The 288,358-nt window shown below is 26.4% G+C and overlaps 15 protein-coding genes across 31 annotated transcripts; 8 read left to right on the forward strand and 7 right to left on the reverse strand.

Annotated features, from left to right (window-relative positions):
- Positions 1–1,475: 1,475 nt before the first annotated feature.
- On the reverse strand, positions 1,476–6,943 carry LOC129607237 (phosphatidylinositol 4,5-bisphosphate 3-kinase catalytic subunit beta isoform). The gene is made up of 12 exons (XM_055518077.1): positions 6,618–6,943; positions 5,650–5,775; positions 4,930–5,589; positions 4,199–4,857; positions 3,938–4,138; positions 3,615–3,821; positions 3,144–3,554; positions 2,910–3,086; positions 2,534–2,849; positions 2,200–2,370; positions 2,017–2,136; positions 1,476–1,953 (listed from the first exon to the last, which is right to left on the reverse strand). The coding sequence occupies exons 1-12, from the start codon at positions 6,642–6,644 to the stop codon at positions 1,825–1,827; spliced, it is 3,204 nt and encodes a 1,067-aa protein (XP_055374052.1). The 5' UTR covers positions 6,645–6,943; the 3' UTR covers positions 1,476–1,824.
- Positions 6,944–9,373: 2,430 nt separating this feature from the next.
- Positions 9,374–15,645, reverse strand: LOC129607385 (zinc finger protein 69 homolog B-like). The gene is made up of 14 exons (XM_055518363.1): positions 15,471–15,645; positions 15,209–15,417; positions 14,444–14,519; positions 13,639–13,714; positions 12,986–13,178; positions 11,641–12,481; positions 11,323–11,537; positions 11,011–11,098; positions 10,867–10,942; positions 10,756–10,804; positions 10,547–10,632; positions 10,431–10,457; positions 9,600–9,686; positions 9,374–9,540 (listed from the first exon to the last, which is right to left on the reverse strand). Exons 1-14 carry the CDS (start codon positions 15,529–15,531, stop codon positions 9,462–9,464), a joined length of 2,163 nt encoding a protein of 720 aa, XP_055374338.1. The 5' UTR covers positions 15,532–15,645; the 3' UTR covers positions 9,374–9,461.
- Positions 15,646–16,082: 437 nt separating this feature from the next.
- LOC129607301 (conserved oligomeric Golgi complex subunit 2) lies at positions 16,083–20,757 on the forward strand. The gene is made up of 4 exons (XM_055518202.1): positions 16,083–16,219; positions 16,274–17,946; positions 18,011–18,330; positions 20,618–20,757. The coding sequence occupies exons 1-3, from the start codon at positions 16,157–16,159 to the stop codon at positions 18,288–18,290; spliced, it is 2,016 nt and encodes a 671-aa protein (XP_055374177.1). The 5' UTR covers positions 16,083–16,156; the 3' UTR covers positions 18,291–18,330; positions 20,618–20,757.
- Positions 18,710–22,492, reverse strand: LOC129607302 (5-aminolevulinate synthase, erythroid-specific, mitochondrial). 2 transcript variants are annotated; one of them, XM_055518205.1, is made up of 3 exons: positions 22,361–22,492; positions 19,542–20,804; positions 18,710–19,433 (listed from the first exon to the last, which is right to left on the reverse strand). In XM_055518205.1, exons 2-3 carry the CDS (start codon positions 20,787–20,789, stop codon positions 19,122–19,124), a joined length of 1,560 nt encoding a protein of 519 aa, XP_055374180.1. In that variant the 5' UTR covers positions 20,790–20,804; positions 22,361–22,492; the 3' UTR covers positions 18,710–19,121. The 2 variants fall into 2 exon arrangements, with proteins under 2 accessions (XP_055374180.1, XP_055374178.1); XM_055518203.1 differs by lacking the exon at positions 22,361–22,492 and adding an exon at positions 20,867–21,003.
- Positions 22,493–23,743: 1,251 nt separating this feature from the next.
- Positions 23,744–30,203, forward strand: LOC129607182 (uncharacterized). Of its 2 annotated transcripts, XR_008696799.1 has the most exons (12): positions 23,744–23,880; positions 24,306–24,939; positions 24,998–25,770; positions 25,825–26,467; positions 26,534–27,230; positions 27,287–27,439; positions 27,497–27,882; positions 27,939–28,152; positions 28,203–28,394; positions 28,461–28,823; positions 28,891–29,089; positions 29,649–30,203. XR_008696799.1 is itself a non-coding variant. In XM_055517962.1 (11 exons), exons 1-11 carry the CDS (start codon positions 23,850–23,852, stop codon positions 29,017–29,019), a joined length of 4,215 nt encoding a protein of 1,404 aa, XP_055373937.1. In that variant the 5' UTR covers positions 23,744–23,849; the 3' UTR covers positions 29,020–29,585. The 2 variants fall into 2 exon arrangements, 1 of the variants encoding a protein (XP_055373937.1); XM_055517962.1 differs by lacking the exon at positions 29,649–30,203 and having other exon boundaries at positions 28,891–29,585.
- Positions 30,204–31,929: 1,726 nt separating this feature from the next.
- LOC129607579 (dynein beta chain, ciliary) lies at positions 31,930–51,504 on the forward strand. The gene is made up of 34 exons (XM_055518658.1): positions 31,930–31,982; positions 32,036–32,748; positions 32,823–32,975; positions 33,086–33,297; positions 33,608–34,129; positions 34,292–34,557; positions 34,705–35,792; positions 35,996–36,930; positions 37,003–37,275; positions 37,502–37,531; positions 38,618–40,141; positions 40,196–40,660; positions 40,718–41,430; positions 41,490–41,842; positions 41,898–42,721; positions 42,881–43,242; positions 43,865–44,021; positions 44,112–45,461; positions 45,603–45,772; positions 45,865–46,362; positions 46,818–47,022; positions 47,075–47,380; positions 47,456–47,626; positions 47,685–48,001; positions 48,501–48,915; positions 49,096–49,525; positions 49,594–49,663; positions 49,742–50,069; positions 50,327–50,357; positions 50,425–50,567; positions 50,675–50,823; positions 50,889–50,959; positions 51,157–51,218; positions 51,276–51,504. The coding sequence occupies exons 2-34, from the start codon at positions 32,040–32,042 to the stop codon at positions 51,435–51,437; spliced, it is 13,464 nt and encodes a 4,487-aa protein (XP_055374633.1). The 5' UTR covers positions 31,930–31,982; positions 32,036–32,039; the 3' UTR covers positions 51,438–51,504.
- A 5,086-nt stretch (positions 51,505–56,590) lies between these two features.
- On the forward strand, positions 56,591–63,845 carry LOC129607326 (sterile alpha motif domain-containing protein 5). Of its 8 annotated transcripts, none has more exons than XM_055518255.1 (6): positions 56,591–57,009; positions 59,474–59,997; positions 60,326–60,559; positions 60,672–60,798; positions 61,816–61,913; positions 63,231–63,844. In XM_055518255.1, the coding sequence occupies exons 2-6, from the start codon at positions 59,626–59,628 to the stop codon at positions 63,339–63,341; spliced, it is 942 nt and encodes a 313-aa protein (XP_055374230.1). In that variant the 5' UTR covers positions 56,591–57,009; positions 59,474–59,625; the 3' UTR covers positions 63,342–63,844. The 8 variants fall into 8 exon arrangements, 6 of the variants coding, with proteins under 6 accessions (XP_055374230.1, XP_055374231.1, XP_055374232.1 ...); XM_055518256.1 differs by having other exon boundaries at positions 56,591–56,979; XM_055518257.1 differs by lacking the exon at positions 56,591–57,009 and adding an exon at positions 58,783–58,831.
- Positions 63,846–78,505: 14,660 nt separating this feature from the next.
- LOC129607377 (uncharacterized) lies at positions 78,506–105,608 on the forward strand. Of its 2 annotated transcripts, XM_055518347.1 has the most exons (13): positions 78,506–78,644; positions 81,589–81,724; positions 81,789–83,647; positions 84,623–84,718; positions 100,620–101,831; positions 101,900–102,038; positions 102,107–102,321; positions 102,384–102,701; positions 102,787–102,934; positions 103,039–103,244; positions 104,855–105,038; positions 105,128–105,186; positions 105,265–105,608. In XM_055518347.1, the coding sequence occupies exons 1-13, from the start codon at positions 78,521–78,523 to the stop codon at positions 105,438–105,440; spliced, it is 4,872 nt and encodes a 1,623-aa protein (XP_055374322.1). In that variant the 5' UTR covers positions 78,506–78,520; the 3' UTR covers positions 105,441–105,608. The 2 variants fall into 2 exon arrangements, with proteins under 2 accessions (XP_055374322.1, XP_055374321.1); XM_055518346.1 differs by having other exon boundaries at positions 105,128–105,608.
- Positions 105,609–105,902: 294 nt separating this feature from the next.
- On the reverse strand, positions 105,903–108,121 carry LOC129607453 (uncharacterized). Of its 2 annotated transcripts, XM_055518482.1 has the most exons (3): positions 108,071–108,121; positions 107,413–107,983; positions 105,903–107,347 (listed from the first exon to the last, which is right to left on the reverse strand). In XM_055518482.1, the coding sequence occupies exons 2-3, from the start codon at positions 107,980–107,982 to the stop codon at positions 106,337–106,339; spliced, it is 1,581 nt and encodes a 526-aa protein (XP_055374457.1). In that variant the 5' UTR covers position 107,983; positions 108,071–108,121; the 3' UTR covers positions 105,903–106,336. The 2 variants fall into 2 exon arrangements, with proteins under 2 accessions (XP_055374457.1, XP_055374456.1); XM_055518481.1 differs by having other exon boundaries at positions 107,413–108,098.
- A 925-nt stretch (positions 108,122–109,046) lies between these two features.
- Positions 109,047–110,504, forward strand: LOC129607287 (uncharacterized). The gene is made up of 2 exons (XM_055518176.1): positions 109,047–109,715; positions 109,773–110,504. Exons 1-2 carry the CDS (start codon positions 109,149–109,151, stop codon positions 110,478–110,480), a joined length of 1,275 nt encoding a protein of 424 aa, XP_055374151.1. The 5' UTR covers positions 109,047–109,148; the 3' UTR covers positions 110,481–110,504.
- Positions 110,505–110,920: 416 nt separating this feature from the next.
- Positions 110,921–112,639, reverse strand: LOC129607289 (uncharacterized). Of its 4 annotated transcripts, none has more exons than XM_055518178.1 (3): positions 112,283–112,639; positions 111,360–112,161; positions 110,921–111,051 (listed from the first exon to the last, which is right to left on the reverse strand). In XM_055518178.1, exon 2 carries the CDS (start codon positions 112,125–112,127, stop codon positions 111,387–111,389), a length of 741 nt encoding a protein of 246 aa, XP_055374153.1. In that variant the 5' UTR covers positions 112,128–112,161; positions 112,283–112,639; the 3' UTR covers positions 110,921–111,051; positions 111,360–111,386. The 4 variants fall into 4 exon arrangements, with proteins under 4 accessions (XP_055374153.1, XP_055374152.1, XP_055374155.1 ...); XM_055518177.1 differs by lacking the exon at positions 110,921–111,051 and adding an exon at positions 111,193–111,295; XM_055518180.1 differs by lacking the exon at positions 110,921–111,051 and having other exon boundaries at positions 111,386–112,161; positions 112,413–112,639.
- Positions 112,640–112,761: 122 nt separating this feature from the next.
- LOC129607202 (uncharacterized protein B0495.5) lies at positions 112,762–116,520 on the forward strand. The gene is made up of 4 exons (XM_055517996.1): positions 112,762–112,964; positions 113,698–115,311; positions 115,379–115,587; positions 115,654–116,520. The coding sequence occupies exons 1-4, from the start codon at positions 112,864–112,866 to the stop codon at positions 116,106–116,108; spliced, it is 2,379 nt and encodes a 792-aa protein (XP_055373971.1). The 5' UTR covers positions 112,762–112,863; the 3' UTR covers positions 116,109–116,520.
- Positions 116,519–117,662, reverse strand: LOC129607203 (methylosome subunit pICln). Of its 3 annotated transcripts, none has more exons than XM_055517998.1 (2): positions 117,636–117,662; positions 116,519–117,545 (listed from the first exon to the last, which is right to left on the reverse strand). In XM_055517998.1, exon 2 carries the CDS (start codon positions 117,482–117,484, stop codon positions 116,882–116,884), a length of 603 nt encoding a protein of 200 aa, XP_055373973.1. In that variant the 5' UTR covers positions 117,485–117,545; positions 117,636–117,662; the 3' UTR covers positions 116,519–116,881. The 3 variants fall into 3 exon arrangements, with proteins under 3 accessions (XP_055373973.1, XP_055373972.1, XP_055373974.1); XM_055517997.1 differs by having other exon boundaries at positions 117,608–117,652; XM_055517999.1 differs by having other exon boundaries at positions 117,628–117,645.
- Positions 117,663–118,465: 803 nt separating this feature from the next.
- On the forward strand, positions 118,466–120,955 carry LOC129607312 (T-complex protein 1 subunit epsilon). Its single transcript, XM_055518219.1, has 4 exons — positions 118,466–118,729; positions 119,130–120,111; positions 120,180–120,334; positions 120,392–120,955. The coding sequence occupies exons 1-4, from the start codon at positions 118,622–118,624 to the stop codon at positions 120,773–120,775; spliced, it is 1,629 nt and encodes a 542-aa protein (XP_055374194.1). The 5' UTR covers positions 118,466–118,621; the 3' UTR covers positions 120,776–120,955.
- Positions 120,956–123,730: 2,775 nt separating this feature from the next.
- Positions 123,731–201,555, reverse strand: LOC129607330 (protein Shroom-like). The gene is made up of 4 exons (XM_055518269.1): positions 201,524–201,555; positions 125,077–126,919; positions 124,647–124,913; positions 123,731–124,516 (listed from the first exon to the last, which is right to left on the reverse strand). The coding sequence occupies exons 1-4, from the start codon at positions 201,538–201,540 to the stop codon at positions 124,250–124,252; spliced, it is 2,394 nt and encodes a 797-aa protein (XP_055374244.1). The 5' UTR covers positions 201,541–201,555; the 3' UTR covers positions 123,731–124,249.
- Between the last annotated feature and the right edge of the window lie 86,803 nt (positions 201,556–288,358).

Consider the following 288,358-nt stretch of genomic DNA (forward strand, 5'->3'; position numbering starts at 1 on the left):
ACTTAAGCTCTAGGAGTTACAAGATCCTAGATGTAACCAATAAAATTAAAAAAATAAAAGAAAATGGGAAAAACATTATAAGATTTTGAGTTTTAAAAGCATGTAATTTTTACCAACGAAAGTAAATTTTATGTTTTTGGTTCTAATGACAGACAAATTGTTTGGAGAAAACCTAATTCAAAACTTTTGCCTATAAATTTATAATCAACTGTAAAACATGGTGGAGGTTCAGTGATGATGTGGAAGTGTTTTCAACACCTGGAATAAGGAATTTGGCTATAATAGAAGCCTATTATAAACCAAGATAAATATATTAATATCTTAAAGATAAATTTAAAAGAAAGTGCTGAGCGCTCGGGAATCGAAAAAAATTTCAAGCCCACTGGTTATAAAACCCGATCACGGTCATTTATAATTTTCCGAAAGTTGTACGGATACCTCCCCAATCTCCGGATATTGATCCGATTGAAAATTTATGGCAAAAATTAGACAACCGACTTCGAAAACATCAAACAACGAGTGTAAACATGTTAAAACCAAATTAGTGGAGGAATGAGCTCATATTTCGGCTGACATCACAAAAAAACTTGTTGAATCAATGCCAAACCGATTAAAAGATGTCATTCGGAATAAAGGCTATGCAAAAAAGTACTAAACTTAGGATTAGATTAAGTTTGTGCTTTTAATAATATAATTAATGTAATTCTGTATGAATACGACTGTGATTTGATTTGTTCAATAAATTTTTAAAAATATTTTTTTAACAATTTTGTTTGTTAAATATAACTTAATTTTTATTTTTTTTACTACTATTATTAAATAATAAAACTTGATTAAAATATTTACAAAATATATTTTACACTTTCTGTTTTATTAAATAGAATTAAAGTACTAATACGAGTGGGAGCCACTGTATGTTAAGCGTTTGAAAGATTTTCTGTAAATTTAATATGGCAATGCTTCGTGGCTGTGATGCATATACATAATTATACGTTTTTTTTTAAATTCAAAACATAAAAATAAAGAGTAAGCAGAATAGTAATAGTTAAAATCAATCGCAATTTCTTATGGTAAACTGAAATAAAAGACTTAACATAAAAAGTATTAAGCTTGACGTAAATACTTTATTCGAAAAACCTTGGCATTGTATTTTTCAATCACAGTTCGTAATACGTAATGTCACAATGACAGTTTTTAAACCTTTACGTACTTTTGCTTTATAATCATGTTAAAGTAAATCATAAAATCTAAATTTTCGAATCCCTTAAAATTTCATACTTAATTTTAATATTTCTTATACTTTGGGACTATGCAATTGTGAATCATGAATCTAGCCTTAACAGCAACGATCCATACAAAATAAAAGAATCTGCAAAAAATAATACTTCATTTTATACTTTAAATAAATCAATTTAATGCATTAATTTATATTGTAATTTTATTATAGTATATTTCCTTACAAAGCCTTGATTATTGACTAATATCTGTCTGCTCTTTTAATTTAAATTCCTATTACATTATTTATACAACTATGAATCAAAATGTAAAATAAAATTTAATTCAAGTTTTTTTTTTTTATTTTTGTAACAATCTTACAATCTCAAAACACTGTGATCTATATATTTTCTTAAAAAAAAAGTTATATTTCTTTTATATCTACCTTTTATATATACCTTTTACCTATAATAATATGATAGATGTCTTATAAGCTTTAATTAATTGTAATAAATATAAAACTTTTTTATTTAAATATAGAAAATTAAAAAATAATACGTTGTTTTGTGCTTATGGAAAAATTACAGAAACGAAAAATAGAGAAAGCTCTTATTGTTTGTTATTTTTTGAAAAGTTATGTGACATCCAATTCAGTGAAGTCTTCCAAGAATTAGCTAACGCCTCATTAAATTTTGAGCGAAAATGTTCTCTTGCACTTTCTTCTGTTAAGTCTAGTACCTATATACATAAATAAATCAAAGTAAAATTTTATTTTATAATTTAATATATTGTTTTTATTACCAATGTTTCTTTTAAATAGTTGAGATCCTTCTCTGAGGATAGTTCTGGTAATCCAGTAGAAATCATCATAGCAAACAAAGATAATATCAGACATCCATGTCTTCTTAATATAAGAAATGCCTATAAGAAATTCAAATTACAATAAAGTAATTTATAATAATTCATTAACGTAATGGTTTGTACCGTTTCACATAAATTTTGAAAAGTTCGAAATTCTTCAGTTTCCCGTTCTGTTCGACCATTATTGATGACATATACAAAATCGTGTGTTAAGACAAATGGAACCCTTTCTCTTCTTACACCAAATTTCTCTTTGAAATGGCCCAATATGTGACCAAAATCTATATGAAATAGCTGAAAATAAAATTAACGATAAAATTAAAAATAAAGACATAAATTAAAAATAAAGAAACGGTACTGTTTTAATATTTTGAGGTATGCAATTTTGGTTTGACATAGAAATAAATTTAAAAAAAAAAAATCACTCACTATTTTCAGAAAAAAAACTCATACTTACTTGACCAGTTTTCTTAACCATAATATTATCAGAATGCCGATCTGCTACGCCTAACACATATGTGGCTACACAATATCCAGCACAACTATAAGTAAATTCCTTTATTGCTTTTTCTAATTTTTCTAAGGACTCCTCTGATGAGTTATGCTCTTTAAGCCAACTAAGCAATGACCCCTTTTTGAAAGGTGATGTGGCTGAAAACATACCCTTTTCCTTTTGTATATTGGCGATAGTTTCAGCATTTAAAACCACCTCTATCATGCCCATTCTTCTTTCCATACTTATACATCCATATATGTTCATACGAAAATCATACCTGTAAATGGTTTGATAAAATAATTCTTCACAGACCAAATAACTTTTCCATGAAATATACCCTTCATTCTTCCATAACTGATCCATTACCCTTAACATTTGAAGTGTAAGCATATCCTGTCTTAAATCATCTCCATTTTTAAATATTATATGTATGTCATCACCATTTGTATCAGCATTTTCAAAAACTATCCAAAGTGGACGCATTTTAGAATCCATGATTTTGCATTTTTCTGGTCTAAAACCGCACAAATGTAAAACATTTTAGAAAAAAATAATGCACGAAGAAACTTACTTTACTCCTTTGCAACGAAAGTAAGGATTAAGTGGACTTAATAAATTAGCAAAAACTCCACCATTTCTTTCTTTAGTTAAAAAATCTTGTAAGGACGATTTAACTTTTTCTTTATTCCCTTTCCTTGCTAGTTCTGATCCCTGTCTTAATTTTTCTAAACATTCGAATTGCTTATATAATAGAGGAATATGTGTTTGACTGCCTTGTAAGTAAGCTTCTAGAATTAAACCGAAACGAATTTGCATTGCAGGCATTTGCATTTCCGATTTTAAATGCCAAAAAAAGTAGTGGCCAATCCTTTGGTTTTGTAGTGCTCTTCTCAAAAGAAATTTCACCAACTCACAGTCTAAATAGCACTCATGTTTGATTGCTTGAACTAATTGCAACAAATACAGTAAAAGTTCTTCATCTCTAAAATTAAAGGAAAGAAAACAATAAATTACTGTTATGAAAATGTATATAAAATGTTACCTTAATTCTTTGAGACAATTAATTGCAAATCCTCTAACCGTAGGATCTGGATAAGTATAATCTAAGAGTTCGAGAGCTCGTTCAACTGATAGCGTCGGCCACTTTTTTAGCAATCTACAAATTTCACTAACTTCATCTCTTTTATTCCATTCCACACAATGTAATAGCAAGGGTAATGCATAAGGAGCATCGGTTAAGCAGTCAAGTCTTTAACAGATAAAAAATATAAAATAAGACAATGATGCAATTAATTTTCTATTTAAAAATTTATACAATTTGTCTTTTTATCTATAATACTTCCTCTTTTTGATGTTACTACTAACCTTTTAGCCCATATTGCATTGCGTTCCTGGTCATGCATTTCGTATAAACGGTCATTACTAAGATAAGGTTCAAGAATTTGTTTTATGGTTCTCGTATCTTGTGCACTATCTCTATTTAAACTCTTTGTTCTTGAAATTTCGGCGGCATATTGCAAAACTATTTCTTCTGAGGGATATAAGATGATATTCTCTGAGTCGTAGCTAAAAATAAATAAAAATATCAATAAGTTAGAGTGTTGAGATATTTATATTTCAACAAACTTATGGAATGATAATTTAATAGCCGCACACTCTTCAGTTCGAGGGTTCTGTTCTACAGTTCCTAATGAGTTGAATATTTCATCTGATTGGATGTTGTCTGCATAATTCCATGTAAATAATGTCAAAGTCCCGCTTTTTAATTCATCTTTGAAATCAAACAAAGTCACATTAACCCATGCTAAATTGTTCATGCACGGCTCCTTATTATCTTTAACCCGTTTTGTTTTGGAGCCTGCTTGCTTTACAGATTTTGCTCCTTCGTAAATTCCAATACAAAGTCTTGTCATTCTTGGTATATTCTGTAAATTTATGTCAAAAACAATTTCCTCGTCAAGTACAATGGTCTTATCATTTCCAATTGAATGTTCAAACGACTGTTTAGAAGCACACAATGTCTTGTCACCATGGAACAGGCCTAAGTGAACACCGACCTTTTTATTTAAATCACAATTTAAGTTTTCAATAGAATGCAATCGTAATTTGAAATTGCTATTGACATTCCACGAAGTTATATTTTTATTTTGTTTTCGCATATTAAAAGAGCTTTTATTTGAATTTGAGGATAAATTTACTTCATTAATATGATTTTCAGTATATGTTTCCAATTTGTGAATAGATTTCATTACAACAGAAGGTACTCCATCGTTTGATAAGGTTTCCTAATAAAAAATAATATATGCATATGTAAATAAAATATTTTACACAATTTTAAATAATTTTCCATAGCTCACCTGAATGTACACGAATTGTATTAAGGGGTAATCACCAAAAAGATATTCTTCTCTTCCGAAAACTTTGAGAATATATTCTCCAGCATGCCCAATTTTTTGATGATTCATTGTTTTTGACAATTTCCTTGAAAGGACTTCGTTCAAAAATCTATGTGGTGTCATATTGTATTCAACGTAAAGAGTGAACCAGTTATCATCATTTTCTAAGCGAACTACTATTAAAAATGTGCCATTTGGATGCCGACTTTTGATTGTTTCTTGTATAATTGCCGTTTTTGCTAAACGAGGTGGGTTTTGATACATTAACCTATCATACCAACTCATATTACATCGCGATTCCATGATTTCTTCTCTAAGAATAGACATTTTCAGTCTGAAATCTTTAACTTCGGAATTTTTTAATTTTTTAAAGTCTTCTAAAGATCGACCAATTAATAAACCTATAACTTTATAAAATTCATTATCAGAAGACACTTCTGTTAAATTTTTCTTCTCTATTATATTGAACACGCAGAAATATGGTTGAATATCACACAATCGTTTAGATTCGTTATTGAATTCGTCAATATTGGCGAATGCTGATATAGCACTAATAACATACATAGATTGCTCTTTTAAAAATCGGTACAATGGATACGATTTGGCGGTTTCCCATAAATCCTTGAAAATATTTCATTGGTTAAATAATTTTTCTTTTACTATTTTTCTAGAATAACTTACTTCTTTAATATCCCCTATAGTTGAGCTAGGATAAGCTTTTATGGGTATCATAATCCCATTTGGCATCAAACATGCGATTTCAATAACCATTGTATCAGGTAAGTCATTTTGCCAAAAATCTGATTTCTAAATACAAAAATTGAAAATAAAATAGCAATGTAATAACAATAACTACGTTAGTACATAAAAAAAAACGAATTTGGAGTGCCCATTTGTTAGAAATATTTTGATCAAATTCCCGTTTTTTTTTTTCAACAGATAATTGTAGCTTATGTTATGCATACCTATGCTGCAACGAATAATCTAAATAAAATTGTACTAATAAAACAAACAAATGAAAAATTTTAGGTTTAGGTTTGAAATTTGGAGACTGCAAAAATAAGTTTTAAAATATTCAAATTACTTTCTAACATTTTGATAGAAAGGAAATTTAACATGACTTTGAAACTATTTGAATAACTCATTGGAATTTTAAAAAAACGTATTATTTTCGTATGATCAAAAAAACTAAAATGTAAACATCGTTTTTACGGTTTCTCTAAAATTTATTGAAAGGCACCAATGCTGTTCTTAATTTGACAATATGAGATCTCATTTTGAAGTTAGAAGTGCAATTTATTTAAAAAAACTGGAGTAAGAGAGGAACCAATATAAAAGAAAATTATAGGAATTTAAAAAATATTTTGATTTTTGATATAATTTGAAAATTTATTCGTTATAGGTTCACAATTTGCATAAAATTAAGTGATATGAAGTTACGGCAGCTTTAAAAAATTAATATTCGTAATTATTTGAATATTATATTAAATAATATTTTCTTTTTTTAAAGTACAATTCTATTAATCAAGTTTTTATTTAACTGCAGCATAATTCCGTGAACATGATGCAACTTTAATTTCGCGAAATCATTGACGCAGGTAGGTCTTATATTTACATGAATTATTCTGTATCAAGCATTTTCTACTTACACAAAAATGATCCGTAGATGGTATCATGATTGAAGTCTTAGATGTGTTTATTTTATTAAGATTAATTTTTTTGAAGATATATGCTTAATTTTATTTCATTTTTACTTTGGAAGCCACTGCAAAGTAATTCATTTATAAGACACCATGTTTACAATCCAAAATTTTTGTCAATTATATAACAAAACACTAAAACTAAACTTTCTATGTGAGCCGTGTATTTTACAGATCTAAAAACGGATTTACTTAAATAATTTTCTGCAGTTTTAAATTAATTTAATAAAAATCTTATTTATAGAAGCGAGAAAAGTAAATAGAATCATGTACGATTTATGATTACAAATTATTTTAAGACTTCTGACATTTGAATTGATTGACTTACTTACTGACGTTGATTGTAAAATAGGGCTGCCAAGATTGTTCAATATAAGCATTGAAATTTTGTTATTTTGCGATGTGATGAAATAATGAATGAATTGTTATACGTTTCAATATTGCATTACTAAACTAAATAAGTCTTAAGGGCATTTCAGGTACTGTTTACATATGTTTATATATATTTATAATGTTTATATATAACAACACCTAAAAATTAATCTAAGCCTCAGATTAATTTTTTGTAAAACTTATTAACAGCGATTAGTTGAGTTTTTTTTGCTTATTAATTTCGCATCAAATTATTAAATTTTGACGTAAAGTCTGAGTGTCATCAAATATTTCAGTGTGACATTTAAACAGTCGTCAGACTTTGCTGTACATTGAACAGTATCTAAAACGCTGCTCTCAAAATTTTGATATTAATTCATTATAAAATGAATCTTATTTCTTCTAACACTAATATGGTTTTGAGGTTATTATGGTTTGCGAAGCGAATGTCATTGTTCTTGAATTCGCCTAAATCGTGTTATGGTTCGCAAAGCGAATAAAATTATTTCGAGGGAAATGTCAAAACTGGACAAATAAAAATTGTATGTGACTAGCAGTAATTTTCAAAACTTTGTTGTGATTTTCATTTGATAGCTTATATTATTTAAAAACCAGAGATAGAAGTTGTGAAAAAAGATAAAATATTGTAGTAAAATAAATTTTAATTTTTAAATATCTATTAAAAGGTAAATTTAATAAAAAAAACTTTTTCAATTAGTAATACCTATGTACCATTCACATGTAATAAAAATATTATTTTTATGGCAAATAAAAGTAGCGTTCAAAAAAACAAAAACAAATCGGGAGCAGTTCATAAAATTAGTAGAACTAAGAAAAAAAATCCGGATGTAGCTTAAGGTGGAGTTGAATTCGGACTCAAAAAAAAAATATATTAAAGAAAATGTGCATGAATTTTTCTGTGGTATTAAACGTTTTGAAATCTCCAATTCTTCTGGTAACTCCAATGGATTTACTTGGTCTTGTATACATCTTCGTATCCTTCCAATACATATTTGTATCCTCCTCCTCTTCAATATTACGGGTGTATTCATCACAACAGAATAAATCGCCTCTTGATGAAAACATTTATGATTTATCATCATATTTATTATATTTTCATTTATTTCACATATTAAAAATGCTAAAATATCAATTAAACATAAAATTTTTGGAAAATGTTTGTAATTTTATAATATTCAATTTATTTTAACTTTTAAACATACTTTTTTGAAACTTCAATTGTCATTTTTTTTAAAACGTGTTCACAACGATTTTTTTCAAGCGAATTCAACTGTTCACGAACTCGAGTAAGTCATTTCGAGTACACATTCGCTTTGCGAATCATAATCGAAAAAATCTGATTTGACTGATTCCTTACGAGTTAAATCGTGTAGAATTGCAGAATTTACTACAAAGTAAATTCCAGAATTTTGTTTTGGAAATGAAGGATATGAAAAACATGAAGGAAATGAAAAACAAGTATTTTTCTATCTATAAATCGCAAAATTACACTACGAGCATCGCACTGGATTTGAGCATTCAATTGGAAGCGTCTGGTGTTACAGCTATATACTTACCTATAAAATATTTTCATTGTTTTGATATTTTATACGCAAAACTTATTATTTTATACATAAAATTGAATACTGAATTATGCAAATTTGTAACCGAATATTGATTTACATTAATGACTTATGAATATTATCGCGCAATTTAGTGGAAAAGCGAAATTTTTAATCACCAGACGCCGAGTTGTAAACAGTTTCTACAAAATTACAAACCGTTTGATTGCGCTCATACAGTAGCACGATATGAAATCAAACTTAATTGGAACAATCAAAAGTGTTCTAACAGATAAGTATTCGAAATCAATTGAAAAACTAAAACCTGCATGTCTGGAGATGATCAACTGATTATTCAGAAAAATATTAAAATATAAAGTAGGTTTCAAATTTTTTTACATTTACACTAAGTTACAAACATAAGACAGAAACTAGATTCATTGCTTTGTTGTATTTGGGCAGAATTCGAAATTTTACATGAAAATTAACATTTTGCAATTTTGAATTTTGAAGAAATTCAATTTTAATGTTATTCCGACTTACATGACGCAACAGTGAATAGTTTAATTTTGTGTAAAACACGCTTTTGAAACAAAACTATATGGGTAATGAGCGTAATTGATATAAAAATTTACTTGAATCAAATTTGAAACAAATCTGCAATATTTATTAAAATTGCATTGCTGAATAGATAAATATGACGTTGATATACATTTGACTAGACGCTTTATGTTAAACTGTAAAACAAAAAATCAGTGCCTCAGTGTTTTTATTTATAATTTTATTTTAAATGCATTCCTCGTATTTACCACTATAAAAGAACTAATATTTATGTAGTGAGTTTTTTTTCTGTGGATGATTATCTCTGGAGGTGAATTTTGGCTTTATGTTTTAGCAAACATGATTTATTAGAAAATCCCCGAGTGCAACTATCACAACTGTGAAAATATTTTTTTGAATTAAAAAGTACATATGTTTAAATAAATATTTTTTTTACTTGTATCGTTTAAGTCCGAAATGAACCGCCCGTTCATGTGTTCGAAGACCGCTCGAAAATGTGAATTTTTTACCACAAGTCTGACATCTGTAAAGCAATAAAAAATATTGTTCCGAATTAATAATTATTTGAATAAACTTGATATGTGTACATGCACATCGACAGAAATGGTTTAATTGTCAATTCATTTTATTAACGTAAATTCTAAATAGTGGCTGAGTGAATTGACAATTTTAGTATTTCTAGCCGCCACAAGAATGTCGAAACATTCACAGGTCGAATATGCTAAAAAATTGATTTATAGTTAATAAGCGTGCATAGGAAAAGTAAGATTCATTTCATTAATAATAAAATAATGTTATAGTTTTACCACAGAATATTTCTTTAAATAATAATTCTTCCTTTCAAAATTTTTGTAATACGGTAGTATAATTCTTGTAATTTTATACTAATAAAATTATTAGTATAAAAACAAAATACACTACTAAACATGTGTGCTTTTGATTATATTGATATTTTTTAACCATACTGCAATTGTTTTGCACTCTTTGTATGTTTTTTTACAAGCATCATAAATTTAATTTAGGCCGTATACAAAAGTGCAGAACAAATGATACTTGACTTATTCAGCACTACATTTTTAATTGCTGAATAACTTAAATTAACGTTAGATTTGTATTTTACTATACGCCCATTTAATGTCTTCTTTCGAAGAAATTTAAAGATTTTGTAAAACTATTTCAAGGTATCAATTTTTTTAACAATTTTTGTTTTTAAATTTAATATTGTCACAAGATTTCAAAACTAGATTTTGTTGAAAAAATTACTTACGTATAAGGTTTTTCTCCCGTGTGAAGCCTGCAGAGGAAATAAAACATGAATAAAAATTTTTTATTTAAAAAAAAAGGAAAAACTAATAATATTAAAAACTTTATTCTCGATTATACCTTTCATGTTTTATTTTGTCTCCAGAATCTATAAAAGATTTTTCACAATATGAACACTTGTACGGTCTTTCTCCGGTGTGAGTTCTCTGTAATAATGTAATTTCGTTTTAAATGTAGTGTGAAATTTTTGATTAATTACAAGAATATCATACACTCAGGTATAAGAGGCCCTACCAAATTTTTGCTTTAATTTTTTTAATTGCACTTACATTGTGTTTAAGAAGATCTCTGGGAGTTACAAACGATTTAGAACATATTCTAAAATATATGAATGTTTAAAATTATTTTGGCTACTTTAAAAAAGTTAATATTTTACTCACGGGCAAGTAAATCTTTTAAGCTTAACATGCCTATTTATATGAATTTTCAATTGACTTGACTGCTTAAATTCATGACCTGTTTTATATAAATATATTGTATTATATGTTAACTTGTTTGATTTAATAATTTTGTGTGAGACTTACCACACATGTCGCATACAAACACCTTTTTATTTAGTACATTGTCTCTAACCTTAACGCCTGTTAGGTGACGTAAGCTTTCTGCATCCATCTAAAAATTTAAAAGTAAATTTCCCAAGTTTTTATTGTTTTATAAAATTTAAATACCGAAATACTTCTCATATTAAATAGTGATAATTGAAATTAATTCATTTAATGGTACAATTATGTATACATTTATTTAACTATCTACTATATACATAATAAATTTGTACCCAAGAGTTGACTATGGATATACGATATATGAATGTAAAAAAAAAATTGTTAAATTTTTACCTCATCACTCAAATGAGTTTCTAAGTGCCATTGTAATCCTTGTTTTCTTAAGAATGATTTTCCACATAATTTGCATACATATTTCTTATCACCAATGTGTATTTTGCGATGCTCATATAAATGTTTTAAATGTATAAATCTTGAATCACAGTCTTTACATTGATATGGTCTTCCTTCTTGGTAATGTTTGTCCGTTTTTTCCTTTTTGAAAGAATCTATAAAATAAAACAATAAAAGGAAAAAAAGTGCAAAGCTTAATTAGTTTTACATAAAAAAAAAATTTATGCAGTAAATTTGATTTAGTGTTTTTTATCGTACCAAAGTGAGAGAGAACTTCTTGTGGTGTTCCAAAAACTTGCCTACAAACTTTGCATTCTGTTTCTCCCAGTCCATTATGGCTTTGTTTGTGCTGAAGTAATAATCTTTTGTTACTTCTTCTTTCACCACATGTTGAGCACTTATGTCTTGGAAGCTTATTACCACTTTCGTCAACCTCTTCTTCGTTTTTATTTATATCGTCGGGGTTTTCTATATTTTTAATGTCTTTTATTTTATTTATGTTCTGTTTGGAATCTTTATTATCAAAGACAATATCAGGCTGAACAACAAGGAATTCACGATTTTCACTTTTTGTATTGTCGCATTTTTCAGCTTTAATTTTAATTTTTAAACTGCCTTCGTTTACTTTAACAACTTTTTCTTTTTTTGAGCTTCTTTTTTTTCTAACTGGTTTTTCTTTTTTAATGTTTTCGATGGGAATTTGACCATTTTTCTGAGCATTGTTACTCTTTCCTTCCTTTTTGATTTGTTTCTTGGATTTTAATAATTTTGTTTTCTTTATTAGTTGATCTAAGGGGCAGTCATCGGATTCATAATCATCAACGTCTTTCTCTATTTTAATTAATTTGATGTCAGATTTTGTTTCATCAAAAATTTCTTCAAAATCCCTATCTTTTCTGTCTGTATTATTATATATATTGTCTATTTCATTAAATTTATCGTCTTCATCATTATACATGTCGTCTATATCATTATATCTTTCATCTTCTTCATCAAAATTCTCAAAAGAATTGCACTCTTTTTCCACCAATATTTCTTCTTTAATTTTTTTAATATCTTCAGGTTTAAATTCTTCTTCCTCTTCTTCACTACTTGACAACTAAAACAAATTTGCAATAATTTTATAATAAGTAATGAATAAATTTTGATTACAAAATGGATAAAGCCATTTTAAAAGTTTTGTAAAAGTACTGATGTATGTATGTACGTACGTAAACAAATATTAAGAAAATTATACAATTATTTTACAAATTCCACAAAATGAATAACAAAGAATGTAATCAAATGAATTAATATAAATAAATTATTAAAGAAGATTTAATTAAATTTATCGACAATTAATTTTACTGTAGTTACGTACTCATATTTATACTAAATTTATTGCTTTTTCACTAAGTTAGTAAATCGTGTTTTGTAAAACAATTCATTTTATGAAATGTTATTAAAGATTAAGAAAAAATTTAGTTGAAAAATTGATATTTATTACCAAGTTTTTTAATATTTTCGTTTACTAATAATTAGAACTAGTAACCGAGTGTGTAATTAAGTCATTGTTTAGAAAACATAGATTGAAAATAAGAAATTTGACTTTATTAACACTTACTTCTATTGTCTTTGCATTAAGTTCAACCACTCTGACATCTGGATCTTCAAAAAATGAATCTTCGCTTTTCGTTTTAACTTCATTTAGTTCAGCAATCTTTTGATTTTCTAAATAATCAAAGTCTATTGTATCTACGAAAGCAATTTCTACTGGTGTTATGTTCGGTTTTTTCGAACTTCGATTAGATCTTCCACTGTAAAATAAAATTTTTAATTAAATTTAAATAAATCATAATATAACTTTGTAGTGGAGACAATTTCCGAATGAAAATAATTCATATAGTTTATTAAATTTATAAAAAAATATATTTGTTGCTTTCATAAAATCATAAAACATTATTTTAAAATTTTCATCTTTCTGCTATTCAATTTTTCATTTCAAATGAACTTCCAATCATCGTCATATTCATTGAATCTTCCACTTCAGCTCATAAAAACAAAATTTTCAAGAAAACCTCTAAAAATTATGAACAAAGTAGCATTTTATGCAATTGTAGAAGTGGGAACCAATAAAAATAAAGCAGAGGGTCAACTTTAAATCTTAGGTATTTTACAAATCATTTAAAATAAGTTTCGTTTTATTAAAAAAAAATGTAATAAATAAAAGTAAAAGAAAATAATATATATACTACAAATAATTTTAAAAAATATTACCTATTTTTTTCATTGCGTCCAACCCTATGTTTTGCCATGTGAGTCTCTAATTGCTTTGCATGTTTAAAAGTCTCTCCTACAAGAAAAAAATAATTATTAATAGGATAGGTCAAATTATTGTTTGGAAGAGCAGGACAAAAGTGGTTGGAGAAACATTTTTCAATAAAATAGCTATTTAAATTCAACAGGGTTTGTGTCATTTTTTGTTTTTGTTATTTTGGTATATGCAACTGTTTAATTTATTGATCAGTGGAATTGACAATTTTAAAATGCAAAAATCTGCTTAAATACGATTGAACAGATTGATACGATGGAATTTCAGTTGCAGCCAAATTATCAGTTAATTTTTTCGTACACCAAATAAAAGCAATACAAAATTAATAGCATAGGTCTAGAAATAAACTTCATACATACATACATATATCCTAAAATTTTAAGTTTAAAAAAAAAAGCTTAAAAACAAATCTTACAGCTCTATGTAAGTTTTATTTAAAGCATTTTTTAAGAAAGAATTATTAATGATTTCGCATTTTAATTTACTTAACTTTAACTTTTATTAAAAAATAAACATTTTTTCATTTCATGATTTAGGAAGTTAGATATTTTGAACTTAAAATATTAGTTATTTACTTTTTATTTTAAAAATGAATCTGTATTAACAAAAAAAAAAGGAAAATAATCCTGCAGTCATTAAATATTATAAATTTTAAAAGTTTTGTATTTAAATAAAACATATAAGGAGCTTAGGTTAAAATACGATGATTTTGGTATTTGTTAGATAAATAAATACACTAAATTATATTACCACATATATTGCATTCATATGAACTTGAATTTTTAGACCGCCTTTCATTTTCAAGTCTCTCCTCTTCAGATATTTCCTGAAAATAAAAAAAAAGGAATATATATTTTAGTTGTTGAACATATAATCCATAATATAATAAGAAACTCTTATTTTGGTAGTAATGTTTGATAACTCTATATTACTAATTTAAGTTATAATTGATAACTCTATATTACTATATAACTAATTTAAGCCCATATCCAAAAATTCATTTAAATAGCTAATATTTGTGAATGTTTTAAAATTGTTGAACTTTAAACCGGTTTGCTTATTGTTACATAAAATAACGTTATTTATTGTATTGTCGAATTTAAATTACTCACTTAACCATATAATTTTAAAATTACTAGCTATGTATAAGATTTTTTATTTTAGTTATAAGAAGTTGGTGCCCTAAATGATTTATTTTTACTGCAGTAAGACCATAATATATCGGTATGTTCCTAACTATTTTCCTAATTTTTGGCAATGCAAATGAAAAAAATTTTAAATGAACTTCCCCAAATTCTTTTCGTCTGATAAACTTAATTTTTTTCTCAGGTAGGCACATATTTACTTATAACTGGTGTTAAAGTTTCTATGTGAATGGATGAGATGATAATGGTTTACTCTTAGTTTTAGTTGAATAAAATATTGTTAAAAGCAACGAAGATTCATAACTCTGTCTTACTACATTTAATTCAAAATACTATTGCAAGACTATTTTGGTAGGTATGTATATATTACCTTTTTACATTTTCTTGGAAATCTCTTAGAATTTGTTACTTGAATTGGTGTATGGATTACTGGTTTCGTTTCAATTGGTGAACTTTTTTCATGAATTTTCTTATGTTGATTGAGATCTTCTTCGGTATTGAAACGCACCTTACAATATCCGCACTCAAAGGGTTTATTTTTAGTATAAATCTCATAGTTCTCATGACTTTTAAAAATACCTAAAAAAAACATTCTTATTTTTTTTGTTGTTTTGTTAAATAAATTTATTCACTGTAATGATCCGTCGCATCTTGTGGTGTCATAAAAATTTTCCAACAAACTTTACACTCCATTTTTTTTAATAGAAAAAAAATTAATTTGTTTACAGCGATTATATTACTAAATAAATTTACAAAATATTTTGTAGGTAATAACTTTACAATACAATCCAACTATGTATTTATAAGTTGAGCTTCTCAAACTCTTCAACAATAATTCTAAATGATTGTAAACGCTAATGCGGTATAAGATCGCATCTAATAATACAATAAAGTATAAATTTTGCTACCTTTTGTGTTGTCGGTCTGCTATTCTGTTTTTTTTTATTACGAAATATTTTGTGTGCAGTTAAAAATTAGAAAAAAATTCCATTCAAATGCAGGAAATAAATTAACAACCCAATTCATATAATATAGAAATTAGAAGATTAATTATTATCAGAAACTTATAAAACGAACAGTTGGCTTAACATAGTTTTACAATATGTTATTTTTGACATAATAATAGTCAATGAAGAGTGAAACAAATTAAAAATAATATGGTAAGACCGCGTTTTTACAAGTTTTGACAATGACATAATTATTGTTATTGTTTTTAAAAAGTAGAGGACGTGTAAGTAATAAGTGGAAGATTTATTTCTTCGTAAATTTAATACAAAATTTTAATTTAGAAATTTAAGAACTACTTTGCGCAATAAAAATGGATTTTGCCGAAGAATTTAAAAACATAAATGTTGTTTTTAACCCCAATGAATTTATGAAGGTAATTTTTCGCAGCAACAATATTAAAATATTAATTTTGCAATTTGATTTGCAGGAATCATTTTCTGTCGATTGTTTTTTGTCAACAATTAAATGTTGTGAGCTGGAAAAAGTCAGAGAAGACTTAGGTTTGCTTCTGCAATTGCTAAAACGATCCATGATTAAATTAATAAATGCTGACTATCAAGACTTCATACTTCTTTCTACAAATTTAAAAGATCTTAAAACAACAGTTAAAAATTTAGAGGTACCATTTTTTTTACTGAAAACGAAAATTGATAATATGAAGAATATTATGAAACAACATATTGAATTTATTGAAAAACTTATTAGCGAGAGGTGTATGTTGAAAATTCTTCGTAAAAAATTATTTTCATTGCAAAACTTAAAAAATTACACAAACTACTTTAAAGAAATTAATGAAATCGATAGATTTAGCCGGTTCCTTCATTTAATGTATTTAAGTAAACATAAAATCAATGATTTTGATGATTGGGAACATAATAAGGAGATTGCACTAGTTAACAATTCAGTCAAAGAAAAATTGGAGAGTCGTTTTTATGATTGCGTTAAACAAAATCAACAACAAGATTTATATAAAATTTTATTAACATGCTCCGTTATTGATAACATTTCGTTAGTAGAAAATGTTTTTAGAAAAAAGATTGTTAAACAATTTGTTGAAGAAGAAGTTTCTTCATTAATTGAAAATAAAATATCGAAACAATCTTTGTCAAATTTTTATAAAAATGTGTTGGATTTTATTCCTATACACATGAAAAATTTACTTTTTCTTACAATTTACAACAAAAGGATTGAAGAAACTGATTTTCTAATAAATAGTTTGTGGACTGAAATTGAAGAGCAACTTCGAGACAATTTACCATTAATTTTTTCACCTGGTAACCCAGAACTTTTCATTTCTAGGCTGGAATCAACAGAAATATTTCTAAACAAATTTGAAAAATTATTTGGCAATAAGGAGTGTGTCATTAAATTTAGATCAAATCAAAATACAAAAAATTTCTTGCAGTGTTGGAATTTAACTGTTTATTTTCAAATTCGATTTCAAGAAATTTTGTATGATTTAGAAGCGGTTGCTGAAACTAGTCAAACAGATTATGAAAATAATACTGGTGCAAGTGAATTTAAATTAACTTTTACGGAAAAAGCAAATAAAGCCATAAATAAATGTTGGTCAAATGGAATCTATAATAAAAAGTTATTCACTAAATTTTTAAAATTATCTCTGCAAATATTATCTAGAGTAAATATATGGGCACGCAACATATTGGATTCCAATAAATCGAAAAATTTTCCTATCGATTTGATTGTATTAATTTATGGAGACATTAGTTTAATAACTGAAAAAATCCCAATATATACCCAAGTATCTAAAAGTAAGTTGCCTAAAGAGATATCTAACTCTGCCTACTTGTGTGAAAGTTGCTTTGAGCATTCAACAACAATGTTTAAAAATCTCAAGAATCTAATAGAAGAAAAAGTGGCTGCATTTTTAATAAATCAGAGTAGCGTTCATTTGAAATTCGTTGCTGACTTAACCAGAATGTACCGAAAAACTAATCGCGATGTACCAAATGATAAAAGTATTTACGTACACAATATGACCAAACCATTTGAATCCTTCAAACAGAAATATTCAAAATCATTTACTGACAAAAAATTAAAAGAAATTTTCAAGACTTGTTTTCAAGAAATTACCAAAGAGTAAGTGTTACCGAAATTCAAGTATAGTAAATTACTACATTTCTCTTTTATTTATTTTTTTTAGTTATTTTAATTGTGTAAGTGATATATTATTGTCTATTAAAAGAACAGAGGAATCGTTGAAGAGATTAAAAAATATTCGATCGAAAACGATGAATAGTACTGACTCAGTTCAAGAAACAACTTTTGTTGGAGATGATGATAAAATCCGAATTCAATTAAGAATAGATGTTCTATATTGGGTAGCTAGTATACAAAAAGCTATAGGGAAAGAAGATGTCCCCAATCTTCAAGAGTTTATTGCGTTAGTTGAGATACCCTCACTTGTAACTGCGAACATTTAAATATACAAAAGTCTGCAATTCATTTGATAACGATATAGAGGTAAGTATTTAAACTAATTTTAAGTTCTTTTTGGAAAATAAATTCAATTTATGATTTTGACAACAATGCAATTAATTGTAACAATTGCAGTATGTAATAGTTGTAAATACATATGTCAGCAAATTAAAAAAATTAAATCGCACTTAAAAATTAAATTGAATATTATTGAAAAATTTATTTAAACGTTGAATTGATTTAGTTTTTTGAAAATTAGTATGCCAACATTGTCTTTGTTTTTGAAAAATATTAACGCTAAAACATGAAAGCTAAAACATAAAATAAAATAATTATCAATATTTATTGAAAAGTTTTCATTGAAACTTAGGAATGTAAAGCTTGCGGAGGCTTGAAAAAATAAAAAAGTAAACTGTGATCTGAGGGATTTAAAAAAATTTTTTTATCATTTGACTGTTTTTATTAACATACAAAAAAAATTTTAACATGACGCCTTGGAACTTCAACTATTTTTCACATATATAAAGCACAACCATATATTATTTAACTAAATAACCGAAACAATTAAAAAATTAACATGCTTCAAAGGATTTAACTTGTTCAATTTTTTGCCCGATTTTGAAAGTAGTTCCAAAATTTTAAGAACAACTTTTTTACAACAACAATAAAAAAAAAGAAACAAAAAATATAATATAAAGGTGAATATTTAAAACAAATTTATAAGTTAAAAAATTTAATTTTAATTCAAAAGATTCATATATTTCCTTCACCAACGTAGTACTGTTTTTGCACCTAACCCACAATAAAATATAACAAAAATGAATTTACTCCAAAATTTATGCTACCGCAATCATTGTTGGGCAATTAGGTATCCTACAATTAATACTGGATGAGAAGTCATCTTGTCTGCAAAAGGCGCATTGTCCCGGATTTTCTGGATAATGTAATGGTAAACAAACTTCCTCCCATGTTTTCCTCAAATCTTTCACTAATTGATTTATCATGCTGTGAGTATGGAATGGCGTTGGAGCCAATCGCAGTTTTTCTTCTCCTCTTGGTACAGTTGGATAATTGATAGCTTGTACATAATGCCCATATTTACTTAGTAGTAAGTCTGATAATTTTGTGCATTTTTCAGGATTGCCGATCTAAATAAAAAAAAATATATGTACATATGTACGTAAATTTGAAATATAAAAAAGGGTACACTTTTGAAATAAATTATAGGAAAAATTTGTTTAGAAACGTATGCATACTTTTATTGGAATTATGTGGCTTAAAGTTGGTTCAACTGGGAAACCTTCTCTTTGTAGTAATGATCTCAAATAGTTCACATTGTTTTGATGACGTGATCGTAATTCTTTGCCTTCATCTGAAGAAAGAATTTCAATAGCTTGATATGCTCCTCGTAAAACCGTTGGCGGTAAAGAGGTTGTGAATATAAATCCAGCGGCATATGATCTTATCATGTCCACCAATGACGTACTTCCCGCAATATATCCTCCAATATTTCCGAACGCTTTACCTAATGTACCAGAGATAATATCCATATTATGCAACTGGTTGTCCCTTTCCCCCACTCCGGCTCCATTTTGCCCATAAAGTCCAACGGCGTGAACTTCATCAATAAATGTTATGGCACCAAATTCATGTGCCACTTCACAAAGTTGTTTTAGTGGACATATACTGCCAGACATAGAATGTACGGTTTCGAAAGCAACAATTTTTGGAATATTTTTGTCAACTTTTTCTAATAAAAATCTCAAGTGATTTGGGTCGTTGTGCTTAAAAATATGTTTAGGAGCTTGACTATTTCTTATTCCCATTATCATTGATGCATGATTGCCCTCATCAGAAAATATGTGACAATTAGGAAGTAATCTAGCTAGTGTATATAATGTAGAATCATTTGCAACGAAACAAGAAGTAAATAACAACGCTGCTTCTTTTTTGTGCAATTTAGCCAAACGTTTCTCCAGCAATTCATGATAAAGAGAATTTCCCGATATGTTTCGAGTTCCCCCAGCACCCGCACCATGATTTTCTAAGGCGTCTCTAACAGCAGCTTTAACCTTTGGATGACAAGACATTCCTAAATAATCATTAGAGCACCACACAGTTATTGGTTTTTCACCAGATGTGTATTCCAAAGCCTTTGGAAAACTTCCTTCTCCCGCTAACCTATTAACCTTTTTAAATATTCTGTAAGAATGATCCTCCTTTTTTTTCATTATTTGCTCTTTAAAGAATTTTTCGTATTTGAATGAGTTTTTTTCTTCATTTTTTGAAATCATTTTTTTTTGAACAGATTCTTCAACACTTTCCTTTACAGAATCCTTTTCTTCAATTGGATGATGTTGCTGTAGTGAGCTAAATTGATTTGTAAGCGTTGAGCCTAGTTTTAAACTCATGACCGGACAATGTGAAGCATAATTTTGTATTAAAAGAGGGGCATAATTCCGCAAATATGAAGCACCCAAAGAATTCAAAAATGGACAGGACATATTTTTATTTAGTACCTAAAATAAAATAATTGTAAAGATATAAAGCTATTTTTAAAATATTGAAATGTGAAACCTACAAATAATTTATGTAATTTATTTATCATTTTTGTGAAAAGTTATTACAATATTTTCTGAATTTATTAAAAAGGTTAATATATTTAACTTTTTATGTATTTCAATGCTCTATTTAAAATATTTGAATACAAAATTTAATAGAATACAGCTATTATGTACTAAGATATTTTTGTAGATATTTTCATGTATTTTATTAACCACTTTCCCACTTATAAATGCTATTTAAAAATTAAAAATATTTTTTTCTGTTTAAATTAAAAATTGGACAAAATATTTCATATCGAACTTAATACTTGAAGAAATGGTGTACTATCTTTGTAATTTCTATTTCCAAACTAAGTAGTACGAAAGTTTCATTTCTAGTTGAACCTAAGTAAACATTTAATCTTTTAAGTTAAAATTTTTCAATTAGTAGGGTCATTTTCATGCAAATATTATATACATATATATAGATATAGATAGTATGCATGTAGTTATTTTTCGAAATATACGTAATTATACTGACTATGTGTAGACAGTACACTGTGTTTGTAATTATCGTTTGAATTAAAGTACATACTTATTCCAAAACTTTAAATAGTGTTTGTAATCAATCACCTTTTCGGTCAATATTAATGTACAAATATGTATAAGTATATATGTGTGTAGATATGTATATATTTGCTTTGCAAATGCATAGTTTAGATCAACTGGTTTAGATATGTAGCTTAGTTACATTTTAAGCATTTAAATTTGCAGAAATTTTTTTTATTTTTTTACTTCTTTGGAATACTTCCTACATACTTATGCACATATTTATAGTTCATAATATACTTGACTTATTTTCGTTTTCGACACAAAAAAAAGGATAACAACTTTAAGTTTTTCTAATAAATTATCTAATAAGTTTTAAGCAAAATTATATTTTTTGATTCATATACACACGTATGTACATAAAAACCTTCCTACCTAAATATATACAAAGTAAGGTAGATACATTAATTTTATTTGCCAGTGTTTCTTGTAATTATTGGCACGCAATTTTAATAGTTTTTCAATAATTATAATTATTGTCATTTTGTTGCACGACAATAGGTATTTCTAATGTTATTTTACTGTTTGCCCAACTGAACTTTCAAAAACTTACTAGGTAAAAGCACACAAGAGTAATAAAACAGTAATAACTAGTAAATTTATTCGTATATACATATATACACACTTTTGTATATAAAATGTGCACCTACGTATTTAGTTTTTACATGAATAATAAGGAATAATTGAAAAGCACTTGAATTCCATGGTAGTAACAGAAAAGAGAAAATTCTAATTAATGTAAAGTGGGAAATTCATTGCTTTCCTAACAGGTAGGTACATATATGCATACCTACAAATATGAAAATTTTTCTTACTGCACTGCAACTGGATAATTTTTTTTTGTTGATAACTTAACTTTCTATTATACTAAACACTTACTCTAATCAATTTCTATTAAACTTTAAAATAAAGTATTTTTTTACCTTCTTGTCTCTTGCAAAAAAAATTTATGGAATGATAAAATCAGGTGACGTAACTGTCTTGTAATTATTTAGTAAATTAATACCAAACCAATTTCTAATTTTTTTTATTGTATAATGATTGACAGTTATTAGTTAAACGAATGTTGCCAAACTATTTCAGTTTAATTATTTGTCTTCAGTATTCTATTCAAGTTTTGTGCTGCAAATAATGTATCAACAGTGATATGCACCGGCAATATAATCGATTCAAAACAATGATATCATAATAACAAAGAAGTGAAAATACAATTTTTTCAATTGATCATACCAAAATATCGATATTACTCAAAATTTAACAACATAATTATTATAGAGGAATACATTTGATGAAAAGCGGATTTTATAATTTGGGTGCATAAAAATTAAAAAATTCCACTTTTATTAAATCTTTTATACCTTTTATTATAATGTTTTTGGGACGAGCAATAAATTATAAATGTTTGATATTGATATAAAAGTTGTCGTATAGCACAGCTAATATTGCTCAAATAGCTTGAAAAATATAATATGTATGAATACTGACTGTTGCATATGAAAAATATATTCTTACATATTTATGACAAATCAAGATATTAAACAAAAAATTTGATTAAATAGATTGGTTGAATTAACATTCCACTGTTACGTTCCCTTTGAGTGGAATTTATTGTAAAGCAAATTTATTTGAATTTATACCATAGGCAAGTGACTATGTAAAGAGCTTAAATGTTAGTGCCATCATTTACTGATAGTCGAAAATGTGTAACATTTGTTTGGAACGTGTTTTTTTTTTTGGAAAATTGTGCTAATTTGTTCTTACTCTCCTGGCAAATTTTTTGTTATCAAACTTAAAATTATTTTAAGCAGGATTTTCAAATATGTATATATTTAATATTTTTGGATTTAGAACAAATATTTGATAGATTGGTGATTGTATTTAACGTTAGAAAGTTCAGATGTAGAATTCGTTTTCTGTTTTGTGATCAGAGCATTGCTCACATTTTAAGCTACGTGTTCGAAATTTTTTTTCAGAATTGCTAGAGTTCTTGTACAATTTAGACGAAAATGACAATAATAAGAAATTAGTTTTCAGCGGTAAAAATAAATTATTTAATTATAATCACTATATTAGAATAAAAAAGTATTGAACTTGTTAATCAAAAAAAAAACTTATTTGAAAAAGGCTTCACATATTTTTTCCACGTACGAGTATATAATTTTTATTTTTCACTACCAAAAATGCAACAAAACCTTATTTTTCGGCGATTAAGGGCTTTTGTTTTTGTTATGTGAATTGTGAATATGAAATAAGAAGGACAAAACACATGGGGCAATACTGTAAATTATAAGTGTCAAAGCCAAGGAGTAAAAAAGAAAGACATGTATCGGAATAAGATACTCCCAAAATATTTAATTTTAAAATAAATAATTTACTTAAAAATTAAAATTTGATAAGTATTCAATTACAAAAATGGAAACAGATTTTTCGAAAAGTTCACAAGGTGGGTATTCAAAATTATAGACAAGGAAAAAATGAAAAACAATTAGGTATTTACATAAAGGAAATATTTCTGAGGGCACTTCTGTCTATTTATTGATTTTTCGAAGTAAGGTTTTTTTTTATTTTTCCTTAATTGTGATTTAAAGCAATAAAAGTTTTTATTAAAAAAATTGTGTTACAATAAAAAGGAGCTTAAAGAAAATGTTGGATTACTAATTTAATAACGTAAATTAATAAAAGAATTTTAAAAATTGCAGCATGAATCATTTTTAAAATTTCATTGTTTTTTGCTTAGGACAATTCAAAAAAAATATACATATTATGCATATAATTATAAATTATATGTACACCATATAGAATATATATAAAAAAACTTGAAAATCGTAATATTTACAAAAAAATCGTATTATTTGTTTAATATTTTAGAAATTATGAACAAAAATTCTGAAAACTATGCTCAAATAAATTTTTCTCAAGTTTGTAACAACTTAAAAGAAAATATTGTTGATAAAAATGGGACTGTGTTAATTTCAACAAATGCTGATAACTATAAAGAAGCTGCAAGTGATGTAACGAATAGTAATATAAACGAAAATAACTATAGTATTCTAGAGGATGCAAGTGATTCTGGAGTAAACTGTCTTGATTCAGAATCAAGCGAAATATTTGTTGGATCATTTAGTTCCCAAAACGAATTTGAATTAGACAATAACCCATTTTGCAATAAAATCGATAATCATATCTCGAATAAAAAGACACCAAATAAAGCAGATCTCGATATACTAGCTAAAGAACAACCTTTAAATGAAAATAAGAAGGGTGAAAACGAAATTGGGAAAAATGAAGAATTGGCAAGGATAAACAATGCAGCAAATAACAATATTAATACTGACACAGGAAATATAAAATATCGCAACAAAACTAAGAATTCGACAAAAGCACCAAAGAAACGTGTTTCGTTTCATGAAGATATTTTAAAAAATACTCGGACAGATAACATTCATATTGAACATGGATTCATTACGTACAAAAATTCAAGAAAAATAGATGTCCCTGGAAGGTAATTTTTCTAAAAGTGATATAGTATTTTATATTTATATAATATATATTTGTTTTAGACACTCATGGTGCTTTAATGTTGATTCAAATAGAAGTAGTTGCGACGAGGAATTAACTTGTAGATGCAGTGGCTGTGAAAAGCAAATAAGATCGTTAGCTTATAGAAATGCTTGCTCTGATGTTTTAGATTACGGAAATGCTAATGTTTATGAAAGTTTAGAGAGTTTTGGATTGGAGCTTACTGACTCTAATACTTTGGATAAGGAAGATACTATATTTCATTCTAATTCCAATCCAAATCTTCCTTCAACCGTCGATTTGGCTAATATAAAACATTCGAGTGATTCTAAAAAGCCACATGAATATCCTAAATCAAGCTCTTGTGATTGTATTGGGTTCTGCACAACAAACAGTTATTTTATCAGTAAATATTGCTACTTTTCTGAACCAAGTATTGAAGATCCGCTACAAAAACCAGCATATTCAAAACAAAAGAAATCAAAATATAGCTGTTTAAAAAAGTCTTCCCAAAGAAGTGCTTTTCCCGTTGACGAAAATGATGTTATAAAAAAAATGCAGCGATTCAATGTTCATGAACTTAAGATTCTCGATAAAAGCAAAATGATATTGGGCACTTTTAAAAATATGTTTTCCACTGATTTACCCGAACGTGGAATACCAGAAGGATTGGAAAATGTGCATTCAGTTTGTGAATATGCGCGAGAGTCTGAAACAGTAGATCGCAAACCTTCGGGAAATTCTGCGGCAACTCGTTTGAAAAAATTAAGTAAAAGTTTGGACGGAGATAAGCATAATAATGGCAATATGACAGGTTCAAAGCAAGTAATATATCACATAAAAATAGACTAAAAATACTTTATTTCAGGATGTCAAAATAAATTCATTCATAATGTTGATGAGCAATTAAGAAAAAAGAAAATTACTCAAGATCCTATAGTAACTGACGACAACTTAACTTGTCAATCAATCGAAAAAGTAGATGCCTGTATTTTGGAGAATTTTGTAAATGAAAAAGAAAATATAAATATTGCTGTAAAAGAAGAATCTGCGCAAAAATGTGCTAAGCAAAATTATCGCAACAAATATATAATAAATTGCGTAAGTACGGTCTTTGAGCATACAGGAATTCCTGTAACGGACGAAGTAAAAATAGACAAATCGCCGAAGACTACAACTACAGTTGAAGCAGACAAAAAATTTATGGATATGAAACCTTTATCAAATGTGTTTGCAAATATTTTTAAATCCATAAAAGAATCTGTTGTCTCACCTGCACCAATACAGAAGCAAAACAAGTCACCGCAAATTTCAATAATGACTGATGCAACTCATAATGAAGTAAATAAAAAGATTTTGAAAGAAAATTCAGAATTATCTGAAAATAATTCTGTAATTGATCTAGTTCCCAAAGATAATACTTTAAAAACCATTATAAAAAATGATGATCTCAATTCGTTTATTATAAATAAGAAATGTTTGAGTAATTCTTTGCTCCAAAATGTGAATAGGTATTTTTATAATTGCTTATCCTTTAAATATCGATCAATAATTTGACATTATTTATATTATTTTAGCGACAATTATAAACTAGTTGAAGATAGCGAATCTACACCTACAAAAGTTAAATTGGGTATTAAGAAGAAAAGTAACTTACACTTCAATGATAAAAACGCTATGATGAATCCTGACTTGTTTGACTGTTTTCGACATGACTTAGAGAACTTAAATCCAATTTTTTTTAATGGAGAAAATGACAATTTACTAAAAGTGAATCAAAAAAATATAAATGGAGGTTGTATGGATGTTGTCACACCATATTACTTGAACAAAATCAAAAAAATGGCTCATCCAACTATACCAAATTCGGTTAATGTATCTATAAATGGATTATTAAAAGCTTCGCAATCAGCTTTGATAAATCGGTTTTTGCATGATGTTTCGAAAAACAAAATCATTGAAACTTCAATTCGAAATAATATGATTTTCGCGAGAAAAATGAGACAATATTCAACTTTTGGAGAAAGTTTATACATAAAAGGGATTAAAACTTTGAACTATGATTTGATTGAGGACTTGAATGCGAAAATAGAATCGGAGATGTCCTGCAGCAATTTTAATTTTGATGATTTAGTTATTACTAATAAAAATGATGTTTCTAAGCGATTATTTGATATCTCTCGGTTTCAATTGGGAATTGGCGAGGTTCCTGCAGAAATATTTGATGGTAGTTGCCAACACTTATTAAACGATAAAAATGAAAGTATAATGAAGGTTGGTGTATTATTAATGCAATTTTGATAAATTTAAAATATTTTAAAAAATTACAGGTCTTTAAATTATATGCTGGATATAGCAAGGAAGGATTCATGACCCCTGTGCTGGTATTTTTAACCGACAAGGCTTTGTATGTTAGAGATTTGGTTGAAAATCGTCTTTGTAATAAATACATACTTAAGTATTCAGAATTGGACGTTATTTTGGTAACAGTATTTACTTTCTTTAGTTAGATTTATAGAAAAATAATATAAAATTCACAGATAGGACCGTATGGAAATACAGTTCTATTAAGTAATGTATCACGAGATATGCAAAAGGTTTTACTGGCAGGTGGTCCACATACAGCTGACGAGTTTGTGGCAAATTTGGAGCTGTGTATTCGTCGTGGAGGTTTCTTCCTTCCAGCGGTTGGTCAGCTGAACTTAGAAAACTTTAATTCTTTACAGAGTTTCGTACGGCAGAATCTATTTCTTTCTTCTTCTGATAGTTGGGTATACTATGCAGTTATTAACAGCTCTACTGAGGCGATAGTTTCCAAGGAGCAATTTTCCGCACCAAGCATAAAAGGTTTTTTGATGTACAGACATATTCAAGAAAACTCTTTGAGTAAAAAAGAAAATTGGGATATTGGTTTTTTCCTTTTAAAGTAAAGCAAGAATTTTCAAGTGTTTCCAATTAAAATAACATATGTATATTATTTAGGGGGGGTTCTTTATATATGTTTAGTGATATTGATCAACAAATACCAAAATGGCTAATAGAGTTATCGGAATGCCAAGGTTTCCGGCGGTCTGAAAATGCTGATAGACCTCATTGTTTTGAGTTAATTTTACAAAAAGGACTGTTGAAATTGGCTGCACCGGATGAACATGCTGTTTTCGAATGGCTTCAAGCTTTTAACAAAGTCGAGAAGGGGGTAATTATAGATAAAAATTCAAAGAAATTTTATAAACACAATATTTTTAGTTTTCCGATATGCACAAAAAACAGAAAATTTTGGGTTGTACTTTGATTATGACAACAAACCACTTAGTTACTTTACGCGAAAACTTTACATCTCCATTAGGCTTCAAATCGTTGAAATTAGAAGACCAAGACCAAAAATTATTTAACAATGTTGTTATGGGAAAATTCAAACCAAATGCAACCAATACGGAGGTATTTATATATACATTTCCACAGCAAATATAAATTTGATTGTAATTTGATTCTAATAAATTGAAGGTCAATGAGAAACCAATTGTTTCTGAAACTTCGAATTCTTCAAAAGATTCAATTTCAAATGTATCTATAAAAGAGTCAAATGTGATAGCATTGAAAGAGGCAAAATCTAACAATTCTTTTGAATCGGAAAATATGAATAATTTTTATGCAGAAAATACTGGTATTGAGATATTAACTTGCGCTTTCATAAAAGAAATAACGGGTGTGCGTATTCCATTAAAATTTGAAAGTTGGTGGTGCATTTTAGAATTTTCTTGTCAAGAAGCTGGCGAAACATTAAATGATCTGGTAATTTTTTTTTCAAGTAGCTCAGAAATGCAACGTTTTCTAAGAGTTTTAGAGCGGTTATGGTTGGCTAAAAATGTAATATTTGTTCAATTCATTTAACTAAAACTTAATTTAACGAAAATTAAATTGTAATTCGTTTCAGATGGATTTGTTTCCATTAACGATATTAGATGAGGAAGATGTCATATCACAACAGTGCACAAATGTATTTATTAATATAAGTAGGTCATGGATTCCGTTACTAAATGCTGCTCTTTCGTACCCTGCATAAATAATCACAAGAAATTTAATTTACAGTAGTGTGCCTCGCAAAACTTAAAGTTTTCGAATGGAATATTTATGTATGTGTATGCTTAAAAATGTAACATTTAATCATTGCTTATTTACATAGTTGAAATTTATTGTCAAGCCAAATGTATTCTTTCATAACCTGAAAATTCAAACTTTTTAATATTAAATACATAACTGCATTAATCGTAAACTTCTAAATCGTGATATTATCAGTTAAAAAGCTAACCTTGAGTAAAAATTCTCTGAATATTTTGGAGAAGGCGGGCACTCCGATATTTAAATTTATAATAACTTTCAATACAAATAATAATTATTAAAATTTATATAATGAAACATAAAATAAGAAGCAAACTATATATTAATAAAATGCATAATATTATTACAAACACATTATATAAGCATATTTAATAATAATTTTTACGCTATTTGAAATCAAAAGCTATTAAAATCAAAACTCTGTTAGGATGATTTCTAATGCTATTCTTTAAGTATTCGTAACCATTCGTTTTTATTTTCTTTTTTCGATTATTTATTTTTAAGATATGAGTATTTTTTTGACAATAAGTTCAGAAACATACAAAGTATAATAAAATTTCTTCTGAATTTTAGATTTAAGGATATCAAATGTTACCTATGTATTTCGATTTGATCTTGTGCAAGAATTTGTTTCGAATTTTGGATTTTTTAAAAGAAACAATTATGTTAATGGTTTTTTAAGGCTTAGCTGTTAATGCCATATTAAACAAAATTTCGGATCAATAATTGATAATTTTCTATGTATGTATGTACGTAAATTAACTTTCGGAATGTTTTGAATAAAGAAACTTCATAAATAATAACCAATCTATAATTATATAAATGTATAAATGTGCACTAATTTATTGAGTAAATTATGTTGTTTTACATTAAAGCCCAAATTAAAATATTGTTTAGATTTTAGTTTAATAGTGCAATAAATGATTATTAGTTGAAAATTAAAAAATTATAGCAAAACAAACTGAAACAATTTTTTCATATTAAATAACAGATATTTTTTTATAAGGATAATTCTCATATTAATACAATTTTTTTTTATTTTTTAATTAAATTTATTGTTATTTACAAGAAATTAAACAGGCGCTCTGTTGGTGCCGAAATAGCTATAAACTATATGAATAAACTTAATAAATATAAAAAAACACTTTGTCTTTAATTTTTTAAAATTATAAAAAAAAGTCACAATCATACATATACGAGCTCGGAGATCATTTTTTATTTAGGAGCAAAACAATATAAATATAAAAATGTTACCTCTACACCCTCTATACCTTACTGATTCTGAAAATATTTTAAATTACTTCAGAAAATAAAAATTTATTTTCTTATCATATTATATAAGTTTCGTACCTAACAACCATTAATATCTATGAAAGCCCCAAACTTAAATTATAAAAGAAATTTACTATTAATAATCTATCAGTATTTAAATAATCTATTAAAAAATTTCGGTATTCAGTGTATAGTTTGAAGAAGTGTACGGTTAACGAAATTCACATGATGTGATTTCTATGGCTAAATGGTATTTTTGTGTAAAGTGACCTGTAGACGGAAGGGTATTTTTGTAGGAAGTGATCAGTGGGCGCAAGGGTATTTTTATGGGAAGTGACCAAACCTGAACGGGGAAAAACAAACGGTATTGACCGTCAACTTAAAAAACTTTGTACTTAGATTTCACTTTAGAATTTTTTTATTAGGCATCAAAATTTTACAAAAATTACTATAAGGGTGGTAATGTTCACCTTTTTAGAGCTTTTTAGAGCTAAAATGTGTGATTCATAAATTGTTTATTTTCTTTGTTCTGTTATACTTATTTAAGAACTAATTTCTCTCTATTATTATCTAGGTACGTATATTGTATAATACGTACATGCATTATATTGGTATTTTTGACATTTTTAATTATCCAACTATTTCAATTTATTTTTTTGTCATCATTTTTCTTGTAAAATTATGGTCACTCTAGTTTATATCAATTTTTATTGTAATTGCCATAGAGATTCTATCACAGTTAGAAATATTAAATTTACAGTCGCATTCCCAAAAAATTTGTTTTGATTTCTTTTTTGAGTTAGAGTTAAAATAGGAAATTAAAATATTTGATAAAAGTTTTTTGTGATTTTGCTTGCAGTTTACAGTAAACGTAAATATAGAATAGATTAGAATAGATTAATAAATTAAAGTTTTTAAAAATTTTATAGAATGTATTATTAATATTTTTAGTTAAAAATATTACGTATTAAATATAATACGTATAATTGTACTGTTTCTTCAAGCTTTGTTTTTGAAATTTTAATTAAATGGCTTGAATACGTTTTCGGAGAAGCAGAAATTCATTTCAGTAATATTTCCTTTACAATACATACTGAAGAGGAATAAATACGGTAAATAATTTGTTTTTTGCAGATGTATACATACATACAAATTATATACTTACATATTGCAGATATACATATATATATACATATATTCTTCAATGAAGTTCAACAAGTGATTGTTGAAATACAACATGACAATAAATGTGTTGCTAGTAAAAGCATGCTAACTATTGTCTTAATGCCTTGTGCAAAAGCATAAGTAATGAATAATCGTGTGAAGTTAATCGAACAAACAACTTTTATTTATATTCCTACATATGTATGTAGGATACCTACATACATATGTTAATATTTAAGGAATAAGGCTGCAAGATATTAAGAAAATAGCGACAGTTGAGTTTCGGAATCAAATTAAATCGTATGGAATTTTTGTGAACAGTTATAATGTTAGTAGAAAATATAAAAAAATTAAAAAAATATATCTATTATGTAATATTTAAACCATAATATTTTGATTTTTAGTTACAAAATGTAAGTATCTTGGTAATATTTTCAAAGAGTATAAACGAAGAAAGCAAAAAAAGGCAAGGTAATTTTATAAAAATTAAAAAAAATCACATAATGTTGATTACGTAATTTTAGAAAAATGGAAAATCAAAATGCTGAAGGAACTAACAATAATTCGGATAGAACACTTGAATTTATGGGATCATATGCTATTAAAACTCTTAAATTGAAATCAGAAAAATGGCAAAGAGTTATTACTTTAGAAGAACATAAAACAATTATTAAAGAATTTGTGGACCGTAATAATGTAAGCATACTTATAATAATTTTAACTCCTGCAGCGCAATTAGTCCCTGTAACTACATTTCCATTGACTCAACTTAAAAGTAAAGGTGTTTATTATATTAAAAAAAAACTCGAACCAGTACCACGCGAGAATCCAGAAAAATTTTTAATATTAGGGGATTTAGCTGCAAGATCGATTGATCAGCTTTCTTCATTAGTTGATCAAATATTTGTACCGTTATTATCAAATGAAGAAAACTATAAAGGATGGCCAACAGTTGTGACTCAAGACGTTCAAAAGCATGTCCATAGTTTAAAAAGTACTGTACATCAAGTTAAAGGACAAGTAAGTGGGCATACAATATTGGCAATGCCTGTTGGAGTCGAAAAAATTGTTAAAGCTGCGAAAGCTCTTACTGAAACGAAAAGATGTACAATAGATTTATATTTGAAAAGTGCTATAGAAGGTGTTGTTATTAAATGGGCTAAACAAATAAACGATATTATGCAAGAAAAATCATCTGATGTTTTTCTTAACAAACAACATCCAATTCCAAGTGTAGGTAAGTTTGTCACCATTTCTTTTTTTTTACATTGTACAAAAATAATTTGATAATAAATTTGTATTAACTTGTAGAAATTGCATTTTGGAACAGTCGTTTGGTGAATTTATCATATATATATGAACAATTGCAACATGAAAAAATAAGTTCAATGGCACTTATACTTGAATATACAGAGAGTGCATATTTCCCATGCTTTAAAACATTGTTCAAACAGGTAGTGACAGGTAATACATAGATATGTAATTTTTCTTAAAATGGATCCACACTTGTTTTTATGTACATACATACATATGTATAACATATAAAACAACTTTTTTTTATTCTATATTTCTAGCTTTAGCTGAAGCTAAAGACGTAAGTCTATTTTTAAATCCATTGCGTAAATTGTTGCAACAGTTGGAAGAAATCGATTTTGCTGACTGTAAAACAATATTTCCACCTCTTATGCATATGGTGTGTAATTTATGGGCGAATTCCCGTTACTATTGTCATTCATCTAAGATTACCGTCTTATTAAGGCAAATATGTAATTTGATAATATGCCAGGTAACTGTAACAATTTAATTTATAAATAGTGTTATATACATATATACATATGTATATATATAGGTATATTAATATTATTTTAATATAAACATTTAAACGTGAAAGTGTAGGTCTTTCATAGGGTTTAATTTCGTTAATTTTTCCAGTATTTATTTAAGATAAAAATGTGTGCAAATTTTTTTATTGTTTTTAAATATTATAAAAAGTTGTACAAAAATTTGAAGTTATAATATATATATGTAATATATATATTAATATATGTATGTAATATAATTCCTTATATTAACTAATGTGTATATTATTTTTGCAGGCAAAAAAATTTCTTGATCCAATGTCAATATTTCATTCAGATATAGATGAGGCTATGCAGAGATTGGCATTATCAATGCAAATTTTAAAATTTTTTCGTGAAGTTTATGATTATTATAAAGAGAATTTAATACAATTTTTTCATGATGAAGGACGTCTTCCAATATTTTGGACATTTCATCCGAATGCAGTATTTGGAAAATTTAATGCTTTTTTGGATCGATTAAATACTATTCAATGGTTTTTTTATACCGTTATCGAATTTTTAAAATTGGAAAAAATTGAAATTGGTGGTTTACGTGGTCGTCAATTAAGTTCTAGAATAACGGCTGTTTATGTTGAATTCAATCAATATTTTACAGCTTTTTCATCAAGAAGCTATGATGTTTTAGATCCAGATGATTCAACATTTAATGATGATTTTGTTAATTTTCAAGAGAAAATTTCTGAATTAGATATGAAATTAGCAGCGATTTTATGTCAAGCATTCGATGATTGTCACAATTTAGAAAGCATTTTTAAGGTAAGTAAATAAAAATTTATGATAATTATATTTTATTAATACATATAAGGCTATTTTTAGTTAATTTTTATAATTTTAAATACAATTGTTAAATGCATTTTAAACAAAAGCAATTCCATGCAAAGTGTTTTAATAAATTATATTTCTTTTTAATTAATTCAGTTAATTCATATAGTTGGAAGTGTATTAGATAGACCGAAAATAAAAGAGGAGTTTACGAAAAAATATACTGAAATAATTAGAATGTTGGATATTGAGTTAACTAGGTGTGAGGGTATTTTCAATACAGAAGTTGAATTGATTAAAGTTGGAAAATCATTATTCATAAATCAAAATTGTCCACCAGTAGCAGCTTTATTAAGATGGTGTAGCCAACTTACTGATAGAATTTCAGTTCCTTTCAAGCATTTTGAAGCTTTGCAACATCCGTAAGTATATAATTTTATTTTGTACAACCCAATGCTATTAGGGTTGCAGAAAAAAAATTACTATAGCAAATTATATTCCATCTATAAAACTAAAATTATAGTTTTTAACTTGAACTATTTTATTGTTTTTAAAATAAATGTATTTAGAATTATTTCATCCCGAGAAGCACAATCTACAATAGAACGTTATAATATATTAATGGAAAATATTGATAAATATAAGAGTAATGTTTTTAAAAAGTGGTCAGATAAAGCTCCTATTATAATAAAGGAAAATTTAGAGAAAAATTTAATATTGCAAAATGAAAAAAATAATAATTTAACACTTAATTTTAGCTCTGAACTATTTGCAATTTTAAGAGAAGTTCATTATTTAAAGCTAACGGAAAAAGAAATAATACCAGAAGTTGCCTTATCTTTTTCAGAAGAGAGTGAATTTTATCTTAGTCATACTTTAAGTTTGAAAAAAACTATTAATTGGTACAATCAAATTTTGACAAATAGCACTTTTGTTGAGTTTCAATTGATTAAAAGTGAAATTGAAGAAATTGATGCTTTGATTAAAATCGGAACAAATGAATTAAATTGGAATTCAAAGAATATTACAGATTATTTAAAAACCTTACAAGAACCAATATCAAGTTTACAATATCGTGTAAATCAAACCCAAAATAATTTAAAAGAAATTCAAAATATAATGTCAGCGTGGACGCGTGCACCATTGTTTGAACGCAAAGATGGTAGAAAAGATTGTGTTTTATGTCTAGATGATCGTAATGAACGAATTAAAAAACGTTACGCAGACATTGAATGTGCATCTGAGAGAGTTCACAAATTATTGGAAGAAAATAAAGAGCAATTTAGAATTGATGTTCTTTTAGAAAAAAAAATTTGGGAAGATTATGTTACATTTATAGACGATATAATTTATGAAAATCTTTTGTTAACCGTTGGCGTTAGTATTGGTTATTTAGCTGAAAATATGAATCAATCAAATAATTACACTCCTTTATTTGAATCAAGACTTGAACTTTTAGAGCCTGATATTATATTTGTCCCATCTTTAAATCCAGAAGATCCAAAAGGTTTTAGTCATCTATTAACTGATTTAACAAACGATATTTTAAAAATGTCAAGTTTTATAACTCGTTTAAGATTGGACGCGACGGAAACATATGAAGAATTAATTACAACTCATACTGATATTGTAGAAATGAAAAATGAAATTTTAGAAGGTATTGAATTTAATTTCAAGATTTAAAATTTATATAACATTTTCTTTAAAAATAATTCGAGAATTATTTGGTAGGTTTAATTTTAATAAATAAGTGGATTTAAGTTCAATAACCAAAAAAAAAATGCAAAATTTTTCGTCAAATGATCTAAATTAATTGGAAAATAAAAAAATTTCTCATATTTCCTATTTTAATATTTTTAGGTGTACAAAATGTGATTGATCAAGCAGCGGATTTTTGCCGTGGATTTGAAAGATATTCTTATTTATGGTATGATGATCGAGCAGAGTATATGGATTTTTTTTTGGAATATGGACGCACTTTGGATTCCGATGAAATTGAACTTATAATAGCTAAAGATCCAGCTGCACCCAAACCATCTCCACCAACTATTGAAGCATTTAGAGAACAAATAGACAATTATGAATCATTATTAAGTGAAATAGAGAATATAGAACCTTTCAAAATATTTAATTCATGGTTTCAAGTTGATGTAAGACCATTTCGGCAAAAACTTCTTAATGTTGTTTGTAAATGGGGAAATATGTTCAAAGAACATTTAGTAAATCGTGTTACAACGAGTCTTTTAGATTTAAGCAGCTTTATACGACGTGCTGACGAAGGGCTTTTACAGACTGTTGAAGAAGGTGATTATGATGCTTTAGTTAGTATTATGGCATTTTTAATGCAAGTAAAAGAGCGCGGTACATGCACTGATGAAATGTTTGAACCAATGCAAGATATGGTGCAATTATTAAAATATTATGACATGGATATACCAGAAGAAGTTAATGTTTTATTGCAAGAATTGCCAGAACAATGGGCAAATACTAAAAAAATTGCATTGGCAGTTAAACAACAAGTATCGCCATTACAAGCAACAGAAGTTGTTAGCATACGAAATAGAATATTAACTTTTGAAGGCCATGTAGTTACATATCGAGAAGTTTTTAAATTCTATGAATTTTTCAAATATCAATGCGAAAGTCCATATGAACTTCTTAATAGAATAAATATTGATGTAGAACATTTGGAGAATGTCATGAAAGATATTCAAGAATCTGGTAGCCTTTTTGAAGTAAATGTTCCGGAGTTTAAATTACTTCGTACATGCAGAAAAGAATTACGAATGCTGAAGGTAAGAGTTATTCTCTTATGTTTTCTTTTTTTAATAGATTTAAAATTACAAAATTCAATTTTCTATAAACAGCAACTTTGGGACTATATTTATATTGTTCGATCATGTATTAAAGAATGGAAAACAACGCCTTGGCGCAAAGTCGATGTTGAAAATATGGATATAGAATGTAAAAAATTTGCAAAAGATATCAGACTTTTAGATAAAGAAATGCGAGCTTGGGATTCATTTATTAAGTTGGAAGCAACTGTGAAAAATATGTTAACATCATTAAGAGCTGTGGGTGAATTACAAAATCCAGCAATTAGAGAAAGACATTGGGATCAATTGATGGTTGCTACAAAGGTTAAAATTTCTATTATGATTTAATATTTGAATAATTGCTGTAAATAAGAAAATGCTATTTAATTTATCAAGTTTTATTTAAAGAAAAGTAAATATTATTTTAATAAAAAAAGTTTTATATATGTATGTAGGATCACTAGCTATAATTTTGAATATTTGATTTTAATCATATACCAATGTAAATACAATTATTATAAAATATTTTGCATGTAAATTTGACTTCCAGAGCTTATCATCTTTGCCTATAGAAATCGATGTAAGTATTTTGTAAATATTTTTGTAAATATAAAAGTACAGAAATAGTGAATAAAAAAAGTAGAATAAATATACATACATATTTATATGTAGTGAATAAGACAATACAGTAAAGTTTTTAAGGGCACATAATAACACAAATTTTTATTAAAACTTTCAAAAAAAACAGATCCATGCAGTAGAAGCAAGCCTTTATAGCTGTGTTGCACACAAAAACGCGTTCAAAACCGCCGCTCAAAATATTTCTGGTGAATCAACTGTACAAATTAGCAAAAAATGAAAGTTATTGGAATTGATTACATGTCGTGGAATATTTATCAAAAGAAATTCTACTCTTTATAATTCGAATTTCTTATTATTAAGCTTAAAAGATCTTTTTTATCGGAAAAAATTGAATTATTATTTTAGACTTCTTTTTATTAGTTTCATCACCTAGCTAGAAAATCGACTTAAAATACAAGCTACACCTAGTACAAAAGTCAACTTAAAATGCAAATAATTAAACTTAAATATACATCCGGGAACCTCTATTATAGGGTTTATATTCGTTCGGATCGACGCACTGTAGATAAATAAATGTGTAGGTGTAGCTTCAATAATAACATTTTAATTAGGTTAATAAAAGACCTATGTAGCGATGTAATTTGCTTTTTTTAAAGGTCAAAATGCATCGTTCACATTTATATTATTACTTAAACAATACTAAATTGATGTACTCTTTTCGTGTTATATATTAACTTAAGGTAGATACTAGACTTAAGATTAATGTACTAAACTTATTTAAATATTTTAAATAATACCTAATTTAAAAATTGTGTAAAAATTTTATATTGATATTAGAGCTATAGGTAGAAAATTATGCAATTTCAATGTTTATTTCGGAAGTAAAAGTCTTTTGAATAATAGAAGTAAAATAATAGATTATTTTGTGCCACTTTGAACATATTTTACTTAATTAGGACCTGTTGCAAAATTGTTCTTTTTTATTTCTAAATAATATTTAGATTAAAAAATCGGATGACTAAAAATATTCGGCAACTAAAATTGTAAAAAAAATTACATAACTTAAATTATTATATTTTTATAGGTTCAATTTATTATGGACCGTGATACAACTTTAGATGAACTTTTGCGTCTTAATTTGCATCAGTGTGAGGAAGAGGTAAAAAACATTGTTGACAAAGCAGTTAAAGAAATGTCGATGGAAAAAATTCTACGTGATTTGAATACAACCTGGTCAGCGATGGAATTTGAACATGAGATCCATCCAAGAACAAAATGTTACTTGCTGAAAGCGTCCGAGGAATTAATCGAAACCCTAGAGGATAATCAAGTGTGTTTGCAAAATTTAATAACTTCTAAATATATTACACATTTCTTGGAAGAAGTGTCTCGTTGGCAAACTAAACTTTTCAATGCAGATCAAGTAATAACTGTATGGTTTGAAGTACAAAGAACCTGGACAAATCTTGAAAGTATTTTTATGAGCTCCGAAGATATTCGTAAACAGTTACCAACAGATTCTGATCGTTTTGATAGAATCGATTTAGAGTTTAAAACACTTATAGATGAAATGTCAATTACTTCAAATGTAGTTGAATCCACTAATAGAGAAGGTTTATGTGAGCGACTTGAGCTTTTACAACGAGAACTTACATTATGTGAAAAGGCACTAGCGGAATATTTGGAAACTAAGAGACTAGCATTTCCAAGATTTTATTTTGTATCTTCGGCTGATCTTTTAGATATTTTAAGCAACGGTATAAATGCAGAATCAGTGACAAAACATTTAACAAAACTTTTTGATTCAATTGCACGTCTTCATTTTAATAAAAATGAACAGGGAGAAGTCGAAACTGCCTCTGGTATGTACGCGAAAGATGGAGAATATGTCGAATTTAATAATATAACTGCTATAACGGGTGCCGTAGAAGTTTGGCTTAACAGAGTTCAAGCAGCGATGAGATCAACATTAAGAAATAGTATAGGTGAAGCTTGCCTAAGTTATGAAGAAAAACAAAGAGAACAATGGTTATTTGATTATCCTGCACAAGTGTCATTGTGCGGTTCTCAAATTTGGTGGACAACAGAAGTAAATATTGCATTCGGAAGATTAGAAGAAGGTTATGATAACGCAATTAAAGATTATTACAAAAAACAAGTATCTCAATTAAGCGTACTAATTTCCCTTCTGTTGGGGGAATTGAGCAAAGGGGATAGACAAAAGATAATGACAATTTGCACAATTGACGTTCATTCTAGAGATGTCGTTTCTAAAATGATTCAATCTAAAGTGGAAAGTGGTTCAGCTTTCATGTGGCAATCACAATTGAGACATAGATATGATGACAAAGAAAAAGATTGTTTTGCAAATATATGTGATGCTCAGTTTCGGTATTCTCATGAATATTTAGGCAATACTCCACGTCTAGTTATAACACCACTTACCGATCGTTGTTATATAACGCTAACACAATCACTACATTTAATAATGGGGGGAGGTCCTGCAGGACCTGCTGGAACTGGAAAAACGGAAACAACAAAAGATTTAGGAAGAGCTCTTGGGATTATGGTTTATGTTTTTAATTGCTCAGAGCAAATGGATTACAAGGTATTATATTTACTTTAGTTTTGTTTGAGATAAATGTTTATTGTTTTTTTCAAGTCTTGTGGCAATATTTATAAAGGGTTGGCTCAAACAGGGTCTTGGGGTTGTTTTGACGAGTTCAATCGGATATCTGTTGAAGTATTGTCAGTAGTGGCAGTACAAGTAAAATCTGTGCAGGATGCAATTCGAGATAATAAATCAAAATTTAACTTTATGGGCGAAATTATAACTTGCGTTCCTACCGTTGGCATTTTTATCACAATGAATCCTGGATACGCAGGGAGAACCGAATTACCGGAAAATTTGAAAGCACTTTTTAGACCTTGTGCTATGGTCGTGCCAGATTTTGAATTAATTTGTGAAATTATGTTGGTTGCTGAAGGTTTTCAAGAAGCAAAAATATTGGCAAGAAAATTCATTACTTTATACACCTTGTGTAAGGAACTTCTTTCAAAACAAGATCATTACGATTGGGGTTTGAGAGCTATCAAGTCCGTTTTAGTTGTGGCAGGGTCTTTGAAGGTACGTGAAAGTTTTCTTTATATTTGAGTATAAAATAAATTTCATGAAATATTTTAGCGTGGAGATCCAGGGAGACCAGAAGAGGAGGTTTTAATGAGGGCCTTACGTGACTTTAATATTCCAAAAATTGTAACAGATGACATTCCAGTTTTCATGGGTTTAATCGGTGATCTTTTTCCTGCTCTTGATGTGCCAAGAAAACGCGATCAAGATTTTGAGAAAACAGTTAAGCAAGCTGCTGGAGATTTACTATTGCAACCTGAAGATAATTTTATTTTGAAGGTAGTTCAATTAGAAGAATTACTTGAAGTAAGGCATTCTGTATTTATCGTTGGAAACGCAGGAACGGGCAAAACAAAAGTATGGAAAACTTTGTTTAAAACTTATCAAAATATGAAAAGAAAACCAATTTTCAATGATTTAAACCCGAAAGCGGTTACAAATGATGAACTTTTTGGAATAATAAATCCTGCGACAAGAGAGTGGAAAGATGGATTGTTTTCAGTGTTAATGCGAGAGCAAGCAAATATTGTTTCAGATCAGCCGAAATGGATTGTTTTAGATGGTGACATTGATCCAATGTGGATAGAGAGTTTAAATACTGTCATGGATGATAACAAAGTTCTAACTTTAGCAAGCAATGAAAGAATTGCTTTAACTCCAACTATGCGTTTAGTTTTTGAAATTTCCAATTTAAGAACAGCAACTCCGGCTACTGTTTCCCGAGCTGGTATCTTGTATATAAATCCGGCCGACTTGGGTTGGAATCCGTAAAAAACTATTTTTTATCAATTTTATTTAATTTAATACAAATGAAATATGTTTACAGATATGTAACCAGTTGGGTTGAAGCGCGCACTATTCCGTCTGAGAAGTCAAATCTAGTTTTGTTGTTTGACAAATATATACCTTTATGTTTGGAGAATATACGAACAAGATTTAAGAAAATAACACCTATTGCTGAAATGGCTCATATTCAAATGTTATGCCATTTATTAGATTGTTTGTTAGTGCCCCAAAATACTCCAGCTGATTGTCCAAAAGAATGGCATGAAATTTATTTTGTTTTCGCTTGTGTTTGGGCATTTGGATCTGCAATGTTTCAGGATCAAGCTATTGATTATAGGGTTGAGTTTACTAAATGGTGGGTAAACGAATTTAAAACTGTTAAATTTCCGCAAGGTTAATGTTTAAGATATTTTTATTTTGCTAAATATTAAAATATCCTTTATTTTAGGAGGAACGGTTTTTGATTATTTTATTGATTCGGAAACGAAACAATTTCTGCCGTGGACCGAAAGACTACCAAAATTTGAGTTTAGTGGGGATGTTCCATTGCAAGCTGTGTTAGTGCATACATCAGAATCAGTTCGAGTGCGGTATTTTTTGGATGTGTTAATGGAAAATAAACATCCGGTTATGTTGGTTGGCAGCGCTGGTTCTGGGAAAACTTTACTTATAAACGAAAAATTGCAAGGGCTTTCTGAAAATTATGCAATTACTAACGCTCCATTAAATTTTTATACAACCTCTGATATGCTACAAAAAATTCTTGAAAAGCCTTTGGAAAAGAAGGCTGGGCGCAATTTTGGTCCACCAGGCAATAAAACTCTTATCTACTTTATTGATGATATGAATATGCCAATGGTCGATTTATATGGAACTGTTCAACCACATACTTTAATTAGACAGCATATAGATTATGGACACTGGTATGACCGGAACAAATTGTCGTTAAAAGATATTCACAATTGTCAATATGTATCATGTATGAATCCAACCTCTGGTAGTTTTACAATTAATCAACGCCTTTTAAGACATTTTTGTGTTTTTGCTGTGAGTTTTCCGGGCTCCGAATCAGTTACATCTATCTTTACTCAAATTTTGACTCAACATTTTAATAATGCTGAACAAAAGTTCAATATTGCAGTTTCTAGATTAACTAGTCACATAGTGTCCGCTAGTATTGCTCTACACAACAAAGTATCACAAGTATTCCTTCCTACAGCTGTGAAATTCCACTATATATTTAATTTAAGAGATCTAAGTAATATATTTCAGGTAATATATAAATATATATAGGCAATATAATTAATAATAATCTAATATATGTCTCAGGTAATATATTACCTGAGATTTACAGGGTTTTAGAAGAGAATTACAAAAAAACAAATTTTAAATGTTTTGAAACTTTTCACAGAATTCAATAATTTGTTCCAGGGACTCTTATTTAGTACCAGTGAGTGCCTAACTAATCCAACAGATATGATAAGGTTATGGCAGCATGAAACTGCACGTGTTTACGGCGACAAATTAACGGACGAGAAAGATATTGACAGCTTTATCAAAATGCAACATGACATAGTTAAAAAATCATTTGAAGAAATTGATGAGTCGGTGATTTTTGATAAACCAAATATATTTTGTCACTTTGCTGGAGGAATAGGTGAACCAAAATATATGACGATAAAAGGATGGACTCAGTTGCATAAACTTTTACAGGAAGCTATGGCTTCATATAATGACTTGGTAGCTGCTATGAATCTTGTTTTATTTGAAGATGCTATGATGCATGTTTGCAGGTAAGATATGTCAATATAGAATGTTTTAAATGAACGGAGTCCAGTCTCACTTTAAAGAATGTGTTGTTGTACCACTTTCCATTATTTATGCATCTTTTCATAAATCATTTCTTTTTTAAATTCTTACCTAACATTAAGCTCAAATGGCATTCCTCCTTTGTAAGAATAGATTATCGCTTTAAAAAATGTGAAAAGTATTAGAGTTGAAAATAAATGAGAATTCGCAAACACTTATGAACTGCCAGGTTTTTCAAAAGCTTTTTTTAGACACGATCGTAAGAAAACTCCTACAGTTTCATGGTCGGGGACAGTTTATTAGTGAGTACCGGTCATACAAAATTTCATTTGTGTATATTATAGAATGTAGAATGAAAATATAGATTCCAAGTATAAATTTGTAGATTGAAAAATGGAATAACAGGGCTTACTTGAAAACTTTCTATAACTTTTAAACCCACGGGTTTTCGGGGGACAATGCAAAATAGCTTTCAAAAGTTTCATGGCGATCGGGTGAACGATTTTTTGATGAGAAGCGATCACATACACTTTTTGTTTTTCTATACATGTATCTATAGATTGGAAAGAAAGGATTTTGTTGTTTAAATTTTACTTTGTATTTCAGAATAAATCGAATACTTGAATCTCCTAGAGGATCTTCTTTATTAGTAGGTGTTGGTGGTAGTGGAAAACAATCTTTGTCACGATTAGCTGCCTTCATATCAAGTCTCGAAGTTTCTCAAATACAGTTAAAAAAAGGCTATGGTGTCACAGATTTAAAGGTTAATAACTTCCTTTTATTTTGTACAATCTGCAACTCAAAAAAAATTTTAATAACACAATAGTGAAAGTTTTTATTTTTTTGTTTTTAGACTGAATTATCCGGTTTGTATATGAAATCTGGAATGAAAAATGTTGGAATTATGTTTCTTATGACCGATGCTCAAGTTCCTAATGAACTATTTTTAGTTCCCATCAATGATATGTTAGCTTCTGGTGAAATTCCAGATCTTTTCCCAGACGATGAAATAGAAAATATTATTGCTGGTGTAAGAAATGAAGTGAAAGGTGCAGGTTTAGTAGATTCAAGAGAAAATTGTTGGAAATTTTTTATAGACCGAGTGCGCCGACAACTTAAAGTGGTTTTGTGTTTTTCTCCAGTTGGTTCAACTTTACGTGTCAGATCACGAAAATTTCCTGCTATGATTAACAGTACATCTATAAATTGGTTTCACGAATGGCCACAAGAAGCCTTAATTTCAGTTGCACTAAATTTTCTCAGTGAAACTGAGGTTTTGCCAGAACAACATACGGATGCTGTTTCTAAATTTATGGCTTATGTGCATACATCAGTTAATCAATCTTCTAAGGCATATTTGCAAAATGAAAGACGATATAATTATACAACTCCAAAAAGTTATTTGGAGCAAATAAGTTTGTATATAAAACTGTTAAATCAAAAACATGATGAGTTACAAAAAAAGATATCTCGTTTGGAAAACGGTCTAGAAAAACTTAGGACTACTGCTGAACAAGTTGCTGATTTAAAAATAAAACTTGCTGTTCAAGAAGTTGAGTTAAAAGAGAAAAATGAAGCAGCTGATACATTAATAGAAATAGTAGGTGTTGAAACGCAAAAGGTTCAAACTGAAAAAGCTTTAGCAGATGAAGAGGAAATGAAGGTTGCGTTGATTGCAGAAGAAGTTACTAAGAAGCAAAAGGATTGCGAAGAAGATCTTGCTAAAGCTGAACCTGCACTTTTAGCAGCTCAAGAAGCCTTAAATACATTAAACAAAGCAAACTTAACAGAGTTAAAATCATTCGGTTCACCACCTGGAGCTGTTACTAATGTAACAGCTGCTGTGATGGTTCTTTTAGCACCAGGAGGTAAAATACCACGCGATCGTACATGGAAAGCTGCAAAAATTACTATGGCTAAAGTAGATGCATTTTTAGATGCTTTAATTAATTATGATAAAGAAAATATTCATCCAGAGATAATAAAAGCTATTCAACCTTATTTGAAAGACGCAGAATTTGAACCAGAATTCGTTAGATCAAAGTCTGCTGCAGCTGCTGGACTCTGTGCTTGGGTTATCAATATCATTAAATTTTACGAAGTCTATTGTGATGTTGAACCTAAAAGAAAAGCGCTTGCACAAGCTAATGCAGAATTGAGTCAAGCAACAGAAAAATTATCTATTATTAAAAGAAAAGTTGCGGTAAGTAGACCTGGTTTTCATGAAGCGGAACAATTTTCTTAGAATTCATTTACAATTAGTAAATGAAATCAATTCACTCATGAAAGTATTATAAAATTCAATTTAACAATCGTTTAACTTAAATAAATATTCCCCTATTAGAGTTTGGAAGAGCAACTTTCAAAATTAACGGCTGATTTTGAGCAAGCTACAGCAGATAAGTTACGTTGCCAACAGGAAGCTGATGCCACACAGGCAACTATTCAGTTAGCCAATCGTTTAGTAGGTGGTTTAGCCAGTGAAAATGTACGATGGGCCGAAGCTGTTAACAGGTAAAAAATGTAACGCTTACAATTCCGAAAATTTTATTAAAATACTCGTAGTTATGTTTATTCAATATTAATAATTAATTATCATTCTTTAGTTTCGTTAAACAAGGTATAACATTACCGGGCGACATCCTCTTGATAACGGCATTTATTTCGTATGCAGGCTCGTTTACCAAACAATTTCGTTTAGACTTAATGAATAAAATGTGGTACCCCTTCTTGAAAGCCATAGATCCACCTATTCCAATAACAGATGCTATAGATCCATTAAGTTTACTTACAGATGATACTACAGTTGCTATTTGGACAAATGAAGGATTACCTAGTGATAGAATGTCCATAGAAAACGCAACTATTTTATCGAATTCTGACCGATGGCCTTTAATGATTGATCCACAATTGCAAGGTGTAAAATGGATTAAACAGAAGTACGGAGACACATTAAATGTAACACGTCCAGGGCAGAAAGGTTATTTAGATGTAATTGAAAAGGCTTGTAACAAAGGAGGCATTGTTTTGATTGAGAATATTGATGAAAGTTTAGATGCCGTTTTAGATCCATTACTTGGTCGAAGTCTAATTAAAAAGGGAAAGTACGTAATAGTTCCAGAATAGGTGATTTTTGGTTGTTTGGTATTTCTTTTTGTTTACCATTTTACAATGGTGCTCTCAAAAAACTCTTTCAAATTATTAATATTTAAAAAATATCAACTCAGCGTGTGTTCGGTGAACAATTCATTCGAAATGGCAAACATTTAAATTTATCTCTTTAAATAAAAATCAATATATGAGAGAACACCTAAATGTAAATTCAACTCCAATTTGGTTTTTTCAGTTATCGAAATTTTATTGTTTAATTAAATTGTAAATTAGTCAATAGTCAAATTGAAGTATAAACTGCATTTGGGTAGGCACCGAATGAATATACCAAAAAATATATATGCACATTTATAAACGTTTGTATGTAGAACATAGAGGCACGAATTAACAATTTTTTTTTATTGTAAACAAATTTTACTTTTCATTGCTCTTATATTTCATAACGCAGAGCAATTAAAATCGGTGACAAAGAAGTAGAATATAATTCAGCATTCAGACTTATTCTTCATACAAAATTAGCCAATCCACATTATAAACCGGAAATGCAAGCTCAAACCACATTAATCAATTTTACCGTTACTAGAGACGGTTTAGAAGATCAATTACTGGCAGAAGTAGTTAAGGCAGAACGACCTGATTTGGAAGCTCTTAAAGTAAATAATAATGACATATGTATATATAAATTTTTGTTACATTTTATTTTAGGCGGATCTGACAAAACAACAAAATGATTTTAAAATTATGTTGAAAAAACTTGAAGATGATTTATTGTCAAGATTGTCTTCGGCAGGTGGTAATTTATTAAGTGATACAGCTTTGGTAGAAAATTTGGAAACTACGAAAAGAACGGCGGCTGAAATAGAACAAAAAGTTCAAGAAACCAAAATCACTTCAAAAGAAATTGATACTGCGAGAGAACATTATAGACCTGCAGCAGCAAGAGCTAGTTTGTTATACTTTATATTAAATGAATTAAATGCTATTAATCCGATTTACCAGTTCTCTTTGAAGGTAAACTTTTTGAATATTTAACTAAATTTGTTTCTTCAGGTATTTAATTTTTCTATTATTAATACTTTAATTTAGGCATTTAGTGTAGTTTTCCAAAAAGCTATTGGAAAAGCTGATCCTGCAGACACTGTTGCAGAAAGGGTGATAAGTTTAATTGACTGCATAACGTATTCAGTTTTTCAATATACTTCCCGTGGTCTCTTTGAATGTGATAAGTTAATTTTTACATCACAAATGACGTTTCAAGTAAAATTTTGCTTATTAAATTTTTATTCTTGAAATCTCATATAATTTTCTATTTTAGATTCTTCTCATGAGCGAAGAGATAACTTCTACAGAACTTGATTTTCTTTTGAGATTTCCAATTAAACCACATGTTATCAGTCCGGTTGACTTCTTGTCAAATTTTTCTTGGGGTGGTATTTGTACATTATCATCAAAAGATGAATTTCGAAATTTAGATAGAGATATTGAAACATCATCAAAACGCTGGAAAAAATTAGTAGAATCTGAATTGCCAGAACGAGAAAAATTCCCACAAGAATGGAAAAATAAAACTTCATTACAACGTTTGTGTATGTTAAGAGCACTGAGAGCTGATCGAATGACATATGCTCTATCGTAAGTGTTATATCTAGTAAAAAATATAAACAACTTATATCAAGGCATATGTTGTCTGAATTGCTCAGAGAATTCACCGATACTTGTTAGATTCAAAAATTTAATGTTTTTCTGACTGAGTCAATATTACTGCATAAATATGTATATTTACATGTATTTATTTTTAAGCAGACAAAGCAATGAAGCACCTGCTGTGCGAATGTGAAAAGTTTTTTCCGCTTAAATCTCAGATTTTGCGGTGAGAGCTTCATGTACGCTTTGAGAGAATTGCAGCCTGACATGACTGTAATATTTCAATTTTTCAATACTATAGGTATTCTATAGCGCTTACGTAGATGTGCATAAGGTTAACAAAGTATTATATGGGTCGAAATGAGAAAGCCTGGAAGCTCGCTAGTTTTCTTCAGCAAAAAATAAATGAAAAAAAAAATAGTTGCTCAATAACAATACTTTCGTCTTTATGTTATTTATGTATTTCGTATTTATTTTTTATTTTTAGCGATTTCATACAAGAAAAGCTAGGATCAAAATATGTTGAAAATCGTACTGTTGAATTCGCAAAGTCTTACGAAGAGGCCAGTTCTTCAACCCCAATTTTTTTCATTTTATCACCTGGTGTTAACCCTTTAAAAGATGTTGAACTTTTGGGAAAACAACTTGGTTTTACAGTTGACAATGGAAATTTTCATAACGTATCTTTGGGGCAAGGACAGGAAGTTGTTGCTGAAGCGGCAATGGACGTTGCGGCCAAAAAAGGCCATTGGGTTATATTGCAAAATATACATTTAGTTCGAAAATGGTTACCAGCCCTCGAGAAAAAGTTAGAATATTATGCTGAAGGATCACATCCAAGTTACAGAGTATTCATGAGTGCTGAGCCAGCTTCTTCGCAAGCTTCTCATATAATACCGCAGGTTCCTATAATATTTTCTTTGTTTTTTATATACTTTATTATTGTTATTGATCTAATGTTATTAAAATGATTGAAATTGGAGAGTTTAACACAATGATGTTGAAACTTCAATAAAGAAGTTGTACTTTAAATGTTCACATGTACATATATGATGTTTATATTAAAAATATGACACTTTTAGGGAATTCTTGAATCATCAATTAAAATTACGAATGAACCACCAACTGGAATGATGGCAAATTTACATAAAGCTTTAGATAATTTTACACAAGAAACCTTAGAGATGTCAGGAAAAGAAGCTGAGTTTAAAGTGATTTTATTCTCCCTTTGTTATTTTCATGCTGTAGTGGCAGAGCGAAGGAAATTTGGTCCACAAGGGTGGAATAAAGTTTATCCATTTAACGTTGGCGATTTAAATATAAGCGTTTCGGTATTATATAACTATTTAGAGGCAAATTCAAAAGTACCTTGGGAGGATTTAAGATATTTGTTTGGAGAGATTATGTACGGTGGACATATAACTGATGACTGGGATAGAAGACTTTGCATAACATATTTAGAAGAGTATATGCAACCTGATTTAGTAGATGGTGAATTACAACTTGCACCAGGTATTTTAAAAATTATATTTATTTTACTTGAAAACTGTAGTGTTATATCAATCAAAATTAATTTAAAGGTTTTGCTGCTCCACCAAATACCGATTACATAGGATATCATGCTTATATTGATGAAACGATGCCAGCAGAGTAAATAATCTTTAAGCATATTTTCAAAAAAAAAACACAAAAAAATTATATTGGTTTGTATTTGTTTTTTTTTATCAGATCCCCAAATTTATATGGATTACACCCAAATGCAGAAATCGGATTTTTGACAACACGTTCAGATAATATATTTCGTACAGTTTTTGAAATGCAACCTCGTGACGCTGGATCATCTGGAGGGGCGACAACCTCAAAGGAAGACAAAGTTAAACAAATGGTTGATGAAATAATGGAAAAACTTCCAGAAGAGTTTAATATGCTTGAAATTACAAATAAAGTTGAAGAAAGAACACCTTATATTATAGTAGCATTTCAAGAATGTGAACGTATGAATTACCTGACAAATGAAATAAAAAGAAGTTTAAAAGAATTGGATTTAGGTTTAAAGGTGACACCAACAATATATGTCAATATTATTTTTATATATGTATATTTTGTAACGGTGATAAATTCACAAAAACATGAGACAGTGGAGACATTATTTAAAAATGTGTTTCTCACTATTTGACTTAAATAAAACAATTAAGTTTTAGCTAAAGTAATTTATAGAACAATTAGAAAGAATTCCAAAATCTTCCTAATTTTAAAATAATAATTAAAGTACTATAGTAGAATTATTTTGATTTAAGTAAAATTGCATTTCAGGGTGAATTAACAATAACGTCCGATATGGAAGGTATAATGTTTGTATTAAAAATTTCAATTTTGTAACGTTTTTAATGTAAAACCAATTTATTTTTTAGAATTAGAAAATGCATTATTCTTAGACCAAGTTCCACCCATTTGGGCAGCTAGGGCTTACCCTTCATTACTAGGACTAACACCATGGTTTGTAGATTTGCTTCTTAGACTACGTGAATTGGAAACATGGTCTACAGATTTTGTGGTACATTTTTTCCCTTTTTTTCATTACAAATTCTAACTTTCTTAGACTTTCCAATACTTATTAAGTACAAACAGTAAGAAATTATTTTTATTTATTTTTCAAAATAGTTACCATCTTGTGTCTGGTTAGCTGGATTCTTTAATCCGCAATCTTTATTAACGGCTATAATGCAAAGTACCGCAAGAAAAAATGAATTACCTTTGGATAAAATGTGTTTACAATGTGATGTTACAAAAAAACAAAAGGAAGATTTTACGTGAGGATAAGTTTAATATGCTAGCACATTTTTCTACAATTAAAAAACATAAATAAATTTTTTAGAACTGTCCCAAGAGAAGGCGCTTATGTTCATGGAATTTTTATGGAAGGTGCCCGATGGGATGTTCAAAAAGGTATACAAATAGTTCCATACAAAATGCGTATGCACGCTATGCCTAAATAACTATGGCTATAAGCATGCAGGTTTTAACTTGTAAAAACGATTTAGTAAGAAGTTGATTTTCGGTGAACCAAGCCCGTTGTTGATTATTGAAGAATAAAATTTTTCAATTTTTATTTTATATTTATTTATGTTCATTTTAAATTGCAGGAATAATTATGGAATCACGACTGAAGGAACTTTATCCATCAATGCCAGTAATTAATATAAGGGTTAGTAAAAAAAATTTAAATAATATTGAATGTTAATATATTATTTTTTTCTTTAAGGCTATCACACAAGATAAACAAGATTTACGAAATATGTATGAGTGTCCAGTTTATAAGACACGAACCAGAGGTCCAACATATATTTGGACATTTAATTTAAAAACAAAGGATAAACCTTCAAAATGGACTTTGGCCGGAGCAGCTTTATTACTTCAAATATAAACACAAAAAAAAACATATTATTAACAAAAAAGATAAATTAGAAAAAATGCAATTTCATTTAAATTTTAATTTTGCACAAACATAATTCTTTAACTTTTCAAATGTAGTTTAAATTTTATTGCAAATACAAATTATTAAACAAAAATTTTCTTTATTTGTAACTTAACAAATTTATTTATTTAATAAGTAATAAGCTTCTTAAGTATTTAATTACTTCTTATAATTAAATGTTTGAAAATAAGGAAGATTAAAATATTTTCAGACCTTCAGATTTTCAGTTTTCGGATTGGTTTTAAATTTTTTTTCGCTAATTTATAATTAGTGAAATTACAGAAGAAAAAATTAAATAATGATTCAAGAGAAAGAAGAGAGCGACAAACATAATTTTAATTTAAAAAAAAAATTCGGGAGTTTCCTTTAGTTGCGTTTTACTTTTTATACTTCCTTTTATACAAATTTAGTTTTTTTTTTGTTTAATTAAAATTGCTTTCATTTACCATAATTTATATAAAAAAAAACTTTTAAATTGAATCCTTTTCAACAATTTTACATACAGAACATTTTTTTTTTATATAAATACTGAAGCGTTATAATTTTATTTTGAATGGAAAATAAAGCAGTAGTTTCTAAACTTTTAATAGAATTTTATGTATGGTTATATTTTGTCTTTACATAATTATGTTATGTTTATAGATTACCACCTATACTCATACATATAAACTAAGGTTTAGGTGTATGTTTAGATTTTTGTTTAAGGAATTTTTTTTTTGTGAAATTTTCGTACAAAAAATTTCATTTAATTTTTTAGTATTCATCAAAATTTCTTTCATTGAATAACCTCGTTTCCAAATTAAATACGTTGTATGCCCTCATTTTTTTGTGTTATATAAACTATAGCCATTAATTGTGTATTACATAATAAAATTGTTTTTTGTTTATAACATTTACAAAATTTATCTGAAAGGATTTGAAATTATTTAGAGTTAAAACTTTCCAAACTGATGATTATTATGTGCTTACGATAAGAAAAGTTGTTATTTGCCAATTGTTTGTAATGCGTGTTTAATTTTTTTTTTTTGTAAAAATTTTTAAACGAGATGAAATTTAAAGTTTCAGAAAATCTTCTCATATGTATAGGTAATGTAGGTAATTAAGCGAACATTGTTTTTATTTTAGTTTTATTTAGTTACAATTATTAATACTAACAATTTAAGAAATCTTGTACATTATGTGTTGATAAAAAAAATTATCTTACATAATAATTTTGCTTTTAAATATATTTAAATTAATTTCATTTTGTAATTGATTCGAAATATTGTTAAACCAATTTAATCCTTTATATAACAACATTATTTTTGTTTTTTCTTATTTATAAAAAAAATTTAGACGAAAATTAAAAATTTTTCTTGAATTTATAGTGAAGAATATCTCGAAAATATATGAGAGACTGCTGCATAAATATGCTGGATATCATATATTATTCTTTAATTTGAACACATGCTGATGAACTGATAAGCACACTGTAGACAATCTAACATAAAATTGTAGGGCATTAAAATGTGTGCCCACGAGCAATCAATCTTATTGGCTTGCTGTTATAGTTGTAAAAAATATTAAAAAAATTTTGCCAAGAAAATTTAAATTTCCTTAATAATAACAAAAAAATTAACACGAACAATTTTTTTTTGTAAGTTTTTATAAACTTTTAATTTTTGAAATTTTTCCAATTTAAATTTATAAAGAAATATTTAAAATTTCACATTATAACTCGACCATAAATCAACATAATGTTTCTATTTATGCTTCTATTTATTTTAAAAGACCTTAACAAAAAAATATTTGTAATTAGTTTATTTTTCATTTTTTTTTTTTTGAAAAACCAAGCTACATAATCACCCAGATTATTGAAAGAAGATAATATGTAAACAACACTTAAGAAAATCATTTTCCTTAACAATATTCACACCAGTGATAATAATAAAAGTATTATGTAATTTAGAATTTAATATCCTTGATCTTAATCTAAAATATGTGAGTTTGTATTGTATATTTAAGAAGGAAAATCAAAGAAATTATAAAACAAGGGCTTTAAAATATGAATTCTGCGTGAAATGCAATTTGCTTTCTGAAATTCGAAATAAAAAAAAATGATTTAGGAAAATAATTTAATGGGTGCTTAAGTAAGAAATGTATGAAAATGTTTGAGAATAATTAAAAATTTAATATTTTTTTTTGTTTCTGGATCATATACGTTATAGGGATAAAGATAGTATATTTTAATTTTTTGACTGAAAGCAAAATACAAATTTTTTTTTAGAATTTTTTAGAATATTTTTTGTTGAGTTTGAAAGACAATATAATTATTGTCATCTAAATATACATACAAAAATTTTTATACATTCACTTTTTGACACTATTTCCATATTTTTAATTGAAAAAAACTTTTTATATTTTGAATCATTGGTTTTTTTTTTCATTTTTGAAAATCTAGTTCAGAATTCCTTAACAAAAAAAAAATATGTATTTTAAATTGTGTTGAAAAAGTGTCAAAAATTATTCATAAAACATTTTATATATTGCATTTTTTCACTCTCATATAATAATGTATATATGTACTTACATACTTGCATATGTCCTGTATATACATATAATTAAGTATGTTGAGTATAAATATATACAGTGAAATCTATGTTAAGCTAAAATTAATATTTTAGAAATTGAGATTTAAAAACAAAAAAAATGCAAACTAAAGAAGTTCTTTTTAAAAAAAAAATACATATTTACAAACATTTTACATATGGATATATACATATATAAATATACGTATTTATTATAATGTTAGTACTCATATTTCTTCCTAAATATTAAGTAAAAAAAGAAAGTTTAGCAAGCATAGCTGAAATACAAAAGAACTCTTTTTTTTTGTGGCTTCTTTTGTAAATTGAGAATCTCACTTTTTCCTTTCTCTTTTTAAATACTTTAAGTATATTAGAGTAGATTTGTATGTTTTGCTGAATATTCGAATAGATTAAATTTATATTAGTAGCAATATAATGGTTTAGTAATATATGGTGTTAATAGGACTGAAAAAAAAAAGTTAGGATTAGTTTGTAAAGTTAAGAATACCAACAAAAAAAATAAAGAAATTTAATTAGAATAGAAACAAGTTCAAAATAAATATAATTAACGAATTGCAATGGCTGTACGAATTGTACTGGAAGAAAAAATACATCATATTTCATAAAAGTATTCATTTCAAAAGTATTTTAGAAATATTAAACGTATGCAGTATATTTCGCATAAGATTGTAAATAATTTTTGGGATGATTTTTTAAATAATTTCCAGCAAAAAATCGTTTGGATGGTGGGGGAAGGGGATGTAGATATACTCGCCTTCGTGCTACAGCCTTTTGAAAAAAATCCGAACTTGATTGTTTCTTGAAATAAATAAACCTTGTCAACTACTTTGAAGTAGGTGGCAAGGTGAAGGTCATATTGAAAAAATCATTTTTGAATTTCGTGACAGGATCTTGATAAGTTATTAATATTTTATAATTCACAATTAACACATTGAGAATTATATTCCATCTCCTGCCCCTGATGAAAGTTGAAAACACTGTTTTGTCTTTCTAACTACCATATTATATTCTTAATGAATTGCTTCTAATTCTTTCCAGTATTGACCACCTTTTAGGATATGCTACGGAATCGGGTTCAACAGATTAACTTTAAACTTTATATATGTTAACTTCATTTGATAATGAGAGAAACCATTTTTTTTTTTTGAAAAAATTAGGTGTCAGGAGCTGGAATTTTACACTTTTACGTATATAAAGAGAAATATTCAACCAGTATATTCTTTTAAAATTTGATATTTTAGTTCAGGCTGTTAAAATAATATTTTTTTTGGGAATATCAGGTCTTGGAAACGGAACAGATGGCTGAGTTAAGAATTTTCACCATATTTTAGTTACTAATTCAACCAGAACTCAAATTTTATATTTGAGCTCTGGTTGATAACGAAATTAGTTGTGGAAACTTTACTGATTTTCTATCTTTTATAGAATTTGAAATAAATATATATATTTAGAAGAAATTTTCATAATCTTATGCAACACCTCAGAAATGCAGTCGGAAATGTTTCTCAAATATTAGTGTTTAATTTGATAGGTTTTACTGTATTAATTTATATGCATTATCTTAATAATATGTGTACATTATGTAACTATGTAAATGTATACATATATATTTATAATATTATGTACATATACTTCATTAATAAAGTCTCGTAAAAGCAAAGAATTAATTTGTTTTTTTTTTTTTCAACGTGTTTAATTCAAAAAATTTTTACTTTATTTTGATGTTTTTATTTTTTTTTGTTATTCTCTTATGCCCGTTTATACCCTTATGTTAACAGAATTTTCCGTGTAAAATTATATAAGCATGAATTTGTTTGCTTTTCTGTTTTCTTTTTGCTTTTTTTTTTGAAACTCCATATATATATGTGTATGTATGTGTATGTATATGTATATAGGAATAAAAAATCAATAAATGCATTGCACATACACATGTGAGTGGTAAAATTTTACATTTTTCCTGCAATTTTAATAAACAGACATATGTAAGTTTGTATAGAGCCTTAGTCTGCATAATATTTATGTTGTATATATGTATATTATATATATACCAAAGTATGTGGATATATATGTGTGTGTGCGTATATATAAATTATTTGAAGATAGACTAGCTGCCTGGCTGGCTGGATGGTTGGTTAGATGAATGAATAGATGGATGGATGAAAATTATTGTTATGGTGTGCTCATTTAAAAAGCAAAAAGAAGAAGAGAAAATAAAAAAAAAGAAATGCTTAGTTCAGTTTATGTTTAGCTTTTTATTAATATTTGTATCTTATTTATATAATGTTTTTTAATTTTATATATTTATATTTTTTACATGTATACATACATATTTCTGTGCATAATTGTACATAATATGTTTGTATGAATTTTGTCATTGTAGGCATGTTTTTATTGATTTATGGTAGGTAAAAATTTGCAAAAATTGCATTTTTATTTTTATTCAATGTGGTCTTGTGTTAGTCTTAAGTCAGAAATACAGAAGAAAAGGAAAATAAACGCTTATTTAGAGCAAAAAAAAATAATTATTTTGTTTTATTAATTTTTAAATTGTACATAATATGCATTTTAAATATTAAATATAAAAGTTTTTAATTATTATGTAATAAAATTCTTCAAATATTATATTATATAATAACAGTAATTACAATATGTATACTGTTATACAATTATATAATTTTGAAAAATGGATGCCATCTAATATATATAATGTTATATTGCTAATAAAAAATGAAGGATCAAAATATGAAGGATTTAATTGAAGGATAAGATTTATAAAATTTAAAAAAAAAAAATTTCAATTAAAAAATTTAATAAATATTTTAAAAAATAAAAATATTTAAATATTTCCAAAAGTTATTCAATTAAGTATTTAAAAAATTTTTTTTTTTTGAATTGTCACAGTGGTGAGTTTTGAGCCAATTATTTAAAAGTGCGTAAGTAATTTTTGCCTATTGTTTTTTCTTATTTCAATGACTTATAGTATATAATTGGAGTAGTCTGGCCTATCAAAAATTTTATTTATATGCATTATATATATACAAACGTATGTCTATATTCATATACCGAAAACCTATTATATATGTATACATTGTAATTAATAATTTATGTTAAATGTGTATATGCGTATAATATACATAACATATTTATGTATAATGCATATACGATAAGAAAAGGTTAATATACTCTTTCCATGGTAAAATTAGGGACGTCTATATATGTAGTCTTGTTTTAACATTATAACATTCATGAAAGAATAAAAAAAAGGAAATATTCTGCAACAAAGTTTCACGGTTATTATTAAAATCTTTAACGCAAAAAAACAAAAAAATAAAATCAAAGAGGACAATTGACAATTCACTTGTCAAGCAGGCAATCATAAAGATTTTTTGAGTGTGTAAAACAATACTTTATTCTTCGTTTTTATAAATTTTATAAATTTGAAACAAAGTCTTTGTCTGTTTTTTAAGATGAATATGGTAAAAAATACTTGAAAAGAAAAATAATAAAATCGCGTTTAAGAAGTCTGGAAAGGAAAAATATTTTTTTTTATTGATGTTAAAATGAAATTGTTTGCAAAAAATTGTAATTATTTTAAAATTATTTTTAAATTTTAAATATTTTTTTTGAGTATAAATTTGAGAGTTTTACAAATTGGTTATATAATTCTGATGTCTTTAAAATTTATGGAATTTTATTTTTTCAGTTAAGGAAAGAAAATATTTTATTGTGTGCATAGGGATTTTATCACTTTAGTCTAAGTCATGAAAAACTGGCTTTAGTCTAAGTCATGAATAAAAAATTTATATCGAAAATGACTAATCATTTCGTCTAAATGACTGACATTTCGTCTAAATCAAAGGTTGCCGTATCATCATTAATGCTCGAACCTGCCTTCTATATTAGTGATCGCATGTCAGAGAAATTTTTTCTCGAGGTTCATGTATATGGTATCCAATTGAACATTTGTGTTGTTATTAAATCGCACTAATTTTATTTATTAAAGAGGTCAAAATGTATTTAAGCTATACCAAACCAAAATTTACTAAACCTATAAATTGCCTTACAACAAAATCATCAAAAAGTCTCGAAATACTCGTAGTTAAATATATATATTTCGATTTTTTTTTTAATTTTTGTTATATAGAACCAATTTTCACAGAAGAAATTTTGTTTTTGTCGTTCAATTGTTTTAATTTTAATTTAAAAGCATAAATTCGAATAAAAAAATATTTTCAAATTACTTAGGTATAGGTACTAACTGTATTCCCTTTGTTTTGAAATATAATTATAAAAAAATAATTTTAAAAAACTTTAAACTTTTTTTGAATACCCATCGACTTCAAATGACTCTCAGTTTTATGGTCATCTTTAAACTTACAAAGATCAATATTTTTTTTTTTAAAAGAGCTTTAATTTTCAGTAGTGCATATATAGAGTGTTGTTTGAATCTCTATATAGGCTTTATCAAAACATGAACAAAAATTAATTGAAAGTTTGAAGTGTTCGAAAGTTTTTTTTTTTCATTTAATTTCAATAAAAAGAGTTCGGAATTTTATTAACTTTTTCTTTTCATAAATTGAAAATTGATTTTATGGAAAATGTTCGATTTTTTCATTTTTTTCTGATTTTCTAATTTTTTATATACAATAGCCGTGTTTCTTTTCAACATTATTGATGAATAAAAATTTTTTGAATAGTGCTGTAATAATTTCAGTTTTCGAACAATATTATGTACATATAAAAATTTAATAAAAGGTTAATCACATTGAATTTGAACTATAATTGATGGTTTTAAACATAAACTAAAATGAATTTATGAAAAACTTTAATTTTGCATATTTATTGGGGCAGTAGTTTGAAGTGGAAAATTTTTCCACAAAGTTGAAAAATAATATTTTTCCATTTTTTATTTTATTTTAAATTTATCTCAGATGAGCACAGTCGCTAGTAAAGAGTATATAGTTTGTAATTCAATTAATAAAAATATATTTTAAAACATTGCAAGGTAGTTAATTAAGAATGAGTAATAACTCAGGTAGTTCAGTTATTCGAAATAGATAGAGAACATTGTAGAATTAAAATCCTTAAATAAAGAATGTAATTAAAATCCATTGTAGCTGCATATTTATCTGGTTTAAAGAACTTTCGTATTACGCCAAAATTAAAATTATTCTCCTTACTAACACAATTTCCCTCGTATACTGCGCTCTATTTGACAAGTAACACCAAGTTCATACAATTCAACTTCTAAGCAGTATTGTACGGCCAACAGTGTGAAACGCATTTTTGACTAAGTTTATAAATAATTGGTGCCCCTTGACTGTATTTTTTGCAATACTTTATTTTTAACTATAAAGCACTACAAATTTAAGTTATTCTTAAATTATATGATTTCAGATAAATTGGAAAATTTTTCAACAACGTTGATTATGATTTCTAATTAAATAATATTAATTGGATTGGAGTACGTTTTGGAGAGTGGGAGTACCATATATTTTTCTTTTATATTAAATTATGTTAAATTTATTATATAGCTAAATATAACTGTTATGGCTGCTAGTAAAAATGTCGTATCCGAATGGTTACGTGTTATTGGACTACCACAATATTCCGATAGTTTTATGGAAAACGGTTATGATGAATTGGAAATATGTAAACAAATTGGAGAAGTTGATTTAGATGCTATTGGCGTTGAAAATATGACACATCGCAATAAAATTATAAGAAGTGTTCGAAATTTACGTGAAAAGGGAGCAGCTATAGTTTATGTCATGATTAATGATCCCAAAGCTTTAACTAGAAGTAACGAAATTTTATCAGAATGTGATATTGAAACTACACCAAAAAAATTAGAATATGTAATGAAAAAGCATTTAGAAGCTGATGGTATACGATTAACTGCTCATCCATATTCTACTCCGGTAAGAACGAAATCATAATCTAAAACAATTTCAATAATTTTAGTACTATTGTAATGAATAGACTAATATAATATTTAAACAGATAACAGATAACAGATTAGTTCTCGCTGCCTTTAATATGCGCTATTATTTAAAATTGAATATCACAGATAATGGTATACGGGAACGTTGCGCTCTGAAACAAAATTTGCCGACATTCTTTTATTATTATCAAATTATTATAAATTTTAATTTTAAAGAATATAATTAAGTTTTTATGATTTTTGTATTTTAATTAAAATTTTATTTATACGCACGTGCATGTACTTGTAAATATATGAAATATCAGGAAGGAAATCGTGGTTATTTAGAGGGACTAGCAGCACATTATAGTAGGCATATATCAATGCCTTATGAAAACGTTTTAGAAGCTATCGAAAAATGCCGTCAATCTAAATGGACTGAAAGGCATATACGTGCAACTGCCGGACTAACAACAAGTCGTCCTTTTAGAGATCCAAACAATTCATTAAGTTTACATAGCAATCAAAACCCACCAATTTATACACCTGGAAAATATTTAGTAAGTATAAATTCTTTAAAATTAATATATTGTTATTAGATGAAATATTTTTATTATGACAGAGTTAAAAATTTTTAACCTAGGTTAAATCTAATAAAATTTTTCATTTTAGCCATCAAGTTGCTTATCGAATAGGGAAGAAAATGAAATTTATAGCTTCACTAGTCAGGATATGGCGTGTAGAATTCCAAGAAGTGTTATTGAAAGTAAATCAACTTTAAATTTGAGTAGTCGGCAAGGTAATTGTATGAATAGTTTTTTAGTTTTGTTGGTAAAAATAGTGCCGCTAACAAAGTGTAAATGTTTATAAGAGGTTTCGTGTAAGTTTTCTTGAAAATAATGAAAGGAGAAAGTGTTTAGAATCAAAATAAAACTTTAGGTCTGATAATTTATGTAGATTATAATTTATAGAGTACGGATTTATTTGAATTTATTTGTGTTACTTCGAATTTTCTTGCGATTTGAGATTTGAAAAAGTGATAAATTGATGGAGATCTAACTGTGCACAAAATAAAGTCTGCTTGAAGTATTTGGGAAATATATCGAGGGTTTATCTACATATATATAAAATTACTTACATTCAATTCTATACACGGCTTATTTAAACAGTAAAACAAAATTTATTTTTAAAATTTTGCCTTTAAATTCTAATATGTTTTGTTTTTAATAAACATAAATTTTAGTTTTAAATTTTATTTATTTTCCTTTTTCTTACTTTTCTTTTATTCTTTTAAAATTAAAATGCCTGCAGTCACAACCAAAAAATTTAATAGTGCTATCTTTTCCCTTCACCTAAAACATCATTTTAAGTAGCATTCGTAAAAATGTGAACGATAAACGACATTTATCGTAAACGTATTATAATTTTTGTTGCAACAGTTCTCGTGTTATTTTTTATTGTAACAAAATTGTACTTCAAAATTAAAAAATTTTGGTGTTGCCATTTTGCAGAGATATTGAAATTTTGATTATTTCAAAGAGACGCGTTCAAAATTAAAAGTTACAATTCGAAAATAGGGGAAAGTTACGATTTATTAAATTACCGCGGTTATGATTGCAGGTATGAATATATTGTTAAAAAAAAAGAGAATTTATTTTTATATTAATTTCAGTTCAAACATATTATTTTAGCTTTAACATTATTGAAATTAAGTTAATATACATATTATATATTATTTTGCCAATTTGATAATTGCATTCCGCCATTTATTTTTAAATTGCGATTCAATGTAAATCAAAAAATTTTCGGACAAAAGATCGAAGAACAAAGCGAACTACTATGTTTACCCGATTTTTGAGTAATTTCAAAATAAATGCTGGTGATATCCATCAAGTGGAAGGAGTGCAATTGAAGGTATGTGCTTTTGACATTTTTAAGGAAATTTTCAAATTTATTTTGCATTTTTGTTTTTTATCGTATACACATATCGATTTTCTCATATTTTTTTTTTGTTTTGTGTTTTGCATTTTTTTTTGTGCATTTGTACATTTATTATGTTTTGATCATTACAAAAATATTATTTTTTTTTGTATTATGAGTGTCATTTTTTCTTCCCGAAATTGGAGTAAAATATAGCACCTACTTCTTCTATGAATTTTTTTTTTTGACCTAATAATATAAAATGCTTCAGTGTGTTTGAGAGTAAAAATTTTAAAAAATTTTCTCAGAGTAATTAAATTCTAACATATAAGAGCCACTTTTGTCTACATGAATCAGAATTAATTATAATATGCGACTCTCCATATTCTTTACAATTCTAGGTTATTTTAAAATTTTTTATATACACATGAAAATTGTGTTATATACACACGTCTGTCATGTGTTATATATAAACATTGATAACTAATATGTATGTTAATACTGCTCATTTATCCATTCAAAAACTGTGTTATAGTTTCTATGTTGCATTTGTCCAGTGCTCTATAATTAAATGTGTAATATTAAACCATTTGATCAAATTCCAATCGATATTTTTTTTTAAATTATCTAAAAAAATATTAGGAAGTTTTGTAAAGTTTTTTGACTTCCAAAATCCAGTAGCACGGTATTACGAGTAATGCACAATTGGATTTATTTGCTGATTTATTTTGGAAAAATTAAAAAAAAAACAGAAGAAATTTGAATTTTAAGGGAATAAGTTAAAAAACGAACATTTAGTTTTGATTGATTCAATTGCACAAATTTGACAAGCTAGTATATAGGTGGGAACACATTTTGTTTGCAAAAATTTTTATAAATATTCGAATATTTATGAAATTTGACAATTAGTTGTACTTTTGTCGTTTGTAACAATTTTGTTAGAGGCTTGACTTATTAAAAGTTGAATTTGAGCTTAACCAGAAAATAAATAGTTTTGTTAATTATATTATGAATTAAATGCACAGCCAAAAATAATTTTAAAAAGGAATTTTAAAAATTTTATTGTCACAAGAAATAGTGTAGGATCTAATATGAAAAAGAAAAAAACTTTGCACCAACTGAAATTAATAGTGACTGCGATGGCGACCGACGCCCATTAAAAAAATTCATTTTGCACAAACATGATATCTCATGAATCTATATAAAATGTAATGTAATGATTTTCATATTTTCCAAAAAAAAAGATATAAATATTTTTTTTTTTTGAATTAATTGTACTACATTTTTATTTTTTTGTTTTTACATTTTTAGCTAAAAGATCAAAAAGCCGCTTTTACAAAAAATAAAGGACTCCTTGACGTACGAAAAGAAGTCACTATACATTCGAAAGTAATGAGTGAATCGTATCCTAAGGAGAACTGAAATAAAATTGAACAGATTTTAATTTAAATATATTTATATGTATATAAAAAATTTAAATTATATAAATCTGTTTATATAAACACATGCATACATACATATATGTAATGAATTAGAAATAATAATAATTTCATGTAATGGAAAGAATCAATTAGAACGGATCAATATATAAATCAATTAGTTCAACTTGTTCAATGTTAAAAAATAATTGTGATTAATAAATGCATTAAATATATATAAAAGAAAAAAAAACATAATGGTGCCAGAAAATATTTAAAATATCTATACATTTTAAAAAATTAAATTAATATAATAATGGTTAATTAAAAAAAAATTATATTAAACATTATCAAAACGAAACATCATAATTTATATACACACATGCAATTATATTTATAAAAAACCAAGTATAATATGTTAAAAATATTTTAAATATTAAGAATTAAATTCGTAGTTTTTATGATATATACATAAAATTATATATATATACATATGTATACACATACGACGAAATTTTAAATGAAATATTAAAAATAATTTTTAAGTAATTGATGCTCTAATATGTATATTTTTTGAATATTTGTAAGAAATATATTAGTCAAATATGACTACCGAAATTTTTATATATCTTTATTTTATTCTGAATGACATCACTCATTTTGCGAGTACAATTTACCCTACATTTAAATGGTAGTTTGTAAAGTTTAATAATGAGGAATATTTTTTTTTACAAAAACAAAGAATCTGATGTGGCCAGCACATAATCGACAGCATTGTTGAAATGTTGCATAAAATTAGGAAAACTTCCTTTAAATATTTGACATCTAATTTCCTCTAAAAGATAAATGACTTGTAGTATGGTCAAGCGAAGCTTATATATAGAATTTTAAGAAAATGCAAATATAATAATATTCAAAATCTTGAAATCGGGTCGTGTCAAAGATCCAGTTCAAGAGATTTAACATATATTAAGAGTTGATCAAACCGTTTAATCCTCAAAGTAAACTATAAGATTTAAATTTTCGATTCACTCGAAATTGACATACTGATTTGTAGAAACAGACAGCCGAATTGACAGATAAACAAACAACAGACATAGAGACAGTCGGATGGGCATACAGATTGATAGGCAAACAGACAAATTGAGAGAAAAACGTACAGACAAAAAGATATCCCTCTAAAAATAGTTTATTTACTCGACATTTAAATTTATTGCCATCACATAACCTCGCTTATTGTATGCAATGTGATCGGTAAAAATTCGCTCATGAATTTAAAATAAATTTGGCATTTCTTTTTTCAAACGACTTGATCTTGAGTTAAAATTAATGAATAAAATAATATTGCAATAACATTTATTCAAAAATACAATATTTATTAATTAGAAAATTTACCTTTTAAAATAAAAATTAAACAAACATTTAGATTTCATCTAAATATTACAAGAATTTCTATATTTCAAGTATAAATTAGATTTGTAAAACTTCCTCATAAAAATTTTAAGCCTTGACTCTTAGAATTTGAATTCAATGATCTGTAATTTTGTTTTTTTGCATATTTTAATTTAATAATCTAATTTTATATTTAAATACTAGCATAATAATTCAATTTAGTTAAATAGAAAATAATAAAAAATTTGGCTTGTGCATAATTATTGTAGCAATTGAAGGTTTTAATAATTTCATTTTGAATCTTTAAATCAAAATAATTATTTAAATATTTTAAAATAATTTTATTAGAAAAATAGGAAAAATAATATTGTTATTTTATCTCTAATGAGAATTTCATTTAGTTAAATTTTGTTTTATTTTTTAGGTACCTATACTGAAAATGGTTTGGATTTGATCATAATAAAAAACTAATTTAAAGAGTAAGTGTATTTTCCAAAAGTAATTCATTAGAATATATAGTGAAAAAAATTATTCGACATAAAAAATATTTTTTAAAGCTCATCTGCCGTGACATTTTGCAAGGTCAAAGTTTTTCCTGTCTATTTTTTTTTTTCACAGAATGTTTCTCTAAACCATATACTGTAAGACATAAAAATGTTGGTGTTATAAAAAAAAGAACTCACTTGGAGCATATTAAATTAATTTTAAACTATATAATTATAAAAATCTGAAATAGGTAATTCAATTACAAATAAGAATTCGCTAATAAGAAGAGTACTTAGCTCATAGTTAATATTCTAATACAACAAGATTCTAGTTTCCATTGTGCTCTTCATAACATAATACGTATAGTAATGAATTCAAATCAAATCAACAGTTAATAGTCGTCATTATGTTCTCGTACTTTGTGCACCACCTAGGGATAGAAAATAAATTTAACTTAATGATTACTTACCAAATAGTTAAAGTGTGTAATTATATTTTCGTACCAATCATTTGAAAAAATAGTAGATAGCTAATCAAAAAATTTTTCTTAGAGATGGTACGTTTCGGAAAATTGTTCATTTTGTACATAAAATCAAAGTACTCTATTTTATATATAAGACTGAATAGAAGCTTTGTGAAAAGACTAATAGACGGTTCGACCAGATAGGCAGATCGAAACTAATAAGATATTTTTTTTTTCTAATTTTGTTACAAAGGTGCTAATGAAATAAAGAAATATAAGTTTACAGTGGTTGATTAAATTGTTAATGTGTCAAATCATTGTATATAATTTTAGAGTTTCGAATTTCGATTTTAAAATTGTAATGTTTTATAACAAATTTCTGTTGATATATTATTTCTAGAGTTTTTAATCTTTTTTAACACATTATCTAAGGAAAATCTTTTTATTCAAACTCAATCACATCTCCAGAAAGGCACACTTATGGTTATAGCAAAAAATTTGCTAGCGTGTGGAAATTTTTTAAATGAAAGGCGGCTTATAACAGCGTGCATAAAATAAATTTCTACTATAGTTATTGTATTATAACAAATCATGTCAGAATTTTAAAATGTTTTTTATTGCTTAACTGTTTTATTCAACCATACTTAAATATATAGACGTTTTAAACAACCAATTCTTATAAGACATGGAGCGCTTAAGTAATAATAATTTTTAATTATTGCTGAATTATTACTTTTTACCGAAAAGAATTCTTATAAACAATTAATAATTAAGCATACTAACTCTACATTTTCTCATATTAACTTGAGATAGTAAAACCATTTATGTTGCGTTTTTATTCTTAAGAAAATTTCACTTGCGTTTTGAAGTTTTTGAAATTTTCTTTTAAAAAGCAAAAAAAAAAACCCAATTAAAAAATTCTCATCAGAAATTTTTTTTTTCGATCCCATTAAATCATAATTAGAATTGTAAAGTACCTACAAAATCTTGATAAAACAACAAAAAAAATTAAGCGAAAAACAAAAGAACGAACAATGGTCAAGCGATTATTTCTCGGTTCAAATATTGTTGTAAGTCGTTGACATCACCGTTCACTGTAGCTATTGTGTTCTCTCTTATTTATTGTTTTGGTTTTTTATTCATTTTCGCAAATAATTCAACACGCTTATCATGGAAAAGTGAACTTTTTCTTTTGTATAGAATAGATTGAGAGAAAATTGAAAATTGCAATCGTAATTTTATTTATTTTTTTTTTAATTAAGAAGTGTTCTTTGATTTATGAGAATGTGTCGGCAACCAAATAATTTTGAAAATTTGTGTAAATATTTATTTATTCGAATTGAAGTTTTAAGAAACTAACGGAATATAACAGTTTTAACAAAAATTTTTATAAGAAAAAAAAGCTATTAATTAGCATAAATTTTAAATTAAAACAATTTGGAAACAAATTAGACTAAAGAAGATTGGTCCAGTTTTTTACTCACTTGATAAAAAGTAAAATTGAATGATGTTTCCTACACAGCATAATTTTTAAAAAATTTGTTATATTTAGTTGGGTATTAATATATGTATTTTGATTCTAAGTGATTTTAGCCGTCTCTATATAAACTTTAAAAATCAAAAAGAAAATCGCAAAAAGGAAAATTTTATAAAATTTATTAAAATTTGAAAGGGGTTTAACACTCCTTGCTTTAAAAATATTGTGCTCTTATATGCAGTTATCATCTACATATGTATAATAATAATTTTTGTTAACACACGATTAAACATCATCTAGTAATGTGTTTGATGAAAAAAATTGTTTTAATAACGTTCATTTGTGAATTATAATTATCAAATTATTAAACATTTATTTCATTTGTCATATTAGTATAATTTGTTTTTATATAACAGTTTATTACTAAGTTACAACTATAATCATTGAAATATAGTTAAAAATAATCATTATATTCAAATACGTAATTTTATAAAAAAAAAGTGAAATTATTGTATTTATGGCATTTAAAAATTAAACGATATTAAAAAATTAGTCCGGAAAAACCTTAATGTTAACAATTTTTAAAACACTTCCTACATAGCCTATACAACATTTTTTATATAGCCAATATACATACACATACATTTGTATACCACTTTGCGATCAAGGATATCAACCCTGACGTATAGTTAATTCATGTTGAACATTTAATACAATTTACTAAATTTTTTGAAGAAAATTTTTTTTATAATTTTTTTACAAAAATTCTAACATTTTATTGCAAACAATGTAGATTTAAAGCTTATTTTCTTGAATTTATTATATAAAAAATGCATTATGTAGTATGTTTGATGACTACCACGGTGAAGGTGGTGTCGCCTCCATAGTAAGTATACATAAATAATAATTACTTACTTTTTTTATGTATACTAGTTGATACTAATTACGGCACCTTAGAATTTTTAATTTTTGAATATACCAATGTGTGTGTCAAATAATACAATCAATTTTAACAAAACAAGCAATAATAAGAATTAAAAATAATAATTAAATTAAATCTTTACTTGATTTTACTTTAAACTTTATTTGACATCAAACTTTTTTTTATGTAATTGTACTTTTAAAATTGAGCAAGCGGATATGACACGAACTTTATAAAACAAAAAAAAAAATATAAAATTTTTCTTTTTTACAAAGTTTAGGCTAAAAATCTTCACTGACACAAGATTGATTTGTTGATGTCTTAATTAATTATAAGAAGATGACTAAACTTTACTCGTAATTTTTATTTTGTTGCTCGTATTTTTGTTTTTTTTTTTAAAACTAATTTAAATATTTACTAAATATAATTTACAATGGTGTAATCTATTATGTAATTATTATTTTTTTACTTAATAAATATCTAGATTTAGGCCAAAAAAAAGTACTCTTTATAAATGAAGAATACCGGAAATTAAGTCTCTTCTAATTATAATTATACTGTCGTTGTAATCACTTATATTAAACATTTTGCTTTTTAAACTAAGAGCTTTAAGGATACAAAACTTTTTGAACAGTAATATTCATAAATTGTGTAGAATTTAACTACGGAACAATTCGCACGGGGAGCATTTGTTTATAGACCAAGGAGAATATTTAAAATTTAATTTAAGTGTAAGTGCTTTTAAGAATATTACCAGAAAGGCGTTTGGAAGACTCTGGCCAGTTTAGAGACAACGCCATCTGACTACCTGCGTAAAATTGGTGCTCTTATATGAAAATGAGATCTGGCTAGTAAAGAAAAATTGTATACGAACAAAACGCAAGTCTTTATAAACAATTGCCTAAGACTTTTATATGCAGGATATTCTGTTCAAGAATAATCAGGAACTCAGAACTCTAGGAGTTGAAGGATAGGAACCCACAGATATATGCATAGAAGATTAGATCGGTCATACTCTGAGAAAACCAGAAAGTAACATTGGAAGGAAGTCCCTGGAATGTAATCCTCAGACTAAGGGGAAAGTGGGCAAACCGAAAAAAAAATGGGGCAGATCATAGTTAAGAAAGAAATAGAAGAAACTGCAGAGTGTGTTCCGAAATAAATTTACTGGCACACAATAGAATTAGATAGAGAAGCTTTGTAGATACTCTATGCTCCCTTAGAGAGTAGAAAATAACAAAAAAATGTTATAAAATTATATCATTAATAATATTTTACGGTAGAGGGAGCAAGTTGACTTATCTATGTCATGTGTATGTATGGATATAATATATGAAGTTACCATATGTGCATATTAGCTGTTTATTTAGTGTCAGAAGTTTTTAATTAATTAGTTTCCTTATGTCATAACATAATACGGAATTATAAATAAGAGTTTTGCAAATATTAAAGGTATGAAAAATTTATTAAAAATTGTAAGAATTATCGCTGAATCATTATGGGTAAAAGCACTTTTTAAAAATTTCTCTATAAAATCCTATATTGTAGAAAATTTTCTTCTTTCTTCATAAACCCTACTTTATTGAGCATGTGAAGAAAAAAAATTCTTTAGAACTTTTAATAACTATGAAAATAATATTCACAATTTCATTTCATTACACGCATCTATAGGTACTCGTATGTTATGGAAACAGACTTTTTTTTGTTTTTTGCAAATTAATTCATATATAAAAATTATTTATGTATTTTTCATAAGTAAAAGGGTGAATCACAATTACTCTAGCGTAACGTTTAAATCTTCTTCTACACTTTTTCACTGTCGGATGTCTTTTCTTTATTTCAATTTTCTTTCTTCTTCATGTTTTTTAGTTCAATTTTCAATTTTGTATTTTTAATTTTTGTTTTTTTTTTTTTTGGTTTTGTTTTTAAGTCGTAAACTAATAATTATTGTCGTCATCAACGTCAACTACATGATCATCACTATCAATTTTACAAGTTAAATTTGTTTTATTCACGTAAAACATTCACCTGTAAGCAAATCATTTAATGTTGGGTGGGTCATTTTCGATTTCCTTTAAAAAAAAAGGTATTTTTATAGAATTAAAATATTTCTTCTTCTTTTTGCCATGCGGAGGATGTGAATCTCGTAAGACACTGCTAGACGAAAAAGCAGTAGTGCGAGACTCTAACCCACTAAAAACACACACCACATTTAATAAATAAAACTATGTAGTCGAAAACGACTAACCGCTAATTGTTGTCTAACTTTTTATAATCGCATTCATACTAGGTACTTGTTGTTCCAGATAAAAAACATTAAGCTAACTCAAGAAGTCTCGTTCCTTTAAGTCTCTTAACAAAGCTTTGATTGTAAACTAGACGAGCCCGCCTTGACGTTGACATGTTGGGATAAAATACAAATGTAAAACATTTATAAAGTATACAAGAAATATTATTATTATTTTTTCTTTGATTTGGAAATGTAATTTTTCCTGTTAATTGTATATAATAAATCCATAAATCCAGGAATAAAAATTGTAGAATAAGTATATAATAACTGATTCTGTGAAAAATTGAATGACATTAGTGTGTCCGTTGTGCTATATTTCCCACCCTAAATATACGTACATACATATATAATAAGTTTTGTATTTATAATTACACATTCCTTTATTATAATGTACAAAATTGTTCACCATTCTCATTACAATCTGTAATACTCAATGTTCAATTCATGATTTGTTAAAATAATAAAATAAATAAAAAAGGTAAAACAAAAATTGAAATATACATAGAGAGTTCAGTCCCAACTCCCAAGTACCTGTAGTAGAGAGCTTCGCTTGAAAACGATTTAAAATAAAAGTATAAAAATTAAATTAAAGTTTATAGCAAAAAAAAAAAGGTTAAAAAAATAAAAGGTGAAAAAATGTGAAGAACAAAAACAACACTAATAACAAAAGCAAAAAAAAAAAAATTTAAAACCTTTATTGGTGAAAAAAAATCTAAGTAAATAGAATTGAAATTTACTCATCAGTCTGAATTTTTAACTGATCGTGTTCGGATTATCTCTTCTCTCTCTATAATAGAAAAATATTAATTTAAATATTAATTTTAATTTTGTTTTTATACAAACCTATTTATAAATTAGTTAATATTGTAAAATTAAAATTAATCAAAAGACTTGAGAATTTTTTATATATCTGAGATTTTAATGACAGAATTACGGTTAATTGCTAATTTTGGATAAGTTTTTACATAATGTCAAATATGAAGAATTTTGACAGTTTGTGTGAAAATAATTCTAGTGTTTGTATTTGTATAAGAAAATTTTTAATTTATTATGATTGTCATAAAGGATTAAATGTCTAAAAGATCATCAACAAATTGGGGATATTGGAATTATTTCGAAAACAAATTGATTATGTATTTGAATTGAAAATAAATAATTATTAGGAAGCCGGTTTTTTCTTTTGTTTTTTTTTTTTAATATAATGAAAACATTAACAAAAACGGTCAAAAAAATTAAATGAAAAAAATTTTGTAGAAGTGTGAAATAAATTGATACATACAATTTACAATTGAATTACAATAATATTAAATTTTATAAAGAAGTGTTTCATTTTCATTCTCATTCATTTTATTGAAGATTTGGTGTCGATTTTTTCATTTCATTATTAATTGTATACAATATTGTAATATTATGCTATTAAATTAAAGATCAAAAGTGTTTCATTGATTTAATATACAAATGTATGTGATAAATTGTATATTTCATTGTTATAATATTATATAAAAATGTAGGTGACAAATTATAATGTTATAATGACATTTATTCTATAAAATATAAATTGTTTATGTATACGTGTGTATGCCAAGTGTATAAAATAGTCATTATCTTTACAATATACTACTTATATACTACATATGATTATTATTAGTAATTTAAAAATTGGTACATATATTTAATAAATTTTAAGTTCCAACATAAAAAAAAGAACTAAACAAAAAAAAATAGAATTCTACTCTATTATTTATTTGATGATGATAAAATAGTAATTTGAAATGTTGCAAATCACTGAACATCATGTGCACATGTCACAAGGTCGTAGTATTTTTTTTTTAATAAAATAATTTGTTTTAAAATTTTTAACTAACTATAGGTATAACATTAATTTATTTATTTTCTTTTTTTTTTAGTTTTCAAATATTATTAATTTTTATTATTACTAAAATGACCTACGATATAATATAAACTATATTTGTATATCAAACGTATATCATGTGCAGATACAAAGAACATACATACATATCTACGTATATCAGTAAATAATTATACAATATGTTTGCATGTAGGAATAATTTTTTAATAAAAATTTCGTAAATAGTTATAGTTATTATTATTATATAATTAAAAAAAATAAAATCATTTTTTAAAAATTGCTCCATCGATTGATAAAAAAAAAATAAAGATTGATTTAAAAAATATTTGACAGCCAATGACGTATTTATGTTAGTTGCTTTTAGTTGCAGGAGGGCCCTCTGTCTTATAGTTCTTGAATTATCATTTTGATATTAAATTATAAAATTTTGTTTTAAATTAATTTATTAGCATGCAATTCTAGTATAATTTCAATTTTAAATATGTAGTTGTTCAAAATTTGTATAAGTTTTGTGAAATTTTATTTAAATAACCAATTCTAGACAATTTTTAAATAGAAATTTAACAGAAAAAAAAAACGAAAAATCGGATTATCGATCAAGCATGCAATTTTTGACATCATTATTCAAGTCATAAAAATTTAAATTAATCTCGTTTTCTAATCTACATAATTAATATTGTATGTATTATGCTTTAGAATATGTACATTGCGTCTTTTTATATAGATGTATAACACATTTGTGTAAGTACAAATATTTTCATTTTCGACTTTATATTATAACATTATCTAAAAGAAAAATTAAGGTGCGTGCAAATTTTGGGAGTTTTATGAATTATATGCACACATACATCGTGTACGTTTATATAATATAACAGCATTGGAATACATATTTTGAAATTCATATACGTAGAAAGAATTCTAAAGACAAAAATTTTTCTGTAAGTGGAGCATGAAATTCATTTAATTTTCGACAAATTTTATTAAAAAAATGAAAAAAAGAAATACAATTAACAAACATCAAAAATAATAATAATAATAATATAGAAAAAAAAATTATTCTAGTGCATATAGCCGTAAATTTTTTGTATTTAACAAACAAAAAAATTGATGCTTTTTATTGAAATGTTTCGCTAATTTGTTATACATCGTTTTACCAACCATTTATTTTTCATATAGTACAATGCCTATTTTTGTTTTTTTTTTCCTTAACTATACGTAAATAATATAAAGTTGGGTCAAACCAATGGTTTGTATTGTAGCACTTTTCCCTTCAACAAGTGAAAATTCTGCTTTTAAATACAGTCTATGTATACCTATCACACTATTAAAATTATTTTCATTCATATACAAAACTCTTTCTAGGATTGCCTATATTTAGGATGACGCATATATGCAGTCTTTGAAATAAAGCAAAAATTAATATAAAAAGGGGTTAACATAATGCTCGATTTTAAGGGTTAATTGTGTGAGTTAAGAAAAATAATTATATTTTTTAATTTCACTGAATTTACCGTTAGCTTTTTGCGTTTACAGAAATTTGAAAAAGCTCCCGGTTTCGGAAATATAAGGTGTCAAAAATTCAAATTTTACTAATTTCAAGAGGCGATAACTTGAGAGGGGGTGGAGATGGAAAAAAATTTTCTTCTAATGAAATAAACTATTTGTTATTGTCTAAAAGCTCCTAAAATTTTAAGTTTCTACAGGCTGGGGTCTAGAAAAAAAACGACATCAAAAATTTGGAAAAAAAGGACTTTAGATAACTGTAAATTTCGACGGCCATTTTGTTTTTCTAAAGTTTAACTATAGTATACCGCGCTAGAGGAAGGAACCAACTGCCTTTGTGGGTTTGAAAAATTTCAAAAATGCTTATGGTTTCATTGCAACAAATATTTAAAAAAGGCCATTTTTAGGGTTTTGGGGGGGGTATAACTTCTATAGGGGGGGAGATAGGTAAAAATTTTGTTCTACGGAAGTAAGTTGCTAGTAAAGATCTATGTACATATAAAATTTCAGCTTTCTATCTTCAAGGGTGTAGAAGTTTTGTAAACAAAAAAAGTGTCCACAGACGGACGGACGGACGGACGGACGGACAGAGTGAAACTAATAAGCACTTTTTTCAAAAAATTTTTTGGAAAAGTGCTAAAAATTAGAATGTTGATGTTGACAACAACCCTTTTTCAAAATGACAATAACATGTTTTATCACTTATAAATTTATTAAATATTTGTATTTATACATACATATATATTATTACGATTTACTGTTATTATAATTGCGTAATGTATATAGGTAAAATATTAAAAAGTAAAAATAATAAAAATATTATTTTTTTACGATAGTTTTGAAATTTAATTGAAAGAAAGTCATTTACGTCACATATCAAGAATGTACTATATAGGTTTATGACATATATTTCGTTATGAATGCACATATGATTGAAATTGGTCAAAAATTCCTTATGATACTATTAAACTACAAAATATCCAGTAAAAAATATCCGTCAAAATACCGCCGTCAATAAGTTACTTAAATACAAATAAATTATTACAGTCAACCACGTTTAAGTGTTTTTGATTATTTATCACACAAAATTTTGTTAATACATACTTAATACTAAAATAATATTTTGACATTTAAGTGTCAAAGTGATTGAATCGTTAACTATATCTTATCGTCTTATGTGAAAATAATTAAAATTTATTAATTTGTGACCAGTGCTAAAAAATTTAATTAAAAATATACTAATAAGACCTTAGTTTTTATTTTTATGTGATCCCAATGCAGCCTGGTGATAGTTTCGGGTCATCAACCTTTATATTTGACCAATTTAAATTTCATTTATTGTTCGTTCTTGTGATTGTAATTTTACAATGTCAAATTCTACATTTCGAAGTTTTTTGGTCAATGGGAACAGTACATTTTCACAGCAATTTACAGCCTACATATTTTTTATATCTTTTTTCATGAACCAAGTCCCGGAACCGCATAAGAAGACACACTTTAACCTTGAATTATAATACATGAACTTCATTTTGCCATGCTATTTATAAGAAAAATTCTATACACAATTTAAAATGCCAATTCCCATTGGTTCCAATAACATCTAATTTTATTTTCATGCAAATGAAATAGAAAATTATTCAAATTTTGAAGAATTAAATAGTTTAAGTTATTTGAAAACAATAAAATTATTGAATATTTTCTCACATAATTATTCAAAAATTAACATTGATAAATTAAATGAGCAAATTCGAATTTTTTTTTTATATTTAAATAAAATTTGTATATATATGAAAATTGCATTCGTGTATTAAATATCAGAAAACGGAAGTGAAGTCAACTATTTAAATTTTATAAGGATTTCGGAAGAAATTTGATTATGAAATCATAATTTCTTCTTTGGAAGCATTTTATTAAATAAAATGTAGCGCAATATATTATCTGTATATCACGCTATATGTTATATAAGTTATTAAATAGAAGCCTGTTTCGAATAATTATTGTAGCGCAAATTAAATATTGGAGATTACTTATTGTGCAAATTTGAGGGCAAAAATTGTAGACACCGCCTAGTCTCACAAAAGAAAAATTTATTATAGTTCTATAATAAGAAACATGAAATATATTTGCTTGATCAACTATAAATCTTTATTTAAATATGCAATATTATAGGCATATAATTAATTACTGATTATATTCTAATCTATTATAAAACACAACTTTATCCGATTTGGGTCAGGTTCTATTTAAAAAAAAAAACAGAAAAATAAATTACCTCTATAAAAATAATATTTAAACTTTATTCCAAATAATTAATTATATACATACATACATATATTAGTATACGATATCAAATTATAAAACGTGATTTCGAAAATGAAAGCTAAAATTGAAATTATAAATGGATGCTACAGAAAAAAAATGTTCTGTCTTTTTTTTTTAGGTCAAATCTATTTATGGCGAATTAAAAGTTTAAAACAAAAAAAAAAAACCTATTTCGGATAATAAACATTAATCAATTCCCTCTATATTTTTTAAAAAACTCAATATACAATAATTATTATCATTTACTACCGTCCCAAATTGTATTCCTCAACTTTAATTCAGAAAAGTTCTTAATGAATGAGAACAAAATTTATTTTCATATACTGCGAGGTAAATTAAATCAGATTAGATAGCCATTAAGAGTTTTTTTTTATTATAGTACATGTCCAACAAATTTGAAAAAAAAAAATGTGCTTGTTAAATTAACTATATCCGTTCGACTGTTTAGAAAACATTTACACCCATTATGGAAGTTGAAATTTAAAACACTGTGCGAGTACATTTGATATTTGATCCATTTGATTTTTGCACGAAATAAGTTTTACAAAAAAATCCTATATGTTCCTCTGTATTTCTAAATGCTACAGTTTTTCAATTTTTTTTAAGATGTTAATTTAAATATTGTGTCAAAACTCAGAAATTTCTAGTAATTTCAATGTTCTTATATAAATTAACTGTGGCAAACATGACTATAAAAATATCTTCGCTGAAAGTAACCGTTATCATAAATTTATTGTATTTTCATAAAATTTTTCTCTTGGACTGTAAATTTTAGAGGTCAAGCACTTTAGCAAAATTTCAATTTAATTTGAAAAGTAAAGCAGTAAAGGTATAAGTTTACAAAAAACGAGATAAGATAATAATGACGACAGAACATCGTATATCAAAAAAAGAAAAAGTATTTTTTTCACTTGTTGAAATGAAATGTGCTACTTTCCAAACCGTGAATTCGAACCGAATAAATTTTTTTTTTATATTTATATTGTTTTTCTTTTCAGATGTCTGCTAGACCGTGAGATTACTAGCGACTATAATTTTTTTTTAAATTAAATTCCAATGTATACTTTTAAATCTGCATAAAATGTTAGAATTAACAATCAATGATTTTAAGATATGTAGCTAATATAATTTGGTTTCGATATGAGAATTTTAATTTTAGCAATTTTAACTTATGTTTTCGAATTGAACGTCATATTTGAAATAATAAAGCGGGGAAATAATTTTTGTATGCAGCACGTATAGATGTTGTACGTTTTGCATTGCTTGCTAAAAGACGACGTGCCATTTGCAAAATTGGATTTAAAATGGAAAATTCTATCATAGAAATTTGTATTTTTGTTCAAATACCTGTTTCTATCATAGAAAAATTCTTAGATTCTAAAAAAATTTAGAAAATACTAAACTCTGAGGTATTGGCAACCCTTGCTAAAATTTCCGTTATAAATACACATACATACATAATATGTACATATATAATTTAGAAAATAATTTTTATTTAATTTATCAAATCTGAAAAAGCGTTTTTAAAAATCTCACTGAATTGAATAAATATAGAAATTACGAGCAAGCAAAGCAATCATTATCTAGAGTTCTTTACCATTTCAAGATCATAAATTTGTGATAAGAATACCATAACATTTCTGTAAGTACAAAAAGATTAAAAATTTCTTTAATCATTAAAAATTTCTTCGTCATAGAAAAGAACAAGAGGAAAAAAGCAAAAAAAAAAAAATTGTGGTATAAAAAATTGCTAATAACGGCTTTTATTTTTTAGGTATCTTAATCTTTTCCAGTAAAAGCAAAAAGTTTTTTACAATGAAATTCTCGAATTTTTCTTTTCTACATCTTTTTTTCTTCCATTATCTTCGCATTTGCGTATATGGAAAGATTAATTAAGTATTAACTCGTGCTTAAAAATAATAATCAAGAAAAAAGAAAAGCTTAGTGCTAATTTTAATTTTTTACATTCTTCTTTTATTTTTTTTACCTTTCTTAGACAAAAATTCTAAAATATTTCATTTCCGAATTCAGTCATTATCAACTATTTTTCAAATTACTATCATAATCATCATCATCATAAAAACAACTAATGATTAACTGTCGCGATGAAGTTTATCTATATTTTTTTTTTTTTCAAATTAATTTCACTTCTGCCAAAAGAGGAATTTTTGCATATTTATTAAATTATTAATTTTTTTTTAAACTTTAAAGCTATGACTTCATTGAAAGAAAGTGTAAAATTATGTGATGTGGATGCAAGAAATAAAGAGATTTGAGAATCTTCATCATTTTTGGAATTTTAAATTTTGCAGAAAGAAAAACAATAATTTTCATTATACTTAATGCATTTAAATAAAAAATTATTTAGTTATTTTAAATTAGGAATTTTTTCAATTACAATAAATTAAATTTAAATTTAAAAAAAAAATAATAATAAGTGAAATTTAAAAGAAAAAATATGATGCGTTTTAGAGTAATAAAAATTATTTTAAGTCTAATATTTTTAATTGTATTTTTTAATAAAAAATACCATAGTGCTAATTCTTTAACAATTGATAATACTTTAGTGGCAGGTGGAGAAGGTAAGATTAATTCTTGAAACAATATTATTAAATTTAATCTTTTTTAAAATTTGAATATTGTTTTCAAAAAAAAATTATGCAAAATACAAAAAAGTATAGTGTTAGAAAAATTTTTCCGAAACTCAAGAAGGGATTAATCAAAAACTCAGAAAAGAAACCAGATCTCTTAAAAGGGGATTGGTTCATTTGAAATTATATAGGTTTGTTGAGCTTTACCTAATTTTTTTAGCCTACAAAATAACTTCAAATTATTTGCTGTAACGCATATAAACCAGAAGTATACCATATTTAAACTCTAATTATTAAATGTTTTCTCAGAGAACTTTTTCGGAACCAGAAATTTATGAAGTGTTTGCAAAACATTTCTACTAGTATTTTGGATTACTTTTCGAACTCGTTGGTTTTTCACTCTTAATTAATATAACATATGTAGTTCCCTTAGTACTCCTTTATCTGAAAAATCTTAACATGTATGTTTAACTAGTTTTTACAGTAATTTCAAGGTTGATTCTGAAAACAAATATTTTAGTTTATTATGATTGCTAAAATATAATAAATGTTTTAAAACTCCTGTAAGAATAGAATGTATTTAAGTTGAACTTGACATCTTTTTTATCTATATATCTAATAGAATATGTATGTGTACTTTTATTATGTAGCAGTAATGTATTCGACCCCAACATTTTCCTATTCCTATAAATTTTAAATCAAACTGATTCTATATATTAAAAGCAAAATTAAAATTTACTCCCGATGAGCGAAATAAATATCACATTTATGCAAAATATGAAAAAAAAAATGAATAAATTTTTGATGCATAACAAAAATTAAAATACGGTTCGCTCTCCTCTTCACAAATTTTCCAAAGAACCAAAGTATTTTAGACACATATAAACAAAGTATAAAAGATGGTGTAAATAAAATTGGAAAGAATTATTTGGATGAAATTATTCTGCTATACTTTTTTTTATGCACAAACATTTACAATATATACGAGAAACATCATAAAATGATCATGTCATTAGTTATTATGAACTGAACTTCAATGCCAATGACTTCATCTATTTTAGCTGCTCATCAAACTGTTTATTTCTTTTATTTTGTTGTTTTTTTTTTTTGGTCCAAACTTAACTTTTAAAAAGCTGTCGCACATATTTAAACTGTATTTTAACATTTACAATTAATTCAGGTACATGTAAATTATGCACGAAAACTTTAACTACATGTATAACAGTTAACAATAATGGTGTAAAAGAGCTACTACAACCACATCAATTGTCATATAAACACGCCAAAATTATCATTACAATAAGTCTTTTCTTCAGAGTAATTCATATGGAAAATTTTGATACCTTTTATTTAAATACTATTTGTTTGTATAGTTTGTTCTATGTATGATGTGGTGAAAATGGTTTTTAACCTAAAAGTTTAGAGATAAAACAGAAAACAACGTATTAAAAACAAAATTCCTAAATCTAAAATAAAAGATATCAAATTTTGAGATTAAAATAAAAGATATCAAATTATTAAGGAGTTGATTTTTCGAAGAGTGTAACTTAAATATCTGACTATGATACATAAATAATATCATCAACAATACATAGTGAACTCAAAATTTTCATGCAACAAGTTCTCGTGCAACACGAGCATTAGTTTTGCTTTATTAGATTTTTTATGTTTTTGATGCGTTATTACTTGCAGTTGTCAACGTCAAATTCACTCATTACACTAGGATATTGTTTGCATTTGAATTGAACGCTTGGTGATTTAATTCTTCGTGAATCTAAATCATTTAAATTATTTTTTCTTCCATATCCTAGATGTGATATTTGTCATATGTATACAGTATTTTTGAATATTATCTCTTCGATTATTTGGCATCTTTCCAAGTTTGTAAGGAAATATTGAAGGTGTAATGGGTGATATTCCATTCAGTTGGTCGAATTGTTCGAAAAATTGAATCACTTTAAATTTAGTTGTGATTATAGTATGACAATATGTACGTCTTTTATCCGAAAAAGAAGGTACTGTTGCAAAAAATATTCGAATAACAATTGATTTGAATAATTACAAGTTTAATTATACAAATTTTTAAAAAAGATTACAATAAAGTCTATAGAATGAAAATGTACAAGAATGGATTTAAATTAAATTTATTTTCATGAACTTTTATGACAGATCAATGTTCCTTTTTTGTTTATTATGAATAAACATTACCACCAAATGGAAATTCTAAAAAAAAATCTTTTTAAGCTCAATGACATTGAAATAATAGTAAATATAGGATTTTTTCCAACAGCTTTGTCGTTCTAAAACACCATAATTTAATTATAAAAAAATCATAATTGGGATCACAAACTTAATTTGTTATGCGTCATAAACATAAACAAAACAAATGATTCAAATATTCTGTGTATTTTTTATTTTGATAGCGATTTTTTGAATTTTACAGTTTAAATGACGGTGTTAACTAGAAAGAATAATTGTTATTAATTTAATTAGAGATTAATTTCCTCACAAATTATCGAATTTTTTTAATTTAAAATATTTAAGCTAAATAAACAATTACCACTTTCATTATACAATCTGCCATTATTCATTATGCAATAGATTAAATGTCTTAACTATATACAATTTTATTTAAATATTAGAGATAGTTTCAACATTTTTAAACAAAAATTTTATTAAAGGTGCAGCAACTTCAAGTAAATTGTTAATTTTACTTTTAAAATAGGAAGTTATTTATAATTCCCTTAGAAAACTTGTAAAACTAAATAATTATAGATTTCCGTTGAATCAAACACTTAAATTGGCATTGATTGTTAGGCAATGTTCTCAAAAGTGACAGTTCATACTTTTAACTTTTTGTACTTTGTATATTATAAAATAAAATTATTTGATTTTTATTATATTTTAAAATTTAATTGAATTCCTTGTTTTACAGACTGCTTTGAAAGAATTGCACTTGGTGCAATGCTGCCATTAGATAAAACTTTTCGCACTGAAGATATAAATAGTGAAAAGAAATGTAAAGAATTGTGCCTAAGTATTGGAGAGAAATGTCAAACAATATCATTTGGGTAAGTCAAATAAACTTATGCTAATTATTTAAATGATTTTTATTTTTTTTTTTGTTTTTTGTAGATTATCCATTCGTGGAAATGGAACGTGCCAAATATCATCAGAAAAAATTGAAGTAGTTGGATCTAGGCCAATAGGAACAATTTTCGATCCAAATTTTGATTTATTTTTAAGGAAAACAAATTGTTTAAGTTTACCAACGGGTGGAACTGATGTGCCATCACCAATTACACCAATTGATAGCAATAGGCCGACAACTGGTTTTGGAACAAGTAGTTTTGCCTCTGATACCACAGCATTTGCAGGATCAACTTTTGGAACAGATCCAACACCCGAAATATACTCACCACCATTAAATAGACCATCAACACTGCCAACAGATCCAACTGATACTCGTTATCCTAGTACAGGCCCAGGATATTTAACAACAAATATTGATAACACAATGGGTACAACATATGTTATTCATGATAATACTCCTGAAACAAGCTTTGGTACAAGACCAAGACCAACACCTAGTTATCCTACAACACAATATGGAGGTTTTACCACACAATATGGAAGTGATAGAATTACATATTCAGAAGGAAATCCTTTATATCCGAACCCTACTCTTTATGAATATCCTACAAACCGACCTGCTTCATATGCTCCAAATATTCCAACAGTTGATGATCGTTATAATCAGTATGGCTCTGTAACTCAAAGAGTAACAACACCCAGGCCTATGTATGGTTCAGGTTATGGAAATGGCTATAGTTATGGCACACCGGATCCAAATCGCCGAAGGCGTCCAGATAAAAATGGTTACTACCCAGGACCACCAACAACATATGATTCTTCTGATTATGATCGAACTAGATATCCAACTACCAGACCCGATTACAACACAACTCCAGAAAAAGAACGACCGGATTATAATCATAGTAATAATGGAAATGGATATGATAATAGACCAGATCCACCATATTCTGGTGGAATGCCGAACAATAATGGTCATCCAAATCAAAATGGATATGACAACAGGCGAGATCCGGAAAGAAGGCCTGATGATCGCAATCCCCCTACATATAATGGAAATGGTAACAATGGAAATAATAATGGACATAATGGATATGATAATCGACCTAGCACGGGAAAAAAGCCGGAGTATGATGATAGACCAGGCTACGATAATAGATGGCCTGGAGATCGTGACAGTAGACCTTACGATAAAAAACCTGGATACGACAACAGGCCAGATCCAGGATATGGAAGGCCCGAATATAATGGTAACCCTAATTATAATACTGGCAGTCCTAATTATGATAGACCTGGATATGATTATAATCAAAGACCACAACGGCCTGGTTATGAAACTTCACCAACTAATGGTCCATCTTATAATGGGCATGATGTACCCGGATATGATAATAATCAAAGACCACAACGTCCCGGTTACGAAGCTCCGCCAACTAATGGTCCATCTTATAACGACCAAGACAGACCTGGATATAATAATAATCAACGACCGCAACGCCCTGGCTATGAAACTCCACCAACTAATGGTCCGTCTTATAACGGATACAAGCCTACTGATCCTCTGAACAATAATAGAAACCCCACAACAACTCGAAGACCTTATGCAGATAGTCATCCTACGGAAACAAGTAATGATAATACAACTTCAATAAATGGTCAAGGGAATGGCTATAATAATCGGCCTGATCCTGGATATATTGGTAGACCTAACGGCCATAACGGATATTCGGGCCAAGGAAATGATTATGGCAATGGGCCAACAAAACCAATAGTACCATCAAGCAGTAATGGAGATTATGGTGGTAATTGGAATGGATATAGACCACACGCAAATAGAACAAGACCAGGATTTCCGAAACCAAATGATTCACATTCACATGATTATGCGTCAAGACCTGAAGGTAAATATAACGAAACAAATGAACATACTATAGAGACTTATTTCAATCCAGATGAGTACTTTCAAACGCGTTGGACAGGTAAGCTATAACAACTAGTATAATTAATGATTTGAAAATGAATTGACGTTTTTTTGGAAAAATTTTTGCAAGATTGCTTTTTTTAATGCAATGGAATGGTGATTTTAAACACTAGACAGATTTAATACACAATATTCTAAAATTCTTCATAACTTATATAAAGTAAAAAATTTTCCAATTGCAACTTTGTTTTTAAAACGTTCTACTGCTCTGTGACCAAAAATTTCACATTTACCATGCTATGATCATCTCTAATCAATTTCCAAATATGTTCGAAAATGTGAACTTTGTCCACCTTCTAGTCCTTTTTACATAATATATTTACGATCCAATTTATAATTACATAATTTTATGGTTAAATGAACAATTTAATAGTAAAGATTCCGGTCGTCTTTTCTTCTAAGCAATAACTCACCTAAATATTTAATTTGTGATTTGTTTTTCAACTCGAATTCTTAATTCCCAGTCGCCCATACATTCAATCTTTCTTTTTTTTTTTTTCACAAACTATTATTCGTTTTCAGAAGATTCGATTTTGTTGTTTTTCTATTTCATAATTTTATTGCATATCGTTAGAATGATAGTTATCAAAATCTGTATCCTGAAATTATGTAAATATAGTAAGACAGAAAATATTACCACTATGCCACTATGTAAATATTTCAATTTATTTCACAGATGACTCGTTAATATTATCACATTACCATAGTAGGTTTCTCGTACTACATAGATTAATTAACTAGTTTATTTAAGTCACGACTGTTTTATTAATATCACTTTTCAACATAAACTCAACTTTGAACTTTTATTTTTTTTTTAATTTTCAATATATTCCTAAAATTACATATGTAAGTTTTTTAATCTTAAAATTATTTTCCATTTTAATTTACAAAATAGTTAAGCCGGCTGGTTATGGAGAACGTCATGATATTGGATATTACGATGGTGATTATAATAGCGAACACCGTTTTCAATTTATGGAATACAATGGAGGTAAATATGTAAAAGTAGTTATAATATTATAATGAAAATATTTTTATGTGCATGAAAATTTTTTTTGTACTTGGAAAATTTCTCTATTTTAAATTTTTATATTGCTAGCAAGGTACTAAAACATTCTCTAACATTTAAAAGAATTTTTTGCATACACATAGGATGATATAATTCGTTAAGTTGAATTTATCGTTATAACGATAAAACTTTTATAATACATTATTTGTATAAAACATCACATGTGTATAACAATATTTAAGAATGGTCTTTGTATGGGATTTGCATATTTTTAGAATGAATTCACGGTCTTTGCTGCTGTTGTAATAAAAAATTTGAAAATTTAAATTATGCCGTTAATAGTTTAAATAAAAATTTTTTTTATTTATACAAGAAAATTAATTTAATTAAAATATGAAAATTCTGTATTATTTAAATTTAGGTGATCTGTTTAGAAGAACCAGAATATCACCAACTTTACGTTAAATGTTGTTATTCAAAGCTACAGCCAATGCCAGTATTGTAGAATATATGAGCCATTTCAAGTTATTCACGATCTCAGCATTTCAAATATGATTTTGGCGTTGTTACGTTGGGATTTAGCAAATCCCAAACGTAAATTTAGTTTCTTTATGAACTTATTATTAATTGATATACATATATTAAGTGCTTATATTTTGGTAATATTTTACACCATTTATTTTCTCAATTCTTAAATGTCAAACTGAATCAAATGGATATAACCAAAGACATTATAATGACTGTATGTATTTTTAATGTCTTTGATGTAACAATTCGAATCATGCGTCAAGTCTCAAAACTAAAAGCACGAAAAATCAAAAAACAACACAAAAATCACATGTTATCTAAGTACCTTGAAAAATGTACTTCCATTACTCATTGCTCGCGGTTGAAATCATTTTAAATTAATTAACAAATCTGTATGTATTATACATACATACATAAATGCATATAATGGGCTAAATGCATGTAAATGGGCTTCAATTATAAAATTCATGTAATTTTAACTATTATAATATGAGTTAATAGTATACACTAAAAAATTTAAATTAGCATAACAAATGAGATGTTGTTATATGTGATGGTATACTCGGTGTTTTATTCTCTTTAAAATTTGTTTTTAAAAATAAAAATCTTGACATTTTGATTAAAGTTGTGCTTTTTAAAAATCTTAATAAAAATTATTTGTAAAAATAAATGTTAACACAATATGAATGCAACATAGAAAGGAAAAAAAAATATAAAAAATAATAATATAGTATAGCACAATTCTGTTATATTATAACGGAATTTATTTAATTATTTTATTCTTTCATGTTAGTTTCTAGGTAAACATTTCCTTTTCAAGAAAATTGTAAATTGAAGAATTCTTTCAAATAGATTACTTAGTATGTAAATTAATTCTGAATTTAAGAAAATCACATATAACACATATTTTTACAAATTTCTTATGTCTAGCATATTTTTAGTACTCATTCACAAATGACGGTACAAATACATGTATATGTAAATGCATATTTTGTTTTTTAAATAAATTTACATATTAAGGAACTGAGGTAGATTCACTTTTAAAATAATATGAAACAATGCAATTGAAAATTTAAAAGTCAACAAGTTTGAAATTAATGAAAAATTTTGGAAAATAACTTAAAAATTGCCAAGAAATAAACTTCGAATTTAGTTGGAGAGCATTCTAGGTATTCTATAGCGGAGCGAATAAAGCTAAGTCTCATTTTGAGGCTTATTCTGAGTATCGATAACTTAGTGATATTTATCGTAAAAGTTTTAAAAGATTTGTTATAGACTCAAATTATTTGTTTGAATTGGTTTATGTTTACAATAATAATATTTAAGTTTTTACGATAGTTATCACTTACACTTAGTCAACTTGGTGATTCGATACAGTGAACAAGCCTCACTATTTAATACAAAATTATTATGAGTTGTTGTATTGCTTGTATTTAAAGGCTTGAACCTGCTTGATATCGTCTTATAACGGAAAGTTTCTTGAATCAGCATTCATTACAAAATTTGGAAGGGCCCCCTGAATTTTGCTATAATTTCATTAAATTATAAATTTGATTATATCTTCAAATATTTTACAATTATTGTCGATTACATGTGAATAATATTTTTAGGCTGTTTACAAAATCAATACATTATGTATAATTAATAGTAATGAGGCTATACGCTATCCTACTGATCATACATAATATTTTAAAAGGTGTGACATTTAAATAAAATTTTGATTAATTTATTTTAGCTCATCCCAAAAATTTTAATCGCATTCACAAACTAATTTTAATATAAAACTCATTTTTTCAGCACTTAATCACTTTTTGGAAAAAAAAACCAAGTTAAAAATAACAAAAACTCCCAAACTCAACAATGAATTAAAAAAGCTTTTCGTTCTTTGCAAATAATTTCCGTTTTCCATTAATGTTCTCCTTCTATTTTTTTTTTTTTGTAATATTTTTTTTTATGTCAAATTCTGAGATTTAGGTCATTTATCCATGCACAATTATATTGCATATTTATATACATAGATATTATAAACTTAAATATGCATAACTGCATTCAAATTAAAACATACATAAGTACATATATATTTTTTTTTATATTTTAATTAAATTACAATTTTAACAATTGCTTGCGAATGCATTCATTGTATTTGATTCGAAATAAATTTAAAAAGTTTACAAGCGCAATGGATAAAAAATAAAATAACACTTAAAATGACAACATTACCTATTAATCAGAGTAATTAGAGTGCATTTAATTTAAAATTTATAATAATTTAGATTTTATGATAAAAAAATATAGATGGAGACAAATAAACACAAAAAAAGCATTGCATTATTATAATGCAACAATCATTTAATTCCCATCGCATATACCTTTCAAGGTTGATACCGCGATTTTTATCGTTTATACTCGTATATGTATAGGTAAATTAACTCAGTGAAAAATTTTATTATTAGATAATAATTTTATATTAATATTGCTATTGTATAAAATGGTATATAATAATTATTAATATATTAATTATAATTCTTCATCTTATCTGACTGCTCATATACTCTGAAATTGTACTGACCAATGCCAATTGGTAAAAATAAACTAATTAATGATTTGTGTAAATTCAAAAAGAATTTCAAGTATTAAAATTGATTTATATTTTTAAAAGATACATATATAATTATTATTTTTAAAAGTTCTTCTTAAGTTTTCCAAAAAAATATACACATTACACCCATTTTATCTATACCTAGAAAATTATGAGATCTGTGACCCTCAGTGTAGTTTCCTAACACTGTTCCAATGAATATCTCAAAAATTCTATTCTGATAACAAAATCAGATTTACTATATTTTTATACTTATTATGTCATTTAATAAAAAAATCATACTGTTTTCAAAAATCATTCTTTTGTCAACTATGCGTACGAGTATATTGTACTTTCGGTCGGTTACACTTGAATTTAACATGTTAATTATGAGTATTATAAATATGAATTATTTATATATGTAAAATGTTCGTATGTAAAATGACATAAGGGATGATGACTTGTTAGTTAGTGTTGACAATAATATTTATTTTTGTGTATATTTAAATATTAGTCATTTCGTGATTACAGTCAATGTATTTGACAATTATTTCATTTACTATTTTTTTTTTTATTTACTTAAATTTTAATAAAAATTTTAATTTAGATTTTTATCAAAATATACATATTATATTTTTTTTAAATGAATTTTTGGTAATTTTTTGTTTTGCTAATTTTATGCGGAAATTAAAAAAATTAGAATTATTTCATGGAATTTAAACTATTGTTATGCATTTTTATTATTTTAGAAATTAAAAAATAATTCTTTTATTTAATTCCGGAATTTTCATTTAAAAAAAAGAGTCAAATTATGAATATTAAACTTTGAGGGTCTATTAGAAATTTTTCAATCACAATTTTTTTTTACTTTATAGTTGGAAAAAGATTTTTCAATTTTTTTTTTCTGCTTTGAGATCCATAGACCATAAAAATTCGTAGAAGGACATTTAAATACATGATATGTGTATTTATAATGTTCAATTAAATTTTGTGGGTACCTACATATGTTAAATACTTTTTCATTTTTTCATAAAAAATGAAAAAGTATTTTTAATTATGTGTAGACAAAATTAATTAAAATTTTGGTACTACTCAACAATTCTATCCTCTCGCAAATAACTTAGAATTAACATACTTTAACATGCAATATGCTTGTCGGCAACATTATAAATATTTCGATGTTAGTATATTTGTCGTACTAAAAATCGATTCATGCGAATGTTAATTAAAAAAGCTAGTAACTTATTATTTATTTAGCATTTCCTCATAAAAGGTAAGTAAATACAACGCTAATATATTTGCTTTTAGCTCGTGCTTATAAATTAATTGTAAATTACTAATAGAGATTGGCGAGGAAAAATTAAACATATAAAAATGCATGTATACATACTTGATTGACTCCTTTTAAGATATTAACATATCGTTTTATAATTTTTTAATTATATAATTGAATAGATTTTTACGATATGTTGTTATCAAATTTCTTTGAAATACTTGTATAGAATCTTAGACTGAATTGTACAAGAATCTTAAATTGAATTTGTGATCGACGATCTGGATGGAATCGAAATTCAAAAAATTTTAACTGAAATTTAAAACACCTAAAATTTTAAAATTTTTTCTTTCCTTCTTTTTTCTAATTTTTTATATTATTAATTATAGATATTAATTTTATTTTGACATTATTAAGATTTTCACACCAAGATTATTATCATATAATAAATTAGTTCTGTCACTAAAAGTATACCAACAACGATATTAAAATATATAAAAAAAATTTACATTTTATAAATATTCAAAAAAATTTTTAATATGTTCTCTGAAAGTAAAAAGATTGATAGAAGTACTAAAATAAAGCTACTTCCGTAAGAAGGCTCATAAATTCACAAAATAATAAGCACGAAAAAAATATAAAATTTTTCTTAACTAGATTTTTTTTAATTACAATAGAACCGAAATAATTATTATTCAGTGTTATTTTACAAGATTTTTTCTGATGTTATGGTGGGTGAGTTCTCCTACAATTTTACTTAAGCAACAAAAAATTTAACTTCCTAATTTTAAATGATGAAAATTAATATTTTTTTTTTTCCATGTTTTCAAGCACTCATCATCACATTTATGTATATTTTAAACGATTGGGGAATTTCAAATTTAAATATTCAATTGAAAGTTTTTTGTGATTGAAACTAGCCATTCGGGAGGTGAGGCATTTGAGATTCCATTATGTTTGGATGTAATTAATGTCATATTATTCATCTCAAAATTTGTTTGTTTAATTAAAGCGAATTGTTTATTAAATCCAGCCAATATAAAGCACGTTCTAAATGCAATGCAGGACACATTTCCCAAATAGAGGAAATATTACACATTTTCTAAAAAAAATTTAAATTTTAAATAAATAAATTTAAAAATCAGCAGATTTAATTTTTTATTTTTATACCCTTTTCTAACGAATTTCTCCGAAAACTTCTTTTCGAATCGGCTACAAATAAATATTTATTTGAATTTTAGTTAAAAAATAATTTAATTTCTATGTTTATCAATTTAATGATTTTAGTATTGTTTAAATTACTTTAAAACAACTCTAGAGTTTCACTCTTATCTTCTTATTTTCATTGCAACTGAATTTTTTGACAAAAGCACTTAAAACTGTCAATTATAAATTGCAATATTGAAAAAGTGTACTACATAATTTGATGTTAGAAATTCTGATAAAGGTTTGTTCAATCAGTTAATTAATTGATTGGTTGTCATTTTTTTCCAAATTGCGATTAGTATTAAAAATTTAAATAAAGGTTTAAATTTTGATTGTAGATAGGTTTACGCTTTTGCACTGTACTGTAACTAGAAGAAGAAGAATTAAATTATTGGCAGACAAAATGGTACCAAAATTTGAAATTATACAAGTTCAAGGACAATCTCAACAAAATAAAAAAAAAAATAAAAAAGTTTAATAAACGAAAATTTTGCAAAATAATGTTCTTTTTATATCGTCGTTTCTTAAAATGTTTTAAATTAAAGAATTGTGTACACAATCCACAGGAGAAAAAACTAATTAAATACGCATACTTAAATAATTAAACAATTATTTTAATAGCAATTAGTTACAATTAGTTATTATATTACATACATACAATTCCAATTTCATTGTTTGCAAACATAAACCTGCATTATATTATACTTATACATTATTATTATAATGTGTTAAATTAAAGTCTATTTATTTTTAAATATTTATTTAATGACATATTCTTATATATGATCTTAAAAGATACAAATTGAATTTTCCATAATATTCAAAATTTAATTTTTTTGGATCGCATTCTTTTTAATGTTTAAATACTAAAAATATAACAATCTAAAATGATTATAACCTATAAATAAACTTCCATATATGTATATACACATATCATTCAATTCGTATCAAATAATTATGTAAGTATGTATGTATGTACATATACATGTCATATTCAAATTTTAAAAAGAATTTTATTTTCTGATTATTATCCAAAATTGCTCATATTATATGGTGTCATATAAAAATTAGAAAGAAAAATTTAATTAAAATTTGAAGAAGTAAAGAAGTAATTTTATAATTTTGTTGTAAAAAAAAATCACACGCAAATTATTATGGAAAAAAAAGAACAATATTCAAAATTTTGAATGTCATGTGTAATACATGAATAAATTTACGTCAACTACTTTTAATTTACTATAATTGGGATTATGATGAAATTTTTATGGAGGAACGATATAATTTCGATTTCATTTTTCTTTTTCTATTTTTGCGATTATACATTGTAAGTGAATGCCTACATATGTGAACACAATTTTTTGATTATAGGCGATTCTCTTACCTACTTTCATGTTGTCATATTAAATTTTGGAAACCCAATTTGCGAAATTTGAGTCTTAAAAATAGTGTAATTTAATATTTCTATTATTTCTACTTCAAAAAAAAGTTCAAATATAAACGATTTGTTTCTCTCGAATTGCTTTCACTTTTGAACAGTAAAAGTAAATTATTTAAATTTTGACACAAAAAAAAATTGTCAAATAAGAAAATTCTCATTACAAAGTTGATTATACTTCAAGAGCTTTAAACAAATACATATGTATATGTACGTACATATAAATTTGTTTTATATCTGAATCTACCTAATATACTTGAACGATGTTTTACTCTACCAAACGTATAACATGTTAAAAATTTTACACTTCATTTCACCCCTCCTTATGATGAAAAAAAAACAAAAGATAAAAGTGAAACACTTTGAAATTACACATTATCTGCAAACATATTTAAACCAAAAAAAAAAAATTTTTTTTTGAAAAACCTTAGAAGCTGACAGGTTTTATAGTTTTCAATTTAGAAAACTTTTTTAAAACACAGAAAATTTTTATTGAATTTTATAAAACATTTTCTTATGCAAATGCTTCTTCAATTCAAATTTTGAATCAAAAACTAACTATCGTTAGAATATTGGAAAAAAACTTTACTAATTTATGTAAAATGCTGAAGTTTCATAATCTCAAGCAAGAGGTAAAACGAAGAAGGACATTTGACTTAAGATAAAAAAGCAAAAATTTAATTTTTCCAATAATGCTCTACGTAAAAAAAAGAAGACAATTACAGAAGAAAACTCACTATACGAGTAATAACTGATCAAAAACAAAGAATTTTCCGGCCTCCATTTTGAAAAAAAAAAAACAAAATTATTACTGTAAACAAGAAGAAAAAAATATATACACGCAATCTATCTACAAACAGAAGCATGTACATTCATGTACACATCTGACAAGTTTATAATTTTTTCAATCGATAAAAATTTTACCGACCTACACCAGAATGTTATGTAAAATTTAAAATTACGTTTCAAAGTTTACTTAAGTTTCGTATAAAAATTGAGGGTATTTCGTTCCCAGTTTAACACGAGTTTTCTAGAAATATTTTTACGAGAACTATTTATGTAATTCAAACCTTAAGAAATTAAATGTAAATTTAATTAGTTTTGTTCGTTTACTTTTTGTGTAAAAATTTTTATATTGAAAATTTAAAATATTAAAATTTAATTTCATAATAAAGTCAAACTGGCGGACTACCGTAATATGTTTCACGCCGAGTGGCTCATGGTGGCAAGGCTCATCTCTAGTCGGCCGTGGCTTGCGGTGCGTCGGCTGCCGTCATCACCATTTATGTTGATAGCACAGTGGTTCTTGGAGCACTAGGATCTTGCACTATCAAATCTGAATTGGTCGGGCGGTGTAGGGAGTTGTGAACTGGTGAAATGGGGTGTGGGGTCAACATTACAGCAATGGATTGCTCGGTGCTTCGGCCCTCCCCCAAGGGCATTAATTGAAAAACATTATACATTAATTAGGAAACTAGAAGGAGGGAAAACTTGCTTTGAGGTGGCAGGCGAACTTATGCGAATGCAACTAGTGTCGAAGAGGAGCGATGCAAGAATGAGAGATCTGCTGGCTTTAAACAGCTGAGATCTTAATATTGGAGTTGGCATTTTGATGGAACACTCTTTATTGAGAAAGATGACATGGAGGGTGAGAAGTTCTTCATCGGGTGTTTGCCGCGGCTCAGGTCATCGGGTTCGTGGATGACGTGCAATACGTAATCTGCGAGTGGTCCACTCTGATACAAATGAAAAGATGCTTTTTGGAAGAATATATAGGTTAAATAAATTGGAAGAGTTTTCGAGGGCGTCCATGGGTGATCTGCTGAACTTGTTCAATCGATTTGAATGGATTTAACGGGGAGATCACTATAAAACCCTTGAATTAATAGTGATGAATATTTTAAATTTATTGTTATATCTATTATAGATTACGGTTATCGTAACAAAAAAGATTTTAAACCAACGCAATTTTCAAGATTGCATTCAATTCTTATAAAATTGGACAGAAATCACCAGTTCTTATTAAAGTTTTTTTCTTTCATATATTTCTATGGTTATTATCGTATTTTTTTTTTTGTTTTCAATATTAAATATTCAGAGTCGACAGAAGGTCTAGAATATCCGTTTCTTTGCGATTTATTTTTTTTTTTTTCATTTAATATAAGTAACGCGTCTATAACAACAATACGAATATTCATTTTCCATCAGAATAAAAAAAATTATTTCGATCCTCATCAATTCACCATTTTCTATGTATATACAAATAATTAAGTCTTATTAAATATTCATGGGATTATGAAAAACTAAGAAAAAAAAATAAGTATAAACAATAATGGAAAAGAAATCTATTTAAAATAAAGTAAAGTACGATGTACATTGTAGTCAAAATCTTAGCAGTTAAGTTTTTCATAGTATTTTGTTAGAAACGATAAAAATTTTTTTTTCTACTTATCTTCAGTTAGAAAGATTTAAAGTTTCTGTTTTTTTTTTTATTTTTTAATTCCGGAGGTCTGTGTTCAACCATCCGATTCATTTTGTTACGTACATATGTAACGATGTTCTGTATTTAATTTTAGATTCGATTTGAAATGATTCAGAACAAATAGAAAAAAATTTAGTTCGGACCCTCTATAGGAATAGATTTGACAAAAACTATTAGTTTATCGGACCCATTTCCGAAAAAATGTCCTACCACTAGTAACATTTATTTCTTCTTTATAATTTATATTAAATAATTGATATTCCATTTAAAGAACTAAAAAATATTTATTTACTGAAACCGCAACATTTAAGCAATGCGAAATAAAATTACCAAAATGGTAGTTTAAGCTTTAATTACAATCCAAAAATTTCAGTCGCAATCAATAACTTTGTCTACACGAACATTTTTGCATCAATGGTGACACATGTAAAGGGAACATCCCTTATCAACAAAGCTTCTTAGCAAGGAGAATGGAACGCATGCCAACTATTGATGCAAAATTCGAAGTGTAACTGTAAATATGTATTTAATCATTCTGATTTGTAATCATTATATTCTAATATCATATTATTCTAATATTAAACAAAATCAATCACAAAATTATGCAATATTATACATGGTGATAATTGACAAAAAAGTGTGTTGAAAAAAAAACAAACATAAGTGATTGAAATTGCTTATTGAGTGAACCATGAATCTCAATTATTCTTTAAACAATTACGATCTTAACAAAAATTACGATTAAAAAATTTAACAATAAATATAGTATTATAAAACAATTTTTTAATTTTATAATACCAAACTTAACATTTTATTTATTAAAAATTAATCTACAAGTTAAATTAAATAGCGAAACGGTATAAAAAGCTTGAGAGTCATAGATGATTATGAGTCCGCTTCTACATATAGCATAGAAATCGAGAGTGAAACATCATTTTGGTGAAGTATGAGTCAATATACTGTGTACCTTTATACACTTGTTTAATTCAAAACAAAATAATTATATGTGTGTATATGTTTTGTGTTGAATTTGTACTATTGTGTAAACTGTAATTATACATTTTCATATATTTATAGTGTTATTTTGATTTTGGAGATTTTTTTTTTTTGATTTTTAATGTTGTTTTTCTTTTAGACTTTTTTCATTTGCAGAAATTTTCATTTCATTTCAAATTGATTTATTAAAAGCTACCATATTGCATGGTAATAAGAAAGGATCTTAACAGGTGAATTCAAAAAATTCAGTTAGAATTTTTGACTGTCAAATTTTTTTGAGCGATTATTAAATCTCATATTTTCGAAGTTAGGGCTATGTTTTAATACACATGGCATGCATTTTTCAAAATAGAATCGACTCGTATATCTTAAATTATACGAAGAATTTTGGAATTGCCGTGCGGCATTTTATCACAACTCTTATACCAAAATTGCAAAAATTAGAAACAAATGTAAAAGGACATCTTTTACGACAGCTCACTTTGGGACCAATAAAAGAAATAGAATATATATCCCCACATATATTCTCTTCAATAAAATAAACCTTGGGTAACTCTTATTGAAAATATGATGTTAGTTTAACACTATTTATGTTGTTATCGTAATAATAACATTATAGTTAAATATAGTTGCTAATAATTTTTGCTCTTTAAGTATGTTCATATGTAATACACAATATTAAATATGGAAATTTATAATTTGGCTCTTTTTTTTTTACGTCAAACATTTTGATCAATATCATCACAGTGATGATTATCTGTCATCGCTTAACCAGCCGCACAATTTTTAATAAGTAAAACAAAAAGCAACAGCAGCATAGTTAAATATTAAAAATAATAATGAAATTCAACTACAAACTGTTAAGTATTGTAAACCCCACTAAAAATTCTCTCTTTCTAATATCTACATACATACGAGTATGTACATTAAAATTAATATGTGGAATTGTTAAAAAAAAGTAGAGAATAGTTAAAGCACCTATAAGCAAAGATTACTGTTGATTTTCTATAGGTGTATCGTGTATGTTTTAATGCATTGTTTTTCTAGTAAATTTTAGTGATAGGTTAGTTTTAGTTACTTACTTTTTTTTGCTTAATTTTTGTTGATATTTTGGTTTTTTTTATGTTGATAGAATTCTTTCATTATTTTCATTTTAATATTATGTTGTATCAACTTACATATACGTAGGTACCTCTATATATGGGTGTATACATACATATATACGTAATTTATTTAGTTAGATTTGATTCTAAGTACAAAAGTTGAAAATTAAGTTTTTAATATTATTACATTAACATTATAGTTATTTTTTGTTCTTTTAAAAAAAAATTTTCATTTTTTTTTTTATTATTGTTATTTTTAAAAAATTTTATATAAAACCAACTGTCTGAATATATTTAGAGTCAGTTGTATTTTGATTTTTTTATATTAAAAATGTTATTCGATTATGTTCGTAGAGGTGTCGCTACTTTAAAAAATATTATATTGACGCACGCGATTTGATTGTAATTCTGATAATGAAATGACGATAATAAAATTTGAATATTGAAATATTAATTAAACTCTAATATATATTTATTATTAAATCAATTTAAAAAAATATTTATGTGTTATAATTAATATTAATTAGAATTTAAATTATAAAATTTTAATGATTGTAAATTATAATATAATTAATAATTAATATAATTAGAAAATTTAAATTCAGAATAAATAGTTTTTAATATTAATAAAAAAATAATGAATTAATGGTGATAAATAAATTATTCGATTGTTATCCGAAATATTTTTCAAGTTTTATATCGGGAATTTTTAAATCGTTATTCATTACTTAAAAATTATATAATAAAATTTGACCAAAGTGATAGTAAAAATTGTATGTCAATATTTTACTAAATAAAAAATAATTGTATGTTATCTGTTTTGTACGCGCAATTTTAGCCTATTTATTGACAGAAAAAAATTTGTCTATTGTCAATTAATGCACGCAATCGCGTTTTCCGCACTTTTATTTTCAGTATTTTCCATTTTAATTTTTATTTCTTTTTTTTTTTTTGTTTTAGAATTCATTCAGATTTAGATTTATTAATAATATTATATAGACGAGTGCTTTTGTGAAGCAATTATACCGAGTTAAAAAAAAAATTAGATACAAAAGAAAAAATAAATAATTAAAATGTGGCTTTGACAAGGACTTCTTTTGTTAAAATACAAAAGGAAAAAACAACAAAACAAAAAAGAAATAGAACACTGGTCAAAAATTGTTAGTTTTTATTAACTTTGTCTCTAAAATCATTTTGGAATGGTAGACTAAACTTGCACATCACGAAATACAAAGTAAATTGGATTAAAATGAATTGAGACCATAAAAAAAAAGACCAGATTACACTGAATTTGAAATTTTAATTTAAATAAAATTTATGCTAAATATGATGTAATTTTTTTTAAATTTATTTTAAAACTCGTTGACATAAACAAATTAATAAAAGAAAAACCTAAATTTTAAAGACAATTTATTTTTGTTTCATAATAATTAAAGGTTAAATTTCGTAATTTAAAAATAAAACCAAAAAAAAAAAGAAGAATGTTGCGAAAGTGTTTGCCAATTTTTTAACATAAAATTAAATTAATTTTTTGAATTGTAAGTCTATAAAATAATTACATTAATCCTGCCGTTTACTTAAGTGTTCTTTATATAGGGAAAAAAATGAATTAAAACTTTTACTGTGATTAAAATTTACTTGTAGTTTAAAAATTTAGAATTAAATTAAAAAGTTATAGAAATTTAATTTTATACAATTTTATTAATTATAACAATTTAATATAATTTAATATTTTTTAATAATAATAATAGAAAAAAAAATTTAGAAACATGAATATGTTTCAAAAATCTTATATAGAATTTATTTTAATTATCGGAATTAATTTTGCACTTTTTGTGCAAAGTTCACATGAAAGTACTATAATTGTTGTTGAGGATGCGAAAGGTAATTAATTATGTATTGTTATTAACGTCATATAAATGCGTGATTTATAGTTAATTCGGTTGTGAAATAACAGAATTTTTTGGGTTTTAAATTTTAGTTGGTCCAATTATTTAGTGTATAATAGGCGATAGCATTATGCAAATCATCTAAGATTTTTTTTTACTTTTTATAATATTCAAAATAAAGTCGTCAATAAATTCAAGATAAATTGCAACATTAGACTTCATTGTCCAGTATAAATTTTCAAAGATAATTTTTAAAATTATTCCAGATTGTTTTGTTTCTAATTTCTGTTGGTAAATTATTAAAAAACAGCTGAACGAACACCTTTGTAAAACAGATTACTCTGTGTGTAATTTCTTTTAAATAATGGCAATCAAAAAATGCACTGGATGACCTTAAATTGTAATAATTAATTAATTATTAATTACAATATATTTTTTAAGAATTTCAAGTTTTGATCAGTAGTCATTTTAAAAAAATACGTTTTTGGCAGTACTTGTAACACTTACTTATCAAATGAACTACAAACGTACTATTATTATTATTTATTAATCAATTAAAATTACTTTGTTGATTGCTGTCCAGATGACATTAGCTTTACATTTTAGTAAGACTATTATTCACAAGATTACAAATTAAAATAAATTAAAATAACGATGAGTAAATTTTATAAACTATTGTTTTACGTTTAATTACAGAGGGAAATTAATAATAATAAATTTGCAGCCAAAAAAAAAAGAAAAAATTTCAAATGAAAATTTTTCTTACCACTTCCTTAATTTACTTTTTGTTCTAAAGGCATATAATATGCATATTTCATGGTTCGAGATTTCATGGTTGTGATGTACCTATAGCTGATTATAAACTTCTTTGTATAATAATGTTAAGCTTCAAGTTGATGTAAACTATTAAAAAAAAAAACAATATTAATTTTATGTATAAAGGAAGTGTCATTGTTACGATGACAAAGAGAATTTCTTAAATGTATGATGCACATATCATATGTACGCCTGCTCAAGATAAAAAGCAAGTTCTTCTTCAAAGAATGATTAATGCTTTTTAAAATCTATGATTTAAAATATTAAAAAACCAATAAGTTTAACAAAGAAATTTTCTTTTAAAAATTATTGAACTTTTGATTTTTGTCTTAAAATTTATCGAAAATCTTTACTTAATAGTATTTAATTAAAGTGTATTCTTTTCGCCAATTGAATTTGAGTACGTACAGCATGAGCAAAAGCGAGTTAGTTCTCGTTTGTTTACGCTTTCATTTAGCATCACTTACGAGTTGTCATGGATTGAATTTTAGATTCGATTTTAATTGTTATAATCAAGATTAATTTTTATTTTGAAGATATTTCAATGGGTAGGTAGAAGCATTCAAAAAACGGGTTATTATTTTTTAAGATCATAAATTGAAATATGGTATTGTTACTAAGATCTTGCCAAGGCATGTAAGATAAATTCGTTATTTTTGATTATAGGACGAGTTGCTCTGCAAAGTACACTTTAGGAATAGTATTATTCGTTCTAAAAACAAATAAGGCAAAGATTACATATTCATAAGATTTGTTTCATATTTTAATCTAAAATTCACTTAGTTGAGCTATTCTTTAATACAATAAAAATAAGTTTTTTTTTAGTTCCCAAGTAAAAGTGGACTAAAAATTCTGTAAGCAGTGCAGTGTTTCCTGTAACTTTAGAATTCTTTTGTTATATTAGATTTTGGATTTTTATTCGGCTATCACCTTTTAATTAATTGTATATAAATTTTATTCTCTCGTTGTCGTAATATTCTATGATTGTACTTTGCAATTATATGAACGGTTAGTTATGGTAAGTAAGGCGTATTTATAGTTCAAGAAAATTAAGGTACATATACTCAACAACTTTAATTGCTAACCTTCAAGCTTATTTAATTCTTCATTTAAATAGGTTTAAGTATATGTGTAGTACATTAATAATATTAAATTCATAGTTTTTATAGCTTTGAAATAATTTAATTAAATTGAAAGAGTAGAGAAAAAATCATTGTTTTATTTATTCTTTTACCAACCTCTACGTTAACGACTTTATCTGTTCGCTTTTTAATATTCTTAAAATATTGTTTTATTTTAAGTCTGATGAAGATGGCCCTTTAAAAACTTACCAAAATTATGAAATGAAACATTATTTTCATTACCACGAGAAAATATTCTGTTCCGTATTTAAAATTTTCAATTGTTTTATTTTCATATTTTTTTAATACAATTTTCAGAAATAAGACATAATTGGACAGAAAAACAAAAGAACAAATACAAGAAACACCAATTATTTTTCTTAATTAAATTTTTTAAAATTAAAATTTTCACTTTAGTTTTGTTTTTATTTATTTTTCCATTGTTATCAACTATAGCATGCTTTCGTAGAGTTTTGGCTGGAAAACGTGTTGCACCACATTGGGTTCGTCGCACAATTGCATGTGAACGTGTTGAAGATTGTATGCAGGAATGTGGCCATGAAAAACGATTTCAATGTGAAGGATTCAATTATAGATTAGATCCATCCGGTCATGGTCAAGGTGATTGTGAATTAATTGAAGTACCATTAGCACAAATGGATTTATATTCGAGTGCGCAACATCGTGATGCAAATTTATTGCGTCATCCTGATTATGATTATTATGAAAGAGATCGCAATGCACCATCTAGCTGCCGTACAGCTTGTAAAGATTGTGGGAGTGGAAAACCGATAAGTAGTCAAGCAATTTACTTTAGACCAGGTTCACATGATAGACCACCAAGCTATCATCATGATGATCGTTTTCCACCGTCGAGTAGTGGATATGGTGGTCCACCTTTACCCCCTCCAGATCATTATAATCGACCACCAACTACTGCTGTTGACAGATATAGACCAATTCAATATGAAAGTAGACCGGATGAATATCATAGATATGACTTTCAAACGCATGGATATCATGAGAGTAGTGGTAGTGGTGGTTATTATCGTCCATCAAGCTCATCAGGATATGGCGGAGATCGAGTTGATAGATATGATGAAATAAGACCTAGCGATGAAGCTTATAGGCCATCGCATTGGGAAACCATTCCATCTAGCCATGGAGGGTCATCTTATGGAGGTGATTTTTCTTCAAGACCTGATGCTGATCGTCCTGACAATTTTAGGCCACCCTATAGACCTGGACCGGATTATTCACCTTACAGAAATCCACCACATGCACCGCCTCTATCAAGACCTGACGCTCATTATATTCCATCCCCCCCACCATCATCACATGGATATTTGGAACGTGATAGACATTTAGATTACAACAAAAAACCTCCTAAATTTATACCATACCTAATAGGTGTTGAAAAAGAGTATGACAATACAGGTTATGGTTATGGTGGCTCGACTCCTAATAAAAATGCAGATTATTGGGGAGTTGCAAATGACAATAGACGAAAAGATGGTCCGGATTTTAACTATTTTGAATTAGGTGGACGACGTCCATTACATGTTACTGATAATTCAATTTATACTTATCCAGGATCAAAATACCAAGATAAGATAAAAACAGATTATGATTATGGTAGCCAATGGACTAGAAGAGCCGGAATTGATGGTAATAGCAATTTTTTAATTCTATTTAAATTTGTTTGAATAATACTTTTCAAAATTTCTGATTATCAGAATGTTCTGTGAAAACTTGCGAAGGTTTTAGATTGCATAAAGGTGCTATTCGGCATGCATATCATGTGCCAAGTGTAACAGAATGTGAAAAATTATGCTTTTCAGAAGATAAATTTAACTGCCATACATACAGTTTTAGGTAAAATTGAATATTTTCGAAAAAATTTTAACTTCTATTCAAGTAAAAAAAAAATAACTATTTTCAAGGTATTCATCAGTTGGACGTGACAATTGTTTATTATGTGATCGTCCAGTAAATCTTCTTGATTATTATGTAGATTTGGAACCAGATCGAGACTACGATATATATTCGATGTCAGATGAACATAAGTCATGCAGAGCACCACCATCTCCACCGCCAACACAATCTCATGGGCCCTTGCCACCACCTAGTACAGCTTTGTCAGATCCTAGAAATAATCGTAATTAAATGAATATTTAAATTATTATGTATCGCTATTTTTATTCTTAATTTTCCCTGTAGAATGTTTCTTCCGAGCAATAGATGCGACAAGATTTTTCAAAACAATTGTAAGAGATTCCTTGACTGTCCGTTCAATAGGAGAATGTGAATTAGAATGTATTAAATCATCGAAGTTTACTTGCCGTGCATTTGCTTTTCGATATGGCCAAAAAGAACGTGATTCAATTATAGATAATTGCCAGCTATCAGATTGGCCTGTTAGAGATATGGATAAAACAAGACATTTAAAACTAGATCCATCATTTGATGTTTTTGAAAGAGCCAGTTATGGCCATGGCTGTGAAATTCAACCAATAGTTGATGACAAACATAAAAAATGTGAAAATTGAAAAATTTCATTTAATTTTTTTTTATTTAGACTTGAATATTTATTTTTCTTTTATTTTGTATTTCACTAATTTAGTGTGTTATCTGGGCTATGGATCAGCAGCAAAACTATTATCACCAGCAATAAAAAAAGTTATTTCGGTGCCAACTGAATTGGAATGTAAACGAGAGTGTATTCGATATAGGGAGAAAACTTCTTTTAAATGCTATTCTTTTAGTTACGGGTATAAAATAATATTGAATTTGTTAAAATATCTATTACATAGTTCAATTGTTTGCTCTTACATATACATACATAAATACATACAATATATTTTTTGATTTTTAGAGCTCATGCCTCATCATACAATTGTGAAATGTCAGATTTAGATCAAAGTGAACTAAAATTAAATATACATTATGCACATACCCCAGACCGAGATTATTGGTTATTTGCCTGGAATCCTTTCGATTGGACATGTCGAGATAAAGTTGCAACTATTGGAGGAAATCGTGTGAATAATGATCGTAGAATGGATATATTCCGTGAGCCTGGTAAAATGCAAATTCTCATATGCTGCACGTAGTATTTATATTAGTAATGAATAAATAAATTATAAAATAATAAAGAAAAATGTATTATAAGACATAAGAAAAACCTTTAATTAAAGCTTTTAACTAAAACATTTGATGCGTTATTAGTTTTGGATTTATTTTTTTTTGTATTTTTACAATGTATAAAATTTGTGTGTTTAACATGTATTTTTTTTTTGTACAAAAATTGAAAAATATATAGTTTATTATATGTGTAATTAAAAAATAATATTTTTTAATAATTTTAACTAATTAATTATTAATATTAGAATGCATAATATTATTTTAAATTTTTGAAATATAATGTAAGCTTGGCTTGGTTGAGGAGCCTTTAACATTAATATAAAATTAAATAACTTAAATTTGATATTAACCAAATGGAAAAAAAAAGCATTGAAAATAATAACAATAATTGTGTATGTAAATAACACTTAAATATTATTATTTTTTCGTTTTAAGTTTCAAAAATAATCAAAATAATTAATGTAATTTTACAAATTTTTGTATTATCCTGTTTCGTATGTATACGTAGTGAGAAACAAAATATGTGCAATTATTTCCTTCCTTTTACTTTATTTTTGTAATTTTTTAATACTAACCGAAATGTTAGAACTATTTTTTGTCTTTCTTATCTTGTAAATTCATCCTATAATAGGTGTATATTGCATTAATTCGGGAACCCTATCATTTTCGATGTGTTAAGCTTATTTTCCTTTCCCCCTTCATCTGTAAAAAGTTTATATTTTTGTATGTACAAAATTTCAATTTGATATTTAAATTTGTACATTTGCTTATGATGTTTGTAAATATGTTTCTTTTTTTTCAACAAAAATATTGAAGAAAATTAATTATTTAATTCAAATTATGTACTTAACGTAAGTGTAGTACAATTCGACTTATTTATGTAATAATATAAGTATGATGTAGTTTATGTTGAATATTAATTTAAATATAAGTAATTTATAAGAATGTATAATTAATTTTAGCATTTTACTAAGAAGCCCTGAAATTTCCTAATCTAAAATTTAATATTCTTCATTAATTAACAAAATCCCCTATATAATTAGTAAGCTTATTCAAAAAATGTTTTGCATTGTTTCGATCATAGATCTTAGAACTAATAAAAATCCGGGAGAACATTTACATAAATTAAAAAACTAGAATCGCTCATATTTGCACGCAAATAGATGTACATACAATATTTTTTTCGCTTCTTTAATTTTCTGTAAATTAATTTTTTTAAATTATTCTATTAAAATTCACATTTTCAATAGTTTCTATGTATTTAGACTCCGAAAAACAAATTGTTTCCTTACTTTCATATAATAGGAAAATGTGATCAATACTTACTTTTTAATATTTAAAAGCACATTTCTTTTTCCCAACAAACATTTTAATAAAATATGCAGTACATTTAATATTTCTATGTAGTGAAATACAATAAAAGCAAAAGTAACAAAACAATAAAATTTGTAATAAAAAATATTAGACAAAGAATTCAGAGAATAAACTAAAAAAAAATTCTTTATCAATTTTGTAAAAAAAAAAAATTTACAAAAATATTACAAAAGGTGATGTTACTTGGAGGCATTATACAGTTTCTGGAAAACCGTGTCGAATTGGTAGCGGATGTGATAAAAATCTTGTCACTGGTTTTTATTCATGTGAAATAGATGGCGGTGAAATTGGTTCTTGGGATTACTGTTGTAAAGCTGAATATCCTTGTGGATATTCGCAAGGATTTGATTATCCGTGGTAAATATAAAAAAAAAATAAAAAAAAAACAGAAGATGAAAACAGGAAATTTAAATTAAAGAAGTAATGTTTCTTTTTTTTTTCTACAGGTGTTTTGTAGGTGATGAACCAGATCAATGGCGAAAATGTAGTGATCGTTATTTTCCAGGTAATCATACACATGCTGGAATAACAATTCCACCATCAAAAGATAAAACCAAAAAACCAACTGCTTATTTACCAACAGAAAGTACACATTCAAGTGAACATTCACAACAACGCCCACCGAGACCTGGGGGCTTACAAAGTTTAACTGATTTTACAGCAGCTCGTTTATGGCCTGTTACATATCTTTATAGTGAAGGACCACCAAATTCCACGGAATTAAGTAATTTTGTCGATTGTAATAAGGAAACTTGTTAATAAATTTATTTTAAAAATTTTATTAAAAAATACAATTATTATAATAAATGTTTAACATCTACATACTTATATTAATGTTTTTAATAAATTTTTGTTAAAATAACAATCATTATTTTACAAAACAATTCATTATCATAACATAATAAAATTATTTATTTACATTGTCAATAGTTTTTCATTCGTACAATATTAATTTTATTAATTACAAAATATTTCTAAAATTATTTTCATTAAAATTTAATTGTATAAAAAAACTCGTTATAGATTTCAAATAATTATTTTAAAGAAATGATATTGTAAAATGTCATTATAAATTTATTATTAGGAAATTCGTATGAATTATAATATACATATACATAATGTACGTAGTAAGTCTTAAACTAAAATGTTTAAAATTTTGATGAAATTCTATTAATAAATTAATTTTATTAAATCTAGTTCAGCATGAATGCCTGGAATTCAGTTGAACCTTCAAATTATTAAATATGATGAAGCTCGAAAAAAATTTCTTAATTATTTTTCACTATATTTTTAGTAGGTTTACAAAAGTTAGATATATGTATGTACAAATTGAAACATCAGTATGAAATGGTTGCAGATTAAGTACAATAGCAATATGTATTTAATTGCTACATAACTCTACCTATTGATTTTCTTAAAATTTTTTAAGTTTTAAGAAATTTGATAAATTATTGTAGCAGTAAAAAATTTAAAAATGTGTGGATTAAATTGAAAATAATTTTCTTAAAATGAAGTTTAACTTAAATTTACAATATTGTTAAATTAGTCCGATATCAGCTTAATTAGCCTGATCACATATGTACGTACATTTGTATACTTGCGTGAAAAATAAAAAGAAATGAGAAAAAAGTTTTTATAGCCGAACTAAAATTTCTTTACGACATTATTGATCGAAATTTATTTTCGTCATCTTCAAATTCTGATATGGAATATTCTTGCTCTTCTTCAACAATTTCTTGGTCAACGTCTTGATCTGTTATTGTATATTCAATTGTACTATATTCTAATGCATCATACTTTTTTATATCATTAGGTTGATCACTTAATAATTGTGATGCTTCTATACGTTTAAAATGTCTCCACAAAGTTGATTTAGATATTCCAAAATCTTGTGCAGCCTTATTTTGTGACATTCCCATTTGGCATGCTTTTATTGCTTGCTCTAATTTGTACTTTAAATTTATTTTATCTTCTTCTAATCGTCTTTTAACTTGAGTTACGGTATCTGGCAAAAATCCTTGTTCTAACAAACGTACCTTATGTCTATGTAAGGTTGACATTGGTATTTTCAACGATTGACTAATACTTTTCAAAGTTTCCCCCTTTTCCAATCTTTCGCGCGCCAGTGATAACATTGGGTTATGTCGGCTATGCTTGTACATGGGATCATTTTTAATTCTTCGCCACAATACCGTTTTTGAAATATTATATTTACTGGCTGCCTTTGATAAGCTTAAACTTTCTTCTAATACATCTTTAATTGCCATGGTAATATTATGTTCGCGTTCTGTATAAACTTTGTGCCCAATGTATTGTGTTTTAGATGTGTTTGGACTATTAGTTTCTGTTTCAATATTATATATCTTATATTCAGCTTGAGAAACAGAAGAGGTTCCTTCAGCTTCAACATTCTCATCTTCTGTTATTTTATAAATTGTTGTTTCATCAGAAGGATTTTCGTTGACTGCCGTAACAACTGGAATTGATGACACTTCAATTTTTATAAGGCCAGAAGACAATTTTTCCTCTTTCAAAGTATACGATTTAGTGTAATTTTCAACATTATCGGATATTATATATTCGCCTTCGGCTTCAGTACTTTCAGCAACTTGTTCAAATTCTTCAATCGTCGAAAACTGATTTTGGGGGCTGGGATCAATTTCACTCTAGAAAAATATGTTAAAATAATAATTCTTTTTTATTTGTACAAATTGTGAATATTGTAACTTACTTCAATGTTAACTTTCATATGTACTGATGAATTATTTTTACATTGTTCGTGCATTTCTTTTGAGCTATTTTGGTGTTCTTTTTGTTGCTCTTCCGATTCACTGTTTATTTGTTCGGTTTCCATATTTTGATTTTCAATTGACTGGGAAATTTCTATTACTTCTTCAATACGAGTTTCACTTGCATGCGTAGTAGGATTGTTTTGGAAAGCACATTCAAAACTTATAGAATTTTTAATACCCAAGAACGTATTACTTTCTAAAAATTCTGTTAAATCAGATGAATTTAGCGTAACTTCGCCAATATAAACAAAATCTAAAATTTTTTGCATAATGGATCTTTTAATATCCGGTATAATAATAACGGTCTCCTGATCTAGTGTTTCAGGTATATTTTTCAAACATTCCTTAAAGAAATCACTATAAGAAGATAAAATAACTTTGTGAGCAAATAAGTATTCGCCATTATGAAAAACGAGTTTGACATCATAATATGCTCCTTCTTTTAAGATCTTTCTTTGCATCTCAAATATTGTTGCAGTATGCCCCATCCATTTTAAATTATTTTCCATTCTAAATATTTTTATATTTGTTTATATACAAAAAAAGTGTTATATATTTTATTGTTTCAGTTATTTATTATTTTGTTTCACTATTTACCAAATACTAAAACAGAATGATTTGGAAAAAAAGGACGCTTCGAAATTTTTTGACAATTGGTAGTGGTCTAAAACATTTTGCTTGCATTTATTTTGTTTTCTTAATAAGAATGTGTGGAATTGAAATGTGTAAAATATTGTTTTAGTATAATATGTCAAAAACGTTGCTTCTTGTGATATATAACAGCTGTTTTGAAAAAAAATTTGATTCGTATTTTATTTTTGGCAAGAATATTAAAGAGGTCGACTAATTAGAGCTGGTATACAGTAGTCATAATTTATTGCGTTGTCAACGTCGCAAATCTAAATATACCACGCGATGCGAATGCCAAAAAATATGATTGACGTAAAACGTCAAAAACAATAATAATCATTTACAAGTCTAAGCAAAGCACGTTTGAAATTGAAATATTGAGTGTCATGCGGGAATCGTGGCGGTGCACTTTTAAGTACTTGCAACCAATTTACTTTTGACAACCGAATGCTGCGTACCGCTTCCATTTAGATCCCTACTAGCATGCGTTGCGATCATTTCTATTTTTATTATTATTATCTAAATTGAATTGGGTTCATGCTTTTAGCCCTCATTAAATCAGGTGTTATATATATACTTGGAATTAAACTGCAATAAACAAAATAATTCTGCCAAAAAAACGTCTATTTGCAAGAAATGTCGAGACTAAAATCTACGAAACAACAGCGCAAATGCTGACAGGTTACACTTGCAAATATGAATTTAACCACATGTTGAAATTCGTTAATGGTTAGATGTTTGAAACGTCTAATCTCACATTAATATATGTCATTTGAAGTAAAAGTATATGGTATATTTTTTACCGTAAAATATTTTTTTAGATAACATTTGGATTAATAACAATTCTGCGCAAAATGTCAACAAATTGCTAAAGGGGCAAAAATGTTTCACGGTTTTTTCAAATCTTTCACGCTGTCAGCCGTGATTTAAATAGATAATAAAGCGTTTCATAAATATTAGGGAAATATTATTGTTAAAATAATAATGTTTTGAAAATAAAATTTGGAAAAAAATTCTATAGAAATCCTATATCACGAGAAAAAAAATGGTTTTTGAAAATTTTGAAATGGTATTCTACCGGCATAACAACATTTTAAAGGATATCTTTGAGCAGCACGTATTTCCAGATATTAAGTTTTGCTTTAGCGATGGTGATTTTCTTTTTGCACATCAAGCAATTTTAGCTATGAATAGTGAATTTTTCAAAAAATTTTTAAAATATATTCCCGAAACGTCAGAGACATTAAAAACACTAATCCTTCCAGATATAAGTAAAAATATTATGCAAAAGATATTGCATTATTTGTATACAGGCGAAGTTCAATTAAATCTTGAAGAAATTGCAAGTTTTATTGAAACAAAAATATTTTTTGGCATAAACGATGAGATCTCTCACAAGTGTATTATTGGAGATGAAAAGCATAATGAAACTTCAATTTTTGAACCATCAGATTTACATAAAGATTTACACAAGGACATTCATGACAAAAAACCGATTAAAAAAAAATACCTAAAGGAGAATTATAGAAAACGAAAAGTAGAATACAAAGATGCGTGTCAAATTCAACCAACGGAAAATCTCTTTCCGCGTGATAGCCAAATCATGAACTACGTAATTATCTTCACAAAAATAAGCAAACAAATTAAAGATTTTCTTATTTTTTTTTAGAAACTTTGTGAAGTTCAAAGTGAAAACTCTAGAAATTCATCAGTTTATAATTTGGAATGTGATTCTTTAGAAGAAAATAATCATAATGACTCTGTTGATTGTTATGATTATACTTTAAAAAATCCAAAATGTTTTTCGGTAGATGAAATCGAAATAGATGAAATTACGAGAAATTCTGAACAAACCTGTAATTTTGAAGGAAATGAAGAAAACAACATAATGGAACAACGTAAAATTTTAGTTGAAGAAGCTGTAAAACAAATTCTTGAAAATGGTGTAAGCATAACAAGCGCCTCAAAAAATTTTAATATACCAAAAACACTTTTGTGGCGAAAAGTAAAAAATGATCCGGAATATAAAATAAAAAGTGAAAAATTATTTGGTAAAAGAAACACAAAAGAAATATTGTCTGAATTATGTGATCGTTTAAAAAACGGTGAAAAGCTTATAAACATCAGTAAAATTTTGAGGGTGCCATTATCAACATTGCATTGGTATAAAAAACGTTTATTAACAGCAGGTTTACTTCCGGAAAATTTCATGTCAACACGACAAACTTTAAGAAATGATAGTAGAAAAAAGAAAAGTCTAGAAAAAGCAATTGAAGCTTGTAAAAGAGGTATGGTACAAAATAAAGCTGCTATAAGATTTAATGTCTCTAAAGCAACTCTTTCTCGACGAATGAAGAATTTAATGCAAAATGAATAAATTATCAATTTAAACGCTTTAGTTTGTAAATAGAAAATAAGATTCATTAGTTACTTTATTACAATTGTCTAAATGAAAATTTAAATTGAAAATACAAATAAAACTTTTAGAAATATTGAAAAATATATATTTAAAAAATTTTCTAATATATAATAGATTTTATTTTAAATAAGTAATTCGGCTTTATATTATAAAAATTGCTAATTTTCCCATAATTATATGTATTTAAGTTGCATATTTTTCTGTTTTTAATTATAAATCAAAAATGTAATTATTATTTTTTCAAAATCGAAATTATTGTAATATGTATTTATTATCTAAATAAAAATATTTTGATTGAATGATAGGATAATAAGTTCCACGAACATTGTTTCTTTCTGTTTTTAGCAATTTAAAAAAAAATAAAATTTTTTATACAATTAGTTTGCCACAATATTTTCAAACTATTCCTTTAAATAGGAGATTCTTGAAAATTTAGTTTCGATTAATATTGCATCTTTGTTCCATAATTGCATGTGTAAAATAATTCCATAATTGCAGCATATTTAAAGTTCCAACGTTGCGGAAAAGTCTATTAAAATATTCTATTGCGGTTATTACTTTTAGTTTTAACAGTATGATCGAAATTTTAAAAAATAAAAGAATGGATAGAGTAGGTAGTAAAATTCAAAGTATTGGCCCACTTATTAAAAAACCCTCAAAAAAAGGGAATTTTTCTTATTAATTATTTCTGGTTTTTTTTTTAGATTTTAAAACAAAATGTAAAAATTCTAGTTCTTCCACCAGTGGCTGGTTTTTAAAATTTTCATAATTTTCTTTATAAATACAAAATATAAAACGTTAAATTAAAATTTTTATAATTTGTATATATTCACCTACTTTTGAACAGCCAAATTAAATGGAATTTCATTTTGAAGATCTTTTTTTTACTTTTTTTTTCGTTGCATTTAAGGCTGGATATTCTTTATTATATGCTTCGTTCTTATCCTCTTCCTTTGGCGGTGGTACTCTTGCAATTTTTAAAATATCATAAATACTTTTTGGTTTATTTTTTAATGGAACACTTTCAAATGAACTTTCGGTACTGCTTAAAGATACATTAGATATATCATTCGTTAATGTTGTCATGGAAGTGGCATTTGATTCTGAAGATATATTCAAGTTATTTTGTACACTTTCGGAATTTAAATTACTTTTGTTAGTTTCTTTTATTTTGGAAACATTGAAAAAATCATCATCTAAAATAATTGGTGGACCTTTCTTTTGCTTTCTTGTTCCCCCATTTATGATACAGGGGAATGTTTTATTACTATTTACATAGCTATTAATATCTGGTGCCAAACCAACATTCCTCATTGAATTGATCTGTTCACGTTCATTTAATTCCATTTCTTTAATGTGTCTAATATCATCATCATCTTCATCATCACTTAAAATATTTTCGGTGGGCACAATTTTAATCGAAAATTGTTTAACTGGCAAAATATTTTTTGAGGCACTAGGTTCATTTACAATATTTATATTTTTCAAATATTGCTCATCGATATCGTCAGATCGACCATAATTTTCAAGAATATGAAACTGATCAGGATATATTCTGCACATAGTTTCTTCGATCGAAATAGGTTCCCATTTTTTATCACTCATTTTTGGAATAAATGTATCCTTTTTACCGTTTTTACTGTAAATAAATTTTATTAAATTTAACATTTGTGTTTTACTGCATAAATTAACACATATTTATGTAAGCAAAAACTTTATAAGTAACCTACATAATGCATAGATAAAAAATGCTTACATACCTAGCTGGCGTATTTATGTAAAAATAAAGCAAGTGTATTAAACATTTAAATGCGTGATTATTGAATTTTTTAAGTATTGTTTTAAATTTGTTTTATTTAATTTCGTATATTCGACTACGATTAAATTTACCCGTGCTACGTGTACTACATAAACTCCTTTTCTTTTTATTAAAAAAATTCTGTTTCCTCGCTTATCTTATGACTTGTGTTGCAACGTTTAAGTCCGTTTTAAAACATTACTTTACACAAGTTATCAATCCAGCATGGAATGGGATATGAATCCTTCTATTTCTATACTAAAATCAAAGAATAAAGCGAAATTTAAATGACCTGAATACATGTAGTGTTTCCAGGAGCTCTTTTCAGACAAATTTGAAAAATTTGTTTCATTTCAATATGTTCCAGTTCTTCGTTGATCAGCTGTTGAGAAATGTCAAAAAATATTTTACATAAATATTTACTTTCACTTTCAAATTTGATTCAAGTTTTTAATAGTGTTGCTCTCGCAAAAAAGTTATAATTTTTTTTCTCATACCAAATGAAAAATAAATTATTTATTTTATAACGAACTTATTTTTGATATGTTCAAAACCATTTCCCGTGCAAGCAGCTTTCTTCTAAGTAGAAATTCTCGATTATTTGGAAGAAGTAACGAAAGAAATATTCAAGTAAACTCCAATACGTAAGTTACTCCGCTTTACATTTATTATAACATAATATTATACTCCTACATATATACCTGCATGCATTATATGCGTATATTTGTTATATTATGTTAATATTCAATAATAATATCTTTTAGTTATTTAGATTATGCTATATATTCAAGCTATACAATTTTCTGGTACCTATAAATATTTCCGATTTTCAGATCAATACACCCGTTTCTTTTGCATATATATATATGCATAGAACTTAATTTGAGATATAGTGCAAGTGTTACGTTTCTTGTTATATAATCAACTACAAATATGGATTTTTCTCCAAGTGATATATGTATGTATATCTCCGAAACGCTGTTTACTTTCCGTCGATTAGATTGCTTTTTATTTGAACGGTTGTCTATATCAGCATCAGGGTATATGACTTTATCCAATGCCTTACGAATTATCGGTTACTAAAACAATAAAACAATTTTGCAGATAGCCTACTATGTAAATGCTTTTTATGTTTGTGTTATATAATTTCAAATAAAATAATAATAGACTAGATAATTGTAATAATTGGTTTAATAAAATCAAAATTATTAAATTAACCACGTACATACAAATTAAATGTAAAAAAGAAATCGCCAATATAAAAAATTTTTTGTCTCAAGTTATTCACACATGTATACATCTCTTACATGCTTACTAGAATTTGTAAAAAACCTAAAATATTCTTTTTTATTTTTAACTTCTTTGTTTTTTTTTTAGAAATTATTGTCCACATTTAACTTTTCTATCAAGATCTGGAATGGCTACAAGTTCAGCGTCATCGGCAGGAACATCTTCAGGTGAACCAAAATTTACTAATCGCTTGGCACAAGAAAAATCTCCATACCTTTTGCAACACGCTCATAATCCAGTTGACTGGTATCCATGGGGTGATGAAGCAATACAAAAGGCTCGTGATGAAAATAAATTGATATTTCTTTCTGTTGGTTATTCGACTTGTCATTGGTGCCATGTGATGGAACATGAGTCTTTTGAAAATGAAGAAGTGGCGAAAATAATGAATGACAATTTTATTAATATAAAAGTTGACCGTGAAGAAAGGCCTGATATTGATAAAATTTATATGAATTTTGTCCTTATGATCAATGGTAGTGGGGGTTGGCCAATGTCAGTATGGTTAACACCAGACCTTGCTCCAATATCTGCTGGAACTTATTTTCCTCCAAAAGACAGATGGGGTATGCCAGGGTTTTCAACTGTCTTAAGAACTATTGCGGAAAAATGGAAAAAAAATCAAACTGAACTTAAAGAAACTGGGTCAAAAATAATTAAAGTTATAGAAAAGAACTTAACCGAAAAGCCGGCAGAAGCGCTTGATCCTGAGTCTGCCGAAGCTAAACTAGACTTGGCCATAAGAATTTATAAAAGAAATTATGATGAAGAGTATGGTGGTTTGGGTAATCATCCAAAATTTCCTGAGGTTTCTCGTCTGAATTTACTTTTTCATGCATATACAATTAAAAAAGATCCTGAAATATTACAAATTGCACTAAATACTTTGGAAAAAATTGCAAATGGTGGCATACATGATCATGTTTTTGGTGGTTTTGCAAGATATTCTGTAGATAGAAAATGGCATGTTCCACACTTTGAAAAAATGTTGTATGATCAAGGCCAGTTAATGTCAGCTTATGCGAATGCATATAAAATAACACGTAACGACTTTTATTTAGAGACAGCGCACAATATATTTGAATATTTAATGAAGGATTTGTACCATCCTTATGGAGCTTTTTATTCTGGTGAAGATGCAGATTCTTTACCAACAGCAGACGACAAACTCAAAGTAGAAGGAGCGTTTTATGCATGGACATGGGATGAAGTTCGTGAAGCTATAGAAAATAATGCGGGCAAATTTGAAATTGACGCAAAAAAAGCGTTCGAAATTTATTGTTATCATTATGATATTAATGAAACAGGAAATGTAGAGCCCGCAAGCGATCCTCATGGCCATTTGACTGCAAAAAATATTTTGATTGTAAGAAATTCAATTAATGATACTGCTAAAAAATTTAATATTGAAATTCCTAAATTGAAACACACACTTTCTGTTGCAAATGATATACTACATAAAATTCGTGACAAAAGACCACGTCCACATTTGGATACTAAAATTATTACTTCTTGGAACGGATTGGTTTTATCTGGGCTTTCCAAATTAGCAAATTGTTTCAGTGGAAAAAGATCAGAATATTTGAGTGCAGCTGAAAAACTAGTTGATTTCATAAGGAATTTTTCGTTCGACAAAGAGAAACAAATTTTGCTAAGATCATGTTATGGAAAGGGAGTTGGTGACAATTCTACAGAAATTCTGTATGTATTTATATTTGTTTATCGTATTTTGTAATATTTTTTTTATTTTTGATATTTTGTTTTCTAGATCAGAACCAATTGCAGGATTTTTAGATGATTATGCGTTTTTAATACGAGGTCTCCTAGATTATTTCCAAGCTTCTATGGATCCTAATGCTCTACTGTGGGCAAAAGAATTGCAAGACATACAAGACAGTTTGTTCTGGGACACTGTGAATGGTGGCTATTATTATTCTCAAGAAAATTCTCCAAACGTTATCGTAAGACTTAAGGAAGGTGAAAAGAGAAATTTATATTTTATTTCAAATAGAATTCATAATGCATAAAAATTAACATTTTTAGATCACGATGGTGCTGAACCTTGTGGCAATAGTATAGCTGCACGTAATCTCCTTTTACTTTCTGTTTATTATGATGAACCAAAATATAAAGATCAAGCTAAAAAATTACTAAATTTCTTCAGTGACGTTAATCCATTTGGTTATGTTTTACCAGAAATGATGTCGGCACTGCTGTTACTTGATCAAGGGTTTAATCTCTCTGCCGTAGTTGGTCCATCTTCTGAGGTTACAGAACGTTTCATAAACATTTTACGAAAATACTATGTTCCAGGTTTAATAATGGTTCACTTTGACCCAGAAAAAGAATCTTTTATTAGACAAAATTCTCGGGAAAAATTCAAAATGATTAAAAACACAACAACTGTTTATATTTGTCACAATAAAGTCTGTCAATTACCAATGACATGCCCAGTGAAATTAGAGGAAAATTTTAATTTGAATTATTTGGCGAAATAAGTAAATTTGCAATGTCTGAAATTTGGGTGTATCTTATTTTTTTTCTGTAATTCTGATATTTATTAAGTACCTGGTATTTTTCCTTCATGGAAGTTTTATCCAATGATGTTACCGAATTCATTTATTAAAAAAAAAATAAGAGATGAAGCCTAAAGAATCGTAACTGTAATATTTAGGCAATTCGAACTTTTAGAGTTATTAATGTATTTTTTCTTTCATTTAAATTTTATTATTTTTTTCCTTTTGCGTTAAAAATAAAATGTTTTCATATTTACTAAAGACTTCTAAAGTTCAAAGCTATTTTATTTTTGGATATTATACTCATACTTCTTACTTTTTAATGGATTCCTTTGAAATAGGAAGTAATTTGTATATTTTTATGCTATAAGGAAAATAAATAAAAACCGACATTACATATAATAAAGTTGTTTTTATTTCCAATTGCAAACTCATTCTTACGTTAAAGTTAAAAAAAATCAAATAGTATTTTAAATGCAGAAAACAACTCGAATACTTAAACCCCTGTGCTAGAGATATTTATATTTTAACAATTTTTGATATAAGACCTATTAAGAAATATGAACAGAATAAAAAATTAATTTTTCAAGATTTTACATATGTAATGCATATAAAAAGTATGATGGAGTATTTCAATCTACATTCTACATATAAACATTGAACACTAATTGTAAAATATTGCATAAACAATAAAACTTTGAAGCCGTTAATTAGCGTAATAGATTCTTTTAGCACTCTTGTTTTTCATTAACTCTTTAAGCATCTTCAAAATGATCTTGATTTATGTTTAAATTTCTCATATCATTAACATTCTCACCATGATTATCATCATCAAATTCATCTTCATTTTGCTCTTCGACTGCATCCATAAAATCACTCTCATCAGATATACTATCAGCAGAATCAGGATGCAATGTTTGACATTCTTTCATAGATTGGAATATTTGATCAACTGCAGTAATATCGTTTGGTATAAGCCACATTTCAGTCATGTCATCCTGACAACCAGACTCATTTCCTTCATCATTTTCACTGTCGTCATCTTCTTCTTGTTCCATTGCATTACCATTTGCATTTCCATTGGCTGCACTTGGGTCATATACACCTTCCCATACAAGTTGATGATCTAACATTAGGTATATACATTTTGATGGATTATTGGAAATTCCATGTAAGCTAATTTGTTTCCAAAGCATAGATATACCCTCAAGAGAATCATCCGGTTTCCACATAAGACAATCTTCGGTTAAATATAGTACTCCATTTCCGATGAGTTTTTCACCTATTTTAATTTTAATATTATCCGATTTGTAAACTAAACCTTCTTCAGGCTCTTCAATTTTACGTACTAGTACCATTTTTTTTTTAATTTTAAAAATATTCAATTTATAAAGAAACTATGGTAAAACATTCGTTTTTCTGAAAAAAAAAAAATAAAAAGACGCAAATAAGTTTATTTCCACAATATATGTATGTAATACAAGTAGAAAATCCAATTCACCGGCAGACCTTTCAGTCAAATCTTAAACTACAAAAGTAGAAATAAACAAATATCTACGAAAATTTGTTCCTAGTTTTTTGACAGTTATTTTAGAATTTGACTTTGCAATCTGTCAAACCTAATTGGGCTGCCAAGATATGAAATGTTTTAAGTTTCCATTTCGAGTTTAAATAAAATTGAATTACGTATTTGGTAAGATGTTTCAAAAAATACAGTTCATGTTATAAAATAATATACTGGGAATAAAATAAAAATAATTTTTAAAAATATTTGGAATAAATTTATATTTTGATTTTTTGTGGTACATTGCAGGCTAGAATAAATGTACAAAAAATTTTAAATTTTTAAAAAATGTAAATTTTTTAAGAAACCTAGGTTTGGGGAAAAAAATATTTATGATTGAAATTTGTCAAATGAAGGCCTTTTTTAATTTTTTATTTTTTTGTTATTTTATTTAACTTAATGAATTTTGAACTAATTTTTGTTTTTTTTAATGTATTAAATAAAATGAATTGCCTATGTTTTCTAATATGTATTTTTGGAGATAAAAATGATTCAAATAAAAAAAAATTAAATTAACAATTAAAAATATTATTTTAAATATTTTTACGATATAACACATTGGACTCAGTGGGAATAAATTGTTTCACGAAAGTAAGTGTGAATGTAGATAGTTAAAAATACTATTTTTTTTTCTATTTTCACAGTACATCCCTGTGACTTCAATTTTATTATTTCATTTCATTTCATTCCGGTTTCGAATATTCTTTAAAGCGAATACTCAATTTTTTTAAATGACAGTGACGTTAACGTCAAAATGCAAATGTCATTATATTGTCCAAATTATATACATATCGAAGTGTATGTATATTACATATGTGCATTAAGTTTTTTACTTACTCCATCGCAAAATTAAAATCAAGTAATCGAACTGTGTCGTAAATTGTTATCCTTATTTATCCAGTAATCCTAAGAAGTTGCAAAATAAAGAATAATGACACAATTTCCTGGAACCATCGCTTTTGATGAATATGGCCGGCCTTTTATTATTTTGCGTGACCAGGAGAAACAAAAGAGAATTACAGGGACAGATGCTATTAAGGTAAAAATACAAAAATGTCTTGCATGTAATAACGTGAATGTAATTTTTCCTTTTTGATTATCAAATTATTTAGAAATTTAAAGTTGCGAAAGCTCAAAATTTTAATAGTATAAGTTAAGTTAATCGAATATTTAAAATTTCTCGCTTAACACTATTCTTTTGATTACTTGAAATGAATTTCCAGATGAAATTTGAAAGCAATATTTTAAGGAATTTTCGTTGAAGTTTTCTAATATATTCAAACTTATACTTCTATTAATTGATAAAATTAATTTGTATTAGTTTGTCATAATTTTATTTTAACTTTTAATTTTAATTTTGCTTGTTTTTATTAAAATGTTGTTTTTAACCTCAACAATGACTCATTATGTACAATGCCGGATAATGTTTGTTTTTTTAGAGCCATATATTAGCTGCGAAACAAATTGCTCAAACATTAAAAACATCTTTGGGCCCAAAGGGTTTGGATAAAATGATGGTGAGTGCTGATGGGGAAGTATCTGTAACTAACGATGGTGCCACAATAATGAAATTGATGGATGTTGATCACGAAATTGGTAAACTAATGGTACAATTAAGCCAATCTCAGGATGATGAAATAGGCGATGGAACAACCGGCGTTGTTGTATTGGCTGGAGCACTATTAGAACAAGCTGAAGCTTTGATTGATAGAGGAATTCATCCTATTCGCATAGCTGACGGATTTGAATTAGCTGCACAGTGTGCTGTAAAACATTTGGATTCAATATCTGAACCGTTTCCTGTTGATATCAATAATAAAGAACCGTTAATTCAAATTGCAATGACTACTCTTGGAAGTAAAATTGTGAATAAATGTCATCGTCAAATGGCAGAAATTGCTGTTGACGCTGTTTTAACTGTTGCTGATTTCGAAAAAAAAGATGTCAATTTCGAATTGATTAAAATTGAAACTAAAGTCGGTGGTCGTATGGAAGATTCATGCTTGGTAAAAGGTGTAGTTATAGATAAAACTATGAGTCATTCTCAAATGCCAAAAGTATTAGAAGATGTTAAAATAGCTATATTAACATGCCCATTTGAACCACCAAAACCTAAAACTAAGCATAAGTTAGACGTTACATCCGCTGAAGATTATAAAGCTTTGAGAGAGTATGAGCAGGAAAAATTTACTGAAATGGTAAAGCAAGTAAAAGATGCTGGAGCAAATTTAGTAATTTGTCAATGGGGTTTCGATGACGAAGCTAACCACTTACTTTTAAATCATCAATTACCCGCCGTCCGCTGGGTTGGTGGCCCTGAAATTGAACTAATAGCTATTGCAACTGGAGGAAGAATTGTTCCTAGATTTGAAGAACTTTCTGCTGCAAAACTAGGACATGCTGGACTTGTTCGCGAACTATGTAAGTTATAAAAAAAAATCTAAAATTATAAAGCAATACAAAAAAAAATCCATTTATTGATATTTTAGCTTTTGGTACATCACGTGACAATATGCTGGTTGTTGAAAAATGTCAAAATTCAAAGGCAGTAACTATATTACTTCGAGGAGGTAATTTAATGATAACACATGAGGCGAAGCGTTCTATTCACGATGCATTGTGTATTGTTAGATCCTTGATAAGGGTAGGTTAAGAAAAGAAAATGTTTCATATTATCATTACATTCTTATTTCTCCAAAAGGATTCTCGTGTTGTATATGGTGGAGGTGCTGCTGAAATTAGTTGTTCTTTAGCTGTCGCTAAAGAAGCCGATCAACTTTCAACTTTAGAACAATATGCCTTCAGATCATTCAGCGTTGCTTTGGAAAATATTCCACTAGCTTTAGCTGAAAATTCTGGACTTCAACCAATTGAAACTTTAACTGAATTAAGGGCACGCCAAGTTGGAGAAAAAAATCCATATCTTGGAGTTGATTGTATGTTTTCTGGGAATTCTGATATGAAACAAAATCATATTATAGAATCACTGCATTCCAAGAAACAACAAATTGTATTGGCAACACAATTAGTAAAAATGATTTTAAAGATTGACGATGTAAGGAGTCAACATGACGGAGATATGTAATTAATGCAACCATTTTTGTGCAAAGATGATTTTGTGCTTCTGTTTTTCAAATTTTATAATAAAATTCATTTTCTCATTTTTTAATTCACATTTAATATGCATATTACTAATTTACTTTCATGTACTCAATAAAAGGCAACCTATTTAATAAAAAAAAAAAGTTCTCTTTAAAACTTGAAATCAATGTTTTTAATTTTAATTTGGGTTAATCAAGATCTGTTAAATGTTTTTTTTTTTGTATATTTTTACAAAAATGAAATGGTATTTACTTTGAATATTATTCATTGGTATAACTTTGAGAATACGTGATAGCCAAGCTCAATTGCGTGGTGTTCTTTCCAAATGTTTAACAATTCAATTCGTCAATATTAAGAATTGGATTTTACTTAAGTATTTTTCATTTTAAATGCTTTTGTAGGAAAACATTTTTAATTTTTAAAAATATTCCAAGTGAATATTCATTAAAGCTTTCTAATTTACTTATATCTGCTTAGGTATAAGCTCATATTCGACCTGAAATTAATTTGAGGGAAAAAAAAATTAATATCAATGGAAAAAGTAAATTTCATAAGCATTTTTTTCTTAAGTTTATTTTCTTTATAACATTCTTCATTTATTTTTTACTTTCATTTCACTTTTAGTTTTGAAATTTTATATTACTAATTTAAATTTCCTTACGAACTAATCGTCATGTAGACTAAAATAAGAGTAAAAATAAAATATTGTATAACTAAAAAAAAAATGTTTGTTTTAATTTTTAATTATTTTAAAAACAAGAAGAATTAAAAAAAAATCTATAACTTTATAAAGATAAACGAGATAATCAAGTAAATTTAAAAAAATATACGTTCATATTTTTTTAAAGCTTTAAAAAAGAATTAATCACAAAAGTAAGTAATTTAAATATGCATACAAACAAAAAACAAAAAAAAAAAAAGCATTTAAGAGAAATTAAAATGAAAATTATATTTTAAAATATTTTTAATTTTCTAATTACGTTCTTATTATTTTTACTATCGTACATTTATTTTAAGTATTCACAAAATTTTGTAGAAATAAAAATTCCATTTCAAATATAAAAATAAATTAAAAAAAAAACTAAAAAAAAAAATTAAGGAAAATTTATTAATTATTCCGAAATTTGAAAATCTATCTAAAGTTAAATTTATTTTTATATTTAATTATTTTTTTATTCATACAGCTATAAAGTAAAAAAAAATAAAATTATTATTTTTAACAAAAGCACCATTGGTGGCAATTAAATGTTTCTCAGTATACAACGATTTTGTTTTTATATTAATATTTTAATAAAATATTGGGTATTTTAAAAAATTATTGCAAAAAGTATTGAATCTAGTAAAGAATTTTAAAAAATTTTCGTATCTTATTAAAACCAATTATGAGCAAAGTATTCAAATTTATTTCAGTAAGAGGACTAAAGCAGCTATTTATGATAATCCATGGTATGTAAATCTGTAAATTTGATAAAAAGAAATATGCTAACTTGTCTCTTTTTCAATTATTGTAGTTTTCTATTTTAATAGTAGTTCACCAATAATATAATGCAATAATATAGAAAATGAAATTTTGATGTTTTAATCTTTCAAGAATATTTTAATATTTAATTAATATAGGATATTCAAGAATTGTTATTAATGTTTCATAATTAATATTTAATTAATAACATAATTAAATTCTCCTTTAAAATCAGTTTTGTTATTTGAATAATTTTATAATAATTATGTTTTGCACTCTTCTACTAAATTGTCCAAATGATAATATGAAAATTATTTATGGAAATTTTTAGTTAATAAAAAATGATAGTTTAAATAAAATTTTAATTATTTATTTGGTAGCCGTAGGTCATCTACAAAAAAAAAACAAAAATGCAAATCTAAAATTCAATATTTCTTTAATTTAAAATCTTATATTGTTGTAATCGTTTCTTTGCTTTTTTTTTTCTTTTCAAAGATAAAACAGAAATAAAATCTCTAAATTATTTCAACAATATGTATTGAAATAGTAGAAATTTAAATCGATAATAAATATATGTATATTTTTTATAATAAAAATAATAAAATTAAAATTAATTTTTCAATAATTTGCAATTCTTTCAATTTCCGAAAATTATTGTAAATTTTTATCAACTTTCGATTTCTGAATTTTTTAAATTCATTTATATTTAAAATTATGAATAAATTTCTGAACCTATTTGTTTTATTATTCTATATAGAATATATTTATGTACAAACCCTTTATTTATTTATTTAAAAATAGTAATTTTTATATTTTAAAATTGTTTATAAATTTTGTCTTATATTTACTTCTTATCAGTACCTATACTTTTCTTTTTCTAAGAAATGGATGGTAATGTTGGGGTTACTGATTATACAAAATTTACTATATGTTAAATTATCTTATGAACATTATTAGAAGATAGGATTAAGCAAATACCAAATACTGAATTTCATTTTTACCTGATTTAATCTCAATTCCTTTCGCTTTATCATGTAAAATTGATATTATATAATTTTAAAGGCAATCAATAAAAGTTTTAACTTTATTATTTTGAAGTTATTGAAAAATTTTTTTATAATTCTCTTGAGGAAGGAGGATTTAATTTTGAAAAAATTATTATATAAATTCAATTAAATTTTTGAAATTAAACAAAAATGTAATTGTAGACATTCTTCGGCAGTTATAGCAATTTACATATATTGGCCAAACGATTTTTCTCGAACAAAATTGGTACAAAATTGAATTTGAGATGTTCTAATATTGATAATTCTGAGTTTCATAAATTGTTTTTATATAATTTATAATGTAAAGTTTTTATAAATTAAAAATTTTAATAGTTTTAAGTAGTTTTTAAATGACATTAAAAAAAATGTAACTTTTGTGTTTCTTTTTTATTCACTAGTTTGTGTAATTTTTGAATTGGTAAGGGTAAAAAAGTAAGAGTTTTATAGCAGAAAACTATTTTATTTTTTATAATGTAATTTTTTCTTTTAATTTAAATAATTGAAAAAATTAAATGTATGTATATATATATATATTATATTATAAATGTATTTTATATAGCATATTTAAAAAAAATTATTATTATAATTTCACAGGCAATATTTAATTTTAATTTTTTTTTACGTAACTTATTTAAAAAAAAATCGAATACACACAGCTTATTTCGAAATAAACTTAAAAAATTAAAATTAAAAAAAAAATTAGAAAAATCTATAAATTAATTTTTTTTTTATCTTTTTATTTTCGATATACATATAAAGTAATAAGGTTTTTAAAGTAAAAAGTTCAAAACTTCTAAAATCTTTTTTTTTTTTGTTTCTTTTTAAATTTTATTTAAAATAATCTCGATTCTAAAAGAATTTCATAATTTTTTTTTTTGCAATAAAAGATTCTTATTATAATTTATTATAAGTGTTTTTTTAAAAAAAAAAAAAAAGAATTATATAACTAGTTTCAGCATTCACTTTGAATTTGTAAAGTTTCTTTTAATGCCTTCAATTGTTCTTCACCTAATTTCATTTTATCATCGATTTCTCTTAAATCGATTATTAATTTAGCTTTCATATTAATAAAATATTCATAATCGGCACAATCATCATTTGTTAAATTTCTTTCGATTATTTTATAAACAATTGAACCTCGTCGATCGATATCTTCTTTTAGTTTTTTGGCTTCTTCAAGTTGTTCTGTTAAGCGATCACGTTTTGACTCAAGAGTTTTCTAAAAATATAAAAAAAAATTATTAGTGACAATAAAATTTTTTTTTTTTAAATATTTTTAGTATAAAATTCAATATTTCATTAACAATATTTCTTCATTGATATTTATTTCAGGAGTTGGTTGTACACACCTTTTCTGTTGAATTCTCATTAATGCCATGCAATGTGTTCTCAATTTTGGCTAATCGTCCTGATAGTGATAATAATAACATTGTGATATGACCGACATCATCAATATATGCTTTGAATTTGGTTACATCAATTGGTCGAACTTTATCGGCAATCTTTGTTGCTATATTGCTACCCAATTGATCATTACTTTGAGTTTCCTCCTTAATGGAATATTGCTCTTTAGTAAGGACATCTAATTTCTTCGTTAAACGATTTATTAATTCCTCCTACAAAAGAAAATATCATTATAAAAAAAATTGGAATATTTATATTATAAACGTCTTAATTTTTTTTCTTTTATTTGAAATTTCTTACCAAAACTATAGGGTCTAATGAAGGTTTGAATGAAAAACTGAAGGAAAAAATTCATAAATTGCACCTTATACTTACTTTCTTTTTCGTTAAGTCACATAAACTTGTTTCACCGTTAACGGTACCATTTAATTTAGAGTAATCTTGACCGTTACAATCAATTGAAAATGATTTATCTTTTATATTATCTAATTTATCAATATCAAAGAATTTTTCACTTGGTGTTGATGTTGCTGCATCTCGTTTAGCTGGTCTAGGAGCAACATTTGGATTATATAAATTTATTACATAGTCTGCTGTTGATTTGTAAGTACTTGGAGTTAATATTTGACTTAATTTATCCTCTGATGATGGCAAGAGACTAGCCAATTTTTGGGATAGTATATCACAATCAATTTCTTCTGATAATTTTCGACGAGGCATTAATGTTGGGCTGGGTGTTGATATACGATCTATTGATTTTTGATATGTAAAATTATTTGAATTTGATTCGTTTCCTAATGCCAATTGATTATCTGTAGATGAAGTTTGTAGTGTTTCATCTGTTTGGGAAGCTGTTTCAGTTGTAGGAGGATTAACTCTCAATATGATTTCAGTTCGTTGTATTAATTGATTTTCTGTTGTTGTTGAGACTTCTGTTGAAGAATTTTCCATTTTTGGTAAAGCTTTTTGTTTACAATCTGAAGATGTATTAAGATTTTTATTCATACTGATATTAGGCGAGGAGCATGTAAATTGAACTGGACTTGTTATTTTAATGGGGCTTTCAGGCAAACACGATTGTTTACATTCTATTTGTTTTAATATTTTAGAATTATCTTGATTAAGAGAACTTTGTGTTGCTTCTAGTTTTAAGTTTTTAGTTGTATATCCTAAAATTTTACGATCCCCACAAATATTATCCATTGTATGAGCTGACATTAATTTTGATTGTAACTGAGTTATTTTTTCAATATTTTCACGTAGTGATTCTCGTTTTATTGAAATTTTTTCTTCTGACTTTGATATTGGCGGTGATATTGATAAAGTTGTATTTACTAATTCAGCTCTTACAATTCTACCTTCACCAGGATCATGATGTTCTTCTAAACTTAATTTTCGTATAATATCGGTACGTTGAAAATCTCGTTGTTTAATTGACGTAAAAGAATTCAATTGACTGGATTCATTAAGATTTGTTGGTGTTGAAACCAGTTGATGTGATATATTATTTTCTGATTGAGCTGGAGATAAAATTCCATCATTAAACTTATTAACGCTTTCTTTAGAATCAAGAAATTGCGTTCTTTTTAAGTCGATCGTTGATTGTGACATATATTTGGGACTTGATTGATCATTTAATTGTGTTGGACTATTATAACAACTATTTTGATTTGATCTCTGATTGAGGCTTGTCATGGAAGAATATGGCGGTGGTGGAGTGCTTGGTGTTGTAGCTGGAGATCTATTTAAACGCTGTAGTTGTTGCTGAGATTGATGATTAATTTGTGAAGGTGAATTTGTTTGTGACATAATTACTTTCATATTGCATGGATATCCGTGTGGATAGAGTACCGTTTGTCCATTTGGTGTAGTTGGTGTAGGTGTCGTTGGTGAATTATTAGTATTTGGCAAATTACCGATATTATTGTTGTTATTGATACCATATTTTGGTGATGGTGTATTTGATGTAGGTGAGGATTGCTGAAGTTTAACACCAACTAGCAAAACATCGGGTAAATTATTATTATTACATTTAGGTTTTGGTGGTAAAATTTCTTCTTGATACGATATATGCTTTATTGGTGTAATTGTTGAATGTTGGCTAATAATACTGTCCTCATTTGAAGTTAATGTTAATTTATAGCTGCCATGATCTGGATCAGCATTATTAAATTTATCTCGAGTTTGACGAGGTAAATAAGATGCCTTCGAATTCACTCTGGAAATAAAAAAAAAAAACATTTTTGATTAAGTTGTTATACAAATTCAATTTTTTGTTTTAAATTTTTCAAAATGGTAGCACTGCAACAATTAATTTAAATATGGAAATCTCTTGCTTCCGTTTCGTATCACAAATACTTTATAATTATTTTTAAAATTTTAAAAAAATGGAAATCGTTTGTTTTGAAAAAATAGTCTTTTCAAAAAAAATATTTTTTTTTGTCATTTAATAGAACAAAGAAGAAAAGAAACGAAATATAAGAAAATTTTGAAACAAATAAAAAAAATTGAAATTAATGGAAGACTCATTTAGTTGTGGTAGTCAATTGAATAAACGAAATTTCAATCAAAATAAACAAAACAAACACTATGACAGTAACGACAGGAGCAATACAGGGAATTGTAATAGAAAAAATTCCTATTTTAGTAATGTGATTATAGATGAAAATAAATTTCCCGAATATTGGAAGGAGTTACGTGAACAAATGCAATTTAGTGATGCAATAATAAAGTTACCGTCAGGCACTGAATTTAAAGTTCATAGAATTATTTTATCATCATGTAGTGAATATTTTAAAGCAACATTCACATATAATAGTGAAACTAATACTACACCTTTAAGTAAGAAACAATCATCAAGATCTAATATTTCTTACAAATGTTCTAACAATTCTTATCAAACAATTGATGAAATTTCAAAAAATAATAATAATCGAAATATCGAAATTACTGAAATTAATTTAGATCTTTCAGATACAATTATGAAAATAATTTTAGATTATGCTTATACAGGAACTTGTAATATTAATTGGTCAAATGTTGAAGAATTACTTGCATCATCTGATCATTATCAAATAATTGGAATAATTAAATTATGTTGTAAATTTTTATATGAAGAACTTAATATTGAAAATTGTATTGGAATTTATTTATTTGCCAAAAATTATTTTTGTAAAGAATTGGAAAATTATACAAAATTTTTTATATTAAAAAATTTTACAAATATTTTAAAAAAAAGTCCTGAATTACAACAATTATGTTGTGATGATTTAAAGAACATCTTATCGGATGAATATTTAAATGTAAAGAATGAATTAATTGTATTTGATGCTATTAAAAATTGGATAGAATATGATTTACAAGAGAGATTAAAATGGATCAAAGAATTATTACCCTGCATTAGAATTGGTTTACTAAGTAATAAAGAATTAAAAAATAATATTTTGAATTGGAAATATATTTGTGAAAGCATGGTAATTTTTTTTCTATATAAGTAGTATTGATTTCGAGTAAATTAAAAAGAAAATTTTATTTAACTGTGTTACGATCTGAGCCACATTCTCACTCGTTTCGATCGGAAATTCATTAATTGCAGTCGCTCCAAAAAAATAATCCCGAAACGTATGATAACATGATTTTGACGGCTAATCGAAAGAACGAAAACGTAAAAATGTTGTTCACCGAGAGCATTCTTAGCTAGTTGTTCAAATTCTAATAATCTAAAGCGTTTTCCGATGGTCAGTCTTTTTATGGTAGAATCGATTTAAAATAAAAACACAAAATCCCAAACAATAAATGATCAAAAATCAATTAATTAAAGATTAGTAAATTTAAATTTAATTTTTTATTTTAAAAAGGATCTTCAAAAACAAATTTTACCTTTACAATATAAAACGAGAATACCAAATAAAATATTAATGGTTATTGGTGGATGGTTTAATGGTAGTCCAACTGATAAAATTGAAATTTATGACACAAGGTGAGTTCAATTGAACAAATTAGTATATGTGTATTAATTACATTTTATTTTCTACAATATGCAAGAGCTGATATCTGGTTAGAAATGCGTTATACTGATAAACAAAGAGAGTATCATGGAGTTTGTACGGTAAATAAAAAAGTTTATGTTATTGGTGGTTTTCATGGTTTTAATTATTACAATTCAGTACGTTGTTTTGATCCTATCGAATATAAATGGAAAGAAAAAGCTTGTATGAATCAATCGAGATGTTACGTTAGTGTTGCTGTCTTAGGTAAATCATAATTATAAATATAAATATAAGAATCTTATTGGAAAATCTTCAAAAATGTATTCAATTATTTTTGCTTTTACGGAAGACGGGAAAATATATGCTTTAGGAGGTTATGACGGTCATACACGTTTAAATTCTGTAGAACGTTATGATCCAAATACAAATCAATGGGAAATCTTATCATCAATGCAAAAACAACGATCTGATGCAGCTGCAGTAGCTTCAGGAAATTATGTAAATAATTTAAAACTAAAATATTTCTATGATTTTTTTTTTTTTTTTTTTTGGATTTATTTTTAGATATATATTGTTGGAGGATTTAATGGTAATGAAATTTTAAATTGTTGTGAAAGATATGACAAAGAGAATGATAATTGGACAATTATTTCACATATGTTAAGTCCAAGATCAGGTGTTGGTCTTGTCACCTTAAATAATTATATATATGCTATTGGTGGTTTCAATGGTCATTCACGTTTAAGTTCAGTTGAACGTTATTGTATAAAAAATTCAAAATGGTCTGAAATTGCTGGTATGATGTTACCAAGAAGTAATTTTGCAACTGCTGTTATTGATGATACTATTTATGTTGCTGGTGGATACAATGGTTCGGCAACAATACCATTTGTCGAACAATATGATATAACGTTAAATATATGGTAAAAATACGTGTAGATATACATACGAGTATATATTTTAAATCACATATTAAAATTTAATTTTAATAAAATATAGTTTTCTAAATATTTCATTTATTGTAGGAAAGGTGCAACTCAGATGAATTATAATCGTTCCGCATTAGGGGCTTGTGTTTTGAAAAATTTACCAAATATTAAAGCTTATTCATTGCATTGTATTAATATGAAGTGTATAGGTCCATGTTTTTTACGTTTGAATTCAATTGCAAATTGTAAAAGATTAAAAGAATTGAATATAGAATGCTTTAAAAATAAACAAAAATTTTGCCAACTTGAAAATTTATTAGAAAATCATAATGATAACGATGATGTCGAGCAAATTAATAATAATAGTACAAATGTTTCTGAAAATCTTATGTAGATGAATTTTTCAATTAATTAATAATTAAAATAAAAGAAATTTACTTTATCTTTTTTTTGTTGTAGTGTACTTTTTATTGAAGTTTTTTCTCTTATTTTTTAAATTTATAAAATATAGAAAAATTTAAACAAAATTAATAATAAGACAAGGCCGATGGTTTACTTTTATTTTTGAAATGGTTATATATAAAAAATAATGTCCATTTTTTTACTTTGCTTCTTCTTCTTAAAATAAAAAAAAACACCCCTTATGAAGACTATATTTTCGTTGTTATTAATGTTATTGTCAATGTTATTTTCGATGTTATTGTCGATGTTATTGTTGTCGGTTATTATTATAGAAAAAATAAAAAAAGAGTTGAAAAATACAATTATTAGCTAAGTAACTATTATAATAATTAATAAAAAGATTAAATGTTCATTGTTCAAAAGAAATTTTCTTTCATCTAGTACAGCAGTAAAAGATGAGCGACGCATTTAAGATTCCATTTTTGTTGTTGTACATGGAGAAAAATATTAATGTAAAATTGTAGAGAATAAAATAGTGTTAGTTGTGCAGATATCCATTTTGTTCGGAAATAGTAGTATAGTTTTTTTCGAATTTTCTTCACGTTTATAATAAATCAAGAATTGGTGGATCTTCGAATTCCCATTCATCATCTACAGCTAATGCCATCTATTTACATAAATATGAAAAAAAAATTTGCTTTTAAAAAATGATCACTCGAATTTTATTTTTTTTTTTTGCTTTTACCTGAGAGATGACTAAAATGAAGAGAAATGATAGAGCCGCTTTTAATGTGTTAGCCATCTTGAACTTGTGATCGTTTTGACAGTATTTTATAAACTGATAAGTAATTTGTTGGAATGACATTCGTATTTATATGAAATTTTTTTAAAAGTTTTCCTTTGGTTTTTCATTAATTTAAATGCTACGACAAAAATTATGTGGTTTTTCATAATTTATTTGTAAAGTAAATTCAAAATATTTTGTATTCTAGTCTTCTAGAATTGAATTTTAAATTTATAATTTAATAAGAAAATTTGCATGTAAATAAATTCTACATTCTGTGGCTGTCTTATGTATTTATTAAAATAAATAATTCAAGATTTTTATGAAAAAGTGAAATTAAAATTTTATACATATGGAACAAATAAAATTTTAAAGTTCTTTTGATAAAACTAAATTATGAATTTAGTTTACATTACAATTCGAATAAATTAATTAATATTTTATTATATTGCATTTAAATATGGAAAAATTTTAGTTTAGTTTAGTGAATGACGAATGGTATCATAGAGATTTGGACAGGAGCAGACCAAGTTTGCCATGGTTCCATTATTATTGGGTGAGTGAAATTATATATTTAAGAAAAAATTTTAATTGTACTTCAAACAACTTTAGATATTTCGTTTTTAACTAAAATATTAAAAAAATTTGGTTGTGATTAGAAATAGAAAACTTTTAAACAGCTTTTGAGTCAATCTTGAATAATTTATATATGTATATACATTAGTCGCATATTTAATTATATTGTGCAATTTACAATTAAAATTTTCAATTGGTTTCCTATAATAAATTTGAATAGAGTTTTTTGTATTCGAAATAAAATATTGAATAGAGAAAGAATTGATCTGTTTTTTTTTTTCTTAGTTTTACATTACGTCCACCAAGCCTATATTTATTACGTTTTATAAAATTGTTTAACCTATCAATTAAAATTTTGTGACGACAAACCTTAATTAAGACGATGAACTGCCTATATACAGTAAATGTGTTTGTGCCTAATAAAAACTACAATCATGTAAATTTTAAATTTACAAAACTTACCATAAGTATGTTCAACCACTTTTTTTTTTATTGTACAGTGTTGTCGTCTTTAAATCCTTCAATTATAACAAAAATATTATAATTGTATCACTAACCATAGTCAACTTATTATTAAGTAACAGGAGAGTAACATAACGAAAGAAACAAAAATAAAAATAAGAGAGATGCCAGGTTAAAGGTTATATTTTGTTTAAGAGTTTTAGAAAAACAAAAACAAAAAATCGATTTCATTACAATTCTTAGATCTCTTATACAATTTTTGCATACATAAAAATAAAATGAAATCAAAATAAAACTTTTGCAATAGAAAAAAACATTGTTCGCATCCTAAATGACGTTTTTTGTTTTTTAAATAAAAACTCTGACTAAGAAAATCTATTTATAGATATTTAAAAGGTGTGTTTTTTTTTTTTTGAATATTTCATTTTCTAATTTTTAGTCAGTCTTTGTTCTCTAAAATATTTTTTTTTCATTAGCCTAAATGCAGTTTACTGTTCGTTTTATATTCGATAATGATGCAAAACCAAAAATATAGACTAATTGTAAAAAAAAAACAGAAATTAGTGAAAGCAGGGAATAAAACAATATTGCCAGCATATATGAAATTTATAAGGAAATTTCATAGATTTTAAATTTTAAAAATTTTCAACGAGTGTTAATTATATAAAATTTTTTTTCACTAAGACTAAGATTAAAAGTGTAATCCATTATGACAAATGCCGACGGTCACCAACCAGCAAAATTTATGCTAATAAAACTGATGGACAATTGTTTTAGAAATAAATTATTTTTAATTGAATATTTCTAGAACTATATTTCATTAAATAAAATTACTTATCATTTTCAAAATTTGCCATTTTTTACAAAAACAAAATTAGGTGTTGAAATTACACGACATTTGTTTTTTGCACTATTAGTTGCACTAGAAATGCAGACAATTTTTTGGCAACATTAAAAGTTTGAATGATTTTATTAGATATATTTCGTTTTTATACTTTTAGGTGTTTGCAAATAAGTTCATTATAGAATACAAAATATATATGTAAATCGGTTGTCTACATTTCTATAGTATCTGTACTTATTGGTATTATATAAATAAATATTGCTCCTTTTATATAACATTATAGTTGATTAAAATTACACAGGGAGTGCTTCTCTAATTTTAATTGTTATTTAATTAAAAAATTTAGAAATATCTTTATACCGTAATATTTATATAGCAAATTATATTTAAACAGTTTAAAATTTTAAATGTCTATTTGGAAAACTTATAATATTTGTGAAGTTCTGTCATGATAGGAGAAGAATGTCAAAAATAATAAGTTTAGCTCAGCGTTCTTATAGTGAAAAACGCCATAATTTATGCAATTTTTACGACGTATATTTTCTGACATTCTATTTTAATAGACTTACAAATAACGAGACAGTTTTGGATTTTATTAGTAATACATAATAATTACAAATACATACATAAATATTTACATTTGGTGTATAAAAATTTAAATTAATACAAAATGTGTACATATTCTTTTTCATTTTCTGAATTTTTGACAAATTTTGATTTGATCTCTCTTGAAATGCAATCAAGAAGTGAGTGAGAAGTTTTACTTTTATATTGACAAAGAATTTTGAAAAAAAAGTTGTGGCAATTTATTTTGTTACTTTTTTTTTTAATTTTTATTTTTTTCCCAGCTTTATTGTTGTATCTGTTTTTGTATAGCAGGAAAAAACATTGAGGTTTCATAACATTTTTCCATTATTTTATTGTAATGTCATTTTAATTTTCCTTTTCGGTCTACATTTTATTTGTGACGAAAAATAAACATGTATATACATGATCTTTGTTAATTTTATATTATGCTATCTGGAAAAAAAACAATAATAATAATGACAATAATAAAAATAAAAATAAAAATAAGGAATAAAAACTGTGAATCGATAACAATTTTGCTACAAAATATAAATCGAATTTAATCGATCACGAGTTAATTTGTATTGAAATTATCTACTTTTGTTTAAAATCTAAATTATATTGTATTCAACACAATACGTATGTACATATCGATATATATATAAGTATATACATTTATAAATACAAAGTGATTTAAAATTGTATTGAATGATGTAGAAAATAGAGAAAAATTATTCGCATAAACATATAAAAAATATTTTGTTCCACAAGGCGGATATTCTTTGATAGTCAACTAAAATCTATAAATTAATATTGAAAAGGGCCAAGAGAAGGGATTTGAAAAGTGGTAATTTTTATTGATTGCTATCATATAATACTATATACATATATAATAATCACAATATTTCCAATATAATTCAACAAATCAAAATACCATTAAAAATTTAATATTGTAAATTTTTTGTTTATTATTCGCATAATATTAGGGTGTGAACGATTAACTTATTGGGGTTTGTAAAATATTTTAAACAGCGAGACCTTATAAGTGTACTTAAATTAGAATAAAAAGAAGAAATGCAAAAATTACCACTTATTTTTTCTTAATTTTTAATATGAAGTTTGCAAGAGTATCTTAAAATATAAAATTTAGAAATATTTAAGAAGATATAAGAGATCTTAAGGTTTATAAGACTGTAAATAATTCATTTAGAAAATTGAAATCCGTAGAAACAAGTAGTTCCAAAAAAATTTACTTAAATTTTTAGCACATTTTCAAAAATATTTGGAAAAATTTTAAATCATCCCTTCTAAATATTTTAGCCCCACAGATCTATAATTCTTTTGTTGTGCTCCAATTCCATATGCTGTGTTCTTAGTTTTTTGACTGATTTTTGTCTTAGTCAAATATTTATTTTATAATCTTTTACCGTTATTAACATTTTTATTATTAAATATATTGATTTAAATATCAACTATTTTCATAATATCCTGTAATTACCCTATACTTTACATTTATGTATAAATATTTATATGAGTATAAAAATATGTAGAAAAAAAAATATTTCGATAGTTCATCAAAGATCATCGTTTCAAATCCACATGTCTCTATAACCGCAATTATTATACCCTTTGTCTTATTTTCTTATTTTTTTTTCATATTTACAACTAATAGTAATTTAAGTCTTAAGAAAAATATATGCCATCTAAATTGAAAGATAAAAACAAAACTACAAAAAGAAATTTTTAAATAATTTGTGTGTATGTGCCAATAATAGCAAAAATTTTTCTTCTTTCTTTATATGAAAATCGCAAAAAGTGGTGGTAGTTATCTTGAAAAAAAAAATAATTGTGAATTTTGTATATTATAAACTAGTAGTGTATGACATGCTGACTTGCTTGACACTCAACTGTCAATGAACATAAATACAATATAAAACGTAAGTAAAATGGTAGTAGTCGTGTGTTCAGTCACATAGTCTAAAGATCAAAAAATTTTTTTTTTGTCTGAAATTCATTCTGTTTATGTTGGTATAGAAAAATTATTAATATATAAAGTATAAAGCACATATTTGTATGTTGTATTATAAAAAATATTTGTTTTTTGTATAACACGTATTCGAATTTTGTAATATTTATATATACATATGTATACATGTGTGTGCAATATTTACAGTAGAAATTGAAGTAATTTTATGAAAACTTTTTAAAATTTTAGAATTAATTAATATTTTATTCAAGTACAGTTGGTCAAAAAGTTCATTTGCAAGTAAATAAATAGAAAAGAACACGAAAATTTGGGCTAAGGTGGTATTTTAATTATATCCAAGAAATCAGGAAAATGTCAAATTCTTGATATTTCTACTTACATATAAAAGCTTTAATTTCTGTATAATAAAATTTCCACACAAAACGAAGTTTTATTAACAAATAATACAACAGAAATTTTTCCGGAATCAATTTATAGTTTTATATATCCTTAAATATGGAAGGCATCCATTTATAAGAGCTGAGTCATTTTCCGGGAGTATATCTGTTCTCCGGGAGCAGTTTACAGTTCGCATATCTTTGAAAAGAAGGCACCCACTTATAAGTTCAAAGTCATTATACATATGATGTAGCTGTTCTGTTTCAATTTTGATATTTTTCAAAGTACCGTTAATTCATGAATATTGATATTTTAAGCAACAAAACAATATTTATTATGAATAGAAAATCATTTTATATGTACAATATAAAGTGATACCTTACAACATTGTATACATATAACGCTTAACGTCTGTATAAATATATTTTCTATTCGGTCTTATAATATTTGTTTTTAGGTTTTCTACTTTATTATTTTTATATAACATTATGTGGTTTTTTATTCAAATATGTATGATATTTGTATTGTATACTTTTGTATAAAAACCAAAATAAAAATAAATATAGAAGCTACTGTTATTGCTCTCAAAAGAATTTGTGGTCTTGTACGTAAACTGAATAATAGTTGGCATACAATAGTTTTTCAAATTTGAAAAATTACTTTAAAAGTTCTCAAATCATCTTTCAATAAAAAAAGGAAATTTTAACAATTTCAGAATATTTAAATTATTAATTGTAGTCACACGAATTGGCTTTTTCAAAATTTAAATAATTATTAAGCAGAATCTGGTAATAAATTTTTTTGTAAGTAAATAAATATTGTTAAAATTATATTCAATTCAAAGTAAATTATGATAAATATTATTAAATAAATAATTTTATTAAATTAATTGATGAATGAATGCATCAAGCCCTTCTACACAATATAAATTTATTAATATTAAAATTAATTAATATATCCTATAAATATTTGGATAAAAACCTGTAATAAAAATTCAATTTATTTTATGTACACGTGTGGGGTATAAAATTCGATGCCATCTTTCAAATTTCCAATTAGTATGCGACTTTTAATTTTTAATTAAAGTGTTGATAAAACCTTCAATAATTTCATATTAGTAAAGGCACATGAAAAAATTATAAATAAGTTAAGATGAAAAACGAGATGCCAAAAAGAAAAAAGTGAAAATATTACTAAAAATTGAAAAGATTGATGAACCATTTAAACGAAAAGATAATTAAATTGTATATGAAGGCTCAATCGCAAACCAAAAATTAAAAAATGCAACTGCAATTTTGTACGCTAAAATTGATCATAAATTCGACTCTTTAACCTGGTTTTCCTCTTTAATTTGTTTTTGCCGTTTTAATAGTTTTTTTTGTTTCTGTTCTGTTCGAAGGAGGTGTAACAAAACAATCAAAAGTTATCATTTTTTTTTTTGGATTATTTTTACCTACAGGTATTTCGCGTTTTTTTTTTTATTAATATTTATTGTATTTTGGTTTCCTTTAAATCAAAAATATTAAGAAACATTTTTTGATTTATTTATGACTTTATTTCATTAACAAATTCTGTTATTTTGGTATTTTAATAAAAAATGTGTTTGTTTCGAGGATTTAAAGTCTTTTGGAATTTTTTCTTATGAAATTTATATTAAAATTTAAAAAAATGACAATATAAAAACGAGAAAAAAAATAGAGTTGACCTTGTCAACTCTGTGATACCCGTACGAATTTGTTATCCTATGTGCGAATAACTAATGTGCCATAACTAACTATGGGGCAGGCTATGACTTTAAGTTGCCGTATTACCATATTAATTTATGCAAAATTTCAGTACTATGTGTTATTCAAAATACTGGTTCTGCCAAACTACTATTGATGTTGTATGGCAGCTACCAGAAGGAGCCAAGAAATTTTAGCGAATTTTATCAAGCACATCGGCCCTACTAATATACTCACTTGTGGGAAATCTCAATATCACAGCTTTTATAGTTTCTGAGATATAGCCAAATAAATTTTGAAGTTGTATAGCAGCTACCCGAACCGGTACCCCGATCATGTCCAATTTAAATAGGGTTCTGGCACTTACTACAATAAATCATTTGTGAAAATTTGGTGAACTTACCTCAATTAGTTTTTGAGTTATCGTTCGGACGGACGGACGGACGGACGGACAGACAAAGCTAAATAAACTCAGAATTTGACAAAAACATACACTTGAGTCTATATCTAACACCGTTATTTCTTAGCGTTACAAACGGTAAGGCAAATTTAGTATACCCTTCGAACATACGTTCGTACGGGTATAATTATTTTGAATTTCTATTGTGAATCTTGTTTACATTTTGTATGGACACTTTTTCTTTCATACATACATACTTGGAATAGTATTTTACAGTAAGGTTCTTCGTTAAAATTGTATTAAATCAATAATATCGATTTTGAGAGAACTTCTTGGAAATTGTTTGAGAAAATTTAATGAATTTTGAACCTATTTTAGCTTATACATTTATCGCATTTTTATCGCACTTGAAATATTATTACCACTTAATTTGTGGAAAGAGAAGTCACTAAAAGATTTTGAATAGTCGGACGGACAATATTATTTTTTAATTTTCATTTTTTTTCTTTTGTTCCAAAATATTAACGCACTCAAAAACAAAAAAAATTTTTTTTTTTTAAATATTTTAAGCAAAAATGGAAAATTGATTTTTTTTAACTTTAATCGAAAGATTTTAATCGAATTTTATTTATGAATTTGAGAAAAAGTAGGTGGCAATTATTGGTTTTAATAATAAGTTATGATTTTTACTTTTTCATTGTTTTCAAATATGTATAAGGGAAATTGCAGTAAGCTGCGTGTGTGCTCATTTTAATAAATTGTTTTAAATAAGGATATTAATTTAATTTTTATTGTAATAACTGCAGTGCTCCACATGTCCTACTAAAATAAAAAATTTAATAATACACACGTAAGTATTTTAAAGGTTATAAATAAAGAATACCCAAAAAAAAAGAAATCAATTACGAAATTGAATTCGAAAAATTTGTTACTTATATGTATGTGTATATGTACGTGCATATTATCTATATATGTAAGTTTATATGCTTATAAAAATTATATTTACATTGCATCGTAAATAAACTAAAATTTTTTATTAATTTTCAGGTTTTGCGTGCACTGTTTTTTTGGTGAATATGTAAAAAAAAGTGCAACATTAATTTCTTTCTTCCAAAAAAATATTTAAATTGAATTTTAATTATATGGTTTGAGTATCTATATATGTATAGATAATTTGTTTAAATAAAATAATTTGAGATCAAAAGAAAATTGAAAATATTTCAATTTGCTTCCCGTGTTTTTTAAAATTCTTCTTTGAATATTTTGAATGAAGTGAATGAGGTGAAATTTTATGTCAAAAAAAAAAACCAATTTACTTAAATAATTATTGTGAATAATTCTTAATTTACCTTTAAGTATAAAGTTTTAGTAGGCCATATTGAGCACAGTTATTATTCACTTGTAAAATCCTTATATTCTAATATTATAATAGATTTTTCAATTAGTATAATAGATGCCTTAAAAGCAGTCATCATTTACACAATGCGTAGTTTACATAAACTTAAAGCGTCAGATGCTATATTATATTGTCAAAATAAAACTTCAAATTTTATGTGAATTTGTGACATTTTAAAACAATTCATGAAATTTATTTAAATGTTTGCTATAAGAACGCATCACTAAATTTTCTGAATTTTCTCATTAACAATTTACAACTCTTCTTTTTTTAAATTCCTTAAAATTTTGCTAAAATTTGCATACTAATTCGAAATAAATTTTGAATATAACCAAGTAATAAAACAAATTTCTAAATCTTATAATTTTTACTTAAAAATTTTTTTGTACATACTTGTAAAAAATATAAATTTAAAATTTAATTTTAAATTTATAATATCATAAAAGTTAAATTTAACAAAAATTTAATAATTTCTAGTCATAAATTATAGTTATACATTTATGTTCTCTTTTCCGAATAAAATCTGAGGGGCTATTTTGTTTTCTTTGGTGAATAAATCAAATATTATGGATTGTTAAAATTTTAAACAGTAGCTTCTCACTGATCACTTATGATTTTTCGAACAATTTATTTGATTGTCTTTTAAATTTTATTTTTTCTATTGATGTTATAAGCATAAAATATAAAATTTTGTATTAATAATTTACTTTCTACTGAAAAATGATTTGAAAGAAAAAAAAAAAATTTTTTTTTAATTTCATTTTCTGTGTTTTTTTATTAGATCAATCAAAAAGAAGAAGAAAAATATGAAAACGAATGTTTTTTCTTTTTTATTTAATCAGACTTTAATTAATTAATTTTATTGTTTTCTGCTTTTTAACATTTAATTTATTAAAATATGTATAAGTAGCTTGTAGTTAACATGTTATGTATGTAAAGGTGACCATTATATCACTATTTCAGTAGAATTTTTTGTGGGAAGAACGGACTAAGGCAATAGTTGTACCGTTTTATACTATTTACATTGATCCCGGTCTTATGTTCTTAATGTTCCGATTTTTTTCTTATACAAAAATCATTTGCCTGACATTGAAATTTCATATGACATTTTTTCGAAATATATTTTGCATATCACAGTATAACAATACAGATTAAAGAAGTTTTCATTCTGTATTTTATTGTTTTATTTAGTTCTACAATAAATATTAATTAATTTTAATTTCAATAAATACTATATAACAAAATTCATTTGATTTTATTTTTAAATTATATGCTGTTATGGTTACTCTACACATAATATATAATATTACACGTATATAACTGTTATACAGCGAAAGTTATTATAGCAAAATATTAAAAGAAAATATAAAACAGAGCGTAAAATAAATCAATTAACACTTATGAGAAACATTAAATTATACATACGAGTATAGAATGCGATTGTTATATTCGCTAAAATATTGTATTTTCGAATATTAATGTTTTTTTTTAAGTAGTCTATTAATTTAGTGATCGAATTTAAATACACACACTCAAATTTATTTGATTAAATGTATATTTAAAAAAAAAATGAAAAAAATAAAAATTGAAATTAGGTTAATAATGCTGTTGATTGAATAAAAATAATATTTTTTTTTATGAATAGTTTTTAACAATATTGAAAAATTTTAGTGATAATTTTTGTAAATTGTAACAAATTGCAAATTGAATGTTGCATGATTAGAAATTTTAATGTGTTTTTTGTTTTATTTATAAATAATTAAAATGCCTTTACGTTTTATTGCGTTTATGATGAATGTCGTCGCCATGTATACATTGTGTTACATATAAAATAATTACTGTATTGTTGTAATTTTAAAATTTCTGAATTTTAATCAGTTATACGCAGTATAAAAGAAAAACAGCTTAGGAAATGTGAATGAATCATTGAAATTATTTAAAAAAAAATTTTAAATTTAAATTTTAAAATTATTCTCTGCATATACGCATATGTACATTCACAAAGGTTGCCCAAAAACAAAAAATGTCATTATTAAACTTCACGTACTTTTGTAATTAATGTAGTCTTGCTTCACACCGGTAGAGTATAAGTGTAATTAAAAAAAAACAAATTAATGAAATAAATAGTTTTTTTTTTTCGAATAAATACATGATTTGTTTTAGTAATCAAAATAAACTACAAAATTTTCATATTTTTATATTTGAAAATTATAGGATTTTTTATTTTAGGTCACTTATGCGGTAGAAAAGTGACTATCTAAAAGTTTAAAGAGGTGTTAAACAAGTGTTAAACTTAACAAAAACAAGATTCTTTTCAAAATCATATTAAAGTTATCTGAGGGAACACAGATTTGATGATAAATTTTTTGATGCAAATTTATGGTTGCCACTTTATTTCTAAAAAATCTGACAGTAAATCTCATGAGATTAGAGAAGTTTCGAATATTTGTCGTCAGAAAGAGTCTGACTCTTAGAATTTCGTATAGACACAATCTTTTTAAAATAGAATTTATTTGCGGTATCGCAATTTTTAACAGAATTTTTTTTAATGTCATACAAAATTATATTTGCCTTTATATTTGTACCTGCATATGTTTTAGCACATATATTTAAAGTTTTAATTTACCGTGAAAACTTCTTAATGTTCTTCAAAAACCTTTACATTAAATAACATTTTTAACTTCAGATAATAAATTAAATTATGTCATTTATATTGTTAGTATGACAATTTATGCGTACCTGAATAATGTGTACATATTGTGTATATTAAATTTCAGAGTTTATAATAGAAATAATATTAAAAATTTACAATAAAGAAATAATAATAAAATAGTAGAAGGTTAATGCGGTTGACAATAACCGTATTCATTTGAATATGATATTTGAATACACCTATATGTGTGTACGTACACTTATAATATAGTCGCCATTTTTAATATAAGCATTATTCTTTTATTTCAAACAAAAGTATACAATAAAGAAAAAACGTTAGTTTTAAAGAAAAAATATATTTCTGGTGGTAATCATTTTTCCGCCCACATTCTAAAATAAATTACACATTTTACCATCTTTGGTATATAAGATGATGAGTATTTGCTTATTTTTTTTTTCCTGAATTAAAATTAAATTTATGCATAGATTATATTAAGTATTTAATTTTATTTCAATGACCCCATCGCAGGCATCAATGGTATATAATGTAATATAATATAACACTTTTAATGTAGTAATAACGAAAACCAGTAGCATTTTAACTATATATTGTTTTTTGTTTATCGTGAATCTTGAAATATTTTTAATAATTAAATTATGTTGATTGTAGTGGTTGTGGCAAGGTAGGAAGATAAAATGTTGCATAAGTGTATAGTTTCTATTTGGTTCGGTTGTATTTATTAAATTTGTAGGAATGGATTAAATTCAAGTCTTTTGGTTTAAAAAGAAAATAAAAATTATTTTATTGATTTTTAAATGCTTTATATGGGACTAATATCTTTGCCTTGTTTGCAAATTTGTAAAATAGATAAATTTCATTATGTTAAAAATATTTTTGAAACGGAAGCAGATGAAAAAAAACAAGTATTTTAAAGTAAACACTATTAGAAGATCCAAGTTTCCAAGTTTCGTAGTTCGAATTTTCGATCATGATTAAGCACTATATTAGACACTAAAGAACTAAAACAATTACTGCCAAAACAACAGGTTCAGTTTCTTGAACATTTTTTGCTTATAAATATTACAGGGCTGGTTTACTGCAAGCTAGCACTTTAGTTCCCCAAATATTATATAAATTGTAATCTGTGGCATGTTATTTGTGATAGGCGTATCACTTTTTTTTAATGACACCGCTATTATTGTAACAGAACAAAGCGTAAATGAATTCACAGATTAATTGTAAAGAGACGATTATAAGATCTCGGGCCGGAACAAAAATTGAAATTGTAAACTTAAAAATATTGACCACCCGTTTTCATTGCAGAAACAAGACGAGAACACTATTGAACGAGGAAAGACTGTCAATAATATGTGTACAATAAAGCTTTTCTATACTAAATAAAATAAGTTGATCGATTCAGAAACATTTAAACTATTCAAACGTTTCAAAATAATACGTGATGGAATAATTTTGACGTTTTCTGGTATGTGTGCAGCACTCCTGGTATTTTTGACGTTTATAACGTTGATATTAAAAGATAAGTATAGGTTATGAAAAAATTCGTACGGTGTATTGTTTAAGATTAATAATTGTAGCTTAGAAACTGATAATTTTTTATGCTTGTGCCAAATTCATAAATGAAAATTAAAACAAAAATCAAAATAAGTGTAATTTTTAAGTTTAAGCACATGCAATTTAATATGCAACATGTAAGAATGTTATTAAAATTAAAAAAAATATTAACCATCAATTAAGAATATAGAAAATAAAAAATTGCAGCAATTACTGCAATAAACCGCTTTTAATTAACATCAAGTATCCGTAATAAAAAAAAAAGCAAATCGAAATTTTCTTAAAAAAAAATTTTTTTACGTACATTGCGTGTCGAATTCTTATTTAAATACTTAAAAACTTAATTAAAATAAATTTATTACAATTAGCTTTAATATAGGAAATTATAATTTTCAATTCTTTTTCCCCAATTTTGTAGTTTTATGCGTGATAATTTTAATTTTCATAATTATTATCAAATTTATTCACATTATTTATGTTAATTACTATATACAATTTTTTAATTATTACAAAAAAATTAATTAAATGATGTTTGATAATCTTAATTCAATTCATAAATTCAATTGAATTAATTTTTGTTTATTTAAAATTTATTAATATTTTGTATTTATTTTACAAAATTAGGAAATGTTTCGTGTAAAATATTGAAAACATACAAAATTGTACAACAAAATTATTAACCTTAAAACAGTATGGTGAAATGAAAAAAACAGATGTTAAGAAAAAAAAAAGAATTGACATGAAAATATAAAGATTTTCAATTGAAATGAAGGTCATTTAAAAAATAAAAAATTGCTACTTAACTACTGTTTTTTGTTTTTTGTGTGTAATAAAAAATGTAAAGTAAATTAAAAATAAGAAAAAATGCTCTTGTTATTTTTAGTACAGCAATTTTTAAAAATCCCTCTACAAAAACCAAATAAAAAAAATTTAAAATATTCAAAAATTATCATAAATAAAATTTTCTAAAATATCACGACCGTATGTGTATTACAACCATGCATACATACTTGTTAAATTTCAATTGAAATTCTTTTTATCATTGTTAACAAAACTCTTAGCAAATCTCAACTTAATTTGATGTGTACGAATAAATTTTTCAACATTGTATACATGCATAATTAGAAAATGTATGACAACAATCCAATGGGAATAACAAACAATTGAGAATTTCAAAACAAAATGCGCAACGACAATCAGAGTGACTAATAAAAAAAATTTAAATATTTTAAAAATTTGCATTTAAATTTATTTATTTTTTTTTTTTTTGAAAATTTTGGTTAAATTTAGTTAAAAAAAAATAATTATTTTTTTTTACTCGTTGTATATGTAGTTTCTATTCTTTTCAGAAAAGTCAGCTATTCAAAAATTTTGGTACGCTAATAAAATTTTTGATTGAAATAAATAAATAAGAGAGAGAGAGAGAGAGAGAGTTTTATTTACCGGGAAGTTTTAGACGTTAAGAGTGTTGGAGAAAAAAATGGTGTGTAAACAATGCTTGCCATCATATAAGTTTAAACAAAAAGTTGACAGGATCATTATATAGTTATAAGCAGATTTGTTCCGGTAGATGTCTTTATATTTTTATAAGGGAAGCAAGAGTTAAATTCTTGATATTTAAATATGGACCAAATTCAGCTTGAATTAAGCGAATAAATAAATTGTACCATTTGTTCCATTTGCAAACTACTCGCAATTACTTCGGAATTAATTTCAGTTACTCCGACCGAATTAAATGGTATTAAAAATATGAGTTTTAATTAGTTTGCATTTTTATCACATGCAAATGGCCCACTATTTTAAAGGGAAAACGCGGTATGGCTGCATCGAAACTATCAAATTCCTTTAAGAAAAACAATTTTAAATTTTATTATGTAGAATAAAAGCAAATTAAATATTTCAGTTTGTTAATGGTGTGATAACATTTTTGACAATAGTTTTGAATTTCAATTCTTTTTTAATTTTAGATTTTTTTTATGATTTTGCTCTTTATAATGTAACGTTCAATCTGGAAATCTAACCGGATTGTCATAGTTTTTTTTTTTTTGTTGGTTTCGAATGAAAGTAAAAATTTAAATTTTGTTTTCTTTTGCAATTCGGTTTTTGTTTTAATTCATAGTCTATCTACTTCTCTTTTATCGTAATTTTTTTTTTTTTGAAAAGTTTTTTTTAGACAAAACATTTTTTTTTTCTATATACTTTTATTTTAAAATATTCTGGTCACACCCTTGTGTGGCTGTTTTTGCCTTATGTTCATTATTTATGTAGAAAATTTTTTTTATGTATTTTTAAGAAAAATTTGAAATTTTTGTTTTTTAAAATTAATTTTCATATTGATGGCAGTTGAATTTTTATGATATTTGGTTGCATACACAAATGTAATTGAAAAATACTTAACGACTAGTTTTTTTTTTTTCAAATTTTAAGTGATTTCATCAAATTCCGATATCTTGAATAAATTTTCGAGAATGTGATTTTAATGAAAATTTTTTTTTAAAAAATAGTGTAACAACTTTTTTGCTTTTTTGGGGCTTTTAAAGCAGTTATTTTCGCACTCATTTATTTCTTTTTATTGTATTCGAAATAATTCAATTCTACAACTTGTTGTAGGTCTTTAAGCTTGAATATTTGAAAATTAATAATTTTTCTTCTTATCACAAAAAAATCATATATTTGTGCATGTAGTTGTATTATTTTCGTAACGCTTGTTTAATTTTATACATGTATAACAGTTTAAAATCAATTTTATTTTCACGCTAATAGCAACTCTCTATGGTTTCTTTTTTTAAGAAAAACTCCTTCTTGTATATATAGACTAACATGTATAGAGTTGGAGATTACAATCAGTAAATTAAATATTATTTTTATAATAAGCAAATATTTGCTAGCATATCTGCAGTCTGGTATCTGTAATAACAACGTGTATAACAGTATATATGAGCATGTAATATAGAAATTTATGAATTTTATATGTATATACGACTACATTCTTATGCCGTGTTTTATTGTATAGAAGTAAAAAATCTTATTATGTAATATGAACATTGCTTATTACGAAAAATTTAATATTTAGTTCAATAATGTTACGAAAAAAATGTCTACAAGATCTCTTTAATAATAAAATAAAAATAAACTAGAAAATTTGTATAGAAAAAGTTTAATTAAATGAATGGAATAATAAATAATAAATATAATGAATCAATACGTCAACAAATATCATGAACCTGCCATCTTTGAGAAGATGTTTGCTGTACTCCAAATTAAGTATTCCAATGATTGGATGACATATACCAAAATCATGATTGTGAAACAGAATAACTAGCAACTGCGCAAGTCATCTGAGCCATCTGAGAGTACTCAGCTTAATCATCTAGCAGTAGATTATCTGACAGCGCACTCTCAATCATAAAACAATAAAATGTCATAATAATTCAATATTCTAACATTAATTCTAGAAATTATATTAAAATTTTTCAACTTTATTAAATCGAAACCACAAATTTTGACTTATAAACCATTTCTGTCTTATTACCGGAGATAAAAAAATATCTTCATATTCATTATTTACTGGCATATTGAATGTTACTGGAAAAAAGTTTACAACATAAAGATTTATTTTTAATTAGGATTTCCTTCAATATTATTATACGTTGAAAACATTTCATAAATTTAAATTCAATTGAATTTAGTTGTCATTACACCATTTGTGGTTTGTTTATGTCTTTTATTCATTCATTCATTCATACACTTATTTGCTTGAATGTGGCGTTATTATGTCGTTTACTCAATTATTTTGCATAGCAAACAATATTATTAATAAATGCTATACAAATTAATAAATAAAATGTTGAAATATAATGCAGTAAAATCGCACCCGTAAACGTAAATTTAAACAAAATTAAAAAAATCAAATTTTTGATATTCGATATTTGAAAATTTATTTAGATTATAAAAATATTCACCGTGTTGAGAAATTAAGGAGAACTTAAGTATGTAGTAATTATTCAACAGAAGCAGCGAAGGTGAATATTCTAACAACCTAAATTACACCAGGCAATTTATGTCACAATAATAATATATCACTCAAAAATATCGATGTTTCAAAAATTTTACAACTATGGATTTTAACTAAAGGGGCGACAAGTGCAGTATTTATTAATATACATATATTAAATATGCAAGTATATTATAGTTATATAATAACATTATTATTATGCTTAAAAATACTTGACTGACGTCTACAACTGAAAATTTATTTAAACTTGGAATATGAAATGTATATGTATGTATGAAAGTATATTTTTCCTTATGTCAATTTGTTAATCAAACCGTATTAATATGTATGAATGTGTTCGAATGAATGTATAAAACTTTTAATTTATGTATGTATGTATTGCATGCAATTACTTACGTGTAAGTACATGGGTCAATTTTGTCTGCCAACATTTTTGTCATTTTTTTATTTTTGTTTGAATTTTTTACTACTTTACTTCATTTCCTGTTCAATTTCTTGAAAGTAATGCGATACAAATGAACAAAAAAAAAAAACATCACAAAGAAAAAAAACAAATTGTTGATTTTTGTGCATTTTTAAACACACATACCCAGTTATATAAATTTTTTTTTTGAAATACTATTACATTACCCTCTATATCAGAAAAAAATTGTAAGTTAAAAAAAAGTTTAATGAATTCATTACATATATATATATAGAAAACGAAAAATAAAGTAATAAAAACAGAAAATCATTTTGACATCGAAATTCAAAATAATTTTATGCAATTTTATCGAATTTTATTAAGAAATAATTGCATCAGAAACAACTCAAATGTTATGGATTTGATTGTAAGGGTTTTAACATTTCGTTAAACAACATTAATATGTTGAAACTTGTGACTTGACACTTAAAACATTTCGTTCTTTATGTTCTTCAAAAGAAGCAGAGGCCAATGAGGGAATGCGAGGAAAAAATTAGGCCCATAAGTCTTAGTTGATGCTAAATACCTAGACGACAACTGAATATCGAATGAAATAATGTATAACACTTATAATATACAACAAAAGCTCAAATTTCGAAATTAAATTCGAAATTTGAGCTTTTGTTTCAATTTGTTTCATATCTGTAGTTGAGTTTCAAACTATCTGTACGAATCTTTAGACAAATTATTTTTCATGACATGCCAAAAATCTCTCTTTCTCGCTCTAACAATTCATATCGTTTCAATGCATGGACAAGATTTTCATATTTTTTTTTTGCAATTTTTTAACTTTTTCTTTTTTTGTTATGCTGCTGATCAATTGTCATCGTTTTTACAATTAATATATGCAATCCGCTTAGATTTTTATATATGTACATACATATACATAAAAAATAAAATAAATAACCAAATTATTATGCTACTTTTTTGATTATGCAAAAAATTTGAATAACCTGAGTGAGAATGAAAGGAAGATAAAAAAAAAAAGCAAAAACAATTTTTAACATGCAAATTTTTACTAATTTACAAAACAAAAATTTGAAATTGAAACATTTTCAGTTTTAAATGAAGAAATGTTGAAAAGAGTGGAAAGAGAGGAACTACATGTGAAAAGAGAATAATTATATATGAAATGAATTCGTTTTGTTTTTCTCTTTTAACAATTTTTATAGTTTTATGCATAGAATAATTTGGAAATCAAAAAGTTTTATTTTTAAAATACCCAAGTTTAATAATATGGTGGGCAACTTTCGTATTTATGACTTAGTTTTAAATATTATACATTTTTGGCATAAGAAACAATTCAAATGAAATTTTCTTGTAAATTTGTGTGTGTATGATTAAAACAATTATTATAACGGTAGCATAAGGCACTTATAATTTTTTAAATGTCAAATTTATTATGAACTGTAAGGGGAAAATAACTTGTTATAATAATTGTAAACATTCAGATACATACATACATACGTATAAACACATACGTGTATACATATAAAGAGAAATGAAACTTGAAAATATGCATAGTTTATTTGTAAAATTATTTGTCACATTATAAAAGCTAAATTTGGTTATTATAAATCACTTGCTTATACACTAGTATTTAAAATATTAATCCTATAATTTTTTTTCCCCATTTCTGTTCATTTTATGTATACTCGTATAAAATCCGGAAATCTTCTTCCGCATTTCTTATATATCCATATTTTTATTATTACTATTATTGTTATTATTTATCCCAGAGGCTAGAGTATATGGTAGATTATAATAATTTGAAAAGACTCCATCAACATCAATCCAAATATAGGATTAAAATTATATAAACTTGTTAAATTACTTAAAAAACCACAGAATTTTGAATTTTGCAAGAAAAAGTGTTTTAAATTTTTATTATGACGAATTTATACGAACTTTGACAAGTCATAGGCAATGAATGAATTTATAAAATAAATGATAATTTTTGTTGACATAAAATATATCCAAAACTTGGTGTTCAGTTCATTATACAAGGACCTGCAATGAATCACTCATCCAGCCTTGTTAAGAGTTTACTTATAATTTGTAGTACCGCTTCTGGTCATAATTGCGCAGAAGATCCTTAGCCCAGGATGGTCAATTTATAACTTCAATTTTATTTAATTTAAAATTGAAATTCTAAAAGATCTCTTTAATTATTCTTGATTTCAAAAATTATAAAAGACTTAAGTGGAAAACCCTTTAATATTTCGAAACAAATCAAAATTGCTCTTTTAAATTTTTTTTTTGTTTTTCATATTAAGGCGTACGCTAGAAGGAAGACATTTTTTTGCTAAATGGCTTTAAACTAAACTCAAGCCTTGTGTATTGCAACTGTGTTGCTTCATGAAGATTTCTTTTTACTGACGAAGGAGCATTACTTATTCCGTGACTTCAATAATGCTTTAAAAAAGATTTAAGTACGGTATTAGTACCGTCTCAGAGCTTTCAATACCTTTACATTGTAAAAAAAACTACTAAAGCTTTTGATACATTTTGGAATACAATTTTTACCATATCAATACAACTTTGACATTTGTTTGAAAATTTTAATTTAAAGTTCTGTGCAAATGTTAATTTTAAAAAAATGAATGTGTTCCCAAATATTGTTGTAAATAATTCAATTGATTTTAATAGTAGCAATCAATAATTTTTTCCTATCCACGGTCCATTTCTTATTACTGCAAAAATTAAAGGTAAAATAAATATTACATTTAATGAATTAAGGTATAACCTACTGCTAATTTTCCATTTTTTTTCAAATTTTAAAAATAACATACGTGAATGTTTTCAAAAAACTTTTTTGTTTATGAATTTGAAATATGACAAATGACACTAAATTTTGTATAACTAACAAACGTTACCACACCACTGGAAAAATTTGTTTTATCGCGGGAAATATTGCAAGGTGAATTATGTGATCAAATTTAGTTGATATTTTTTTTATTTAAAACAAATTTTAAATAAAAAAATTAAGAAAATAAATATAATTTTACTACATCTTCACCTGAGCTACAACGAATCTTAAATATGCCAATAAGCTGGCATATAAATAGTTAATAAGCCTAAAACTTTTGGATCACAGTTCCCAAATGTTGGGAAAAATTCACGTTTTAAATAAATTTTTATTAACCCTTTTGTCACAGTGTGCAAATATTTGCTTGGAGTTTTAAGTTTGATTATTTTTTTAAGCCGAACCTTAAATAGAACCGAATATGTAAATTTCCGATAATATTTTGAGGTAAATTGAATAATATGTTCTCATATTTGTTCCCATGTGTGTTATAATATTTTCTATAGAAATTCCATTTAAATGGCAATAATAGCATTTTATTGTAGTTGGCGATACGAAAGTTTATGCTCTAATTATTTTTCAAACTCTAAATTTTACGTGGACTCATTTAATAAAAAAACGAAATTATTTAGGAAAAAAAATAAAAAAATGTTGTACATTTGAAAAAGAGAGCAAAATATAAAGCAAAAATTCACATATGATTTTAATTAGCACATTAAAAAGAAAAAATCCAAACTAGTCTAATTGGGCATTTAACAATTTTAGTAGGTAAAACTAAAAAAAAATTTAATCAGTTGTCAATAGTTTGCAGTTGGTTGAACTTTAGGAAGTTTTTGATTATTTTTATTTTTTCTTGTGAAATATGCTAATAAAATCAATTAAATCACGTTCATTTAAAACTTGATTATATTACAGTTATGATTATATATGTATGTGTATATGTGTATAATATATAGATAAGGGTCTTACCTACAATAATAATAATATAAAAATAATGATTTCATATACGAAGTGTTGCCAGAAATTCTGAGATATTTTGGAGAGTTCAACAAACTCTCTCAAAATCTCTTTCTATGTGGTCTCTTTCCAATTTACATTTCTATTTAAAAATGTTACCAACATTATTAAACGCGGAATAGACGAAACTAGCAGTTCTTTTGTTTGAGCTGGAGGCCTGCTTTAGGGTGCAAAGAAGAACAGTTCTGCGCACCCTGAATGATTGGGTGGAACAGGTCACATTCGTTCATTGGAACGATTGTGCTAATATATCTCACTTCAAAAATTTTTATATTTCTCTTAAAACTAAGAGGCCTGAACTGGTTTGCACTTGGTCGTCCAGATTTGAGGCTATATGTGGGTGTACTCACTGAACTTTGCAACTCGATAGTTCATCTGGAAAGGATTGGTAAGAATGAGGTCTCGCAGCTTGAAGTGGTTGTTATACTGTAATTTGTCAGGCCTAATGTAGAAAGGCATTCTATGAGTCAACGTAAGAAGGGCCTAGTGGAATGCAATGCACAATAAACATGTACAAATTTAAAAGCAATATTTTTATTATAACATTTATTAAAAAATGATATTAAAACTTATTGCTCATACTTCGTCGTACCTGAATCATAAATTAAAATTTGTAGACTTAAGTGAGCCATTACCAAATACGTGGAATTAAATAGAACAACTACAAACAAAAGAAAAACAGAACAGCTTTTATATCAAATATTGATAACTATATTTCGGATACGAGTATAACCAACTAGTCACATAAATTTGATTATAAAAACACCCACGTGTCTTAAATTTTTTATTTGAATTTTTTTTTGGTCAGAAATTATTAATAACTATCAGTGTTTAACATACGTGCATACATACATAGATTTTTGTATGTATGAAAATCTAACAGTAAATGATTACTTAATTTGGTCTATTTTACGGTATGACAAGAGTTTTTTTTAATTTTTAACTGTTTTATGGATTTTTAAATTTTGTCAATGGTTCATTAATTTTTATTTAATTTGAAATTTTAAGAATGAATCATGTTTTTTTGTTTTTTAGAATTTTTATTAAAAATTATTATATTGTTATACATATGTTAGAGTATCAAGTAATTTGTATAATTATAGATTAATTTCATGTTAATTAAAATGCGCAATAATATTATCGTTTTTAGTTTAATTTTAAATAAAAGTTGAGTGCATTTGTTTAGAAATAATTTTTGTTTACATAACAAAAGTTTGAGGAAATTGTAAATGAAAGAATAACAATTGGGTCAATTTTGCAAAATAACTTTTTTCGTAACTCAGTGTCGTTCGGGCAAAAATTTTCGTAGTGTTTACTTCTGCTACCATTGTGCATTATTGTTGCTAATTGAAATTTCTAACTGGACAAGTCTAATATAAATGAACTTTGGCTTTATGTACTTAGAATTGGAAAGCCTCTTGGTTTTTCAAGAAATTATAATTTTTTTTGCAACTCTTTCTACTATAATTTTTAATTTTTACTAAAAACAAAAGCTTATTTTAATTAAAAAAATCACCACAATTTGAGAGTGGGCTGTTGTGTGTTGTCGTTTATGATATTTTGTTGTTTGGCAACTATGAGAATAAAAAATTGTTTATAAAGCAGTAAGGAAAAAAAAATTAAGTATAAAAAACAAAAGTAGAAGTGAAAAATGATTATAAAGAAAATCTAAAAAAAATTTGCTTTAAAAAATTTTTAGTCTTTCTTTTTGATGATTTTTGTTTTTGTTTTTTTAAAGTTTTCAACTTCAAACTTTTTTATGATATTTAAAAATATTATTTGCTGCGCAATTCTTTTGTTTTTCCTTCTTTTTAAGTTAGAAGAAAAGATGGCGCGCCGCACAAAATATTAAACAATGGACAAAGAAGAAGAGGAAAGAAAGAAGTAAGGCAAAACAATTTAAAATATTAAAAGACTTAAAGAGATTATCGTTTTTCTTTACCGGCTTTTTCTATATTTCTTATACATAAGGTATACAAAAAAAGTTTTTTTGAAAAATATTATAAATTTATTATTCCGCTTGTAATAGAAGGTCAAGATGTAAGCATTTACAATGGATAATATTGTCCAGCGATAAATTCTTATAGCTGATAAGTTCATCTATCCGCTTTAGGGTTCGTAGATTACGAGTATCTGTAATTTGTTTGTTCAATAGAGTTTATAAAATGTTCTTAAAATATTATTAAAAAGTTGAGAATCCTAATTGATTTGGCTTTGATTTTAGTTGTATTTTTCAAAAAAAAATTCAAAATATTTTATTATTCAAAGTTCCAATGTTTTTCCGAATAATTTTTTTTATTAAAACGGCTATACTATTTTATAAATTAACTGGAAAATGTCTGCAACTTTATTATAACTCTCACAGAGGTCTCATTACGAAAATTTTAAATGGTATGACCGTATGGATGTCACTAGAGTTGGTTCGAAAAATTTTTTTATCCTAATTTTTATTTTAGCTTATTTTTTTTTAGTGTGTATAGTTATTTTTCTCAAAGATCGTTTGAAATTTTTTAAAGACAGGCGATCTTAAATTTTTTTTTCTATGTATTTTATTTGTGATTTTTGACTATTTGTTTTCTTTGTAAATTTGTATATATAAATAAATTTTATGGGTAGAGAAAATTTGTAATTTGTTTGTGATACTGAGTACCTATATTTTATTCGTTGATTTTTTTTTTGTAGGTGAAAGCTTCTTTTATAATATTGAAGTCAAATGACGGAGATTTTTAAAATACAGTATATAAGAGTATAATTTTTAGATTAAAAAGTTTTCTATTATTAATAATTTGTTGATATTTTATTGTTTTGCTTCTATATTTTATTATAATAATATACAAAGAGAAGAAAAAGAAACAAAATATTAAAATTTAAATAATAATTATAATATCAGAATAAAGTGATTGATTTATTGGGCAAAAACAAAAAAGAAATAATAAATTTTTGACAACAATAGATGAAGTCTTTTTATTATAAACTATGGTTGAGTGTAGCCGTCGACTTCTGATTTTTTTTTCATCTCTTTAGAAAATTTTTAATATTTTTTTGAAGAAATTTTCATTTTCATTTTATTTGTTTAATTTTTTTTTTTTACTCCTATAAGTAAAATATTTATGAAAATAATAAAAATTTATTTAAAAAAAAAAAATTCCAATCTATTGTAAATTACATAATTTATTTGATTTGATTAAAATGAATTTTCTATTGACAATATGGTGGACTTTTTCTTAATAACAAAAACAAAAAATTTATGATCGATTATTAAGGAATAAATTAATAAAATTTTTAATAAAATTTAATTATATAGTAAATTATTTGAATAACTTGTTATTGACAATTAATCGGTCTTTAATTGTGGACTTTAATTTGTGGTCAATAATAACTTAAAAAAATAATTAAAGTTGGGCTTAACTTATTTGTCAGTAATGAGGTTGTCAAAATTACTATCAAAAAAATTTTTTTTCAAATTTGAAATGTGAAAGGGTAAATATAATTTAAGTCGCTTGAGAAAATAAATCTAGTGGTAAATCTATATTGTGTAAAAAATTTTTTTTGTTTTTAAGTTGATCTCTTTTCGACATTTTTGTTTTACTTTTGAGAATTTCTTTGTAAGCAACTTATTTAATAAAGATTGTATAATGTTAATAACAAATATTTTTAATAATTCAACCGGAAGTTGAAGGATCAAAATTAATTATGTGGCCTTAATTTAACAGTTTAATCGTTTTTATAAGTCACTTTTTTGTAAAATTTCAATTAAGTACAATAGAGTGACATGCTCAACTTCCTGGAGGTAAACTAATTCGCTATTGATATGGCCAAATTGATATGGCATATGCTATTACTGGTTTACCCTATTACTAATATCCTTGCTGTAAAATAAGCGTTTTGATACCATGAATGCCATCTTAACGTTTTTCAACATTTTCTTTAGATGTTCTGCATAGTTTAATTTTCTATCAGTTTGTAGCCCATTAGAAGTGAATTTTTCTTATACATACTTATATACGAGTATGTATTAAGTTAATTCTGTTTATATGAATGGAAAACAACCGCACATTTGTTTAGTTTTGTTTCAAATATCTTTCACATAATATTATGGCGTCATCTTAACATTGGCTATTTTGTTTACAACTATATATTATACATACAAGTAATCTTTAATCTTAAATAAATTAATATTAAATCAATGAATTTCATAACGATTTAAATGTATAGAACAAAATTATATTTTGACACTATCGTGCTAATTAATTTTGTTTCTTAAATACAGTTTTAGTAAAATAAACATGACTGTATACATATTGAAGTTAGTATATCTGAATATGAAGTTAGTATATCTGAATAAATATGCAAAAGATATATGTATACAATACATCAACAATCGTGAAATAAAAATTCGATATGGGCAATACATACATATATGAATTTTTAATGCATTTTATTGATTATTTAACGGTCTATATGTCGTTCAACCCGAATATTTTGTCATACATATACATACATGCATGCATATAATTTTATTATTTGATAAAAGTATTCATTTTATATATGTGGTTATGTGTGTATTTAAAATGAAAAAAAAAATCAGATCAAAATTACTATTACCACCTAGAAATTTATTATATATGAATTGTGCCACTCCTGAAAACTAAATACAAAAAAGCCTTGAGGCATGCAAAATTTTAAAATAATTTTTATCCACAGATATTCAATTTTTTTTTTTCTCGATATAACAATTATTAAATATATTATAAATTTTAAAAAACAAAAATAGGCAAAAAATAATGGGAATTCACTTGGGATAAAAAAAAAAAAATATACATAAATAAAAGAATAAAATAAAATATTATTGGATACTTTTACCCATAAAATATTTTCTTTAAAAGAGAAGGAAAACTCTTGCTACACCAACTACTCGACCAACTACAGCGACTTTAATTTCTTATTTCGCAATTTTGATTTTCACATTACCCAAAATTTACAAACTTATAAAATACCCATAACTTATGAAATACCCATCCCCAATTCACTATTCTATGTATAAACAGTGCAAAAAAAATCTGTCTCACTTTGTTCAAATGTCGCTTTGACAATTATGTACAATTGTTAGTTTCATTGTTCTTTCGATGAAAGTGTGTAAAATTTATTTTATTTATTTTCTGTTTCAAATTATTAGATGTGCCTCCTGTCAATTTTATAAATTTTTTAAATGATTGTTGGCAATCATTTGTTATAAATGTTCGTAAATGATTTGGAAAATTTATTAATAAAGCAATCAATATTGCCAAGATATAATAACAGTTGGCGGTTAATTTCCCTATAAATGAAAATCTATAAATATGCGCACATATGTACGGTTACGTCAAGAAGCAGTGCGATGATAAACGTTCACATATTATTTTTGTCATTATTACCTTCTAAAACATAAAAATAATTTCAACACCTAAAGTGTTGAAATTATTTTTATGTTTGCATTTTTCAAATTTGTTTTATTTTATAAAAGTCACCAATTTAATCGAGTGCAAAATGAAAACTTCAAAATTAAAAATGTACTAAAATTCAAAAAAAAAAAAAAAAAATAGTATTAGACTTGACAGTAAAAATTAATGTGGTCATAAAAGTAATGCGATCACGCGCCGTTTTTTTATTACATTTACCCATATTTTAAACGATTGGTGTAGGATGAAAATGGGTATATATGTAGGAATATATACACAAATATAATAAATATAAGTGTAAGACACCTTTAAATAGCAAAAAAAAATTCAAAATTTAAATAACACTTAAATTGATTCATTATTAAAAATAAAAAGCAGTTTTATGACTTTATTACAAAACTGGGAGCGAAAATATGCGGAATTTCATTCCGAATTAATCTATCTCTTGATAAATAGCATGAACACATACATATATAATAGCATAAATCAAGTTGCAAGTATTAATCAATACAGTTATGATTATGTATCGATATTTATGTGTTAAATCAATAATTCAATAAGAGCACATTTCCTTCAATTTATTATCAATTGTTTAACCACATTGAATATTAGGGTATTTAATTTTGACGTTGAACATCGTATTCATGTGCAACACCAAATTAATACAAAGGTTAGTTTATACTTAATAGTCAATATACACTTAAAAAAATTCTAATGGTTTTTATTATGACAAAATTCAAAATTTATTTTACAGTCTCTATATGGTACTTGAACAGACCTTGTTTAAAACATATACATTTTATAATTATTAATCAAATCTTTATACAAATTTTAAATTACCAATTTAGTTTAAATAAATTCTGTTGAATTAAACTTTAGAATTTTTTTAAAATTCCAAAAAAATTATTTGAAATTTTTGATACAATTTCAAATTTTACTAAGACAGTTATTATGGCACTAAATAATGTAGTAAGTTTCATCGAATATTTCATGTGAGTCTGTAAACCTATATATCAGATGAATAAAATATGCCGTATATGAAATGAATATGTCAAATATGTAAGTATGTATCAGATATGTGTGTTAGTGCATTTGAAATAAATATGTCATTCATATTGAAAATTATTTTAAAATTATTCTATAATAATAATTATTTCAAATATATTATACAGTACAATTGACAATATATAGTTTTAGTTGGTTAAAGTAGTATATGTGTACGTAAGTACAATACCGGTGGTTAACCTTGATGACGATGACAACTGTACGACGACGTTGGTGTTGATACAATTTTATTGAAAGTACTTTAAAGTATGTAATATAAAAATTAAAAAAAAAAAAACAAAATATTTTAAAGAATTTAACCTTTTCTAAGTTCTTGATTAACGATATATGATAATTACTTTTAATAAAAGAATATATTTAAAAATTAAATAATGAAAGATTGATAAAGAACAATTTATAATATTGATCATGTGTGTGCGCTTTAAAAAGAATCCGGGTATATTTGAAATTTACATATGAATAGAAAACGAATTGAAATAATGTGAAAAATATTAATTATTAAATTACTTGAAAAAATAATTTAATTGTGTAGGTTAATATTTTAATACGAGTATAAGGCCTATAAAACGTATCACAGGTTAAGTATTTGCCTCGATTTGTTAAAACATTTCAGTTCCATCAACACAATGAAGTATACATTCCTAAAATCAATTTCAAATTATATTTCTAATATACTGTTTGGCACATTAAATTTCAATATTTTGGCAGCTTGATATTATTAGAATGAGAGGTAAAGTATTAAGCGACTTCTAAAAATACATTGACATTGACATGTGAATTAATGAATTTGCTTGATCTTCTGTGTAGTACAGAATTCACTTCGTTACGCATTGAAAAGTGATATGCGATGCACTGGACGGCTTTCGAGAGTCACGAAAATTCTCCTATCAAAATATAGTTTTGTATAGTTATTTTTGTTCGTGCAATTCATTATTTTGTATGAATACTTACGTTACAGTAAGAATTGAGCATATGTTAATTGATTTAAACTCACCTGCAAGAAAAGGAAAAAAAAAATAAATGAATTTTAAGTTACAATGTAAGGTTATAAAATATTAAATATTTTTAAAATTATTTAGAAATATTAAGTAATAAATTTTTTAAATAGAAATATTTAAGCAGCATGAAAAAATTCTTTTAGAATATCAAAATTACATAACCAAAAATTTTACAATTTTCTCATTACTTTGTTGACAATTCATAATTTTTTTATTAATCAATAATTCAAATTGATTGCATGATATTAAAGCAATTATAAATTCATTGTAATTTTTAATCTTCACACTTGAGTGACTTGAATTTCGTTGTGTCAATATAGTGTCAAACTATATACAATATAATATGCAATTAAATTTACAATAAAATATTCCTTGAAATATGAGAAAAATTCCCATCGAAAACATTATAAAATTTTTTAACCTTTAAAAAGTCAACATAAAGTTAAATAGTAAATAAGTAAGTATGTAAGACATGTTTGAAATCGAATAGTTTTGTTTGTTTCTATACTCGTATTATTCTACTAGATCAAAAAAATATCCATTGTTATTGTAATTTTTTTGAAAAATGGTATTTATGGGAAAATTATTTTTGAAATGAAAAATTCTTAAAGAATCAGATTTCCTGTATAATGTTATGTAAATAAATATGTATATTTATGTTATAATGAAATATTAAACTGCTTTCGGATTATAATGTCAATCAGACAAATTAAACAAGACTTGATTTAAGGAAATGTAAAAATATTATTTAGTAAAAATTACTGAATTTGAGTGACATAGGTAATAAAATGTAAATTATAAACATATACTCAAAAATTTGTATAAATACAAATATACAAAGTGTTTCATTAAAAATGTTCGTTGTAAAAGACTTATTTTGAATTCGATTTGAAATCTTTGTCGAAATTAGTTTTGTGAAAATCATCAAAACTAATATTACCAAAATTTTTTGACAAAAGCTTGAAAGCCAGTAAGAATTTTTAATTTCTGTCAAAAAATATTCTTATAACCTGAGACAGAGTGGTCAGATTCTTATAACCTATGTGGCCTCTCACTTTCTCGTTAAACTAAATCTACAAATCATTACAGATGAAAACGTTTCTAAAATTCTCATTACATCCAACAAAATTCACGAATAATGCTTTATGTTTGTAATTTGGACATCACGCAGGATCTGCGAGCATTTAATATTCGTAAAAATCATCAAAATTTTAAAATTGAACTTCGTATACTATTCAATTTACGAAAGACGCTGTGTTATAGCAGAACATTAGAGACAAATTCAATCATGTTTGAAAAATTTTTAAAAAATAGCCGCCTTATTATAACTATATAAATATTTATTTAAGTATTTTGAAGTCATTATAAAAGTCTCATGCAATATTTTTTTGATCAAATTATATTTCCTGTTTTTGTTTTTTTTATGAGCGTTGTATTGTAACAATGAATTATTATAAATTCTGACATAATAGTTAATTGACAGATCATTTTTGAACTTTAAATTTAAGTAGAAAAAAAAGGTAATATATAAAATATTTGTTTTGTCTCCTATAAGATTATAAAATATTTTTTTAACCTGCGGTTGAATTTCAATATTAAAAATATTTTTCAATTAAACTTTCTTATAAGTATCAAAATGTCAAACAAAATTGAAGAAGTTAAAACGTTTCGACATTTCTATAAAACTTATGAATCTCTACAAAATTGACATCCTGGGAATAAGTGAAATGAGGTGGAATGGTCATGGCGAGTCGGTTACATCAAGTGGCAATACCGTAATACATAGTGGAAAAGACACGGGTGGTGAAAGTGGTGTGGGTATAATCATCAACCGAAAACTTAAATCGACTTTGGAGAGCTGGAATCCAATTTCTGATCGGATTACTCAGGCCCGTTTCCGCAGTAAAGTCCGACACATCACTATCATCCAATGCTATGTGCCGACAGAAGAAGCCGATGACGAAAAGAAGGATAACTTCTATAACAGCCTCACAACAACTCTGCTTGGAATTCACAAGAGCGATATAGTCATACTGATGGGCGATCTTAACGCGAAAGTGGGTAGCAATAACAGCGGTCTACAAAAAATCATGGGAACACACGGTATGGGGAGTAAAAACAACAACGGAGAAAGACTGATAGAACTCTGCCAGACCTTCGAACTCAGCATCTGCGGTACTATCTTCCCCCACAAAGATATACATAAATATACGTGGTCCTCGCCAAACGGGAAGACAAGAAACCAAATCGATCACATGTGTATCAGCCGAAGATGGAGAAAATACATGTTAGATGTGAAAAATAGAAGAGGAGCAGACATAGATAGTGATCACGAGCTGCTGACAGGCGATATCAGGCTGAAAATGGAAAGTAAAAGGCACTATAACAACAGAAACAAACGCTTCAATATACAGAAAGTCCAGAACTCCCAAACTGCTTGTAGATATACCAGCAGACTGCGTGAAAAGCTGGCACTTGACCAAGAACACCCGTGGGAAGAAATTGTGACTAAGATTCAAGAGACTGCCGAAGAAACACTAGGTAAAAAACAAATACAACGCAAAACATGGATCTCTGACGAGACTTGGGACCTCATCAATAAAAGGAGAGATGCTAAGCAACTAGCGGCAAGCGAAAACAACAACAAGTCTCCACAGTACCAGAGCTTAGCAAAACAAGTAAAGAAGGCTGCTAGAAGAGACAAACGGAAATATCTCGAAAAGATGGCGTTCCAAGCGGAGCAACACGCCAGCCAGAACAACATGCGTGGCTTGCATCGAATAATTAATAATCTCACCGGGCAAAAAGAAAACACAACCCGCCCTGTCAGAGACCGAAGCGGTAACCTAGTGACAAATGAAGAGGTCCAGATAGAAATATGGAAACAGCACTTCGAAACAATTAGCAACGTAACACATACGACCAGCGAAGAAGTGCATGATAGTAGTAACCCAGTCAGAAGACAAACAAACTTAAGAATTTCTGAAGATCCCCCAAATATTAGCGAAATAAAAACAGTTATACAAAAACTTAAACGTAACAGGGCTGCAGGCAGTGATGGATAACAGCGGAATTACTTCAGGCAGACGCACTAACTATGGCCCAGCTGTTAGAACCACATATTTCACAAGCTTGGAGTGAAGAAAGGGTTGCGCAGTCATGGAAAAAGGGCCTTATCATCAAATTACCAAAAAAGGGCCACTTGACTCACTGTGATAATTGGAGAGGCATCACACTACTTAACATAGCATACAAAGTCTTGGCAACAATTATCCAGAATCGCTTAAGGGAAAAACTAAAGGAAACGATACGCGAAGAACAGGCTGGGTTCCGCCCGCATCGGAGTTGTGTCGATCAATCAAATACGCTTCGAATCATAGTCGAACAATCAATACAGTACAGAACACCATTATACATGCTCTTCATAGACTTCAAGAAGGCTTTCGAAAGCGTTAAAAGATAGGGGAACCCCAGATAAAGTAATCCGTCAGGAGTCAAACAAGGCTGCCCACTTTCACCGCTGCTCTTCACAATCGTGCTAGATAACATCTTGCAACTTGTCTGCTCACAGAGAAGGGGAATAATCTGGAGTCTCACTCAACATCTGGAGGATCTAGATTATGCAGATGACATCTGCCTTCTGTCCCACAAGATCAGCGACATGCAGAGCAAATTAAAACACCTTGAAAAACTTGCCAAACTTGTGGGGTTAGAAATAAACATAGACAAAACAAAGGCGATGAAAATAAACTCTACTATCTTAGCCAGTCTGGAACTCAATAACCAACAAATAGAGTTCGTTAGCAGCTTCTGCTACTTGGGAAGCATCATAACACCTGAGGGTGGGGCCCAAGAAGATATAGACAACAGACTGAAGAAAGCAAGAGCGGCGTTCGGTAGACTGCAGCCGATATGGAGAAGTAGCCAGATATCCAGAACGACTAAGGTCAGAATATTCCGGTCTTGTGTGAAATCGGTTCTGACATATGGCAGCGAATTTTGGCTAACATCAAAATCTATCAGTCAAAAGGTGCAAGTATTCATCAATAGATGCCTCAGAATAATATGCCGCATATTCTGGCCAAGACAGATAAGCAACAAAGACCTCTGGATAATAACAGGCGAAGAACCTATCGGAAGGCAAATAAGAAGAAGAAAGTGGAAATGGATTGGGCACACTCTAAGAAAACCCGCCAATAATAGCGCTAAAATGAGCTTAGAGTGGAACCCGCAGGGTTCAAGAAAACCTGGACGCCCCAGAAACACTTGGCGTAGCTCTGTAAAATCAGAACTAGAAAACGCAGGTCTAACATGGAGTCAAGTTAAGCAAATAGCCCAAAATAGAACAAGATGGAGATGTCAAGTGGAAGCCCTATGCTCCCAAGAGGAGTAAGAAAAAAAAAAAAAAATAAAACTTATGAACTTGGAGAACATAGGAATTTGAAGAGGATTTCTTATTTAGAGTGGTGTATTATTAGTTCGCTTTCATTTAATTAATAAATATATATTCTCTCACAATTATAAAACCATTTTTATAACTACATACACAAATGTGTATGTCGTGTTGCATTATTGATGTTGCTGTCATATGAAAGTGTGTATGGAAGTTTGTTAGCATTTTAGTGTCAACAAAATGTTTTTGAATTTTGTTGGCTAATTGACGTGGCCGGGCCAGCATGTCCACTGCACTCCAAATCAGCACATATGCACTATTTTGCTATACAACTACCTCATGATCACCAGACCGTAATTCAGCGTACAATTACAGGTGTTTACATATTTATTTTCATTATGTAAATACATAATGATATAATAATAAAATAAGCTGTCACCGGTACATTTGTCGTAGACTGGTCAATATTAATTCAAATATGCATTTTGTATGTTTACGCGACTCGTCCACACCTGGGTTAAATAATTTCATTGTATGAACGGTCATTGTATTGAAAGTTTATTATTGTTTTTTTTTGTTAAATAATGATATCATCACTTTGCTTTATTCAATCTTATTGTGTGCGCTTTTATAATTTAAGTTAGTAAAATCTTCTAAAAGCTATTAAAAAATAATAACAATAATTAAAAAAAATTCCAAATGTTCATTTGATGTCAATTATTTATAATTTAATAATGACATATTAAGAAAGAAATTAGCTATCAAATATTTGAAAAATAACATTTTCATTACAGAACGGAACTTCATGTAAAATATTCCAGATATTCTAACCGAATACACATTACTTTGCTAGTAAAGAATATATTATTCATATTCAACCTTTAGTCAAAATTCAAAATGTCCGTATCAACCACAGCACAGAACTCTTAATAACACTAATTTTAACAATATGGACTGGTGTTGTACGTTTCGTTCATATAATATAGCTGATTGAATCATTTTGCAATTTACGAACACACGTAGTATTTACACAAATCATTTTTGTAAATGAAAAACATTAGTGTTGCCTAATTGAATCTTAATTCCATAATATTTTAAATTGAAGAAACAGGTTAATTGGTGCTTGAGTCAAAGTAATATTCAAATTAGTAAAAAATTTTACTTGTTTTACTAATAATTTTCGATCCATAGTTGCTGTAAAAATATTTTATTTTTTTCTTCATATCTATCCTACAAAATGTCATTATTCAAAATGTCACTTAATTGAAATAAAATATTTAAATATTCAATTTAATTGTAAAAATTGTTAACATTTTCTGTGCTTCTTTACAGTGTTTGTATATGTAATATAAAATGTGTTCTTCGTACTATTTGTAAAAAAAAAATTAACGAAATCAAGTCATAAAGTTGAAAATTAATTTCCTCTGAAATGCTTTTTTTTTCTCCATTTATTTTTACAATTTTTTGCAACTTTTCTGATGATGTAAACTGAATTTTTACTTTTTTACTTCTTGTTTTAAATTAAAAGTATAATGTTTAAATTGAAAAGTTATTGGAGAGAAGAAAAAGCAAGATGCAAAATGGAAAAAAATAAGAAAAATCAGAAAGTATTTGGAAACAATTGAAATAAATCTTTTTCTGTTATATAGCTTATTATATATAGAAAAGATAGGATGGTAATGTGAGGTTATGTAACTTACTGTTATTTTTATTTTATGTATTAAAAAAGTATTTGCATATGTAAGTGATTTTTAAGTCAACAATTTTGAATATAGTTCGATGGTGTAATTTTTTTTTGCTTAAAGACTGTTCAGATTTTGGATATGGAGATTAATTTGAGATTAAATTTTTTTTTTGTGAAGAGAAGTAATTAAAATGAATTAACAATAGTTATATGCAGAAAATTGTTGTGAGTAATATAAATTATCTAAGATTCAAAGCAAAACAGAATTGATTTAAGTCAGGAGATATTGAATAAAAGTGTTATAGCACATCCAAAATTATAATAAGAAAATAACACACTTGGTTGCTTACTGTTGATATTGAGTATATTAAATTTGACAGCTATGGACAATTCAATGACGACATTTATGTCAAAGTAGATTAGAGGAAGTTTAATTGTATATGCTTGTTTTTTTTTTTTCCTTTGTTCACTCCTAGAAGGAGCATAGGGCTAGTGCATGATTTCTCATGCACTAGTTTCATAGCGTCATAGGGTTTAACTAGGTAGGTGACTAGCCTGCCGTAGTTTTTATTTATATATTAATTATTTGAGGTTATTAATATTTACTATTTATTTTTCTTAGTTTTTTTTAATATCGAATATTAGGAATATTTGGAAATTACTTGTATAATATTTTTATTAGTATTGTATATTAAGTTATAATAATATTGAATATAATTTTTATAGTGACCTGACCGGGGTTTGAACCCGAGACCCTTCGGTTAAAGGACCGGTGACATAACCACTGCACCAATGGTCAGATATATGCTTGTTTAACTCTATTTTATAAATCAAAAAGCAATTGCCAACTATTAAAAATTAAAAAGTATACAAATAATTGTGAAAGTTGCATAAAAATCAGTCAAATTTGAATAATTCTTAACTAAAGTAGCGACATCTTTTTTTGTGATATAATTACATATTAAAAGACTAAAATATATGAAACTCAAATTTGGTATAATATTACTTAAGTACAAAATTACATTAAAAAATACAAAAATTCACAAAGTTCTGCAACAAGTTTAATTAAAATTTAAAATTCATTCTCATATATGTACATACTTTTTTACCTATGTTTTAAAACTTAAAAGTAATTCTCACGTTTAAATTAGTAAAGAAAACAACAAAAAGAAACCAAAAACGGCGAATTATTTTGGAATATTTAAAGAAAATCAATGAAATTTCCTTATTTTTATGTCAAAAATATTCTTAAAATGCAAATTTGCCAAAGGGTTTTTGAAGTAGAAAATGAATTTTAAATTTTTTTTTCAATAAAAGATTTTGAGGAGATAAGAAAAATAAAAAGTAGTAAAGTACTGTTAAATTTTTTTTTCTTTCATTTTTATATTCCCGGAAATTTTTGTTAATGCAATTTCTATTTATTTTTATAAATAACTATAATGGACTATTTATTTACTTAACTGAATTTAATTATCGGGGAAAAAAGATGTCGCTACCAGCATTGATAAAATATTTTTAAATAAATGCAGGTGGCATTACTATAGAGTAAATGTTACAATAAAATGTTAAAAATTGTGCGAAAATAAAAAAATCTTGTTTGTCAACATTTTCATTGAATTATAATCACAAAGAATTGAAACATGGTGAAGTTTGACGTAGATATTTTTTTTAGATATGCGTACGTTATGTGTTCCGCAATAAATACTATAACAATATATTTTAAAATTTCAAAAATATTGATAGTATATACTCGTATGACTTAAATTAAATTGAACAGATCTATATTAGGAATAAATTAATCTTAGTGGTTAAAAAATGTTTTAAATATGGTAATTATATTCGTTTTTCTTTCCATAACTTGACAGAACTTCAAAAATCTGATTAATTTTATTTTGGTAGGATATACATATAAAAATGCCAAAAATTAATATAGATAATAATTGTTATACATGTATAATTACCGTATTTAATTTATTTAATAATAAGAATTTTATTGTTAGAACACTCATGTTTTTCTTTTTATTGTAATTTTAGATTATATAAAACAATAGAGACGGACTTCATAGTTTTCTTGCATTATTTAATGGCGATCACTGGATTTTAATGAATAAATTGCATAATAAACATTGAATTAACTTTGATGACACAATTGCATCACAAGATTTGAAGGAATTAAAATGTCATTTACATATAATATTTGAAGAGTTTTAAAATTTTGCACTCCATCATAAAATGAAAATGAGATTTTCATCTATGTATATATGCTTTTGCTTTTAGAAAATTCACACAATTATTTTAATTTAAGATAATTTAAATTAATATTGAACTATATGCTCAATTTTTTTTAAACCGCAATAATAGTATAACCGAATTCGATTATAATTTAATTTACGATTCGATTGTATCGTAAATTAAATTTAATGAACAAACGTTTATTTTGCACAAAGATTTCTAAATTTTTTATGTGTCATTCAAAAAGTCTTTAATTAAAAAAAAAAATTTGACGTAAATTTCCTTTTTATATAATTTTTTTTTTTTCAATAAAAAAACTGCACAAAGACATTTTTTTTTCTAAATAAATAATTAATTTCCATTTCAATTACAATGATAGGATCTCGTAATTATATATTGATGCGATTTGATCGAAATGGGGAAATGGAAAATTAAATTTGAATTACATTTTTTTTCGTTTCGTTTGTGCAGTGCAATAAAATATTTAAATTTTCAAAAAGGTACTGACGATTTTCTAATTCCCACAAGAATCAAAATAAAAAATTGTTAATTTTCACAATCAAAACATTTATTTTTCAAAGGTTAGACAATTAAAATTAATTTTATTGTTTCTGAAATTACTCGTAAATATAGTCAACCTTTAGGATACCATAAATAGTTTGTACATCATTGAAAATTTCTCATAAATATCGTATATTCGAATCGAATTAAAATTTATTTTGACATTAACAAAAAAAAACTAAAACGCGCTTATAAGTTTATAAATGTGATTATTTATCCAAAAATGGTTAAAAAGTATTAAACACTTTGTAAGAATTAAAACTATGAAAAAATAAAATAAAAACAATCCCAATACAAAAATCTATTATAACTGAAAAGAAAATCTATCTTAGTCTCTCTTGATTTGATTTGACATTACTTCGAATCCGAACTATTTTGAGTGGTTAATTTTAAAATTTATAATAATTGTGCGATTTTTTTTTTCTGTTATTTATGTTAAAAGTAAAAATTTTTCATTTATTTTTATTATAGTATTCAAAAATGAGGTTAATGATCGATAAGGTTACATACACATTTTTAGATCTTTAAAAGCGATCTTCGAATTCACAAGTTTTTATATGTATAAAAGATTTATAATGACACAGTTGGAGTTACTTGAAAAAAAACTTCATTTACTCTTATTTTTGTACCTCATTCTCATTTTTTTTAAATTATTTTTTAACCAAAGTCTACGATATTTAGCTTTGATCATTGAAAATATCAGAAATCATTCATAACGAACATATGTAGGTATGTATAATGGCAATTAATAATACTTAAAACATATATTTTACAATTATTGTAAGTATGTGTGATTTTGCTCACTCTAATCAAAGATCAAAAGTTATTAAATATTTTAATTTTTTTTCAAATATGCTTGGTTATAGTCAAAGTATTTTTAATTTTAGCGGTTTCCACTAATTATATAAGTACATACTGTAATTTAAAACATGAATACTTATTGTGAATTCCATAACAATTATGAGGTTTTAAGAAAAATTCTTTAAGACCTTGTGTATCTGTATACCTCTTATAATGATTATTAATTTTTATTTTCGTATATAATGAAAAGAGTGAGCATTTTAGTCATAATAAAAAACAGAACAGAACAATTGATCTTCAATACATGTTTATATAGGAATCTGAGGCTGCTTTCGGCATAGACAAAATGATCGTCATTCGACGCGTTAAATGATAGTAATTGATTTTGTCATTTGATTTTGGCGAACGCAATAATATAAACATTCAAAATTTGAAAATCAAAATGGTTTCGGGGTTTTTCGCTATTAAAAGTAGTGTATGTGAATTAGAAAAAAAAAATTGTTCGAAGTTATTGCTATGTCGTAGATTCCCTTAAATGAAATAATTAAATTGATAAATTTTCTATAATGATAGTATCAACGTTGTGCGAAAAATTTGAATGATCATCAGTAATTTTTTTGTGAACTTTTTTCAACAAAATTTTTTCTAATCTGATAAGATTAAAATAAAGGAATGTCCTCCCCTAAAATATTTTTAATTAAATTTTTTATTTTTTCATAAGTAAATTTTTTTTTTAAGATAATACTTACGAAGTATTACTGTTTTCGGAAAATTCGTTTATCATCTACTAGTGGAAATTAAATTCCGAAATGTTGTTTTTCTAATTTTTTTGTGAAAATTTATAGCTAAAAATTTAGTGTAAATGGTCACTTTTCAAATAATGTACATTTATTATTTTCTTTTAATGCAACCAAAAATTTAAGTAGATACCAATAGATAACGTTAATAATTAAGTATGTATGTGTTTATGTAGATCATAGAATTATGTTTAAAATAGTAGTATTTAAAATTTTTCTTTTAATTTACTTTGATGGGCGTTAATATCAAAGCTTAAATAATTTATAATAGAACAGTAAACCACACTGAGATTATATATGTAATGCGATTATAAAGCAAAAATTTAAAATATTCTGGTTTTTCTTTCTATTTAATTGATTTTTTTAAGTATTTTTACTCTGCCTGCATATATTCAATTTTCATTATCTAGTATTCAATATATTTAGTTTTTTTTCCACAAAATTTTGGATTTTTAAATTAAATTTAAGGTTTAAATCCCAAACAAAAACCAAAATCAAGAATTATTGTATTTGATGTTCAAAAATAGAGTAATGAAAACCAATGAAGGCGTTTACACTTTTGACATAAATCAATATTATGACAATTTTTGAAATTTGATCATTCCTTAAATGTAGATTAAAGATGGATTACAGACTGGTGAACCGTCAGAAAAACCACTTATTTAGTAATTTTATTTAATTGTGAATTATGTTGGCGGATATTTTTAAATATAATTATGTCAAGGTTAAACGTAAATCGTACTCCATATTCTTGTTGTGATTTAAGAAATGAAACAGTGGGATTGACATTACTTATAAATGAGTTTGGCTTGAGGATTTAATTTTTAATTTTATTGATTTCTATTCAAACCGGGAGCATCCAAGGGGAGGTAAAATTAAAAATTTGGATTTCAGAAAAATGTTTCTTCAATTTTTAAAACCATCGCGAAAGATATACACGCAAACACAAATTTTATTATAGAAAAAAATTAAAATTTTGTCAAGCATTTCAATTAAAAATTAAATATTCACAATGACGCAATATTCACAATTAACATTATTTTTCATGTTCATAAAATTATTATTGTTGTAAAATTCACAATCATTCTAAATGAATGACGGAAACAACTATAATATACAAAATATTTTATTTATTTGTTAATTTTTTATTATTTATTGAATTTAAAATTAATCAATATAAAGATGGAGTCATAAAAATGATTCTATTACAAAATTTGTATACTCGTATAAGTATGAACAAATAATTTAAAATATTCATTTTTAATTATAATTGTTAGAAATTGCCTACAGCATTCTAATTTACGACACTTTGAAATTAATGTAAGTAAAATAAAAAGAGTTGGTCTATGTAGGATTCAAAGCTTTAACAAATTATTTCTTTTTTCACTTAAACTCTATTCTAGAATCAGAAGACTGTTCAAATTACAAACCAAACCATTACACATACATATAAATGTATATGGATAAATTTATACATAATTTATGAAGCTGTCATTGAAATACCAATTAGAATAACATGAATTTATTGTGTTAAATTGATACAATTAGAAAAATATTATTATATGTTAGCACATGAGACACATATAGTTAGTATAAATTACTAGCGCCGTAAGAGAAAATTCAATTATTATTATATTTTTAAATCAGCCCCCTAGTCATACTATTTTTATGATAATTTTGAGTTTTTTTTTATAATTTTAAATTACAAATTTTTTATGTACATATTCATTTGGTTTGTAAGAGGGTGTGTTTACTAGAATTAATATTATTATTTTCAGGAATTATAAATAATATGCAGTATGAATTGAATTTATAATATGTAGAAAAACTTTGGCATTTTGTCTGTAATACCCGTAATACGGCTGATAATGAAAACTTTGCATTTTATGAAAATCTTAAGGGCTCTGACAGACATGCAATATTAAGCAATTTTTACTTGAATGTAAAACTGCTTAATTGCTTAACTGTATGATCATACAGTTGCACGCATGCGTCGTTCAAACAGTTTCAAAACTAAAAATTGTATGTCTGTTAGAGCCCTCAGGAAACCCGTTGAGTAAATAAGGAAATAATTCACAAACTTAAACGCATATTGTTGAACAAATTAATGTTAAATTGACCACCAGATTGTTCGGCTTCAAGAATCACAATGCCTGTCAAAAAACACTTAATCTTCATACGCACACAATTTGACATCATTTTTGCTATCCTTATCCATCCGGTGAGAAAAAATACAATTTAAGTGAAAATAATATTAAATAATACAATCATATTTTAAAATTTTTATTAAAATTGACAACAGAACAAAATATAAAAATGACATTCTAAAAGAATGACCGTCAAATGTTATAGAACATGAGTGACTAAATAAATTTGTTGTATTGAACATGTTAGTATATAGACAAATCTATATATTTATACTTATGTCCATAGTACCATTACGATCGATCCATCAATCAATTTACTAATCAATTATGAATGATTGGAAAAAAGAATATTTTTTTTTATAATCTTAACTAAAGAATTATTTCATTGTTATATGGGCAATAATAATAAAAAATTAAAATAAAAAATTCAAAAATTCTTTACAAATACAATAATTTTTCAATTGCTATAATAGAGTCAAGTGCCTGGCGGTTCTATCTAATTATTTATTGCTATTATAAATCGTTAGCCACCCGCTTAGTTATTGGGGAGTTTTTTTTTTGTATTCTGATTCTGTGTGTTAATATATTATGTAAGTACAGATATTTTGTTTTTAGTTAAACTTATGAAGAAATTCTAATTAGAATGTGTGCTGTAAATTTTAAATAAAAAAAAAAAATTTTTTTAAATTGATTGGATTTAAGTAGCGTTAAAGAAAGAGAAAGGAAGTAATAAAGTGAGTGAAAATAGAAAAAAAACATGGCGTTTATTTCACCATACGCGTGATGTTGTGTATTGTTAATGGTGAAAAAAATAGTCAATTAAAATTGCTATTTTATATTTTTGTTTTAATTTTTTTGTTCTCTACCATTATTACTTTACTAATTTTTTTCTTTAATATTTGATTTTAACAAAATATTTCTCGCTTGTTAAAAAAAAAAGAATTTTTCATTTAACACATTGTCTTAATTATTAAGTAATAAAAAAAAATCAAGGTATTATTGGTATTTTGACAAAACGGATATGAAATATTGGGTATAAATTTGGTAAATTGGGTGTGTAATAGAATGTTTTTAGAACGCGAGTTTAACTACAGGAATCAATAAAATTTTTGATTATCGTTTTTTGTTTTAAAATTTTGTGCGTTAATTAAGACTTAGTTCAAAAGTTCATCGAAGTTTTTGAAAAAAAAGTAATTTTTCAAAGACGTCAAAGGTTAATGACCATAAAAAAAGCTGTATAAAATCCGGCAAATTCATAGAATCATTCTTTTAAGGTGCGATTAAGAATTCTGATTATTTTAATTGGTTTTGATTATACTATGTATACATACATTTTTTTTTATTTTTAGATTATTAATGAAATACCTACCTAAGTGAGTAAATCATACTGTTCTAGTCATTATTTTTCGACATTATACGTTCAAGGTTTTAGTTTTCAAAGTCTATACATAACCATATAAATCAAAAAATGCCCCACTCGTTTAATAAGAGAGAAGCATCGTGAGTAAGAACTGTTATATATTCTACCCGTAAAGTGAATTATACACGATAGAAATAACGTTGATCCCAACACAGACCCTGGCAGTATCAAATATTTGTGGTGAACTACAGTACTTAATATTATAAAATGTAACTATCACTATACGGCTTTTTAAGTAAGATACAAACCAATTATAAACAGAACCTCCAAAGCCTGTGCGATAAAGTTTTTTTAGCATATCAAATGGCTTTGAAATATCAATGAAGAGCCTCAGTAGCACACATGATTCATGGGGCCTAAAACCGCACTGTCACCTCCTAGTGGTGGGCCCCGGTAATGGCGGAGGATAAAAGGGTGATTGAAACGATCAAAGTTACGTTCGTGTCGTGGTCATGTCTCGCGGCGAGCTTCTTGCTTTGTGAGTTTCAGCCCTATATCTATACGTCAGCTGACGACAGGCGTCCCAAGTCTAGGTGGAATAGCATATGCTGATGACTGCGTGGCTAATGGGGGGCTTAGTCATTAGTATGCGGACTCTCGATACCAGGCGCCCTCAAGTTTAAACGAGCCTTCCCAGGGTATGCCGGGCTCTGCCATGGGTGACTATACTTTCCCGCGCTATTCGTGGGAACAAAATGGAGAACGTAAATAATAACAACAACAACAACAGCAACAACAAGAAAAACAACTGTGACAAATACAACAACTGCAACAACAACAACAATAACAACAGTGACAATTACAACAACAACAACAATACTAAGGATAACATTAACACAAACACAGTTAGTGCTCAAAGGTCTGCGGAACCAGAGTTTCTCTCGACTAACGCAGAGGAGGAACTCCTTCTCACGCCAGTAGAGGAAAAGGCGGCGCATCCGATGGAGACGGATAATCAGGATCCTCTTATCCAACAAACTGAGGAGGACCTGAAAAGGTTGGACATCAGGGGAAAAAAACAATATTTCTCTGATGCATCCAAGAGGCGTATCGCGGCTTATATTAGGGATGGCATGTGCCTAGAGGAAGCTCGAAGATATAAGAAAGAAAGGCTAGAAAAGCTGAGGGCCTGCGGATCGGGTATTGTGGCCGACCACCCCCAGAAGAGGAAAGGTCAGAAAGCAACACCCCTGATGCAGGGCCCTCAAAAAAGAGGTCGATGAAGGGCAATGTTGATGGAAAGGTCCCTGGGAACAACAAAACCCGAAAATGACTTCTTATCGGGATGCAGTAGCACAAGTCAAAGTGGCCATCACTCATAAGTCCAGATGGGGAAAATCAAAGTAGCCATCATGGACGAAATGGATAAAGTTGTGGATTCTCATCCACAATTCACTGCAGTGTTGCAAAGGGATGGATGGATATCCGTAACATGCAGCAATCAAAACACCAGGGAGTGGATAACCAGTGTAAGATAAAGCCTTGGGACGGTTGCAACGTCGTGGATGGTGACGACATGCCCAAACAGCATGTCTGCGTCGCCTACGTGCCAAAGGAGACAACCGTCAGTCTCTTCAGAAACAAATTTCTAAGTAGGGTAGGGAAGCAAAATCCCAGCCTCAAGATGTGTTTCTGGAGGTTGCTGAGGATGGATAAGGAAAAGGACGGGGGCTGCTCCGTCACTTTTCCTTGGATGATTCCGGATTGGAAGATTCCGATTTCCCGAACTTCTTCCATGTTACCGTTCGGGTTAAAGGAAGAAAATCCTCTCAAGGTGCTGGCGGCAGGGCAGGACAAAATAAAAAACCAACGTCCACCGCGACAACGAAGAGCACTTCAGGCCAAACAAAAGAGCCAAAACTCATTGGAAAGCCTGAAGTCACTCTGAAAACGGCGGAAACGGAAGGACCATCGACCAGCGCGCCGGATATAAGCGTCCCGGGTGAACCAAAAGGGCCCAAGCCCATTGGGAAGCGCGGTACTGCTTTGGTATTAGCTGTTGGAGGGGCTAGTGTGGCAACTAGGACTGCAAGAGGCCGTGGCAGGGCAGGCGCCCACCAAGATGCGTAAAAAGGCGGCAATGGGAAGCAAGGCTATAGACAAGGGCCGGAGGAAATGATATGGCTGTGAGGTGCATCCAAATAAATCTACAGCATGCTAGGGCATCTACTGATGTTCTAGCTCATAGATTTATGAAGGATCACCTCGATATTGTCCTTATCCAAGAGCCTTACATAGTGAAGGATCAGGTTAAGGGCCTAACAGGTGAGCTATTGTATGATAATACATTGGGGGCAGGCCTAGGGCTTGCATTTTGTTTAGTAAAAGGCTAACGTATTTTTCCATTCCAGATTACTGTTCTAAGGATCAGGTAGCTGCGTTGGTGAAGGTGAAGTCTTCCGGGGTTCATTGTGTGCTCATCCTACCTCCCGGGAGACAGTACCCACCCGGACGAGCAACTGAAAGATCTAGTGGACTTTTGTGGAAGGAGGAACTTCCAACTTATAATAGGAAGTGATGCCAATGCCCACCACACCATCTGTGGAAGCAGTAATATAAACAAAAGAGCTGAGTGCCCACTTGAATTTATATATAGCAATAAATTAATGGTTATGAATGAGGGCAATAGGTCGACATTCATAAATGCAATTAGGGAAAGGGTCCTTGACATCACCCTTTGCACTGAGTTTTTCGGCAGTAGGGTTAGTGGATGGCATGTCTCAAATGAGACATCCATGTCCGATCATAGGCAGATTAGGTTTGATATCATGGTCTCCGGGGGCCTGGCTGAAGAAATGTATCGGGTACCTCAATCCACAGATTGGAGTCAATTCGAAACGCTCCTCATGGATGGGATTGGATCCATTCCTGCTTCTGTCAGAACGGTGATGGATATCGAACTGGCCAGCGAGGCTCTGACGGCGGCTATTAATAGTACCTACCATGGCAGCTGCCGCGCTAAGCCGAGACGGAGCAACAGGTAGTGCCCGTGTTGGGATGAAGAGCTTCCAAGGCTTAGACTAAAGACTAGAAAGCTATTCAATAAGGCCAAGGCGTCAGGTTCGTGGGAAGAGTATAAAGACTCATTCACGAAATACAATAAAGAAATTAAGAAAGCGAAGAGAATTTCGTTGAGGGCGTTCTGCAAGGACATTGATGAACCCTAAGGCGGGTATGAGACCAAGCAACCACCCAAGGTCTTTCTGTCCAATCAGCCTTACTTCTTTTCTGTTGAAAGCAATGGAAAAAGTGATTGATAGATTTATACGGGACGATGCACTGGGAAGCAATCCCTTGAATGAATCTCAGTACGCCTATCAGTCGGGAAGGTCTACTGTACTCGCTCTGCAGAGTCTGGTGGGGTCCTTGAAAACTCACTGCAAGTGCTGGAGGTGGCAGTTGGCTGCTTCCTTGATATAGAGGGACCTTTTGACAACACCCCATATCATGTCATCTGTGAGGCGTTGCACAAACGAGGGATTGATGCTAGCAGATGGGTTAGTCGGATGCTAAGGGTAGGATTATTAAGTCCACCATAGCTGACGATATACTCTTCATCTCCGCTGCAAAAGGTTGTCCTGCGGGGTTCTTTCACCGCTCCTGTGGTCCATTGTAGTGGATGATCTAATCGCTGCTCAAAGGGGCTCCGGGGCACGTGTCAGGGGATACACCGACGATGTGGCCTTCGTCGTGGGAAAATTTGAGAGCACTATTTCTGATCTTCTACAGCAAAATTTACGTGTTGTGGAGAGGTGGTGCGAAGGCGTTGGGTTAAATTTAAAGTCAAGCAAGAGCACTTTGGTCACCTTCACCAGACGCAGAAGTAGGGATAGGTTAACGAGCCCAATTCTGTTTGGTGAACGTATAAGTTACTCTAGGGAGGTGAAGTATCTGGGGGTAACCCTGGATGATCGTCTCTCCTCGAATACCCATATAGATAGAGTTATCGAGAGGGCTACAGCGGCCTTGTGGACGTGTAGGAGCTTCATCAGGGGAACTTGGGGAATCAGTCCCAGAGTAGTACTGTGGCTATATACGGCCCTTGCTAGGCCCATCTTCATGCGTCGATAGTATGGTGCCGTAAGGCTCAGCAGGCGGGTGTGCGGGCCAAGCGAAAAGCTATAGATGCTGGCCTACCTGGGAGTGACCGGAGCAATACGGACGGCTCCTACCACTACATTGGAGGTGATGATCGGGTTGCCGCCACTGCACCTCCATATATTGAAGGAAGCTCGGCTAGTGACTTACCGACTTCTCTCTGGCGAGGACAGGGCAGGGCTGAAGTTGACCCACAGTACTCACAGAGACTTCATTGAAAGCGATCCGATTTTAAGAATAACCATGTCGGATGCCAGGCTGCCGCGGTACAACTTCGACTACAAGTACAGGGTTCTGTTTCCCGATCGATGGACGTGGTTTAAACGTGTGTTATGGGTCCAAAACGGGTCCAAAACGGAGTCGGGTGTGGGTTCGGGTGTATACGGTGTCCGCCCGGACACGCGTGTATACGCAACCCTTGACCCGTATTGCACGGTGTTCCGGGAGGAAATACATGCAATAGAGATCTGTCTGAGAATCAATTTAGAAAGGGGGTATAGAAACCGCACCATCTATGTGTTCTCAGACAACAGGGCTGCACTGCTTGCGCTTCGTTCAGCACAGGTTACATCCAAGCTAGTCTGGGGTTGCCTTGCTGCACTTATGGAATTGGCATCGGAGAACAGAGTCACGCTCATTTGGGTGCCGGGCCATAGTGGCCGTGCGGGCAACGAGTTTGCCGATGGGCTGGCGCGGAGGGGATCTGGGGCTGACTTTGTGCATCCGCTGCCTTTCTGCGGTTTGCCTTCTTCCGCCGTGGGGGTCAGACTTGCCTGCCTGCTCGCGGCGGAATGCGGCCGTCACTTGCGGGACACGAAAGGGTGCCGTCATGCGAAAGTGTTTCTTTCGGCGTGCTCCAGCGGATTCACCGCAGAGTTGCTGGGGATGAGCAGGAGCCGGGTTTGCACTATTGCGAATTTCTTCACGGGGCACTGCCCAGTGAAGTACCACCTGCATAGGCTGCGGAAGTCGGGCTCCCCCCTGTGCAGATTTTGTGGTGGTGGCGATGAGACCGCCGTGCACATTCTCTGCGACTGTCTGGCACAATTGTATGAATTTTTACAATTGTATAACAATAAATGGAATAAAAAATAATTATGTATAACATTTTTAAATTATTGCTGTATTATGCAGTGTAACATCGGAAACACTACATAAAATAGAAATAATTTTATTCTTTTATATGTAAAGAGAAAAACTGGGTTTGCCCATACACGAAATACAATAATATTTGTCCAAGAGAACGACGCCTTTTTTTTTGTATATTAAAAAGCTTCAGGGTTATTAAACGATTGTAAATGATTTTTATTTTTGTGTAATTCTATTCTAAATTTAATATAAGCGAATTATAATTCCATTTGTACTCGTATACTAAGCAAGTATTATTTTTTAATTTTAAAACAGAAATGGTGTACTCGTACCTAAATATTTAAAAAAAAAAAAATCATCTAATTGTAAAATTGAATTTTATTTACTTTTGACATATTTGTAGGTGTTTTTGATCTCAATTTGGGTTTTTGATTTTATTTTTTACCTATATATTTTTCTTATAAGTTAAAAACTGTATTACATAAGTTGATCCCAAAACCATATTTTTGTTTTAATAATCCTTACATTTAAATGCATGATAAATTAATATTGCATGCGCATATGCATTAATTTATTATGGTTAGTGCAGAGATTCAAAAATGGAAATGTAGATTATAAATAAATCTATATTAAAAAAAATTCAATGATCTTCGGTTGTATAAATTTTGTGTGTGTGCTTTGGAGCCATTCAAATGTTTCAAAAAAATGGAAATTGCAAAATTATTTTGACACAAGAAGTTTATTTGTTTATTATCTTGACACATTTAAGAATAATCCTCGTAATAAGAATAAATTAAATTAAATATTATTTTAACTTTTGATATATTTAAGATTTTTATAATATTAATTATAGTTTTTGAAAGTTTTTCTCCAAGACCTTGTAAAGTAAATTCATGAATGAAAACTTGAGTTTTATTTATAAAATTTAAGTTTTGGCACTGCAATTATACGTGAAATATTGTGCAAATATGTTTTTGAAGTGAAACGATAACACACTGAGAAAAATTCTGAAATACAATTTAAAAAATGACAAATCTAATTTTGAAAGAGAATTCTATTTTAAAAAATTACCACAAATATGGCTAAAATGTGGAATTGTTTTAAGTATTGAATATTTAATATTGTGTATGTAAGACACGCATCGATTGCGAATATTCGAATTTGTCAGAGATTTCAATCTCTCAATAATTTTTCATGGTTTTCTTTAATAATTTCATATTTTTGATAATCTGAAATTATTTATTGCGTATACCAATATCTAAATTAACGCTATTAAATAGAAAATAAAAGTATTTTAATATAGAAAAGAAGAAATTTATAACAAAATAAAAAATCAAGTTAGCAATTTTCATTCACGCTAATATTATTTTGTTATACTAAATATGTATATGTGATTCTTGTTTTTACCATATGTTACAATCACATAATTATATAAAATCACTTTTTTCATTACCATTTTTCATCTTTAAATTTTATCATCAACATATCTTAATTCATATTATAGTTATAGATTTAATCAAGTTTAACTTCATTAACAAGTTCAATTCAAGTTGTAATACGCTGTAAGGTATTAGGTTTTTGTTTTCTTTTTTCTATATTTCATTGAAAATATGTTCGTGTGGAATTTGAAGAATGTTTCAATGGTAATATCCCCAATAATAAACTGCCATAGCGTTATGTCTTATTATACGCTTTGCTGAAAGTATACGCAATAATTATATTTTGTACTACAAATTATTTTATTGTAAGTCAAATGCGTAAGACGGTTGTCAACTTTTTTCACACCATATCTTAATCAAATCAAATGAAATCAATTGCAATCATTTTAGATATCCAAGTTTAATCCAATAATTATCCAAGTTAAAACCATTAAAATGTTATTGGCTTCTTGAATTTTTATTTTTTTGTTTTTATGTTATAAACGTGTGAAAAAAAATAAGTAGAGTTATGTTTCATCCATTTTTTTATTTAAATATCGTTTGTTTCTTTGAAAAAGATTTTTTTTCTGTTAGAGTATGATCATTTTAATTGACAAGAATCTATGACAAGATTTTTTTTTTTCTATTGCATAATATGACGAAAACTCTTGCGACATTAGATAGATCAGAAATTGGAAATACTTCTAACAAGAATTCGTTTTTGACGTTTATAATTGTCATAAAATGCGTGCCAATCACATATACGTTATGTAATTATAGCATTATAAAAATTCTCAATCTGCACAAAATTTGTCATTATTTGAAGCCATGTACAAAAATATCAAAAAAATTTGAACAATACAATAATTGCATTGTAATTTAAATAACAATTGACATAAATATGTCTGTTATACATTTGACATATGTCACAATAATAATTGATATTAAATTTGAAGTGATAATTGTCAATATACTTTTCTTGTTTGAAATGATGATGAAAACAAGTGCGCTGATAATTTCTATGCGCTAATTAAAATTAGAATGATTTTAGAATAAAGAGTATCAGTTTTTGAATCTGTGTATTAGAAAAAAAATACACTACTTTTTTGAAGGCAATATGTGCCATATTATAATTTTAGTGGATATACGATATGTGTATATTGATAAAAACAAATATGTGAACTTATAATAGCAAAAAATTTTCTTTTTTTTTTTGATGCAACGAACTCACAACACTCTTATTTTTGTTATAAATATAAACATACGTATATACATACATATATTAAAATATAACTAATCATAAAACGTATTGCTATAAGGTGAAGTGTTATAAAAAGAGCAAAAAAAAAAATATTTAAATCACTTTCGCCTTTCACATTAAAAAAATTATGTATACAAGAGACAATCAAGTTAAGGTGAGCAAATTGAATGAATTTATAAAGTTTATTTTCCAATTACTTATATGTGAATGTAGTTTGCATGTATTACACATATTATTATTATGTAAATTTTAAATGTGTGTATGGTATGTGGTGATAAAATAAAATGAAAATTGAGAGTTTTATGGGATCAGATGTTTTTCGATAATTTTAAACTGTTTGATTTCAGTTTTCTTTTTTCTTTTATTATTGTTAATATTGAATTTTAATTGTATTTATAAGAAAATATGAAAAAAAAAACTATAATAAAAATATTGTTGAATAAAAATTCAAAAATTTATGCAAAATTTTAATTTTATAAAAATGATAAAAAAATTTTTCCAGTTTTTTACTTTATCAAATGGCCAATGAATTTGAATGTATAAATGATAAGTAATAAAGGTGAAATGGAGTTTTTTTTTATATTTATATGGTGTGAATGAATGCTGAAGATTGAGTTAATTTTCAACCGGCATATACGGGAATTGAATTTTTTAGTAAGCAATTGAAATTTTGAAAGTATTTTTTAAATTTTTTCATAGAATTATTTTGGGATTTATTTCAGAATTTAGTTATAGAAAAATATTGAGGGATAACTATGAACAGTGTTGCGTTCCGTTTATCTTATTTGCAGGAGAACGTATTAAACGAAATTTGTGTGCATAAACCAATATAATGACATTGATCGGTACATGGGTACGATTCAATTTAAATGCAACTTTTAATGGCGGACAATTGTTAAAGAATAAATTAATTTGCCAAATAACTCTACTTAATTATATCATTATTTTAATATAAATGTGTTTGTGTGTGAAATGTATATGGAATTAATTGAAAATTTTCGGAACAATATTCTTTGACTTTATTCACAATATAAGTTATTAATAACACACAAGTATATGATGTTCTTTGATGTATTTTGGGAATTTTATGTCAAAATTTGTGTTAGAAATCAAATGTCAAAAATATCAATATTCAGATAAGTAGACGTTACATGGCAAATTAACTGTATATAATTTCAACAATGGAACACAAGAATAGAATTAATGAAATCTAATTTAATAAATCAATTGAATATTTTTAAAATAGAAGAAATTGAAAGTACTCATGTGCTTAAATAAAAATATTTTTGAGGCCAATTTACGAGGTTTCTATAATATTATAGAAAAAATTACAAATATTTAAAATTTATATTTGTTATGTGCTTTTTTTTTTTGGTTTTTTAGAAAAGTATAAATTATTTTTGAGGTTTACCTTTTATATTAATTTTAATTTCAACAAAAAGAATTTTTGATATGTTTAACAGGTCAAAAGGGTAAAATGATAGATTTGCGTGGCAAATAAACATAGGTCATGTGGAAATAAAAATATTTTTAATAATTTATTATGAAAAATAGAAAAATAAAAGAGCAGAAATACAAAGACGCTCATATAAGTATGAATTTTTTGGAGAAAATATTTTTGTTTTTAGTCAATGACCTAGATATTGTTTAGAAATGGAAAAAAGGTTAAATAAATAAAACGTTTTAATTAAAAAAAAACAAAAACAAAAGAGAAAATTTAATGAACAATGATGTAAATATAATGGAAATTGTAATGAAAATGTGCGGTATTCAATCTGAACTGGACATTAATAAATTAAAATTAGATTGGTACTTGAATTTTAAATTTTAATTTTTCTATACGGAGAATATGTCAAAATTTATCATTCGAATAAGAGTAAAATATTGTTTTGTTTTCAATGTGTGTGTGTAAGTATTTATCTCATATAGGAAATCAGAATAGTTTCTCACACTTGACAGAATTTGTTTTTACAATACAAGAACTCTAACTGTCCTAGAAAAGAATCGATCAAATACATTTTTGCATTACTCGGAAATAGCGGGATATGGTAATTGAAGTGCAAGCAATTTGACATAGAACGAAATTAATTCAGATTTGAATTCGTTCATTTGGCAACATTAGGATTAGATAAATTATTGTGTATATGGTTTTTTTTATAAAATTTTTTATACAATTCACATTTTAAATATTTAAAATTATTAAAAATTATTTAGAATATTTTCCTCATGAATTTAACAATAAGTATAAGCCGTTCTACTCTTAAGTTTACTTAAGAACTTAAGAGGCTTTGTAAATTTTATGTGTAAACAATTTGCAATGAATCGTAAATAAATATATCGCATACTGTTATCATGGGAGATGACAAGAATTTTGTTTACAATTCTCATTTCTCAAATTTTTGTGAAATTATGATATTTCTCTCTTATTTTATAATTACTATATCGTTTTCAGTGTGCATGACATTAAAATAGCATTTCTTCCCTTCTTAACACGTACGTTCGTGTAGGTAGAACATTTTACATAGAAGGGAGTACAGGTATATAGTACTATCTTTTTTATTCTATTCATTTCATGATTATTTTTGTATTTTTATTTATTTTTATTTTGTATATTATTTAATTTAAATATTTTTTATTTGTACAAATGAATATCATATGATGTTGTTTAATTCTTGTTCTGCATTTTTTTTGTTATTTTCATTTACTCTAAGTATGTATATTTGAGTATAAAGATTATAATTTTATTTTCAACATTATTTTTTTTCTAAAAGAGTTTTCACATCAGTAATTTTTTTCGTGACAGGTCGTTAAATTCGATTATCTTGATTATGAGAACATTTTTTTTTCGAAAATAAAGGAAAACAAACAAAAATTTTTGATAATAGAAAAAGACAACATTATTAGTAAACAGGTAGGTAAACTGTTTTTATTTTTTCAACAATAAAAATTTTCAATTCAGTAAAAACGTGTATGTGTGTGGTTAAAAGTACACAAGAACGTGTATAGACAAAATATGAAAAGAGTTACTTTGTTTAAATAGAACTGTGGTTCTTGTTCTTTTTTTTTTTATTATTGATAGATCCAAAAAATTTTACAGGTTGAAAGTAAATAAAAAAAAAATATTTTTATTTGAATCGATTTGATTCAAGGTGAATAACGGTAATAACTTTAAAAATTATTTACTTTTTGTGTGTAATTTTTGGTTGGTTTTGTTTTCTGTTTGTTTGTTTGTTAATGATTTCTAGTTTAATGTTTCGGCGTTTTCTTTATTTAAAAAAAGTATCTTTATTTTTGAAGCCATTCATACAGAATAAGTAGATTTATATTTACTTAAAGCACAATAATTGTATAGTAAAATTTAAAAAGCGTAATGTGTGTAAAACAAATTTTGGAAGTAGTTTGAGATAAAACTATTCTTGATATTTAATTTGATTTTTTTCGGTATTCAGCTAATTCAATAAAGTAATTAAGGTTAAGTTAAGTTAGAATGACAATGGCATTAAAAACTCAGATAATTCTCGGAGTTGGTCTCAAAGGAAGTGTTGTTAACACATTTCTTTAAAAGCATCTCCAGTTTATAGCACATTTTGGAAAATGTTACTTTAGAAAATTACGAATTGTAACTTTCGGATATTGTGACTAAAAAACGGATGAATACGGATATTGTGATACACCTTTTTCAGAACGTCAAATTGAATTTAAATAACCCACCCTTGCGGTAATTGTTGTAATTTCAAAAGACATAAAAAGTCCTATATCCAAATATTTACGTTACATGCGGGTTAGTTTATTCTTAACCCTCGGCCAGATTCATAATTAACTTCATAAATTATTTAACTGAATTAGTCTTATAGTTGAGACTTTCTTCTTTTTAGGTATTGTAATCATAATTGAGAGCTTTCAATGGGAACCTGTTGGTGCTTTTAACGAGAATAACATTTGCCAAGTAAACTTTCAGTTTAAGAATCTAGAATACTTTAGAAAATGTTTAACGTACAGAGGAATGTGCTTGTACACATTAATTCATGAACTTTAAGTAATCAGCATGCAGTTTAGAATAAGAGAGTAATGTACAATTGGAATAACAGTTGGAATAAAAGAGTGATGAAGTGCGTAATGAAAAATTTTGCTGTGAAAATTTCACCTGTGCCTGAGCTTCCCAACATTAGTTAAAGGTTCAGATAGTGACGTTTTCTTATAGAATTCAGAATCCAGAATATTGTAATACAACATTTGTTTTTTATTATTAATTATTTTATAGAAAAAATGAATAATTATTTATTTGTATTAATTTCTTAAATTATTCTTTAATATATTTTTCCTTCACTTTATAATGACCACAATTTTCGAAAGAATGTTTTTTTTTTTTAAAAGCCATTTAATATACAAACTGAATAAAAAATCTATTGCGGTAAATTAGTTAACAGAAGCAGGAAATTATTAATTTAAAAATTTTCAAATAAAATTGAAAAATTGAATTAATTAAATTTAAAATTCTGATATACAACCATTCTCTTGTACACCATTTAAAAAAAATTACAGTGATGATCAATTAAAAATGATCACGTTACAGAATTGAATGATTTTCTTCTTTGTTTTCGAATATATTGACAGTCAATTGAAGTATATTTTATTCTTTTGATTATTTTATTAAAATATCAATTAATTAATTTAAAATTTTCAATTTTTTTATTTTCAATTTCCTGCATTTCTGTTTTTTACAAGTTATAAATTAAATAAATTATAAAAGTAAATGACTGTGCGCACTATACTACATATACGAAAGGCTTAAAATGTACTTTACTATAATCTCCGCATATAGGTACCACCATCATATTTACGATATAGAATGAGTAATGTGAAAAGAAATTCTTAAGGTCAAGGAAATTGTGTTGAAAATTTTTAATTTTTTTTTCATATGCAACTTAAAATATAAAATTTAAAATTTCAAATATATTTAATGTAAAAACTTATGGCTGTATGTATATGGGTCCAAATATTGCATGGGTGCATAAAATTATTATTTATTCAAAGCATAAACCTATCCTTATATGCGTGGAATTCATAAATTACAAGTTTGAACAACTCCCCATCAACAGGCGGGCAAAATTTTATTTTTTTGTTTGTTTCTTATTTGTTTGACTTCTAAAACCTCACCTGAAAAAAAAGTAGAAAAAAAGGGTGAATTCTTTTTCTGCACGAGTAATTTTTATTCTACCATGAACAAAAAAAAAAAAAACAGTTCTTATATTTGGCTGCAATTTTAATAGATTTTTCATGAGTGATGCCATAAAATTTAGTTTATCTGAAACATTAAGATTTTATAATTGTATTATAAAATTTTCTACTACGTTTTCATGGGCTAATTTCAATTAACATAAAAGTTTTAATATATAATTATTTCTGATCACCTAGAAATCGAAACAAATTAGAATTTTAGTGAAAAACTGCTTAAAGTTCTTAAGGAGTGAACTAATTATTATTTTCGAAGCCGTTTTAAATATTGCATACTGTAGGGCGTAATTCTTTAAAAATTGTTGAAATAAGACAATTTTATTTTAAAAATAATAAATAACGAATACAAAGGAGTAAAAATTACAATAAACTGTTTTCTTTCCAACTGAAATCAAACTGATAATCTACGACTCCAGAAGCTGTCGTACAACAACAACTTTTTTATGGTAACTCCTAAAATTCATTATTTATTTTACTTACATTTTGTATATGAATCACTTTAGGTAGTTGCATATTCTTAACACGATTTTATTCTTATAGCGTTGGGTTTTTTTTTGGCTTACAAGCATTTTTCATTCGTTTAGTGTTACATTGGTGAACTTTGTATATGTACGAGTATATATTGAAGAAAACGATAAAGGTATCATAATAATAAAACAAAAAATAATGGTTTAGTGTACAAATAATCAACCCGGAGACATTTTTTACGCTCGCTGAATAGTTAAAATGGACACATTATATGTACACTGTATACATACATATAGTATACTAGCTCTATATGCCATAAGAAGTTGGAAAGAGTAAAAAACAGAAAAACATTTCTCCCTTTTAACTTTTTTTTGTTTAATTTCAAAGTAATTTGAAAATTTGCTTGTTTCTAAGATTAAACTAAAAACAAGAAAAAAGAAATTGGATACTAAGCATATATATAAGAGCAAGAGAGTTGAGTTAATGCTTATCATTTTACTCCCTAGCCTATACACAATGCATTCCAGCAGTAAGTATATAAAACAAAAAATATTAAAAATATTTTAAAAACAAGTTTTTTAAAAATATTTTTTATAAAAATTTTCATGCATGCTGCACGCTTGTTTTCTATTACTTAATGTCGCTTATGATGAATTTAAATGAAAATTATACTTAATGATGACTATTTTATTTGAAAGGGTGTATATGTATATGTATATATATATATAAATTGTTACTTGAATACATAATAAAAATACTGAAGCATCACATGTCTCTAAAATAGTTGAAGCTGTTTAAAAAAACTGGATTTTGAAAGAAAAACATTCTTTTAACATTATTTCTCTTTATTCTGTAATAAGCTATCTGATTGCATATTTATAGGCAATAATAAAAATGACAAGAAACAGCGACATATAGAGATTGAGAAAACGAAAAAGCGACATTCGGAGCGTAGAGGGAGTCTTCCGAGGTTTCGATAACCAAGAAGCCCGTGGGAGGTTATAGCTATGGGCTCTTTCATCGAAAGATCATCGGGTTGGGCAAGAACCGGATCTCTTCCTCTCCATATTGCAAGTTTACATGTCACCTTACGTGGCTGGGTCTATAAAATGAGAGCAGTTGCAGATTTTATGGAGAGGATGAGAAAGCTTCAGTGCACCTTCTGGGAGATTGTGGGGTTCTCCTCCGGAAAGGAAATACAGGGGAACTACGTACTCACTCCGCCGGAGCTGCGGTCTTAAAATTAATCTTTTCAACAAAATAACAAACATTTAATTAAATTTAATGTACTTCTAAAAATTATTATTCAAATTATTATTTTATACTAAACTTTATTTCATACTCGTATTACATACCTACTACATTAACAATAGGAAAATGAAATTAATGTTTTGCCTATATTACGGCTGCACCTTTATAAAATTCTATATACATTTTGATTGCTTACATTTATACACTAATATGCACTTATGATGGTATTCATATGCATTCCAAAATGTTGTTACAATGTAAATATACACATACAAAATACAAATATGCTTAATGTATATATTAAAAGAAGAGAGAGAGAGAGAGGGAGAGAGAAAATTTAATATCAAATATTTTACATAAACTAAGCATAATGTTACAAATATTTTATTTTATTTTTTTTTTGTTTTTTTATGAGATAAAAGTTGTACACAATATACAAAATAACATACGTCAAATGTTGCAAATATTACACGGGTAAATAATAAATGTAAAAAAAAAATAAAAAACGAATAGAAAAATAAAAAAAAAATTTTATCAAGAAAAAATCTAAACTTGCAATATTAGAAGAAAAAAAAAACTATAAAATAAAAAGAGATAGAAAATTTGTAAGAAGAGATAAGAAAGAAAGAAACAAACAAACAAAAAAGAAGATTCATAAAGTGCGCGAATGAAAAAGAAAAGGTCAATCGTTGAACTTGATTCAAGTACGTTCGATGCACTTTCAGCGTTTTTTTTCTTTTCTCTTCTTCTTTTTTTTATTAGTTTAACAAAAAATGTTTGTTTGTACACATGTTTCTTGGAATAGTAAAACAAAAAACAAAAAGTTATGAGCAATTTGAATGTTTTGCAAATTTTTGCTTTCATTTCCTCATAATAAATGCAACAGACAAGCGCGTCGTCCATTATGAATTTTGCTTTTCAAAATGTTTTTGTTGCGATTATTTTGCTGTTTTTTTTTTTCATAATAATTTGTTTGCGCTAGCAATATTTATCAAAAACTTGCTTGCAAAAAAACTTTATTGCTGTGATTTTAAAATTTAAATTATACAGGGTGTTTCGTATGAAGTAGCAAATAATTTCAGGGATAATAATATCAGTAATTTCTCAATTTCTAGGAAAAAATCGTATAGAGCGAGATGCAGATATACTCGTTTTCAAGCTACAGCCTTTTGAAAAAACAAAGGTACCAGATCTTTGCTGCATATAAATAATCGGGTATAACTTCGGAACCACACGTTTTGCGAGTAAAACGTGTTATGTTTAAAAAATTTTATTTTTTAATATTTATAATTACCACCTATTTGCTAAATACAAAATAGAAAAACAAAACAAATATTTTGCGTTTTTGTTTTTGAAGGTTTCCGAATGATTGGTATACCAGTTGTGAATGACAAATCAACTCAGTTCGTTTTCCACTTCACTTTTTCTACAACCACGTACGAGCAGAAGAAACTGGCGCCCGAACAGGAGAAACGCTTACGAACAGAAGAAACTGGCGTCCGAACAGCGGTTTCAAATTATTGAATGCATAATTGAAAATTTGGTATTTAATCTATTTGGAGCATTTAATTTTTTGTTGAGATCTTTTTGCCTTCTGCATATTATATAACACTCACATGATTCACTGACCATTGCCGTTCGATTACTGATTTGGTAACAAAAAAAAATTGAATGTTTTATTAGTAAAATTCTAACGGTGATGTATCAAAAGACGCGGCTCAAAATCAAAATTTGAATAAACCATTAACAGGTACATGATATTGTATTTAAGAAAGTTATCGGAAGTTTGACGTGCACATTTTCAATTTTCCTGTGTTTCCTTCTGTAAATGTAAAAACAAAACGTTCAAAAAATCACCTTATATAAATGCATGATATAGTCTGATAGAATATTGTGTGTAACACACATATACGTACATACTATAAAATATCATACATGAATGATTTTCATGAAGAAGAGCTGGCTGGGATTTTCAATTGAGTATAGGTGCGGAAATAGTTTGAAAAAAAACAAAAATCAAATTAATTTTCCTTTTTAAATTGTTTTATTGTTTTTTATATTAAGCCTCTATTTTTTGTATTAATTTTTTTTTGGGTTTGGTCTTTTGTGGTTTTTTTAAGAAGACGTTTTTTCAAAACTGCCATAAAGGATTTATGTGAAGACTTGTCGAAACACATACACTTATATGTAAGTATGTAGTACGTTTCGAATAAATTTATATAAATTGTGTAATATCGTAAATACTTATTTAGGAAATTAAATAAATAGTTTGAAATTTTTTTTCATATTTCTACATTTAAATGTACTTATAAATGGAGTTGAGGAAGTTTTGAAATAGAAAAACGACAAAATAAAAATAAAAGGAAAAGATTCAAAATTATTATACATGAAGTTGAGAATTTTTAATGCGAGTTGGTCACTTATTGTAAGTCAGTAGTTTCTTTTTTATGTAAATGCACAAATATTTAACACTTTACATAGCCGAATTATAATTTTTTTCACAATTCGTTAACTAGCACGAATACATTGTAGATTTGTAGATTGTTGATTTCTAAGGGAACCGAGTGAGGCAGGAGTATCCTCCGGGCCACCGCAGCCATTCGCAACTTATTGTAGCCTCCCCACACTCCTGTTGCTCGAATACATTGAAATAATTGTTCAATTAAAACCGTCTCCTTCTGCCAACACATTATTCCATTCAACAACCTAAACCTGTTGAATTCTGGAAAAAGTTTTGCAACTGTGAGAGACAAGGAAAATTCACATTAAAAATAGCACTACAATGGAGATCAGGCGATTTTACAATGATTCGCAAGTTTATGTAGTCGCTCCACTGGTAACTGCCGGTAACTTTAGACTAAAATAAAATATTGTACAAAAATTAAATTATTTGCAGTACTGTTTGCAAATTAATAAATTTTTTTTTATGAATATTCTGCAAACAAATCAAAAAGCGATTTCTCTGTAACTATAAGGAGGATTCCGACGGCATGTTGGCAGAAATCTTGGAAAATGGGTAATCTATTTTGGGAGAAATTTCGAAAAACTGCAATCAAAATGAATTTTTTTGTGATGAATCGTTCCGCAAAGGGTTAAAATTATTTTATGCTTAACGTCATCCTTTAAAAACATATTAGAGTGACAATTGCAATAATATGCCAAAATAAACAGGTTTAAAATATTTCACTTTTTTTTTTTATAGAAAACATAAAAATTTTATTTAAGAAATTTTTTTTCTTTTCCATTCCCTCATTTTATTTTAATTTCAATTTCATTTATTACGAATTATATTTAAATCTTCCTGAAGCTAATAAAATTAATTCAGAAACAACCTGACAGATGAAGATGAAAACAAAAAAAAATGGTGCTCTTTTATTAAGTAGACAGCAAGTCTAGAAGAAGAAAAATAAAAACAAATTCCATTTTTTCAATTAGATTAGGCTATGGTGCTGGTTGAGTGATGTGGGAACGAAACGACACAAAAATTTTTTTTTTTCCAATTTTTACAGCAAAATATTTAAGTGCAATTTTGCGAATATCAGGATAAATTGAAATTGTGTTTTTTTTTTTTTTTAATTTCCATTTTTAAGTAATTTAAAAATTTTATTAAAAGAAGGACAAAAAATTTCAGCTGGTTTTTTATTTTTTAATAAAAATGGGAAACTGGACATAGGGAAGTTAAACATTAAATTTTATAGCAAATTGTTCAAAGAAATGAACGTGCCTTAATGTTGAATTTGCATAATTTACATTTTGGAGTAATTTAGTAGTACGTGGTCACTAAGCTGAATTAATTTTAAAAGTAATAGAGAAAGATTTTAATGGATTTTAATAAAAACGACTCCTAAACACAAAATTTCTCAAAGAGAAGAAAGAAGTTTTTTAATGGGACGCTGTTTTATGTAGTACTCGTGTTCAGTTAAGAATTCATCGTTGATTTTTCATATAATAGTGTAAAACCATCTGACCGGAACAAAACTATATGATTGCTCCTGCCGATCACTCCTTTATATATAGGCTAAAATATTGTCATTGCGAATTGCCGATTACAAAACTGCAGTGAAACTGTATTAATACACTAAATCAGCCTATGAGTGGATATTGCTGAATTGTATTAAAATATACACTATGAATGAAGTTTTAAGGTCCTCGTTGCATTGCTGCCCAATGACAAAATGTAATGAACAAATTTAAATTTTTTAGACAAATTGTTTCAAAATTTTTTTTCTAGATTTTAGGATTTAAAAAAATTTTCCATTAAATTCCAAATCTTATACGCATACAATGAAGGTATTGAATTTATTTTATTTTACTTTTAAAATTCATTTAACCATTTAAAGTCTTTTAGGTATATATGCAGAAGAAAAACCTACTTGCAATTCATACAAACACTCACTAACACGCACATTCACACATACACGATACATTCACCAACAAAACTTCAAAATAGAGGCAATTTGTGTTGTGTGTATAAGAAAACAAACAAACAAAGTGAAAAACAACGAAAGAAAAATGCTATGGAATCAGAGCAATTAAATGAGAGTACAACCTGTTATTTACAGCTGACATGATAATTGCTTAGAAACAAAATAAAGCAGAAGCAAAAAAAAAATCTCAAATTAAATGATGAATGCCGCCGCTCCTACTGGTCTTAAAAAAATATTTTTTCGTTATCTTCAATTCAGATTCTATACTTTACATTTTGATTTTGAATCTTTGAATAAAGCAAAAATGAATTCCAGCAGAAGAAAAATTTTGAATTTTGCTTTTTTTTTTTGTGAGATGAAAAATGTAGAGAACTGCTGCTGCAATAACGACAACAGCAGCAACATGAATTAAAATTCCATGAATTACGCACTCATAAACTATAACAACTTTATGCAAAAGTAATAATGTTGAAAAATTTATGAAAAAAGCAAAATTTTGTAACACAAATGGAAGCAAAATTAAAAAAAAAAAATTTAAATGGTAAGTGGATGTTGAAGTCCGACGAAGTTTTGTTGGAATGCAATGCTGTTGCAATGTGATGCTAATGTAGTGATTACCCAATTGGCCAATTCTGATTTGTTTTTTTTTGTTGTGAAGTTAAAGTTGAGTTTGAGGTGATTTTAAAAATATTTTTTTATTGCAACTTATTGGATTTATTGTAAGAGCAGTTGAATTAAATGAATTTGAAGATTTTATTTAAATTTTTTTAATTAATTGGAAAATTTTGTATTTCAATTTTAGGTCTTCCAAAATCATGGTTCAAATTGAAAGTTATCGAGAATGTTTAGGATTGAATTTGCTCACCGGAAAAATGCTCACAGGAATTACTGTGATAAAGTTGTGTGGTAATTACTGCAGCCGCTGTATCGATTAAATTTTATATAAACACGATCTTGGTACCTGCTAAAGCCATTAACAAATGACGATTATTTAAAGAGCTTTAATAAATTAATTTTTGGTTTGCCAATATGGGTCCCACTAATTGTAATTTAACTTATTGCTTCTTTTTACACCGGTATACTAAAACTTTTGAAAAAAAATATTCTTTATATAATGGCCACTTATTTTTAATAGTAAAAGAATATTTAAGAATTCTCAGGAAATAGAAAATAATTTTTTTTTCTGTATTTTTTAGGTCAAATGTAATGAGGTGATGTTCCACATATATTTCTTTTCTGCTTAACAAAAGCACGATTTCCTTATGGTCAAATTAAAATCTAATCAACATACAAACATTAAGTATTAGTACACAATTTTTTTTATGGTAAGAATCAAAAGTATTTTCCGTAATATTCTAATAATGTGCTTACTTACTTTTAAAATGCTAAGAGCAATAAATTAGTTTGAAAATAAAAAAAAAAGAAATTTAGAAATCGATTGGGTAATTTAAGGGAATTTTTATTGCCTTCCTCTTCTTACATTCTTATTATTATTATTACTGTTATTCTTATATAATTTTAAGTAATAACAATTTAACATCTTTAAAAACTTAATGGTAATTTTAAATATTTTTACAAAAAAAAAAAGAAATACAATTTACACTTTTAAGTTTTAAAAATTTTTCAAAATTGCTCAAATATAATTGTGAGAATATTGCCTTTAAAGTATTCTTATTTAGCAACTATGTGAGTAATTTCTTTTTTTTTTTCGGGTGAAAATAAAATTCCTCAGTTATGATTTAAAATTTTTTTGTTTGGGAAAATTTTTTTGAAATTATTTTGTAAATTACATTTTCCGTGCAAGTAAATAAGGTTACAATAGGAATAAAGTGTTCCCACATGGTTATTACCAATATTTTTTAAGAGATTCTACTCCAAATCTGGGACTTGCTGTACTGTACTGTGCAATAGTGTTTCGATATTAAAATTAAAAATTTATTCAATTTAATATTCCGAAAATTTTTCAAATGACATTCAATTAGAATTGAATAATTCAGAGGCTACATGTCACGGCATTAATGTCATTCTTATAATGAATAATGCAAATTGTTAAATTATTGTTTTCATTTTGTCAAAATACTATAATTAATAAATAAAAAATGACATTCTTATAATGATTAGTGCAAATTGTCAAATTATTGTTTTCATTTTTTCAAAATACTAAGGCGTAAATGTAACGCGTAATATGTGCTACTTTAGCTGTTCTTATGTAAATGTTTGACATGCGAATGTCAAATAACTAACTATTCTTCAACTTCAACTAAAATTCATCTGTCAAAAATCAGTTATAGTTGTCAACTGATTTTTGACAAATGAAAATCAACTTGTAGTTGTATTTCAACACGTAATGTTCAATTGAACACAAGTACTGCTATCTTATATCACCTCCAAATTAGTTCTGTGGTTCGGGAATTTCAAATATAAAATGGAACACCCTACAACTTTTATTTTCACAATAGAAGTAAAACAAAAGACCGAATTACTTACTTTCCTTTAAGATAAATTCTAAAAAGAACTTTTTTAATAATTTTTTATTATTTTGTGAATGAAAACATTGTCAATTAAGGTCATAAACAAAAATTTCCAAAAAAAGAAAAACCAAATGAAAAAAATGAAGATGCCTCTTGTAATAAATTATTATTGGTGCTTCTTCTATAGGTGCCATTTAAAAAAATTTTATTTGTGGTACTTTGTTTAAAAATATCAGTAATTTTCCCTTATATTTCATCATCGTCTATTAACCCAGAAATTAAACGTGCTACTGAGGAATAAAATTATATAATTGCGGAATGGGCCATAAAATCATCACGTGCACTTAAGATTTTTTCTTTCTGTTTTGCATTTAAATTTTTGAATAAGTCAAAAAATTTAATAATAATGTAGGTGATAAAAAAATATGCGAAATAAAATTTTTTTTTTTAAATTTTCACTTGTTTTTCTTTGTTTCTTTGGGTAATTATTACACCTACTTTAATTGTCGTATTTAAAAAGTAGGTTAAAAATTTAAAATCTGACCAATTTTAGGAAATAATAAAAAATTTTTAAAATTGATGATTGACTATGGCCAGTGACCAGGTGTGGGCTTTTATAAAATTAAAAATATTTTTTTTTTTGAAATTGTGGAATGCATTGTACACGCCGAATAAGTCTAGACAACTCAAGGACAAACGCAAATATTTCGTTTTTGTTGTTTTGGTGTTTAAAAACAGTTATAACAATTAAAATTAAATTTTTATTTTAAAATTTTTCAAATTTCTTACCAATCAAAAAATTTTCTAATAATTTTCAAAACTTTGACATAAAAAACGTACCTGTAAAGAAACAAAAATGGAGGAAAATATTAATAAAATTTTTTTTTGCGGAAATTATTTAAATTATTGTTTTTTTAAATATTGTGATTAAAAACAAGTTATGCAAATATTTAAAAAAAGAATTTTGAATAAAAATTATGTCGGCATCAAATATAATTACAGAATTAACGAAAATCACAAAAAGAATGTTGAAGTTAATGAAGCGTTTAACGCGATCTTTAATAATAAGGTTTTCTACATAATAATTATTCTAACCTCAAAAATCGCAGGTATAAAGTAAGTAGAAAGACACAATTTAAAAATTTGTTCTTGAAATTCTTTGATTTTCCAAAAAAAAAAATGTCAAATTTTTGAATTAAAAAAAATTTATTTTGATTTAGATTCAATAAAATTATGTAGGTAAATTTTTTTTAAAAATGATGTTGGGTTTTTATTAAAGTTGTCCAACAATATATTTAGTAATTATAAACACATATTCTGTTGATACAGAAATTGACATTGATTTTAAAGAAAACTTACTTTAGTGTTCCGGTTCAACATCACGTAAAAGCAATAAAATTTACACTAGTAATAGTATGGTCAGAAAACTAAGTACAAATCTAAGATAAATTTAAATTTCTCCACATTAAAAATTGCTCATTTGAATATGTCAAATAATTCATAAAAAATTTCCATTTTGATAGATGGCCAATGTCAAATTCAAGTAATAATACGAAATTCACTAAATTATTAAAATATTTTGAAGGAAATTTTAGTCATAATTTACCAGAATAATCAAAATTAGGCGGACTGGGATACTAATTAGAACCGTCAAGTAAAATTCCGATAATGTGCAATGTTCAAAAGAGAATTATTTCATTTAAAGGTGTTTAAATACCCTAATTTTGTTTGCCGAAAGAGGAAAATTTCCTTATTATTTTATTGCTCATTTTGGGTGCCTTTTCTGTCATCAAGCAGCCGCCATTGTTGTATTCTATCATCCAGCATCGGGAATACAATCAAATTTTAGATATTCTGTAAGGTCTCTGACATTGGATCAATGAATATTGCCAGATAGATTTTCGAAAATTCTCGTAATGTTCTCTAATAATTGGAACGTTTTTTTATCAACTTATAAAATTCGATGATTTTCGTTTACTCAATACTCAATAACGTTTCGTTCAAGTTTTGGATCAAAATAATTACACTTACAATAAAATGTTAGAAAATTTGTAATGCAAACAAGTTATCGAAATATTTTTTTTTTAAATTTTAGTATTTTAGTACTCTAGTTTTTTAGTATTCGGTCACTATTTTAGTATTTTGCTACATTAAAATTAATGTTCATCAAAGTATTTAGAAAACTATTAAGCGATATTTCAAGACTACAAAAAAAATTCAAAAGTTCTAAGATCATTAAAATTGCAAATCTGTTTTTAATCTAGACCCAATTAACTCAATCTCAACATAGCAATTATAATTTTTAGTAAAAAAATCATTCTATTGTATGCAAATATTTTAAAATATTGTAAAGAATTGTCTGAATAATTTTATAGCCTTATAATTTTTAATTCAATTAAATTTGATTTAAAAAAAAATCTCCTAATACAAATTACGTAATAATTGGAAAAATTTAATTATTCTTTTTAATTATTAAAGAATTAAAAATGAAATAAAAAACAATTTTTATTTTTTTTTGTCTTAGAATAAAATTACTTTTAATCTGAAATATTGTGATAATTAAAAAATCACGGAAATTGTTAATTTAAAAAATATACACTTGTAAAACAATTAAAATGAAATTGTGAAAAGAAAATTTAGAAAAAGTAATAAAAATAATTTAAATAATGTAATAAATAAACTATTCAAAGTATTAACCATTATTTTTATATTCACAATTTGTTTCAATTACATCATGTATGTGAGAAGAGAATGTTAACTCATTCTAATGAAGTACCACTATAGAATATGTATGTGTCAGTCATGTTTAATAATTAAGTGTGAATAATTAACGTGTGAATAATTTTCAAAAGTGATAAGATCAACACAAGTTATGTAGCAAATATACAAGAACAAAATTTTGTAATTTGTGCGTATTTAATGGAGCGAAATTATGTATGTCATGGTTTTCAGTGTATTTGACAATCCACGAACTTGTTGTAACGCAGTATAGTGAAAATATTTCGCTATTATAAAAAAAATTTGTAGTTAGAGTGGCGGCACATTATTAAAAATCGTCTTAACCCTTCAATGCATAATTTTGTAATTAACGGTAATAGTAGTTTCAGTACCACTCAAAAAAGGAGGTGTTTATACAATTAAAATTCAGTTTTAATATTGTTGAAAACATAGAGGGCTGGCTATTTAGAAAATTTATTCTCATCAAGGCAACGTATACCTAAAAATAGCTGTGTGTATTAAGAGGGTTAATGAATTTGATATTTAATTCCAGTGAATACTTTTAAACATTCCCACAAATTATAAATCACGGAAATTTGCATATTTTTTGGAGTAATTTTGTAATCAATCGAAATTTCATATACAATTATTGCTGAAAGAAGAAATTTGGAATTAAATTAAAAAAAGGGGTAAGTTCTGAACTCTAAAATCAAAATTAATTCAAAATTCTTTTAATTATTATTTTAATTATTTTATTTATTTATTTATTTTTTTTTTCTATTTTCAATGAAATTCTAAAAAGCTTGAGAATTTTTTTATTTTTTGAATTATTAAATTATTTTAATGTTTTTATAATCTGTTTTGTGCGGCATAAATTATATAGCGCGTTATATTAATATTTATGAGGATCTTGTGTAGCACGTCATACTACGGTTGACCGACCAGTCCAATCCGTTTAATTTTAGACGGCCTTTTTTGTTTTTATTTAGTGATTTGTTTTGAGTTTTTTTTTTCTTTGGTTTTTAGTTGATCTTACAAGTTTATTAATAGACTTTTTGTTTTTTAATTTTATTATTAGATTTGTTTTTTTAATATTATATGGGAGTATTGTGAAACGTAAGAAAAACAAAAAAACGTTTTGTCTAATTACGATTTACGTATACGATGGCCGCCGATGAAAATAATAAAAAAAAAACGAATAATTTGTTTTTGTATATTCTTTAATAGTAATGATTTATAGTAGTCGGAAATGTTCGGAATTTAGGTTATTCTAATTTAAAAAAATTTTGTTTTTTGAATATATGGAAGACAAAAATAAGTAAGAAAAATTATGTGACGTACAATTAAAATTTTTGAAGTCTAAACAAAAATTAAAATAGAAGTAAGGAAAAAAATTTTTAAAATATTAACGAAATGCATTCCCAAAATATACAATTTTTGTTTGTCATTTAAAATTATTGTATAGCATGCAAATCCCGGAAAGAAATTCAAAATATACACACCTTGTATATTTCGTAAATTTATTTAATGATATGTGAGATGCGTCCTAAAATTATGAAATTCCCAATAAATTCGAAAAGGGATTTGTTTCACAAAATAATTAGATTTGATTGCAGATTAAAATGTTTTTTCCTTTATTCTTAGTTCAACCAATCCTCTGAATCGCCCTCTGAACAGCAACAAAAAAGTTAAAAAATAGGTAAGATTTTTTTTTAAAATAATAATTTTAAATGCCATATGTTCTCTATTATGGGCTCGACAAGTGTAGTTGCCGCGCTAGGGTCGATCTTGAGCAATTGTGCAGGCACTCCGTCCACATCTGCAGCCTTGTTTTCTTTTAATTTCACAATTACGTCCTTTTTTTTAAAGAGGCTTAGTGTTAAAGTGGCTAATGTTGCTTTAACCTTCTCGTTCTCTTTCGGGGGTTTCTTGGTCCAATTCATTTGTTTCATTGAAATGCTTCTTCCATATTACAAGTTGTTCTTGAGTGTTTGTGATCTTCAGGTTACCTTTCTTGTCTTTTATTAGATGGTGTTTTTTGATCTTTTTATTTGTATGTTATCAACTACCATTTGTGTATCTCTGACTATTTTGTTGTGAAATTTTGTATAGTGTTCTTGTTTTAGGGTTATCATTTTGTTGTAGTTCCCTGTGGAACCCACACCAGAACTCTATTGTTTTCATTTCTCATCTGATATCCGCTTCTTTTTCCCCGGGCGTAGTATGTCTTATACGACCTCACCCACCTGTCTGTCAGTATATGCGACTTCCCGTAAAATTAATTGAATTTTTTAAGAAGCCTACTAGTAGAAATACAATAGGGTGAGCGCATATCTGCTTAATATTAAAAATCCGAGATTAGGTTCCAAACTATTTTAGTATAACTGATTTGATATTGAAAAACAAAACACAAGCAGAATAAATACATAAATTAGTTCTATTTTTAACCAATTAGCCAGAAGTTCCTTGTGTAAACAAAATAATTATGTGAAAATTGATAATTTTCCAAAAAGACAATGTTTTTGTCACTAAACAAGTTCTAGAAAATGTGCACATATGTTCGAATGGCATGTTTTCTTAAAAAAAAAAATTTCTGTCATAAATGAAAATTTATTGAAAATTTTGTTACATTTTAGCAACCTATACATCTCATATATTCGTTTCTCGCTGGTCTTCTAGTTTTGTTGCCAATTTCTAATTACCCAGAAAATTTAGTGATCAAAGGAAAATTAAATTTGAGCAGGTTTTTTTCAAAATTTTTTTTTTTGTTTTCCCATTTCACTATTCAAGGTTGAAAAGAGTTTATTTTAAGTGTGGTAAGCTAAAAACACAATAATACACTTTTTGTATATTTAATCAATTTTAATGTCAATTGATTAAATTTAGTACATACGGCAAAAATTCACTTTCTACTTTAGTTTTAAAATTTTTCAAAATCATGAAAACTTTTTAACATCTGTTTTTTAAAATCTATATCTATGTGAAAAAAAAATATAAGAGAGAACAAAATTCAAATTGGCGTGAAAAAAATAATTTTAATCGGTTTTGCTGATTGTGTATCACGGTATGTTATACACACTATCCGTTTTTATGATATTGTAACTCTCGACTTAACCAAACTGTTAAAGATTTTGTAAAACAAAATATTAGAAGTGTCTGTCCTTATAACTGCACTATGCTTCTTGCAGTACACTAATTTTGAAAAAGATCTGTCATAAATATCTGCTACAATTCATTTACAACGTACATGCATACAAACGTGATTCTTCAATTATTCAGTGAATGCGATCAACACAAATATTTGCCCAAAATGTTATTAGATTTTTACTTAATTTATTCGATCATAAATTTTAAAAATATTAAAATTAGTATGGGAAATTTATAATAAGCAATATATAAATTAAAAGGTATATATGTATATGTATCATACAAGTATATAATATATATGATAATAGCATTTATTTATAAACATAATGTGTTCATAGTTTTTATTTTGCGCGCAAAAAAATTGATTGCAATTTGCTTATTTACATCAAACTAAAAATTTTCATGTTCTAAAGATTTGTGTGAGAATATTTATGTGGAGCTATTTAAGTACCATATGTACTCATAGTGTTGCCGAAGTAATGCGATTACAGTATCTGACTTTTAATTCTTGTTTATATAAAATTGCTCTATCCTCTTCTTTCTCAAAACTTTTTGACTCTCTTGTTGTATTAACGGTAAAGAGAGTGTAACGTAACTAATAGAATAGAACGTTATTTAACAGAACAATTTATAACGTATAAAATTTCTCGGACTAAATAAGCAAAAATTGTATTAGATAAAAAAAAATATACTCGTATAACAATATCGAAATATAACAATATTATTATTATTGTCTTACCTTAATTTAAAACACATTTTTTTTCTATAATTTATTATACATATTTTGTAATATTATAATACATCAGTATAACACATAAATAATCTGTTATACAATTAACATATTAATTCAATGTTATCTGTTATACATTTATTTAGTAATACTTAAATGTTGCATATTAATATAGCTTGTATTTAATTAATTAGTATTTAACAGAAACTAATATAATTACATTTTTCGTGTATAACAATTTCTTGTAAATATGCTTATATATTATTTGTAAATTTCATAATAATCTCTTATACATATTATAAAATGAAAAACATTTTACATAACATTATTGCAAATTCACTTATCTCACTTTAATTTTTTTGTTGTTTTTTTTTTGTGTCATACATAATTTAATTTTTTACTCAATTTTTATCGAATGCACCAACATTTTATGAAATGTTCAATTTTATTTACGCAATATGAGTTTTCTTTTTGTACTATAACATCATGGCGTTTAGATTAAATTAAAAGTATTATACGAGTTGGTGATTATTAAAACGCCTTTTTAAATATTAAATAAAAATATTTTTATATGTTAGTATGTAGGTATTAGAAAACTACAGAATGAGAAAAAAAAATAACAAAACGATTTTTTTTTTATGTAATAAATTTTAAGAACATTTTAAAGGTGTTTAAGATCAGTTGAAGTTAACACTTATTTGAACAACAGGTGGTGGTCGATCACCTTATTAAATTTATAGTAAAAAAACTACATTGATTTTTTTTGTTGTTGTTGTTGTTATTTTTGAATTTGCTTCTCTTTGTTTTACAATTTTTTTTGTTTGTTCGTTGTTCTTGTAACTACGTTATATATGTTTAATTTATGGTGCCAAAATATACCACGGGTTGCGCGCGAATCTAATACGAACAAAGTTAATTTTATTGTACAATAATAATTTTTGATATTTTCTTATTTATTATGGCATTATTTTTGAGTATTGATTTTTATGGGTGGATTTTTAATATTTTAAATCAATACTTAAATATATATACATACATATATATTTATATATTATATAATAAATATACTGTACTATTTAACAGCTTTAATATATACACAGGAAAATTTTTAAATATAAAACAAAAAACACAAGTACACGTCACGACGACTCTTGAATGTTTTGTATACTAAAATTATATTAAAAATTTTTTTGATGTTCTAAAAAATTTTCTTTATTTAATTTATCTAAATATATATGTATATGTATGTATATATACAATTTATTTATGTTATACTTATGTGTATATAATGTACAGTTTATGTAGAAAAATTTTATATATTAATATAATTTTTTTTTATATATTATTAAATGAATCGCGTATTGTATATGAAAATTCTATAATTGTTAGAAATTATTATTGAAAAGGAAAACAAAAAAAAGTTCAGGAGTGCTAATTGGAGATATCAATAATACTAGTATACTATATATGTATTTGTACATATATTTTATAACTATTTTAAACATGCCTGTTTATTATATGTTTGCCTTATATATAGACATAATTGCTGCTATATATACTTAAAGTTATAGCATAATCGTAATAGCATTTTAATAATAGATTTTTTTGTTTTCAACTTTTATATCTGCTTATTATGAAAGTGTTATACTATATAAATTATTTGTAATTTCTATTTTATTGTAAAATATACATATATATATGTAAGTAAACACAGTGATATTGAAATTAATGTATACAAATTTTTAGTTTGGCTAAAATAAAAAAGCTCAGCTCCGTTAACAGCAGTTGGCAGAATCAATTAGTCCGAAATAGCAGAAATAGTCCGAAATAGCAGAAATATCCCGAAATAGCTATTAAAATATGGTAATAACTATAGAATGTGGTATTGTGATTGTGATACATTGTTGCAAAGATAGCAAAATTTCTGACATCGGCACATAGATGTAAGCTTATAAATATTGACAGAAATAGGTATGATAACTTTTGTTTAGAGACATTGGTAGAAAAGAAAAAACATGAAGGAATTTAGCGCGAAGACGGTCTTGGTCTATGAAATCTTTAACTGAAAGTGAACAAAAAAAAAATACAGAATTCTAGTAAGAGAAAATTTGAGTGAATTCGCATAAAGATTTTTTAGTACAAAATATTGGAATTGGTACCGCAGTCTAGTTAACCAGCATCATCTGTTAATTTTAGAACGAAATTTAATGCAACTGCCTTCTTATATTAAAGAAAACTCAACAATAACAACAAATCATCTTATTTTACAGCGTTAATCTATTAAATGAACAAAAATTCAATTTGGGTTCATTTAATGGAACTGTACTGTATGTTATATGTAATAATTTATATATAGAAAAAGAAAATTAAAATAACTTATAGATTAAAAATCTAAAAGTATAAAATTTTGTGTATATTATTATGACCATGGCATAGAATTAGAAGTATGCATGTATGTATAGTGTCATAGTATATAGAAGCGTCATAAATAACGTGAAGAAAACTACTGGTCATTCTGATTTTACACGATTTTTGTGTAAGATACTAAGAATTTTAATTTTTTTTTTAAATTTTCGTCTTGTAATTTGTTTTTTAAGTTATACCGGATGTATTTGTACTTTAGGTACATTACGGCCCATATTCTGTGAGTGTTTTATGGAAATGTACGGAAAAATAATAGAATTCAAATAAAATTTTATAATAATAAAGACTTTCTTCTTTAAATTTTCAATTAAAATAAAATAATTTAATATTAATTGACTATTGTAATTAATATCTTCCATTTTCTTGTATAAAACCTTGAACCGTTTGTGAATCCCATAAAAATTGTGTCATAAACATTTAAACAATAATTACTCAACTGCCCCTATTTGCCCGTTTGTTTTGTAATTCCTTCATTTTTGGAATATTTGGACTGTTTATACTAATTTTCACAATCTTTTAATTAAAATTTACATAAAAAGCAAGGTGATATTAATTGAAAATCATTTTATTCAAATGATTTTATTATTTTCTTTAATAATTCTTTAGTTTTTATTATGCTACTTCAGATTTTTCAGAGTATTGATTATTATTTCTACCATACGTATACGCGCTGTATGTTGTATATGTAGTGGTATACTCGAAATTAACTGTAAGAATTTTGTAAATATTAAAATTTCAATTGATTTTTATTAATTTTGTATGTAAAGTGGAAATGTTAATTTATTTAATTTAGTGTTAATTTTAGTGTTTGATATAAAAATTTTGAAAATTATTATTTTCTTTTTGGGTTTTAAATAAAAAAAACCTTGAAATTTTAATTAAAATCAAATTTAAAAATATTAAATTGTGGAATATTTAAGAATTTTTATTTCTTAATTTTGGTAAAAATAAAAACTATGCATATTAAGGGCTTACGTTTCGGAAATAATAAAGAAATTGTAATAATCTCATTTTTAGAGAATAGAACTATTTGTGTTTGGGAAACAATTAAAGAAGTTTTGTTGAATTCAGGAATTACAAAATTTTTTATATTGAATTGCTTGATTTAATGTTTAAGCAACCAATGCACTAAAATCACTAAAAATATATATATGTCAAGACGAAAAAATCTCTAAAGCCTGGAAAAAAGGACTAATAATCAAGCTACCAAAAAAAAGGTGACCTGTCGTAATTGCGCAGGCGTAATAGTGCTCATTAATGTGACCAAAATAATAACTCTCATAATACATGACGGGATAGTAGGAAAATTGGACATAAGCCTCAGAGAAGAACAGACGAACTTTTATCAGAATCGTGGATGCACCGAACACTCTAACACAATTAAATTGATAGTCGAGCAATCAGTAGAATATCAGTAGAACAATCAGTAGATGAGAAATCATTGTATTAGACAAATGTCTGAGGGAATCTACCACACTAAGCAAAGGTATCAGTTGCCCGTGGAAGATCGCACATAAATTAATGATGTCGTTCTACCAATTCACTTTTTGAAGTGGAAATGGATTGGTCACATCTTAAGAGAATGTTCTCTAGGAGAATAATACGGAATGAAGAAAAAAACAATAATGCACATGCATTTTATTTTATTTCGAAATTGATTTTTGCTCCGGCTTTTGTCATTAATGTGTCTTATACTACTTTTGAAATGGTGAGAAAATATTGAGCCGTTTGACGTTGCATATTTTGAGGCTATATTCCGCTATTGTATATGTCATATTTTCTGCAATTGAATTAAATTTGATTCATAATTTTTTTGTTCCAATTCTTAGTTTATTTTTTGGGGCCCAAAACCGCACTGTCATCTCCTAGTGGTGGGCCCGGAAAATGGCGGAGGATAAAGGGGTGATTGAAACGATCAAAGTTACGTTCGTGTCGTGGTCATGTCTCTTGGCGAGCCTCTCGCTTTGTGAGTTTCAGCTCTATATCTATACGTCAGCTGACGACAGGCGTCCCAAGCCAAGGTGGAACAGCATATGCCGATGACTGCGTTGCTAAGGGGGAGCTTAGTCGTTAGTATGCGGACTCTGGATACCAGGCGCCCTCCAGTTTAAACGAGGCTTCCCATGGCATACCGGGCTCTGCCATGGGTGACTATACTTTCCCGCGCTATTCTTGGGAACAAAAAATGGAAAACATAAACAATAACAACAATAATAGCAACAACAAGAACAACAACTGTGACAAATACAACAACTGCAACGACAACAACAACAACAGCAACAACAACAACAACAATAACAACAGTGACAACTACAACAACAACAACAATACTAAGGACAACATTAATATAAACACAGTTAGTGCTCAAGGGTCTGCGGAACCAGAGCTTCTTTCGACTGACGCAGAGGAGGAACTCCTTCTCACGCCAGTAGAGGAAAAAGCGGCGCATCCGATGGAGACGGATAATCAGGATCCTCTAGGACCTATTATCCAACAAACTGAGGAGGACCTAAAAAGGTTGGACATCGGGGGGAAAAAAACAACATTTCTCCGGTGCATCCAAGTGGCGTATCGCGGCTTATATCAGGGATGGCATCTCCCCAGAGGAAGCTCGCAGATATGAGAAGAAAAGGCTAGAAAAGCTGAGGGTCTGTGGATCGGACGTTGTGGCCGACCATCCCCAGAAGAGGGAAAGGTCAGAAAGTAACACCCCTGATGCAGGGCCTTCAAAAAAGAGGTCTATGAAGGGCAATGTTGAGGGAAAGGTCTGGGAACATTCCTCATCAAAACCCGAAAATTACTTCTTATCGGGATGCAGTAGCACAGGTCAAGGTGGCCATCACTCATAAACTGGATCCAGAGAAAAGGCTATCCGAAGTTCACATGGGGAAAATCAAAGTAGCCATCATGGATGAAATGGATAAAGTTGTGGATTCTCATCCACAATTCACTGCAGCGTTGCAAAGGGATGAATGGATATCCGTCGTTGCAAAGGGATGGATGGATGGATAAACACCAGGGAGTGGATAACCAGTGTAAGATAAAGCCCTGGGACGGTTGCAAGGTCCTGGTGCTGGATGGCGACGACATGCATGTTTGCGTCACTTACGTGCCAAAAGACGAAACAACCGTCAGTCTCTCCAGGGACAAATTTCTAAGTAGGATAGGGAAGCAAAATCCCAGCCTCAAGATGAGTTCCTGGAGGGTGCTGATGATGGATAAGGAAAAGGACGGGGGCTGCTCCATCACCTTTCCCGTGGATGATTCCGGATTGGAAGATCTACGGGAAGCGGAGTTCCGACTTTTCCTGAACTTCTTCAGTGTTACCGTTCGGGTTAAAGGAAGAAAATCCTCTCAAGGTGCTGACGTATTGTTCTATGGATCAGGTAACGGCGTTGGTGAAGGTGAAGTCTTCCGGGGGCTGGACAGAGTTCATTGTGTGCTCATCCTACCAACCGGGAGATTGTGGCCACCCGGACGAGCAACTGAAGGATCTAGTGGACTTTTGTGGAAGGCGGAACTTCCAACTTATAATAGGAAGTGATGCTAATGCCCACCACACAGTCTAGGGAAGCAGTAATATAAACAAAAGAGGTGAGTACCTACTTGAATATTTATATATAGCAATAAATTAATGGTTATGAATGAGGGCAATAGGCCGACATTCATAAATGCAATTAGGGAAGAGGTCCTTGACATCACCCTTTGCACTGAGTTTATCGGCAGTAGGGTTGGTGGATGGCATGTCTCAAATGAGACATCCATGTCCGATCATAGGCAGATTAGGTTTGATATCATGGTCTCCGGGGACCTGGCAGAAGAAATGTATCGGGTACCCCAATCCACAGGTTGAAGTCAATTCGAAACATTCCTCATGGATGGTATTGGATCCGTTCCTGCTTCTGTTAGATCGGTGATGGACATCGAACTGGCAAGCGCGACTCTAACGGCGGCTACTATTAGTGCCTACCATGGTAGCTGCCGCGCTAAGCCGAGGCGGTGCAACAAGAAGTGCCGTGGTCGAATGAAGAGCTTCCAAGGCTTAGACTAAAGACCAAGAATCTATTCAATAGGGCCAAGGCGTCAGGTTCGTGGGAAGAGTATAAAGACTCACTCACGAAATACAATAAAGAAATTAGGAAAGCGAAGAGAATTTCGTGGAGGGCGTTCTGCAAGGGCATTGATGAACTCGCCAGCAGTCTTCAATCCAGCACGCGTCTTCACAGGGTGCTTTCCAAAAAATATGCAGGCGTGTTGGGCCTAATGGAACGTCCTGATGGCTCCATGACTGAGAACGGAAAGCAGACGTTGGAGGTTATGGCGTCAACGCACTTTCCTGACTTGGAGATTCTTCGGAATCACTCAAATGCGGTCATTGAACCGAGGACATCCTGGCTCAGGAGGGATGACTGGCAACGATCCCGTCTGGTCTTCACGATGGGCAGGATTAGATGGGCTGTTTTCTTTTTCAGGCCCTTCAAATCTCCAGGTGATGACGGGATATATACTGCATTTTTGCAGAGGGGTTTCCAACATATCGCCAGAGCACTGTTGGAAATTTTTCGTGCCAGCTATGCGTGGGGTTACATCTCTCAGGCATGGAAGGTGGCTAAAGTGACGTATATTCCGAAGGCAGGTAAGCGAACAAGCAACCACCCAAGGTCTTTCCGTCCAATCAGCCTTACTTCTTTTCTATTGAAAGCAATGGAAAAAGTGATTGATAGATTTATTCGGGACGATGCACTGGGAAGCAATCCCTTGCATGAATCTCAGTACGCCTATCAGTCAGGAAGGTGTATTGTACTCGCTCTGCAGAGTATGGTGGGGGTCCTTAAAAACACACTGGAGGTGCGGGAGGTGGCAGTTGGCTGCTTCCTTGATATAGAGGGAGCTTTTGACAGCACCCCATACTATGTCATCTGTGAGTCGTTGCATAAACGAGGGATTGATGCGACGACTAACAGATGGGTCAATCGAATGCTACAGGATAGAATTATTAAGTCCACCATAGCTGACGATATACTCTTCATCTCCGCTGCAAAAGGGTGTCCGCAGGGTGGGGTTCTTTCGCCCCTCCTGTGGTCCATTGCAGTGGATGATCTAATCGCTGCTTTCAGGGGCTCCGGGGCACGTGTCTGGGGATACGCCGACGATGTGGCCTTCGTCGTACGGAGAAAATTTGAGAGCACTATTTCTGATCTTCTACAGCAAAATTTACGTGTTGTGGAGAGGTGCTGCGAAGGCGTTGGGTTAAATATAAATCCAAGCAAGAGCACTTTGATCGCCTTCACCAGACGCAGAAACAGGGATAGATTAACGAGCCCAATTCTGTTTGGTGAACGTATTTTGTACGATCGTCTTTCCTGGAATACCCATATAGATAGAGTTATCGAGACGGCTACGGCGGTCTGTGGACGTGTAGGAGCTTCATTAGGGCGACCTGGGGAATCAGTCCCAGAATAGCACTGTGGCTATATAGGGCCCTTGCTAGGCCCATCGTCACCTATGCGTCGATTCTATGGTGCCGTAAGGCTCAGCAGGTGGGAGTGCGAGCCAAGCTGGAAAAGCTACAGCGACTGGCCTGCCTGGGTGTGACCGGGGCAATGCAGACGGCTCCTACCACTGCATTGGAGGTGATGATCGGGTTGCCGCCACTGCACCTCCATATATTGAAGGAAGCTCGGCTAGTGACTTACCGACTTCTCTCTGACGAGGACAGGGCAGGGCTAAAGTTGGCCCACAAGACTCACAGAGACTTCATTGAGAGCGATCCGATTCTACGAATAACCATGTCGGATACCTGTCTGCCGCGGTACAACTTCGACCACAGGTACAGGGTTCTGTTTCCCGATCGATGGACGTGGGATCGGGGTGGCCCGGTACTTGAGTCGGGTTCGAGCGTGTGGTAAGCGGACGGATCCAAAACGGAGTCGAGGGTGGGTTCGGGTTTATACGGTGTCCGCCCGTACACGAGTGTATATGCAATCCTTGACCCGTATTGCACAGTGTTCTAGGCCGAAATACATGCAATAGAGATCTGTTTGAGAATCAATTTAGAAAGGGGGTATAGAAACCGCACCATCTATGTGTTCTTGGACAGCAGGGCTGCGCTGCTTCGTTCAGCTCAGATTACATCCAAGCTGGTCTGGGGCTGCCTTGCTGCACTTATGGAATTGGCATCGGAGAACTGAGTCATGCTCATTTGGGTGCCGGGCCATAGTGGCCATGCGGGCAACGAAATTGCCGATCAATACAATAAGTCAAAAATGGCGTTGGCTTGGGAGGTTATTACTCCTGTCCCACTCGGTTTCCTTGGAATCTACAATCTAGTTCACTTTTAATTTAACTTGCGTATATTGTATGAGCACGAATATCTTAATCAAAAATCGATACTTATATACATATACGAGTATAGATATATGAAATACGTATGTACATTAAAATTATTGAAATGGAAACCCAAACCGAAAAAAAAACTGTGCAAAATACAAAATTTAATTAATCATTGTCTATTTAATTTTTTGAAAAATATGATCATTAATACACTAATTAACAAATTTATTATTGTTTTTTTAAAATAAACAAAATTAACAAATCAATCTAAAAAAAATGATGGAATAGCTTATATTGGAAAAGTTTAATAAAAAAAAAAACAAAAACAGCGTAAAAAATATTTAATTATGCCAACCAGCAGAAATGAACCAAAACCAAATAGAATTGTGAAAAGCAGAGAAATTGAAAATAAAAACAAAAAATAAATAAAACAAATGAAAATGTTTATTAAACCGTATCATCAATTTAAGTCTAATTTAATTTTAAAAAAATATAAGAGAAAAGCAAAAAAATGTGGCATCCTCCATCAACGTCATTCCAAAGATATAAAAAAACAAAAAAAATACACGAGAGATCGGTACGTAGCAACGTCATATTTTTAAATTTGCGTTTATTATTTGCGTACGTTAAACACAATATTCGTAGTATGACCGTAATTAAATAAAGTATATAATATACCGTTAATCATTAAAGTGCGTATCAAACTAATAATTAATTTAAGAAAAACAACAAAAGAATGAGAAAAATGAATAAAGTTTACGTCCTTCATGGACATCTCAACAAAGTTGGCCCTCTAATGAGAAAAAACTTAAATTATATATTAATGTAAACACACAATATGTCAAATAAATTTATAAACCATACAAATTAGTTCAAACCTTTTTTTTTATCTTAGTGTTATGCTTTAATTTTAGTTCTTTTTTTTTTATATATGTAATTAAGTTGAAGTTCATTCTATAAATTAATTGATACAGTTATAACTTACATGTTAAAACACATATATGAACAAATTATATCAGATATGTGAATAAGTCATATATTCCTTTGTATATAGTGTAAAATTTTTAAAAAAGAACAGTAGTGCGGCCAGTCAACGTCAATTTTTGACGTCAATATTAAATAATTTATCTTTTCCTTTTTCTTTCTCCATAGTAAGTTTAAAAATAAGCATAGTGCAATATACATACATACTAGGTACATGTGTGTGTTTTTGTATTCCTATATATACAATGCAAATATAAAAATTTTTTGATGGTCGATAGCATTTTCGAGGAACTTGAGACCGCATAAAATTTGATTATATTTTTTTTTTAAATCTTTGATTGATAGATTGAACTGTTAAATAACTTCCTGCCTTTAAAAAAAAAAAAAATTTTTTTTCGTATATTTAATTTTAAATATCGGATATTTATTTTAAAAAAAAGTTTATTTTTAGTAAGCATACCATACAAACATGTATGTTTGGTATGCATTCTTATGTATTCAAAGAACGAAATTAAGATTGCCAAATCGCTGCATAATTTTAGTACATTTTTGAAATTCTATAGAATAACAGCAAAAATATTGCAATATAATGCTTGCGGCAACACTTAATTTTATATTCAACCAAATTTTTTCAAAAAAATTGGAAAATGATTATGATTTCCATTGAGGATCAGTTACGGCCAGGTTATTTTTAGAAGAATTAAGGTTCTACGACACTATCAGTGTGTTAATTGCTTCAAAAGGTGTATTTGGTTGCAATGCACGCGCGGTAGCTTTGCTTATTAGCATATACACTTCAGATATTTGGGAACTTGAAGGCTTCTGAATTGAAGACTGGCTTTCAAAACGAAATTAATATAGAGCCGCTCAATTGCGCTGTTTAGCGCGTCATAAACTACGGCGCTGTTATTAAATAACCGTTGACAAAAAATACGTCAGACGCTTAAAGCTTTTCCAACAAACACATTATTTCTGTAACGCAAAACTGGTAGCTCTGACATTTATAGTATAATTTACAGATTTTTTTTTGTTTTAATAAATAAATAAATGAAAATTGGTTCACCTACCGAGTTCTTATGTAAACAGAATGCTTTTTTTTATGTACCCATATTCTTATACGAATAGTAATTATAATTGAGCTACACATAGATAGGTACACAAATAATAAAAGACCTATGTATGTACAATATAAATGTAGAAAAAAAATTTAGCACACATGTGCTACTGTAAACATTTTGTTAATAAACATGGCATATACGTTGTACATTAAGGTTAAATATATTATTCCAAGTTTAACTTTCGAATTTGATGAACTCTTTTGATTAATTTTTTGGGATTAATTAATTTCTTTAATTCAGGGTCTTTGCCACCGTTTCTTTTTTCTTTTCAGTTTTCTTTTGCTTCTATAAAATTATTCGTATTAAAAATCATTACGGAAATATTAGCGGGACTAATGTTGAAAAATGTTTCCAGTTAAAATATTTTGGTTGTAAAATTAAAAAATAAAGTGTACGGTTTTTCAATTCAATTTATTTTTTCTTTATTTTTGAATATGTCAGAAGTTAGAATCAATGACATGAAGGGGAAAAATCATGTTGCCGTTGTGATCTTTTTAAAGTAATAGACAAAAATTACATGAAATTTTAATTTCGAAATAGAAATTTGTGTTTTTTTTTTTTAAATTTCAAAATATTTAAAAATAAAGAGTTTTTTTTTTTTGATTATGGTTTTATTTTTTTATTGAAGATGAATTGAATTTTACCCTTGAATTAAGTGTATTTTTTTTAACATATTTTGGGTAAAAAAAGAAAAGTTGAATTTTATTGTGTTTGCCATTTGTAGTTTTTGGGAATTCATCCATTTAAGAATACTGTTTATAAGACTGCTGAAAACATTTGTAAACAAAATGCCTAAATTGTTGTTTTTCAAAAAGCCAAAAAGTCGAGTTTATTAAAAAAATTTTTAAATTTAAAATAATGTGATGGCGTGTGATTTTATTAATTTAAAAACAAATAAAATTTTATTATAAAAAATCTTATTGTTTTCTTTTTTTTTAATTTTGATTCCATGAGATTAAATTAATGAGATACTTATTACCTTTTTTAGTTAAAATATTCTATTGTTTTTAATAACTGATGGGTTTTTTTTCTTTGTTTTTCTGATTCTTTTCATTTTTTTTCGTATAAAATTGTTAATGGCTTATAGTGGTTTAAAATGTCCTTGAAATGTTTTTCACTCTTGTACATATTTTGTAGAATTTCTTATAAATTATGTGAATTTGTAATGTAAGTAGTTTAATTTTATTAAAGTGTAAAAAAAACAGTCATTATTTAAAGATGCCAAGGAATTCGTTTTGAGTTTAATTTTAATTAAAGACCATGTGTGCGCATATGTGTAAATTCTTATCTATAAAGTGTTATAAATACGAGTATAATAGAAAAATGATTTATTAAGTTTTTAAAGGTATTTAACTGTTAAATTTAAGCAAAATTTAAACAGAAGGAAAATATTATGAAAAGAATATTTTCACTACATTTTAAATTTGATAAATGGTAACACTAGACATTTGTACGTGTGTTTCTACTTAGCGCTTATTTTAGAATAATTTTCGACCATCAATATTAATATTCCCCATTTAATAATTTATCTTTTATCTCGTAGGAACATGTTGTACTTTAAAATCAAACTATACCTGTTGTATCATTTGGGTTGTGATCAGTGATTTTACATACGAGTATAGCCGTTTGTTATAGTGACATAAAATTATTATGACATGTACGTTAGGTGTGATAATGATGTCATATGTTATTCTGATCTAAATACATATATATAACACATCCGGAAGACCTACAAGTATCAAGGTTAATTTACATATAGATTCGATAAATTTCTCATTGTGGTAAAATACTTGTGATATTAAAATACATCCTAGAGTCGTTGTTAGTAAAGTCGTAATTAAGTTGTTAGTTAATCCCAATATCACGTTGTTCCTTAATAATCCCTTTAAAATCGTTAATTTTTCATAATTATCGTAAATTATCAATTTGTATAACAAACTCCTTTCTAAATTTCATTTTATTTGTTCACGCGTACTACGTATATGCAATTCGAATCACTTGTATATAAAATATTGCAGAATGTTCGTGATAAAATTCTATATACAAAAACAGAAATAATTAAATTAAATATGCATATTTAATTTTTATGACAGTTTTTGTCTAAACAAAAGAAAAAAACTTATCATTCAATCAAAATTCAACAAAATTCTTAAAATTCAATCGTCTCGTGTGTTTGTTATATAACTTTTATACAATATAATAAATTTATCCTGTCACATACTAACCTAAATTACGTTTTAATTACAAAAACTATAAACTTTTTTTTTGTTTCGTTTAATTTTCTTTTTTTTTTGTTGTGTCTCTTTTTGGACAATATGATTTTTATAGTCATATTTAAGAGCATGAAAATGTCTTGTTGTCAAGAATTAAATACATATATGTATACAGTAAGCCAACGATTTTTTTGCCAGCCTAAATTAGGATTGTGATCATTGTTTCCGATAGATGGCTTAAATTTATTTTTAATGGAAATAAATGTCCAAAGTTTGCCATTATTACAAATTCATTCGATAATTTTATATTGAGCGTAATATTGTTGCATTTTATCCATCCACTCATCTGGCCCCGTTGACGAGATAATTCAACTACTATAATTCACTAAATTCAAAAAATTTCAGAAACGGTTTATGTACAGCAAAACAGTTATCACGCATATCATAATGCAATTTATTTGGCGGTCGTTATAGAGTTGACCCAATCAGTTCTCGGTTTTAAATGTATTATCCCATCGATATTGCCTTTGGGCAAACTGTAACTACAACTAGTGTAGCCATTCTTTAAGAATATAACAATATATGTGAATTGTGCTTTATATGTTACAACTATTGAGATTTCGCTGTTATCAAATATAATTTAAAATATTTTTGAAGTTTTGGCAGGAATTCCAAATACAAAAAAACGAGAGCAAGCAAAAAAATTTATTAAATTTTGACATTGTTTTGTTTTTCCTACATTTTTTTCATGCTTGTTGATGATTGCTTTATGAAGCTTTTATTTTCAAGCGAATATGACAACTAAAATGATATTTTAAAGTCAAAAATGTGACTTGCTCTTCAACATACCCTTATTCTCGTATACTCTTTCATTTACTCTACTTGAATACTTGAAATATTATACGCGAAGTAAACGCGAATTCTTTATATCTAATATAACGAAATGAAAAAAAAAAATAAGAAAAAACAAATTACAAGCTTTAAATAAAGCAAATTACTGATTTTAATTTTATGATACTAGTGGGATTATATAAGTGGTTATACTCCATATGACTTCACTCTAAAAAAAAAAAAAGAGATTCCGCTTGTGCTCATTAATTCAATATAAAATAAAACTTAACTGTATATTCGGTTGTCAAATTATCTTCATCACAATAGCGTAGATAGGTCATAAAGTAATGTTAAACCTAAATATGCATACCTTCGTTCCTTCATTCTTATATTTTATTTATTATTTGATAGGTATTTCAGATTATATGTATAAGTATTGGACGTATACTATTATATATAGAATTTGTTGTAGGATATTATAAAGCAGGTATATACAAAATTTTTATTTATAAGACATGAATTATAATGATTTAGGTTTTTATTCAAATGTCATAAAAGAGCAAACAGAACAGAATTTTGTATGTTTGTTGAATAGTTTTGCAAATTATTTTGATTGAATTCTTGATGTTTGTTTGTAGATAAAGCATGCGTTCCTTTTTTTTTTGTTTCACGTTTCATTCTTGTACAGGTTGCCGTTTTAATTTGCTGTTATTGCTATATTAATGTCGCTACTGTCATTATTACATGTTTTTTTTTGTTTTTCAAAATTATTTTTGATCTAAAGGAAAATATTTAGAAATAAACTGAACTTTTTGTTTTTTGATGCTAGAATCGTGCAAAAATTAATATTTTGCTTTTTTTTCGTAATGTAAATCAATTTTATATGATTTTGTCTGCTTGCCTCTCTGTCTGTCAAGTTAAAAAACTATACGATCATGAATTCAATATGAAAAGTTGAAAAAATAAAAAGCTGACAGATTTGTAATTTTTTTTAGCGTTTATTAAATTTAAGTTATTATTTTAGTTGAACACAAATCTACTTTCAAATTATCGCATATTAATTTGGAATTTTTATAAAATATACTTTTGAAAGTAGCTAAAAAGTGTGCAGTTGCGAAAGGATTAAAAATTGTTGATTCAATTGTTTTTTTACTCGTTAGAAGCTTTGCTATACATGGAGGCTTTTAGCAGAAAAAATTTCTTGGCGTGCATTGGGGTAGAATATCACATGGAAGAAATATTTTCTCTTATCCTAAATGAATGTGGTTCAGAAAAATAAAACTTGTCTACCACTTGTCTTTGCATATAACAAAGTTCGATGGTAAAATTTTGTTACGGAGCTATTCTTACAGAGAAAAACCGCGATTCAGCTAGTGGAACTTGCAATATGAAATAGTCAAACCTCAACAGAGTAATTTTCAAAATGTTTGCCAAATTGGCCAGTTTAAGATATTAACGAAAAGTTTCGGGGCTATTCACTAAGGAGAGATGTTTTCGAAATTGCATATTTAAAGGCGTAATTCGAATTAAATCATCGTATTTCACATAATTTGTCATGCTATGTTCAAAATTTAAAGTTTTCTATCGTTTCGAAACAAAAACTCAAGTAATAATAAAGAAAAAAAGGTTTTGATATAGTAATAGAAGAGATTTTGTGATATTTATGAATAAAAAAGAACAAATTACGAAAAATTTAGGAAATTTTCGATTCCAACACTCACTATATACTGTAAAGAAACTAAAGCTTTAGAAATTTTTATAATGTGAATTGTTCATAAAAGAATTTCTTAAAAAAGATTTATTGCATTCAAAATAATATGATAGAGAAAAGCTAAATGGGTAATAAATTGTGCTATTGAACTTAAATTAGCGATATTCGAAAATAAAATAAGAAAAAATTTCGAATAATAACGCGAATTTTTTCTCTTTTTCTTTTTTTTCATCAAACATTAATAAAAATTTGAATAAATACAAACAATTTTCGATAATATTTCCGATATCAAATTTATTAGCTCAAAAGTTATTGTTAGTTTTTTCAAATTCTTAATTTTATGTTTCAAATATTTAAATCTATTTTAATGCTAATGATCATCAATAAATACTATAAATTTTTATTTTTGCGAAAAGGAAATTAGTATGAACTAAAAAAAAAATTTCGATAAATGTTCTATTTTATTTTTCTATTTTTAAAATTTGTTTATAAAATTTAGATTTTCTACAATTATATTTTTTGTTATATTGTAAAAATTAGGCCATCTATTGTAAACATTGAGAATTTTCGCCCATAGATTTTTATTAATACATATTTGATATGTGTCAAGTAAAAATCAAATAAAATAATGAATTTTATGAATGAAAATTTTCAATTACAAACTTAATTTTTATTAATTGTATTCTAAAATAGCTTGAACAACGATATTATTTTAATTGCAATTTGTTTTAGTTGCATAGTCAAGTAGATTTAACAAATTGTAGCTGATTTATTTGCAGTTTATTATCATATTCTTATACTTATACACTGAATTCAAGAAATATTCTCACAGGAAATGCGCGTGGGTTTCAACAATCAACTATACTCAATTGATTTATAATTCTATTTAAAATTCTTTACTTTTTTAATCAATTGTAAATTTTTCTATTTCTTGATACTCGTTGTGTCATTTTGCTAAAAATTATCTTTTAAATCTTATATAATGTAAAACATGTTTTTTTTTTACTTAAAATGAAAAAAAAATGTCAACTGAGCAGTTTAATTTTCGAAATTTAATTTTAGAATTTTGGATTGAATTATTTATCGAGACAATCGGAAATAAGCGAAAATTTGTGTAGCACAATTTATTCAAATTTTGAGTTTTTAAAATTCTGTGTGCAATTTTTTTAAATAAATTCATTTTTAAATTTCGAATAAATGAAACAACTATGAATCCACAATAATTTGACGCTATTATTTAAATTAAAATGAGTTTTAGCGGTAGTGTATGGCGGAGTTCTGAACTGCATAAGACACAGAAATAATTTACAATTAAAACATATAGCGGCGCTGACTCCACTGTGTGAGTGATATTATTTTACAGAATTTTGACTATTTCAACATTCAATTTATGTTCGTTTAAGATCTACATGGTACGCTAGCTGTCAGTTACTTGTCAAAAATGACATTTAAATTGTTTGAACTTCAAAATTTTTCTTTATTTTAACTATTATTTTATTATACATTTTAATTGATATAAAAATAAGACTTGAAATGCATTTTAAAAATACACCGTTATAATACCATAAATTTAATCTACTTATTATATACATGTGTTTACATGTTATATGAATTCTCCACAAAGTAGTTACAATCATAAAGTGAAGTAAAGATTAGTTAAAAATGAATGTTATTTTTATTCATTTTTAATTATTCCTTTTTTATATTGTAAATTTAAGTTTTTTTATCAGTTAACGTTGACATCAAACTTTATGTTAATTTTATTTAATTTCATTGTATGTGGTTATTTTTTTTTCCATTTTAATTAATTTCAATTTCTAGATATTTTAAGTACTTATATCTACATATATATAATAACGGGTCATTCCACCTTTATACTATGTTAATTGTAAGTATCTGTTTTATATTTTATTTTTATCTGAGCTCAACACTGTTATAGTTTAAAAACCGATTAAATACATTTCTGACTTTTGTTTTTTTTTCTCCATTTAAATTTAAAAACATACGTAAAATACGTAAAAAAAACTTCGTCTAAATAGTGCAAAAATTTAAAAATATTGTGATTAAAAGAAAAAAATCGCAAGATAACAAAAATAGCAGGTGTATTTTAAATGTTAAAAAATGGAGGTGGAAAATGTAAGATTAAGGATAGTAACAAAGTTTTTAATATCGTTGATAAAAATTTCTCGATTTGTACTCGTATTTGAGGTTATGTTCTTACAAACCATTATAATAAAATATCAATAAAAGCCCTCATTTATTATCTACGTCTACTTTAATTTTAATGTCATTAAAGAAAAAATTTATTTAATTTTACTGTATTGCTACATGGAGAAATTAAAGCAAACTATTTTAAAGAGAATGTGTCTATGTGTCCCAGCACAGGGTTAATAAAACGGCAAATCTATAACATTCGAAACATACAGAACTCCAAGCGTAGAACTTTATGAGGTGTTCAACAAAATATCGTTTCGTTAAAAAATTCCTGTCATCTATGCTCGAAATAGATTTGGAAGGTTAAACCCTTGTAAGGAACGCAATTTGCTGAGTCTTAAATAGCTTTTAAATATGTACAGAAGAATATTCTAATAAAACAACAAAAGAATATTCTAATGAAAACTTTTATACAATCTAAGAACCTTTTGTTTCATTTATCAAATTCGAAAAATCAAAATCTATTTACATACAGTATACAACATAAGTTTTATTACACTTTATCGTACATAATAAGTTAAAAATGCCGTTAAAATTACTTGCTCGCTATTTCTTTCCTCTATATACTCGATTATTTATTGTTATACATTTTATTAAGAAAACAAAAAATAAAAATATAAAAAAAATTGGGTCAGCCATATTGTAGGTGCACTATTCTATCTAATTACTAAATTTTTTTCTAGTTTATTTTTAATTTTTTCTTTGTGTTCTATAAAGTAAAACAAAAATTTTCATCAACCTACAACTCTTATAAACCGTTGCATTATAAAAATGTATTTGAAAAAACAAAAAATAAAAAAAATAATTTTTAATCCCATAAGATAAATTGTATACAAAAAGTATAAAAGAACCACAAAATTCAAAATAAGAACAAAAAAGAAACTAGTGGATTTTGATGACGACAATCGGAAAAGGAAAGGTAAACCTAATAAACTGTTATATAGCTTCTAGCAAAATTCTATATAATTTGTTACGAATCGGGTGGCGCTGCAGTATACTTTTTTTTCAGACACATAAAACTTATTGAGTATTCTTTGAACTATTTTTATTATTATGTCACGTTATGCTTTTATACTACTTGTATAATACTCTTATACAAATATGCAAATAACTATATAACAGTCTTACAGTTTAAGCTTTTCATTGCAATTTTTCACACACTTTGAATACATTTTTTATTCATGAATTTAATTATATTTTAAGTATTGTGCTTAATATTAGTAAATCATATAAGATGAGAAGTCTCATATATGGCCTATGAAAGTGGGCTTAGCTTTGATTTAATGGTGTTTTTTTGCCTACTATATAATAAAATAAATTAAGATTAAATTATCATATTATTTTAATATATAATTTTAAATGTTTTCTAACAGTTTTGTTCTTTATCATATGCATACAGGTATAGCATTAATTATTTTGTATAATAATTTCCGTGGGAAAACTAATATTATTATGCATTATGTATACGAGTAAAACACACAAATATAAGATATGCAAGATGAAGTTCAAGTTGAATTTACTTTAGAGTCGAGAAGAAAAAATTCCATGTTTAATCCTGTTATATACGATTGATGTTGAAAAATTATTTATTGTTATTAGAAAATGTGGACATGGAGTTATTTAGCACTAATTGTAAGATAAATTTCAATTGGACACTATGTTATAACCGGAAAACATGTTGATCAGCATAGCAATACTTAAAACTTAAAACTTCAACCTTGAAATGTCTATTACTTCTCTTACTAAGCTGATGGGCAACACTAGAGTCATACAAAAATCTGGTCATTTGGAACTTTTTCGGATAATTTTGCATTTCTTATGTGGCAACTCTGACCCTACTGTGCAGATTTGGTGGAGCGGTAAAATGACCGACGTGCACATTCTCTGCGACTGCGCCGTACTGGCTGTCCAACATCGCAATTGCCTTGGGCAGCGTTACCTGAGTGTTTAAGAACTGCTGCACAATGCCTTAGGGGATTTTTGAAGTTTTATACTAAGAATGAGAATATTATAGGCGGGAGCGTGGGAAGACTATAATAAGTCGCGAATAGCTGCGGTGGCCCGGAGGATATATGTCTTCTTGCCTCACTCAGTTCCCTTGGAATCTATCTGAAACCAACTCCGACTATAAGTATCTTCATTTTAGAAACGTCGCTTTAAACATTTTCATCTATTTCATTACACTATACTCCGAATAGGATTTTGCTACTCCAATAACAGCCTTAACGTTTGACATAATTGTTTATTGCTATCCACATTCCTTGCGCGGTACTTTTGTATGAAATAAATTTGAATATTTCTCGATTGGTTCGAATATTTGACATTTTTCTCAAATATATTTTCAGGAGAGTACACAATAATATTCTTAATGATGGGTTTGTGCGATCGCATCGAGCAGCTGAACGAATCTTTCACTAGCATTCACTACAAATTGCAGTATAAGTCCCAGTGGCAATTCCATTCCTGCCCCTTTTATTTGTTTACTTATATTAAATCATATTGAATGTGTTCACATCTATTGCATATTAAATATTTTGACAATAATGACAACATGGAAAATTTTAATTTTACGTCAATTTTAATATAATTTTAAATTTTCATTATTATTCACCCGGAACAACAATATGTAATTTGTCAGTTGTTTCAAAATGTCATTCCTGTTTTTTTCTTATACTAAATTTCTGTCAAAATTTAAATCCTTTTAAATGATTAAAATTTCATTTTCAATATTTCACCTTATTAAATTTAAAGTTTATAGGAAAATTACAATATTATTTTCTTGTTGTATACGAATGTGTGTATAAATACATTTAAGGAGTGCATTTTATATATGCACACATTATTATAAATACATTGCATCATTTTATATATAAAAAAAAAATTAATTTAAACGAATGAGTTTTAAATATAGAAATTAATGCTTAAGTTAAAATCTCGAGTAGCTTTTATATACAAGCTTTAATAAGTGTTATTAAATTGGAAATTATAAACAGGAATTAAACCAGTTGCGCACATAATGGGATCCAATCAATTTTTTGCATTAAAAATTTAATTTTTTTATTAAGATTAAGTAAAAAAAAAATCATTTTACTATTTTTACTACTTGTAATAAAAATTAATAATTTTGCTAATTTTGAATGGTTTAAGAGCGCACTAATTTTTAAACGACTTTTAAAACTATTTTTGTATAGCTAAACGAAGCCGGATTTTGAAAGCCGAAACTGGAATTATAGGTTTTTTTTTGAGTACTTATCAAAAGAAATTTGTTTTTTTTTCTTAATGACTTTTCGTTTTTTAGTTTTTTAATAAAAATATTCAAAATATTTTCATATACTTGGATTTTACAAAAATAAATAATCTAGTTTCAATTTGGTTTGCGTTAACAATAAAAATATTTACAATTGCATTCAGAAAAAAAATCGCTGATCCATTATTTTATTGAAATTGAGTTTATATTCCACCATTTTTATTGTAAATTTATTCAATATTTTTAAAAGAAAAATTTATTTGCATGCTTATTTTATACTTTTAGTACATTTTAGATTGCGTATTAAATGTTGCACAACACTCTATACACCGCATATGTATATAAACAAAAAAAAAAAATTTAGCATCAGAAATGGCACGATATGATCATTATCAGATCGAATTCAAGACATAAACAGACGACGACGATATTTAATTAAATATCGAAGGTCATCCATAAATTATGCTTTATTATTAATGGTAAATAAAAATGGAAGAAAACGGGGCAAAAAAAAAAATTCACAATAAATTTAAGAATAAAAAATAAAATTAATACAATTATTCAAAGTGAACACAACAATTATTTTATATTATCGAAATCGTATGACATTTTATTAAAAATTTTTGGTTGCTGTTATAGTAATTGTGTCGTTACTGTTGTTGCTGCCGTCGACGCCGCTGCTGCCGTTACTGATTTTATCTCAACAAAAAATGACAAAATATTTAAAAAAAAAAATTGCGGCGCTAAAAGCATTTACATACTTATTATTTATTGTATAGAAGAACACTCGCTATCAACATTTTTATTCTTAATTGTTTTTTAGTATTTATGATTTTTTAAATTGATAATTTTTTAAATAAAGTAGTTCTTATATAATACTGCTTAAAATAGAAAATTTATTTACAAATGGAAAATTTATAATAAAATATAATAATTATTCGAATTAATTGTTAAGTATGTATTTAAAATAAAAGAGGGCAGTCTAATCAAATATTGTGAATATTTTGTTGTTTGTGAAATATTTTGTCGACTATTGTTTTGATTTTAAATTATGTAATTTGGCGCCACACCACGTGCATTGTCTATAATCATATTAATATAAAAATTAAAATAGATTAGATAAGGGTTTTGTACGTCACTAATGTAATTTTAATTGACATTTTAACATATTCACCACAATGGTGAATTATTAATTCTATTTAAAAAAAATTTTAATTCATCCTTTTCCTTCTTTTCTTGAACGTCACCGCGCTTGACACATATAGGGGGAACATTAAGAAGTGAGTAGTATTAATTATTCCTAAAAAACATTGTCGAAACAGCAATGATGTTGAAGTCGCCAGCGTAAGGCAAGGCACACTTAGTCAAGATACTTATGATAATTATCATTCTGTTAGATCGCTCTATACTTCCTTTCACTTTTTCTAGGTATTTGTAAACTAAAAATAATAAAATACGTTATTCAATAGCTACGCTTGTTCTAATTCACAATAGCGCGCAAAAATTTTCATTATTGTGAGATTAAAATTTTTTAAGTGTGATTCAGTTTAATTTTAATTATTCAAATTTTTTAACTATTTCAAAATTTTAGGTTGTTTGTAATTTCTATAAAAAAAAATACTTTTTCTATATCTTTATGAATTAATTTAGTTATATGTAAATAGCTTTAAGCGATTAATTACAATCAAATCAATTTATTGGCCAATTTACAATTACAATTTTAAAAAAATTTCAATGAAATATTTATTTTGCATTGGAGATCACCCTTAAACAAATATTATGAGCATATTAAGTTTTCATATACAAAAATTTATAAGACAAGAATAATAATAATTAAGACCTTCATGGTAATTTAAAGCGAATTATTTACAGATGAAAGATAACTCAATAAATAATCAATTTACCAAAAAAAAAAAAAAATTGAAAAAAAAGGAGCTATGAGCAGATCTTTAAATGAAAATTATTTTTTTTTCTTGTGTTTTCATGAAAACGAAAAAAAATTAAATATCACGCGGTTAACGCAATCATGTAATTCTTTTTCTATTCATCTCAGCTTAATAATAATATAACAATAACGGAATGTAGAGTAAGTATATCAGTTTTATATTTCATTTCAATTGTTTGTTTATTTATTATTTAATTTATAAATTAAAATTAAAATGAATTTTATGTTTTAAATAAAAATTAGGAGAGAATGGAAAAAAAAAATTCTGCATAAAAAACAAAACTCGGTCATGGAAGTTTTTTGTCTACTATTAACGACGACGACGACTTAAAAGAAAAACAGAAAATTACTTACATACAATGTGCGAGCGTCATAGCGTTAAGATTCAACGAGATGAAAAAAATTAAAACCGAAAACGGCAACAATAAAATAAAAAAAAATAAAAAACGCTTTTCATGACTTTTAGAAATTTTTTTTTTTTGTTTTGATTGAGAAATTTTTCCAAATTATTCAAAAAATTGCATTATTTAATTTATTACAAATATTTAAATTTAATTTAGACATTTTGAGTTTGTTTTTCGCCACATTTTTATTGAAATTTAGAAAATAATCAATTTTTTTTTTTATAATTTAAGAAGAATTTGAAATTTTTATAATAGAAAATTTTTAAATCATCAGTAATTGAGTAAATATGCAAATTTTCAAGTGTTGCCATCGTGTTAAATTTCACCGTATAACAGTAATGTGCACATAGTTGAAATTCAATTTAATCCGTAAAATGCACACTTGATTTTGAGGGGCAGAACGTATATTTATGAGTAAACTAATCAGAGTATATTTTGTTCAGCAATTAGTAGAGTGTTGCTAATTAACGTCTTGCATGTAGATCTGCAATAAAGTAAAAATCAAAAAGAATGTAATTTAGCATCAGCACTCGATTGCATAATGAACATGAGTTTTTTCTTTTATAAAATCACCGGCCATCAATGAATAATAATAATGAGATTTAATAAAAGAAAGTGAATTTTAGTTTTACATTATCTGTGATCACTTTTCATAATATTGACCTTCATTAATATTTATAAAAAAAAAACGAAAAACAATTAATTTTCAAGCAAAATTTCAAAACTCCATAGTAATTCCAAAATCTATCATAATAATTGCATCAATTGGTTTACAAAATTAGTCAAGAATTTAAAAAAAAAAAAAAATTATTGAAAACTTCTCCCATCAATATGTCCATCAATCAGACACTTATAACTACATTTTGAGTACCTACCTAACCTCAATGTTTAAAATTAAATTAATGAAAAATTATAGAAAAAAACTTAAATAATCCCTAGCTATTATTAAATTAAATTGCGATAACAAAAAAAAAAATAGTATAGTAAAATTAGTTCACTTTTTTTTTTGATATTTGCACCAAAACAATAAAAGAAACGATTACGCACCTTAATGATAGTTTGTAACACAGAAAAATCAAATTAATGTGAAAAAATCATGGTATTGGCCTATTGAAATTAGGTGATGAAATTGTAATTAAAATTTATTTTTGACAGTTTCTTTTTATGCCAAAAACATATTGATGACGTTTATTGAAAAACATCACAATACAGACGCACTTCTCTTACGATACAAAAAAAGAGTGATTAGTGTGTGTGGTAAAAATGTAAGAATAATAAAAAGATGACAGCATATTTTGTTTTTTTCTTCTTTTGTTGTTTCATTCGCAAATAATTATATGATCTGTCAATTTCTGTACGATCTGTCAATTTATAATAATAAATTGTTAATAATTATCTTTAATTTTAAGCGATTGTGAATATTAGTTTGTTGTTAGATAATAGGTTTATAGGCTTACCGCTTTCGATAAATTATAGAATAGATGCTACTTTTACAACGTCACTGTTATACTATTTCAAAAGGCTCAGATCTTGCGATAATACTCAATTAACTCGCGAAATGAAGTGTTACCAATTGTCATAAATAAAATTATCATCGAACGAAGTACGTTATCGAATTTATATGTGTTGTAAGGTGAATTCTGGAACATACTCGTATTTGAAAAACTTTAAAAGCGTTTTTTGACTAAACTAGCAGAGATAGAGCATTTTTAATGGTTTTTCGTGATCACTGGAAACTCATAGATTCCACCGTTGTATACGATAATAAGGTTACTTCTATAACTAATTTTTTTTTTGCTTGATTTCTTTAAATACAAATTAAATCTTTTATATCAAGAAAAAAAAATTAATCTTACAAAATATACTTAGACTAGACTCTAAAATAGAAATAGAAAAAATTAGCAGCAGTAATTTAAAATAATTTTGATTGTAAATTTAATAACTGGGTGATACACATTACATTATCCTCTTTTGTATTACCATTATTAAATTATATTTAAAAGAAGTAACAAATAAAATAAAATAAGAAGAAATAAAATATAAAACTCACGAATGAGTTCAAGGTAAAACAAAAAGTTACTCGAATTCATTTTTAGCATGTTTGATCAACACTATGATACTTTACTTACTTATAAAGTGGTATAACAGAAAAGAAGAAAAAAAACGTTCATTAAACACGATTATTATGAATATTTTTTTTTTTTTCATTTAAGATTTTATATACTCGATTAAAAATCCAAAATTGAAATTGAAATTGAATAATTTTGCAAAAGAGAATCGCTCAGTTTTTAGCTTGTATGTGAAGTTGTTATATTTCCGCGTATGGTTTTGCATGTTATTGTAGCATAGAAGATTAATATATTAAAATAGTTGCAACTCTATCGCTAATTTGGTTTCAATTCAGAACATAAGTACATATATAAAATATAATCATTGAATTGTTGACGGCGGTCAATTCAATATTCACACGAATTCAATTGGTATAGGCACGAATACAAGTATGTATAACATTTATTAAGTTGGCTAACATATTGTGCGAAAAACTTGCAACTATGCATGCATTCATTTATAAGATCATAAAATAATGCCGATCTATTCCGATGAATGTAGAAACGATTAAAAAAAAAACAAGAAAAAACGAAAACCGATTGCATAGAAAGGAAAGAAAAAAAAATAAATATTTCTTCCAATTTTGGGTGTAATTTTAGTGTTCTTATATGACGAATGATGCAACTTTTTTAAATGCAATTTGAAATTTATGTGCACCATTATTATTTTTTTTCTCGTTACCTTTTTTAGTTTGGAGGAAAAGAAAAAATTAAAAGCTTTACTCATATTTTGCAATCACATAATATTTTTTTTTTTTGAATTAGAGGAGGATGTCATTCACATAACTTAAATTTGATCAAAATATCGGGTCTTATATGGTACATAGATGATGGTTTGAGATACTTTTAAAGAAAAATTTCTCAGTTTTCAATAATCAAAAAATATAAAATCAATAATGCGACTAAGATCTAATATCCATTTTAATTTTTCCAGAATATGAGCTGGGAAAAAAAAATTAACTAAATCGGGTTACAAAAGAATTACATAATAAAATTAGTGTACATATATTGGTATACATACAATACAATTAATTATATAATCAGATTTTCAAATAGTATTACAGTTATGTATAAGATTTTAATTGAATAAGTAGTTCATTTTATTTACTTGTATACAAAATAAATAAATATTGTCAATTGTTATTGTGATGCGGCAATATGTCGGACTAAATACGCTATATATAAAATAACTTGTGGGAAAATTTTAATATCACGCATAGCTATAGGTTATTGTAGTTGATTTATTATAATTCCTTATGTGATTTGGTATACAATATACATAGTTTAACTATAGAATCAGTAAATTAAAATAAATATTTTTAATAAGGAAATTAATAATATGAAAAACAATATTGGAAATAGCATACTAGTATATGTATGTAGCTTTGACGTTTTTAATTAGAAAATGTCAATTTTGACATTTTGATATTACGTAAGAGTAATATTATGTAAACACCAATTCACTTGATTTTCTATATTAAGCTCTGTAATATATTACGTTATATAGAGAAAATTTATTATATTTTGTTGAAAAATTTTTAAAGAAATCGAAAGGTTGTGTAACATTAAGATATCGAGACTCGAAAATTTTACATTTTAATTTCAGACATTCTCAAATTTTAAGGCTATAAGACGTTCTAAAATTTAAGGCTTATCTACTTTAATGAAATTGAGATTCAAAGAGAGCATATAGTTTTGATAAATTTTTCTTCACCAATATCCGGGATGATCTTTACAATGGACAAACCATTGATAGTAATGGATTTTGAAAAAATTTCTGTTGTAAACCATCAGAACGTCTCTAATACATTCTTGACCCACCAGGTTATTTACCGACTCCAATTCTAAAAGTTATAAAGAGAGCAAAAATTTTAAAGATTTATTCAAAATTATTGTTTGAGTGCTTAATATTTCAACAACGACTCGGAATATTTAATTTTTAAAATTAAGTAATTATAATAAATAATCCATTTTTACTTTTAAAGTAGGGTAATTAGTGAAAATTTCCATTTGTTCAAATATAAAATATCAATGAATATGTCCATACTTCATAACATTTGAAAAATTTTCACTTGATGGAAGAAGATGATTTGATTTGCATTATACGTTCTGTTGCAAACCCGTGTAATTAACCATGCAATCACTATCATATTTGATTCCGAAATTTTCACCAAACAAAAAAAAACAATTCAAATGTCTAAAGTGGATAAAAACCATTTAATCTTGTCTATCATTAGGAATTATTAATTATAATTGAAAATTATTAAAATTCAACAGAAAATACTGGAATCTGTGGGTATGTGTTAAGAATTTCAAATAATTTCTAAATCAATTAATTCCCCACATTATAAAGTTTTCAACATCATTCAACTGGCTGGCTGGTTGGCTGTCTGCATGGAACTTATTCATTTTCTATAATATTTCTATTTTTTTTTTTTCAAAATATTATGAAATTATTTATAAATTTATTTTTATTCCATGCATTTTTAAAATTTAATATATAAAAAATGCTTTAAATTATTTTTATTCAAGTTATTAAATATAAGAAAAACTAGAAAAATAGAGAAACGAAAAAGAAAATGGGAAAAAATTTAAAATGAATTTTTAATATTTACAGCACGTCGGTTGCATGATTGCGAAACTCTTTTCTCTTATCTTTCTTTTAAGTTCCTTTTCTATATACAAAAAATATACTTGACAGGGGCACGAAAGGTTTTGATATAAAAAAAAATTCAACTATTTGTTTTTCTTTTCATAAATATTTTATTGGGCCATCAGAATTGGACGGCAAAAAAAAAAAAAAAATGATTTTATAATAAAACCATTAAATTCTAAATTCGAATATAGAGAAAAGCAAAAATATTTTAGAATAATTTTATATACTTGCATGTATATGAATTGAATTAATTCCATTTGGATCAGAGGTTGGTCGTATGCCAGCCATAGGATGAAAAATATTTGTAGTAGCATGAACTATTGAAATATTTTGAAAAATTTTTTGTATTCTTTAAATTTTACTTTCAAAATTATTGACCATTCTTTTACATTTAGAAATTTTTTTGCTGAGTTGCATTATAATAATGTAGAAAATCAGTGCAAGGTTTAGTTTTCTAAATTGCGGGCCATTTATGATCTTTGATGTTATTCACCGAATAACAATAATAAGTATTTATGCATTTGTTGAGATAGAATTGATTTATGAAAGATGTTTAGTCAATTAAATAGTTTTAATTGCAAAGTAACAATTAAATTCTGCGTATAGATGGCGTGCTTGATGTACATTCAAGTAACAATACCTTCACCCTGACAAGGTTCGGCTAACCTAATATCCACTGTGATGAGTGTATATTTATCGATTTTTTGAAGTAGACATTGGAGTTCACTTAAATTCAACAAAATGTTTCTGGTTATTATATCCTAAAAGACATTTAGTCAGTGGAAACCCAAGAAAATTTTTCTAGCGTAGCGATCATGATGTTTCTATCTCCTTCTTTAATTCACTTCGTACCGATTCTCCAGAAGGTTTCCCAGCACGTCTCCCGTCTAGTTCCCTTCTATTGCTTCAGAAATACATTATATAGGACTGAACCAATTCAAAATATATATTCAGAAATTTTCACGAAATGCTGCACTTAATCTATATTTTCATTTTCGATTTCATTCCATTTGAATTTAATTTTCTTCTCTAAAAAAAAAAATCCAAAAATTACGTTAAAAATATTAATCAAATTGTCTAGAAAATTAAAAATAGCTGTAAATATTCCTCTGCGGCAAGTTTCTATGCACTATAATGCACACGCAACGCATATATACATAATGCTCGCATATGTCCGAATCCAATTGGTGATTAAAATGGATTTATAGTTAAAATATAGTTGTGATTAGAATTTTGAATGTAAATGAAGGAAGAATTTATTAAGAATTTTCAGGAAAAAACAAAAAAAAAAAGAAATTTAAAAGAACAAATAAGCAAAACTTGGATCATCCATCAATGACATTTTTCACTTTTGATGATCACCTTTGAAGAATTCTTACACAAAAAAATATTTAAAATTCCAATTTTATGTTTCATTCTCACTTCACTTGTTTGTAAACAAAATTAGAATAGAAAACTAAAAGAGATGGCATAATGAAGTGACAGCTCTAAATTTAGTCAAATTTATCTAGGACTTTATTTTATTTATTTCTGTTATATAGAATAAAAAAAAATTTATTTTTATATAAGTTGTAATGAATTTCTCATCTAATACAAATCCAATTAAAATTTCAACGCATTTTTTTCTTCCGAACTAAAAACCCATTATTATTAAATTGTAAAAGTTGTTGCTGCATGCGCGATTATTTGGCGACACGAATTTTATTGTGTAAATAAATTGTTGCATTGTCTGTGTTCTAAATAATTTTATATAATTATACAAATGTACAGGATTACCATTAGTTATTATTTGTCATTATTTGAGATTGAGTCATTATTTGTGTTGAAAAATTAAATAACATTCTTAAATAATTAGTTTTTTTTCCGGATTTAACAGGAAACTGGATGTGTAATTCTAAATGTAAATGTAAATCAACATTTAGACTTGTTACATGTCAAGAGTGACTAGAATTGAGGTGATTTTTTAGAAGGCAGTTGTCACGCAACTCATTGAATCAATATTTCGTATGAGCATAAAGAGCTAACAATGTCAATTTTACTTAAAATGTTTTTGACATCCGATATTGTTGAGAATTCACGAAACTATAGTGTCGGATTTCAGTCATTTTGAGCTCGTATTGAAGGAGCTCATACTGAATTTCTGGGTTCTTAGATATTTATTATTGGATGAAAACACTTTTATTTAATCGGATTTTATGCTAACTAGAAATATTTTATAGACTGGCATCTTCATTTTGATGACATCAATAATCTTTGTTTTCAATTTAGAGCAATGTGAAAAATTTTATAGAATTTTGAATTTTACTTTACATGTGTGTGTATGTAGAGTTTTTTTTTACAATTAAATAATTGAAAAGTGCATGTGCTTTTCATTTTCCAACAAAATAACTAAAATTTTTATTATTTTTTATTGAGCAAAATTTGTTAAATGTCAGAAATAATTTTAATTTTTTGTACTATTAAAAAATATGCACTAAATGAAATCGAAAATAATTGTTTTGCCTATACATACACACATACATACATACATATATGCGAAAAGAGGTTAACGAATGTGCTGAAATTTAAGAATTTCAAAAATTTTGATTAGGAATGAACAATTTTTTTGTATTAATATTAAATGACATTGTCTTCTTTCAAGGAAGAAAATGTCCATGTATAAAAATTGCAGGTGCGTATAAAATGAATATTAATAAAATTGCATGCAAATTTCATAATGCATAAATAGGGTAGAAAGTTGACGTCATACTTATTATACTCGTATAATCAGCGTTCCCACTTGGATACAATTGTATCCATTTGGATACATTTTTGCTTTAAATTTGAGCTTGGATACAAAGATACTCAAATCTGCTAAAATGCCGAAATTGGCTACATTTTAAAATTTTGCTGAAATATGGATACATTTTTTTTCAAACACTAAATAAATATTACAAAACAGTTAAAATGCTGCTAATATTAAATCGCGAAGTTGCTTTATCATCAATAAATGTTATTTGCTGGCTATTCTAAGCAGGTTTCCGAATTTTTTACAAGAAAGTAAAAAAGATACTTTATTAACTGCCTCTTTCTGTGTTCAAATTTAGAAAATTCATACAAGAACGTACCAAAAATATTTTAGTGTTAGCTAGATGTAATAGAAAATGCATTGGATGTACATATTTTTTAAAATTTGTCCGTTTTCATGGTCAATCGTCTTTACCGCATAGTTCAACAACTACAGAAGGCATGTATGCATATGTTTTTTCTGACCTTAACTTTCACATTTAAAATATAATAGAAGTTGTATCTGATTTCTTAAAGAATTTAGTATAAATAACAAAACTCATATTGTGGAATAAAGCAAATTAATATTAATTATGGGTTAATTTGTACAAAATAAGGCGACTTATTATAATAATGCTATTTTACGAGGTTGGATACATTTTGGATACATTTTTTTCTCGGAATTGGATACATTTTGTTTTTTCTGAGTGGGAACACTGCGTATAATAGATACGAAATTTTAAAGTACAAGGAGAAATTATTGTATTTGGCGCGCAATAATTAATTAAATTAAGCATGACGATTAAAAAATATTTGATATTGTCTGTAGAGAATATTCGAAATTGAACATATTTTCATGATTTCAGTTATGTAGTAATTTGACAAGTGAAATTTATCAATATATGTATATATATGTATATATATGTATATATATATTAACGTTGGAAAATTCAATTAAATTTTTTAATAATAGCTAGGATTAATTCTTTCTAAGAGTTTTTTTTTTCCTTTGTTCACTCCCAGAAGGAGCATAGGGCTAGTGCATGATTTCTCATGCACTAGTTTCATAGCGTCATAGGGTTTAACTAGGTAGGTGACTAGCCTGCCGTAGTTTTTTATTTATATATTAATTATTTGAGGTTATTAATATTTACTATTTATTTTTCTTAGTTTTTTTTTTTAATATCGAATATTAGGAATATTTTGAAAATTACTTGTATAATATTTTTATTAGTATTGTATATTAAGTTATAATTTTATAGTGACCTGACCGGGGTTTGAACCCGAGACCCTTCGGTTAAAGGACCGGTGCCATAACCACTGCACCAATGGTCAGGTCTTTCTAAGAGTAATACAATAGAAATTCAGAGTAGTTCTTTATAACCAGAGTTTACCAATATTTTTTCCCCGTGTACCGATGTGAAATTGAAAAGCATTAAGTTAATACGAAAGTTATTCGTATGTTTTATAAAACAAATTTTACTTTATGAAATTTAATTTAAGAATTCCATCAGTTTATTGGTGTACACAAATTTAAATTGATATTAATTATAAAATATGATCTTCATTAACTGAACCAGTTTGCGTATACAAATCAGAATAATATGTTAATTTTATTGCCTCCATAATTTTTATGCAATTACTTCAAATCTACTACAATCTTAATATTATTTACGTTTCCCAAAGTTTTAAGCTCTTTATGAGTACATAAGTATTTTTAAAATTCTCACGTCACGGTACAAGAAAAAATTCTTCGAAAAGGAGAAAAAAAATTACAAACAAGAAACTAAATAAAGAAAAATTGAGTCGCGCCCGGAAATATTCAATTATTTTTTTTCATTAATTACCGTTATCGATATTTATGGTTTTTTAAAACTTTACAATTATTTTTAATGTGTTTGTTTTCTTCTCTCTTTCTCTTCTACTATATTACTCGTATATGCAAAAATTTCGTTATTTTATTCCCGTGGTTAAATTTTAAAGATGTTTTGAGTTTCATTAAAAAAAAATTTGAACCCAATTTAATGACTAAATGCATATGCATTTCATTTATGGTTGTGTGAATGCATAGAAATAACTTTTGTAGATATTTGCATTTTTGATCGTAAAAAAGAGAAAAAATCCAGAAAAAAAATGTCATAAAAACTGAAATTTTTTCGTTTGTTTTGATATTTTTTTTTTAATTCCTTCCGCAATTTTTTTTTTTTTTGTATTAATTTTTTCTTCCTTTTTCAAAAAAAATCCGAAATTTCATTAAAAATTTCAGAAAAACTTGCTTTTAAAATCTCTTTTATTATCGTAAATAATGAGTTCTTCATGTTTTACAATCCAATCGTTGTTATTTTAAATTTAAAAAAAAAATTTTTTTTGCCTTGTTATTAAAATCAAATCTTCCATAATATTTGCTTATTTCTTATCGAAAATTTATGCCAACAACAACCGCGAAATGTAAGTAAGACAGAAAAATTATTAATAAATAAAGTGATTTGGGCACGAAATCGCAAATAATGGTTTTTTTTTTCAAAACACATAACTTGTTGCTTATAATACTATCAAAATATTTTTCTTTAAATACAATAAACGCTTATTATTAAAATCACCGACAGTGTTGTAAAATTAGTCAAAATAAGCTATTAATTTGTTACGTTTGCCATGAAACCGTGTTAATACATAATTCAGCAATTCCTACTTGTAAGCTGAATTGTATATTAATACCGTTGCTATACATTTTAAAAATTAGCGAAATTTGAAATTGAAAACTACATTAATATTCAATTTATTAAAAATTCAGCTGATGATTTCTAATAGCTGAATTCTAGTGAAACATTCTCAGTTCGAAATACTTGTTATTTTCATATCTATATAATTCAGCTAATGACTTCTAATTGCTGAATTCTAATGAAACGTTCTCAATTCGAAATAGTTGTTATTTTGATATTTCAATTGTTCAGCTGATGACTTATAATTGCTGAATTGTACATTTTGACTTCCACGTCAAAATTACAGTATTTTTCATATTTAAATAGAATTCAGCTTATAATTTGCAATTGCTCAATTGTATATCAATATATTATTACTGCTTTTTTAAGGTCATTATTTTAATACTATCTTAAATTTAATTCTTTTTCGAAATTCTTTTCAAAATTCTTTATGATTTGCGGATAAACCTTTGAATATTAACTGTAATGAAAAACTTTTAATTTGTTTAACAAATGTATTACGAAATTCAAGATAAATTAAGCATAATACGAATTCCATTTAATTTTAAATTCAGCATTTAATAAAAAAACCCCGATTTTTACCTTTAAATTTGAAAATGATAAAAACAAAGAAAAAATTTAAAAATATTGTTTTTTTTTTAGATTTTACTCTTTTATTTTTTCATGCAAACTTAACACGCGAGATGTAGAGATTTTTTTTTTGCTCTTCTTATAAAAACATAATAAAATTTAGTACTAATTTTAACTAGCCAAAGGTAAAAATTTATAGCTCGTTAAATATCATAAACTATTTTATAAGCAAAGTAACATCAATAGTTTTATATTGGCACGTTTATCAAAAATTTTCTCTTTCTAACTCGTAACATTTGACTTTTGTTAAAATTTTGAAAAGTCATTTGAGATTTCAAGTACAGGCCAATATTGAAAACAAAAATTATGTGTCTAAGATTTTTTAGCCAAGCGATCGTCATATTATTATGGGTGATAGTAAAAAATTAAAAAAAAAAGGTATATTAAATATCAATAATCAATAATGGATTGGAAAGAGAGAGGAAGAGTGAAGGTAATAAGAAAAAAAGTACAAGTAAAAGTACAAGTAGATGTGCAATTGATTTTAAGTCACGAATTTTTAATAAATGGCCAATTTTAGATTTTTAATAGTACAAAATGTTTTATCATATTTTTTTATGTTTAGTTTTTTGTCCGTGTTAAAAGTTTCATGATTTCAATGGGCAATAAGTATATGCATATAAAGAAATCAATTAACTTGAACATCATTAAGTACATATACGTATATTATCGGGTCATGTTTGTGCAGTACACAAATGAGGAAGGAGGAGATTCTTTAATTTGTAATTAAATATGTAGATTACAAGGTTTTTTATTTCTTTAATAAACTGCTCTTTAAAATAATAGCTGAACATTAAGGTATTTATGGTCATACTTCCTTGTATCATAGCAATGACAATGAGAGTTTACAATGTGCAGCACACGTATGAATATATTATGTTTTGAAAATTTATGCAAATTTAATTCAAACACCCATTAGATTTAATCAAAGACGGATTTACCAAGGCTAATGGAATTCCCAGGATTGTGGAATATGTGTGTAGCGCCAAATGCTTTAGAGACAGTCAGACGTTTGCATCGGACTGATTTTCGGAACAAAATATGATGAAACTACTGTAAATTTTACATTATATTGTAAATTAAATATAAATTTTTTGGTATTTCTCTTTTCAGCACATCTATAGTCCGGCAATAAATATACATTACAGTGATACCTGGTCAACCACAAAAACTAAATGTTACAGGTCGATAAAAAAAACCGAATAGCTCTTTTGTTCAAATGATAGGTCTGGGAAAGACAATTTTTTTCAAAGTTTAAAGGAATAAAATATTAATACACAAAATTTCCAAAAATGATTGTTAGGAGAAGAAAATGTTCTTATGAGATATTACAATCTAATGTTCTGTTATATGAATTGTTGATATGTGGTTCCACAGTACAAAGCATAAACTTTTCTAATTTCTTACTAGAAAATGTGATTAGTGAAAGTTAATGATAAGTAAATTTTGTAACAACAACCTTAAATTATAATTTTATCAAACACATTGTCAACTCTAAAATTTTTGTTTACTTGTTTAAAATTAATAAAAAAAATGCTCCCAAATAATCTAAAAATAATTATTAAAGTGTACAAATAATTTGCTAAATTAAATTTAAAAAAAAAGCTAAGACAAGAAATGAAAAATAATTTTTTTTTTTTCAAAAAATTACATTTAATTTTCGGTAATAATCATCATTTAATTTCACTTTAAACTTCAAAAAAAAAATCTCCATAAATTACAAGGGAAGTTGGTAACAAAACACAAAAAATTAAATAAAAATTGTCAACGTAATAGAAAATTAAATTATTTTTGTTGTAACTTGAAAATTGTTGTCATCAATTAGGAGAAATTTTATTTCTTGTCGTAAATTTTTTTAAAAAAACAAAAAAAATTTTTTTTGACATTATTGTACTACACGCTTAATAATACCAAAATAGTAGTAGCAAATTTATTGTTAACAAAAAGTTTTACTTAGAGTTCAAGCATATTTTAAATACAAATTTCTTAATGCCAATTATGGCATCCGACAATTTCCGATCTCAATATTAAATTAGTTTTAAAGTAATAAACAAAAAAAAAATTCTCACTTGCAATTTCATTTCGTTTAAATATTTTTCCTCTTTATGGCATATCACTCCGTCATCATTTACTAAATAAGTGACATAATTCAACTATTTAGTAGGGTGAGCCAGAACTTACAAAATGTTTGTAATTAATGATTTTTTAAGAAGATTAAATATTAAAAGAGTTCATGGAAATATTTGAAACTTGAAATTTCGGAATATCAGCAATATTTAAATAATTAATATTAATAATTTCGGCCTTAGTTCGGGCGGCAGTAGTATACCTTTGTTTATTAATTTGGAAAGTCGGAGTAACGGTAACGGTATTGGTTTCAGTTCAGGGGCCAGTAATATACGAATAGTTCTGTTTATTAACTTGTAAAGTTTAGGTAACGGCAAGATCCTATTCATGTTGGTCTCACCTCAATTGGCTTCAGTATACAAAAAATATTATTGATTAATGGTCAACATTAATTTGATTTGAAGAATAATCAATAAATATTTGGGAGTTTAAGCTAACTTTACCATAATTTTTTGATTATTTTTGTTGCATTATAAATTCCTACGAAACTATACTTACTAAATATTAAAATTTTTTCCATCACGAATTAAATGAATAATGATTTTAAACTCACCTGAAACGAAAAAATTAAATTTAAATTAATGAATATTCAATAACAATTTTTATTACAATTAATAAATTTAAAAATAAAATTAATTTAATTACAAATTAGATGCATAAAAAATTTTATAAAATGTCATAAAATCATAATAAATGTTGTCTTTGAATTGAAAATTTCGAAATTATCCTATGAAAATTATACACTTAATAATAGTTAAAATTCATTATTCAACAAAAGTTTAAAAGTCAATTAAATATTAATTGCATATTATATACAATTAAAATTATTGTAAATTAATTTTATTTTAATTTAACAGAACTTTTTAAGGTTTTTTGTTTTGAAATTAATTACACTTCATACTTGAGTAAATTCAATTTTATTGTGTGTCATTTGTGTCAAGAATTTTTTGAGTATATACTTTCATAATGACATTACCATAAGGTATTTTGAAAAATATGAGACGAATTTTATTGTTATAAGAACATTGAATAATTATTATATAAGTAGTATATTTAAAAAATTATCATTTTGCGGCAAATATGTCAAAATTATTTATTGGACAATGCCGAAATTATTGATTTAATTATGCAGCTCATCAAAAATCTGTTATCTGTTCCTTCAAATTTCAAAATACTTTGGATTCATTTGGCAAATAAACAAGAAGACGTCATACCATCTATTGTAATTGATAGTAATTAACTGTTATTTATAATATAAAAAATAATTTATAGTAATTGCGTTTTTTTGCAATGTTTTAAATTCAAGCAACTCACTCTTATTTTAATCTGCAATTATTTTTTTTCATTTATTTTTTCTTTATTTTACTATCGAAAAGTGTTACAAAATTGTAATTATTTTCATCTATTTTTATTTTAAATATTAAAAATAGCATTATTGATAATAAAAAACATAATAATTATTTTTACTGTCATAGCAGTAAATATTTGTATAAAATTATTTATTTTACTAAAATAATGTGCAAATACAATTTAAAGACGCTTATTAACTTGTACGCTTACGTACGAATATAAGCGTCGTAACATTAGCTACGAAGAAAATCTGATTCGGGTGTATTTGTTCTATTGTAAATTGATATATTACTGTTATAACATTGATTATCAATAACTTTGTATTAATCATGCGTGTAATTGATTGTGTCTGTGTGTATTTTATGTTTGCAGTTAAAAAATAATTTTACGGTTATTTTAACAGTTTTTTAATTTTGAAAAATGATATATGAAAAATTGTTTAATAATTTTCTCTTTCAATTAGTTCTGTATATAACAGCAAAAATAAAAATAACTACTCAAATTTTCTCAAATCGAGAATTTAACTGAACATGAAAAAAAAATAAAAATCGATTATTCGATTTATATTTTTGCGTTTTTACATACCTACGTTCCTACATAATAACTCGCTGTTATTACAAAATACAAAATTTTTAAAAATTTTGTTATTTGATATGGGAAATTTTTTAATTTTTTAAACAATAAGAATTTTATTTTTATGTTGAAGAATGTATGAAAAATTAATAAATAAAAATTAGGCGTAACGTAAAAATTTCGAAATAATTTTAGAATATTTTCTTTCGTCCCTACATAAGAACAATAACGGGTGATTTTTTTGTGAAGTTGGCGTTTTCATTTTTGACAGCTTAAATACGATTTGTTACAGTTATAAACGTAAAAAATTTGCTTAGTATGATTTGCTATTATACTATGAAGAGAGTGGCGTCCGAACAATATTTCCAAATTATTAATTTTTTTAATAAATATAAGTACTAATAAATATGGGACTGACCAATGAATTTCTCACTTTACAACTATTAATTGAATATTGAATGTATCATATTAACTGCATCTCTCGGTTGCCCATTACATTAGACACTTCGCTATGGACAAAGTAAGATTTAGTCGTTGGCCAGATTTAAGTGAAATTACATTGAAAAAGTAATCGGTAACAATTTATTTATCGCAATTTTTCTAGATTTTTCAAATTCACAAAGAAAATTATTAAAAAAAATCACCCATTATTACGTATGAGGTTCAAATAAATTTTTGGGCAATGCATACATAAAATATGTATGAAAATAAAACTTAATCATATTTCATTAATTGTAATAGAAAAATAATTATGGTTGGTTAGTTAGATATGGGTGGCTTATACAAAAAATTATAGGTATAGGAAATTTGGATATGGTCAATAACATTTAACAAAACTTTAATAAAGGGAAGAAATGTTCTGAATGAAAAGTTCCTAGTCATGCGTTTAATGTTAACCAATACTTTTGGGGGGAATACATTTAGAATTTATGAGAAACTAACGGTTTAAAATAATATTTCATAATATTGAGTCAATGATTTGTGTTGAAAATATTTTTTTGAAAATTTTATATAATTATAATATTATATAATTTTTGTAATGGGTAGCCCTGCTTTCAGCATAGTCAAAATGATCATCACTTGAAAGTTATTAAGCGTTCGATGTTGTAACTGTCACACGACCATTGCTCACCTATGTCAAAATAATTGCTAGTAGTAGTAATTTATTGCTGAATTATGGATATCAGACTTTATTGAGTTTTAAATTTAAAAACAATTCAGCTTATAAATGATAATTGCTGAATTTAAAAACAAAAAATAAAATTACTATTATTACTATGCAATGTCGAAGTCAAGGATGCCTAAGATTAATAATTTCAACTGTGAAACTAGAAAAAAAAATATAAGTATGAATTCATTACATGAGATCGTTTCCACTTCTGTAATTCCTTTTGATTTAAACAAGGTAATTCATTAAAACAAAGACTGGCATCAACACCTTTACGCAATTGAAATTCATTTTTAAAGAATGCACTTCAGCAAAAATTAATATAAATGCTAAATACTTTGATTCTCCCCAAATTTTGTATGGTTACCTAAAAGCAAATCATCCAAGTATGAAAGAAAAAACACACATAAAAATTATGACATAATTTTGTTTTCGAATTTTTTCGGATTGTTTCGGATTTACTTTCATAGTTAAATTTAGGCTAATGGTAAAAGTAATTATCATACAAAAAGAAAATTGTCTGCAAAATGTTATCATTGAAATCGTAATCAGGATGAGAAGAGTTTGCGGCAAAATTCATATACCTGGGCTTTTTCTTTTGTATGATTTTCATCTTCTTAATTCAAAAACATCTGTAACAAATTTAAATTTTAAAATTTACAAAAATATTATATTTAAACATGCAATCCCAGATTAAATTTATGATATTTTCTATATAAAATTTTATTATATAAAATATTAATAAAAATCTAAAAATAATAAAAGTGGAAAATTTTTTGGTCTTGTATAAATCATTTCAATTTAAAATGTAACATTACATTTATGTTACACTCAGAAAAAATTGTTTTGTAATTTCAATATCAAAATGGAATTCACATTCGTAATATTTATTTTTTTTTATATGAATAACGAAAAATTGAAACCAACCATGTCGTTTGTTATAAAGTGTAAAATTTTATATGTAAAAACAAAATCTTTTTAACGATCTGTGATTTTTATTATTATTATCCACCAGACTTAAAAGTTTGGAAAGAATACATAAGTAAAATTAATTCGTAATCATAAATAAGAAAATTAAATCGCACCGCACCGCACCGCATTATGCACACGTAAGTTAAAATTCATGTCCGATTGTTATACGTATAATATTATTTATTTTTTTTTAATTAAAGAATATAAAAATAAAAATAAAATTTATTATTTCATTTATATACTTAATTTTATTTTTAATAATATAAAAAAATTTCTTCCAAAAATTTTATAAGTATTCAGAGACCCAACAGTGTAAAAAATAAAGAGATGTGTAAATTATGAAAAAAGAAAAATTTTAAAATAAAAACGTATAATAATCAAAATTATAGCGCGTATTTCCTTAATCTACACTATAATCTACCTTTATTATCAGTAAAGCAGTATAAAATTCATCATCTTCTGTATATGAATGCAAAATGCATATAGGTTGGTGTGTATAACATGTACAAATGAAATCAGGGTCGGAGTTATCTAAAGAAATTGACAATATGTATTTAAATTTAATTTACAATTTCAAAAAATTTTAGGTTTTAAATACAATTTTAATCGGGTTAATAATGCAAAATTTCATATCGCTTTCATGTCTCGAAATTAAGCTATATAACAATATTTTCTGGTTCAATTTCGAAACTGCAAAGCAAAATAACAAAAAAAATTTTAAATAGTTGTTAATTTCAACCCAGAACAATTGAAATTATGAAAATCGTATTCCGTTTGACATTGTCATGAACATAAGCAATGCTTTAAGCACATTTCGTACAAATTTTTTAACATTTACAAAGCGTTGCTAAAACGTCTTCTGCGTTAAGACTTTCCGAGTTTGCGTGGAGTTTTATAATTCGAATCACGTCTCTGATTAATACGATCAATATATACTTATATATAAACATTGTTCAAATAAAAGTACCTACAACAAATTTTTTTTTTAATACAAATTAAGGTATATGAAAACAATATTGTTAAAAAGAGATAGAAAATAATTATTTTATTTTATTTTCATCTTAATAACATACTGACATAGTTATAAATTTCATGGTACAACTGTAATAATCCTAACTATGTATGTATAACCTATACATACACAGTACATAATGATGCGAGATGAATTAAAAAAAAAAAATTTATATTTAATTCAAATTTTGAAGAAAATCGAAAAATTTTTAAGAAAAAGTTGTTTTGTAAGAGAGAAAAGATGAAGACGAAAGCTTTCTTTTCATTTCTTTTCTTTTCTTTTGTTGTTTTTTTACACCATAATATTAATGCATGCAACTATTGGTATTCAACTGTGTACAATAATAATATCTTTGATGAAAATGTTATAAGAAAATTACAGAGGGTATATGTGTTTGTATGTAGGTAAAAATAACCGTGATATTACTATTATTGTACATTACTTTTTTTTCGTATTCGCATATAAGAAACCAAACAACAACAATGTTTATAAAGTGATATACTATCTACTGTTATATTATTATTATTATTTTTTCTTTTGATATCATGCGATGCGATATTTTGATATGATGACGATGAAGATGACGACGCTGCGATTCGGTAATTAGCCATCATGTAAGTAAAATGTAAGGCTTGTTAATATTAAATGCGATAGTGGAAATGAATACAAGTTAATATGTATGTTTGTAATTTTTCACATAATATTCTTGTACAAAATATTTTATTGGAAGAGAAATAAAAATTAAATTTATTGTTAATTTTTGCGCTTTTTCTTTAAAAACGAAAAAAAAAAATCTGGTGAGTAGGTCTATAAGTATAGCACATCGCTTTCGTATACACACTTAAATTAGAAAAAAAAATTTCTTTTTATTAGGTAATTTAAAAAAAATATAGTAATATTTCCCATGATAGTAAAAATGTGTAATAAATTTTGTATAAGAGTTTGCAGGTATAAGAGTTTTTGTTTTAAATGACTAAAATTCCTTAATCTTAAATAGACAAAAATTTAATTAAGAATTTTCCAATTTTATCAGGAAATTTAATTACTGCAGTCTTTGAAATTATACATTTGTTGAGCATACGGCGACTTGCATTTGAAAAATTATTACACAAACCCGAATGAAATAAAGTCAGAATCCCCATTTTCATGGATCATCCAGCGATTAATTTCATGGAATTTCAACTGGATTGTATGAAGTGGTACGAAACAAAAATATATCTCATTGAAATTCCAGATTCCTGTGAAATCCATAATTTTTTGAAAATCTACCCACATAGAAGTTGAGAATTGCAGATAATCATATGACATATTGAATTTGAAACATTAATGCCACTTCATTCCCAGTATTATTCATACGAAAAATCCAATACATTTTCCAATAATAATTCCAATTCAGATTCATAGATTCATTTTGTACATTTTGCACGGTGCTCCTTACTTGGATGCAATTGGTGATTCCTACAGCTACCATTTAGGTTTTTTCACATGTTTCGCCATATTTTATACACAAAATTGAGGTGTTCCTATGTATTTTGAAAGGCCCACTTAATTCATACATAAATACTTATTGTGAACACTTATTGTGAATTTTATTAAACATTAATTAATTGCATTGAATTAATTTGCCGCATTATTGTATGAAAGAAAAAAAAAAGCTCAAGGTGCAAATTAACACCAAGTTCGAACACCTACATCTGGATACGTAATGTATATATGCTATAAAATGTCAATTTATTTTATTTTCCTTAAGTCAATTTTTCGCCAAATTTTATTGGCTTTTCCAAAATAATAAAAACGAAACTCAATTAAATACTTACGCGTTTTAATATTTATTTTATTAAATTTTATATTTTTCTTTTTTAATTTTACTTTATTTCTCTGTCTGTCTTTATCTACTTAAAATTTTTTTTTAATAATAGTGACGGCGAAATTTTTTTCGAAAATATTTTTATTATGTTTATTTGGACAGTTTATTGCCCCGTGCTGATGCGGAAAGACTACATTACCCGCTTTTTTTTTTGCTGCAGTATTTCTGTTTTTTTTTTCCTCTCATTTATTTTAGGTTTAAAATCAGACGATAAAAATTTTGTAATAAACAAGGCAAATTGAAAATTTTGTAATAAACAAGGCAAATTTTGTAAAACTAACAATTGCAAATTGAAAATTTTGACTAACTTGACTTTCAAATAAAAATTAAAAATATTTTGCTTTTAAAGAGTAATTAAATGGTAGTTGAAAATTAGAAATATTTACTTATTCCTCTTAGTATGTAGTACAGAAATTTTTAAAAATTAATATACTGTCATTTATATCCAGAATGCACTGTAAATCAATTTGAATTTTCCCAATTTATTTTGAAAAAAAAAATACAAAATTAAGATATGCTGGTTAAAAATTGTTACAAAAAATTTATTTGCAGCTGTGTTTTCAGTACCTAAAAAAAAAGATTATCAATAGTAATTTAGATGGATAATTGGACTGATACTTATGATTTTCCGTAAGCAGTATATGAGTAAAAACTAAAAATCATAGTGAAAAACATTTTGTGTTGTGTGAACAAACGAGTGGAATAGACAATATATTGTACAAACCGATTATGGGAAATTTTTTCCATAAATTCGATTCGATACATTGTGTTAGTGGTTGTTATTAGATTATGTGTTTGTATATGCTATGCGCATTGCGTTCATCATTTTTGTATTATTAAATTTAATAATCGATTATTATAAATGTAGTGTGTCTAAATTTTCTCATTTCTTTTCATTATTATACTCTTTCTTTCTTCCGGTTTAAATTTGTTTGTTGAGAAATTGTTGTTTTTGTGTTTTTCATCCAATAAGCTACCAGTTCGACCCTCTTAACTCACTTATTTATTATTATTATTTCGTATTTTTGTAGAGGAAGTGAACTTTCTTGTAAAATAAGAGCTATTAAAGTTTTTGTTGCTTTGTTTCTAAGGTTTTTCACTTTTATATTAAAATTTCTAATAGATTTAATTTAATAGGTGAAGAAATGAGAAAAAAAAAATAATAATTGGTTGAAATAATTTGAAAACCAAAACAATTTTGAACTGAATCAGAAGAAAAGAGGAAAAAGCAATAATATGTATAAGGAATTTGTAAAATTGAGGTTTCTTAATAAAGTGAATTTCATTTAAAAATTCTTTTTTGAAATCATTTAAAAATTCTTATTTAAAAATTGGTTTCTACTGTTGTGCGTTCGATATTTTGGGGGTATAATGTAGAAAAAATGGAAAAACTCAAATGCTCAATTGATCATTGAAGTTTTAATAGTTTTCACCGCCAGATAGTGAAATGTTTATTATATTGACAAATCTTTCAAATATTAACTGACATTTGATTGCAAGTAATTTTTAATGTAACACGAAAAAGCGAAAGAGAACTAACGCAGTCAAGCATTGCTATTGCGTTTAAACTAAAAATGACAACTAAAATGACAGACGATGAGTGACAAAATTAAAGGAGATAAGCACATTTTTTTTTAGAAATTGGAAGACTAAAAAAAGAAATGGAGAATTTTTATTTTTTAAGCGTTTTAGTAATTTTTGTAATAAAAATTATACATGGGTCAAATTTTATGCAGCTCATGAATATTTTTTTAATATTTTTATAAAATTAAATGAAAATATTAACAAAAATTAAATAAAAAACAAAAACTGCGCTTTATAAAACCTTCATAGAATTAATTTCGCGATTTTTTTTGCTTTTTTTTGCTTTTTTTATTCATTTTTATTTTTTATTGTTTTTGATGAGCTTTTACGCTTGTCTCTTTTTCACTTTTTGAATTGTTTTCATTATTTTTTTTTATTTTCGATAGAGAGTGCTGTTTTGCACAAAAATTAGCGGTTATTAACATTTGATTAGATTGTTGCTTTAAATTTGACCTCTTGGCATACAGATAACGTCATTATGGATGAATTTTTTTTTTTTAATTCATTTCATATAAGATATCTCGTTTTGTTTTTTTTGTTTTTGGGGTTTTCAAGGTGGGAGAGAAATCTAGTTTTGTATATTTTAGGAGATAAACAATTATATTACTGAATTGTATATAAAATATTATTAGACAAGTTAAAATAAAGTTGTGAATTTGTGACATTAAAATTAAATGATCGTTTATTAAAAATTTTTGAAAAAAATAAAATTATTATGATTGAAATTAAAATATGACTTAATAATAATTTCTGAATTGTTCGAGAAAGAGCAAAATATCTGAATTTTTTGTTTTTGTGTGGTTTGAAATGAGAAGTACAAGTATATTGTATGATATGTGACAAAAAAATGTAAGTGGAATTTGACACAGTAGGAGAATATAAGGGAGATTGAATAAACGAACACGTTTACCGAAAAAATCCCCTCTATTATGTATATCGGTATCGGCCGATAAACGATAATTTATCGGCAAAATTTTGTGTTTGTATTACCAACATTGTTTATCGGTAAATTTTATCGGAGTCGGGAAAGCTTTTTTTCACTGTATAGAAAACGTATTAGCTGGTATTATGAAAACGATAAATTGTCGGGTTTTCCCCGATTTAAAAGCGGGTACAAATTTTTAAACGACAGATTTTTTTTTTTTTGTGAAATCTTCATTTTATCAAGGAAACTGGTGTAATTGATTGCTTTTTTTAAAATGTAAGCATTTTTTCTAAATTATTTTCTTTCAAAATGTTATTCATATATTTTATTTAGGAGTAAAATCGTAAGCAACAAAAAACAAATTGCGCGGTTAGTAGAAAAAATGGAAGAGGACTTAAACCTGGCAAGGAATGATAATCTGAAATTCTGGATAAACCTAAAAAATGTGTACATATTATATATGTAAATAATAAAATAAAATAGGTACATAAACATACATTTTGTTGTCTAAATCCAATGGATTAGTTGAATCTCTTATATGTCGTCTTTGAATAGCTTGCGTTTCTTCACTTACTACCGTTTCTTCACTTTCAAAATATAATGCACGCGACATTTTCCCGATATATGTATATTTTTATTTTACAAATTTAACAGAAAATAATTTGCTTACAACAACTTTTTAGCACATCAAAACCAAATTCAAAATAGTTTTAAAAATTTTTTGAAAATAACTTTTGAAAGAAAACAAATGTCATTAGAAAAAAAAAAAAACTTTTTCTCCAATTTACAAAAACAAAAATTTGTATGAAAAAGCTTCTTTTAATCGGTTGAAATATTTTTATCGGTATCGGTTCATAATACAGAAGAAACTTAAAACCGATTAGAACTGCCGATAATATATCGGCCGATACCGATGTTCATAATAGAGGGGAATATTTTTCACAGAGGAGTTCAAGTTTGTCAAGAATTTGTTTATTTGCGCATGCGCGGTCTCTCATTTTCGACTGAATCGTATTGTCATTGAAATCTTCCAGTTGTCATTGAAAATTGTTATTGTATTGTTATTTGGATAATCTCAAAAACTGGGCTTTTATTAACGGAAGGGAAAGGCGGTTAAGCAAGCTTAAAAATTCTATTTTTCGACCTTTTTTTGGCTGTAATTGCAATCGGTGTAACAGTTTCTGCTATCATTTTTGATTATATGATCTAATTTTATTACTAAAGCATAATGATCGCATTTTACAATTTGCATAAAATTATTCGAAAATTTAATTATTTTTTTGAAAATTCATAAATATTTAAAAGAAAATAAAATTTTTGTTTATTTTCAAAATTTTTACATCAAATTTTTATTTTTGAAAGAAAAATATTTTTTTTTTTTTGCAAAATTAATAAAATTTTTAATAATAAAACATTGTTATAAAATTTTTTGAAATTCAATGCGTGCAACGAAAAATAATAAAGTCAAAATTTTTATGGCATAGTCAAGCAATATTTTTTTATTATTTAAATTTAAATTTAATTTTGGTACACAATCTATGACCGCTTACTATTGCGATTATCGATTTTTATAATCAACATGACTAGATCAACAACAGTCTGCAAATAATTATTTTATGTTTAGGCTTATAAATATATTGGTCATTAGGGTATTCTTTATAAAAGATTCAAAAATTTCATTCAATATTTTTTCATTTTTTTAATGATAATTTTTTAAAATTCACGAATTCTACTTTTACTTTCAGTTTTTTTTTTTTCGTTTGTGTCTTCTTCTTCATTTTTTAGTGAATTTCGACTTCTCTTTCAATTTGTTGCTGTGTCTCTTCACACATTGAACACACACACTGGTATACGTTATATTGGAAAGAAAGGTGAATCGGAGCAGTTTTAAAGTAACAGCAGCAGATGTTGCTGCTATATATTTATTATCATTGTTATTACTACGATTATGATTATTATTATTCATAAAATTATTATTATTCAAAAAATTATCATTATTATTGAATTTCATATTCAAATTTTTAATATTCATAGTTTTTTCTTCCATTTTCATTTGATTTTTTATTTGAATTTATTGGTTTTTTAACTTTTCTAATTTTTTTTATGGATATTATGGATATATGATATTCTCTAAAACTTTCCCGTAAAAAAGTTTTAGTCATTTATATTTGAAAATGGACAAAATTCACATAATTTTTGTTTTTTTTTTAACATTTTATGTTTTCTAAACAGTCTTGTTGTTTTTTCTACCGCAATTGAAAAAATTTGTTTCACTATCAACGGCAACATTTATTTATGAAAATGAAGGTTGCATGTAGCTACCAAAAACAAACGCAACTGTACCGTACTAGTACTGTGAATATTGTGAAATTTATTGATTTAGTGAGCACTGCACAGCGAAAGGTAATACGCTTTGCATAAAAAGTATATTGCCAAAGTGGATAACCTAGTACACGGACTATTTAATTAAAGAAAAAAATTTTTTACTGTCAGCTAATGTCAAATTGTCATTCTGTTTAGTGTCAAATTTTGATTTTCTTTACTGAAAAAAATTTACCAAAATTTAATACATATATTTGTTTTTTTTTCAATATGGATAACACAAACGGTAACACTTATTTTATATGCATATAAAGCAAAACTTATCAAATAAAATTGTTCACACAGATAGAAAATTGTGATTCAATAGAGAAGAAAATTGTGAGTATAAGTGGGCTTTGAACGGATCTAATACAAAGTCATTTCTCCTTTGTTCTCTGATCATATAAAAAGAGATTTCACTGTATTTTTCTTAGCATCTTTTGCATAATGACAAAAAAAAAAAATCTGATGTGGTCAGCACATAACCGACCGCATTGTGTATTGTCTAGTTAAATGAAAGTGTTACAGAATATTATAAAAATGTCTGTTAAATACTTCTTTCCAATTTTTAGGACATTAGTAAGCTTATAGTTAACATACTTAGAAAAATGTAAATTTGGCTCTTAGTAGAGTTTCGCTTTGTGCTACCCGAATTCCCTGAAATGCTCGCCAGTTAGTTTCGGTAACAACCAGAACTCAAATATCAAATTTCAAGAAATTCCATCAATTTGTTCTGTGGATATGGTGAAAAATGTAAAATCGGCCCGCAAATCAGTTCTCGAGCCCTGATCTTTCCAAAAAAGTTATATGTTCATTGCTTTAATATGAGGAATTCATATATTAAATTTCAATGAAATCGGTTGATTATTTCTTTGTATATACACAAAAGTGTATGTTTGGCCCGTAGTAAACGTCTAGTTGCCGATGCCTGATCTTTCCAAAAAATTTACATGTTCATTGTTTTAATACGGTGAATTCATATATTAAATTTCAATGAAATCGGTTGATTATTTCTCTTTATATACACAAAAATGTATATTTGGCCCGTAGTAAACGCCCAGTTGCTGATGCCTGATTTCTTCCAAAAGTTAGGAGTTTTTGCATATGATCGAGCAAAGCTTATATATGAAATTTCAAGTAAATTGGTTGAATACTTTCTTCAAAATGGTGAAAAATGTAAAATCGGCCCGCAAATCCGTTTTCGAGCCCTGATCTTTCCAAAAAATTTATATGTTCATTGTTTTAATACGAGGAGTTCATATATTAAATTTCAATGAAATCGGTTGATTATTTCTCTTTATATACACAAAAATGTATATTTGGCCCGTAGTAAACGCCCAGTTGCTGATGCCTGATTTCTTCCAAAAGTTAGGAATTTTTGCGTATGATCGAGCTGAGCTTATATATAAAATTTCAAGTAAATCGGTTGAATATTTTCTTCAAAATGTTCAAAAATGTAAAACAGGCCCGCTAAAAAGTGCAGTTCCCGAGGCCTGATATATACCAAAAGTTGATCGATCCGTGCAATGGTGGAAACAAACTTACATATAAAATTTCATCAAAATCGGTTCAGCCGAACTTGAGATACACGCGTGCACACACAGACCGACAGACGGACAGACCGACAGACCGACAGACCGACAGGTTGCTAAAAATAGTTTATTTACACTTCCCTACTATGGAGAAGTACGTTCCCACCGAAAACTCGATATGCCAAATTTGTTGCCATCACATAACCTACCTATTGTTTACACAATACGGTCGGTAATAAAGTATATTTTTAGTTAGCGTTTTGTGGGTCGTGTATATCTAATTATAATAAATGAGCTGTGAATATTAAAACAAATATAATATTTGACATATTTATGTTTATAATTGCTTATATTTATTTGCTTATGCTCTCAATATCTATATATTACACATATGTGTGTAAATGTATATAAATGGTAGATATTATTATAGGTATCGGGTGATTTGTACGTATATAACCGTGTAAAAACAGCAGCATCCTATTAATATAAAATTTTTAACAGGCACAGCAGGAATTCATTTTTTTTTTTTTTTGTTAAAATTTTTCAGTGGAATTGAATTTCATTTTTTATTTAATTTATTAAATTTATTAATAAATAAAAAATAAAAGCAAATATTGCATATGTGTAAAATGTTTGTACATGATAAGGAAATTTAATTAAATTTAATAAGAAAAAATCCAGTAATTCTTTATATTTTAACAATGTCCGCAAATATGTAATTTTGTATTGCAAAATTTTAGCAATTACAAAGGACAAGAAAGTTTCTCTTTAAAAGTGCAGTCCTTTCCTGTCTACGCTTAAATGCGTAGACTATTTACAGGCCACATTGCACACAATCATTCCATTTAAATTTCCCTTGGTTTAATGATGACACCAAATTTCTCGATGTCGTGGTAAGGAATTGTGAATAAACTATTTGTAGCAAGATGTCGGTCTATTAATCAGATGGTCTGACGATCTGTGTGTAAATACTAGAGTTAACAAATTCAGCTGAACCGATTTTCATGAAAATTTATATATGAGTTAAGGCCGATCTTACTTTTTTAATCAGGTTTAAAAAAATAAGAACCAAATTTTCTTAAAATTTTATATACATTCAAGTTATATTCATTTGACAGTATGAGAGTCCACCTCAGCTTTGAAAGAAATCAGATGTCAGAACTGAACTTTTATCGACACCCTTGTGTCGATATAAAATTTATATGTATTTGATCTTGCTTGTACAAATATAAAATTGCTGTTACCGGTTGTGTTACCAATTGTGAAAAAAATATAAAGTATTCAAAATGTCGGAATTTTTTTTTGGAGAAAAACAATTAAAACAACAATTTTACAATTGTATTTGATTTTACCGAAAATTTCCAGATGATTTTAGTATTTCAAAACTAATAAAAAATTGTTATGGTACGATCACAAAATTATTCTGAATTTTATTCAACTACTTATATATTGTGACTAATTTTTCGAACAATCAATGAAACTAAACTTTTAAAATAACTTTTATTAAATGTCATAAAATTCATAAACTATAGTTAAATTTTAAATATTAAATTTCATTAAATTTGGTAATTTTAATATTAAATACTCCCAATTTAAAATGTACACGTTTATGCCTGGTTTTATGAACATGTAGCAGGCTACATTTGTTATAACCTTGCCAATTTGGAATTTTCATAAATTTAATTTTAATAAAATTTTTTTTGGCAAAACCAAAATTTGAAGATTTATTACCAATAGTTAAAAATTTATCTGTGTTTGTCTGTTTTTGGATTTATATTACCTATATACATTTATAACCTGATTTTTAACTATTTGTATACATAACAAAAATGACCTAAATCTCAATTTTTCAACGGAAAAGAAAATTTTAAAGTCGTTCTAAATCGAAACGGCCTAAAGTTGCAAATTATTCTGCACGTAATAAAACTGTTGTGGTTTTGTATGCCATCTATTAATATAATTTTGAAGTAAAATTATAAATTTAATCTTATATTTTTATTTTGTATTGGAGCACCTGTGCAAACTTGCCAGCTGCCTGCATATTTTTCTGTGTCGAAAAAAAATTGGAATTTATTTTCTATAAAGCAAAAATAAAAATAAATATTTTGCTTTTTTGCACAGCAGGTATTTTTATTCTTTGTTTTTATTTTTGTTGTTCCTTAATATTTTATAATTAATTATTTCATATCAATTTCATTGTTTCGCTGATGATATCTTTTAAATTTTAATAATTTGATACTGGTATTGAAATATACAGTGACATATATATGTACATACAAACATTTTATGATCATACATGTAACTTTTCCTGGTATCTACCTGGCGTTGAAGCGAATTCATAAATCATAATAAATGAAATTAACAAATAAAATAAAAAAAAAATTATTATAAATTACAAAATAACGATTTCCTGCTACCTAAAATTTTATTATAGTACTTAACTTATGTAGGGATGGAACGAATTCGAAAATATAACCAAACTGTATGTGCTTTACCATGTAGCAGAGGGAGAGTGAGAGATAAAGGTACTAAGAAAGTAAAAAAAATTAATTTTGATTTTTCTTTTTGTTGTCTTCTCTTGAATCATCAACAGTTTTATTTTTAACTTAAAGACAAAAAAAAGTTGAAACAAAAAATTCTATTTTAAATTTTCACTTTTTTTTTTGAAATTACAAGTTTTCTATATTCAATTTTATAAAATCATATTATGTTAAAAGAAGACAATTGAATGACAATCTTTTATTTAAAATGTTCAATTTGCATACAAAAAGATCGGCGGCTTATACAAACAAATATTGTAAATTGTCATCTTTTAAAATTATAATAAAAAATTTAATAAATTTATTCAGATTTTGATTTCTTTTCCCCCTTATACATAGGCACTACATGCATGATAAGGTATGTCAATATTGAATGATTAAATTTACATTTGAACATGGTTTTGTTATCCATTTCCAATAACACAGATATACAGAAAAACACAGATCACCCACTAAAATTATTTATTATTTTCAGAAAACTTGGATTAGCTTTAGTCATAATTGAAGAAATTTTTAATAACAACATATGGAAATGGGAAATTTTCCTAACGACAGCATGTCTAACAACAATAATAATGTCAAACCACAGCAATCAAATCACAGCACTTGTTTGTGTTCCATTTAAGACTATATATTGTTATTAAATACTACGTAGTAATTGGGGTGGGAGTAGCTTGAAAATGGAATGCTATTTTATATTGCAAACCTATTACATGTCAGATTGAACTAACCTGTTAATATAAATATTAAGAATTTGACACACAAGAATATGAAGCCACCTAGTGGTAGAAATACGCTTAACTACCCCGATATCATATAACTAGTTTTTTGTATAAGCACTTGCACAGAGAACAAACAGTTGGGGTACAAACAACTTAAAATTGAACCGCACGAATAATTTTCTGTTTACTTTCAACTTGTTATTTGTCATAATCAGAAGCAATATTTTTTACGGTAAGCGATATCAAATTTTCAGAATCGGTTTGTAAATCGATCGGGTATAATTATGTCAAAAAATATTTCACTTAGGCGAAATTGACACAATGTACTTAACTCAATTATTTCACTGTTTAAATGATAATTACTTAATTTTGGGCTACCCTATTCAATTATTGTAATTTATAAAGTAAACAAAATTTAATTATTTTTTTTTAAGAAAGAATTGTAATTGAAAAAATCTTTAATAAAACATAAAATTGTTGATATGATCGATCAATGAATTCGTGTTGTAAAATTCTTCATTGTTTTTATCAATAATGTCTTACTAAGTTTCTTGTTCCATATTCCTATATCAAAATTTTTTTTTTGTTTTAGCAACAAAACACAAAATAAATTTTCATAATAACACGTCGTCGCCGATCCAAGGTCGTGTCGTCGTTTTGTCTTGGTACGCCATCTATCTGTCTATCGAATAGTGAAAAGAAAAACGAAAATAATCGTGAAGTTTTTTTCTTGTTTTTCGTCTTCGTTTTTGAAAGCGGTTGCATAGAACGAACATTTATACTGGAATAATCTCTTTTCACAAATCGATTGATTACAACTACATACATGCATACATACATACCTATAGCATATACATTATGTACATTATGATCGATTCATCATCATTTTAATTTTTAAATTTTCAATTCGTTAATAATACTGCACCGAGTATAATGGACTATGGTAGAAGCGAACGAATAATGTACCTACATACGTACGTGTTTGTGTAAATTTTAGGTAGAAAATTTATTGAAATAATTTTAAATGTATTTCAATGGGATACAGTTGATTGATTTTTAATTTTTTTATTGATATTTTTTTCATTTTTATTATAAACAGTAGAAATTATTTATTCCATATTCTTTATTCTGGATTTAATTGAATTTTTTATGATTATTCTTTGATTTTAATATTCAAAAAAATGTCAATTTAAAGGATGCACATTTTTAGACAATTCTTGTGATTGGACCTTTCTCTAAGCCTGCCAGCAAAATTTTGTTTCATATAAAAATGTCTTTTTCTCGCATTGTTGTCAAAAAAACTGTGAAATAAAGTGTAATAAACGAAAATCGGCTGGGGTTATTTTAGTATTTTAAGTGTTTCACTGAATCTTCAAGAGAAAAATGAGCTCAGTTTCAAATATCTCATCTTAACTGCAATAATTTTTATTTGGAAAACACTAAAATGTGTAAAAGAATATGAAAATTCAGAATTTACGGTAAGCGCAAGTGTTCAATGCAAAAGCGTCAAGTACCTTGAGTCAAGTGCGACAAATTCGGAAAGACAAATAGGAAATTTTTTCATAATATAGAAATGTATGAGCGAAATATGAATCTATGCCTGCAGTTATCGTGTTATTCCACATCACCACCTAATATGTAAACGCATTATTACAATATTTCGCTTTTTCACCATAAATATCCAAAGATTTTTTCAATCCATTGTTTTATAATTTCTTTTTAATATTTTTTCCTTTCTTTCTTTGCAATTATTATTGAATTTTAATTTTTTTGTTTTGAATTTAATTTATACGGTAACTCTATATAGTTTTACTTGCATATATTCAATACAAACACACTATATTACTCGTATATGCTTGTATATTTTCAAATCGATAGTGTTTACACTTTGTTGCATTCTGAAAAAATTCTGAATTACATTTTGGGAATTAGATGTGAGAATTCAACAAATTAAAATTGAATTGTTTTTATATTTTTGTTACTGTTATTGCACTGTTATTATTATTTTACTGTTGTTATTGTTCTCATTTATTGTATTTGTATATAATTTTTTTAAATATACTGCAGTGATTCGACACCATCAATTGTTTTAACAAAAAAAAAAAAACAAAGTGAATTTAATTTTATAATTTTTATTTAGTTAAGGTTCAATATTTTTTTTTGATTTAATTTGCATTTATAAATTCTATTTGTTTTTAGTTTTCATGTAATATAAAACAATATAACAACAATATAAAATTAATTGAGCACGATTTGTCCCCAAAGAATATTTTTGTTTTGATGTTACAATATGTATGTATGTATATGTATGGGTGTTCAATATGTCATTCTTTTTCAAAAATTGCCATGGGGATGGATCATGTTGTTCGCTTTTTGTTTTATAACTTTCTTTTTTTGACCCTTGATTATTTTTATTGAAATTTAAATATTATTCACTTCATTCTTACATTTTTATTGTAATTTTCAGCTTTAAAATGGATGACAACAACAACAGTAATATAAAAAATGTTCTTAATTGGAATATAACCTGAAGGTTCTTGTTACTTTATTAGTGTAATATTTATGAGAAAAATGTGTGTTTATTGATACAAAATTTTATTATTTATTATTTTTTGTAAATTTATTTAGTTTCTATACGGTTTTGCTCATTATTAATCATTACTGACGGATAGGATTTAATTAAAATGTTAATTTTATGACGGATGCAGAACAGCAACATTGCCAGGTTAAGAATATTGTTTTAGCGCGTTAGAGCAAGTAAAGCACTTACAAGCATTGGTGGTTTGCAAAAATAATGCGCTGCTGCTTACATTGGATCATAATTTTGAACTTTTATTAGACGTCATAATTTGTTTTTGACAGTTCTTTTCTTTTAAAGTTTTAAATAATTTTTAGTTATTTATCTAGGTTTTAAGACAAATTTAACAATTTTTTGTGTATGCACAAAATTCATTTTTTTTTTTGTCAATCTACAAAACGTAAATTATATAATTTGAAAATATCAAAAATTTTTGGTTTGCAACTTGGATTATGTGACATTGTTAGTTTTATGTTTTATTTGCAAAATGGATGTCACTCATATAAACTAGATTTATACTTTATTTAAGTCGAAATTTCTTGTGTCAAACAAATTTCAAACGCTTACCGTTATCTTGGAAGTAAGCTGAACTAAAAATTTTTAAAAACTTTGTAATATGGTAACTCTTATATAAAAATTCAAATATTGTTATAATGGAAATATTTAGGTTCCGATCAAATTCTCTCTTTTAATATTTTGCAATATTACACTTATAATCACAACCGCAAAGTTCCTTTAAATTAAAAATTCCATTAAATTTGTGTACTTAACTTACTTTATTGTTATTTATGTGTACATACATATTTATGTATATTATTTGTGTACCCCATATTGTAATAATAATGGAGGACTTAATGAGATGATCAATATTGGAAAAAATTATTGTTTTCTTTTCTTTAATTCATAAATCAATATTTTATTTCCTACTTTATTTATTTTCTTTGAATTTTTAGAATAATACGAGATTCAAGAAAACGCGATAATATAATTGAAAGATTTTTGTTGTTTTTCAACTGCTGCAATTCGTGAGAATTATTTTAAAATGTAATTTAAATTTCATTTTATTTTTTTCATATTTACATACATAAATAATATATAAATTAACTGACTGAATTTATAGAATAAAAAAATATTGGCCGACAAAAATACTTAAAGTATTTTAATAATTTTATTGATTATTGCAATATACCGAGAATAAATAAAATAACCTTTAAAGATGAAGTCAAGGATTTCTGTATTAACAATGTAAACTTTTTTTTAGAAAAAATAAGGAACGGATTTTCGTGTAGTCTCTTTCATTTTGAAAATTATTACGATATTAAAATGTAAATTTGAAATATATGATTAGTATGAGGTTCAATTAACTCAATTTCTTACAGTTTTTGCCAATATTTGTCAAAAAAAATAAAATCTACCTAAAAAGGACTGGATTGCAATCAGTAGAAAAAATCATTAAATTTTGCAATCATAGAACTAATTATACTACTTCACATCTAACTTATTGTTGTTCTTATATTTTATAGGAATTTTTAATTTTTTCCTAATATCTCTACTATTTCCTCATTATTTAAACCGGTTCTGAAATATTCAACTCACAACAGGCGATTTAAATTTTATACCCAGTTTAGATTTTATTGTCACTTAATTAATCTAGCTATTTCAGATGTAATGATCATTCAATTCATTATTAGCCTAGCGATTGAATTTTATTATTGGATTTAATTTTTTTTTTCTACAAAATTCTTGTAGAAAAACAAGATTAATCTTCCTTTTTAATTAAAATCAAATTGATGCACAAACAAAGAATTGTTTTTTTTTAACAATTCCTGTACGAACAATTTTTAATATAATATGTATATAGAATTTCTAACTAAAGACTTTAATAGGTTGTTGCCAGTCACCACAAAATTTAAAATCGAAAATACAAATTATGGTATTGCGTAGCTGAAAAATTAATAATTTCAAAAGCAATTACACATTTTTTAACACAAATATCCGTATCATGCAAGACTCAATCTCATCACATCACAAAACATTATCGCATCGGATCTAGATAAATTTAGACTAGTGATACGATAATAATGTTACATTGGCAGTGAAAATCGTGTTTGTCGAATCCAGATGCCCATGAAGAGAATAATTCAAACAGTATCAACCGAAAATGTATTCGAGATAGCTCGTATCCAGTAGATTTGCAAACAAGGTTTGCATTAAAGTATATTGTGTGGACATAATACGGGTTCAAAAACTTCTAAGTTTCAATAGTTGACTTTTATATCAACTGTACTTGCCGGAATCTGCAAACTTTTCTGTTAGTAAGGTCATTTAGTAAGTGCTTCATAGTCTTATACAAAAGTAATAAAATATAAAATTTAAATTTATACAAATTTTATCACTTACCATACCATTTTTATAATTATTTATAGAAAAAAAATTTGTTATAATTTATTTTATTTTTTCTAATTTTATAATGTGTACACGTACTCGTATGCCACATACTAAGACAATCGTGTCTATATTTCAATGTTCGCTTATATTAGTTAAAAAACACAAAATTTTCGATTCAGTTTAATTGCTTCTATACAATATTTTATTGAAAAACGTACATGCACACACATGACTGCTTTATGCGGGTATTTAGGTATAAGTACATAGATTTTCACATAAGTTACACATTATTAGTTATTATTGGTACAAAATGTTCACATGATTTTTCAAAAATTCGAATGCAATTCATTTCAATTTTATGACATTTTTGCTTCTGCAATTTTAATCTATCAAAGTGTCTAAGGTTCCATAAAAAAAAAATTGCATTTTAACATTGTTCAAATTTATAAAATAAATCACTTTTTCACATACACACACACACAATCTGTACAATAGATTTCCATTTTTGGTATTATAATTTTTATTACAATTCTATAAAAAAAAAATATTTTTGAACTTTAATTTTATTCAATAAAATCTAGAATAAATGAACGCATACAATATTATTCTTGATAAAATAATGATTATGCCTTACGCTGTCAACGCCACCACCGCCATCATTTTATCTTTGAAATTTAATAAAAAAAAATCAAAGAAATCAATTTTATCTAATAATAAATCTAGGTAGAGTGGATTAATATGTAAATCAAGCTATGGAACAAAGAAAGGTACATATATGATGAAAAATATATAAATACGCATTGTGCCTATAGCTATGCAATGCATATAATATGAAAATATATCTGAAGATAATTACATTTACTTGCATACCATATACAAGCCATTAGTGTATTTGTGATTGTATACACCTAATCGTTTGATCAAATTTAATCGTGCATATCTTATTGTTGTTGCAATTGAATAATAAACTTTTCTAGAACATTTCCACGACATGAAAAAATGTGCTTACTGATTTTAAACTGTCCGTTCATTCGAACTCTATTTCCAAAACTTCTCATTATTTGAGATAGAAAATTGGAATTTTTTTAAACAAATGCGAAAATTACATCCAACTACTAAAGTCCCGCTTTCTAAAACTTACTGATCGTCTCAAAGTTAAAAGTATTACTAATGATTCTTCGCTTAGATATTGCAGTAACTGATTCGATTAATCTAATAAAGTGACCATTTTCTTAACGCTTTTCTAAAAGTATGTATTAAGAGAGTCACCAAAAATTATTCAAGCGTTTTCAATTGTTTGAAGGAAATATGCTAGTTTACAAATAATAGATTGAAACCATATTATTAACCATTTTCAAAGTCTTATAGTTTTCTTAGATCGAATAAAACATTTCCTTTTTCGGTATATATGTATGTACATGTAAAATATGTGTATACATTTGAACATTATGTGGTGTTTATTGACTACACTTGGAATATTAAAACAAAAACCGCATAGAAAAACGCAATATTTTGCTATTTTATGTGTACGGAATAAATTTACATTTGATTTTTTTCTTTTCTGAATTACATTAAGCATAAAGCATAGTATTTTATGCTACAATAAATGAGCATGTATTGTATAAATATAGGATTTATGTTGGTTAAAGTTTTAAAACAGCTTTGTGTATGAATTGAAATGCGATTGTTTCTTTATATTGTTCTATACGTTGTTATTGTGGTTGTTGTTGATTTCTTACAAGTTTTACGTTTTAATCTTTTAAATAATTTTCAGTTTTTCAGTTCAACTTTTTTTTTATTGTATAATTTTTATATGAATATTTTCATTTCTATAGAAATTATGTGGGTTCTGTCATAATTGTACATTGTATAGCTCCAACTGTATACGATAAAGGAATTAAGGTTGAAAAGAATTCTTTGAATTTACGAATAAAAGTAATTAAGGCTGTCAGTATTTTATATAATTTTTGTTTTGTCGAAAATTAGTTTCACTTTCGTATGAGAATCTAATTGATATGAACTAAATTTTAAGGTAGCACGTTTGTCTACATTACGAATTAACATAGTCTCGCATTCTGCTCCCGAATGGCAATCAGTTTTTGGTATAATCCACAGAATTTTCATCTTACTTTTAAAATTTTATTGAAATCCAAGAAAAAAATCTATGCTCAGTTTAAATTTGAATGAATTCGAACTGATTGTTATTGAACAAACTGAACAAACGTTGTTGAATTTATTTCTCTTCTCTTTATGACAATTGCGCTTACGATAAACGAATAAATTTACAGAATTTTCTAATATGATAATTTACTGAAATTTTAAAAGTACTCGCATATATATTATCATAAGATCTATATTAAAAATATTTAAAAAGTGGGACGACGCCTAAATTAAATTCGATTCAAATTAAAATTATTTAATGATTCCTGATTGTATCACAAATTAATTATAAACTGCTATAGTACAATAATTTATAATCTCTCATGTAACATTTTTGAATTAAATAGAACAACCATGACAAACAGATTTTATTCTTTGTCAGTTTTACGATTCTATTTAAAAAATTCTATAGAAATGCTTATAATAAAACTTGTTTTTATAAGTCAGTAATTTGAAAAGTACTTTAATTCAGAATTTTAAAAATTTTTCATTTATGAATAAATGAAAATTATTAAATAGTTCATAAATCATAATTAAGGTGATAAAATGATTTATTTAAGATTTTCGATTCAAAATTTATTAAAATTAAATTTTCAAGTGAATTCTTAAAATAAAAGTAATTTTATTAAGAAATATTAAGCAATCCATGAGAATAATTTTACAATTTTGAATAAATTTATTTTTAATAATAAATCTTAAATGACGTAACACAACCCTTCACTTAACTTCATTTTTATTATTTCAAATAAAATAAAGACAGTAAAATTTTCCATAAAAATTTCTTAAAGTTTGAATTTCGTGACTTAAAATGTGCTAATTTACATATAAGGTGATGAAATAATCAAAATTAAATATTCGTAAAATTCAGCATTATATAAATAAAATATGTTTGTATTATTGTATATTCCTTTAAACGTATGCCATTGGGAAACTGATTTGGAAATCGATTCTAACTGTTATGAAATAGAAAGAAATGTCAATACAATTATCAAAGATGTTGCGTTTTTTATTAAAATTAATTTCAAAACTGTTTCTCAAAAAACTATTGTATACATATTATGACTTTTTTAACTTGTCAAGATCATATGATTGGCAGGTGCTATAACTGCAGAAATCTAATCCAAAACGCACTATAACTGCTTTGTATTTTCCTCCAAAGTAATTTGGTTTTTCAAATTTCACTACGGTAGTTGCACTACAGTAAAGCTTTTATTAATGCATTTTGGAAGTCACGGATAGTTGCATAGCTTCTATATCATTTATAGATCGTTATAAAAGCAAAAATTTTCCGTCACATTTCATTTAGTTATATTAGTCGAAAACATACTTAAATTTTAATAAAATAAATATTACTCCTAACAATATGCAATTTTTTCCAAAATTAATATTGAATTGCGTATTATAGAAAATTTAGAATGAAAATTTTCATTTATTAAAAATTTCGACAACAATAATAATAAATTCATTTTATTATCTCTCATTTTTTTTTATTATAGCAAAAATTTCTCTTTCTAACTGTTAAAAAACATGAACAGGTATATAAAATATAAAATTTATATTCACCTCATTTGCAAAAAAATTCATACCGAAGATTCTTCCATAAATTTTATTCTTAATCAACCAAAAAAAAACAAAAAACCAAATTCAAGAATCTTATGTTAATTTAAAATAAAATATTATTAAAATACTATATTTAACATAATATCTAGAATATTTTTAACAAAAATAAAAATTAAATACATAAAAATATTAAAATTTCTCTTGGTGTTCTTTAAAAGAATTTCAAGAAAAGAAAAAAAACCATAAAAATTTCACAATAATGATTAATTCTTAAATCGTTTAAATGTCATCATCATAAAAAAAAAAGGTAACAATAATAATAAAATATTTTTTTTTATTAAATTTGCATAAAAATACGCGAAACACATGTAAATTTACAATTTACATATTCATATAGTCACAAGATATATGTATGTATGTATGTATGGAAAAAATATTTTTAAATAAAAATATCACCTTTGTATGTATATTTTTATTTGAAGAGAGAGAAAGAGAGTAAAGGAAAAAAAAAAGTTCAAAGTCAATGAACTGCCATAAGCTCTTGTGCTATAAAATTCACAATTATTGCATTTGTTATGGCGTAAATAAACGTAAAATAATTAAGAAATTCTATCGTCTTTATTATTAGCAAGGTAATAGAAATAAAAATGTGGTAATTAAAAGTTGTAAATCAATTGATTTTATATAGTTATACACATAATAAATAATTTATTTTATAAGTATGTATATTGTGATATAAAATTTATTTAACTATTTATAGAAAATTAAATACATACATACACAAATTAATCATATAAGCAAATTAATTATTAAATATAAAATTACAAACTGATAGTTTGTTGTACAATTTCTATATGTGCAAGTGTACGTAACTAATAATAAAATGTAATAATAATTATAATCAATTAACGTTCATTATTTACGAAGAAGACATTTTTTTTAAACTGAAAAATATTTTATTAAAATTTTAATTGAATAATAATTTAAATAATATAAGTACCTATATATTATTTCACAATGCACACACACATACATACATATATTTAGTGTAGAACTTGAAAATGTCGGTGTTATAAATTGTTAAATAAATACACGGCACTCCGTTCCAATATGCAAGTAAAATATTTGAAGTATATGTACCACAATATTAATGATTATTAAAGGTCAAAAGTAAATTGCAATTAATTTCTAAGTAACTATTTAATTAGGGCTTCATTAAATTATGATAGGATTCAAAATACTGAAGCACAATAACATAACTCCATTGATTTGTATAACAAAACTATTGATTGATATAATACTCCCAATTACACGAGCCTGCAGGAGTTGTGTAGTAACGCTGTTTACACAAAAAAAATAGTAATGCACATTTATTGCGATAGATGGTTTAACATTATCGTATATGGAAAACAAATGTCAAATTTTCAACATTTTCATTATAGTTTTAGTTTTTATTCCAATATAATAGAAATTTCATAAAATTCAGCAATACATGGACGGAGAACGGAACATCTACCACTGTTTAGAAGATTAAATGGTAAAAAAATTAAAGAAAGAACAAATTTGATTATGATAATTTGCAGACCGCTACCACTTTTTTGGCTTTTGAGCTGCCATAGCATAACCATTCAAAAAGTCAAAATGATATACGAGTGAAAGAACATTTTTTTATAAATGAACCTTCAAAATCTCTTGAGTTAATAGAATCTCAAACGAACTCTTATTTGAACAAAATTGTGAAATTGGCAAAAATATTCATTATTTAATATCATAATTACATTTATCCATACATATATAGTTTTATGTAATATAGGTATAATGGAAGAAATTATAGGAAAATTGATGAAACGAAAAGAGATGTCTTAAAAGAAAATTATGATTGCAATCATTCTTGACAGCTGACATTTATATCTATTGAATACACCGATTTTCATTAATATGTCGGATATTATAACTAATTTGCCTCTCTTATTATCTTGTTTTTTCTCCATTGTTTCTTTTTTTTTTTTAATTTTTTCGCTTTCAGTCATCTTTAAATCAATTTAAATTAAATAGAAAATTAGAAAATATTTAAATTTTATAGAAAAAAAAAAAACAAAAAGAAATGTTGAAATAAATTTATTAAAATAAAATAATGTTGAATATCAGTAAATGAGAGAATGAGAAAGAAATAGTGAAAAGAATAAAAAGTAAAAATGAAGGAAAATGCAACCAAAATTATTACTTTTATTTTTTTCTTTTTCTTACTTATATATTTTTTTTAAATGATTGACCGTGAGCAATTGAGTATAATGGCGTGCAATTACAAAAAATTTTTTACTCTGCTTTGTTTTTTTATTATTATTTTTTTTCTCGCGTTATGCGCTTACTCATCGTTCATATTTTTTCTCTATATTAATTACAATTTTACATATTCACACGAATCCAATGCAATTCTATGTGCAATATACTTACCATATATGCGCATACCTCTAGCGTTTAAAATTTCAATGTTTTTGCTGTCAAACGTTCATTTAATTTTCTAATGACAATCATTCGTTTACATTATGCATATTTTCCTACACATATGCAAAATTTTTCTTCTAAGTAATAAAAAAGATACGAGAACGTTAAATATTTGCATGAGTATGTATGAGTATAAACTTATATAGATAGAAATAACAATTATATAAAAACAATATAGAAAATATATATGTATGTATAACACTTTATATATATATAAATACAAGTATGTGGAATACGATATTTACGGTTTGGTTTTCATCAATAATATAAGCCGCGTGTCGCCCTTTAAAAATAGTTGTACGCACGCATAATATTTCAATCTTGTTTCTTGAAAATACGCCAGAGGTCGGGTTGCGCTCAAATTATACCTATATGCATACATTGGTATCTAGATATAGTAAGACTGACAATTATAATAAAATATATTTAAATTATCATCATGCATAGTAAATTGTATATACACATAATCTATGTACGTATGAATGTATTTTTTTGATATTTAACAGAGACTGAGTTGAAAGTACATAATGTATGTGTATGAAAATATTTATAAAGGTTAAAAAAATTTTTATTTTCTATATGAAAATGAGTTCGTCTAACGATAATGACATATCATAAGTTCAGTCAAGAATGTTTAATTTAAATGGAAGGATGAACTTGAAATTAAATATAAATCTTGTATATACTTAGATTAGACTTAGATATCAGAAATAACATTGAAACTTGCCAGTACAGCTCTTTTTTAAGAAGAACAGTATTTTTTGTTTTAATTTGATTATGTCTAAAGTTTTTGTATTTTTGACACGGTCATGTGTCTCACTGCAGATTTCCTATTCTGTACATCAGAATCTGTCAAAATCTTTGAATTTTTAATTTATGACACCGGATTAAGAATCATATCGCCCGCCGGGCGTAAGATGATCAAAACGTTCTACCTATATTGTAAATTCTTCTTTTATGTTTGTCTTATCCGACAACAGCGCCGCGTATTAAAGAGTAGTCACAGTCTACATTTCTCCAAACGACCAATGTAAATTGTCAATAAATTTTCATTTTTTATGTCTGCTCTTAAATTTTAGCCGAAACTATTTTATGCTAAAAAAATTTCGGCTAAAATTTACATATTAAATAAAAAATGTCATATTTCCATATTAGTATATAAGTTTTCTTTAATAAGATAATCTGGTCACTCTAGTAATTGCATGATGCATAATATTAAGTTAAACTGTTCTATAGTTAGTTGCATTCAATTAAATATGAAATTTTACATAGATATATGTAAATAAAATATGAAAAAAGATAAAAACGTCAATTTGAAAGCATAGTGATGAATGCCTTTACAAACAAATTTGTAGATTCGAATTGAATATAATATGCATGCATATACAGCCATGTATGATGTACACCTCATAAGAGTATTTGTATGAAAAGCATTTTAAAATGACATTAATGACATTAGATCTATTATGACAGTTTTATTATTTTCAAAATAAATGTATGTATTAAGATTTTTTTTCTATTTTATTTTAAATTTTTCCGAAGAAGACAGTCAAACTTTAATATCTGTGAACTGGTAGCAATTTGATCTTTTAAGATCAATTCTGTTATACATATGTAAATATGACAAGAATACACAAAGATTTTTGAAATTCACTTTTCGTCTAATAAATTTTTTCATATACTAATAAAAAGATTTTTAGAAATTGCAGAAATTTCAATTAATTTAATATTTAAATATAATCTAAAGCAGGGGGGGCGATGACCAAATTTTATCGGAATAGTGAAGAATATAAATTTGCGGTTCACACGCTTATGCATAATACAATAGGAATTTGCATTATTAATGCTATACGTGAATTACGTATTAGTTCATGCTTTTTTGACAGTTCTGCTAGATTAATTTAGATTTTTAAGATTATGTGACAACAAAAATGTGTGTATGAGTATCAAATGAGAATGTTCCATATAAATAGGTTCTATATTAAAATTCGTATGTGTAAGTAATGACAGTTGGTTGGCTATGCTCTGTAAGTTTTTGGAATTTAAAAAACAAAAAAGAAATTATGAAGGATAAAACAAAGGACCGAACCACAGATAAAAAACGCCAAATCACAAGAATTTAAAAAAAAATTTTTTTATATTTTTTTTTTCTATAATTGCGAGAAGGTTTATAAGAAAAGGTGCATAGAAAATTGTAGAACATTGACACTATTTTTTTAAATAAGATCAGAATTGCATAAATGTTAAAATATTTCAGTTTTACTTCTTCTATACAAAATTTATACCTATATGAATCGGATATTTGTACAAACACTGAATAAATTGCTTTAAATGAATAACATTTTTTTCTCTTTTGCAACTCTTGAATTTTAGACATTTACAAAACTACTTATAAGATTGAGAAGCAGAGCTCTTGTGATATAGATATGTGGAAACTCATATATATATGTCATCGCATTGCGTCTTTTAAAAAATAATATGTTTTATATCCTTTGATATTGACACGAAAGAATTAAGTGCATATGAAAATGAGATTGTAAAATTTATCTCCAAATAGGATTAATATAAGCATTGAAATAATATGGTCAGTAGATATTAGTATGTATTGAGACGTAAAATTTACATTATAGAACTAAAGGAAACATACCACACATTTGTACTCGTATACAATTATATTTGAAATATTCATAAATAAATTTTATTCATGTAGTGGTATTAATGTGTGTGATTTGATTTTAGATTAGAATGTGTAAATTTCAAGGGAACCATAATAATTGTTGAAAAGATTTCAAAGCTTAAAAATGAATGTAATTCTTAGTTTCTTGTTTTTTTGACCTCGAGAACTAAAGCAGGGTCAAAAAAATAATCCTTTGCAATTTATTTAAAAAAAAATTATGAAATTTCTAAAAATATCAGGATTCTGTCTATTCGTATTGGATTCGTTTGTCTTATTTAGAAATCAAAAGTTATTACGTAATAAGTGAAACAAAATGCCATTTTTATGATTTCATTTGAATTTCTATGAAAAAGTATAGAAAATAAGTAATGACATTGCATAAATTTATTGATGCGGCCAATGTTTAATGATTGAAATTTACTTGAGCTCGTAACTGTCAAATTTGTGTTTACTATAACAAAAAGCGTAATACAAATTCGAATTGTTTATAGAAATTGAAATGATTGACGTTAAATTAAGAAGGTTTATTTAAATACTTCATACGTCAGAAATTTTATCTTTTGGATATACTCGTAGATAAAGTTTAAATTAGCAACATCCAATGATCCATTTCAATCTAAAGAACAAAAATATTTCATTTGTTTCTTTTTTTTTTCAAATAAATCAAATTTGTTTCAAGAAAAATATTTATACAAAATTTTGCTAGATTTTCTGTATCCAATCTAATAATAATGTTTAATAAATTATTGAAATTAGCATGACGTTAGCTACTAAATAAACACTTTTTTTAATCGATTCAACAACAGAAAAACAAATTCCATTTATTCGCAAGCTGAGTAAACAAAATTTTTGTGTTATCAATTTGATAAGTTCGTCTTTGAAATATTTATTAGAAAAAAATCTTCTTAAGAAAATGATCATTTCAAAAAAAAAAATCGAGTTTTCTATCGAAATCGTTTAAATTATTGAAGTTATTCTAATTTTACATCTATAGCATTTAAGGCGATCTAAAATGAGGGGATGGAAACCTTGGAGCGGGTATCATTGCACCAAAAACATAATTATGATTCCGGTACGGGGGTCAATATATCGGAGCGAGTGTCATGGCGCCCGAACAGGAAACATAGCTTTGAAACGGATATTTACACAAAGCTTCAGAATCACAAAACTTACTATGATCCCGAAATTAGTTTCATGGCACCAACACCTGGGAAGGTACTAGAACATATGTAATGGCGGCCGAGCATAGAAAATAACACTAAAATGAGTATTTACACAAAATTTTAGGAATCATAAAACATATAATGGATACTATAATCCCGAAGTTAGTTTCATTGCACCACAACGTGGGTCAATATACTTAAACATATGTAATGGCGCCCGAGCATAGAAAATAACACTAAAACGAGTATTTGCACAAAATTTCGGAATCACAAAATTTACCATAGATATTATGATCACGGATTTATTTCATGGCGCCCGCATGTGGGTTAATATACTAAAACATATGTAATGGCACCCGAGCGTGGAACATGACACTGAAATGGGCACTAACACAAAATTTCAAAATCAGAAAATTTACTATGGACACTATAACGCCGAAATTAGTTCAATGGCACCAGAACCTGTGAAGGTACTAAAACATATATCATGGCGCCCGAGCATAGAAAATTACTAAAACAAGTATTTACACAAAATTTTCGGAGTCACAAAATATATAATGGATACTATGATCCCAATGTTAGTTTCATGGCGCCGGAACATTGGTCAATATATTGGAATAGATGTCATGGCGCCCGAGCGTGATGCATGATACTGAAATAGGTATTTACACAAAATTTCAGAATCACAAAACTTACTATGGACATTATGATCTCGAAGTTAGTTTCATGGCTCCAAAACTTGGTCAATGTATTGGAACATATATTATGGCGCCTGAGCATAGAACATGACACTGAAAGGGGTATCTACACAAAATTTCAGTATCATATCGAACTTAGATATCATAATATTCATTGAATGTCATGGCGCCGGAGTAGGTACTAATGAATAGCTTAAGTTATTAGACAATAAGAGCAGATGTTACCAACTCCAATTTGACCTATTGTATTTGCTTAAGATTAAGTAATTAAATTTTTGAAATAAGTTTATGACATTCATATTAAATAAAATATAAAATAATTTACTTACTATTTACTTATAAAAAGCCATAATAAATCTGTTTATGTTCACTTACCTGTAAAACAAAAAAGAAAAATAATTAAATTTCAATAAAAAAGAAAAATAATTTATTAAAAATAATTGTGACACAATTTTAAAATCATAATAAAAAAAATAATAACGAGTACTAAAAATTAAATTAGGTATGAATAAGAATTATTTTATTACAAAACATTAGAACACTTAATAACCCTTAAAGAAATTAATTCTTGCCTTTTTTGCTTTTTTTATATACAAAATATAAGAATGTTAACCATTAACTTTAAAAATAAAGTAATTTTCGTTAAAGTAAGCAAGAGTACGGAGTACAAAAAAATTCATTTATTATGCTTTGTTTTAAAATTTTATGAAGGAATCTTGTAATTTAAATTCATTTTCATATCATTAAAGTCATCAACAACAAAATATTAAATTTTATATTTATTTCTTGTGTTCTTTTCAATCTTCTAGGTTAAATAACAGAAATTTCAACACTTCTATTTTTTTTTTGGCTTATTTTCTTTTGCGTTTATTGTAAAGAGAAAATTCAAATTAAAAAAAAAAACAAAATTCTTAAAATCTTTTTCTTTTATTCTCGTAACCGTAGTCGGATGACTTTTAAACAAAAAAGTTCATTAAAAAAACAAGAACAACCAATAAAATTAAGACTTATTCATGCAGATGTAGGTAATAAGTGTGAGCGTTTATGTACATATTTGGAATTATTTTAAGTATAAATCAAATGTACAGTAGAACTTATTCAGTAGAGATAGTATTGTACTTTCGGGTATGCACGACAAAACTCGTTAATATCATTTGTTGTAAACCGAAGGTTATGACGTGGATGTAAGTGTGTTGTTGTACGTTACGTCATAATGATCGCAACTTCAAAATTGCAGTGCTTTATTTTAATTCAGTCATTATCATACGCAGTGCTAGTAACATTTGGTTTATGAATAATTTACTAAAATTGAAACCGTAACAAAAACCTTGTTGGAGCTTCATATAAGTATAAAGAAACGCTAACCATAACATGTATGTCAATAGTTCAATAGTTCAATCTAAAGAAATTCTACTGTCTTTTTATTTTCTTATCATTGTTATACGACCTTATTACTATCAACCACATTAAGTATTATAATTTCGGAAAAATTATATTTCATAAAATTTTGAAACATAATAATAACAATGAAAAAGAAAATTTCAACAATTAAAAACAATGATGAAGGTAAAACAAAAAAAAAATGAAAATTCATCAAAAGAATTAAAAATATCGCAATTTTCACTGTTATCAGCTAAAGAAAATCAAATAAGAATTTTCCACAAAAGAAAATAAAAACATACTGTAAATTTGTTATAGATTAAAATCAAATACATAAGAAATATAAAGAACAACTGGAATTTATTTTTAACACACCGTAAATATTTTATAAGATCTACATTTGGAACGCGAACGAACAGAGTGTTCACTATATTATGTATTTCATTTTAAAAATGAAAATCACAAAGCTACTACTTTAAATATTTCGACTCTGCACATGAATACTTAAAAGATCCGATTTTGCACTTAATTTCGATGATAGTTTGAAACTAACAAGAGGATTTCAAATGTGTTTACTAAGTTTCCTCAATCTGTTACATTTACTAGGTTATAAGATAATCGTGATAATATTATGCTTTTCAGAAATATAATCGACTTTGAGCCTGAAATTTTTATTGAGGCTCAATAACCCTAGAAGGAAGGTGACGGTAAATTTCAATTTGGTATGTTGTTCTTTGTCAGTGCCTTTTCTACAATCTTGCTTGTTAAATACCCTTCAACCTTGGACGACCCCTGTATATGCATAATAATTTAGAATAAAGTATTCTATATTGACTATTGTTTACGAATGTCTTTTACGCTAAATATTTTTCATTAATCTTACAATAGAAGGGAAAATAACAATGGAAATGCATTTATGCGTTTGTTATAATTTGTTAGTATATTATGTTTGTATGTTTATATAAATTAACATAACTTAACGCGTATTTTATTACATACAATACTCTACCGTAAATAAATGTCAAATGTTATGGATCGTTGATTATTTTAGTTTCTTTCTTTTAAAACAAAAGAATTATTTTTGAAATGATGTTAGATACACAAAGTTCTGGTTTTATGGCTACTTTCAACTGATAGAACTTTGATCTACACGCATTCCAGTTTCAATCTGTACACTTACATACGTTATATGTGAGTGTCATTATTCAAATATTTAATAACGGTATAAGAAGTATAAATTTAACAAAAATAATTATCTTTTTTATTGCACAAGTTGTAATAAAATTTACAATTTAAAAAAAAATATCAGTTAGAAATTTTACTATATGAGTTGTAAATTAAGATAAGAGACAAAAAATGTAGTAGATACAAATTACGGTGATCAGTGTGAGTGGGTAAAATTTGAGGTGATAACATTCCGAATAAAATAATTCTTAACGGGCCGCTTTGTTTTCATAAAGTTCATCAATCATTATTAAAAACAAACTTGGGAACTGTAGTTTGTAAGTTCAGAGCGTGTCAGTTAAATACTCCCACGAGACGAACCGATACTAATTCATACGGTCAATTTTATTCGAATTCGGTGGAAAGATTACAACTTCGTTACTTCAAATATTTTGTCTTCCTAGTTTTTCTTAGCTTCTGATCTTATTACAAATTCATTATTGTGTGTGTAAATTAGTGATAGTGAAAAACTAATGTGTTAATGCCTTTGACCCTTTCAATTATCAACTATCGGGACAGTGAAATAATATTTAAATTTAAGTACTCGAAGAAAATCACTTTCATGACTATAATGGTCCTTTCCTTATCCAGCTCAATTTTTGGTAAATGGCTATGGATCAAAGGAGACATGGTATGTTGACGTGATTATTATAAAAAGAAAGCAAAAACAAGCAGTAGAATTATAAAAGATTGTTTAATTAATCTCGTGCTTTTTGTTTTTACTTGTATTTTGTGTTTTCAGTGTGTTCCGGTTAAACAGAACATAAGGAGAAAATAAGTTTATCTCTTTTATGAATTTAACGAAAAATTTTCTATTTCTTTTCCGTTTACAAATTTACTTTTATTTACATTTAATTTTTATTAAAACAAAAATTTTCTTTCTAACCCATTAACTCATAATTCCTACTGCATATTGTAGCGCTATTATGGAGAAAAAAAAAATTTTCATAACAAAAGGTGATCACTTTTTGAATATTTTATTTTTTGTTTTTGTAATTATTATTGCTGTTCTTACTGATTTTATTATTGCGGTTGTTGTTGTTGCAGTTGTTGATTTTTGGAACAAAAGGTAACAATATTTTACTAACATTTTTTGTATATTGTAATTTTTATTTTGATTGCTTTTATTTTTGTTGTTGTTGTTATTATTGCTCTTGTTATCATTACAACAATTTTCTATGTCTTTAAATATTTATTGTAAGAATATATGTACATACATACACATATAAGATAGTTATAGGTATACTAACAAAGAAAGAACGACTTAATAATTTTTTAAACAGTTTAATAATAATTGGGCTCACGGAAATGTTTTAATAAAGAAAGTTACAAGATAGCAACTAAGTAAGAAAAAAAAATAAGTGAGTACAAAGTAAAGAAAAGCGAAGAAAGTTAAAAATATGAAAATATGTAAAAAAAAAATGTTTACATAGAAAAAATATTGTAATTTTTGTTTAAGAAGAAAATCAACATATAAAAAATAGAAAATATTTAAAATAGTTTAAAAAATAATTGTTGAAATTAAAAGATGAAAATTACATTACATGCAATTTTTGTGTAATTTTATTTCTTTACTTTCATGTACTGAATTTTTTTTCTGGGTGTCAGATTAATTTTGAAATTAAAAATGAAAAAAAAAATTTAATTGAAATTAATTCGAAAATTGTAAATAACTAAATATAAATTTGGATTTAAATATTAAAAGCGCTTTCACTATACAAAATTTAAGTGTAATTATCGCATGTTACAGTGCTTAAATTTATATCAATTTTTCTACTTAATATTTTTCTACTTAATACTTGTTGTTCTCGCCACAAGAAATATAAATCGTCATGTTACAATTATTAAAACATAAATTTATGACATTTTGCAAAGTGTTAGTTTTTATACTCACGATTTAAAATTAGTGAAAATACATTATTCATTTGAGTGTACAATTCAAATTAATGAGAACATACACAAGTGACAGAAAAGTGAGAAAATTAAAAATATCATGTTTATGTCAGTGATAAAAGTGATTTCTTATACGAGTACACCAAAATTGTCCAATAAAGTTTGTTATTTAAGCTTGTGAGTATCTTACTCATTAACAATGTCAATACATTATGAAGGTACCATTGGCTAGCAGGAGTGAAGTTGAATAAAATGCAATACATTTTGTAATCGACGTACAATATATTCTAAATACATTAAGAGAAAATGTTCTCGGTAGTACAGTGGTCAGTATCCCCGCCTGTCACGCGGGAGATGGTGTTCCATTTATACTGTGGAGGCAGCTATAGAGATATCCTTGATTAGCGGCAGTGAAATTGTATGAAAGACAATGTATTTTGTAATCGATGTACAATATATTCTAAAATATATTAAGAGAAATGCTCTCGGTAGTATAGTGATCAGTATCCCCGCCTGTTACGCGGGAGACCGATGTTCCATTTGCACTGTGAAGCCAACTATAAAGGTATTCTTGATTAGTGGCAGTGAAATTGCATAAAAGACAATGTATTTTGTAATCGATTATTCTAAAATAAATTAAGAAAAATGCTCTCGGTAGTATAGTGGTCAGTATCCCCGCCTGTCACGCGGGAGACCGGTGTTCTATTTCCACTGTGGAGTCAGCTATAAAGGTATCCTTGATTAGCGGCAGTGAAATTGTATGAAAGACAATGTATTTTGTAATCGACGTACAATATATTCTAAATAAATTAAGAAAAATGCTCTCGGTAGTATAGTAGGTCAGTATCCCCGCCTCTCACGAGGGAGATACTGACCACTATACGCTGTTCCATTTGCATTGTGCAGCCAACTATAAAGGTATCCTTGATTTGTAATTGATGTACAATATATTCTAAATAAATTAAGAAAAATGCTCTCGGTAGTATAGTGGTCAGTATCCCCGCCTGTCACGCAGGAGACCGGTGTTCCATTTCCACTGTGGAGCCAACTATAAAGGTATCCTTGATTAGCGGAAATGAAATTGTATAAAAGACAATATATTTTGTAATCGATGTACAATATATTCTAAATAAATTAAGAAAAATGCTTTCGGTAGTATAGTGGTCAGTATCCCCGCCTGTCACGCGGGAGACGGTGTTCCATTTGCATTGTGCAGCCAACTATAAAGGTATCCTTGATTAGCGGAAGTGAAATTGTATAAAAGACAATATATTTTGTAATCGATGTACAATATATTCTAAATAAATTAAGAAAAATGCTCTCGGTAGTATAATGGTCAGTATCCCCGCCTGTCACGCGAGAGACGGTGTTCCATTTGCATTGTGCAGCCAACTATAAAGGTATCCTTGATTACCATCAGTGGAATTGAATAAAAGACAATGTATTTTGTAATGGATGTACAATATATACTAAAATATATATTAAGAGAAATTTCCTCGGTAGTATAGTGGTCAATATCCATGCCTGTCACGCGGGAGACCGATAACCGATTCCCAATCAAATAATTATAAAGGTATCCTCAACTAGCAACAGTGATTTTGTTCTTTATTCTTTGAATACTTTTTTAAGACTAACTTGATTAATATAATCGTTGTACAATATATACTACAATATATTGAGAGATGTGATGCTTAAAGTTGTACCATTAAAGCTTAAGGTGTTATACCATTAGATAACAACAGGATTCTTATATTTATTCTTTCGATAAATTCCTTTTGAGCTCTTGTGTTATCATTCCGAGAGTATGATTTTATTACATATAAAATTATAAAAATATTATATAATTTGTGAATTATTATTTTATTCAGTATTTTACTTGTTAGTACGAAGGTGATATTGTTGTAAAACAATAAAATGTGAACACAAAACTTCGAAACATACGTCTAACACATTAGGCATACGTAAATCAGAAATCAGAATTATTAATTCAACTGAATATTATTCTAGTAAATACAAATTTAAGGTAAACGTATGTATTTATTTAAAAAAACATTCCTAACACAAATTTACTCAACCATAATTATAATATGCATGACTATAAACCTGCACCTTGCATGTATGCTATGTATGTGATTCATCAAATATTTTTCTTAACAAATTTTTAATGCTTATGATGTCATTTGAGTGCAATAGCAATGTAAATTTTATAATAGAATATTTTGATCACAAAAAATTTGTACAAAACAATAATAAATTTGAAATGCATTAACAAAAATTTTCAATAAATCCAATAAAATAACAACAACAACAAAACTGAATTTCCCGTCATCCGAAAGAATAACAAAAACCGAAGAAACAAAAAAATCATCGTCGTGTTGTTGTTATCTTTTTTTTTTATTTCTGATTTGTCAATTTTATAATTGTTTTTTGGATTAATATTCCGACTCTGGGTCATGGCAAATAATTTATGCAAGTCATCAGATAATAAATAATGCTTCGTCTATATACACTCTTGATAATTTTTAGAGTTGACGTGTTGTATGCATAATACGTATATGTATGTATTAATAATTTTGACATTTTATATGTATAGGTAAGTAAATAATTCCTTAATTTATTGCTTCTCTATGCATTTAATATAAAAATCAAGTACAAAGTAATATCAAAAATTTATTATAAATTTTGGTTTTAAGTAAATTTATGCATGTTCATGTAAGTGTATATAGTTATTATAACTATAATACATGATATGCAAATATGTAAGCAGTTATGTTCATTTTTTTTTGTTTTTGATAAGTTGAAATGCATTCAATGCAATTAAGTGCATTGAACATTTTTAACTTTAAAATTACATTTCTTACATAAAATATTTTTTTTTTTTTTAAATCAATTTTCGTTTTATTTGTCTCTTTTAAAAACTGGTGAATAAAAAAATGGCATTACTTTACAATTTAACCATAATAAAAATATCAATGGTTTAAAGGTCAGTTCAAAATATTATCGAAAATTAATCAAAAATCTATGGGACCAAGGTTAAAATTTATCAATATTTCTCTCTATATATACATAGCACATAAACTCGTACAATACTCTTATTTGGTAACTTTTAAAACCCACCACTTTATGGAATTACTATTGCTGTAAATTTAGTTGAATGCAGTAAGAGGATGGATAAAGCGAAAAATTAAAGAAACAATAAAATTGTCAATTTTTAAATTGGTGGTGACATTATACATATAGTGGCGTCTCTGTGATTATTTTATTGATAAATTTTATTCCACAATGTATAAGAAGAAATTGTAAATAAACAAAAAAGCAGAGATCTCTCTTAACTTATGTAAGTAATTCATATGTGTATGCAAATCGCAGCGAAAAGGGAGGCAGACGGGACAGGGAGATAATAAGGTTGAAATATTAATAATAGTCAATTCTTCTTTTTCGCATAATCTCCTACATAAGAAGCGTATTTTAAAATTTTTTATAAATTTAAAAATGCCAAAATTGGTAATATTCAATTTATAAAAATTGTACTAATACCATTTTTGTTAAAACAAACAAAAAAAAAAATTTAATTAATATATTATAAAATTTCGATTTGAATTTATTTTTAAGAGTATCTTATGTATAAATCTCGGCTAATAGATGTGAATCAAACTAAAATGCTTACCGAAATCAAAATCCTAATTACAAATTCTGTACTATTGATAACTTTAAATCAACTACATTTGGTTATGTCAGTAAAAGATTGAAAAACTGCCGCCCGGACATGGGTTCTTTTATTAATATTTAATTGTTATTATTCTAATTGTTATTATTCTAGTTTATTTCCATTCAAAATACAGGACAGCTCGTGTCTGAAACAATCATCTAACATCAATTTTAGTTGGAAGTCAATCTTGTGAACACGTAATTATTTTGCACGTAATTGCAACTTCTGTTATATATTGTTAGATATTTTTTCTACAATATCTAAAATAGTTCGAAAATATTTTCATGGCCTCGTGATATAGGACAATATTGAAATATTAGAGTATTCATCACATAGATGTGAATAATTTCAATGCAATTTCAAATAACTTCACATACTACTTAATTAAATTCTTTAATTAATTTTAAATCTTAAAATTACAATTGTGTAAAATTTTTTGATTGTCATACTGCAGTACAATTCAAGTTTTGTATATATAATATACAAGTTTTGTATATAATAAACAAGTTGTATATAATATACAAGTTATAATATACAATAAGTAGTTTCATGCAAGAATTTATAAAAATATTTTATCAAGGAATACGACAAAATGTTGACATTTCAAAAGTTTTAATCCTTCTGTAATTATTTTTCTTTTTATATTTTACGATTTTAAAGAGAACTAAGAGAATTTAATTAAATTCTTTCTCCTTGTACAAAAAACAAATATTTTATTTTACAACTAAACAGGATTTAATTTATTCCAATTACTCTGTACTTATTTAATTTTATCATAAGAGTCTTAAAGGACATGCAATGTAAAATGTGAAAATAGATAAGAATATTTTTATGGAAAAAAATAACTAGTTCTTTGCACGAACTAGTGTTCCGTATATTTGAACATAATATTGGAGTGAAGTGAAATAGAAATTTAAACAAGAATATTTTTATATTTTAACCATAACCCCAAAATGAGTATTTTAATTTTTGAAATTTATTATAATTAGCATGAATTCTCATAGGGGTGTGTTTTTAATTAAAAAATTATAATATAGCTTTTGCAACTAAAGAATATCGCATTCATAATTGCCGATTCCAATCCACATCAACCAATTTCTTATGTAATGCCCATTTCCATACTACTCCAGTGGTTGCACATTTGTTATACGGTTTGGTTTATAATATGTAATTTTACTACTTCGACACATTTCTAATCTCTTAAATTATTAATCTATTTTCCCGTTTTGGTTATATCCTACTTTATACCTAACAAATATAGGCTGTTATTTATGTAAAAAAAAAAAATTCTGATAAATTATTATATTCCTATTGTGATGTTAACAAATCCACAAAATAATTTAGTACAATAAATTTCTTAAATATTAAAAAAATTTTACATAAATTCTCTTTTCAAATTTTATAACACTTTCTCAAAATACCAAACTTTAATATATACAAGTATACCAATGGGAAATACATACATCATTCAAATTCATTTATTGATGACCATTTAAAATTTACCCTACCTAAAATATAATAGTTATAATAATATATTTGTTATAATATTTATGACAAAACATAACTAATAAATCGATATTACCAAATAATATTTTTATACTGCGATCTTAAGAGTATTTTAACGGACAAAATCAATCACAGTCAAAATAGCAAAAAAAAAAAAACAGCAACAAATTTATTACTATTATTAAATAAAATTTTTCTATTAAAGACCCACTAGCGTATAACGGAGTGTAATTTATCTGTCAAAAAAAAAAAAATAAAAGGAAATTTTAGCTGTCGGCTTATCATATGATTTGTTATTGTAAATCCAAAAAGAAAATAAATAAATAAAATATAAAATTTTTCAAAATTGTAAAAGTACAAAAATGTCGAAAAAAAATAAATATAAGTCACCTCAATAATCTTTATTAGATTTTGATCAAATTCGGAGATCAATAGAGAGTTGTTCGTATATAATCGATTAAAAAATATTTGTATCGTATTTTTGTCAAAATAAAAAATACACCAGAAACACACATTTTTCAAATACACAAGGCACACACAATTTTTTTTTGCTTAAATTACATTCAAAATGTATTCAGTAGTAGTTAATTGAACATTTTTGGTTACGGAATTATTGGGTAGTTCTTCTTTTTATTTAATTTTAAAGAGACAACAAACTACCCATAATTCATAACATTTCATTGAAAATTTTCGAGAAATAAGATTTTTACTACATATATATCAATTAAATTCAAATTCGAATTTATGAATTAATCTCGAATGAAATTAATTTCGAATTGTTCCGAGCACAAATACCCACGCAGACTTAGAGAGCACCTGTACAGTAGGCTGAGCTTTGAAAGTTGGAACACTTGAAGATTTTGTGGTTAGGATGAGAAGACCTCAGCACAACTTCTGGGAGAGTGCTATGCCCTCGCTTTTAGAAGAAGAGAAATACTGTGAAGTTTTGCTCTCACGGCGGCGGTATTGCGGTATTGCAGACCTGACAAGCCGCTCGAGTTCATCTGATGCTGGGCATTACCGCATTCATAAAGGGGGCACAAATAAATTCTTATACGTAGTCTCAGTGTACTGTTACCCCGATTTTAGAAATCTAAAAATTTACCTTAACATTTTATGTGATTTCATGCTAAGAATTGACATGCAGAAGACACTAAAATCAGATGAGTGCCGAACTTATAAAAAAAACTTGAAGAAACAACAGAAAATATTAAATTTGTGACACAAAAAATATTCAAGTACCAATAAATTTTTAAATCTCCATTTTTGGATGTTATATTCATTGTAGTTTTTGAATAGAATTTCTATTTCGTATATATATACATACATATATATGCATATAAATTTATTGTAAATACATACTTATATAAAACACACCATATTATTAAAAAACAAAATAATTACGAACAAAAATATCAACAATTGGTTATGTAAATAAATAACCAACTGTTTTATGTTTTTTTTTGACATTTAATAAGATGACGTCATATATTTGATATATACCTACATACATATATACATTTTATTTTAGATTGACAATTTTAAAGACAACAATAAAGCTTTTAAATTTTGGATAAAAAAAAATTTTTTTTTTCGGTGACATGTCAAAATATTGAAAAATCTGTTAATTCTTTTTTGTTATTTTTATGTATGTTTGTAGGTATTTAGGTGTTCTTGTTTTTTTTTTTTTTGGGAATTGATTTTATTACGTGTGAAATGATTATTATACAGTTATAAATGTAAATCAACATCAACGGCATACATACATGTACATTAAGTAGACTATAAAAGATAAAACCGTAGAATGAATGGAAACGTAAACAAAAAAAAAATTTATGACATTGACGTGTAGTAATAATAATAGTATTGTCAAAGTCGCTTATGTTTAACTGTAGCATATACTCATAACAGATAAAGTACATTGTAAAAAAATATTTGGTATGAGTAATTTGAACAAATTTTTGTGACTAATTGTAAAAGCAGAAAAATATGATAAAAAATTTTTACAATGTTTTGGAATAAAAGATAAAAATTAATTTTAAGTATGATATGTTCAAAACTGTATAATATAAATGTAATTACTTCTATAAAATAATTAATTTTTATTGATTTCTTAATAGGGTAAATCGAATTACATATGGGAGTTGTTATCTTCGAAAATTTTATCTTCTTTAAGATATTTTTGTAAATAATTAATTATAATTAAGAATATATCGGAATTTCAAGAATATGTTGATGTAAATTGAAATTTTAAAATTATTGTTAGAAGATAAAGTATAGTTTACAAACAATTGCACATATTGTTTACATGACCTTGAGTATTTTTTAAGTACTTTAGTACTTAATTAACTTTAATAACAATAATTATAGTACTTTATTAATAAAATATCCTTTAAAATGTGATTTGAGAATGGCATTTTATTCAAATAACTTGTCACAGTACAGAAATTTTGTACAATTAAAATTTTTAATAGAATAATAAGAGTTATGCTCATTAGTCATTATTACTGTATATATAACAGAACGAAAATGACTCAATTTAATAATTTAAAAAAAAATATTTGATCAAATGCTTAAAAGAAAAATTTTTATATTTTAAACGACCAATTAAATTAAAGTCCTTGCCTTACTCATACAAATTAAATTCAATAACTTGTATACAATTTATATACTATGTTAGTAGTATTCTTCTTTTATTTGCCCTAAAATGTTTACTCCTTAATAAAACTTAGTGTAGTCAATTTAATATTTTTTGTATTATATTTCAATATTTTCATTTATAGTACGCAAGCTTGTCAAATATAATTTACAAATTACTAGTTAGAACCAAAATCGAATAATATTCTAGTCAAAATAGTTTAAAGCATCTTCCGGATATTAGACAAAACTATGTAAGCCAATTTCTTAATTCTTTTAAATTTTTTAAAATCATAGATGTCGCATAATATTTGCACTCCACGTATTCAAATCCAAAGGTGTAATCCATCTGAATTTATTCGGTTCGGACAATTTTAAATCAAATTAAGGTATAAGAACAACATCCTATTTAATAAAGTCCAGACCAAATAAATTTGATTTAAAATGTGTAACTCACCTTCTTAATCGGAATTTTCCTCCGAATACCATTTTGTTATATGTATACGTTGTTTTTACTTCAAAAAAAATCCCGCAAATAAAAAGATAGCGATTAAAGTCGGAAATTGGAAAGCAAAAGTACCAATTTCCAAGTTTTATTCCCTTGTTGATTATCAAAAAAATTTTTCTTTTTTAAAAATTTTTTTCTTTTAAAAAAGCAAACCACAAAATTTAAATTTTCATTTCCAATTTGCCTGAGAAATGAGCGATACTTTGTCATATACCATCATTAATTTGAAACACATGTTTAAACATCAAAAAAAAAAACAAAAGAGAAAACATGACGTTTAAACATTTGATAGGTACATAAATACAAAAATAAATAATAATCTTAATAAAAAAAAAAAAGTAATTATTAAAAAAGAGTAGTAACAATTTTGAGTTGCTTTTGCAGTTATTCACAATTTTAAAAATGAGCAAAAACTCTTAAAATATTAAAGTTAAAAATATTGCACTTTTTTTCATAAAAAATTTGTTGAATTTTTTTTTTTTATTTTCTTTATTTTACAATTTTTTGTTTTTGATAATAAATAATGGAATCAAGTGTTAAAAAACAAAAAAAAAAACTATTCATCGAATTTAATTTTCAAATTGTATTTAATGCGCGCGATGCAATTGGTCGGACAATATAAAAAAAAAGTTTCCTTTGAGGTTAGGTTATAAAAAATATTTGTATTTTTATCATAATTGAGAATTTTAATATTTTTTATTTTTACTTTTGATAGTTTTTTGATTATTCTTCACCAATCAATATATTTTTTTTAATTTTTCAAGAGAAAAATTATTATTTCTGTGTTTTTTTTTTGTAGTTAGACTAAAATAACTTTGACACTTGTGTTTATCTCAAAAGCGGTAACACTTATTTCATACTTTTGTTTTGGTCACATGAACAGTAATCAAATGATTGAAGAGAGAGAGAGGAAGAAGAATTTTATGTGAAATTTTTAATTTTTAAAATTCATACTTCTTCTTTATTTATTTATTTTGAATTTTTATTAACTATTATTTTGTAATTCTACTTTATTAACTTATTATTTTAGATTTATTAGTGTTTTATATATATACAATTTTTTCAATTTTCTTATATACAATTATATTTTAAAATTTTATTATAATTATTTCAAGTTTTAATTAAATTATTCTGAAAAGTTTTTGGTCATTGTTAATTTTGAATGCATTCTTCTTCAAATAAATTTAATAATAAACAGTAATTATTGCCTTATTATTTATTATATTAATATTTTTATACAAATATACTTTAATTACTATATTATACTCGTATTATCATATATGTGTGTGTAGGTATTAAAAAATTTTTTAATTAAATTTAATTTTAATGTTATCAACTCATGTTTTTTCTTTGTTTTTAAATAAATTCAATTCTAAGAAAAATAAAAAAAACATTTAATTATCATCTTTTTTATGAATTATAGTATAAGTATATAATAATAATCAAAATAAAATATTAATATTTAATTAATTAATAAGTACGAAAAAAATATTCTTGATTAAAAATTTATTTATGTTTCAAACATTATTAAATTATGCATTGAGAAAAATATAATTAAATAATTTTGTATTATAAAATTATAAGTATTATATAAAACAAAAAATTCTATTATATTCTTGTGTATTTGAAAATTACATCATTTAACCTTTAACTTCTTATTGTACGTATTAAAAAACATCAGTACATTTTTTGTGTCTTGCTATTCTGTATTGTGTTTTTCCTACTTTTATATTTATTTTAACATTGTAAAAAAATTATAAAATTTATTAGTGAATTCTTTTCTAAATGAGTTCTTAGGCAATTGAAATATAGGTATAATAAATCGGATATAATAAGCATCTTGAAGTTAATGAAATGTTTTCCATGTTCCTAGTTAAGGGTTAATATTTTAAAAATTTAATAATTACAAATAGTTAAAGAAGATATTATTATTCAAGTAATTATTATGTATACAATTTTAATATTATTATTATGAATTGTATAGCGGTTGTACGTGTGTATAACACTTAAGTGGCAAAAGTAATTAATTCTTAGTGATTAAGTGAGAGAAAACATGATTTTTTTCATGAATGCGTTTACATGATTTTAATTATTTTTATTAATTATATGATAAATCAAATTGAATTTTCTTATTTTGAAATAGGAGATGTTCTCTAAATATAAAAATTGAATGAACCCAAGTAATTAATATTTTAGATATACTATATATGCACATGCAATAAGCGTTATACAATTAAAATTTTAATTTTGTAAATAAATACCTATTTCAAGTTGTAATAAGGAAAAAGTGTATGAAATGTTAGTCCAAGTCAAACTACATTAGTTATAGAACTCACAATTTCGGTCATATAGGTTGTGTATTTGATTTGCAAGAAGAAATTAGTAAAATAATCTATATTCCTAGACATTAAAATGTGAATTAAAATTGGCAAAGGTTATTTAATTGAAATTTTTGAATTTCGTATTTGTCAATACCAGCTTTAGAAACGTCACTTTCAGAACCAATATAATTATCTGTACAATGCCCATGTATACAATTTTATTTTTGTCTTATTACACTTTGATTTATATTTAAAATAGAACAAAAAGTCACTTAATTAAAAATTAAATAAATTTTTCCTATATATTCAAAAAGAAGCTCAGACTACAATCATAAAAAGCCAAAAATTTATTAAACATCGTCACAAACCGTTATAATTTTCAATAAAATTATGAACATTTTTTAAGTATAAAAGAATTTTTTGTTTAGTTAACTTGTTATATTACAAATATTATAGAGGTATACACACAATTATTTTAATATTGTTTTACAATTTCAAATATTTTCAAATTATATTTTTCTCAGTTTTAAAAGTCATTTAATGCTGACATTTTATTTTTATTCATTTATTTCCATATGCTCTCCTCCGTTTTTTTTCATAACAATTCAATTTTTTATTATTGTAATTATTTTAATTAATAAATAAGCATTTCTTTCTTAAATTTTATTTTATTTTACACAAATAATATTAACAATTCCAAAACTGTTATAATTAAATATTTTTTTATACAATAAAATTATGAAGAAAAAAAAAATATGAACATCGCGATCAGCACATTAAAGTAAATAAGAAATAATTAAGTAAAAATTTTTAATGAAAATTTTATTTTTAAACGAAATTAAATTTTACGATGTACTCGCACGAACAGTCGCTGCACGTTTAATTATAAACCGCAATTTGTTATACTACTCAACCTCAAATTAACTCAAAATATCTTGCAAATTATGCATGTATTATAACACAATAAAAGTTTTCAAAATACCACAAATACAGAAAAAAATTTATTTTATTATTACTCATATACACAAACTCATGACGGTATATTTATGTATGTATGTATATAACAAAATAATATTATGTTGAAAATAAAATGTACAAATGAACGTACACTCAAAGAAAATAAAAAAATTGAGAATAAACATTTTTTTATCTCATATAGAAAAAAAATTAAACAGAAAATAAGACGACGGCGCGAAACATAAAATCTTAAATTTTTATTTTAGGCATTTTCTTCTTAAATATAACAGTTTTCGACGTAACGAGTATAAAAGATATTATATTAATGTCATATTAACGTCACTTATGGTAACATTGCAACAGAAAATATAAAAATCTGAGTTGATCTCTTCTCGAGACAAAATTTCTGAATAATTCTCTTGGCGAGACGAGTTAAATTTTAGTAAGCTCAGAGGCTGGTTCTAAAATAACTCGATTTAAAAAATAACTGAGTTATTTTTTGACAACGTCAAAATGTCTATTTACCATTAATCATTGTCAAAAATTTAAATAATAAAGCAATGATTTTTGATCTCAACAAACGCTATTTGTTACTAAGTTGATTGAGTTTAAATTTAAAAAGGTCTTTCGAAGGGGCCCAATAAGTGTTTATTCTATTAATTTTTCTGTTTAACAAAAACAATATTTTAAATCTACTGTCTAGAACCCATACAGCTTTATTACTCTATTTTGCAGCCCATACAACTTCCATTACTTTTAACCGTATGAATCTCTTAATGTCCAAGCCTTAATATTATAATTCTTTATCGGTTCACTTTGAGAGAAACTTAAATTGAGAATGAATTGGAAATTAAAATTGAGAAATTTTTTAAAATCAGTTTTAATTTTTTATTACTTCTTCACTTAACTTACCAAGTGAGTTTTATTAAATTGTGTTAGTTAATTATGTAAATGTATTTGTTATTTGAATTTTCTTTTACTGTTCATTTTCTCTACACAACTTGTTATGTAAAGAAAAGATGTTTTTATGAGATTTTTTTTTTCATATTACATACTTATATTTTTTTTCCTTTTTGATACAGGTATAATAATATAATTTTGTATATACACCATAAGTACATAGTATATAAACCAGCTAAATACCAACTTAATTATACCATCAGAAAACAAGTTTTGAAAGAAAGTGAGAATGAAATGGTATTACAAGAGTTATAAAATTATAATAATAATAATATACATAATATTATAATATAACAAGTATGTATACAACATATATAATATACAATGTACATATATCTATGTAGCATTAAGAGTACGTAAATAGGTGTGGAAGCATTATTAAATTGTGTACTTGTAGCTTTAGTTGATTTTTCAGTATATGCATTTTAATATCTTCGTCTGCAACTGCATCAACTCCTATATGTACACACATATGTGTGTATATTAAGGCAAGTATATAAAGAAAAGCTTACATAAAATTGCATTTGAATGTATTTTTTATGTATTTATCGCAGAGCTATGAAAATTCGTAACAATAACCATCCAAACAGTGCGAAATAAATATGGTTTGTGTGTTAAAGAATTTACATGAAAAAAATTGCATGTAATAAAGAAATAATCTATCATGAGATAAATATCACCAACAATATGTACGTACATATTGCACATATCTTTTCTATAGTATTGGCTATATTATGTAAGTAGCATGCGATATTTTTTATATCATGAGATTTTAATATTTTCCTTTTTTCTGAAACATTTGTTCAACTGAGCATGTATGAAAATTTCAAATGCAGATATTAAAATGCAGAAATAATATGAAGATTTTAAATATTGCAGACATTTTTTGTTTTGGTTACATAAGTGAAAATAAAAGTAAAGAATGTAAAAAATTGAGTGTTTTGTATTTTAATTCGCGTAAATTTTGATGGGAGATTGTATTA

The sequence above is a fragment of the Condylostylus longicornis genome, unplaced genomic scaffold (genome assembly GCF_029603195.1).
Source record: "Condylostylus longicornis isolate FDR11 unplaced genomic scaffold, ASM2960319v2 ptg000027l, whole genome shotgun sequence".
NCBI classification, from domain to species: Eukaryota; Metazoa; Arthropoda; class Insecta; order Diptera; family Dolichopodidae; genus Condylostylus; species Condylostylus longicornis.

Excerpts from the sequence above, each read along its gene's own strand:
- LOC129607385 (XM_055518363.1), bottom strand. The coding sequence starts at position 15,531 with ATGGAGTGTAAAGTTTGTTGGAAAATTTTTATGACACCACAAGATGCG. Across the intron at positions 13,179-13,638 it reads GGACGCAATGAAAAAAATAG|TGGAAGATCTAATCGAAGTT; the intron begins GTAATATTTTTT and ends TTTATTTTACAG. Across the intron at positions 10,805-10,866 it reads CTTAAAAGATTTACTTGCCC|AATATGTTCTAAATCGTTTG; the intron begins GTGAGTAAAATA and ends CATATATTTTAG.
- LOC129607377 (XM_055518346.1), top strand. The coding sequence starts at position 78,521 with ATGATGCGTTTTAGAGTAATAAAAATTATTTTAAGTCTAATATTTTTA. Across the intron at positions 102,702-102,786 it reads TGATGACAAACATAAAAAAT|TGTGTTATCTGGGCTATGGA; the intron begins GTGAAAATTGAA and ends TCACTAATTTAG. Across the intron at positions 103,245-104,854 it reads GGATATATTCCGTGAGCCTG|GTGATGTTACTTGGAGGCAT; the intron begins GTAAAATGCAAA and ends ATATTACAAAAG.
- LOC129607453 (XM_055518482.1), bottom strand. The coding sequence starts at position 107,982 with ATGGAAAATAATTTAAAATGGATGGGGCATACTGCAACAATATTTGAG. Across the intron at positions 107,348-107,412 it reads ATATGAAAGTTAACATTGAA|AGTGAAATTGATCCCAGCCC; the intron begins GTAAGTTACAAT and ends ATATTTTTCTAG.
- LOC129607289 (XM_055518178.1), bottom strand. The coding sequence starts at position 112,127 with ATGAGTGATAAAAAATGGGAACCTATTTCGATCGAAGAAACTATGTGC.
- LOC129607301 (XM_055518202.1), top strand. The coding sequence starts at position 16,157 with ATGGATTTTGCCGAAGAATTTAAAAACATAAATGTTGTTTTTAACCCC. Across the intron at positions 16,220-16,273 it reads ACCCCAATGAATTTATGAAG|GAATCATTTTCTGTCGATTG; the intron begins GTAATTTTTCGC and ends TTTGATTTGCAG. Across the intron at positions 17,947-18,010 it reads TTTCAAGAAATTACCAAAGA|TTATTTTAATTGTGTAAGTG; the intron begins GTAAGTGTTACC and ends TATTTTTTTTAG.
- LOC129607237 (XM_055518077.1), bottom strand. The coding sequence starts at position 6,644 with ATGATACCATCTACGGATCATTTTTGT. Across the intron at positions 4,139-4,198 it reads ATTAAATTATCATTCCATAA|CTACGACTCAGAGAATATCA; the intron begins GTTTGTTGAAAT and ends ATTTATTTTTAG. Across the intron at positions 2,371-2,533 it reads TGGTTAAGAAAACTGGTCAA|CTATTTCATATAGATTTTGG; the intron begins GTAAGTATGAGT and ends TTTTATTTTCAG.
- LOC129607330 (XM_055518269.1), bottom strand. Across the intron at positions 124,914-125,076 it reads GTGACTTAACGAAAAAGAAA|GAGGAATTAATAAATCGTTT; the intron begins GTAAGTATAAGG and ends TTTCTTTTGTAG. Across the intron at positions 124,517-124,646 it reads ATGAGAATTCAACAGAAAAG|AAAACTCTTGAGTCAAAACG; the intron begins GTGTGTACAACC and ends TTATATTTTTAG.
- LOC129607202 (XM_055517996.1), top strand. The coding sequence starts at position 112,864 with ATGTTCAAAACCATTTCCCGTGCAAGCAGCTTTCTTCTAAGTAGAAAT. Across the intron at positions 115,312-115,378 it reads GACAATTCTACAGAAATTCT|ATCAGAACCAATTGCAGGAT; the intron begins GTATGTATTTAT and ends TTTGTTTTCTAG. Across the intron at positions 115,588-115,653 it reads TATCGTAAGACTTAAGGAAG|ATCACGATGGTGCTGAACCT; the intron begins GTGAAAAGAGAA and ends TAACATTTTTAG.
- LOC129607312 (XM_055518219.1), top strand. The coding sequence starts at position 118,622 with ATGACACAATTTCCTGGAACCATCGCTTTTGATGAATATGGCCGGCCT. Across the intron at positions 118,730-119,129 it reads CAGGGACAGATGCTATTAAG|AGCCATATATTAGCTGCGAA; the intron begins GTAAAAATACAA and ends TTGTTTTTTTAG. Across the intron at positions 120,335-120,391 it reads TTGTTAGATCCTTGATAAGG|GATTCTCGTGTTGTATATGG; the intron begins GTAGGTTAAGAA and ends TTTCTCCAAAAG.
- LOC129607287 (XM_055518176.1), top strand. The coding sequence starts at position 109,149 with ATGGTTTTTGAAAATTTTGAAATGGTATTCTACCGGCATAACAACATT. Across the intron at positions 109,716-109,772 it reads ATAGCCAAATCATGAACTAC|AAACTTTGTGAAGTTCAAAG; the intron begins GTAATTATCTTC and ends ATTTTTTTTTAG.
- LOC129607182 (XM_055517962.1), top strand. The coding sequence starts at position 23,850 with ATGGAAACAGATTTTTCGAAAAGTTCACAAG. Across the intron at positions 26,468-26,533 it reads TTGCTCCAAAATGTGAATAG|CGACAATTATAAACTAGTTG; the intron begins GTATTTTTATAA and ends ATATTATTTTAG. Across the intron at positions 27,440-27,496 it reads CAGAATTGGACGTTATTTTG|ATAGGACCGTATGGAAATAC; the intron begins GTAACAGTATTT and ends TAAAATTCACAG.
- LOC129607302 (XM_055518203.1), bottom strand. The coding sequence starts at position 20,893 with ATGATAAATAAATTACATAAATTATTT. Across the intron at positions 20,805-20,866 it reads ATAAATTACATAAATTATTT|GTACTAAATAAAAATATGTC; the intron begins GTAGGTTTCACA and ends ATTTTATTTTAG. Across the intron at positions 19,434-19,541 it reads GCCACATAATTCCAATAAAA|ATCGGCAATCCTGAAAAATG; the intron begins GTATGCATACGT and ends TTTTTTATTTAG.
- LOC129607203 (XM_055517998.1), bottom strand. The coding sequence starts at position 117,484 with ATGGTACTAGTACGTAAAATTGAAGAGCCTGAAGAAGGTTTAGTTTAC.
- LOC129607579 (XM_055518658.1), top strand. The coding sequence starts at position 32,040 with ATGGAAAATCAAAATGCTGAAGGAACTAACAATAATTCGGATAGAACA. Across the intron at positions 40,142-40,195 it reads CAGAGCAAATGGATTACAAG|TCTTGTGGCAATATTTATAA; the intron begins GTATTATATTTA and ends GTTTTTTTCAAG. Across the intron at positions 50,358-50,424 it reads AATAACGTCCGATATGGAAG|AATTAGAAAATGCATTATTC; the intron begins GTATAATGTTTG and ends TTTATTTTTTAG.
- LOC129607326 (XM_055518255.1), top strand. The coding sequence starts at position 59,626 with ATGGCTGCTAGTAAAAATGTCGTATCCGAATGGTTACGTGTTATTGGA. Across the intron at positions 59,998-60,325 it reads CTCATCCATATTCTACTCCG|GAAGGAAATCGTGGTTATTT; the intron begins GTAAGAACGAAA and ends ATGAAATATCAG. Across the intron at positions 60,799-61,815 it reads AAATTTGAGTAGTCGGCAAG|ATCGAAGAACAAAGCGAACT; the intron begins GTAATTGTATGA and ends TTCGGACAAAAG.